At 36.4% G+C, this 280,031-nt stretch overlaps 3 protein-coding genes across 4 annotated transcripts; 1 reads left to right on the top strand and 2 right to left on the bottom strand.

The window, feature by feature from the left end:
* The first annotated feature begins 163,166 nt into the window (after positions 1-163,166).
* On the top strand, positions 163,167-269,565 carry LOC113522928 (FMRFamide receptor-like). Of its 2 annotated transcripts, none has more exons than XM_052895362.1 (4): positions 163,167-163,505; positions 233,789-233,865; positions 261,427-261,462; positions 267,620-269,565. In XM_052895362.1, exon 4 carries the CDS (start codon positions 267,736-267,738, stop codon positions 269,038-269,040), a length of 1,305 nt encoding a protein of 434 aa, XP_052751322.1. In that variant the 5' UTR covers positions 163,167-163,505; positions 233,789-233,865; positions 261,427-261,462; positions 267,620-267,735; the 3' UTR covers positions 269,041-269,565. The 2 variants fall into 2 exon arrangements, with proteins under 2 accessions (XP_052751322.1, XP_052751320.1); XM_052895360.1 differs by having other exon boundaries at positions 233,786-233,865.
* Positions 262,286-265,948, bottom strand: LOC113522867 (chymotrypsin-1-like). The gene is made up of 4 exons (XM_026908709.3): positions 265,339-265,948; positions 264,477-264,648; positions 263,346-263,531; positions 262,286-262,776 (listed from the first exon to the last, which is right to left on the bottom strand). The coding sequence occupies exons 1-4, from the start codon at positions 265,704-265,706 to the stop codon at positions 262,537-262,539; spliced, it is 966 nt and encodes a 321-aa protein (XP_026764510.2). The 5' UTR covers positions 265,707-265,948; the 3' UTR covers positions 262,286-262,536.
* A 4,205-nt stretch (positions 269,566-273,770) lies between the features above and the next one.
* On the bottom strand, positions 273,771-279,276 carry LOC128200797 (uncharacterized). The gene is made up of 2 exons (XM_052895359.1): positions 277,657-279,276; positions 273,771-277,535 (listed from the first exon to the last, which is right to left on the bottom strand). The coding sequence occupies exons 1-2, from the start codon at positions 279,274-279,276 to the stop codon at positions 273,771-273,773; spliced, it is 5,385 nt and encodes a 1,794-aa protein (XP_052751319.1).
* Positions 279,277-280,031: the final 755 nt, after the last annotated feature.

The following is a 280,031-nucleotide window of genomic DNA, read 5'->3' as shown; positions in this document are numbered from 1 at the left end:
TTATTTTGTCTACTGCCCACTTTGAGAATAAATTATTTTTTAGTGCTTAAATTTTTTCACCTACTTAAAAACCACTATTACTTCAAATTATAAATCACCCCCCAAGTCTCTATACAACGTCCCCATTTTTTTCGGGTCTCTTACCGCCCCCTTTTAGGCCTGCAGCGCCCACAAAGGGGTGTTATCGCCCACTTTGGGAAAGGTTAGGCTATGGTGACTGCTTATCATCAGGTGGGCTGTATACTTGTTTTGACACTTCAGTGGTGTTAAAAAATAAAGGTTAGCATTGAAGTCGAGATAAACATTTACGACCTAAAGTAGTAGGTACGTATATGTATAACGTAAAGATACCTACAGAACTTACAGAATGGAAAGTATCGTTTGAACACAATCTCATCTCGGATTATATATATATATATATATATATATATATATATATATATATATATATATATATATATTCCATATAGTTTAAACATTAACTGTATTTATAAAAATGTCAAACCTCTCATAAAATAAATCAATAATTATTTTAGTTACTCAACTGTTTTGTTTGTTGAAGCACTAAATTCCCTATTTGAAAGAGACAAAACAATGTAATAGTTAATATAGGTCTGTAGGAGGTGTTAGTTTTTATGAAAACGTTACGTGCAAATACAAATCACAATTACTACTGCGTTTTTCGTATAATAAACGATATGGCAGACCTTCCTAGAGATGGAAGCAACTGCCTATTATATTGCAATTAAGTGACTTGCTGTGTTGTTGTACTCGTATTAATAAAATGTACTTAAATTAAATACGTACATAACCTATTTCTTAGAAAAATCACTTTCCCTTTAAGCTTTTCCTGCTGGTTACTCTGTGTGAGTCATAGATTTTTGTTTTATTTATTGTGTCTTTGGAGCCAAAAAGTAACAATTACAAGGTAACATGAATCATAGATTACTATTGCTCTTCTATTACAGTTTTTTTTTGTTTTTGGTTTTTTTTATACAACTTAGAAAAACAAGCTCACCTAATGGAAAGTCCGTCGCCTATAGACATGAGCAGTACCATGCACATAACAGAGTATACTGTTTCGCTCATGATACCCCCCATGCGTGGAGGACTCAGGTTTCCTCTGTACTCTGTGTGCAAACACAAATAGTTGTTTTATATAGTAACATTTTAAGTATTTATTTATGTATGTATTTATTTATTTATTTAATATATTATGTGTATGTTTATATTATATGAATACATCAAGTATTGCTTTATTTTTCCTCTATTCAATAATGCATCGCCCATATTTTTCGCTCGGTGCCTGAATGGTTGAAAAGTCCGCCAAGTTAAATTTTAAATAAATTTAAATAAATAAATAAAAAAAATAAATAACGTGAATAATGCTACAGTTTTGATTTAGCATTTTTATATTAATTTGGTTTAAAATTTTGCACATTGCATTTTGCTCGTAAGTAAAAAAATCTCGAGTATCTTTCATATATGTAGAAATTGATTTGGTCGGAATTGAAAACGTGCTCGGGAATAAAATATTTTTGCATAATACTTTTACTATACATATACTTTATGACACACATACTTCGACCGTTCGACATTCTATGTATTTCAAATCGTATGAAATTCAAATGAAACAATGTTATCTACATTTGGCGGCAGACTGTGTTTTCTGTAGAACGTAGTTTTGATAACTTGTAGAATAAATATTGTTTTTATTACGTACGCATCCATGTAGCCAGCTGAACATGTCTCGATGAAACTCATCAGAAAACGTGCTCAGAATTTTAAGGTACTGATCATGTCTATGTAGTCATTATTATTTCAGCCATTATCTGCCCACTGCTGGACATTGGCCTCCTCCATAGACTGTCGTGAAGAACGTCCCTGAGCCACCTGCATCCACTGGCTTCCTACAATGCATCTGAAGCTGTCACTCCATCTAGGGGGAGGGGGGAGTCGTCCTGCACTGCGTTTGCCCGTTTTACGCGGTCAAACACCTTTCTTCCCCATCAATTGTCGATTCTTTTATGCAGTGCAGACGATTAATTAACTGTTTCACGGCAGAAACACGAATGGAACAGAGGTACCCAAGCAGATGATTTTTGTACAAAGTCTGCTTGTACCAGAGGCTCTTCCATTTTTACCTACCCTCAGGCATTTACTTCAATTTCCTACTTAAATAAAAATGGTTATTATAGAAAAGGCGGTGCGCGTCGCGTCCACTTGATTGTGACGTTTGTTCCATGTTCCCTTTGGGATGGTAACTCTTTTAAATTCAGTTTTAGCTTTGGTTTAAGCCCACAAAGACTTTTTAATGGAGCTAATCTCTGAATGGAAGCTAACTACTGAACCAGACAGCTACGGAATTCCTAATTCCATACGTCGCAAGAATTATTATGCTTTGCTAAAGTTTTAATTCGGCAAAACTATTTTTTGCTAATGTTTGCTATATCTTTATATCTAAATATGACAGATATTTAGATATTTATAGTAACATACAAACTTAAAATGAGAATGTACCATAAGTATATTTTGTAAGTTTACTGTGGTATATTTCACAAAAGTCGATTGCTTGGACACCTCTGTCCAATTCGTGTTTCAACCGTGAAGCAGTTGTGTTTGCATGGCTGTGTTTCGGTTTGAAGGGTGGAATATGACGTGAATTTACAGGGTACAGAGGAATAACACTTGAGTCCTTAAAAATGGCAAGGCATGAGGGGGGGGGGTATCATGGGCGAAACAGTATACTCTGTTATGTCCATGGCACTGCTCATATCTATAGGCGACGGTTACCGCTTTTCATCAGGTTGGCCGTCAGCTAGATTGCCATTTTAAGTTGCATTAAATAAATGCATAAAATATTTTTACTATCAGACCTTTACATCCGTCTTTTTTAATTTTCAAAATATATTTATCATGTGAAAATGGAATGGTAACCCTGCCTGTGCTAACGGGATACGCTGTGGGAGCACTAGTGAAGGGTGATAGATGAGAATGAAAACAGGCCAGTTAGCCCATCATGTTGAATTCATCAGTAATTAACCATGATAGTTTCCAGGGGGAACCGCGAGGAGGTCGACCTGGTTGGGTATATTGCTAGCAATGGGATTCCCAGTCTCCATCATTAACAATCTCTTTCCCCCCATTATCATGTGATATAAAAACATCTGTTATATTAACATTTAAGTTTTATTGTTACAAATATAGAAAAATTGATAATTGTAAGTCGATGTCTAGGGACAGTTGTAATATGGCCCGATATAGATCAAGGAACATTGATTAGGGACATGAATTTGGAACATTTGATTCAGTGGAAGCATAACAATAAAATTTGAATGGATATCAGCATCTTGCAAGCGAGGGGTCGCAGGCTCCGGCTATTCCGGAGTCGGGGCCGATGTGATCAGTGATTTTACGGGGAACGTTCAGATTTTGTTTAATTTACTTTCTGATTCTGATTGCTCCTTCTGTCGCCGCTCAGACACCTCACTGCCGGTTTTTTTTTCTTATTAGCTATGTAATATCGGTATTTTTGTCTGGCTGTAAGTTATACAATTGTATTCTAAGATTTTTCATTACACCTACATATAGTGCTTTATATTATTCTCAATTTCGTGTATAATATAGTATATGTTATATATGCGTGAGTATATTTGTTATTCATATATATTTATTCGTTTATATATGTAATTTTAGTATGTATGTATATCAATAATTAGTACCGCATTCGTGTATTCTGACACTTCCCTATGGTTGACTGGGAGAGAATGCTTTTAGCATTAAGTCCGCCATGTACACATATTTGTACTAATGAATAAATAAATAAATAGTTTCAGTCATGTAACTGAATAGATTAATTATATTTGTGTGTATTTTCATTTTAAAAATCAAAGTATTTTGAATGTTTTATTAATGAAGGCGCGAAGTGTAAGATCTGAAACTGAATTCTAATTAATACAAGTAAATAACGAGTTAGTATGTACTTAGTAGTCTATTTAAAGTTTATTTTGAGTTTGAATAATAAGTTGTGAGAATTTTCGAGAAGAGGAAGACGCTCCCTTTAGATTTGTTGAGAATGGAACCGTTATTGTATTTAGCATTAGAATAAGAATAAGAATAATTTATTTGCCCGAAATGTGGTACAAAGGTCTTAAATGGTAACTGAGCTACACATTTCGCCTTATCTAAAGGCATGCAAATTTTGTCTTAGCACATGTTAAGTAAAAATTTATCCATTATTTTCCAAGATGGCCTTTCTCTCTTGATAAAGATCAGCCAGTTATTGTCCACTGCTGTACGTGATCCTCTCACATATAGGGATTTTTACCAGTAGTTGCCACACTTGACAGCCGAGTTGACGACCGCAGTAAGGCTTTTGTGAAGTTTTAAGAAGGACATTGCTGCCATCCTACGACAATTAAGTTCCCATAGTCGCCTCTTGCGACACCCATGGGAAGGAAACAGAGAGATATTCTATGTCGGGCTCACACTTCCGTTGTTTTTAATGGATGAACATGAAATGCTAATGCGCTATCGGTATATGCTGGCGGACAGTGACAGATGATAGGTAAAGATGACAGCAGGTCAGTTAGCCCTTTGTGTTTCATCAATAACCTATCAATTCATCAATTGCGGCGGTTTTCTGGAGAAAACTGCGCGGAGGGAGACTTGTTAGAATAAATAACTAGCAATGGGATTTCGGACCCTATTGTATATATTTAATTATTATAACATTCAATTAACTACATAGATCCATTTGGAGAGGATAGATGAAAGAAGAATTACGAAAGAGATTTATGGAGCAAGAATGAATAGAGATGTCGGTAGGGGACGCCCTAGACGGACGTATGTTGACCAAATAGGCGACATGCTGAAGAAGGGCCAAATTAAAAGTACCCGTAACCAGCGAGCGTGTATGACAAGATTGATGAGTGTGTAAGAAGCGAAAGAGGTTTGTTTGAATCGAAGCATTTGGCGTTCCATTGTTTCTGCCTACCCTCATGGGAGACAGGCGTGACAGATATGTATGTATGTATGTACATAGATTTCTATTATTGTATATAATTTCGGTACTCTTTGTCTATTTTTATATAACACTAGCGGCTCATCCCGGCGTCGCACGGGTGGACATTTTTACATTTTAAAAAGTGGCCGTTAAGGCTGCACACGCGACAGAAGCTTAAAAATGGAGTAACTTCTCCCGTTTTCTCAACATTTCCCTTCACTGCTCTGCTCCTATTGATCGTAGCGCGATGAAAAATATACTATAACCTGTCCAGGAGTATGTACCAAGTACTATAAATATTTACAATAATTATATCAAATAATTGTACCAAGTTTCGATAAAATCCGTCGAGTAATTTTTGTGTTTCTATAACGAACATACAGACAGACAAAAAATTTACTGATTGCGTTTTTGGCATCAGTATCGATCACTAATCACCCCCTGATATTTATTTTGGAAATATATTTCATGTTCAGAATTGACCTCTCGACAGATTTATTATAAGTATAGACAGAAGTTAAAAAAATGTAACTATATTTTTTGTAATGACTATTTGTACCAAAATAAAAAAAAAACCCCTTATTTATAAAAACTTTAAACCTGTCATGAACCTATTTTAGTTCTTGTACTGTTTTTTCTTTTTCTTTTACTCTAAATTCCTAATTTGAAAGAATGCGACAAGACAGTATAATAGTTAAAATAAATATAAAGGAGTTTTTGGTTTTTATGAATAAGGGGGACAGAAATATCTTTGCACATAGCTGAGAGTTCTTGCATTCTGGGGTGCGCCGGGTGTATCATGGGGTGGGCACAATCTAATCCTCCCCTCAAAAATATGCCTATGAACAAGGTGTAATCAAGGTGTTGAAAAGTAGGCTGTAAAATTTCTTGCTTGATATATTGGCAAAGAATGCCATGAATGAAATGCTATCGTCTTAATGTAGTGCGTTTTTTATGATTCATAAATTTATTGTTTGGGGGAAAAAGAAGTTAGTAATGGGGATCTAATAGCTCTATTGCTAGCAATATATTCCATTATATCGACCTCAACGCGATTCTCCTACAAAACTATCTTAACTTCTAATTCTTGTGTAATTCGTCTCGATGTGTTATCTATTCTACCTTTATCGTGTCCTACCGGATGGTGCTGATATTGCGTTTCATTATCACCTATTTAAAAATAGCTATTATTCTGTTCATTTATATCTTAATGACATATATATATATATATATATAAATATATATATATATATATATATATATATATATATATATATATATATATATATATATATAAGGCGTTAAGAACAATCAAACTCACTTTTATATTTATCCTATTAGTAAGATTCTTTTAAAGTCTTTACAGTTTAAATTTAAAGGGAACGGATTGTTAGTAATGGGAGGTTAGTCCTCATTGCTATCAGTATACCCTATCAGGTCGACCTCCACGCGGTTTCCCTTAGAAACTATCGTGCCTAATTTATCGTTGAATTCGTCGCGATGAGCTGACTGATCAGCCTTTACATCCTCACTTATCACCTCTTACTGGTGCCCTGTCAGTGTATACCGATAGCGCGGGCGGAATTACTATTCCATTTTCATCCATTAAAAAAAACGGTTTAGATTTAGCATACACATAGCATATAAAAGACAGGTTTTTTATCGCGCACAAAGTCGGGGGTCCGGCTACACTAATAAATAATACCTTATCTCATTTGCTATTGTTAAAAAATATGTATTAGTTCGCAATTTGTTACAAAATATGAATTTTTATAATAGAGTCCCGGAGGGCGCCGCGAGCGGTCGATTTTATGTCGGTCGGTGTTGCTTAACGTACGCTTTGTTGAACAAAATCCCTTATACAGCACAAGGGTTATCCCTAAGGTAAGACTTCTATAATGTTCCAGTTACGAACTATAAAAGAACCGAGTACCTTTTAGTTACAGGAACACGTTGTATTTATTTATTTATTTACCCTACAATAATACCTACTGCTGCAATAGTTTGTAATGATGTTCGAATATTGATATTTTTAGGATATTTGAGGTTCAAGGAACTAATATCTAATTTTGGGGGGAAAGGGATTGTTAGTAATGGAGACTGAGAATCCCAGGTTGACCTCCTCGTGATTCCCCCTGGAAATTATCATGATTAATTCCTGATGAATTCATCATGATGGGCTAACTGGCCTGTTTTCATTCTCATCTATCACCCTTCACTGGTGCTCCGCCAGCGTATCCCGTTAGCGCAGGCGGGGTTACCATACCATTTTCACCCATCAAAAAAAAATTCTAATTTTAAAATAAAGTATTTTATCGACGTAAGCGTTTACATTATTATATTATTATTATCATTAAAGAATTGTTTTGTCATAACGTTTGTAATGATTGTTGCGCGTCAGTAATTACAAAATGTGTGAAACTATTGTATTATTACCATATCACCTGATTGTATCACATTTTTAGAAATTTAATTATTTAATTAATTCATACATCCATTCGTGTTTTAACCGTAAAGCAGTTGTGTTTGCATGGCTGTGTTTCGGTTTGAAGGGTGGGATATGGCGTGAATTTACAGGGTACAGAGGAATAACACGCGAGTCCTCAGGAATGGCAATGCATGAGAGGTATCATGGGTGAAACAGTATACTCTGTTATGTTCATGGTACTGCTCATGTCTATGGGCGACGGTTTCCGCTTTCCATCAAGTGGGACGTCAGCTTGTTTGCCATTCTAAGTTGTATAAAAAAATACATACTAATCGGATCAAATGCATATATATATATATATATATATATATATATATATATATATATATATATATATATATATATATATATAGACCCTTTTCTGATATAGCATAAGAATAAAGATTTATTGTCATGGATATGATAGTGATAATTAAATGGCCGTCTCCCGTGCAGTAACACACTACAATGACTCACTCAGCACTCCACGTCATTTGCAGGACATCGCAAGGGGCTACTAGGGAAATAAGTCACAATATCAATACAAGAGAAAGGCAATTCGATACAAAACAATATATACAAAGACGACTGGATAGCATGATAATAGTAAGGTAATATCTTCCTTTTATGGAGTGAAAGCTGTGCCCAGTAATAGTATACGTATAGATGTTGTTATATAAACGCGTCAGTTAAAATAATAATATATGTTTTGTACTATAGATACTATAATTTACTATGTGTATTGTAAAAATTTTGGTGTTTTTAGGTGGTCTCTCTCTGAAAAACTATGGTGATAAATTATTAAAACATTTTATAAAACAAAACAAGAGAACTATTATTTAATACATACCAATACATATGAGAATAAACATATAATATATATGAGCAGTTTTATTATGATATGGATTGTTATAAAGATTTACTATATCAGAAAAGTTTACAACTTTTTTTATGCAACTTAGAATGGCAAACAAGCTGACGGCCCACCTGATGGAAAGCGGTAACCGTCGCCTATAGACATGAACAGTACCATGGACATAACACAGTATACTGTTTCGCCAATAATACTCCCCATGCGTTGCCATTTCTGAGAACTCAGATGTTATTCTTCTGTACCCTGTAAATTCACTGCCATATCCCACGCTTCAAAACGGAACAGCCATGCAAACACAACTGCTTCACTGTTGAAATACGACAGAGGTGTCTAAGCAAACGACTTTCGTACAAAGTCTCTCTCTGGTATATTAACTATTTAAATAATATAATTTTGGCATTTACTGACGCCTACGCGACTGAACCGTTAGCTCCTTTAATACTTTGTCAACCACTCGGATCGCAACATACCTACTTGCAGTGACAGCGAGACACAACGCCCATGATTACAATATTGTTACTTGAAATTGGTGACTTCTCTTATTTTGAAAACATGTTTCCTATTTCTTTATTTACATTATTCTTTGTAATAAAATACTCGGGTTTCAATTCACTTAAATTTTTTGTTTATCTGTTCCGCGTTATCTTTGCTAGTTGTAAATGAATGGCAATGATTTATTTTCTTAATTGATATTATTTACTACTTTGTTCGTTTCATATAAATTTTGTTAAAGTTTTAGACCTTATTACTTTGCAAAACAAAATTCAAATTGTATTAATGGGAATGCGAGTCGCCTGCCCGTTGTGTTCATCCAAACCATTGACTTGATGAAAATTGGAGAATAAGTAATTTTGTGAATGCGATATGATCCTCGCGAGCTGTAGCCAACTGGCGCCGCCGTCTGTTTGCTTATTAACTTGTATTGACTTTACGTTTCAAACTCTTAAACATTGCTTATCTTTGTTTTCGGTGCCCCGTGTCAATGCTTAACTCAAACAAGTTCGATTCGACATCAACGGACGCTTTGTTACGCACCGTTAATTTTGGCATGGCTTTTCTTTCATAATTAAATATATAACTTTTTGTGTCATTTCCTACTTTTGTTGTATTTAGTACAAAATTTCACTCATCATGCGGCTCACTTGAGGTTAAGAGATTGTCGTCAATATGAGAATCATCAATAACCATGAGATAACAAGTATGGTATCGAATTACCTATCGAACTTCTAAGTTTGATGCAACATTTTGACTCCCATTGAGTATTCTACCGCTTGCACAAAAGACCGTGTTTTTAGGATTTTTTAACTAAACTGCATCTGTGATAAATGTTATTCTGCGGAAGACCACATCACTGGTAAGTTGATTAGAATTATTTTGTTTAATTCTGCTATTATATTAGTGTGCGTGCGATAGCCAACATGTAAAGATAAATATGTATTGGTAGCAGAATTAAACAAAATAATTCTAATAAACCAATTGTAGAAATGGTTGAACAAGAGGCCTGCAGCCATATTTGATTTTGGCAGCACTTGCCATTCAACTCTTTAACTAAAAGGATCATGCACAAGTTTCAGTATGAATAAGTGTTCTAGCATTATGTATACTAAAATTTTCTATTTAATGTGTCTATTTATTTTTATATTATTTACACTTTATTGCACAAATTATAAAAATAGTAAATAATTTTAATTGTAATGAGAAATTATACAAAATCATTATCATGTAATTGGCCGTAACTCGTCAAGTACTGAACATAGGCATCCCTCATGGCAACCATGTAAGTCCCCCGGGAGAATTCTACAACAATCAACATAGACTTGTGAGTTAGGTTTATTACAATATTACATCCACTAAATTCTTTTTAAATATATTGTGAGAGTATCGTATAAAAAGTGAACATAGTTTTGGGGGATTTTATGGTCAGAACTAGGAGGTCTTCAATATATTAATGATATTATATGCATTATTATTTGAGGGAGCCTTCTTGTCAGGCGGGGGATAAGTGATGAGAGACACATGCCCGCGAGGGAACGGACGAGGAGCTCATCTGGGTATGGTAATGTGACGTGACGTGCCAAATTGTAGCATTTTTCTTTTGCAAAATAACAAGGGACGAGGGCTGACCGACGCGGGCTTGATGTAGACCGGCGCCGCTCGCACCCTTACTTCGTAATCAACTCCGTAGCCCGCAATCCTTTTCGTCCCCGTGGGATACATTTAATCATTTACAATGTATGCTTAGATTGAATATACAAACGTAATCATTATTTTGTCTACAGAATATGTATATTTACTAATGTTACTTTTGAGTTTTTCTATGTCTACAAAATGATATTTTAAATATACAGTCGGGAATTAAAGCGATGTAAAAGCTGCATGACCCGAAGGTTCTATGTACCAAGCATCACTATTATCTTCAGATAGTATGTGAAGCAATTGAAATTAGGAAAAATCCTTTAAAAAAAATAATCTAAAGAAATAGGATTTACTTGATTTTGTTAATGTAGTACCTATAAGATTCTGTTTATTTCTCGCCAAGTTCTTTAAGAGTTAGTACAATAACTTTATAACTTTATTATATGTATTTATATTATTTTTAGTATCTTTCTTAGTCTATTTTATTATCATGTCAACTGCGGAAACAATTGACTAATAATCTATAATAGTATCTAAGAGTAAACAAAAAGTTTGTAGGGAAGTAGAAACTATTAGAAAACTCGCGTAGTTTACGGTTTTCAAGGCACATACATCTCAATAATAAATAATTCGCCCTTTTTCCTCTTTTTCAAACATTGTATAGATTTTACACATCTGAAATCTGTTTTTTAAAGCGCTATTGAGTGTGTGGTTTCGAACATATATGTTTTGAGGAAGCTTTGTATACTTATCGGGCTAGGGAAAAATGCTGGGAATTTTATTGCGTTATTACAGAATGTGACTATGCAGTTTTATCGTATTGAAATCGCATCGAGTTTTGCGTCCTCTGAGGGAAGAAGTTTTTAGAGCGGTGATCCTTAACAATACCTAACACTATGCTATTGTGTCTCGTAAACTTAGTGAGACGAAAGCGACTTCCATTTCATATAACGGTTTACTTCAACTTAATCTTGCTCTTCGTTTAATTATACGAGTCTTATCTCGGCTCCTTTTCTGAACAGGCGTTGTACTGTCCAAACGACGATAGGAGATTATAATATTGTGCTAAAGTTAAATTCTTAAGAAGAATTATGAGATTATATCGAGTTTAGTTGTATAAGACGGGGAGTAGTCGGCGTAGAAATTGTATTTGGCCGTATCCGCAGTAATATACGTAGTGGAGGATGCCGCACAATACCTATTAAGCAGCAGACTTGCGACGGATTATAGAGACTAGAGAGACGATTTAGGGTGTCATCTATCTTGTGTTTTATTCACAGGATATTATTTTATAGATTACTAGATTTTACCTGCGACTTTGTCCTAGTGGTCGAGTATGTTCACTGACCGGGATATTTTTTTTATACCACTGAGGTGGCAAACAAGCATACGGCCCACCTGATGGTAAGTGGTTACCGTAGCCTATGAACACCTGTAATACCAGAGGCATTACGCGTGCGTTGCCGACCCTGAAGTAACCTCTTTATCCCCCTTTTGAAGATGTAGCTAATGTAAGAATACAGGCTCAACATATTAAAAGGGAAGGCGCCATCCTATATAGTACATGTATTTCAAACTTCATACTGATTTGTTAAGGTGTTAAGAGGTAACAAACAAACTCACATATTAATAATGTTAAAAAGAATTGTATGACAATGCAGTTATGCAATAAATTTTTAGTGTATAGATTTAATCAGCGTAAGTCCCGTTGTATCCTTGAAAGTTTTCCATATACCAGTTATACCTACATGTAAAATATAAACAAAATAAAATAAAATAAACAAAAAAAAAATAAATGTAGTCTAAGGCTCTCAAAAACTCATACCCCGTTTCCTTATATTTTTTTTGTTTACTATACAACTCACTGCGGATAATTTTGGGCACTCACTGGTGTTATTTTTGTGTGACGTTGCTGGTAGCCAGTGCGATCTGTGTCACAAGAAGCATAACACATTCCTCGGGAATGACATTGTGAAACATGACATGAATGGTAAAATATAACTCTTAGTTAGTTTACCCATTTCTAATTGTTCTATTACTATACTATCAATTAACATATTTTTTTAATGCATACCTATTAGAATTCAATTGAATTACTTGCCATGTGGACCAACTCTTCCTTTCCCGTGAGCGTCGTAATTTTCACCCGAAAATGGAATTGTTGCTTTAAATGAGTAGAATGTGAAACAAATTAAAATCACCAAGTCAAATTGAAATTATTTATACAAAATATATTTGATTTTCATGTCGTGTGGTGTCAGTGCGTATGAATCATTTCGAACACTTGAGACGTGACGTTATTTCCAACGAATTCGGAAACGTTTGATCAATCGACTATAATATAGGTTCATATAACTTCATTCGGTATTCCGAATGAATATGAAATAAGTCACACGATCTGATTTGAAGATTAATCGCAAGTATATTGGTAAGACACGTCTTACTGCGGCAGATGTATGTAAACTAGATTGATGGTCACTTCGAATAGAAACCACTAACCGAGAGACACAAGCAAACGTCAATAAGAGGGACTTTCATTACAGCCAGCGCAATAGCTTGGTGTCTCTCGGTTATAGATTTCTTGCAAATTCTTGCAAAACAACCTTCAGCGAATTACATCAAATTTATATTACAACGACGCTTTAAAATTATTTATGTTTATTTACCCTAGTTAAACCGTTTCAAACACTAGGTGTATTTATTCATCATCATCACCATCATCATATCATCCGTTCATCATCAAAACGCAAACGCATATCATTAACATAATTCTTGCAAAAGATTCTAAAATATAAAGTTAAAACTGGCCATCAATTTAGTTTTCAGGAATAAGAAGTTAGAGTAGAATTGAGGTTGTCATCTCTACGCGACCATCTGAACAAAGCTGTTTGAACACATACCTTTGTCTCACCTATTTGTGTTAAACCTAAACTTACTGAAATATATTTAAAATTTCTGTACTATATTGAAATCTAGTTTTTTATACAATTATTTACACAAACACAGATATGTAGTTTTAAGGGTAAATAAATAAACACTAATTAAAGTATGTAACAAATATGCCATATATATTTGTATGTAAAAACATGTTAAAATTATGACTTACTTTTGAAAGTAAACTTAAAAAAAACAACTTACAGTTAGCCACATACCCAACACAAACACACACACAAAGTTTCGGCGCGGCCGAAAGTTTCGGGCAATATTTGGCGGAAACCGAAACTAAGGCCGAACGTAGAATTTCTGGCCGAAATTAGCCGAAACCGGAACCAAAAGTTCGGTCGGACACTAATTTACATACTGTGCAACGATTTGGTGGAAGATACAGGGCAGTAAAACTATTAGTATTCCGACTCGAGATCCTTGTTTTACAAGGGTGGGCAACAAGTGTTGTGCCTTTGGTATTACAAGCATTTATGGGCTGCGGTGTTCACTTAACTACTTTGAATATCTATATACAAAACTCAAATTTCCGACTTTCAACAACTATTATGGATGTAATGTGTCTCGATCAACGCGGCCCCCGTTGGCGGTTCATATCCATAGGACAGTCGCTTTTACCGGATGTTTTCGCCACCAGGCGACTAAATGCTGGAATAACATATCTCCGCCGATGAGACTAGCTGCATCCGAAACAATTTTTAAAAAGTTATTTAAGCAGCATTTATTATTATTATTTGCCAGAGGGAGACTTTGTATAAAAGTCGATTGCTTGGGTACCTCTGTTCCATTCGTGTTTCTACTGTGAAGCAGTTGTATTTGCATGGCTGTGTTTCGGTTTGAGGGGTGGGATATGGCGTGAATTTACAGGGTACAGAGGAATAACATCTAAGTCTATCACTATCACTGACTATCACTGAGCTGCAGCCTATTTGGGTCACTGCGACGCTCTTAGTAATAACACATTTCCATACTTTATCTTTTGTTTTATATTTAAAAAAGTGTAAATAATCTGATTGTATAAACTCATTTGTTAATTTACGTGTGTCATAAATGGCTCAAATAAAGTGTTTATCTATCTATGTACTTTCGTTGTACCTAAATATCTGTATGAGAACAACTAATAATACCAGAATTAATAAAACTATCTCATTACTTTCTTTCATATCATCCAATTGGGTATTTTGTACAGTGGTAACGAGCGTAGCCGGCGCTCTGCGGAACATCAATCTGTTGTAGTCCCTCGCCAGTTAATCAAGCGACCGTCTAATATTCATTACTTAGTAGCGACGTGCTTCCTTCAACAACCAATTAATTATGTTCCCTAATAATATAATAGAATTACACCGTATGTTTGTGGAAGATCTGTGGATAGCTCGAGGAAGTTGTTACACAAGAAGTCCGTGTGGTTCCGGCATAGAATGGACCATCCTTTCCTTTCCAGTGGGTGTCGTAAGAGGCGACTAAGGGAACATAATAGTCGAGAGATAAGCAGCAGCATCCTTCTTAAAACATCACCAAATTCTAACCTGTGGTTGCTAACCCGCTTGCCAAGCGTGGCAACTAGTGGCAAAACTCTCTATCAGGGGGAGGCCTATGTTCAGCAGTGAATACCATAGATAACGGCTGAGATAATAATAATGGTGATTATATAAAGAAACATTATTTATTGAACAGAATTTAGGGGATATAATCTTTAATACTTCGGAGATTTTAATATCGCCAGTTATGTATATCTTGTCGAGAGTGCCTCTTTCGTAAGCAAAAAATTACATTATCCATTAATCTGATTAGATAGTCGCTTATTATATGCGTTAGAAAACACTATCGAATAATTTTGAGTTTTACATATTGAAAACTTTCTTTAGAATCTTACCAATTATTATTATAATTGCCGGTAGATATAGACAGTTGGAAATGTTACTACTTCTTTTCAATTCCAGGATACCGTGAGAAGTGACTGTTAAAGCATTAATAATATGCCATGAATATTCATCACTGCTGCGTATAACGAAGCGTTTTCAGCGATAAAGCCAATGGACGACTGTTAAGTTATTAATAGACAATCACACACAACATCAACCAGTCACAAGAGTCGTTCATCACGACATCGCGAGAACGCCAATCATAACGCAGGAGAAAATTACATGACCTTTCAGGTTTCAAATTGTAACTTACTTACAAAACAAAACTTCAGCGCATTACATCAAATTTTTCTTCAATACAACGCTTCAAAATTATTTATTTTTATTTACCCTAGTTAAACCGCTTCAAACACTAGGTGTATTTATTCATCATCATCATCATCATCATATCATCCGTTCGTCATCAAAACGCAAACGCACATCATTAACAGTCACCAAGGGAACAAAGCACGATACATTATCTTAAAAGAATTTCTATTTCGAAAGAAATATGTTTCAAGCCGCCTGGTTAGTGTGGTTGTATCAAGATGAAGAAAGACTAGTGGCAGCAGTGGAATAGGCAGTCAGATAAACTAATGCCAGAAAGTAAGCGTTTTACAAACAGAAAAATCATCTCAGAGGCGTCTGATGAATGATAGCATATATAAATTTGAAAAAATCTATATGTCAATTCGAAGATATTCAGAATATAACCCAGAAGATAAAAGACCGCTACATGAACCATGGCATAAGAGCCATATCGGGCACTTATGAGTAATGTTTTCCGCCCCGTTGGTCGGGTCACCATTGGGCTGGAAAGCTAAAGTAATACATTGTTAAGGAGCTCTCTTTAATGTAGCGATACAAATATCCAATGAGCCAATACCATATTATAGCTGCGGAATACTGCGTTTTAATTGTTATCTATACGTCTATCGGTGCGCTCAAACTCTTACCCCCCATGCGTTGCCATTTCTGAGGACTCAGTTATTATTCCTGTGTACCCTGTAAATTCACGCCATATCCCACCCTTCAAACTGAAACACAGCCATGCAAACACAACTGCTTCACGGTTGAAACACGAATCGGACAGAGGTACCCAAGCAATCGACTTTTGTACAAAGTCTCTCTCTGTATGTATATGTATGTGTATATATGTGAGTATGTGTTAGTATATGATAATATTTATATAATAGTGCGCCACCTACCCTTTGTCTTTTTCTAATGTCCTCTACCCAAAGGTTGTCTGGAAGAGGTTGCTCAGCGATAAGGCCGCCTTTTGTATCACTTCTCATTAATATTTACTGTATTTGTTATTTTTCTTTTTACTTGGTGCAATAAAGTGTAAAATAAATAAATAAATCTTTATACAAAAATTACTCTAAATAATAAGTAAACATTTACTAATTATTGGGCCACAAGTCTCCGTTACTAATAATCCCTTTCTTTTCCGGATGCCGCGGTGTTAAATCCTTATACCATCGTTTCTTAACCGGAGGTCCTGACCCTTAGGAGGAGAAGGTGGTTCGCAGTCGGTTGAAAAATAATAACACAAGAAAATAAAATAATAAAAATTAGTTATTAAACGTATAAATAAACTAATAATTTAAATATTATTATTATTATTATAAAAGTATTATATTAAATATTTTTACTTAACTTTTTGGCTTTTTCTTGGCTCGCAACATAAAAATGTTTGAGAAACCAATAAAATCATAAAAATTGATTATTCGTGTAGGCACTTTTTTTTAATGGGTGAAAATTGTATGGTAACCTCGCCTACGCTAACGGTATACGCTGGCGGAGCACCAGTGAAGGGTGATAGATGAGAATGAAAACAGGCCAGTTAGCCCATCATGATGAATTCATCAGGAATTACCTATGACAGTTTCCAGGGAGAACCGCGAGGAGGTCGACCTGGTTGGGTATATTGCTAGCAATGGAATTCTCAGTCTCCATTACTAACAATCCCTTTTCCCCCTCGTGTAGGCACTTGTAAAGAGAGGACAACTAAAACTATTAATCTAGGACTTGTAAACTCAAATATACAGAACATAAGTTAGAAATCATCAGAGGGAGACTTTGTATATAAGTCGATTGCTTGGGTACCTTTGTCCCATTTGTGTTATAACCGTAAAGCAGTTGTGTTTGCTGGCTGTATTTTGGTTTGAAGGGTGGGATATGGCGTGAATTTACAGGGTACAGAGGAATAACACGCGAGTCCTTAGGAATGGCAACGCATGGGGGGTATCATGGGCGAAACAGTATACTCTGTTATATCCATGGTATTGCTCATATCTATACGCGACGGTTACCACTTTCCATCAGGCGGGCCGTCAGCTTGTTTGCTATTCTAAGTTGTATAAAAAAAAACTAAAGCTATCCATCTGGAACTTCTAAATTCAAATTTGTCATGTGTAATACCATATGATCGTGCAAGACAAACCACGGACAAAGTCTATCACAACGTAAACAGCTGTGTAATAGCATTTATCGTAATTTCGCCGACAGTTGAACGACTGTGCCGCGCCGAAATGACCGTGAAATGGCTTGTTGGCAAATAAACAGAGAACTTGAGGAGTTTGTAATTATATTATTCAATTAAAACAATATCGATTAAAGAGCAGACGCGACACAAATGGAGCATCTATACTGATAGTATAGAGACTTGAACATAGTCTTTATATTTCATTTACAGATTATTATTGTGTTGTTTTTTTAATTATGTATTGCTATGTACATACAGCAGCAAACATTACTTCGAATTTAACATCTATATATATATATATATATATATATATATATATATATATATATATATATATATATATATATATATATATATATATATATATATATATTCAGCCGTTAACTGTCCACTGCTAGACATAAGCCTTCTCTATAAAGGGAGTTTTGCCAGTAGTTGCCACGCTTGGCAGGGAGAGGCGGGTTAGCAACCGCGCTTTTGGAGATGTTTTAATGAGGGACGATGCTGCCCATACATAGCCTATATATATATATATATAGAGCGGGCAGGGTTACCATTTCATTATCACCCATTAATATAATAAAAGCGTAAAGCGGATTATCAGACCATCGTGTTGAATTCTAAGTGTATTTATCACGATGGGCTACCTGGCCTTTCTTTTCATTGTCACCTATCATCCCTCACTGGTGCCCCGCCAGCGTATACCGTTAGCGCAGGCGGGGTTACCATTTTATTATCATTCATAAAAAAACAAACTTTCTTCCTCCATATACAACCATGTAAGCATAATATAACACTATAAGGTTTTTTCAAATACAAATACAAATACAAATAACTTTATTTTGTTTGAAAAATGGTATAAAAGATGGAATATAATATTTAAATATTGATCACATTTTTCACCAGAATCTGGCGTACAAAATTATTTAATTGTTCCACTGTACTATGCTAATACTATTTTACTGAAATCGTCATATTAAATAAATGTCAGTATTAATAATAAATTATACAGATTACAAATTACAATCATTTGACAAATTACAAATTACATTAATTGAGTCACATATTTAAGCTTTAAAATATTCAAAATATTCATTAACCGAGTAGAAGCATTTTTCTATTAGCCATCTTTTCAGTTTCTTTTTAAATATATTCAAGGGTAGTGTTTTTATTTCGTCCGTTAATTTATTATAAATGCTTATTGTCATACAGTAGGCATTTCTGCTATACAAAGTTGTAGTTTTATAAGGTAGTACTAAGTTTTGAGGCTTCCTTGTGTTAAAATTACAGAGATCACTTTTCTTTTTAAATAAATGTAAATGTGTTCTTGCGAATATATATATATATATATATTTACATGGGACAGTAAGTACATTTAGCTCTTTGAATAATGATCGACAAGATGTACGTGAGTCAACGTTACAGATTGCCCTGATGCATTGTTTCTGTGATATAAGGGCACGGCTTGCATAATACGAGTTACCCCACAGAAGTATGGCATATCTCAAAATAGAGCTGACATAACCATGGTATGCCTGTAAAGCTGTTTCTTTATTGCTAATCCTTCTTAGTCGCCAGAGAGCATACGCGAATGAATTTACTTTATTGCATAGTTTATGAATGTGATCAGCCCAGGAACATTTATCATCCAATGAGACACCTAAAAAAGTTGTTTGTGAACTTTCTTTAATTATATTGCCTGCAAAAGTTACATTCAGTGGTTGTTTTGTCCCGTTTTTATTAATAAATTGAATATATGTAGTTTTATTATAGTTAATGTTTAAGTTATTACTCTTTAGCCATTTTATTATTTTACTTATTGTTCCATTTATTTCATTATTATATGTTTCAGTATCATTGCATGGTATCACAACGGACACGTCATTAGCAAACAGTGTACAGTTATACTGTGTAACATGGGGCAAATCGTTAATGTAAAGCAGGAATAACAAGGGTCCTAGAATACTGCCTTGTGGTACGCCATTTTTGTTGACTTTTATGGATGATTTGTACCTGCTAATTTCCATGCTTGAGTCAAGTTTTGATATTTCTACATATTGTTTTCTATTGGATAGATAACTGTTTATCCATTTATTGACCAAACCTCTTATTCCATACATGTGGCATTTATGGACTAATTTTTTGTGGGATACTGAGTCAAAGGCCTTACTCATATCAAAAAAGACCGCTGTGACATAGATTCGTTTGTCCAAACAAGACAAAATGTTGTCCATGAGAGAAAAGGCTGCTGATGTTGTTGATTTACCTTTTTGAAACCCATTTTGTTCCGATTTGATCAATTTATATTTATCCAGAAATTTCAGCAATCGATTAAACATTATTCTCTCAAATATTTTTGACAAATTCGGTAAGAGAGATATTGGCCTGTGATTCCCTACTTCATGGATATTTCCTTTTTTTGGTAGCGGTCGTACAATAGAAATTTTTAAGGCTTCTGGGAAAATTCCCGTACTAAATGAAAGGTTAATTAAATAGTTCAACACTGGTGCAATCTCTCTCCTACATGCCTTTAATATCATTATCTGAATTTCATCGCAACCGGTCGATTTCGTGGATTTCAGAGATTGAATGATTTTAATAACTTCAGACTCATCTGTAGGGCATAAAAACATACTAACATGGTTTGATTGCATATTTGTAATATCATCATTGTTAGTTGTGTCCGAATTTATCATGTCAATATAATAGTTATTAAATGCGTTTGCAATGTCAGTGGGATTTTCAATTATGTCATCATTGATTATAAGTTTGTCAATATTATTAATAGCAGGATTTTTTTCCATCCTATTTTTTATTATGTCCCATGTAGTTTTACATACATTATTAGATTTTTCAATATATTTCATATTAGTTAATTTTTGAGCATGGTTAATACATCGTTTCAGAAGTTTTGAATATTTCTGATATTTCATTTTTGTATTATTGTTTGCGTTTTTATAATATGTAAAGCGTAATTTTCTTTTAGTAATTACAGAATTTTTCAAACCTCTTGTTAGCCAGTTTGTATATTTTTTCTGTGGCTTGACTTTAATTTTTATTATAGGAAAACATAAGTAGTAAAACATTTTGAAAGTATCATAGAAATTTTCAAATGCAATTTCCATGTCGGTTTCTTCATAGACATTTGTCCACGATAGACTAAGTAGGCACTCGATAAATTTGGAAATGTTTTCTGGACTGTAATCCCTTTTCTTATAATACCAGAATTTAGGCATTTCAACTTTATTTATTACGTCAATCGTAAGCGATTGTGCAGTCTCATGATCTGATAATCCTAAATTATGCACTTCACTTTTACCTTCAGATATATTACTGAGTATCTGATCTAAACATGCCTTTTTTCGTGTAGGATTAGATATGTGTAATTTAAAATTGTAATTTGCTGCAATTCTTTTTAATTCAATTGTGTCATTTGAATTTTTTAAAGTGTCTATATTTAAGTCACCAGTTACAATTATTTTGTATTTTGTTTTGTGTTTCAGTTTTTCTAATAACTGTTCAAATTTTTTAAGGAATATTGTAACATTTGATGTTGGAGTTCTATAGATGCATATCACAATACATTTTATATGCGAGATCTCTATTCCGCAACACTCAAAAACATAATCCTCACAAAACTCTTTCAAAAAAGTTAATTCTTGTGTCGAAATATGACAAGAACACAATATACAGACTCCACCTCTTTTTTGATGGCTTCTCGAATATGACGTTTGAAGACGATATCCTGCAATATTTATATTACCTTCACTACCTTGTTTAATAAACGTTTCACTAAAACATAATATATCGAACTCTTTATTTTTTTCTGATAATTCTACTAATGTTATTTCTATTAGTTCTTTTTTGGTAAGTATTCCAGCGATGTTTTGATGAAAGACAGTAAAGGACTTGCTGTTGTTATTCACGAAAAATATTCTTTTCAATACGGTGCGATGTTATGCTTGAATTATGCTTTGGTATATAATAATTAGTAATTAATTTTTGAATTAATTTAACACGTATTTTGCTTGCATTGCCATTATTTTCTGTTTTCTTTATACATGAGTTGTAATTATTATTATTACACATGTCATATTTTTTGTTTCTTTCAATGTTAGGTGACTTACTGTTTATTTTTACTTTCAGTTTATTATAACTCAAAAAAATGTTTTCATAATATATAGTGTCAATCAATAAATTTAATTTATAACATACTTTATACATAAAATTTCTATCATAATAATTGATGTCATATAAATCCAAAAAAAATACATTATCAAAATTCTTGCAACACATATTTATGAATTCATTTAATTTATTTTCATTTAAATGTATATTATTTTTTATGCCCAGTACAATTACAGTTGGCTTATTATGGACTTTTAGGAAGTAACTTAATTCCGCAATCAATTTACTGGGATTAGTATCACACTCTCCAATGTTAACAATAATTTTATCATTTTTATTAGCATTTAATGTCTCAGTGGTTTTTAATATATCTTCGCAACGTGCATCAGGCTTGATAAAAGAACTTATTTTGTAATTTTCGTATTTACTGAATTTTCTAGAGCGGTATAGTGCTGATGCCATTCCGCGACACTGTTGTCCCCCAATTATATATATCTTATTTAGTTCATGTTTGATATCTATATTTTCATGTGTGCTCGTTTTCTCTTTTTGTATCTCTTCCTGTAACTTATTGTCATCTACTGAGTTTTGTTCTATATTTTTTTGAGTTTCGATTGTTTCTTGATAGTTATTCACAAGTTCGTAATTTATTTTCTTTCTCTTGTTTATTTTATTCTTGTATATTTTATCAACAATTTGCAATCGATGGGTTTTTCTCCTGTGTTGGTCCCATAAGAATATTGTAAAGATTGAAATCATACAGTGTTACCTCTGAGCGTATTTTAACTAATATTAAATGCGAAAGTGTGTTAGTTTGCGTTTGTTGTTACGTTTTCACGTTTTACGTTTACCAGAGGGAGACTTTGTACAAAGTCGTTTGCATGGGTACCTCTGTTCCATTCGTGTTTCTACCGTGAAGCAGTTGTGTTTGCATGACTGTGTTTCGGTTTGAAGGGCGATATGACGTGAATTTACAGGGTACAGAGGAATAACATCCGAGTCCTCAGGAATGGCAACGCATGGGGTGTATCATGGGCGAAACAGTATACTCTGTTATGTCCATGGTACTGCTCATGTCTATAGGCAACAGTTACCACTTTACTGGGCCGTCAGTTTATTTACCATTCTAAGTTGTATAAAAAAAACCGCTGAATCGATTATGATGAATTTTGGTATAGAGGTAGCTTGGACCTTGGAGACGGTTATAGGCTACTTTTTTACCTGGTCAGTGAACATATCTCATCCTCGTGGACACGAAGTCGCGGGTAAGTAAGTCTCTTTATAAATTTAGCTCGTAAGTTTTTCTCAAGACGTCTATTGGTAAAGACACGCGGGGCGCGGGGTGTGGGGCGCGGGGCGCGGGGCGCGGGGCCGCGCGGCTGTCCTGTCGAGTCAATCAAATCCTTGATAACCCAATTATCAGTTATTGTTTTCCGATATTTACAGCATTTTAGCGCAGAAGCATCAATCTTTGAGTACTGTTATTTACTCAAATTCATTATTGTATTTGTTATTGTGCTCTTATTTTTTTTTTAATGGATGATAATGGATTGGTTTCCAACTACCGCCTACACTAACAATATACACTGGCGGGGCACCAGTGGTGATAGGTGAGATGGAAAGGCAGGTTTGATAGCCCATCGTGATACACTAGGAATTCAGCACAATATTTTTTTGTTTATGTATAGGGTGAAATCATTAGTATCATCCACCAGAAAAAAAAACTGACATTTTCTAAAGAAAGTGTACAAACACCGACAAAAAATGAATACATACGAACATCACAGAATATACCGTGCAGCCCACAGTGTGGTGTAAAAAGAATTGGTATTCTAACTGTTAGTTAGGTGGACGGCGTTTATGAATTATATACGTTATCGAAGCAGCGAGGGCCCTGCGTCTTAGTACAGACACGTGAACTATTAATTATCCCCGGATTTTAGAACATTAAAAGACGGATCACATTCGTTCGTGTACCACGTACCTACAGACGTTAATTAAATTTACTGAGCGGATTATGTTATACTAACATTTATTGTGTACTAATAATGGATGATATTAATATACGAGAACAATAGCATACACTCCATACGCAACCTAATTACGTGTAAGTCATTAAAATAAACACCCACTTTCTATTTCATTTCTCCTTTATCCAAGGATTATCTGCAAGAGATTGCTTTAGCGATAAGACCGCCTTTTGTATATCAATATATAATATTCAGCTAGTATATATATATATATATATATATATATATATATATATACATTGTTTTACCATACACATTATTTCTAGAACTACATACATGCAAATATATCGTACTACAATTATTATATTCGATTGTCATCTTGCAAAACTATTGCGGCATATAAAAATTGCGATTAAACAGGGGTTGATCGTAAAAGCGTGAAAATTTGATTTTGTATGTATTTTTCAATGCTTAATCATAATAAAATAAAAATAAAAAAAATGGTAAGAAATATATATATATATATATATATATATATATATATATATATATATATATATATATATATATATATATATATATATATAGGTATATTGTATTAACTTAAATTCAAATGTTTATGTAAATAAATGCATATTTAACTAATTGTTTTTTTTTTTTTTGTGATTTCACAAATTGGAAATTGTGAGTTTATTCATTTTTATGTGTCTCCAGGACGGATTATTTCTTCGACAAAAAAATATAATACATCGTGTATATACTAACTAAGTATTCTTAATTTTATTTTTATGTTCATTACAAGCTTTGTCAAAATATTTTACTAAAATTATATTAAAACTATTTCAGGATCAAGTGACCGCACTAATTGAAAAATTGTTTTCAATATTAAACTAGAAAAATTTCGATATGTCTTATTCTGTTATCAATAATGATTACCATTTTATATGACTTTGTTGCTGCGGAGTTATTTTGTTGTAATTAGAGTTCATAGAGTAAAAATATGATATACCAGAGGGAGACTTTGTACAGAAGTCGATTGCTTGGGTACCTCTGTCCCATTCGTGTTTCTACTTTGAAACAGTTGTGTTTGCATGACTGTGTTTCGGTTTGGGATATGGCGTGAATTTACAGGGTACAGAGGAATAACACCTGAGTCCTCAGGAATGGCAACGGCGGGGGGTATCATGGCCAAAACAGTATACTCTGTTATGCTACTGCTCATGTCTATAGGCGACGGTTACCACTTTCCATCAGGTGGGCCGTCAGCTTGTTTGCCATTCTAAGTTGTATAAAAAAAATTCGGTAAATGCTATTGTTACTATTCATATGACGGTGTCGCCTTTTGATGTCAAGACTTTCTAGGCCCGCCCTCATTATTTGCGAAGACTTTCTTAACCTGGCTTTATTTTTTTTTTGGCTTTTAAGCACGAAGCGATTGATAACTGATTGATAATTGATTCTTAACCACTAGTACATTAACTTCCATACCTATATCATGGAATAGGTAGGTATATATTTTATTGACCTAGGTGTTATCTTGCGGAAGTCCAAATCATTGGTTATATTACTGGTTAGTGTTGGCAGTCACAGACATACTAATGGTATCGGAATTAAACAAAATAATCTTAATCAAATATCCAGGTAGGTATACTGTAACATCATTGCCTACAGAATCAAGATCAGTGCACCCAGGTCTTTGACTTCGTGTGTACGTGAATTTTATAACGTTATACGCAATTTCAACGCGTTCAATGTTAAATTATTGGGGTGCTAATAAATTATTCATAACGTCTACAGGTGCGGGGACGATCGGCCCCAGTCGCAGTCACATTATACAGGCGGCGGCCTGTCAAGTGTTGCCAATATTACGAGCACGCAGCCTCACACTCCACTTATAAAAATGTGCGTGATGGATCGCTAACGGTTCCAATATTCGTTCGCCCAGTGACGTTTTGTGATTAAATTAATTTTCAATGTTTATGTTTACGAAGTAAAAGCGAAATTGCATTTTCATGTCATATTATTGTCTGTTTTCTTCTAGTGCAATTATTATTCCATTGCTTGTGGTCCGGAGAGTCCAACATAAAATATTAGGGGGGAAAGGGATTGTTAATAATGGAGTTTGATAGCCCCATTGCTAGCAATATGCCTTATTAGGTCGACCTCCACGTGGTTCCCCCCGGAAACCATCGTGAACATTTCTTGTTGAATTCGTCACGATGGGCTTACTGACCTACTTCATCCTCACCTATCATCCTTCACTGGTGCCCCGCCGGTGTATACCGATAGCGCGGGTGAGGTTACATTCCATTATCATCCATTAAAAAAAAAACAAAATATTAGCCTAGTCATTTAAAATTTTTCGTCACTAGCTTCATACTTTGAAGGGCATGTAAAGTCGGTGTTATTTAAGCCACGTCAGACACTTTTGTTTATCATGGAAGTGGAGTAGAAATTGTTAACAAAAGAAGGCGCCACCCTCACGAGAGTTATTCTAATCTGTTTTTCATACCTTTTTTCCTCACATTGTTCTTTTTGACACTTGTTATGGGTAAAATCGCGTTGCCTCTAATTTACTGCTTTCGTTCGAGAAAGCGTTCCAATCTAGACTGCGAGGTATAGATTTACATTTTTACCTACACCTAAATAGTAATCTAATTTTGGAAAATCAATTTAGAATAGAATAGAATAGAAATCATTTATTCAAATAAACTTACATTGAAGCACTTTTGAAAAGTCATTACATTTTTTTTAATTTACCGCTCGTTCGGAAAGCTGTCTCATCACAAGAAGAACGAGCAAGAAACTTGCGTGATGCTCTTTTAAATAATTTTATTATTATTTTACATTTTTAAGTTTAATTGTGTGAATACAAACCACCAATTAGCACTAATTCAATTAAATACTCAAAAAGAAAAAAAAAAATTGAATACATAACCAACTGGTTAAACAATTAATAAGAGGAAATCAGTCATAGTGATTAGAGCAGACCAGTCCCTACAAGCAGCACCCGTTCACGAGTATGACGGATGAGCCAGCCATCACTGCGCTCGACCATATTTTAGGGAGCCCAATGACCCGGCCCACCACGCCGCCACAAGTCTGGACATTTTAGTGAGCATGACTACTCAAAACACTAGACCACGTCAAAGCTACTCACAATTGCCATCTGATAGTTATAGTATTCACATTTTACATAAGAATGCATGCGGCAATTAATACAAAAAACCGCTACGCTTTCATATTTCTAAAATTAATCAATTAAATCAAGAAAGCAATGAGAAAATAAAATTATAACGTTGTATGCTAATAAACTAATTATTTACTTGATATGTTGTCATCTATGAATTCGTCTATCCTGTAATAGGCTTTCTTACATAAAAATTGTTTAATATAAGATTTGAATTGCCTCTCTGTCAGATTTAATGCAGATTCCGGCAGTTTATTATAAAATCTTATGCAATTACCATAGAATGAATTACTGATTTTGTGCAGACGGCATTTAGGTAAAATAAGCTTATTTATATTGCGTAAGTTTCTACTTGTACAGTCTTTGAGTTTTTTAAAACTCGCTAAGTTCTTCCGTGTATACATAATATTTTCATAAATGTATTGTGAAGTAACTGTGAGGATATTTGAGTCTTTAAAGCACTGACGTAATGACTCTCTTGAACCCATACCATAAATAGAACGTATGGCTCTCTTTTGTAAAACAAATATAGTATTTATATCGGCTGCTTTACCCCACAGCAGTATGCCATAAGACATTATGCTATGGAAATAACTAAAATATACAAGTTTAGCCGTCGCCACGTCTGTTAATTGCCTAATTCTTCTAATTGCATATGCAGCAGAACTGAGTCTACTGGCCAATTTTGAAATATGGGGCCCCCATTGTAATTTCGAGTCCACTGTTATACCTAAAAAAACTGTATCATTAACAAAATTTACTATTTCGTCATTAAGCAATAACTGTGTATTTATTAGTCTTACATTAGGAAGTGTAAATTTTATACACTTTGTTTTGCTGGAATTTAATAATAGGTTATTACATGTAAACCAATTTAATATTGCAGACATAGCACAATTTACATCGTCTAATTGATTACTTTGACGTCCAATTTTAAACACTAACGAAGTATCATCCGCAAACAGCACTATATCTGCAATTTTCTCTACCATAAAGGGAAGGTCATTTATGTAGATTAAAAAGAGAAAGGGGCCTAAGATTGACCCTTGTGGAACGCCCATCTTAATATTAGCTCCCTTAGATTTTACACCGTCAATATCTACAGTTTGAACCCTATCCTCTAAATAAGTTCTCATTAATTTTAGATCATTATCTCTTATACCATAATGTTCGAGCTTGTACAAAAGCGTTTTATGATCCACACAATCAAATGCCTTTGATAGGTCACAAAAAACTCCGAGTGCATCCTGTGACCTCTCCCAAGATTCGAAAATATGTGTCATTAGCGCAACACCTGCGTCAGTGGTAGACTTGCCGGCGGTGAAACCATATTGCTGACTGTGAAGCAGTCCGTTAACCCTGAAGTGATGTAACATTTGATTTAACATTATCTTTTCAAACACCTTACTTAGAACTGGCAAAATAGATATAGGTCTATAGTTCCCTGGCTCAAATTTATCTCCTGATTTAAATAGTGGGATTAATTTGCTAAATTTCATTAAATGTGGAAAAACGCCATTATCAATACATTTATTAAAAATAGTGGCTAGATATGGAGCAACAATATCTATGAAAGAACTAACTACTTTTACAGACATGCCCCAAAGGTCTTCCAATACTTCCAATACTACCAAAGCCGCTGCAATTTAGAAATGAAAGCGGTAACCGACGCCCATAGAACATGAACTGGCGCATGGACATCACTGAGTGCATTGGACACTTATTCCAGCCAAAAATATTGCTAAGTGACTTTCGTGATACAGTAAATTCAGTATTACATCTTAATCTTCAAACCGTAATACGATTAAACAGAAGCATAGTTGTTTTACAATTAAAATACAGGGCGGGGGGAAAGGTACCAAAGCATGATGACAGAGTTTTTGTAAAAAGTTTTTCTCTGTTAAAGTTAGCTGCACCTTTGCCGTTCAACTTGACGTAGGTACTTTGATATTACTTAAGAACTCGGCTCGGGCATTTGTCTATAATTAAGCCGCAGTAATTTATTGCCAAGACGCGAGTTTATTCTGCGGGGAAATTTGGCGTGCTTAGACGAAAGTTGCGAATTTTAATGCAAATACAACATGGGTTATTAAAGATGTTCTCTTTTAAATGTTTAATTAAATTTGTATAATTAGTAATAACATAACATTTGATATGACAAGACAGAATTCTATTATTATTTTGTTAAAAACTATCTCACTAATGCGAAAAGTGCCAGCAGTTTCAACTAAACTCATTCGGTTATATACTGATCCCGTTTTCCTATTATATTTTTATGTATATATAATACCATTATATAAATAATATAAAAAGTAAAATAATACAAGATTTATTTTTGATATACTTGCAAGTTTATACGGGACAAATGCTATTTTTTTATAGATCTGCAAATAAACCGTTTATTTTTGTACGTGTAATGACAGCGTGAACACAAAGAAAGGAACAAATAAATGTCTATTTCTAAAGTGAGAGCAGTAATGTAGGTTGGTGAGTAATGTAAAAACACAAGTGTTTGTAGGGAACATTGTATAGAGGGCAAAATACAGTTTTTTAGCTAAAAAAAGTTTCAATTACATCGTCTAATCAAGATTAAAATATAATCAAATTACACGTCATTTTTTATTGTAGCGCTCAGCTCTGAAAGCTGTTTGAGCCGAGAAGAATAGACAAGAAACCAGACAGTAATTGTTCTTTTCAATCAAGAGTTGAAGTCTAAAGAATTCTAAAGTTTACAAGTTTATTTTTTTTTGTGAATACATACGTAGGAATAGATATAAAATGTTGACAAAAATACAAATTACTGGGTATCGAGATAAAACCCCTTAGGTTTCACGAAAGAAAATGAAACGCATTTTATAAGCGTATTCACCTCACAATTGGCTTTACAAGGACGTGTCTAAGAGTACATACGTGCCTTTATTAAGGGGCCAAGTCCCCATGGAAAATAATATTAAATACGCCATGTTGATTAGTTAGAGAAGTCAATGTCACGGTATGCAAATGCTTCCATAAATGTTCTTTTATTCATGAACTTCGGCGATAGGAAGTTTTCAATTTGTGGCTCTAACAATGGGTAAAATACGGAACACGTTTAAGTAAAAAAACTGTACGAAATAAAGCGGTATAACATAATTTATATTTAATTAATAAAGTGGAAACAAAACGCGTGCACGTGGGTGTGACAGGCCGGCTCGCCAGTTAGTCGACTTTCCACTTTCCACTCAACTTCCTCTCCACAAATTGATGATTGGTGGTATCTCGGTCCGCCGAGCGCGGCCCCCGCTGCGACCGGCTACAGCCTACAAAACATTCTTTACTTAGTCTACAAAATTATCAATAAAAGTTTTGCTCGTTACACAACTCAAGTCGGAGGCAGGCGGAGGTACTTCGCCCGTGACTTAACTCATTTTAAATTTTCGAAACCTATCTACAGATGATATATTTTAATAACTCACTTTAGCATGGCTTTGCTTGCGCTGAACTTCTTATCTCCGGTTCTTGCAGTCGCTTCAAGTAATCCTTTCTTAATAGATGTCTACGTAATAAAAGGAATTTAATAATTTACTTTTTTAACTTGAGCAGTTTAGCATAATTAGAGTGATAGATTAGTTAATTTCCAACAAAAGTCTTACGTTGTAAGTACATATTTGCAGAATTAATATTTATTTTAATTATTTCATATTATATTACAATGTGAGAATGGAAAACATTCTGATGATTAACAGACTTGAACAGCATCATGGATGTCACAGAATACATTATTTCCAAAAAAGTGTCGACGGTGAATCAAAATCAGACCAGATCAGCGGCTCCGAAGCCCCAATCAACATATTATATTACATTACATTTTGCCAGAAGCCTAATACATATTTACATAAATCGATATTAACTATGTGTGATCCACACGAGGCGTAGAAGTTTTAGTTATGGGTACGTCGAATAACCCGGAATGTAATTTAGCAAATGTAATAATCAAACCGTTTGGGGGCGCGATTTATAAACTTAATCATACGCATCCGTTACCAAGTTTTGTATAATTTGTAGCAGATATAGAGAAACTTGTATGGAGGCGTCTTGTGTTCAGCACAGGCCAATTAATAGCCGAAATGGCATGGGGCGAATAGATCGCCCTTATCTATTTGCTTATGCCACATTATGCTTTTGACGCTGCTATTTTAGTGTGTTTTACTTATTTATAGAATTGCGCCAACCACGAACCAACGATCAAATCCTTGGTTCGCGACGTGGTTTTATTTCACCGCAATAAAGCACAATATATATATATATATATATATATATATATATATATATATATATATATATATATATATATATATATATATATATATATTTAGCTCATAAAAACAGCTAGGTTAAGGCAATTATAGATCCCTAAGCAATCGAATTTCAGTATCTTTTGTCTTTTTAGTGTTTTGAATAGATAGTCCAAAGACATATCTATTTAAAGGAGCATTTTTCCTTATAGAAACATTAAACTTGTTTTTGTAATAATTTAGTTGTCGATATTGCCCATCTGATTATAAACAAGATGGAATTAGATTAAAGAAACAAAGAGTACAGAATAAAAAATAATAGTATATGTTAAAAATAAACAATATTAATAATATAACTTATAATAATAATATATTTCTTTTGCTCGACTCGTTTGGACGTGTACAGGAAGAGTATGGTCCATGAATGCGAACAACCGTAAAGAAGGAATTCTTTCCTCCACGGTAAGCCGCACTATGTCGGCTTACGAAGTGCTTTTTCACGCTACACTTGTAGGATACAAGGTTATAGGAAGAAGAAAACATCACCGGAAAACCTATATCATAGACTTATAGCCCGGCTCCCATAGGAGTTCGCAAAATGTTGTCAATAAAGAATAAATAAGAGCTGGAATGTACAACTAGTTACGTAAAGTTTAATTTTTTTTTATACTACTGAGGTGGCAAACAAGCATACGGCCCACCTGATGAGAAGCGGTTACCATAGTCTATGAACATCTGCAATACCAGTAGTATTAAACCTGAAAGGACCCTGAAGAAACCTCTTTACCCCCTCTTTTGAAGAACCTCATACTGTAGTCTCTTGGGAAAATCTCGACAGGGAGCTCATTCCATAATATGAATGTTCTTGGTTGAAAACATCTCAGAAACCGCGTTGTACGCGACTATTTATGCTGCAGATTATGAGGGTGAACTCCCTGTCGATGGCGAGCCGTACGATGGTAGACAGTGGCCATCGGCATCATATTGAACAATTCCTCTGAGCACAATCCGTTGTACAAGCGGTAGAACCCGCAGAGTGAGGCAAAATCTCTTCTAAGACTTAATATATATTCGTTACCGCTTGTAAGCCTGGGATCATCGACAATTCTTATAGCTCGCCGTTGCACTGAGTCGAAGGGTTCAAGCTGGTATCTAGGTGCTCCTGCCTATAAGTAACAGCAATACTTCATATGGGGCCGGATTGGCGATTTGTAGATCATTAATCTCTAATCGGGCGTGAAGTAATGTTTCGCTCTATTAAGCACACTGAGTTTTTGGATGCCAGCTTCACCTTATATTCGAGGGAGCCACAGTGGTAGGTCACTAGAGATGTCGACACCAAGCATCCCAATGCTTTTAGAGACGTTAAGAGACGTGCCCTGGAATTGTGGAGCTACAGCAAATGGTTCTTTTAGTGGTGAACGTGCAAACTTGTGTCATAGCGGAGTTAAAGTAGACTAAGTTTTGTCGTTCTCAACCCAGAGAATCCATCTAACATTCTCTCAATTTCAGACACAAGCAGATCATGATTGTCCTCCACGATGGAATGAGGGACATTGGTACGATCCGTATAATGGGCATTCCTAGTACTGTCATTCGCATAATAAAGAATGTCACCTAAAGATAACATATCATTAATATGTAGCAGAAACGGTGTTGGGGATAGCACAGAGTCCTGCGAGATGCCAGGGTTAAAGTTCATGCTACCGAAGTAGCAACCATCTACAACGGATTTTATGCATCTGCCGGACAAAAAGCTGGCAATTTATTTACACAGACTGTTGAGAAGTCCATATTAGGACTATTTCGATAGCAGATCCCGATGCCAGACCTGGGCAAATGCTTTTGCAATATCAAGACCGACAGTGAGTGACCGTCACCATGACTCTCAATGGCTGATGCCCATTTGTACGTAAGATATACCAAGAGGTCACCAGTTGAGCGACTATGGCGAAAGCCGTATTGCTGGTCACTCAATAAATCGTGATCCCTTTAGGTATTTTAACAGCTGTGCGTTAACTATACGGATAATATCATAATATTAATAATACAGAAGAATAACAATATTGTCTTCGAATGCAGTTGGTCCATCAAAATTACTCTTGGTATGTTTATAAAAAGCTTTTAAAAACTTTTCGTAAAAATTGAAGAAATCGCAAAGAACGAGAATTCGTTGACTTGGTCTAATTATAGACAAAAACTCAATATATATTAACTCAGTCAGTATATATTATTTTAGTCTTTCAGTTGAAACACAAGCAAAAAGATGTCGGGTTAAACGACCGTCTCTCATAAATATAACGTGACTCAAATCGCCCGATCTCAAGCGAGTCGTACCGGAGTTAGGAAAAGTAAAAACGTCGCAAAGGCGCGACAGCGGAATTTAATTCTGCATTCTGAATTAATTTGTCTGTGGAAAAATATTCCGCTATTTGTTTTCCCGATCTTTTAGGGAATTGTAGCCCTCTACTTTTGATTTATACCGGTCGTTAGTAATGGGTGGTGACGTGCCGTCGCGGACACTTTACCGCGACGCCCACACTGCAGGCTGACCAGTCTCGCCAGGCGCTGATACTGTTTCAAATGATATTTTCAATAGGGAGGCAATCTGTCCACCGCAAGTTATACGGTTTTTCACAGAGTTATTACATGTATATGTAGACGTATATCGAGCTATCAGCGTCAGCGGATATGAAAAATAAATGCGACTTCTACTGGATTAAAATTTGGTACAGTATTAAAGGCTCCCATAAATCTGGGAATGAGTTTTCTTAATGAGATGAAAATGCTATGGGGACTTTGTTTGTGCTATCTGCAGACGTTGGCGGGATTTCAGGAAGACCAACGTCGAAGTCGACTCTTAGTAGCATTGTGAAAAATATTACAAAAAATAGAAGTGTGTGTTTATATATGTAGAAAAAGATTTTATGAAATATTGAAAATAAGATCCTTTTTCAATTTTGAAGAAAGATGTAAAGGAGCGGCCAATGATTTGTCACTTTTTCATAAAACAGGCACGACGTAGCAAAATCGTAACCTATTGCAGTAATCGAGATAAAATTGCCGACATTTTTTGTGTCATAAAGCATTGGGAATTGAGAGAGATTGATAAAAATATCACGAGAGAGCCGACTTATTGAAACGGCCATTAGTCATCTGAACACGCGCAGTGAATAGGGGCAGGAATTGAACAAAAGCGTTACAGAGAAACGGCCGGTCGGCGGCGTGCGGAACGACTGTTGAGTTTAATTCAAATTTAATTCAAGTGCCATCCTGTAAACTTAAGTTTAAACTAATATAATAATTAATTCGGAGGTATAACGAGTAGGTATTAAATTATGGATTACGTTTAAAGGAATTCTGTTTCAAATCTATTTGTTATTTAGTTCATTTTACTATATTATCAAGGATACTAAGTTGAATCTTGTATTATTTTATGTATTTACAGATAGCATCCATATAATGCCATGTGTCGTGTGGTCCCGGCATAGAATGGCCTACCCCTTTCTTTCGTGTGGATGTCGTAAGAGGCGATTAAGGGAACTTAATAGTCGAGGAATGGGCAGCAGCATTCTTCTTAAAACATCTCCAAAGCCTAACTTCAATTGTCAACCCGCCTATTAAGCATGGCAACTAGTGTCAAAACCCTCCTCTATGGAGGAAGCCTATGTTTAGCAGTGGACAGCTAACGGTTGAAATAATAAAAAAAAATATATATAAAAATAATATGTTAATATAATATGTTTTTCATAGACTTCAATACTCGTAAAGAACGTATTTGAGGTACGTATTCAATAGTTTATATTTCTAAAACAAATGTTAATTTAAAACATTGTAATACCATTTTTTCCTTCATCACCTCATTATGAACGCTTTGACGTTGATAAATATTATCCTGACGTAATTAAATAACCTGTGTCGACTCCTATCGCCGTTTCTTTACCCAATTTACGTTATAAACCCATTTCTTTTTAAGTTTTAAAATGGGAAGATTTGTATATAAGTATGTCAAGGAATGAATATGTACTCGTATATAAGTGCAGTGTCTTCATATATCAATCGGCTTTTACTGATTTTTTAGTCCCACTAGTTCTACTAAAAACAGAATTCATTTTATTGTAGATACTCTGTTTTACTAGTGGTACTAAATCATAGCACTGTATGAATATTTTTTTTATACCATAAAGGCGATAAACAAGCATACTGCCTGTCTGATGGTAAACAGTTACTGTAGCTCATGGACGTCTGCAACAGTAGTGGTGTCATGTGAGCGTTGCCGACCCTGAAGATACATAGACGGAGTCGCGGAAAAAACTTGTATTACATATCTAATATAATCTTAGATTTAATAGCGCAAAATAGCGTGTAAAAAGTCTGATTATTTGATTATTTTAGAAGCTTGAAATTTTGAATAATTTATACTGGTACCTTTTAAAATTCACTAAGGGTATTCGCATTTCTTATGGGATTAGCAGATAAAAGGGTTGCGTGCGAGCGAAGCTGAGTGAGACAGGTAGTGTTTTAATAATTAATTATATACTTACAAGCATTTCTTTGAAGTCACAAGCGTTCAATATTAACATTGTTAAGAAACAATGCCAAAGGAACTTCACCGTGTATCGTTTTTCTTCCTCTTTATGGGCAGCAAAAATAACAAACTATGAGTTTGTTATTTTTGTAAGAATTACATAAAATTTTTGAGTTCCACACAAGTAATATGGAATGCTTGCGGTGGATTCTGGCAGAGCAATGGATATCTGAAAATAGAAAACTTTTATCTACACATTTGCATTTTGAGATAAAGTTAGTTACACGTTATTATTTAAGAATTGCGACACTTGAGATGTTGTTTTTCTGATGTTGGGGTTGTTTTTTTAATGGGTGAAAATATGCTTAACCTCGCCTGAGCTATCGGTATAAGCCGGGCATCAGTGAGGGACCAAAGTTAAAAATAAAAGCACGAAATTATGAGGAATTCAAACAAGAATTAACTGCGATGGTTTGCAGGAGGAACCGCGTGGAGGTCAACCTGTTAGGGTATTTTTTAATGTTATATTGTTAGCAATGGGTGTGTTTAACTCCATTATTAATAATCCCTTTTCCCTCCTGTTGGGACGTTACCCCAATAGGTAATGTTATTGTTGAGGTGAGTGCGACATGTTTCCGAAGATAGTAAAAAACGCTGTTGAATTTTTTTGGCATTTCACTTCGTACTTATTTGTTGACGTTATTACGAGTACGTCCATAACATCACGTACGTTTAGATACAATACGCGCGCGATGTCGCTATCTCATTTCAATATTAATTAGGTTTTGAAATAAATATTAATATACAGCCAAATTGTTATGAACAAGCAATCATAGATATCAGTGTTCTGTCTATGGTGCTATTCGTGTCTGTAGGTGACAGTTATTACCTTCTATTTGACGAACCATAAGTTTTTTTGCTATCTGTATAAAAAAAAATAAAAATGAAAAAAAATCTAGGCTGTAGAGTATGAGGGTAAACTCCCTGTCGATGGTAAGCCGTACGATGGTAGAAAGTTACTGTGGGCATCATATTAAACAATTCTTCTGAGCACGATTCGTTGTACAAGTGGTAGAATACGCAGAGTGAGGCAAAATCTCTCTTAAGACTTAAGGGTTTGGTACCGCTTGTAAGCCTGGGATCATCGACGGCCATGATGTACTATATATATATGGTATATGGGATGAACTCGCCGTGTATGTCGACATAGAATAGGCCACCCCTTCGTTTCCCGTGGGTGTTGTAAGAGGCGATTAAGGGAGGGCGAGGAATGGGCAGCAGCCTCCCTCTTAAAACATCTCCAAAGCTTAACTCCACCCGCCAAGCATGGCAACTACTTCCTTTATGGGGAAGGATTATGTCCAGCAGTGGACAATTAACGGCTGAAATAATAATAATGAAAAATATGGGATGAAGGAGTATAATAGGTTACTGATTATCTTTGTCAGTCAACATATCCTGTACACATGGACAAAGTCGCGGGTGTGAGCTAGTATATTATAAGAAGAGTCGCTGGTAACTAAAGATGTTATTCCAGAACGTTCCGATATTTATTCTTGCTGGTCATCCTGGTTCTCTTTGGGACAGAGCCGTCTACCATGGATTTGTTTCATCGGTCTATCGCACGTGTGGGCTGTATGGCAAGCTGTTATTTCATGGTACGGGGGATAGGGCAATGACACATATCTCCAGTCTAGTTTCATGATTTCCTAGTGTCTTTTTAGCGAACAAAAATAAATTGAAATGTCAGATACATTCCGTGACATTATGATTTACGTGGCGTACATAAGTAATGGACAAAGTTAGCGGAACTTCAGATTTATGTATAACTAATTATAAAACAAGACACCAACGGCTCCAGGCAGTTTTGTTTTTTTGTTTAACTACACAACTATAGTATAGTATGATATTCCTGTAACAGTCAAGTTTTTATATAAACCACTTTACACAGATAGGGTACCAGAGGAATGACACTTTAGTCCTCAGGAATGGCAACGCATGGGGGGTATCATGGGTGAAATAGTATACTCTATTATGCTCATGTCTATAGGCGACGGTTACTACTTTCCATCAGGTGGGCCGTCAGCTTGTTTGTCATTCTAAGTTGCATAAAAAAATACATTGTCATTTTGTCTCACCGCGCCTGTCGATTAACGTTTCCGATTTTGTAATCGATGGTTTGCATTTTTTTACGTAAGTTAAACGTTTTGTTACAGTAAAATGTGTTTTCTATATTGATCTAAGTAAATAGTAAATTTTATTAAAAACTTTCCAGAACTTTTTGAGACAAGTGTGCACAAAATTAGTTATAGTTTTATTATTTTCAAATTATATTGTTTTTAGCGTACCAAGTGTTGTGTTCGCCGTAGTGGGGAAGCAAATATCGAATTGCCGTGGCCTAGCGCTGCGTGACTTTACTAATTCGACTACTAATTATTCGATTGAGCAAATCATTCGGATTATTCGAATGATTTTCAAATTATTCGAATACTAATTTTATTTTTTCGATTACTATTTCAGACGACAACTAATGTCGTTCTACTACTAATATCATTCGACATGCTTTTTTTGGTAATGACAAGAGTGTTGTCAATTTAAATTTCGATAAAAGTAAATAAAGTTTTAGTAAAAATGTGTTTATGGCAAATTGTGATAGATATAAAAATATTAAAGTAAGTAGGAAATTATAATAATGAATATTGTGAAATTGATATGTATTTGTTGGTATTTTTTTTCATCAGTTTCATTGGCATAGTGATCTCATAGTAGTGGATGCAGATATGAATGGACTTGGTAGTAGCAGATACACGGTAAGGACTTTGTTGTAATTAGTTACTAATTAGTAAAATCATTCGAATACGGAAATCAGTATATTACTAATTTAGTAGTCGAATTATAAAATTAGTAATTACCAATTATTCGAATAACAAAATCATTCGGATTCGCACATCGCTACTGTGGGCTCAACATAATTCTATTTGAATAATTTAGGCACGTAATTGAATGTGCAGGGCGCGGCGCGGCGCGGCGCGAGGCGCGAGCTTGTATCCTGTCGGCTGTCTCGCGTTATTACCCCCAATGATCGTGTATGTCTGCATTTATTTGATAACCAGCTTCTGCTTGACATTTCGTTCACGCTTGATTCGTAGGCGTCTACGCTTGTCAAGCGCAACAGCTAATATGAATCCAGTATATGCACGGTTTAATATGAGAAAACTCAGCATAAACTCAGTCTTTAGGTTGTTTATAGTGCAAATAATTGCAAAATTGATTGCAAAATTACGAAAAGATATTACATGTATCACATCTCTCTATTTTAGAAATAATAGAATTTCATCGTGCCTCCGAACAAACTGTTTATAATTACTCCTCTCCATTCATGGGTTGCCTGGAAGAGATCGTTCTTAGCGATAAGGTCGCCCATTGTTTTCTCATCGTGATTATTTCTTGTAATTGTTTATATTTATAATAAGTTTACTATTGTAATATTTTGAAGGAAATAATAAAAAGTATCTATCTATCTATCTAAAGACTTTCTACTTAAGATAAATTTAGCCGTGTGTATTTTTTATATATTAAGTTTTTCTCTATGTTTGTTTTCAATAAAGGCTTTTAAAAAACAATCATTGTCTTGCGTCACTTGGATTGGCAGGCAAAAGACTTGTTTCGTTTCTAATAAAAACAAACCGCTCAATTCTAATCCAAGTTGCGAAGTCGCTCGATCGAAGTCCTTTACAAAGTTTATCTTGGTATTCACGTATTAGTTCATCCGATTACTTGTCAATTGAGAAATAGAAAAATGTTTCCACTGATATCATTTTCTATTGTGCTATTTGAATAATATATGTCACACCTGTATTTCCAGTAATCTCATTGCCGTACCCCACATGTCACACTGTACACATCAAATACAAAGCCAGCCGTGTGGGCGCGGCTGCTTGTCGATACAAATACCGTAAGTCTTAGTTGCGTTTCCGCCGTCGGACAAATGCGGATTACATTGTTTGTATTGCTACCAGTATTGTATTAGGTAGTTTATGTATTAATTTATAATAGTCATTATTTAGTTTTGATATTGTATGTTTAAATATAGTTATGGTGTATATCAACCTTATTCGTATATGATTTATTTATTTTAAATTTATAAATTTTATGAAATTTTTGAAAAAGAAGTTACCTTGTATTTGTAGGGAGATTCTATTAAGGTCAGGACTGGTCAAATTCGGGCCCGCGGGTCACATAATGGGTCGCCATTTGAATTGACCGAAAACTAAATATCTATAAATTAATATCAGAAAGACCTCTTCGCATTTATTGTGGTATTGGTTTTAAATCAGATGTTTTATAAATTATAAATAAATATTATTTTAATTCTTTGTGTATAATTTCTGTATAATTAAATTCTTTGTGTATAATTAAATGTATAATCTTTAGAAGTAGAGGACCGGCGCCGCGGCGCTGCCTGTGATTTTAAACATTTTGGCTTCCTAGATAATCTATTAGACAGTCCTGATCTAGGTTATTGATCTAAGTTAAAAATGGAACTCCGATCATACATTACAGGTAATCTTCGAACTTCACCGTGTGATCCCGGTATAGAATAGACCACCTTTTCCTTCGACGTAGGTGTCGTAAGAGGCGACTAAGGGAGAGCGAGGGATGGGCAGCAGCGTCCCTCTTAAAACATCTCTAAAGCCTAACTGTGGCTGTCAATCCATTTTGCTAAGCATGGCAACCTTTGGCAAAACCCCCCAAGGGGGAGGCTTATGTTCAGCAGTGGACAGTTAAGAGCTGATATCATGATGATAAATCTTCGAACTGTAGTAAGACTACGTATTATACGCAAAATCTGTACACAAAAATTTGTTTACATCACGAATAGAGGGAATATGGTGACGTTTACTAAAATTGAATAAATGCCAAAATTAGTTTCGAGCCGGCGGCGGGGATTCTTCCTTTGTGGATTATAGATGACGTCGCGTTTGGCGCGAGACGGCCCTTTGTGGGCCACAGATTATCTATTGCCAATAGACTGAAATTGCGTTTACTTACAAAGACATAGGCTTGCACGTGTATTAATGTGAAGTAGCTACATGCAAGGATAGAATACATTTTTTGCTATATACTTACAAATAAAATGTGCTTCGCAAAAAACATTAACTGCATTTTTAATAAAACGTCTTGCTTTCATCGTCATCATTATCATGTCAGTCGTTAACTGTATACTGCTGTACACAGGCCTCCCCCTGGGGGCGGGAGGGGCTTGTTAGTAGTTACCACGCTTGGCAGGTCGGCTAGCAACCATAGCAACCACAGTTTAGTTTTGGTGATGTTTAAAGAGGGCCGCTGTTGCTCATCCTTTGACTATTAAGTTCCCTCAGCCGTTTCTTACAATATCCACGGGAAAGGCCTATTCTGTGCCGGAACTATATCCATAAATTTAATATTGAATTTTACACTATTTCCTTTAAATCGAATAAGATGGATGACGAATTGGCTCATAGATATATTAGATTTTAAATACTTGAATTTAAAATACGGTATCGTGGGTTCAATGTAGAAGTTAGATAATATTTTTTATACAACTTAGAATGGCAAACAAGCTGACTGCCCACCTGATGGAAAGTGGTAACCGTCGCCTATACACATGAGCAGTACCATGGACATAACAGAGTATACTGTTTCGCCCATGATACCCGCCATTCCTGAGGACACAGGTATTATTCCTCTGTACCTTGTAATTTCACTGCCATATCCCACCCTTCAAACTGAAACATAATTATGTAAACACAACTGCTTCACGGTAGAAACATGAATAGGACACCTCACCCAAGCAAATGACTTTTGTACGAAGTCTCCCTTTGGTAAGATTTGGTAAGATAATACAAGCGAGATTTAGTTCTATAAAAAAATAAAATAAAAAGATCAGAATTACTAAGAACGTAGCGTAACATATGCACAAAAAATATTATTTGTTATAATTAAGAATCTTGTACATTGAAAGTTGTCTTATAAAGAAACTTGTAAACTTGCCAGACTATTAACGCACCGCCCAAACAGCTGGTGCTAGCAGCTTCAAATATTCCATAAAAGCTATTATTTGGGTACAGGCATCCACTAATAGTTTTCCGAAAGTTATTCCCAGTTTCTTATAGCTTTTGGAATTGTCCCAAAAAATTAACACTAGTTGAGACAGGCAAACTCATTTTCACATCTATTGTTACAAGCTGTACGTCATCCCGTTGGTTATTCCTTTGACCGGGACATATATTAATTGGTCGATATAATGATAGGTAAATAGAGGAAACAATAAAAAATAGATAGATATTCTTAATTGTTTCCTCTAGAAGATTACAATACATTTACATGTACATTTATATACATACACTCGTACTAACCCATCTTCTCTCCTACATACATAAACTTATACATTTCCTACTCACATTTCATACACACACACGCACACACCCACACACAACACACACATTTTCATTACACACAATTTCACTGAACCCATAAATTTTTGTTTCTCTAAAATTATGGGCTCCCTTGTAATTTTTGTTTTTGTATTTAGTACTTTTCTGTTTCATACATATTATTTGTTTAACTAAAAATTTTATAATAGAAGAGGGCACTGACTCCTAAAACACAGGTTTTTTCATACCTACGTCGGAAGTTAGGGACTTCACACTATAACAGAGTATATATATAACAGAGTGAAATAAAGATTTATTATTTAATTATGGTATATTTATTATAAATACAAACAATTACAAAAAATATTACACAAAAAATATTACAATTAACAATGGGCGGGCAAATTCTACACTGAGAAAATAATGAAGATTTTATAGCCTTTTTTACGCCAAACACAATGGGTCTAATTTTAAGACGATTGCTTGATATGTAAAAGCTCAAAAAGCAATAAACCAACTTACTTCGACATCTATAACACAAGTCTTTATACACGAATTGGTTTGCGTGACCAGAATATATTGTAAAAGTAGCCCACCTCCTTCATCCCAAATAGTATGTATAGAGCTTCTTATGGAGCCTCTATAGTGTTGAAGAGTTCATAAAATATAAATAGTCTCTAATTTTGAAATGTTTTAATGTAATTACAATTTAAAATGACGTGATTATTAATGTTATAAACTAATAATACTTTTAAACATTTTTATTTTTATAAAAAATCACATCTCCCCTCTTAAAAAGAGGAGATGGCAAACTAACTCCTTATTTTTGGGGGGAAAGATATTGTTAGTAATGGAGACTGAGAATCCCATTGCCAGCAATATACCTAACCAGGTCGACCTCCTCGCAGTTCTCCCTGGAAACTATCATGGTTAATTCCTGATTAATACATCGTGGTGGGCTAACTGGCCTGTTTTTATTCTCATTTATCACCCTTCACTGGTGCTCCGCCAGCGTATTCCGTTAGCGCAGGCAGGGTTACCATACCACTTTTACCCATAAAAAAACTCCTTATTTTTATTATTATATAGAAAACTTGCTATTTTCTCAAAATTAGAATATAATAGAATATGATAAATTTGTATTTGGAATGACATAATTAACTGCAAATGAACTTGTAACATAAATTTCTAAATTATGAGTAAATGATTTACATCTGTATACCTGCAGTGTTGTACCGGCATAGAATAGCTCACTTTTTCCATTCCTGTGGGCATCGTAAGAGGCGACCAAGAGAGGACGAGGGATGGGTAGCAGCGTCCCACTTAAAACAGCCCTAAAGCCTAACTACGGTTGCCAATCGTGGCAACTACTGGCAAAACCCCCCAATGGGATGCATACTTTCAGCAGTGGACTATTAAAGGCTGATATGCTGATCTATATACCAAGTTTCATAACACGTGATTGACCCTCTGATAGTCAAGAGGAAAAACAAACTTAGTTACACATAATATTAGTAAGCTAGTAAGAAAAATGTGTATAGATATATTGAAAGTCTATGGAGTTTCACCACTGTATTCGGGCACACTGTGGCCGCGGAGTGCCAGTAAGTCAATTACGACCTCGTTTCAATTCGGGGATCAAAGACACGGAGATTGCCAGTTTAAAATCCTTTCTCGTCGGCAATATGCTTGGGGAGACTGTATCGGGCAATACCATGATACCTAATATGATAAATAGTAATGGGATAACATTTTGTGGCCGAAAGATTATTTTTATGGCGTAAAATGTGGTGACCATTCTAATAAAATGCAACAGTTAGATAGATAGATAAATAATTTATTTGCATTACTTACAGCACACAAATAACAATACAAAGATACACACAATACAGACATACACAGTGAAAAGAGATAAAAGAATGAAAAACAAAAAAAAGTAACAAAAAAAAAAAAACAAAAAGCAAAATATATAAAACAACAATTTCATTCTTTCACACAAAAATGGTTAGTTATCACATTTTTTATTTTTTTTTTACAACACAGGGGGCAAACGAGCATGCGGCTCACCTGATGGCAAGTGACTACCACCGCCCATGATCCCATAGATTGCACCCACAACACCAGCATTTATTTTATAAGTAGCATATATATTAATATTTCATAAAACTGCAGGTATTAATAGTCGATTGTGTACTTTAGCTGCCCACTCACGACATGCTTTCCAACTGTATTGGGCTGATTGGAAGAGATCTCTGTCAGAGATAAGTCCACTAAATTTATTTTTTACTAATGTATGGTAGTATATTAATTTGTTTTAACATTTATTTTATAAGTAGGTAGGTATTATATTTATGTAGTTATGGAATATTCTAATATATATTAATATTTCATAAAACTGTTTATTTATAGATTATGTATTGATTAGTATTTATAGTTATTTGTATTCGAGGTATTAATAGTCGATCGTGTACTTTAGCTGCCCACTCACGACATGCTTTCCAACTGTATTGGGCTGATTGGAAGAGATCTCTGTCAGAGATAAGTCCACCCTCGCTCACAACATTTATAAATGTATTATCTATGTAATTAATAATTGAAATAAATAATGTATATAATATATATAAGCCGTGCCCGTGACTTCGTTCGCATGACTATAACAAAAAGTAGCCTATGCCCTTTACGTTTTAAGTATTAATGCATGATCAATGGAATGGTAACCCCGCCTGCGCTAACGGTATACGCTGGCGGAGCACCAGTGACGGATGATAGGTGAATAATGAAAAAAGCAGGTCAGTTAGCCCATCATAATGGATACACCTGGAACTCAGCACGATGATTTCCAGTGGGAACCGCGTAGAGGTCGACCTGACAGGGTATATTGCTAGTAATGGGACTGGTAGCCCGCATTACTAACGATCCCTTCCCCCCCATGGTTGAGTCATTTGATTAAAAAATAGCAACGGGGAACAAAGTTGTTTAGACTGTGGTATTAGTAAACACAATAAAGAAATATGCCTAGAGCATAGACCAAGGACAGTCACTGCATTACATTTTACTACCAGAGGGAGACTTTGTACAAAAGTCGATTGCTTGGGTACCTCTGTCCCATTCGTGTTTCTACCGTGAAGAATTTGTGTTTGCATTGACATGAAATTACAGGGTATTACGGCATAACACCTTAGTGGCTGTGTTTCAGTTTGAAGGGTGGGATTTGGCGTGAATTTACAGGGTACAGAGGAATAACGCCCGAGTCCTCAGGAATGGCAACACATGGGGGGTATCATGGGCGAAACAGTACACTCTGTTATGTGCATGGTACTGCTCATGTGTATAGGCGACGGTTACTACTTTCCATCAGGAGGGCCGTCAGTTTGTTTGCCATTCTAAATTGCATAAAAAAAATATATTAAATGATTTTATCATGTGTATTACAGTACTAGGGGAGATATAGCACACAAATATAATGCGTCGCGCGTGAGGAAAATATGAATAGTAACTCCTTTTCCTTAGCATTTCCTTATATATTTTCAATTTATTAGAGTTACTTATTATATTAATATTTTCTGTAGATAACTTATTTTTTTCCCAACAGTTTAGTTTCTCGCGAGTAACTGAGCGATGTATAGATGTAGTGACTGGCGATTTAAATAATACAATTAATTGTGCAAGAATAGCAATTTATATAGAATATTAGTATAAAATTTTTCCACGACTCCAATTTTGGAAGCTATTTATGAAGTGTTTTTGTTCTTTTAAGTATTTTTTTTTTATACAACTTAGAATGGCAAACAAGCTGACGGCCCACCTGATGGAAACTGGTAGCTGTCGCCTATAGACATAAGCAGTAGCATGGACATAACAGAGTATACTGTTTCGCCCATGATACCCCCTATGCGTTGCCATTTCTGAGGGCTCAGGTGTTATTCCTTCGTACCCAGTAAATTCACGCCATATCCCACCCTTCAAATTTGTACAGTTGACTTTTGTACAGTCTCCCTCTGGTATAAGCAGCACGTTCACTAATTGCGTAGAACGTGCTACGATCCGTAGCCCGTAGCACGCGCCTACAAACGTTACTAATAACTTTATTATATTTTCGACTTGTTCGAAGTATTATAAATCATCCATAAGCATCCATGACTGATGGTGTGCATAAATATATATTTTGGAGTGTTTGAGTTACGTATTTACAGAATAACACGTGGTGTGTACATATCAGGTACAGGTAGATACATAACAACACTTCCCAGTGTCAGCGAGTCGACCTTCATTATGGCCGTTCTCTTCCTGACCTCAGCTCGACAGGAAGGAACGATTCGTGATAAACGAAACATTCCTCTGCGTAACACGACCCTCTTTTTTCTTATATACGTCCTCTGATAAAATTTTGAATTACTACAATTTTGATTGTAATAAAATACACTTACAGATGGCGAGATATTTCGTAGACAGATTGTGTTGTAATATTTCAGAAACGACAGCTTGCATCGTCACTAAATTAATATGCAATTAATGTGTGCTGAGAATTGTAACTTGATAAATTTCACCTGGCAACAACTTAAAAAAAAGTTTTATCGGTTGTAGCAATAGTTGAAGTTTTCAAGAAAGACGTTGTCGTTCGTGTGTCGCTCTCGTTTTATCGTTTTATATCGCGCGCATACATAATGCGACGAGTATCGTAATAATTAATATCTTATATATAAAATTCTCGTGTCGCGGTGTTTGTTACCAAACTCCTCCGAAACGGCTTTACCGATATTTATGAAATTTTGTGTGCATATTGGGTAGGTCTGAGAATCGGCCAACATCTATTTTTCATACCCCTCAATGATAAGGGTGACCCTCCCCAAAAAACTTTTTTTTTTATTTTTTTAACAATTTTTTCCATTTTTATTTTATTACGATTTAGCATTGAAAAATACACACAATTTAAAATTTTTATCGTTTTACGATCAATCCCTGTATTTTAATCGCTATTTTTATATTTCGCAATAAGTTGTAAAACAACGTTTATGGGGTCAGCTAGTATATATATATATATTTATAGTAGTCAAAAAAATGTCGGAAAACAATAGTAGATAGTTGGGTTATCATAGAATTAATTTACTCCTTGATGATAGATGTCATTACAATTATTCTAAAATAGAAGAGTAGAACAGTTTAACAAAAAAAATGTTTAATAAATTATATAAATTTATGAACATATCGAGCTTAGCAAATTATTCAATTCAATTCAAGATTTATTTATTTGTAAAACATGCGTATAAATACATGCAGATGTTGACAATATAATATCGTTCGACATGTTTAGCCTGTACGCCATACAAACATATGTAGTCACACAGATAGTTCACATTATACATCATGTCCATTTTATACCATTAATCGTCATCACATTACAATTTTAAATACATTTAAATAAATAATAATTGTCAGGCAAGAATAAAAGAACGATGTCACAATGATGTTAATAAATATAAATAAATATTCGTTTTGTCAAATTTTATCATTAAAGAATTCACACACATTGTGATATCATTTACCGATTAAGAATTTTTTTAATTTATACTTAAATACATTAGTCGGTGCATGCTTTATTGCATTTTCATGTTGTAAAAAAAGTTCTTAAATATTAGAGGTACAGTGTTAACATGAGCCTTGGAAGGGCACAGCAATCATATTAATCAATATTACATATACATAATACACAATTTCATTTTTTGTTTTAGTATAGAGTAGTAATGTAAATATTAGTTGGTCCCTGAATGAGCTATTATATATTTCTAGTATTATATAATTAATTCTATTATAGATATAAATAGCATCTGTTTATTGCTGAGGACAAAGGTAACCTGTAATATCGCTGACCTACATAGAGATTCGTACGTAATGTGTAAACAGTTAAATGTATGTATTATTAGTAAGTGGTTACACAACACATTCCATATTATATGTACCGTAATTGAATATGTACTCAGTGGAGTACGTACACCTAATTGAAACTCCATTTACGGTCGATTAGACAGCCAAGTAGACCGAGTTACACGTTTTGCGAATTGTTCGCTGGTACTATTTACAGTGAATGGATTCATTCGAGTATTTTCCTTTTTAGTTGAATTTAGCGCGATAAAGGGAACGCTATAATAAAAATCTCATTGTCGGCGGCTTACATCGATATCTTGATTTATGATCTGTGGCGCCCAACGTGGGACTCCTATACATGGCCGTAAATAGTATGTTGAAGCTATGCATCAGGATATAGACATCTTTGCTAATATTTATTTACTATTTATTACACTACTTAAGAATAATACAAAGATAAGTATATATTACACTTATGAAGTACAAAAGGCGGTCTTATCGCTAAAGCAATCTCTTCCAAACTATCTTTGGGTAGAAGAGAAAGAAAAAGAATAAATATAAAAAAAATATTATTTTAAATATTATATTATTAAATCTTATATATAAAATTCTCGTGTCGTGGTGTTTGTTACCAAACTCCTCCGAAACGGCTTTACCGATTTTTATGCAATTTTGTGTGCATAATGGGTAATTCTGAGAATCGGCCAACATCTATTTTTCATACCCCTCAATGATAAGGGTGCCCCACCACTAAAATTATTATTTTTATTTTTTGATATTTTTTTTTATTGTTATTTTATTATGACTAAGCATTGAAAAATACATACAGCTTCAAATTTTTACCCTTTTAGGATAAACCCCTGTTTTTTAATAGCGTTTATTATATTCCGAAAAAGGCTTGTAAATATTATAAATTTCAAAGTGACTTGGTTTGTTTATTACTACTTAGTGTCTCACTGGCATAACCACTATTAAATTTAGTATACAGGTTCTATAGAGGATGAAAAAGAGCATAGGGTATTTTTCATTCTGATCAACGAACATATCTCGGTTAAGAGGACGAAGATGCAGGTAAAAGCTAATAGGTGATATACGAGATTAGAAACGAAATGATTTTTGTTTACTTTTTATGCAATTTATAATGATAAACAAGCTCATCTACAGACAATTAAGTTAATTGATGATAGCTCCAAAAAGAGGAATGACGATAATGTGTTTGACTGAGTGTAAGCTGTCCAGAGTCCAGCGTGTTAACGTGGACCCAATAACATTTATGCGAAGCGATATGTTAGTATGGGGTCCATCGGAACGATTTCATTAATTGTTCGGGCATAAAATCAATTTTGCCAAATATTGTTTCATTTAACAGTGAATAAATTTAAACTCGGAACGTTGTTAAGCAATTAAAACGAAGGTACGCTTTAATAATTTTGTCGGTATTGTTGTTTGATCAATTATCATAATTAGGAAAGAAAATTAGGTAAAATCAACTTGGCGATAAAGGTCCTTACATGGATCCATTCGAGTTGGGCAACGTTCGAAAAGCTTCGATATATTATCTTTCTGAACTTTTTGAAAACGAAAAGCTGGAAAACATAAGTTTTCAATCAGTGTAATGACGTATTGCGTAGAGACATTGACAATGTCGTCTCATGGTGAATTCATAAGCTAAGCGTAGGTTATGTTCGAAGTCTCTTTGCGTGATCAGATTTGATAATCCGTCAGAGAACTAGAGTGATTGAAATAGAAACAACATACTATAGTGGGAGCGCCGTCTGCATAAATTACAAATGAAAAATCTACAAGAGGTATTACAGATAGTTGAATTATTGATTTTAAGCAAAAAAGGCTGAGAAAAATTTATAAGCGAGTTATTCCATAATATCTATGAGTGTAGTTCGTGAATCGAAAATAGGAGAAAAGAATAGACATAACGTCACACAATACAAGTGTAGCACTCAGAACAGAACAAGACAGGTCGGTCGTAAACACGTGCCTTACAGTTACACAGTTATGACAAACGTAAACAATTCAATTATGTCTGTGTATTAGTAGTGAAAAATCGGCCGAGACATAATGACAGCCAGCGATTTTCTTTCTTTCCTTTCTGGTAAAATTTTACCTCGCACGCACGTTGCAAAACAACATCGACCTGTAAATAACGTGTCAAATTGTATTGTACATATGACAAATATGATCAGTACTCAATTTTGTTCAAATTAATGCGGGACACACATGAGATCTGTTTCGATCGAAATAATCATCAAAATGTATATATCGTGTAGCATATACAACTAAAAGAAGTTGCCGAATTTAAATTTATTAGATAAATAGATATTGCGTTGTCATTGCAAACAGACGCTGCTGTCTTTTACAGATATGTATATCTAGAAACTGTTGTAACTTGATTCTCTAGTATTCCTTTTGTGCGAAGTGTTTGAATTATGAAGTAGACGGAGATAAAAGCCGAGGCGTAAAAATTGAAATTTTACATCGAATCGTTCACACACAGCGCCTTCTTTTGCTATAAATTATTAATAGTTTCTTTTATGTTCCTTAAATCAAACGATATCGTATTTCAATATATGAAATGTACCTAATATGGCATTCGGTACGGTCACTTTTCACACAATTCAATCGGGGTCGAATCGTCAAATGAAATCTAATAGACGTCAACTGGTTTAAAAGGTTTTTTTTTATATAACTTAAAATGGCAAACAAACTGACAGCCCACCTGATGAAAAGTGGTAACCGTCACCTATAGACACGAGCAGTACCATGGACATAACAGAGTAGACTGTTTCACCCATGATATCGCCCATGCTTTGCTATCCTTGAGGACTCAGGTGTTATTCCTCTGTACCCTATAAATTCACTGCCATATCTCACACCCTTCAAATCGAAACACAGCCATGTAAACAGAACTGATTCACGGTTGAAACACGAATTATATATTATTATTAACGAAGCATATATTTAGGTAAAATGCAACGCTAAAGTAAAAGTTTAATATTAAATGGATTAGTTCTCCATTAGATCGCATAAAAGTTACCCTAACGTTTTACAATCGTTTACAATAAAGATAATAATCGACTTTAATTATGATTGCTCCGTATAATGACGAAGTGAGTATATATTTTTCATAATTTTTAACATATATTTCCTATCTCTATACGTATATATTGAATTCAATCAATAAATTACATTCAGCAATAAACATTTATGATACGAAATTACATTTTGCAATTAATTAGATTTATAATGACGTGGTTGAAGTACGACATTAACCAATATAAGATGTCCTGAAAATTTCTCTCAAAATACAATATATTCAAGTAGGATCGAATAATATGGGTACTAAACAATATTGGTAACATTCATAGGCAATATATAAGGTAAGGCATAATAATATATTGGAATTATCGCAATAATAATACGGTAAACTAGGACGAGTTTTAGTGCTGTTCGCGATGGCGCCAAAATATCATAAAAGGCTACAATTGCACAAGTGGTGCGCGTTTCTCGCCCAGTTATAATAATAACTTTCGTGTTCAAGAAGAGTTCTTAAGAGATAAATACGAAATGAGCTGTAGATACTTCCATTTATCTTGTAATATGCAGGTACACTGTTTTTTTTTTAATAGATGAAAATGGAATGGTTACTCCGCCTGCGCTATCGGTGTACGCTGGCGGGGCACCAGTGAGAGATGATAGATGAGAATGAAAGCAGGTCAGTTGGTTCACCATGATGAATTCGACAAGAATTAACCGTGATGGTTTCCAGGGGAAACCATCACGGTTAATTCTTATATATAAATATTGCTAGCATTGGGGCTATTAGACCCTTACTTACAATCCCTTTGCCCCCGAAGGTACACTGTTTCTAATAGCAGCCTATAAGAGAGAACTAAGTTGTAAGTTGTTGTAAGAAATGAGCATGATAATTTCCATGTAACTTTTAAGGCTTATAATAATTTCTAATTTCGACCATCTGTTTCAGTTATCGCGTTTTGAAGACGCAAATTTCTTCTCAGCCATAACATGACGTTTATTTTTTTATTTGTACGTTCGCTACCACGTGAACCAAGTACGTGAAAAAAGGCTTCGTTCCGATTTCAATAAAAGTGAGGAGTATAGAATTTTCGCAGAAGCCGCTCAACTTACGATTCAATTGGTTTTGTATATTACCTACTTATTTCTATTTACCAAATTACACGGACCGACTTGAGAGCTGCTTGTTTTGTACTAGCAGACAATATATTTATTTATACAATAAATAACGTATCAAATTATTGAGGCTCGCAAATTTGTCCTAGAAAATTGAAAGCGGCAATGTTTTGTGTTGTTGGTGTTGAAGCTATATTTCTGAATTTAATTTTTCAAACACTTTTCAATTTTCATATGTTTATTTTTATCTCTTGGAGCTCCTAGTATCTTCACTACATCATTAGATTATCGCGTCTTTTGTCTCCTTTGTTTGTCCTCCGTTTATCCATGGTTTTCATTCCATGATATTGTAATCTTATTAAAATTAAAATGCGACGATCACCACTTTCCATCAGGTAGGCCGTCAGCATGTTTTCCATTCTGTCATTTAAAAAAACTTACACATTAAGTGATTATTTTTAAGACAAACTTGCATTTCTTTATATCCCATATATTTATTTTCTGTTACGAATGAAATCTGACATATATTTGAATATATTTTATTTGACATATAATACAGTATAATATTTACAATATACGCTTTTAACTTATAATTTAAATAACTTTTGTGCTGTTTGTTAGTTGGTTTTGATACAAATTTATAATTGTAAAATCAACTTTTGTTGCAAAAAGCAACAGTTCAGTTTATTGCTCGCTCTTCTCAGTTAAAATTGTATTTCGAATGCGTGGTAGAAAAATAAAAACATATTATTTAAAAATATATGCAATTAAAAAACTGTATGCATGCACAGAAATACACAGGTAGGTAACAAGTTGCTACCGTAAAGATACCGACAAAAATATTACAACGAGAATAAAACTTTCTTTAGGTTAGTAATAGATAGATTTATGTATGACAGTTAAACTAGTACAAAGTGTCGTTTGTTTTTCCATTACACTTTACGCCACGTACTTATATATGTAGGTACTAACGCAGGCAGTGTGGGGATCGTGATCCCTTTACTAAACGTTTATTGTTTCAAACGGCGAATATTACCGCGTTTATTATATGTGGGCCTTTTCCGCAATGTTGACAGGCAGTTGACCTTTGGCTCCAATACACCTGTGTGGGTGTACAAGGAGGAGCAGGCCTAGCGACGCGACGCTGCGTCGTGCCCGTTATCTGATCTCGATCCGATGTCTCTGTAATTTGTAACAATTAGGTGGAGATTCAATTAAAATGATAAGAGGCAATTTTTTTTGGCAAGTTGTCGGATAGCGTTTTATCATGTTCTGAGACCAGAGTCATTATTTCGGTAGTTATGTGAAATAAGTGTTGTTTAGTTTGAAATGTCTACCGACGTTTTTACCATCTATGCAATTTTTTTTAAGAACTGCCATGAAACTTTTGTCTTTAAAATAAATCTGCAAACGAAGTAGATCTATATTGAAAATTAAGTCTCATCTCTGTGCATCTTTTACCCAATTTATCATGGGGAGTGTTCTGAGGAATTGTTCGGATTGATACCTGCTGCTGATTTTCATCACCGTACAACCCACCACAAACTAAAGTTTCATTCCAATCATTTGGACGAGTGTCCTCCACCGTTTTTTCAAACTTTCTCCCACGCACAACCACTAAATCAACTTCCAGCAAATTTCCAACCGATACGACAACATTTCAAGAAAAGAGCATATTCCTTTTTAAAAGAAAAACGCCATAGGTGTTGTGGGTGACAATGGGCGATTACCTGTGTTGTAAAAAAAAAGTATACGATCCATCTAACGATGAGCACCTTTATCTTTCAAAGTAATCGTTAATTAAGCTGAGAAACAACTAGTTGTAATTTTCTTTTTTATTGAATTCACGAGTTTTTATTATTTAATTAGTAACCTGTTACACTGCAGCAATTTATTACAAGTCATTGAATATATCCACTTATCAACATACCATTATCTGTCCACTGTTGTGTATAGCTTCATACACTGACCTTCTGCAATGCATTTGAGATCGTTACTCCATTTATACAATGCATTTACCCGTACGAGGGCGTCCCAAAAAAACCTTTCTTCCCCATCGGTTGCCTATATATATATATATATATATATATATATATATATATATATATATATATATATATATATATATATACATATATACATAGGATGTATTGTACATACAGACCTGTAAAAATTCTAATTGACAGAGGAGCAGAGTCGCAGGCAGCGATTTTGTTTTATACTATTTACAGATAAATAATATTGTATCTTTTTTATTTTTCATCATAATAGGATACAATAAATCGATTGGCAATGAGAAAGAATATTATAGTGACCTTTATTGTTCCACCAGACGTTCCTAGAAACACTCGCGGCGCCCAGAGAGATCAGAGGGCCTACCATGAAATGTTTTACGAAATTTTGGAGCCAAACGAAACACAAATTTGATGTTAAAATTACATAATACATGCCGTTTGGAAATATTAAAAATGTTAAAATATTGTTTCTTTGGACTTTTGTGATAGGATGTATGACGAACGAAATGTTAAACTCCATTAATTGATCCGATTTTTGTATAAACAAAAACACGAAATAGAGTCCGAAATTTCGGAATTTCATTTCATGGTAGACTCGCTGTATTCGGAGCACCGATGTTAATCAATCTGTGGGATTTACAGTCCATTCTGAGTGTCAAACCCCGAACATTGAATAGAATGTATGCTATTCATTTCTTCAGTAATCCACTTTCATATTATACAGCCATTTTATTGAGAAGTATACCAATTGCTCCGTTAAGAGTGATTTCAGTCATCAACAAATATGAACGATAAAATGTTAAGTAGACATATTGGATTAAACATATTTAATTTTATTATTTATTATGATTTTAAATTACCAAAATTTGGCGAAATAATAGTGTAACATAGCTACAAAACCCTTCCTTTCCCGAGGGTGTCGTGAGAGGCGACTAGAGGAGGGCGAGGTATGGGCAACAATGTCTCTCTTACAACATCTCTAAAACCTTACTGTGATTGCTAGCCTGCTTGCCAAGCGTGGCAACTACTGGCAAAACCTGTCAAAGGGGGCTTATGTTCAACAGTGGATCGTTAAGGGTTGATATGATGATGATGGAAGGGATGGAATTGATTGATTATGCCACTTTTTTATACCACTGAGGTGGCAAACAAGCATACGGCCCACCTGATGGTAAGCGGTTACTGTAACCTATGAACGCCTGCAATACCAGAGGTATTACACGTGCGACCCTGAAGAAACCTCTTTACCCCTCTTTTGAAGAACCCTATGCTGTAGGCTCTTGGGAAAACCTCGGCAGGGAGCTTATTCCATAACCTGAGTGTTCGTGGGAGGAAACATCTCTGAAACCGCGCTGTACGCCACCATTGAGGCTGTAGGACATAAGGATAAACTCCCTGTCGATGGCGAGCTGTACGATGGTAGAAAGTGGCCGTGGGCATCATATTGAACAATTCCTCTGAGCACAATTTTTTTGTACATGCGTTTTTTTTGTATGTTGTTTCAAATATTACTGTATCAGAATAGTCACTTAATTCCTTCTCCTTCATACGCGAAAACATATTCAAATTTCATAATACAGAAATAATTAAAACCTGCATTATTACACAATGAAGTTTAGAGTAACTTAAATGAAATCAAATCACTATTTACTGTTGAATGTTAAATTACAACAGAGTCGTTACAACGTAGCCGAGGACTGGCTCGGGCCTACGGCGGTTATCAGCGGCGTCTCAAGGGAATATAGGTAGTTACGTCGTCAACAAGTCATCGGGATTACTGCACTGTTTGATGGTCTATCAGCGTCTCTCTACGGGATAGTAATCTTGTCTCTACTACACGTATTACCATAGATTATATTATATTATTGCTATTACAAACAATAATTCTGTTTAATGCTATTAAAAAAATAAATAGTTCCAAATGTACTGTGTACTGTTCAAAGAAAAATAACAATGATTTATATTTTAGTCTGTAAGTAAAAAAATCATTTTAAGAAAATACTAATTTAGAAAGAAGAAAAAAAGAAAGGAAGGAACTTTATTCTACAGAAATATGCGACTACACCCACACAGGGGTTAAAAAAAATATTAAGAATTATAACAACGAAACTAAACACAATATTTAAATGTATATAAAAAAAAGAATATAAAATTAACAAAATTAAACTAAAAAAAATTAAACAATACATTATTAAGAAAGTATATAATCGTGTACAATGCTTTTCAATGCTAATTATACCTAATTGAAGAATGTGATATTTTAAATCACTATTAGAGAACGGTGGACTGCGATGTGTTAAATGGTGAACACACGGATTTTAGTTGAGAAAAATATATTAATTGGATTGTTCAAAATCGAAAGTATATTATTCTGAAAGTAGATCTGTATAAGAAAGTATATAATAGAATGTAAAGAGTTTGCATCGACCGGTCGCCAATAATTACACTATTGAAGTTCTGGAGCGTGACTTAAAATAATATTATACACATAAAGAGGAAAGATGTGATTTTTGTTTGTAATGGAAATAATAATAATAAAAAATACAAGCTACATTAGACAACTATATTATCGTGGAACTCCAATAGAATATTTCTGTCTAAATACCTGACAGCGGGTTGCTATTTGCATACAAATGCATTGAGAGAAATTGTAGTCGGTTACAAGTGCTCAATTTTAATACAAAAAAAAACTAAGAAAATAAATTTTGATATACCCAAATATTGAGGAAAATTGTGAGCGATTCAACGTTACCAATATATCATATGAGCGGCGACAGCTCATTCGAGGAGCGATTGACTGATGTCCGGGGAGCCCGGGATCTCAGCCTTTAACCTTTGAAGTTTTCAAAACGATTGCCACACTGTTCTTTGGAGACATGCTTAAAGCTATCGTTCGTTGCTTTGGACATATAAATTCTTCTTCTTACTAGAGTTATAATGAATCCTCACAGTCATTGGCCTATTTATGATTATACTCCAGGGTGAAGCCATGGTCTCTTAAAAAAACACATAAACTCTCAGACATGTCTGCGAAACTTTAAACACATTTGGGGGTGGGCACCAAACAATTTTCAGGTAGGCACGGCGCGCTGTACCCTGCCTTTTTTTTATACAACTTAGAATGACAAACAAGCTGATGGCCCAAGTGGTAACCGTCGCCTATAGACATGAGCAGTACCATAGACATAACAGAGTATACTGTTTCGCCCATGATACCCCCCATGCGTTGCCATTCCTGAGAACTCAGGTGTTAATCCTCTGTACCCTGTGAATTCACTACCATATCCCGCCCTTTAAACCGAAATACAGCCATGCAAACACAACTGCTTTACGGTTGAAACACGAATGGGACAGAGGTACCCAAGCAACTGACTTTTGTACAAAGTGTCCCTTTAACACGCCTATGCTAACAGTACACGTAGTAATATGTAATAGATCATATATCTTGATGCGGTTAAACAATCATCTAATAGATACATCAGCGGGCGCTCTGAGTGTGTGCGTATGCCGTACCCGAACCCGTACATCAATTTGGTGCTGTGTTGAGAGATGAGTTGCAAGTTTCGGTGACTGTTATAAATGAGGCCATGAATTAAAGTGGATAATAATGGATAGAAATGGCTTTCGCCTGCTATTGCTATTGGCTAACAGTGGAGCCAATTTATAAAGTAGGTATCAGCTATATTCCGTGGAATTGTCTGCGTGAATTATTTTAAAAAGTTGTTGTTTTTGTATTAGCCGTTAACTGTTGAACCTAGCCTCCCCCATATATGGGGTTTTGCTAGTAGTTGCCACGTTTGGCAGGCAGATTGGCAACCGCAGTTTGCCTTTTGGTGATATTTTAAGAGAGACGCTGCTGCTCGTCCCTCCAACATGAGCTCCTTTAATCACCCACGGGAAAGGACGGGGTGGCCTATTCTATACCGGGACCTACTCGGCTAATTTTAAAAAGTATCCTATGTTAATTCAAGATGGTGTATTTCGATTTGTTGATAATGTACATCATACAAATGTCTTGGTGAACTTTCACACGAATTGTGTGGTTTTCAATTTAGAATATCGTATGTTATATGAAACGAGACTACGAATGCCTTTTGACAGAACTCTGGTTTCAGAACTGTCGCCTATAGTTACGTTACATATTGTCGCCTCTAAAACGTGCTTTCTTATTGGATATTGCTTTATGTACGATGACAGGAGAGCATTTTTGGTTGACTACAGAAGCAGATGTATTTGTATAATCTATATGCAATATACAAAAGAAGAAATTGAATAGACTTATCAACGTACGAGTATAGCTCAAAATGCGTGGCATAGGCACAAGAAATATGGTAAAGAGCTTCCTTATATGTTTGTGTAGTCTGGAATCCTAACTAACTATACTCAAAAATCGTATTGAGTATATTAACAAAAGATTCCTTTGGCATTTATCGTATCAAGATGGGATCGCTAAGCGTCTGCCTTCGTACAACTTACGTTTATCTCACTACAGCTTAATTAGTATGGATAATCAACGTAAAATTCTAGATCATTTATTTTTGTACAAGCTAGTGAATGGGCACATTAATTCTTCTAATTTGCTGAGCCAGGTAAATTTTAATATCCCACATAAATTAGCTAGGCCAAGTAGATATCTTTTATTTAATACAAAGCGTTACAGAACAAATCTAGGCCATTTCTCAGATATTAACAGAATGCAGTTGCAGTATAGTCAGTTGTCACGATTCATGTGTCTTAATCCAGTTTGTATAAATTCTATAGTTTAATTTAATTAGCTAATAACAGCATAGGTTTGAAGGGTGGGATATGGCGTGAATTTACTGGGTACAGAGGAGTAACACCTGAGTCCTCAGGAATGGCAACGCATGGGGGGTATCGTGGGCGAAACAGTATACTCTGTTATGTCCATGGTACTGCTCATGTGTATAGGCGACGGTTACCATTTTCCATCAGGTGGGCCGTCAGCTTGTTTGCCATTCTAAGTTGTATAAAAAAAAATGTATCCTCGTACATATGTTACGTATAGATTATAAGTGTACAAATCCAAAATATTGCTGTAGTTTAACCATTTATTGCATACCTGGTAATGTAGTTTTTATCATTTTTCATCCTAATAGTTTTATATTATATGAATACGCGTGTCTTGGCGGCCTTTAATTGAGGCAGCATTTTATAATGTAACCATATTATCATGTATTTTAAGTAGATATTAATGTATGCTTTGTTAATTGTCCTTAAATAAATAAATAGTGTGTACTAAGAAATGTAGACATCGTATAATGTATGTACTTAATAATGTAAGTGGGTATTATATTATAAAAGCATTTCCATTGTAACTGAATATACGGGTTCACGCGGCCGAAGGTGCGGGAAATGGCTAGTATAAAATCACTCCAATTTATATACAATTTTTTTTGATTCGATTATAATCTATTGTCCCTTTTTATGTTCCAGTCCAGGGGAATTTTAAATGTAAGTAGGTTGTTCCATTAATTAATTAATCTAAATAAACTCGGGTTTAATTAAACCTTTCCTTGGACCACCTGTTTAACAATTTATAACATCAACGTAACGGTTTCTCGTTTATGTTTCACAACACGACCAATGGGTCGTTAGTTGGAAATGAAACGAGATTTATTGTCACCCAAACGACTATAGCTTCACAGCATTTGTAAGTAAATAATTGTCTAGAACGAATGTGTGTGTGTGTGTAAAGATTTGTATTTTTAATGAAAGGATTGCAACCAACTCCTGGGAACAGCTGCTGGATTCTGATAGGTAATGAATGTTTAATATATTTTGTATCCGATTACCGAGAAAATCGGCATAATACGACAGCTATAAACTTCAATAAATGTGCGAGGATTATCAGAAGGGTTTACTATGATATGTTAATAGTGTTGATAGTCGATACTAGGTGGAAATTTGTATACATATTAATATTATTAGAAAATATTTGTACTGTTTCACAAAAAAAGGTTTTGTGATAAATAGCTGACCGAATTCGCCGTTCATGGCTATTTTAAAGGTTCATTTTTACGCTACTTGTTTCCCATGTAATCAATTGTATCCCTAAAGGCGCACAAGTAGTATTTATTGTTTTCTAAAAATATGAATATGTTTACTATGATATTAATTGTCACGAGCACTTGTTACTAGTGTAATTTGTAAGTAATATATACGGTAAATCGAATTTTTTTCCACGCTTATAAGTAACTATTCTACCCGTTTGACTGAACTTTTTTTTCAAAGAAAAATAGGTCGAAAAAATGTGAAGACTTTAACTTACTAACTTGTAAGCTAGATATTTCTTGTTAGTATGGGAGTTTCATAATTTGCAAACTATTTTTTGACCCATATTTGTATGGGAAAAATGTTCACTCGTGTAAGTCCAAACTAGGTGAGATGCGAAGCATTTTTGGTAAACGCAATAGTTGCATTGTTAGTGGGACGACATTCCAGGTTTGTCAAGGGAATGACAGTAATGTAAACTCAGGAATTGTTCCCTTAGTCGACTTTTACGATGGAAAAGGAAACATAAGTAGTAGATATTAGGAGCAGGTATTCTGTCGCTACATTTGTAACAGTTATATTAGTTGTTGGATAGGAAAAAGAGCTAATAGTATGTTCGACACAACGTATCGATGGAAGGTTGCAAGCAAGCAGAAATAACAGCTCTCCAGGGAGCCCTCGGAGGTAACTATACAATCATGCGTTACTACTTTCAGGTCGCTACCTTATGCTATATAGAGAGTTAGCTCAGGTATTTTGAAAATTTTACAGCATTTCTTATTGTTATTGACACTATCTAAATGGAAAATTATAAAAGAAAACTAGTTCTTAAGGTCCATAGGGTATGTGTTGAATCAGCTGGCGATAAACCTAGTCGAGTGTACTAACTAGCATAGCATTTTTCTCTATAATATGATTGTTTAAGAAAGTCGTATCCTATAAATTTTGTAATACCCTCCAATCGCATAATATTGCTATAGAAAAATATAGCAAATTTAATTAATCTAAGACAAATAGCAAATTTAATCCATCTCGGTGCGAACAACAGGGCGTACAACAATCGACATTTCTCGTCGTTTGTTTCAACAGACAAATTACTCAAGTCATAATTTCGTATTTGTAAGGTTCATCACCACGCAGACGAGGGACTACCTTGGTGTAACCATCTTCAGGGTAAAAAGAAAACACATTAATCACGATTAAATGGATACTACGACAAAGATGTATTAGTTGCCGCTATTTAGTTAAGTACTCGCTAGTTCAGAAGCCGAGTGGTGTGAGTGAGCGAGTTCAAAGTTGATTTTATTCGTTCTCCTAATACTTACACAAGGAACTGGGATTAAATTAAAGTTTTGTGATGACGTACCTTCAGAATCTTATCAATGGTAACGAGGACAAAACTGTACCTGAATATTAAACTAAAAACAGTGGACGTGACAAGAAAATAACTCGTTTGATATATTCATTTCTAAAGAAAATCAATTTTCGCAAATTTTTAATTTACCAGTGTACCTCATAATGACGTGTGTCCCGGCATAGAATGGGCCACATCTTCCTTTCCCGTGGGTGTCGTAAGAGGCGACTAAGGGAGAGGTATCGCAGCAGCGTCATTCTTAAAACATCTCTAAAAGCCTAACTGCGGTTGTCTACCCGCCTGCCAAACGTGGCAAAACAAAACGTGAGCAAAACTCCCCGTTCTGGGAAGGCTTATGTCCAGCAGTAGACAGTTAAAGGCTGAAATAATTAACTCATTACTTACTTTACACGTCGCACATGCATAGTAAAAATCAAACTATTATCATTTTTTCATAGGAATGTCTTATCAACAATACGGAATATTTTTATTAAAGAAACACGAATTGAAATACAAAAAAATATGTAAGCCTACAGATAGTGGTATGACAGGTGCACGCAGCCTATTGTAGTAGTATAAAAGATTCAATGATATTTGTCATTTTTCAGTAAAACATATTCAATTCTCATGAAACTGTATGCTGATTTTTTTTACAACACAGGGGGCAAACGAGCATACGGCTCACCTGATGGTAAGTGACTTCTGCCGCCCATGATCACCCACAACACCAGCGGCATTGCAGGTGTGTTGTCGGCCTTTCTTTCTAAATTATTAATGTGAAAGTTTGTACAAATGTTTTTAGCCAATCACGCTTACACGGGAGAATGGATTTCAATGTTCTGGATTGTAAATTTGGTTAAATGTAAACAAAGTCAAGGTATATAGTTAGTATCACACAATTTATCCACTTGTCATAAGTCATAGGCTTACACACCCCACGTCATGCAGGCGTTTGGCGATGAAGGCATTAGGCCACCGGCGCGGAGATTTACGCATATTTCCATAATCGCAGCTCGTCATATACGAGTATATAGGTACGCAGTAACTAGATATTACAACGACGGTGTGGTTATTTACTCATGTGGTAAATATAAGTCTATATTCATTCATTCATTCATTTCAGCCATTATCCGTCCATTGCTGGACATGAGCCTCCCTCATAGATTACCATAAAGAACGGTTCTGAGCCACCTGCATCCACTGACTCACTGCAATATATTTCAGGTAGTCACTCCATTTAGTGGAGGGGGGGGGGTCTGCGTTTACTCGTACGTGGTCGCCACTCAAGAACCTTTCTTCCCTATCTATTGTCGGTTCTTCGAGCTAAGTCTCTATATTTATTTGAAAATAGCGAAAGGCATAAATAATGATCACAACCAGATTATAATATAGTTAATGGAACATATAATTTGACTGAGAGTCCATAAGTTAAACTATCTTTTTTTGCAACTTATAACGGTGAACAAGCTGATGGCCCACCTGATGGAAAGTGTAACCGTTGCCGATAGATGTGAAGAGTACCATGGACATAACATAGTATATTGTGTCGCCAATGATACCCTTCATGCGTTGTCATTCCTGAAGTGTTGTTTCTGTATCCTGTAATATCAGAATTTAAAAAATACAGCCATGCAAACAAAACTGCTTTACAGCAGAACACGAGTGGGACAGAGGTATCCAAGCAAATAACTTTTGTACAAAGTCTCCCTCTGGTCTATTTGCTGGTAAGTGATAAGCATCGAGTACCATGGGCACCATAACATACGTTCCCATTCTTGAAGACTACGATATTACGTTTTCGTACTTTTAATTTTATTGCCTTATCCTGTCAATAGTTAAAATAAAAAAAAAATCAACTGTCCTGTTAAATAAAATCATATTTAAAAATGGTGCCACAATTATATGATTTTTTAAAAGTTATAGCTAGTTTTACTCATTATGGTATAAGGATCCTAATAAAATGCGACACATCCAAATCTGTTCGTGCATATAGAAGTTATGGTGGAATATATATACACTGTCGTCTAATCCCGGTATTGAGTAGACTACCTCTTATATCTCGTGGGTGTCTTTTGATTGATTGGGTACCTCTGTCTCATTCGTGTTTCTACCGTGAAGCAGTTGTGTTTGCATGGCTGTGTTTCGGTTTGAAGGGTGGGTTATGGCGAGAATTTACAGTGTATAGGGGAATAACATCTGAGTCCTCAGGAATGGGAACGCATGGGGGGTATCATGGGCGAAACAGTATACTCTGTTATGTTCATGGTACTGCTTATGTTTATAAGCGACGGTTGCCACTTTCCATCAGTGGGCCGTCAGCTTGTTTGCCATTCAAAGTTGTATAAAAAAAAGAACTACTGGCAAAACTCCCCCAATAGGGGGAGGCCTATGTTCAGTTGTGGTCAGTAAATAGCTGATATGGTATGGCATGGTATATAAACTGCAAGACCCTGAAAATATTATACTTCTTTTTTAGTCAGTTGTGTAAAAAAAAATCCCATTTGGTTCCATCCATTGTCTGTATACTGTAAAGATTGGACGAATTTAAAGTCTACACGAAGTCTTTATTCTTTACACATATTGACTCAATACGCTATTTGTTTAATACCATCTTCGGTTCACTATTCACTTCACTACTATGTAGAAGCGTGGGTAGCGTTGAACAAACTCTGCTCTCCACTTCGTCCGTGCAAGGATACCTCAAAAATATTTCTCTGTAAAGTTATTTCATAGCGTTCATTAAATGTGATTTTTGGAAGTAAACAGTGGCCTGTCTTTGAACAGTTTTAGAAAGAGGAAAATTCTCGATTCGGCTGTATTTTTAAAAATTTTTAATCAAAATGGTTTAAAATTATATCTGTGAAACAAGTAGTTTAATGACACAACTGTTTTAGAAATCACCGATAAGTGGAACTTGAAAAAGTAACAAAAACTCGGTCATATTTTAGAATAAAACAATTTTCGCGAGTTATGATCACCATTATTGTATATTTTCGTCGTGTAGTTTACCTAGTATTCTCACAAGTCTAATGATGTCTCATTTATTAAAATGCGTCAAGCCGTCACGCATACTTTTTCAGACCTACATCATATGTAAAAGTTATTTAGAAGCAATGTATGAAAACCTTAAATGAACAATCAGAGATTAAAGAGTAGTAAATATGGGGCATAGGTAAAACGAATGTTGTAGTAATTTTAAACAATCTAGTGACGTTCATGGTGAAATGTCGAAATTTTCGTGTAAATTTTATGTATGTATATGTATGTAGTTTATTATCTACGGCAAGTGTTCGGTTCCATCTATGCCTCCTACAATGACAATTTAGTTCTAAATTTAAATGCGGAATAGGATTTCATATAAAGGTTGCATACTTTTGTATGGGATCGTAAATCTTGGTTAACTGCATATCATTTATTTTGAAATAAAAAATTTTAAAATAACACACAGACAGTTTTATCCTTATATTTAACTTTTAAATGTAATCGCATCATACAATGTAGTACGCGTAAAGATTTCCAGCCAATTGGCTGTATTCCACTGGAGTACACACCGAGGTTACCTTGGAGAACCCGCTCTTGAGTTACAATAAAAATGTAATCAGCCGATACATTGTGTACAATATTTTATTTTACATTTATTAAAGACTACATTTTACTTACGGACTTTGTTAGTATAATTTCACATACACAGGAGTAGACTCAGTTTAAAAATAACGGTAAGTCCTAAGGGTTCAAAGCATTTTATAAGAACAATACATCGTATTATAACCCGCTTATCCGTATGTGTCGTACTTTTAATGAATTTTCAGCTAAATGTCCTTAAATTGATATCTTCAACACACGTCTAAACACCTTCAAAAGCATTTTACAATCAGCCATCAAGTCTCTTTGACATGTCCATATCTTTATGTATTTTTATTATTTACATGTACTTCACTGTTATTTACCACAATTATATGCATTCTTTATATAACTTTATAATTTAACACTGTTCGCCGACTGCTTTAACCATGCTGTGTGTACACCTGTCTGGGTTTCAATATAGTTCAAACTATTATCTTTATATTATGTCTTTAATGTTATTGATTATAACCTGTTGTGTATACCATTTAAATAAAAAAAAAAAATGTATATCAAAATTTCTTCAAAATGAATTCACTCGTTTACTTATTGAAAGTTAATTAATAAGGTAGAAAGGTGCAAGAAAAAAACATATCCCTTTTTAAAAGGCCGGCAGTACACCTGCAACGCTTTTGGTGTTGTAGGTGATCATGGGCGGTAGTCACTTACCATCAGGTGACCAGAGGGAGACTTTGTTCATAAGTCGATTGCTTGGGTACCTCTGTTCCATTTGTGTTTCAACCGTAAAGCAGTTGTGTTTGCATGGTTATGTTTTGGTTTGAAGGGTGGGATATGGCGTAATTTACTGGGTACGGAGGAATAACACCCGAGTCCTCAGGAATGGCAACGCATGGGGGGTATCATAGGCGAAACAGTATACTCTGTTATGTTCATGGTACTGCTCATGTCTATAGGCGACGGTTACCACTTTCCATCAGGTGGGCCGTCAGCTTGTTTGCCATACTAAGAAGGGGCAAAAGAGCCGCATGCTCATTTGCCCCCTGTGTTATAAAAAAAGGAAAAAAAAAAACAGAAGAAAACAATCGCTAAGAGAATTAGGGTGCGAGTAATTTTACTTATACCGCTGCAGTTACAGTTGTCGAGTGAGTTTCTACCTGTGAATTCATCGCAGTGTACGCGTGACGGAAATTACTCATTCCGGTCCTTTGCGCAACGAATGGCAAAATCTGAGGGCCTACCATGAAAATTTGTTTCATATTTCGGTATCGAATGAATCACAAATTTAATATCAAAATTATAAAAGGAATATTTAAAAAAAACTGCAATTTCAAAAGTCTTAACACTAGATATAAATACAAATTTGCTGTTCCGAAGTATTGTTTAGAAAAATTTAATAGGTCTTTTATGGGAATGGGTTTTAAATGTTATAATAAGACATAGAAAGGTATTTTGGATCTACCTTTTAATAAGTTTAAAACTGTTATTAAAAATACTTTAATTTTAAACTTTCCCGTTGTTTATGCATGTGTTAAATACACAATTGGGACTTAACACGATGTAAACACCTTTACCGGTAAATAGTGCCTACATGCCTACTTCTTTATTGCCGATATTTCAAAACGATTTTACATCGTGTTAAGTCCCGAATGTATATTAAAAATTAAAAATATTTATTGAGCAAAGCCTATAAACGATTACTTGAATAACAAATGTGCATGCTGTTAGTCGATCATGCATGGGCTTTTAACGATCATGTAAATTTAGACATGGTACATTTAAATAAATACAGATAATGTTAACAGAGATTTAAAAAAGAGATTTTAAATTCACCAGTGGGAGAATTTGTACAAAAGTCGATTGCTTGGGTACCTCTGTCCCATTTGTGTTTTTACCGTGAAGCAGTTGTTTGCATGGTGTGTTTCGGTTTGAAGGGTGAGATATGGCGTGAATTTACAGGGTACAGAGGAATAACATCTGAGTCCTCAGGAATGGCAACGCATGGTGGGGTATCATAGGCGAAACAGTGTACTCTGTTATTTCCAATTACTGTACATGTCTATAGGTGACGATTACCACTTTCCATCAGGTGGACTGTCAGCTTATTTACCATTCTAAGTTGTATATAAAAAAAAGTAACTATTGAGTTTCTTGCGGGCTCTTCTCAACAGAACTTTCCGACCCTTGCAGTAGATAAAAAAAATTACAATTAAGGCGCAAACAAGTCTATTTGAATAAAGAAGATTTAAATTGAATTGAATTTATCTCTGTTATTTGTGTATGTATGTGGCCATTATAAATCGGGACAGATTTTTATTCAGATTTGGAGTAGACTTGACTCGATTACGAATTAAAACATTGTCAATTCAATGTCTTATCGAAATATTTCATTATTCATCGGCATATTATATTACGATTGAGGTTTTTGGTTTTTTTTTCGAAGCAACGTGAACATGTGGTATGTAAATGTTTCATTTTACGCATGAACCTTCAAAATTTCGTTTCATGGTAGAGCCTTTAGAGATGGCGCGGCGCGGTCGTAGCCGGCTTCAACTTCTGAGGGACGCAATTTAAGCTCCCACTCCGCCTACGGTAATAAGAAGTAGTTATTTGCAAACATAAAACGAGGAATGGACTGGATTCCTGCGTTAGGTACACGCTGACATGGCGGATATATTGTTTTGTTCGTTTACCTGACTGTTAATACTTTATCTTGTGTAAAATGAGCATGGAGAAAATACTTTATAATTACGAACAAAATTTGAACGTTTAAAAGTTAATTATTAAATATATATATATTTATATATATATATTTTTATATTTTATATTTATTTATTTATTTAACAAAGTATGTTTGTATTAGCACAGAATTTATCATTGCCTCCTACACTAGGCCGAGCCTGTCCTGTAGGAAGCAGTACTCGTGTTATCATATACATGCATATAGATATTAAACATAGGCTTTTTAGCAGTACTCACAATTGTGTAACTAATCTGTATAATACAATTATTTTATTTATTTATTTTTTCTTTCTCTCACCACCAATACACATGTATAAATAAGTATTATGAATGAGTGTGTGTGCATGCGTGTGTGTGTGGTGTGTGTCTCTCTCTCTCTCTCTCTCTCTCTCTCTCTCTCTCTGTGTGTGTGTGTGTGTGTGTGTGTGTGTGTGTGCGTGTGCGTGTGAGTGTGAGTGTGCGTGTGCGTGTGCGTGTGCCGTGTGCGTGGGCGTGGGCGTGGGCGTGGGCGTGCGCGTGCGCGTGCGCGTGCGCGTGTTCGTATGCGTGTGCGTGTGCGTGTGTGTGTGTGTGTGTGTGTGTGTTTTTGTATGTATGTGACCAGTATTTTCATTTATATGATTAACAAGAGCATGTTTTCAGTATCGTCATAATTCATAGATTTCAGATGTTCGCTTACTTTTGATTTTGTTTCTTTTAGGGTACAGTTCTTTAGATTGTAAATTTTGCAAAATTTATTATATATGAATGGGATCATGCAAGAAGAGAAGCGTCTGGCAAAACTAGTTTTAGTAGTAGGTGTAGGGAGAGTGTAAAAACGCTTGTTTGAAGCCTTAGGGTTATTCAGTGACTTTTGGATTATGCTGTGACCAATAGTTATAATTTTGAAAATATACAGTTTACGAACGCTTAAGACCTTTGCGTCATTAAATAAAGAAGCTGTTGAATATCTAAAAGGCTTTTTGAACATGACCTTTAATATAGAACGCTGAGCTCTTTCTAGTTTCAGCAATATGATCTTAGCAGCAGATCCCCAAACTCGGATGCAATAAGTAAGTACTGACTGACACAGCGCGACATAAACATTTCGGAGTAAGGATGGATCCATCACGTCTCTGAGGATTCTCATGGTGGGAATAAGTTTTCTTACTCTGGCAGACATATAGTCAATGTGTTGCTTGAAAGTAAGTCTCTAAGTAAATAAATTATTGTATTTATGAGATTTCGGATTCTATGAATTATATAACGATGTTTCTTAAAAATAATTTTCAATTTTGTTTTGGAATCAAGAGGAATTGGTGTATAACATACGCCTTAATACTTCTTTTTGAAGTGAAAATTTAAAAATGGAATACATGTTTTATGAGAAAACGACGTTAGTAGCAGTTTTTGTATTTTTTATAGTGTGTCGATTTCGCAGAGTAAAACTTCTCACTTTTGTGACTTGATAAATTCAACTAAAACCTGCAAGGTGCATAGGTAGGTAGGTGAAATGCGTCGCCATATTAACGCATAGGAAAATTGATTGAAGAATAAACGATATAGTATGAAGGACTTTTTTTGTAGTGGCTTGAAACTTATTCTAGCAGGCCTGTACTTTAAAAGAACTAATTTCGTTACAGATATCGTACAATATCGTACAAAAAGAAACACTAAAATGCTATTAGTACGCCGAGAGTAGATGTACCTAAATGAGGTACTTGTAAAAGGTGATAGGTAAGAATAAGAACAAAGTATTGTGATCTATAATAATTCAGGTTATTATGGTTGGACTTGGAACAGTATAATAATAACAATTCCGGCTCAAATATTAAAATTAGTTTGAATATTATAAATATTTTGAACCAGAGGGAGACTTTGTACAAAAGTCGATTGCTTGGGTAACTCTGTCCCATTCGTGTTTCTAACACAATTACTTCCGTGAAGCAGTTGTGTTTGCATGGTTGTGTTCCGGTTTGAAGGGTAGGATATGGCGTGAATTTACAGGGTGCAGAGGAATAACACATGAGTCCTCAGGAATGGCAACGCATGGGGGGTATCATGGGCGAAACAGTATACTCTGTTATGTCCACGGTACTGTTCATGTCTATAGGCGACGGTTACCACTTTCCATCAGGTGGGCCGTCAGCTTGTTTGCCATTCTAAGTTGTATAAAAAGAAAAATATTGCAATATTTCTGTGTTTAAAATACCTGACACTGAGATGAAACAAGCTCGACACCGTATCTCTTTATTCAGTCTGTAAATGTATTTTATTTACTGCTACACAGCTCGACATTTCTCGTTTTCATCTTAGATAAATGTTTACAAAGTTTGTTAGGCAAGTGTTCCGCGTCGCGAGTCCCATCGCTCCGCAACGACGCTGACGTCTCGACTCTCGATGCGCGCAGAACCTTATCTTGCCTTTACTTGATTAATATCCAATTAAAATATTTATGATTTACAAAAAGAAGAGGTTACCAATTCGTTTGTATTTATATTTTTGTGTTAATTTCGCCATTTGAACCGATTTTTTTTTTAAATTGGTCGGTTTAAAACATCATATACATATTTTCATTGCGAAGCAAAAAATTGCTTATTGAAAACTTTTGACAGCAACCAATTTTTACCAGGCGGACCATGTGTTACTTTGCGATTTCAACAAAAAAAAAAAAACTAAAAAAGAATGTGTGGAACGTTCCAGAACAATAACGACAAAGTTATTTGCACAATTATTACTTGTTTAATACTTTATGACAATCTTAATATTAATTTATGAATTTAATACTGACTTCACGAATACAATACGGTGAGGGCGTAATTAAATATACCTTTGAATAAATTTCCCCGCATCGTATTATGTTCGTTATTAGCCAATATGAAAGGCGTGTATATTAATAACGCACCTCGCTACCACTTCAAAAAGAAAGTTTACATAAACGACTTCCAGAAGCAGGAGGTTGTTAATTCGTCTCTGTTGCTTTCTTATTGTCGGGTTACTTCCGCGTCGGTTCCGTATTAATTTCGCGACGATTGATGCTCCAAATCCTACTTCTGAACGCGACCCCAGTCTTCTGAATTCAAATATTTGAAATATAATTTCGTCTATGAGACATCTCGTCATCCATTTGTGTTTTATTCTTTTTAAAACAAGAAAATTATGGAATTTTTACTTTATATTTTTTTTTTGCGAAGTAAAATCTATTTCTTTACGCGTATGATTAAGCCCGTGAATACCATTAGGCACGCGTTATATTAGTCAACAATTGTGAACTCGAATTAATTAATTAGAAACCTATTATAATGCGCTACGCCGTCATTTTATAAACTATTTAATTGATAACTTCATAATGATTTAGGCCTTACGCTAGACACTGCTTTAACTTTTAATAATCATATAACCATCGTTTGTATTCGTGCATATAAATCGTTAGGTTTTGTGATAAGACAGTCGGCACAACTTCAAGAGAAAGGTGCAATATTATTATTCAATATCATATTATTCATCTGTACGAAGCATTTTAGAATTCAATTCAATTATTTGGAACCCTCATGAAACAAAATACAAGATAATGTTAGAAAGAGTTCAGAAGAAATTTGCACGTGTTCTATATAGTAAACTTTACGGCTACTATCCTTATTTGTACCCATCACTGTTCGTATCCGGTATGGTAGGTCTAGAAACGCTCGAGGTAAGGCGAAAGTGTAATTTGATGAGGATTGCTCAACGGCGGAATAGACAATCCTGCAACTCTTAGCCGTTGTTCTTTGTACGCACCCCAACGCTGCATGCGATTGCGTGCTTGTCGACTACTATCGGCACCGCCGGTTCGCACCTGTACTGCTCAGTTTGCTCCCACTTATCAGGCTATTTCTCTGTTCAGTTCTCTGATTGCTCAGTAGCCAGATATTGATATATTAATGACAAAATAGATATATTTTTAAAATGTTTTACAAAATTTGTAAGTTTGTAAAATAAACCTATGGCTCACTACACGTTTTGGGAGACTGTAAGTGTGGTGAGTAATTTTTAAATAAATAAATGATTATGGTAAAGGGTTACACATAATGATGTGAAACAAAATCACTGCAAATAAATTACGAGGTCGTGACCTAGCTTTCATTATCTTCATCATCATTTCAGCCATTACCCGTCCACTGCTGGACATAGGCCTCCCCATAGACTGCTATAAGAAACTGTCCTGAGCCACCTGCTTCCACTGACTACCTGCAATGCATTTTCATCCTATACTGCGTTTTGCTTTAAATTAGTACAATTATTTATTTACATAAAAGATTAATTAGGAAAATTTTCTATAAAAACATCTATAACAGTGAAACTCGTTTCAAAATTCGTTGCATGGTTTAGATGTAACCGTAGAAACAAACTGGCGCGGACAGCAACTTTGTATTATACATGTACTGTTTAAATAAAAAAAGAAAAACTCTGGATTGGTTATGTTACACCCGAGTATATATAACGAAAATTCACATGAAAGAGTTTATGTGACACATGGGCCAACATAACTCGGTCCGGCTTTGTCATTATTCATTGCCTATGGCATTATTAACTTTTTAAAATAATTAGTTTTAATTCAGAATCAAATATCGTAGCATTTTTTTTTTATTTGGACACGATAGAGATCGCGTTAGAGCGGGACACGCGACGGAACAAACTGAAAGTAGCCATATTATTCACAGATGTAATGTTATTACGCCGCAACGGACATTTTACGAGTAAGTTTATTGTTTCGTACTTCTGAGACAATAAAGTTATTAGTTTTTCGGGGCCGAAATAGAAATCCATGCTGACGGAATCGATAAAGTGGCTGAGGGCGGTAGCTCGTGCAGAGGGCGTCGGGTGTCCGCCGCCGTGCATGATTAATTGCATTTGGCAGGGGCCGATATAGCCGGACAAGTTTTATTTGCCCCCCCCCCCCTCCCGCCTCGGACACTTCACTTAAAACACACCAAGGTCATCACTCTTATCATTTACTGAGATACTCCTGAACAAATTTTTAACAGCACCCGGCGCCGGGGAGTGGATTGTTAGTATTTATTTATTTATTTATTCATTAGTACAAATATGTGTACATGGCGGACTGAATGCTAAAAGCATTCTCTCCCAGTCAACCATAGGGAAGTGTCAGAATACTCGAATGCGGTACTAGTAATTAGTAATGCGGATAAAGAGTCCCAATGCTAGCCATATACCCTGTTAGATCGACCACCACGTGACCCCCTCCCCGGGAAACTATTGTATTGAATTCCAGGTGCATTCATCATGACAGCTCAACTGACCTGGCCTTTCATTCTCGCCTATCATCCCTCACTAGTGCCCCGCCATCATATTCTGTTGCTGCAAACAGCACTCGGCATCTCCTCCACTACGAAAGTAAGGTTATCAACCTAGGGTAACATGCGGATCTATCATATAAACATAACGATTTGAGGCATACTATGTCTCTTTGGATGTCTGATGACAATGACGTCTTTGTTAATTGGGTAGTTATGTTTAACGAGTATTAGAGAGAAGCGTGGACTGAAAGACGATGTAGTGCCAAAAATCGAAAAGGGAATGTTACGTTGGTTTGGCCATTTGGAGAGGATGGATGAAAGAAGGATTATGAACGAGATTTATCGAGCAAGAAGGAATGGAGATGTCGATAGAAGCTGCTCTAGATGAACGTATGTCGACCAAATACGCGACTTGCTGAAGAAGAGTCAAATTAAAAGTACCCGTAACTGGCGAGCGTGTATGAAAAGATTGATGAATGTGGAAAAAGCGAAAGAGGTTCGTTTGAATCGAAGCATTTGGCGTTTCATTGTTTCTGTCTACCCTAATGGGAGACAGGCGTGACAAATATGTTACATGTATATATGTAGGATCTCTTAGATGGCGTTAGTATCGAATAGTTTCATCACGACTTTACGAACTAAATTATTTTCAATTACCACGAGAACGAAGTTGGAAGCAGAGCTATAGTTTACCAATAAAACTACAGAGAATCTCAACATTCCGGTCCCTTTATTGTGGATTTGTGGCGGAGTAAAGTTTCACACTGTTTAAACATGCAAGGCCGAGTACTTTTACGAGGTTTGAAGAAGTTACGTCGTATCAGTTCTTCTCTACGCTTTACAGGGCGAGTTGGAAGGCTACACTACCAACGAATACCTATAATAGATAGAAATTATGAAAATTTACGATTGGCTGCAAGGAGTATACTCGAAATTTAGAGCACGGTTTAAAAAGATATTAAAATTTCGACTATGTTCTTGGGGAGAACTTAAAAATTTTACGGATTTGTATTGCATCCAGCGTGTTTTTTTACCTTAGCGGTGTAACGGTTTATCGCACTGCCTCCTCCTTCAGTAGTTACCAGTTCGATTCCGGTAACAATCAATAGATAGATAGATAACCTTTATTACCAGTATTAAGAAAATAAAAATTAAAACAAAAAGAAATTAAAATAAAAACAATTAATGTTGCTGGTAATAGGAGCCGCCTCAGCTGTTGTTATATATGTACAGCTCCAGCGAGATGTACTTATATAGCGTTGATTTTCAGGCGGCCCCTTACAAAATATATTTACATAAGTGAGAAAATGAGTTGTTTTAATAATTTAAATCTTTTCTATATATTTAATATTAATATTTAAAGGTATATTAAGTCAAAAGCTTACATACAAAATACATTTATAAAACCGATCTATTTGATTGAAAAATAATAGTCAAAATTTGAAAATATATTTTAATCTGTGACAATAAACCGATAACGTGACCTTTAAATTTCTGGATAAAGTGACAATTCAATTAGAATTAAACACCTGTTGTTTTCATTATTTAGTAGGCTCGAGGCGACCGTAATGTCGCTGCAGCGGGCTACAGTGCCGCCGCTACGGTCGTGTGTCTCGCTTCCAACATTAGCAAATTGATTTATATCGCCCCGCGTACTGCCTGTTTGACTTACCGCTTTATTCTTCTTCAGTTGTTACAAATATATAGTAAAGAAAAAGCATGATCTATATACAGGATGGTGTCGGAATAATGATTACCATTTTAAGGGATTTGTACCATTAGTGAAACTGAATATGTTCCCCTAAACATTGAACATACTTGCGTTATGACATGACGGCTGGATACAGTGTCACTTATAAGAGGCACAATTTATTTTATGATTTCTCGAATTATTTATTTATGAGACAAATATTCCGTTTCATGAATAGAAGAATTTTTAAAAGAATAATTGAATAAATACTATAAATAATACCTAGTAGTATGTATGTAAGTTAAAGTAAAAATGTGGTCAGAGAATAAAGGCTTTATTATTATCATTATGAAAAATACCTTTTTCATTTAATTTGAATCACTTTAGACGCCACCATTCATACTTACTCGTATTTCATATCAGTAATAGATTGAGTGTAGTATAAAATAAACAGTTAATTAATTTGAAGGTTGTTACGGTTGCGTTTTACGAAAAAATTCACAGGATTGAGACTCGGGGCTCACCTGATGGTAAGCGTTATGTATGTCTACAACCAGTTCTTATTCAGTAGCTTATATTACCTCTCCTCATGTCCGGCGAAAGCGTTTCGCATTATAACATTCGCTTTATAACCATATAAAACTGCGTTTTATTATATGTAATTAAATATTTAAGTTCAATATAATAAAAGTTAAATAAAAGTTATTCTTTCTTATAGCAAAGTTATATTTGACTTCAGTTTTAGTTCGTGACACATTATCCTAGTAATGATGATTTTTTTATACAACTTAGAAAGGCGAACAAGCTGACGGCCCACCTGATGGAAAGTGGTATCCGTCACCTGTACACATGAGCAGTACCATGGACATAACAGAGTATACTGTTTCACCCATGATAACCCCCATTCGTTGCCATTCCTGAGGACTCAGATGTTATTCCTCTGTACCCTGTAAAATCATTGCCATACTCGTATTCCACCCTTTAAACCGAAATGCAGCCATGCAAACACGACTGCTTCACGGTAGAAACACGAATGGGACAGAGTTGAGCATCTTTTCTTGTTGAGTAAACGACTTTTGTACAAAGCTTCCCTCTAGTAAAATTATGATAAAAGGACAGAAGATACTTTAAAGATTAGATAGATTATTTGGTAACTTGATAAGAATTATTTTATTTAATTCCGCTACCATTAATATGCGTGCGACTGCTCAAAGATTGAAAACTACTAACTTCTACGACCTTCCATATTAGCCACCAATTTCTGAACGTAATTTCGTCCACATACGTTTTGTGATATATGTTTCACATCTAAACGTAGCATCCTCAGGCAAATTAAGAGATCGCTACTCGAAGCCTATTATTAATCGTTCGTTTCTAATAATTTCTTTTCTGTCATCGTCAGACGACGAAGGAGGATTTAGAATAAAGGTTCATACAACAATTTTCCTGTCATCATTTTATTAGCTCTATAAACGGACACACTTATAACTTATGTTACTATGGCACACGCATGAAAAAAGGAACTTGTTGTTTTTATATTTTGTTTTTTTTTTATTGTTGCTTTTTTTTGTTTTTTTATTCTTTTATATCTTTTGCTGTGTACGTCTATATTATGTGTATGTTTGTATTGTAATTCGTGTGCTGTAAGTAATGTAAATAAATTATCTATCTATCTTATAAATATTTTATTGCCGTGTACATGTGTAGTAACTCACGTACATAAGCGAACCTTTCTCAAATTGAGACTTGTGTAAGCCTGATATTTACCCACGTAGACAACAATATGTACTATTCAATTACCTAATTTCGTGATATAGATTAAATTGAGAAAACCCTAAGATAATAAGACTGGGCCTACTATTATTATTGGGCACTAGTTTTTACCTGTGACTTCGTCCGCGTGATATTTTTATTGAGCGGGCAAAAAAATAGCCTTTATCCTTAGATCATATAGACAGAGTATTACCATAGAAATGCTTTGAGAAATGCGGGTCAATTTTTTATACAATTTTGCGTGATAAATAGTTATTTTTAGTGGTTCCTTTATAACTTCTATATTAATTATGTTTTATAATTTCTGCATCATTTTAATGCGTAAACACTCATTTTATTTATTAAATAGTACGGCAAGTTACACAGTACGCGTAAGTATATAGAACACCGAGAAAAAAAAAAACCGAGTCAGCTAATTTTACAATTAGCTGATAAAATGTTGCCCCATTTTTGAGGCTCAATTTCCTATCTAAGCCTTATACTTCTCTATCCCATATAGTTATACGATTGGTTTTTGCTGTTAAGGCGATAAGTGGCAATAAATAAACAAATTCACTTTCATATTTACATTGTTAGTAAGGATTCCGCTGGTCATTTGGTTCATTTACTATAAATTTTAAAGTAACAAAAGAAACTCATCTGTCTGTTTGTAGGGAAGTCGTAACGTTTATCATGTTATTTCTTTATAGGACATACTCGTATAGTAGTTTTTGTGAGACGTTACTGTCTGTTGGAATATAACGCTAACGGTCGACAGTAGACATGTTTTTATATCGAGAAGCCTTTTTCTCTTCTCAATTTTGTCAATGTTTTTATCGATGAGTTTGCAATTTCCAATACCACAGATTATGTAATAAAATACTGGCCAATACTATAAATGTAAAAGAAAAATTAGTAAATCAGAATAAAAATTCGTTCGATTACGCTGTATAATTATTACATATGGTTATAATATTTTTATATATAATATATATCAAAATATAAAACTTCTGTGAGATAAACTAGGATATAAAGTACCCCACGATGTTCGAGGAGTACCCTATTCATGATACGGTGTACCGAATTCCATTCAATTCCGTGTAACCGCGACCGTGGTAGAGTAACAAATACCTTCATAAGCTTTCATATTTATAACGCTGGTAGGATTACTCACATGTCTGTTACACTCGTATATTTTACGGAAGATGTTATTCATTTTCGTGTAATTGGAAAACGTATATGTAATAAACGTATATGGCCTTTTCTAGTAAAACAGCGCGGCTCGAAATAGAGTTATGTGAAAAATATTTTCATTTTACATAGTTTAACGTACATCGATACAGACTGGCTCGTCGGATTTATATCGAGACGGCACTGCCTCTATTGATAAACAAACAGAACCTATGCAACCATCATGTCTTGTGACATATGCTTTATTTTAATAAAACTAATTAAAATATAAACAAACAAATAATTGCCGTGTGCTTCCGTCATAGAATAGGCCACCCCTTCTTTTTCCGTGGGCGTCTAAGGCGACTAAGGGACGGTAAAGAATAGGCAGCAGCGTCCCTCTTAAAACATCTCTAAAGCCTAACTGCGATTGCCAATCCACCTGCCAAGCGTGGCAACTAGTGACAAAACCCCCCAAGGGGAGGCTTATATTCAGCAGTGGACAGTTAAAGGCTCATACTTGTATTAGCCTATGATGATAATATTTTAATATAACTTTTAAAATAGAAACACGAAACTCTAGGTATAGTATACACAGAACGTAGTTTGCTCTTTATACTTCTATTATTTAAGAATTCATTATTTTGACGCCTCGTCGTATTACGTAATAGTTTTATAAACGCCAGAATATAATGGGAAGTATAATTTATATGTTTACTGTTACCTCAGTTTATAGAAGCATTAATGTTAGAGGAAATTATAGGCTTTGTCTCAGTAGCTGTTTGGTATTCACAGCGCGACGTCTGTGCCGTAATAGAATTGCGTCGATTAGCAAATTGATTTATGTTGCCACTCCAACACTCAGCAGATTTCCTCAAAGCGTCGTGCGACGTCATTGATTCGCTTTACTGTGTTACAGAATTATTATAATATATTGTCGCGGTGTTCAGTAATTAATTACTCATACAGTAAAGTCATAATAACAAAATTATTCTTTTCTTCACATTGAGAGCTCATATTTTGCGTCAGAGGCACAAATATGATTTGGTAATATTGATTGCAGTTTTGAGATGATCTCTTCGGTGAGAATTGAAAAAAAATGTTTTACTTTTAACACAGGGGCAAACGAGCATGCGGCTCACCTGATGGTAAGTGATACCAGAGGGAAACCTTGTACAAAAGTCGTTTGCTTAAACACCTCTGTGAAACCATTCGTGTTTCTACCGTGAAGCAGTTGTGTTTGCATGGCTGCGTTTCGGTTTGAGGGGTGGGATATGGCAGTGAATTTACAGGCTACAGAGGAATAATACCTGAATTTTCAGGAATAGCAACGCATGGGGGGATGTTATGGGCGAAACAGTATACTCTGTTATGTCCATGGTACTGCTCATGTCTAGGCGAGAGTTACTACTTTCCATCAGGTGAGTCGTCAGCTTGTTTGCCATTCTAAGTAGCATAAAAAAAGTGACTATCGCCGCCCAAGATCGCCCGCAATACCAGAAGCATTACAGGTGTGCTGCCGGCCTTTTAAAAAGAAATATGCTCTTTTCTTGAAGGTTATGATGTTGTATCGGTTCGGAAATACTGCTGCTGGAACTTGATGCCAAAGAATGGTTGTATGGAGATTCAATGTAAAAAAAGCCTCCTTAGGCAAGTAGCAAATGGATACATCGATAAAATCGTTGCTGTTAGCGCTCGCAAGGGAAAAAAACATGATAATTAACCCTTTTACTCATATCTTCTTGAAAATACCAAAGAAATCTTTGTCGTGTTGATGTCGTTTACCCTTGTCTCTAAAAAAACTGTATCTCCTCCAAAGATTATCCAATTTTAATATTTTTTTTTACAGCAAGCTAAACAGCGACTGATTTCACGAGCGCTATAACGCTCGTGGCAATTTAAGTTGCAATGCGCACGAGCGCGATGGCGCTCGTCGGCACTCAAAGGGCTAATTTACAGGGTACAGAGGAATAACACCTGAATCGTCAGGAATGGCAACGCATGGGGGTTATCATGGACGAAACAGTATACTCTGTTATGTTCATGGTATTGCTCATGTCTATAGGTGACGGTTACCACTTTCCATCAGGTGGGCCGTCAGCTTGATTGCCATTTTAAGTCGAATAAAAAAGAAAAGAACAAGACATCGCGCTTAGCTATCTCATCCTATTTCCTGGACTCACTAGCTAGCCCCATTCTATCAATAGATTTATTTGTAATTTGTCTAGGCCTAAGAGCAAGGAATCCGAAATCTTTGGTCTCGGCGGGCAGTATTTCTAATTCTTGTCGCTCCATCGTATGCTATGCAGGCGTGACGCATCAGCAATTCGTGTTCGTGTCCGCGTTATAGAAATAAAATTTTTTATCTGTCAGGATGTGCAATATCGTAGCGGCGAGGGCAGCAAAGCGCGATGTTCCGCGCCGTCGGCCTTGTTTCGGCCGGCGGCCGGCGGGCGGCGGCGGGCGTGCGGAGCGACTGCCACTGATGTCCGTCCATTAGTTCCAATAAACAGCGGTCGGTCGTCGGTTGTCGCCGACGCCGACTAGATTAATTGATGTTTGACCGGCGGACTGTTTAACCGTGTTACAAAACAACGACAACAATCAAATAATTATATACTGAAATCGCGTTTGTGTATATCTGCACAGTCTTAACGACAGAGCGACATGCGCCCCACGATCTGCGTTTACCAGGGAACAAATAAAACGGGGTATTTGGTTTTTTTTTATGGATGATAATGGAATGGTAACCCCGCGCTATTGGTATACACCGGCGGGGCATCAGTGAGAGATGATACGTGAAGATGAAGCAGGTCAGTTAGATCATCGTGACGATTCCAACAAGAATTGTTCACGATGGTTTCCAGGGGGAACCACGTGGAAGTCGACTAATAGGGTATATTACTAGCAATGGGGCTGTCAAACTCCATTGCTAACAATCCCTTTCCCCCGTGTATTTGGCGTTTTCACATTACATGCTAATTGCTGAAGTACTTGTTTATGATTTTTTTTTTGTATTTCAATTATTAACTAACTGATGTCGAGTGTTTACAGATAATAGTACTTGAATTTTGCATGCTTTGACAAAAGACGCATGTTCATAACATATTATTATTATCCCGTGTTTTTTGAGCAAATAAATAATAATAATTATTATAAATAACACAATAAGAAATAACACGTTGAAAGTAAATTTTAAGTCTATTCCAATAAATTTATTTGTGGATTTTGTTTTACATTCGCGGGTATATTTATTAAATTTTAGTGATTTATTGTATTATAATGATTCCCACGAACGTGACTGCGAGCAGCCGGCGTCAGAAGGCCTACCATGAAATGTTTTCCGAAATTTCGCGGCCGAACGAAGCAATAATTTGATGTTCAAATTGCATAATACATACCGTTTAAGAACATTAAAAATGTTAAAATATTATTTTTTTGAATTGTTATGATAGGATTTATGACGAACGAAATGTTAAGCTTCATTTACTGGGTTGATTTCAGTATGAACTAAAACACGAAATTGACTCCGAAAATTCGGAATTTCATTTCATGGTAGACCCCCTGATCTAGTTACGAATGCGTCGGACATGCATTCACGCGGGCGGTACGCAATCCTAATATCGTTATCGCTCTTAACTGTGTCATACGTTTCGTATTACGCATCTGTGATGTGTTGTCGTTCGTTACGCAAATTTAATTTATTATTGTCATTTCATATTAAATTTCGTTGCGGATAAAAAGAACAACACGATAATATATTTATTTGCGAATTTTTGTTCTAGTACTAGTTACGCTCGCGACTTCGTTCACGTTTTTTTTTCAACACAGGGGGCAAACGAGCATGCGGCTCACCTGGTGGTAAGTGACTACCGCCGCCCATGATCACCCACAACACTAACGGCATTGCAGGTGCGCTGCCGGCCTTTTAAAAAGGAATACTATATACCTAAGTACTACAATAACATTGTGTGTAGCATTTTTGAGTCATACTTTATATTCCATTTATTTATTTATACTCATTGTTCGTACTAATAATACATAAATAAATATGACAGTCGAAAACAAATGTACAAAGGTGAGTTTACACTGCAAGGGTTCTTTTCCAGTAAATCCAAAGTGGAAAGAAACATCAATGTGTAATAATGTGTAATTATTATACACATTGTCCTGATTCGCGCGAATGAAAATACTGCTCTTACTTTTTAGCTGACTTCAAAAAAAAAGGTCCTCAATTTGGTTGTATTTTTTTACACTTAATACTTCGGAATTCTGTCATTTATTTTCCAAGGCACTTTCTTCCACGTACAACCACTCCTTGGAATCAACTTCCAGCAGCAGTATTTCCAAACAGATACGACAACATAATTTTCAAGAAAAGAGCATTATCCTTTTTAAAAAGCTGGTAGCATACCTGCAATGCCGTTGGTGTTGTGGGTGATCATGGGCAGCGGTAGTCACTTTTTTTTTTAATGGATGATAATGGAATAGTAACCCCACCCGCGCTATCGGTATACACCGGCGGGGCACCAGTGAAGAATGATAGGTGAGGATGAAGCAGGTCAGTTAGCCCATCGTGACGAATTCAACAAGAATTGTTCACGATGGTTTCCAGGGGGAACCCCGTGGAGGTCGACCTAATAAGGTATATTGCTAGTAATGGGGCTGTCAAACTCCAATCGCAAGCTCGTTTGCCCCTGTATTGTAAAAAAATAAATAAACTGATTTGGATTTTTTTTTAGGTTGGTATATTAGTATTTTTTTTTAAATTAACATTTTTGATTCATTTTAAGATAAAGTGTCAATAATACTTTAGATCACTCACTCCCTTTACGGTCTATGTTCGACGCGGGCCGGCCGTCCTGCTTCACCATAAAAGTGGGTTTATAGCCATACCGGTGTAATAATTATTTTGTTTATTATGTTATTATATTAATAGTCATAAACAGAGTTGCTTTAATAGCCGTTTTTGTAATAAGAGGTGTTATTACGGCTGCCGAGCGACAAAGTTGGCGCGCCGTTAAAGTTAGGGCGACTGGTACGGAGTGGCGCGGGCACGGCGCACGGTGCACGGCGCACGGCGCGGCGTGGAAACTCATCGAATTTAATAATGTTACGCAGTTTAGCAGCGAATCAATTATGTAAACATACGTGTGCATTATTTATGGAGTACTTTTGAACTTAAGTACATTAAAATACAAAATAATATGAAAATCAATAGAGCCCTCTTAAGGGAATGCTCCCCCAATGAAACATTAACTTCAGAGAAACTCGAGTCGAAAAATGATAAAAAATATTGCGCCTCTCGTTCTCACATAATACGCATTTAGTTGCCAATTAGTACCTACGAGAGGCATAAAAATTAATTTAGACCTCATCCGTGCCTGTACATTCACTATCGCATTAGGTACATATATTTTGTTTTCTCTTCATATGTCCAAACAAATATCGTCCTGTCCCTTTTCATTTTTATACCGACATTTTCATTGAAACCAACGCGCTTTCGCTGTATTGTATTATTATTTTGGGTAAGTTTGTTAAGCCAACTCTCGTTAAGGTACAATTGCGTGGTAGATGGACATGGTAATCACTTCAGATAGGTAGATACTCTTTATTGTTTCCTCCAAAAGATGACTATAGTAAACTTATTATAAATATAAATAATTACAAGAAATAATTACAATGAGAAAACAATGGGCGACCTTGTCGCTAAGAGCGATCTCTTCCAGGCAACCTTTGGATGGAGAGGAGTAATTATAAACAATTTGGTGGGAGGCACGATGAAAGATTTTGTTAGTTCTAAATATTAGGGATGTGACACGTATAATAATATAAACTTCACTTCAGACGACATTTATAAATTTTTTCGCCAATAAAAATCTACTTTGATGACTTTAATCGTAATGGACCACTTTCATATTTTTTTTTGTATTAATTTTGTAAAGATCAATAAGTGATACCATTAAGAGATTACCGACTAAACCGTCTTTTAAAAAGAAAGTTAATGCTCACTTTTATATTTTATCCGAGTAGTAAGTACTATGTATTATTCTCATTTTCGTATATAATATAGTATATTTTATATATGTGTAAGTATATTTGTTATTTACTTATGTTTCTTCGTTTATATATGTAATTTCAGTAAGTGTGTATGTCAAGAATACCCTATGGTTAACTGGAAGAAAATGCTTTTAGCATTAAGTTTGCCACGTACACATATATGGACTATAGAATAAATAAAATAATTCGTTTAAATACTAAATTCTTTGAAGAGCAACGCGTGGCAGCTTTTTTAATTTTTTCAGTCAAATCCGTTTAGACAATTAAGCGTGATTGAATAACAGACGTACAAATATCCAAACGCCTTTACAAATATGTGTAATGTACTTCATATTAGCAATATGAGCAGGATAATATGTGTTAATAACTATAATGTTTGAAATTTATGCATACTAATTTGATTTCGTCGTATAATCGAAATGTAATTGATTAGGTTGCCAGTGGGAGACTTTGTACAAAAGTCGATTGCTTGGGTACCTCTGTCGCATTCGTGTTTCAACCGTGAAGCAGTTGTGTTTGCATGCCTGTGTTTCGGTTTGAAGGGTAGGATATGGTGTGAATTTATTTATGTATGTTATGTCCATGGTATTGCTCATGTCTATAGGCAACGGTTACCACTTTCCATCAGGTGGACTGTTAGCTTGTTTGCCATTCTAAGTTGTATAAAAAAAAAGATGAGTTAAATAACTTTTTTTTTGCAATTTAGAATGGCAAACAGGCTGACGGTTACCTAATGGAAAATGGTAATTGTCGCCTATAGACATGAGCAGTACCATGGACATAACAGAGTATAATTTCGTCCATGATGTCTCTCATGCGTTGCTATTTCTGACAACTAAGGTGTTATGCCGTAATACCCTGTAATTTCATGTCAATGCAAACACAAATTCTTCACGGTAGAAACACGAATAGGACATATGTACCCAAGCAGACGACTTTTGTACAAAGTCTTCGAAAATGTTATTCTAAACTCTAATCAATTAGGTATAATATTAAGCTTTTATTGAGAATTAGACGAGCTAGATGAATTGTTTATTATTTTAGAACAACTCACTATGCTATGGGAACAATAAAATATTAATTATGTTATCTGAATACAGACAAGAGGTATTGAAATTTACTTTACACAACAATATTTAAATAAACTATCTGACTACATTAAGGACTCGCCAAATAAAAAACAGACGCTGTGAAGTTCTTAATTAATTGTTCTGTTTTGTACCGATATTAATTAGGTATTGTTTACAAAGTACCTTAGTGTAGTACTACTTCAATAATAGAAAATATTACAAATTTATACTTATATTATAAAGCTGAAGAGTTTGTTTGTTTGAACACACTAGCCTCAGGAACTACTGGTTCGAATTGAAAAATTATTTTTGTGTTGGATAGTCCATTCATAGGAAAGGTTTAGAGGAATTTTAGAGGAAGGTTTTAGGCTATACAACATCACGATGCTACCAATAGGAGCAAAGCATCAGCGAAAAATGTTGCAAAAACGGGGAAAATTGTTCATATTTGAGGGCTTTCGTTGCGTGCGCTGCGTAAACGGTTCTAGTTACCCAAAAAATATGTAAGAAAGAATTATTCCTCTATAAATGATCTAAATATAGGCTATATTAAAAGCCTAATTTCGGTTGCCAATTCGCCTGCCAAGCGCGGCAAGTACTAGCAAACCCCCTAAGTGGGAGGTTAATGTACAGCAGTGGTCAGTTAAAGGCTGATATGATGGAGTAAATTTGTTTGTACTAATATTATAAAGAGGACAGGTTTGATTCTTTTTTTTTTGTTGTACTATTACAACAAAAAAAAATTATTAGGCTATTAGTTATTTTCGAAAACTTTGTATTTTTTTTTTACAACACATGGGGCAAACGAGCATGCGGCTCACCTGATTGTAAGTGACTACCGCCGCCCATGGTCACCCACAACACCTACGGCATTGCAGGTGTGCTGCCGGCCTTTTAAAAAGGAATATGCTCTTTTCTTGAAGGTTATGTTGTCGTATCGATTCGGAAATACTTGTAGTTGTTTGGAGGAAATAAGTAACAACTAGCTTGATTATATTATTGATTTTTATATAATGAGAGAATGACAGCAGAAATGAATGTGAGAAGTAAACGTCGCTGTCATGTCTGTATGTCCAGTGCGAAAGATAGAAAGAGGTGAAACATCTATGTACAATTAAATTAACCTACTTGATGGAGAAGAAAGTAATGATGTTGATAAATGGCTATGAGATGAATATTTACAATATTAATTTACAGACGCCACAACACTCCCCTGCCGAGACCGTTTTACGGGCGATAATAGTTCGGGAACCGAACAGTTCTGCCGCTGCGTGTGTTTCTTTCAGGTGGCCTCTCTACTGAAGTATGCGGGAGCAGCGGTGATGTGGATGCTTCTGGGCTGGTGTTATTGTTGACCCATGCCATATACGCCGGTTTCAAGCGATCTACTGTGACGGTAAGCTCTTTTCCTTGAACGTCGATCTTGAATGTTTTAGATTCTCTTCCCAGAACCTTATGTGGCCCCGTGTAGGGTGATTCAAGGGCTTTCTTGAGATGACCTCGGCGCAAGAAAACATATTCTGCATTGGCGAGATCTTTGGGTAAATAAAATGTCGGCTTACTGTGACACGATGCAGGTGTTGGTGTCAACTTGGCCATATGTCGACGTAGGCGAGCAACGAAGTCTGTGGGATCGTATATGGTGTTAGCAGCTGGAGTGAAGAACTGGCCAGGCAATCGAAGTGTCTCGCCGAAGACAAGCTCTGCTGCTGAGGTCTTCAGGTCTTCCTTCCAGGCACTCCTGATACCCAATAAAACCAGCGGCAATACTTCAGTCCACTGCGGGTTATTGTGGCACATGATAGCTGCTTTGAGTTGCCGGTGCAGTCTCTCCACCATGCCATTGCACTGCGGATGGTAAGCAGTGGTGGGATTGTGTTTGGCACCTATTAGTTGTGAGATACTCTGGAAGAGGCGGGACTGGAACTGTTGACCCCGATCTGTAGTTATGGAGTGAGGACAACCAAAGCGGGCCACCCAGCCAGACATGAAGGCGCTCGCACAGGATTCGGCCGTGATGTCCACCAGTGGGTAAGCTTCAGGCCAACGAGTGAACCTATCGATGGCGGTGAGGCAGTACCTGTAACCAGATGAATGTGGCAGAGGACCAATTATGTCGAGATGGACATGAGAAAAGCGTTCAGATGGAATGGGAAATGTGGTGAAAGGTGACAATGAATGACGGGTGACTTTGTTGCGTTGGCAATCTGTGCATTGTTGAGCCCACGTTCTGCAGTCACGTTGTATACCAGGCCATACATATCTATGAGCAATTAGTTTGGCTGATGCTGCTGCTCCAGGATGACTGAGATTATGCAACTTTTCGAATGCCAGTCGTCGAAATGATGGTGTCAAGTATGGTCGTGGATATTCCGTGGAAAGGTCGCAATATATATTTCCGTCAACCTTTTCCAAGACAAGTGCTGAACCTTTTTTGAGGAGATCTTGTAGTTCAGGATCTTGAGCCTGATCATGTGCAAGATCTTCGTAATTAATGTCCGATGTGATGTCCTCAATGCGAGACAATGCATCAGCTACAATGTTGTCGTTACCAGCAATGTGACGTAAATCTGTTGTGAACTGGGAAATAAAGTCTAAATATCGAAATTGACGTGGCGAACATTTGTCTCGTTTGGTTTTAAATGCATACGTGATAGGCTTATGATCGGTGAATACTATGAAGTTTCTGGCTTCCAACATGAATCTGAAGTATTTTATCCCTTCATATATGGCGAGAAGTTCTCGATCATAAGGGCTGTACTTCTTTTGCGATGATGACAGCTTTCGCGAGAAGAATCCTAACGGTGACCATTCGTTATTACGCCTTTGCTGGAGAACTGCGCCAATAGCTTCATCGGATGCATCAGTGAATAAAGCAAGTTCGGCATGAATATCTGGATGTGACAAAAGGGTTGCCTGAGATAGACTAGATTTGCATTGGTTAAATGCTGTTTCAAATTCCTTTGTGATATTAATAGGAGCTGAACCCTTGATGTTTCCTGTGAGTTGGGTATTGAGGGGATCTTGAATTTGTGCTGCATTAGGAATAAATCGCCGATAGTAATTCAGCATTCCCAAGAATCTCCTTAACTCTTTGGCAGTTTTGGGCACAGGGTAATTCTGTATTGCTGTCACCTTCTCTTGGAGGGGACGAGTACCGTCTACAGAAACGTGGTACCCTAAGAATGTCAGCTCACTAACGCCCCAGACACACTTTGCGGTGTTAATTAGTACGCCGTAATCTTTGAACCTCTCGAACAGGATCTTAAGGTGGTTAAGATGCTCTTCCTGATTCTTGGAGAAGATGAGGATGTCATCGAGATAACCGAAAACAAAATCAAGTCCTTGCAGTACTTCGTCGATAAATCGTTGAAAAGTTTGGGCTGCGTTTCGTAACCCAAAGGTCATATAAGGAAATTCAAACAACCCAAACGGTGTGGTGATAGCAGTTTTCGGAATATCGGCTTTGTGAACGGGAATTTGATTGTAGGCCTTGATTAAATCAATTTTTGACAGTACTTTTGAACCTGATATCTGATAGCTGAAGTCCTGGAGATGTCTGATGGGATATCTGTCTGGAATCGTTCTTGCGTTGAGTGCTCTGTAGTCTCCGCAGGGACGCCAACCATCATCCTTTTTACGGGCGAGATGAAGTGGTGAAGACCAGGAACTCTCCGATCGACGAGCGGTTCCATTCTGTAACATGTCCTCAAATTCCTTTTTAGCAATGAGTAGTCGGTCAGGTGCTAGTCGGCGAGGCTGAGATGCGACTGGAGGTCCGGGTGTGGTTCGGATGTGATGTCGCGTGTTATGCTTCGGTTCGACTGGTGCACCAGCTGGTCTGGTGATTTCTGGATACCTACGCAGCAAGTCGTGAAATGGCGAGTCTCCCACAACTGCTTTAATGGCGACTGTCTCTAGTGAGGTATCGTGACAGTGAGGAACTGACACAGAGAGAGTGGTGAGTCCGTCTATAAGTCGATGGTTACGGCAGTCGATTAATAAATTATAATGACTTATAAAATCAACCCCTATTATCGGCTTGGTAACGTCGGCCACGATGAATCTCCAGCTGAAGTTCCTTCTTAGGCCAAAATCGAGGTGAAGTTGGGTGTAGCCATATGTAGCTATAACGGAATTATTAGCTGCGTATAACTCGTACCTGGTTTTAGGTCGCTGTCCTCTGGTCGCTGATTTTGGGAATACGAATAAATCAGATAAAATTTTGTATTGTCGGCCGTAATGTTTGACAAAATAAATTGACCTTCAATTTGCGCAAACCATACCTCCGGTTCTTCAGGCCAGAATGGTGGAATCTTGACGCCTACTCGGTATGTGTCGGTTCCGCTAGTCTGTTGTTCCATTTTTTATGATCCGTGTTGCGGTCGGTAGGTCACCAATGTAGTTGTTTGGAGGAAATAAGTAACAACTAGCTTGATTATATTATTGATTTTTATATAATGAGAGAATGACAGCAGAAATGAATGTGAGAAGTAAACGTCGCTGTTATGTCTGTATGTCCAGTGCGAAAGATAGAAAGAGGTGAAACATCTATGTACAATTAAATTAACCTACTTGATGGAGAAGAAAGTAATGATGTTGATAAATGGCTATGAGATGAATATTTACAATATTAATTTACAGACGCCACATACTGCTGCTGGAAGTTGATTCCAAAGAGTGGTTGTGCGTGGGAGAAGTGCCTTGAAAAACACACGGTGGAGGACCGCCACTCGTCCAGATGGTTGGGATGAAATTTTAGTTTATGGCAGGTTGTACGATGGTGAAAATCAGCAGCAGGTATCAATCCGAACAATTCTTCAGAGCACTTCCCATGATAAATTCGGTAGAAGATGCACAGAGATGCAACAACTCTATGCAGTTTTAGTGGGTCGAGCCGGACAGTCAGACGCCGATCGTCAACAATTCGAGCTGCCCGACTTTGAATGCGGTCTAACGGAAGGAGTTGGTACTGTGGCACTCCTGCCCACAGGTGAGAGCAGTATTCCATGTGTGGCCTCACTTGAGCTTTATACAGTTTCAGGCGGTGTTCCGGCGTGAAATACCGTCTCACCCTATTGAGCACCCCCAACTTTTTGGAAGCTATCTTAGCTTTTTCCTCCAGATGACTCTCCTCCGCAAAACTGGACGTCGCTAGGCGTCGACGCCAAGAATACCCAGACTCGACTTATTATCGAGGGAAGTGCCCTAAAAGTGAGGAGATACGATAAACGGTGTCTTTTTGCGGTGAACGCGCAGACTTGTGTCTTCTTAGGGTTAAAGTGAACAAGATTGCGTTCAAGATCGAAATTTTATAGAGTGAAGGTTCGATTTCAGACACAAGTCTGTTCCGAAATATTTTATATATATATATATATATATATTATTAATATATAGTTAAAATTTAATATAAGATAATAAAGTTGCTGTGCTTATTATTGGTACTATTCAATCATCGACGGTTTACTTCACGTAACATGCTCTACAACTAAGATATATTTATGAATACCAATGTGTGTTTTGTACGGAAATCGAACGTACAACCATGAAATGTTTAATCGTTACCATAAGACTTTTTCTTATGGTAGTGATTAAACTTTTCATGGCAGACTATATATTCCGTTCGTCGCTCTAGCACAAATAAATAGATCCACCCAGTTATCTAATCCAGGATTGGGATGGATCGCGTCCAAGAGAAAGTTTTCGACAACCTAGAAATTATCTGAAGTTAGTATGACAAACAGAACGGATGAATTTTACAAATTTAATTATCTGGTTGCAACTTTGGGTTTTGGCTTACTTCGTTTCTTGAAATTAGAGCTAATCCGATAGATTGTTTTTATTTAATTTATATAAATTGAGTAGTATCTATAGTTACTTAGACACATAACTAGGAGATATTTTGTAGATTATTTGCTGACGAATTATAAACCGAAAGTGATTAGCAAAAGTCAAATTACAAAGACGCTTCCCTTTTTGATCAATTTTGCATTTTCTCTTAATAGAGAGTGTACCTACTTATTTATTGATTCTTGATGGTTTTTAAATTACGGTAATTAAATATTAAAATAAGGTCTTCTTCACTCTTGATGTCTTTTTTCCGGGAGGAAGAGTAAAAACGATTATCGAGTGTATAAAGTGGAACAAATGTAGAAGTTTTATTTTTATCATCTCTCACTATACATTTTTTTATACCACAAAGATGGGAAACAAGCATACAATCCGTTTTGATGGTAAACGGTTACTGTAGCCTGTGGAAGCCAGCAATACCAAGGATTTCATGTGTGCGTCGCTGATCCTAAAAAAAAAAACTTTATTATGTCGTTTTTAAGGAACTACATATTATACTTTCTAGAACAAACCTCGGCAGGGAGCCAAATTGTCCTGAACGGTATAATTCTGTTAAGTAATTGACTTAGATAAGTACTATATATGTTATATAGTGCTTATTAAGTATACATATACACATAGTACATATAAGTATATACACATAGTATTCAGATTTATAATCTTCTTCGTTTAAACTTATTGTCATCTCTAAGTCGGTGACAAGCAGATTGCACAGAGAATTATAGGCATCAATGTCCACTGCTGGAACTTTCTAAACCTAATAATAATAATAAACTCTTTATTGCACACAAAAAAAGATATATACAAGGAATATTTATACAGAATGTGCATATACAAAAGGCGGCCTTATCGCTGAAAGCAATCTCTTACAGACATGCTAATGTCCATTAAGACTAGCTATACTGCCCACGCCTCAACGAACGATTGTTTTAACGTAGGCGTCCATAGTTTCGCATCGCACGACGCTTCAAACGGATCACAATCAATGGATACGTTTTTAGACAGTATCCGCAGTACCTAATTCACACGCCGACACTTTAATGTAGAATCATTTTACACTAAGCGTTGCTGAGAACTTGGCTAGTAAAACGATTTATACTTTGTATTTATATATTTTTTTAATATTTTCTATTTAATACTTGTTTATGCTATTACTTTTCTATACGGCTCTCTGTATATATGATTTATTAAAGATTATCACAGTGTTATTTTTCCTCAAGCATACTACGCACGTCGTAGATCGTTCTTAATCTATGGTTTTAATAGCTTGTTAGGGTAAATTTACTTTCCTTCGAGTATGTCGGAAGGGTTGGTGTCATATTAATTTTGTAGTCGTAAATTGTCCTCGGAACCCCCCACATCCGGCGAGCGACGGGGCGGGGGGAGGGTTGGAGGGCAGCTATAATGAGCTGGGCCATGACTGGAGATTTCTTCAGTGAAGATGTCAGACCCTCGGGTCAGATAGGGCGGCTTTTGTTTTGATTGATGTTAATTGATTCTAGATATTGTCGGAGGAACGGTTGCGTCGGTATCCGGAAACGTATTGCATGTTATACATGATCTAGTTATGTATATATATGAAGTCATTAGTTATTAGATAAGACCAAAGTGATTTTTATTTTGATAATAAACACTCATTTAACAAACATTTTCTGTTTTGCATTACTACTGCCCATTCAATACTTTCTGTGCTAGGTTGACTGGAAGAAATCTCTTTTAGAGATATGTTCGCCTTTGCTAACATTGTTATTAACTTGTTGTTACTGTATGTTTTAGTGCAATAGAGAATATATATACATATATATGTCAAAAAAGAATGAATTGACTACTAAAAAGCGGGATATGCTTAAATTACTTGAGCTTTCTCGACTGAAATACATATAATATACTCGTATAGGATTCACCTAGTTAAGAAGTTAAGGTTCCAAATACTTCATATTAATAATAATAATTTACTTGCATAAATATAGTTGAAATAGATCCTAATTAGTATTATAATACAAAAGTCGATTGCTTGGGTACCTATGTCCCATTCGTGTTTCAGCCGTGAAGCAGTTGTGTTTGCATGGCTGTGTTTCGGTTTGAAGGGTGGGATATGGCGTGAAGTTACTGGATACAGAGGAATAACACCTGAGTTCTCAGGTATGGCAACGCATGGGGGGTATCATGGCGAAACAGTATACTCTGTTATGTCCATGGTACTGCTCATGTTTATGGGTGACGGTTACCACTTTCCATCAGGTGGGCCGTCAGCTTGTTTGCCATTCTAAGTTGTATAAAAAAAACATATTTAGCCAAATTGTTTTAATGGCGTGCAAAATGTGCAAAATGCGTCTTATTTACGTGCATATATTTTATATAATTTCAAATTTATTCACTTTAAATATTTATTCTAATTATAATAAAATTGGAATATAGATTGTTATTCCACAATTTTTACACTTCTAATCTTCTTTTATAGAAATAAAAATCATTTGTATCATCACATCGTGACGATTGGTTAGCAAATCTTTTTTTGTTGTTTTTGTCTAGACAAGATTTGTATGAAAGAAAATATTTGAAAAATTGTAGGGAAAAGTAAAATACTACATCCGTGTGATGTTGGGGCGGGCAGCTAGCATTATATACAATAGAAGTCAACACTTGACTTATTTATACTAGAAAATAAGTCCAATAATATTCAATCTTGTTAGTTGTATTATGAAACAAAATGTGTATTCTCTAGGGATACTCGAGTACGATAAGTGGCTATAAACGCAATGGCACTGCGCGTGTGTTTTATTTATATTGTGATCGGATTAAAATTTGAGTGGACGTTATTTCCCGTCAGGCAGATTAATAATCACGATAATTACATCGTTCCTAAAAATATAAAATTGCTTTATTTTTTCCTCTATTCAAAAATGTACCGCCTAAAAATGCATGCTACCGGTTTGCCCAATGATTGACTAGTAGAAAACACCGTCCGGCGTTAAGTCCGCCAAATGTACATAGAATTTTACTGTGCATTAAAGTTTAAATATATAAATAAGTCTTGAATTGTTCGGCTCTAAAATTTTGGTAAATTTTCATGGTAGGCAAACTGTTTTGCCATAGTACATAAAATAAAGGTACTTAGTTTATAAGATGATATTGGAATGGTAACCCCGCCGGTACTATCGATATATGGCAAGACACCAGTGAAGTGAAGATAAACTCAGGTTATTTGTTTTATTATGATAAATTTATAAAGAATTAAGACGGATTCCAGGAAGAACTGAGTGAAAATCGATCTGACTCCCTGAATTGCTAGCAATGGAGCCGCCAGTTCTCATTACTACCTGTCGTGGTCCCGTCAGACACGTACTAGTTATTATATCATAATTCGATACTGTTTTGGAATCTAATTACGTTAGTATTGGAAATCGTTAAAGAACTTGGTCAGAATTAGTTATATATATTAGAAAATGTCAATGAAGCAGCACATATTCAATAGGCCCCAAAGATATCCATTACCCACGATAATTGAGTTAGTGTGAGCGGCGGACCTGCTGCGTCCGGCGAGCTCCCCGACGTATACAAACGAATGAACATGTTAGATCTAATTTAAATAAACCTGCCGACTAATCTCTGCAGAAACGTTCACAAATGCGGTTAAGTCATGCTGAAATAATAAAATACATTGCCGGCATTAAGACCCTCTGAGACTGGTCCCGTTTCTAGACTAACAAAACTATGGCATTACTTGAAGTTGTATTTGAGATGTCCAGTAGAATATATATATATATATATATATATATATATATATATATATATATATTATATAAAATATTACCAGAGGGGACTTTGTACGAAAGTCGTTTGCTTGGGCACCTCTGTTACATTCGTGTTTTTACCGTATAAGCCTTTTTTTTATGCATCTTAGAATGGCAATCTAGCTGACGGCCCACCTGATGGAAAGTGGTAACCGTCGCCTATAGACATGAGCAGTACCATAGACATAACAGAGTATACTGTTTCGCCCATGACACCCCCATGCGTTGCCATTCCTGAGGACTCAGGTGTTATTCCTCTGTACCCTGTAAATTCACGCCATATTCCACCCTTCAAACCAAAACACAGTCATACAAACACAACTGTTTTACGGTTGAAACACGAATGGGACAGAGGTACCTAAGCAAACGACTTTTGTACAAAATCTCCCATAAAGAACGGTCCTGAGCCACCTGCTTCCACTGACTGTCTGCAATGCTGCATAGTACTTATAATGTGTGTTTTAAAATGTGTAAAAATGTTTGTTATATGTTTTTAATAAATTATAATTGTATCAACAATAATTTTCACGTTAAAAACTAATACAATGTGAGGTTCCAGAGACTACCCGTTCCTTTATTAGTTTTATGCTGGACACGTCTCTTCCCTTAAAATGATAATATAGTCTATTATTGTGACGCTGGTCGAGCGGTTTGGTATTATATCGAGTTTTTATTACTTTATAAGACTATATTTAAATCTTATTAGTGACATATAATTATGATAATATCGTTATAAATGGAAACATTCATTAAATGCCTCCGTCACCTTCTGTCTGCCTCTGCAGGCATAAGTATACATTATATATGCAGAATGTTAATAATAAATGAGGGGAGAGTTCTTCTTACTCTAAATTGATTTTTTAAATTAAATATGAAAATGAAAAATTCAGTGGTTTGTGGTGAATTGGATTCCATCATGTGACCTCGGACGGCAGCTCGGCAGCCAGGCACCCCACCGGGTGAGTTATAAGACGTTTCTGTTCTGTGTTCTTGTGAGAAAACGGACAGTTTGTGGAAAATGAAATTTTTGTCGTATTATAAATATTAAAGTATATTTTAACAAAATGTGTTTAACAAATTGTGCATGAGTATAAGAATTCTTGTTCTGATGCGCAATAGGGGGCAGTATAAATTAAAAACTTGCTTTGACATTAAAGCATATTTTTTAAAGAAGACTTTTTAATTAATTGTTGATTCAACAAAACCAGCTCTAGTTACAGGTAAATCAATAGTTATTATATCTCATAAAGTTTATCGTAGTTTTGTTGTGTATTATTATTTCAGTATGTTACCATAATTATGTCGCATATTTTTCACCACATCTGCCCTTCATACGCTTTCTGTTTTTACCTAATGGTTAGCTGGTAGAGAATGTCGTATGGCATTAAGCTCGCCAATTGTACAGAGTTTTATTGTGCAATAAAGAATAAATAAATAAAGAATACAAACAAAGAAAAGATGTTTTGATTTTCAAAAGATTTCAACATTACTTTGTCAGAACAAGTTTTTAATTTATACTGCCTCCTACCTAAGCTTCGTTATCTCGTTTAGCAGTAATGGTAACTAATTTAATGAAATATAAGTAACTTTCACATTATAATTTTTTTATTTTATAACAATAAGTTACAGTCGCAAACCCTATTATTTTATATACTTTGCAATCTCATGGGCAATTCGCCGCCATGTTCCAGTCGTATTAACAGCGTTTATCACATTAACGCTCATTTCGGGTAATTTATTTAACGCAACCTACGCGCTGCAGGAAACGTGAACGTTAGCGGACCTCCCTCGAGTACAGCACCTAAATAAAATGAGAATACCGCTCACAGTATCGCTAGTTTTAAGGCTGTAGTTAATTCGACGAGAGAAGGCAGTAGTGTGGTTTTGAAACCAATACAAGAACCGGGTAAGTGTTGAACTTTTTTCATTTAGAGCGCTCGAGTCATGCCAACAATGCGATGTACGTACGTACAATGCTGCACCGTACTGTGAAAATCTGGTACGTGAAATAAATGTATTTCGAAGGCGGCGATTTAAGAAAAGAAAGTTTAGTTTGAGTCTATTGTTTTTTCATTCACTATAACAGAGTAAAAAATGAATTTCGGTTGTATGTGTGATAGGTTGTTTTTTTATTAAAAAGAATCTATGTAATAATATATTATTTGTGACTGTTGATTGACGTGCTTTATTTTATTTTCATTTTTATTGACAATTATAAAATAATTAATATTGTCAGATTGTAAAATAATTAATGTTATTTCATTAATCGTATTGTATGCCCGATGTATGGGTAGGCTGTGTTTTCCTTAAAGACGTTAATAACATCTTACGAAAAATTTTAATGTACAGATCACAATAAATATTTATTCTATTCTATTCTATTATTTTTTTATTGTTAGCTGTGTTGATCCCATATTCATTTGTCAAAATTGAAGTTGCATTATTTCTTAGTACTTTTCTAATGGTAGTTTTTGTTTGAAATGCCTTTTAAGGTTTTCTTTATTGTTTGGGCGGTATCAGTAGTAAATAACAGAAGATAATAAAGGGAGACAAACAGAAATTTCATTCACAACGCGAAACGTTAAAGCTTCCGCTTTTTTAAGGCATTAAAGGGCCCGCCGCGGATTTATCTAGAAAGCCATGAAAAAAGTATTTTAAACAAACTGGACTTGACGAAGGGTTTCCGCTTTCAATAATGCCCGAGATAATAAATTGGCAGACGCATTATACTGGTACACTCTTTATCCAATACGTTCATTCTGCAGTTCAGAGCCGAAAGGAATGTAATTAAGTGTCAGCCTCGTCTAAGTCGACAAGTGCTCTATGGTACGTAGCATTCTTATTTGAGTTAAAATTATTACTTTAATTTATTTACCATATTTTATTAGATGACAAATGATACAAAAGCATCCTGCATGGGTAGTTGGGTACCTCTGTCACCACGAGACGCGTTTCTACCGCTAATTTGCTGTTTTCGCATGATTATATTTCGGTTTATATATAGTACAGTACAAGCTATTATCAACGGGTTTGTACCTGTGGTGTTGTGTTTCCCCTTTAAGTTGAAATTAAAAAAAAAAATTTTTTAGCAGATGTTTGCTTTATAAAATAAATTTATGTTTTAAGACTTTGTAGTTTTGGTTGTCTGTTGATAGTCAAGACAAACGATTTTATAAGTACAGATATAGCAGCAAAATTATATGCCATGCATTTAAAACATCTTAGACGTTGGTAATGGCAACGTATGGAAGGGTTTATTATTCTAAGTTATATTAAAAAAACACAGTAGACTCATTTTCGTTGACAAGAAGAACTGCTAAAGAGTAAGGCAATACAAGTCTTAGAATAAAGTGCATATTAGTGCGTCTTAGAAGTAAGCAATTTAAAATAAGATTAATTATTTAAACTAAGCCTGTACACAGAGATAACTTTGAGCATGAATTATTGCTGACTAGGTGAAGGTTACAGTTAATCTAGTTTAGTTTAGTGTGGCGTCAATAGCAGGCGACGCCCTCTCGCGGTATCCATTTGTAGTTACAGGTGCTAACCAGTGGTAAGGAAGGCCTTAATTTAATCTGGTCCCATCCTGGATCCCGCCACTCAATGTGACAGCAAATGGTAGCCACTTGCAGAACTTTCGTCATCAATTTCGTATTGTTCTCAATAGTTTAAGGAACTTGTTCAATATGACAAATGTTTAACTACAATAGTTTGCTCACTTCTATTTTAGATTTAATGTGACCTAATAACTGTTAAGTAATCTATGGTGTAGCCCACTTATGGAGGAAGTTTGCACCTAAATTAGATGGTAACTATTTCAATAGCACATTTAGCGGTATTGCGGATAGGTATACCAAGGAGAATTCCAGTGTTAATATTTATGAAACTGATTTTTTTTTATACAACTTAGAATGGCAAACAAGCTGATAGCCCACCTGATGGAAAGTGGTAACCGTCGCCTATAGACATGAACAGTACCATGGACATAACAGAGTATACTGTTTCGCCCATGATACCCCCCATGCGTTCCTATTTCTGAGGACTCGGGTGTTATTCCTCTGTACCCAATAAATTCACGCCATATCCCACTTTTCAAACTGAAACACAGCCATGCAAAAACAACTGCTTCACGGTTGAAACACGAATGGCACAGAGATGCCCAAGCAATCGACTTTTGTACAAAGTCTCCCTCTATTAAAATCTTACATTTATTTATTCAAAGTCTTACATTTATTCCTGTGGACGTTTAGACATTCCAGATATTTTGGTATTTATTTCATTGTGTAACCTACAAAGACTGGTCAAAGTTTGTTGGAGTCTATAGCGTATTATTTCATCCCACCAGCGATACGAAAGTTTATTTATTGTTCTTTGTTTATTTCTAAGAATATGAAATAAACTTTTATTACTTCATTGTAATCTAAGGCTAGGCTGGCACCTCATTCGACGCAAAGACATTTTCTGCATAATTTAATTTTAAACTAAAAATTACTTCGTAGTTAATTTAGCTACATTTTTTTCTCATAAAGTGTGTCATAATGTAAATTATTTCCACAACGTAACACTTTAGAACTGTTAGATAATGTGTCCGCTTTAATGAATTCCGAGATTCGAGACCCGGTGGATTCAATTAGGTAAACGAACTGTTGAAAATTGGGTTCTGTTCACAGGAAATCTTCAGAACCGTTCATAGGGTATTCCTTTATTCCAATTACCGACTTAATATACGAAGCAACCTAGCTTAAATAGCATTTAACAAAGCTACCTGTGTTTTGATGTGTTTTTTATGCAACTTAGAAAGGAAAATAACGATATCATAACCTTCAAGAAAAGAGGATATGCCTTTTTTAAGGGCCGGCGGCACACCTGCAATGCCGTAGGAGTTGTGGGTGATCATGGGCGGCGGTAGTCACTTACTATCAAGTGAGCCGCATGCTTTGCCTCCTGTGATGTAAAAAAAATAAATAAATAAAAAAAGCCGTCGATTTACCTGATAAAACTTGGTAGCCGTTGCCTATATTAGACATAAATAACAGCATTCCTGCAGACTTATTTCACTGCTAATATGTACCATCCTTCTGAACGAAACCACGGAAGCATATCTGCTGCGGCAAAAACATAATTAAAAGAGTAAATGCGATGAATACTCGTGCGTATAAAGCTTTATACTTGCGTATAAAGTATCCATACGATTCTCATTTATGTAAAATATTATTGATAAATATCGAAAAAAGATAAAATTTATTCACAATAAATTTTAAAATAATGTACCTGATTTTCTTTTTCAAACATTTTATAAATATTGTAAAATCACGTACAATGAGACCGTAAATCAAAACGTAGGCGTCCTACATGAGAAGCTTTCATGCGTGAAGCCTTACACAATGTGCTTCAATATTTAGCGTAGTCTTGGCTTCAGTGAACACTTTTAAATTTTTTAGGTATGTAACCTAATCGTCTAGCTAGCTAGATGGTAATACAAAATTACTCGTAAGATGTTTTTTTTTAAAACATGCCGAAATAGCCATCAGAATATAGACGCCTGTATCACCAAATGTGTCATTCGGACATTGTGAACTTCTATGCTACATAATAAGATTTTGTCTCTGTGCTCCCGGCATAGAATAGACTACCCCTTTCTTTCCCGTGGGTGTCGTAAGAGGCGACTAAGGGAGGGCGAGGGATAGGCAGCAGCGTCCCTCTTAAAACATCTCCAAAGCCTAACTGTGGTTGCCAATTTGCCTTTCAAGCATGGCAACTACTGGCAAAATCCCCCTAGAGGGAGGCTATGTTCAACAGTGGACAGTTAAAAGCTGATATGATGATGATGGCGAATACGACCTATTTTTATTTAAAAAAAAAAACACAATTTACGTGAAAAGGTTTTGCTGGAAGAAATCTCTTATTAGAGATAAGCTCGCTTTTGTACATTAATTTTATAATGAATTGTGATTAACATTATGTTTTGTGTACAATAAAGAATAAAGAAATAAAAAAAATAAGATTTTGAGCTACAAGATCCAGCTATTTCATGTCTAAAATCATTTCAACCACTAAAATCTCATAGGAGTCCTTCATAGAGCATTTTACATAGGGTACCATAATAAACGATCCTGAATTGTTTAAATTCCCTGAATTCTCTGCAATGCATTAGTGGTCGTCGTTCAATCTAGCAGGAATGTAACCTACAATATGTTTAACGGGGTCGTCAATCGGAAATTATAATCTATAAAGGCAGCCCATGCAATTTTTATAATAATTTTGCTCTACACTAAGGTTATTTTATGTGAATACTCATTTTGGTTATGTTTTGCCACGAAACTTATTTTTTTATGTTATCACACACTTGAAATAGGAACAATTAATGCAAGTTGCTTGGTTGAATTAATAATAAAAATAATAGGTAAGACCCAAGATGTACCCAAGCAGATAATTTTGTAGTTCAACATATCTAAGTTTAAAAGTTTGTCCATTTACTGTATAGTTTAATATACTGTTTAATTAATAGTTACATTATCCGGAACAGAGATGTGTTAGTTTCCGAGAATACAACCGGAGAAATGTCTAGTGCAAGTGTGTTTTCTTGTAGGTACATACACCGGGAGCCCTCGAAGTTTTCGTCAAAGTTAAATGGAATAGGCAAATTTGATACGATGGAAATGATCACAGGCCGCCTGGGACAGTGCGAGATCTGACTGTATTAATATTGTTAAAGTATATATATATACTGTCTTATGCACGTCATGTCGCATTCATAATGTCTCAAGTCACATTATAGATGAATTTAATGATTTAATAACTGTTATATCTGTGATCTTCGATGAACCATGAACCAAGCACGAGATTTGAGATCAATGTTGCTGAACTAGCGATCAAACTTCACGCAGTGAATTGCTATTTTGAAAAGGCTCAAAAGGGACCAGAGGAAGACTTTGTACAAAAGTCGTTTGCTTGGGTCGTTTACTTACATCCGTCCTATTCGTGTTTCAACCGTAAAGCAGTTGTGTTTGCATGGCTGTGTTTCAGTTTGAAGGGTGGGATATGGCAGTGAATTTACAGGGTACAGAGGAATAACACCTGAGTCCTTAGGGATGGCATCGCATGGGGAGTATTATGAACGAAACAGTATACTCTGTTATGCCCATGGTACTGCATTGCCTATAGACATGAGCAGTACCATGGACATAACAGAGTATACTGTTTTGCGCATGATACCCCCATGCGTTGCTATTCCTGAAGACTCAGGTGTTATTCCTTTGTACCCAGAAATTCACGCCATATCTCAAACACAACTGCTTCACGGTGTTGGGACAGAGGTACAAGCAATCGACTTTTGTACAAAGTCTCCCTCTGGTAAGCATCATTAGTCAGAACTATGTATTTTAAATTTAATTCGTGGCGTTTTGTAACAATACACTTTCGTTAAACTATCAATTTTATTAAAAATTATAACTTTAAATATAAGTTTAGGTAATGACGCTATAAAATTATCCTTAATTAATATATAATAGAGATTATATTAAGAAAAGTCCTTGAGTTTTCATTTATTATTTCTCGCTATTTCGTGGCAGTTCTATATTTAGCAAGTAATATGTGAAGAGTGAAAAATACAACGTATGCGGTGGGCGTCATACTCGTAAATCATTCTACGTACAGTGAACGTTCTCCTAATACACACAATTTTTTTAGCGTCTATTTAATATCCTACCAAATGAAGGAGGCTCTAATTTAGTCCGCATTGTCTGTGACTATTTTACGTGATTACGTCGCCAATGATGAACTATTTTTCATAAATTTAATTAATTTTGTAATCGATACAGTATACTGCCGTATTAATTTTGTGATAATGAAGGAGCTCGTTTTACAATTAGTCAATAATTATATGCGAAGCACAATTTCAATTCACAATTGTGTGGTCCTAGCATAGAACAGGCTATCCCTTCCTTTCCTGTTGGTGTCGTAAGAGGCGACTAAGGGTGAGCGGGGGATAGGCAGCAGCGTCCCTTTTAAAACATCTCCAAAGCCTAACTGCAGTTACCAATCCGCCTGCCAAACGTGGCAACTACTAGCAAAACCCCTCAAGGGGTAGCCTTATGTTCAGTAATGGACAATTAAAGGCCGATATGATGATATTTTTTTTTATACAACTTAAAATGGCAAACAAGTTGACGGCCCACCTGATGGAAAGTAGTAATCGTCGCCTATAGACATGAGCAGTACTACGGACATAACAGTATACTGTTTCGCCCATGATACCCCCCATGCGTTGCCATTCCTGATGAAACACAATTTAATTGTATGATATATATATTTCTGTGTTCTGAATTCTAAGTTATTATTTCTTTTTTGTGATTTTCGATGGCTTCGTATCCAATTGTGTAAAGATGTATAATCTTTACTCTTTTTTGTTTTTGTTTTTTTATTTGTTAGTCAATTAACATAATAACTGAAAGGATTTAAGGAAAATTAAAAACACATATAAATCATAGAATGAATTCGTGCGGACAAAGAAGCGAAATAAAGGTAATCCAAATATAAAAAAAAAGTCTAACTGGTCTACGCGCAGCCGACTGCTGGCTTTCGCTGGAGTTTTATTTTGGTTAACAAAAAGTCTCCTCACTTCAGTGTGGCGGGTACAAGCATCATTAATCTAAAACTCGAAAGTCAGCGAGAAAAAGAAAGCAAGTATCTAAATAATAACAGAATATTCATATTACGGCCTGCACAATTTGTTGTCTAGTCCTCACAAAATTATTAATGTGAAAGTGAGTTTGTTTGCTTTATTTTTATTTTATTTCAGCCGTTAACTGTTCACTGCTGGACATAAGCCTTCCCCATAAGAGGATATTTGCCAGTAGTTGCCACGCTTGGCAAGCTAAGAGGAATGCTGCTGCCCATCTATCGTCGTTTTTAGTTGCCTCTTACGACACCCACGAGAAAGGAAGGAGTGGTCCATTCTATGCTGGTGTACACACGGCGATTTTTATTGCTTGTTTATTTTTTACCTGTCAACACCTTTAACGGCTCAACAAATATTATGAAAGGTACATTGGTAGTATTCAACATTAAGAAGGATATATATATATACTATACTAATAGTAAATTATATAGATTGAATTTTTTGTTTGTAATGGAGGCTTAAAAAATACCTTATTAATTTTAAGAAATCTTTCGTCTAAAGACAATCCTGTAGAATGCTATATATCTGCAAGTAACGTGGGCGGTATTTTATTTTTAAAAACCCTGCGAAGTCGGGGATGGATCGCGGGTCATAATTAGGTTTGGAATATTTCACATGTCAAAAGTGATATATTATAAGGTAAGCCAAATCATACGTCGTTTTTTAAAGAGTGTTACAAATCACTCACGCGAAATCGCGATGAGTCGCTAAGTTTGTTGGATCGTTATAAAAATAATTAAAATAAGTTGTAAGACTATTGCGCTGCGTGCGGTGTTCAACGACCAACTTCCGCCGGCCTCCCGTTGCCCAACCGCTACCGGGGTATCCGTTGCTTAGCAACGAGCCAACAGCGCGAGGCTACCGGCGGGTGCGCCGCTATATATATATCTACTTAAATTACATACTCCCCCTTTTGACCTAAGCAGTGTCCTCACAATAGGTCAAACAAAATCAAGAAAAATCAACACTACAACAGTTTAGTTTAAGGATACACAAGATATTAAAAAAATAAAGCATTGATCTTACGCACGAATGGCTCCATCACCCTCACCGCGAATGATAACGCCAAAAATCAGAGACGTGATACTTTCCTACAAAATCAAAAGGTTCCTTACAATGTTCAAGTAAGTAGGTAGTGGGACTTACTTTCTTTGAGATTTGATAAGGTCCATCACAAAACTTATTAAGCGTTACTCAACGTGAAAGTACGAGATCACCAGGCTCAAATGACTCTCGTCGTGTTTTATCTTTTGATATCTTACCAACATCTTGTTCTTTTTCGCAGGTCTCTTTAGCTGTCCTTAAAACATCATTCAGCTTCAAAAGGTACGGTGTTATCTGCGGCACATAATTTTCAGCTTCGACGATGGCTCGAAGATCACTCCGAGCGGAAAAAGGTGAGCGTAACTCTCTGCCAAACGTTAAAAATGACGGCGTGTATCCGGTACTTTTAGACGACGCAGTATTTAATGCAAAACGTATTGCAGGTAGCGCGGATGGCCACTGTCCATGTTCTTTCTCGACTAGAATGGCGAGTTGTATTTTTAACTCGCGATTCTTCCTCTCGACGGGGTTCGCCTCTGGATGATAAAACGGGATGATCTGCTCGAACAAACATTTTTGCATAACGTCTGCAACGAACTGGACACCATTATCTGAAACAACCCGATGAGGCACACCATAACGTAAGAAGATTTCCTCAACAAATATTTTGGCACAAGCTTCGGATGTCGCTTCTACGAGTGGGAATATTTCACACGGCCGTATCTTCAATGATAAGGATCCATCTCACCATTAGGTCCATTTGTTAGTGGTCCGAAAAGATCGACGGCTTTTTCAAATCTTTGTGCAGGTACGGGCGTTTGAATAAGTCCTGGTTTAACAGTTGCTTATTTAATGCAAGTTTTTAAATAATCTTCCACAAACCGTCTCATTCCAGGGAAATAAAATCTTTGCGAAATGCGTTGCAGTGTCTTCTCTAGTGACCTGCAGTAGCAGCATCGTGATACTCTTTCATAACCTGTTCTCTTAACTTTTCAGGATATATATATATATACATATGATACTAATCTTTTAATCGATAAACTTATAGGATCAGCAAGTTGGTCGTCACGGAGCGTAGCAGCATCCCAGCGCGGAATTTCCACTACAACGGTACACACCTTGTCACGAGCAACTTCGTCACATGGCGGTTAAAAAAGGTTACCTTATTAATCTTTAAGGTCAAAGGATTGCAGCTTCATAGTCTAAAGAGCAGCCATTTGAGTGGCTGATGATCGCTAACGTGCACCGGATGTCCATATATAACCGCGGAACTTCTCAACGGCCCAAACAACAGCGAGTGCCTCTCGCTCGGTTGTCGAGTAGTTTCGTTCGGCGTGAGTTAGAAGACGACTGGCGTACTCAATAGGACGCTCTTCGTGTTGATTTTAATTGCTAAAGAACAAAAGGAAGACTGTAGTCTGGCTGCGTAAGTATCGGAGCGGACGTGGTGAACGCAGCGGCTTGGTTTTCCTCCCATATCCATGGCTGGAATCTTCTTTGTCAGCAATGTCAACGGCTGCGCGACTTTAGAAAAGTTCGGAACAAATTTCCTAAACCAAGAAGCAGTTTGTACGGTGCTTCAAGTTTTTTCATCTCCAAGATGGCAGCGACCTTGTCTGGATCTGGTGATAAATAACGTGCCCAAGATTCTTGACACTGTCACGCGCAAACATGCACTTATCGCGATTACCGTGCAGGCAGAAAGTACGGAGACGTTCAAATACGGCACGAAGATCCCGAAGATGTTGTTCGTAGCTGGCTGAGATTATAATGAGGTCATCTATGTATCCTAGAATGGTAACGTCCTTGAGAGTTGCTCCCGACCGGAATCTATCGATGAGCCGCTGGAAGGTGGCTGGTGCGTTGCGTAAACCAAAAGGCATGCGCCTAAATCTATGCATTCCGACTGCAGTTTTATCCTGATCCTCCATGCGAACGGAAACCTGCCAGTAACCGGACCGCAGGTCCACAGTACTCATGTAACAACTTTTACCTGTGTACTGCAGCAAATCGTCGATAACAGGCAACGGATAAGCGTCACTCTTTGTAATAGCATTCAGTCTCCTATAATCTACGCAAAATCTATATGACCCATCCTTCTTAGGTACTAAAAGAGCTATTCGCATTCCTCAATAATACCTTGTTGGATCATATGCTCCAATTGTTCTTGCATAACAGCTTTCTTGGCGGGCGTAAGTCGGTACATTACAGCAATAGGCGCATGCTCCCCAGTCTCTATACAATGCTCCGCAAAATCGTACCCTCCCCTTCTCCAAAGATGTCTTCATATTCTTGAGTAGCTCACTGAGTCTAATCTTCTCTGGTGGAGATAGCATGGAACCCTCATCTGGCCGAAAACATTTGTGGCTGCACATCCAATTATCACCACATTCAAAACACAAGGGGTGAATGACCTGATAATGAGTTTAAATGTTTACGCAAAAAATCAATGCCTAACAATGTTTCATTATTACTCGCGTCGGGGAAAATAACAAAAGTGGTAGGTATTAGCATACCTGCAAGTTGAACATTTACATCCACGAGCTTTACATTTACATCGCGAATTAAACCATCAGCAAGTTTAACTGTCAACAAATCCTCTTGAAAGGGATGCTGTTGCTATTGAAGTAAAAAATAAAGAGTGCTACCAGCAACACAACATTTAGCACCGGTATTAAACCCGTACCACGAAATAACCTCAATATTTAATAGAGGTCGGCGCGTTGAGTCGTCATTCCGCATAAAAAACAACGGTGAAACGCAAAAATCCGCTCGCGATACATTTAAACATTGATTATTAAATTATCAGTTTCTCTCGACATTAACATTGTCTCTCGGAGACACATTTGTATTCTCTGACATATAGTTACAATCACACAACTTATTACTACAACATTGGGTACTATTATGAAAAGTGTCTCTCAGAGACAGTTTTATATTCTTTGACCTCTGAGTGTGACATCTATCTAAACACAAATTTTCATTCTTTGACGCTTGACGACAGTCACACGATTTAATGATCCACATTAAATTACTAATATTACATTCAGAAAGAGAGTAAAATGTTTTAGACTTACAGTTGTCACAATTGCAAATGGTATTTTGGTACCGCAAAACACTTTAAATCACTTTTTTTCTTATCACAAGCACTTCTATCATGTCCTGATTTACGACAGTAGACACAAAATTTACCTCGTTTGGTAGAACTTACTACCGGAGCACTGGATGAAATAATCCGAAGGGGCCGGCGCCGTAGGGGTGGAACGCTGCGCTTCGGCGGCGCGCACCGGGCGCGCGCGCTTACAACACACATGGCGCGCGCTGCTGGCGCGCAATGCGCACGACTTATGGAATCGCGCGCTGACTGCGTAACAGTTGACGACGACTTCGACGACAGTTTATTTGCTTCACTTAACGCTTCTTCGACATTACGGGCTTTATATATAAATCGTAGTTACACTCTCTCTCGTAACTCTTTTCCTTATAGATCTGTTTACGTCTAGCTGTACGTTCTTCTAATACATAAGGTAACGTAGTGAGAAGGGCGCGCAGGCTTTGTGCGATCAGCATCTTGCTCGGACTTAAATATGTCACGGAACACTTTGTGTGGTGGCCGCGGCGTAATCAATAATGTTCCACGAAGTTACTGAAAATGCATTTTTTATTTTAGTTATATGTACATACATACATTTATAAATTTAAATATTATCGATAATGCCTCCAAGACCGCAGGGTCGGCGTCAGTGTCGCCGCGGAACCGGGTCGTGCATTTGGCTCCGCAGGTGATGTGTGTGGTGAAGGTGGTGGCGAAACGGAACCAGCAGCGCCGCCTGACTGTGCTGCTAGGTAGCTGATACGAGTTGACTATTGGACTCCGCTTGAACCTTTGCGAAAGCGGTCAATAGTGACGTTGATTACTGGAGAAGGAAACGTCTGCCACTTCTTCATGTCACTAATCTGACTTTTATTATTACGTTGTCAACAATATGATTTATAAACAGTTTCACTATAAAACAATACGCACTTTGGTAACAGTTCACTTTTTAAAACCGCTGTAAGACAAAGACCTTATAGACACGAACATGTACGATAAGTATTTTGTCGACGTGATCGTTACGAATAATCACTGTTATTGCCCGAGAAGCCAATTGTTTCGTTATTAATCATCATGTTCATCAGCCGGCCTTTGCCCAACCGCTCCATCCGTTAAACGAGCCAACAGCGCGAGGCTACCGGCGGGTGCGCCGCTATATATATATCTACTTATGTAGTGTATTACAAGTTCAAAATTCGTATGTTATCGGCTGCGCTCGGTTAGCCGTAAAGTGAAATCGCAGTAGCCTGCAGACTGCGCCCTACAGAGTGAGCGAATAGCCTTTATGCAGCTAACTTTAAGGTCTATATTCATTTGCCTTTATCATGAAAATCACATGTGACATTAAATCGATACCTGTGAAAATCACTATGTGATTTGTTATTTGTGATATCATTGTGAACGAAAATAATAATTTCATTAATTGATAATCAGTTAAATGTAGCAATAGACTCTTTAAATAGTCATTTGAAAACAATCAACAAGTGTTGATTATGCGGACGAAGTTGCGGGTAAAAACTAATAGTAAAATAAATAACATCCGCTAAGTGTACCTGTTCAATGAACGTTAATATTACTATCTCTCGATGTATGTATATACTGCATAATCCATATTTGTGGTAAACAAATAATATGTTAACTGAAATTCTGGTTACTCGGCGGTAATGATCCATTAATGAATATACGTTAGCTATCCGCAAATGATGTGGCAAATTGATCATTAAACTGCGATCTTTCTTTGAAAATGATGAAATAATGAAGGGTGGTGAGTGAAGGTACAGCCTACGCGTTACAACAACAGTCTAATAGAGGAATCTGTTTCTCAGAGAATAAAAACGGTTTTTAGTGACGGGTACGTAAATTAAGTACCTTTATTGTAATGCTTTGGCTAATCAATAATGTGAAAATGCATTTTTTATTGTTAATGTACATACATACATAACGTACATACTCCTCTCCATCCAAGGGTTGCCTGGAAGAGATCGCTCTTAGTGATAAGGTCGCCCAATGTTTTCTCATTGTGATTATTTCTTGTAATTGTTTATATTTATAATAAGTTTACTATTGTAATCTTTTGGAGGAAACAATAAAGAGTATCTATCTATCTACATTGTGAGATGTTTGTTATTTCATCGTATCAGCTTTTAACTGTCCACTGTTAAACAAAAATTTAAATGTTTTGTTTGTTAAATAGCAAACAAACTGACGGCCCACCTGATGGAAAGTGGTAACCGTCGCCTATAGACATGAGGTATATAGATATTCTGAAATTTTATTTTATTTGCAACAGAAATCTGTTAATGGTCAGTCGCCGACGCGACGGTGCCCAGACACAGACGACTGTGTCTAAAGTTTACGCCAAATACTTGGAGAACTATTTTAATTTACAATAGAAATGCAGTCAAGAAACAGGAATTTGAATAAGGCGTATATTAAATTAAGATTCCAACAAAGTTCAATCTTCAAAGTTAAATTCTTCTATGAATGGAGGCGGTAAAGAAAAAATAAGATTTGAGAGGGAATCACGGGAAACTTGCAATATACATTCTGGGGATCTCTGATGTAGTCTCCTACATATTCATGCCGTTTGCTATTGAAACTGTAAAAGTATTAAAAAACTCTTAAAAGTTTTTTTTTTTTTAATTATACCCATGACTGGTGTGGCTAAGGACAAAAGAGCTGGCTCGTTACTCTCAACAAGGAAGTAAGTGCTAAATAGTGAGATACCGTACACGGTACAGTTGTAAGGACTCTCATTGTTGGATTTAAAATATTAAATAGCAAATGAATTTTAAACATTATTTTTAAAGTTTTTCGTCTTAAAACGTAATAATTGCACGCGCGGAATGTCAACTATGGCGATGAAATTAGGGCGTGCGGTGAGGGACAGCGTGGCGCGGCGGTGACTTCGTTACCCTGGTCTCACTAATTTGCGCCCCATTCATTATAACAACTAATGCCCTTGGTTCACGTATGTAAATAGGGCACGGTCGAGAGTATGTCTGAGTTATAGTGTGGCATTTTGTTGCCTGTTGTCAATGTGGTGAATGTTCCCTACATTTCGCTGAACATATTAAGTGCCAATGTGGCAGAATGCGAAAGTACACAGGTTTCCAGGATAAATAAGGTTCAATAATGGTATTCTGTGTCGTGTATGCGTCTCTCTCTGTCTCTCTCTCTCTATCTCTCTCTATCTATGTCTGTGTGTCTGTGTGTGCGCGTGCGTGTGTGTGTGTTTCGTGTGTGTGTGTGTGTGTGTGTGTGTGTGTGTGTGTGTGTGCGCGTGCGTGTGTGGGTGTGCGCGCGTGCGTGTGTGTGTGTGTGCGTGCGTGTATGCGCGCGTGCGTGCGAGCGCGCGTGCGTGCGTGCGTGGGTGCGTGCGTGCGTGTGCGTCGCCGATAGTCGTCGGAGCTGGAAATCTATAAGTGACAGTCCCACATATTATAGAAATGACTCCCATATTGCAAAATGGAGTTAATTATGGTAAAAATTTTTGTAAGTGGTCTCGATTATGAGATCCAAAAGATACGGGGTTCATAAATATATATCAGTCAAAAAAGGGTACCAAATTATAGCAAAGTAGTGTTAAGAGAGAAAATATTTCTTTCTTTCTTAAGACAATCTTTCTATAGTTTTATGGCAGGCTCCAAATTAAACTTCTTACAGTTGGAGGAACTGCTCATACAAGATGACCTTATCTATTGAAGAGTAGAGTAGTATATATATCTTTAATACGGTATATGTTTTTTTCAAAACAGGTACCAGGAACTCGGAGTAACTTTCGGTCTTTTGGACTTGAAATAATGAACCTCGATATTGTTTTTAAATATGTTAATGTTTTATTCAGTTTCTACGTAACGGGAAATTAATGAATTCATTGTGTTTATGTCGTTTCCGAAAAATGTCTCAACTTTATCCGGAAGTCTTCAGGGGGCATTTGGCGTTTTGCGTCATAGTGTCTCGCCTCTCACTGCGGGCTGCAGTTCGCATAGCCTGTTACGACCTCGGTGCGGATGGGGGTGAGGGCGAAGATTTGTATTTCAGCCGTGAAGCAGTTGTTTGCATGGCTGTGTTTCGGTTTGAAGGGTGGAATATGGCGTGAATTTACTGGGTACAGAGGAATAACATCTGAGCCCTCAGGAATGGCAACACATGGGGAGTATCATGGGCGAAACAGTATACTCTGTTATGTCGATAATACTGCTCATGTCTGTAGGCGACTGTTACCACTTTCCATCAGATGGGTCGTCAGCTTGTTTGCCATTCTAAAAGTTGTATAAAAAAAAGATGGTGGTAGATTGTCGGAAACGACAAAAACTCAGTGAGTTCAATAATTTCTCGTTACTTATGTACATAGACAAGCTTGTTGCAATAACATAAGGGTTTTTGTCCCACTTGCTCGGTATCTATATAAACATAACTACATGTAATCGGTCTACAGATATCCCTAAGATTCGGATTGCAACTCAACGTCCTATATAAATGTCATTAGTTGCAAGAGCAGCTTTTGCGAACCAAGATCGTTGACAACTTAATTGTCCAACAAAAATCCACTTTATTTGGTTTATTTCAAATTAATCATGCGGGTGAATAAATGAATGAACGAAAACACTATTGATCCTTTCCAAAAGAATAGTACAAATTATAAAGATTAACAACATGTACACAAAAAAACTTAATTACATAAAAGTAACATAAAGAGGCAAAAATTGGCGGCCTCACGATGGAGACGAATAAGTTATGTAGTCAAGGCGTAAAAGTACGAAAATAATAAGACTAAAAGCGGAGGGGGGGGGGTGTGAGAAGGTGCAACAGGACTCGTCAAGTTTTTGGAATCATTCTAATAGAAATGTTATAAAAGCTATTAGGTAAGTTGGGACACTCGCTGGTCGTACGCGACGAGTATGTCCGAACGTGAAATGGGTCGTCGCATTCACGTTGCTGTTGAAAACATTTCCAATTATTCGCGGGCGGCGGCGGCACTAGCTGCCCACGTCTTCCTTATGATACGAGTTTTCAAGAAAGTTTATAAGAAGGAAATTGTGTTAGCGAAGTGTGCGTGTGGGGAGCGGCGGCGAGGGGGCGCGGGGCCGCGCGCCGCCGTCACCATTGTCTCATTTCATATCTTCACGCTCTGCTTGATACCTTTAAGGTTTCTTTTAAAAAACCTCGCTTAATATCGCTTCAATTTATTTTACACCACCTTTATAGTCTCAAAATAATTTGGAACCCTAATACAAAGAGAATATGTTTGACATTCTCCTGTCTCAGAGCTTCACTTCTGATACGTAATTGTTGAAATTTTCCACATAGAATAATAGATTGGCATCATAAGCTCATTGAAGTTGACTAATTAACAATTTCATACAGCCCCTTTTCATACGCTTGACAAGTAAAATGCTTCATATATTAATTAGAGTTATTATGTCTAGTGAATGTTGCAGTCGCCGCCTTCGCAACATACAGGCTCCAGCGGTCACGCTGCGGCTTGTAATTTCGGTTCTTTAAGTTTAAAGGTTACGAGTATAAGTACTTATTGATATATTGTATTATAGACTAGATATTTCTAAAGCAAAATGATGTACAGGTTACAATTTTATGTTTTTGTACGTCCTGATGCGATTGAAAACATATACTTCTTAATGGACGTTGAAATGATAACGCCCTTGATATTAGTGCGCCTTTGCCGGCTTTCAACGAGAAATGATAGTTGAGGATCAAGTCAGATCAGATGACTTATTTATTTATTATATTTACACATACATTAAACAAATTTTTCACTAAAATAATATCATTAATTAGATACAATCTCTCTTTAAGAAAATAATATAAATTATACATGTTACATATAACAAAACAACAATAATAATGATTACACAATTATATGATAACATTACTATTTTACTTTGAAATTAGAATAAAAAAAAAAAGAAAAAACGTATAAAAAAAAAACTAAATTATGACAAATACTTGATTTTCCCTTGACCCTGAGACTCTGTAGATTCTACAGTGTATATAATCTGTAGTTAAGATTGAAATAAGTAACATTACTAATATGCCAATATATCCAGTCATGTATTTCGGGGGGAAAGGGATTGTTAGTAATGGAGACTGAGAATCCCATTGCTAGCAATATACCCAACCAGGCCGACCTCCTCGCGGTTCTCCCTGGAGACTATCATGGTTAATTCCTGATGAATTCATCATGATGGACTAACTGGCCTGTTTTCATTCTCATCTATCACCCTTCACTGGTGCTCCGCCAGCGTACTCTGTTAGCGCAGGCGGGGTTACCATACCATTTTCACCAATCACCCGTGTATTTCTGTTGTGGATAAAAAAGTCAATCGTTGGCAAAAATGTGCGACGTTTTTATCAGATCCGACGAAGTGTGTATCTAATAATTGAGCCGCCATCAATTTGCCGTGAATTCGTCACGATGCGTCAACTAATATAACTTCGTCACTGTCATTGGTACCGCGCTAAATTGATAGCGTAGGTGGCTATATCATTATCATTCATTTAGAAAAAACAATGGAATCGCCGGCCCTCTCTTATTTGATCCTCTTCGAATGCGGAACTAATCGTAAAAACAATGCGTAAGTAATGGTTTAAATTAAGCCAAGAATGTCGTGTCCGCCTCTCAAACGATTCTTCGTCGTAGCTCGCGCGTAGCACTATTTGTTTCCTACAAATGTACATTTCGTAGCACAGCGCTACGAGTCTACGACGCAGGCTTACCAACTTTATTGCTCTTTGTGATTGTAACTTTATTTTGCTCAAGTATTCTCATAATTCAATTAACTTAAAATTATGTGTTCAATTTATATAAATCAATAATTTTCCCTTGGACCATCTGTTCTGTGAGAGAGGAGTCAAGAGACTTTGATACAGACGTGCCTGAATGAAGCAAGTTATGAAATTATATGAAACTAGAGATTTATGTAAGAGAATGTATGCCTCTAGCATTAGTATTCGGTTCTCTCCATCCACTTTGCAAACAATTTGACAATAATATAGGTAGATATTTTTGGTAAAAAACATTCGTCTATAAAAAGAATAACACATAAACATATTTTTCATAGATGAATATTCTGCAATGAACTATTCAGTGACATTTGTCGAAATATTTAATGTAGTAAGTTCATTTATAAGTAAGTAAGGAAAAGGTTTCGTCCGCACAGATCCCGCGGGAATTCCCAAAAACCCTTGCTTAGTGGATGTCGACGTGACATGGGGAACTTTTGTTCTCGAGCTAGCGACCGATTACGGAAAATTGGTTCGTAATAATAAAATTATAGGAAAGAAATACTTTATTAATTTTATTACCATTTAATTATTTTCTCTAACAAGTCACTAAATTGATTAGTAATTGATTGCTTTATTTTTTGTATGTTATTATATTGAAATATATTTTTATTTAGAACGCGGAATCTTTAATATTTCGTATTATTTTGTTTTTGCTCTACAAAAAAAAAGGTAGCTTTAGTTGTCACAAAATAATCATGAGATCTATATTACGTACAAACTGATTAGGTTATAGTCTTAGATTATATAGATAGAGCATTGAACCTTAAAAACGGGTTAACTTTTTGTCAGCTAATTTTTAAATTAGCTGACTTGTTTTCTTTATCTCTCTACTTTCCCACTTAAATTTAACCTTACTGGTTTGAGACATTGTATCATTTATTTTTGTATTCTAGTTGTTTGTTATAGCAATATTTATGTATGTATTTATTATGTGCATATATTTATTTATTTAATATATTATGTGTATGTTAACTTTAGTCTATTTATATGTCAGAACATGAATATATTAAGTATTACTTTTTATATTTTCTCAATTAATTAATGAATCGCCTACTTATTTCTTAAGTTTGCCAATAGCTAACGGGTAGAGAACACCGTCCGGCGTTAAATCTGCTACATGTACATAGAGTTTCACTGTGCATTGAAGTTTAAATAAACAAAGAAAAAATCAGACGAAATAAAAAAGTTTTTGACGTTGCTTAAAAGCAAAGATAGGCTTAGTGAAGCATAAAATAATATATAGGTGCTTACTCAAGCACGAGCATCGACTGAGAAGACTGTATTTATTACATAAAAGGAATTCCTGCTGTTATATTCGTTCGTAGTAATAGCCTGATAGAAACAAAACAGCACCCATCTATAGATTTATAGGTGTCGTATTGACTTCAACTCAACAACGTGTTTTAGTATCGAAGTGCGTGCAAAGTTTTACGTGTCACGTCAATTTCCGAGCGCGGAACAACAGATGTAATCATAAAATTGGTATTGAAATGCGTAAGAAGACAATTTATAGCTCGTTTACAGGAGCAGCGCGCCCAGTGAGCGCGTGTCGAGTTCGCACGGATCCGAAATGTATCCGTGCATCAAATTTAATAATGGAAATGTACGCACTAACGGTTTACTCGTGGCTTATTCTCTGTCCCTATGTATTGTAGGTGACTCCCCAGATTTTTAATGATAAGACATAATTTATTTATTTATTTAAACTTTAATGCATAGTAAAATTCTATGTAAATTTGGCGGACTTAACGCCGGACGGTGTTCTCTACCAGTCAACCATTGGGTAAATTAATAACTGGCGGTGCATTTTACTATTATTTTATTATTTTTTGAATTTACTAGCATTATGGGATTGATTCTAAACTAAACCTATTATTTTAATTTTGATAGTTACGTGACTGTATACTAGAGTACTAGTTTTTTGTTAGCGTAGTCAAAAAACTAATGAAAAAAAAACACTTCTAAATAGTGTACAAGATAAAAAAATGTAACAATTTATAAGTAAGAGCTTCAAAAATATAACTGTGAAAATCATATTTAATTTTATGGAGTAGTTTTTGAGTGCTGCTGGGATAAACACATAGACAAATAGACTTGCAGACTCACTGATGGACGGATAGACAGACTGACAGGCAAAATTTCTAAAATTAATTGTTTTATCTTCTATTGGTTTTAAAGACTTCTCATATAAATTTTATCTAAAATATTTCCCATATATATGTATATCGTCTAGTTAGAAATTTATCATTTTAAATACGCAGTCGATAGTTAACGCAATGAAAAATCTGTCGTGACCACGACGTGGTGCAATCCACGTCAACCACAAAACGTGGGCAATAAAGAAGCAGGTAGTAGGTATTAATTACCTGTAAAGTTTTTTCATCGCAATAAATCCCGATTGTGTATTCAAACAACGTGAAAATTTAAAATTAGCTAATTTTATTATATTCATAAGATTATAAACTAAATTTATAATACTTTTTGTTATATCTATTAAAAATTTAGTTATTATTTTAGAATAAAAAAATTGCAAGAGATGGTGATCGGTGGTAGATTTTGTACAAAGTCGTTTGTATGCATACTCATGTCTCATTCATGTTTCCGCGCCAATCAGATGTGCTTTGCTTTACGGTTTGTAGAGCGACTGTGGCATTGAGCACAGAGGCATAACATTTATTCTTTTTAAATTAGTATCAGAATATTCTCAAAATACATATCGTGAACAAAGGATTCATTCGTATATATTACCATTTCGCGTGGAGGGTTAAAAATAGCGTACAACGTTCCAGTCGCCTTACTCTTCCTGTTTGAATTAGACTCGACTCTCTGCATCTCCAGTCGTAGGTATAATTTGCACGTATCCAAGAATAAATGTCGCAGTGAACGCCGTAAAGGTATTGTTATCTCCAATTCGAGCTATTATTTCTCATGTTTGCACCGTGTCGGCGCGCCCGGGATGAAAATGATAATACAGTGCGGTTTTATAGCTTAATTTATATAAAACACAAAGGGAGGCACCTGATTACAAAATTGTTTGCTGTGAAAATACAATACCTACTGCAAGTATCACGGGCTTTGGAATTTCGTAATAGAATTTTCCAGAACGTCGGGCAGAGGGCGCCTTGTCGTAAACATCGACTGGCCCAATCAAACGACTGTTTAACAACTTAAGCAACAATCTGGAAAATGTTGCCCCTCATAATTAAGTTATTAGAGCCTCTGAAGTTTTAAAGTTGTGTGAGAATTAGGCATAATAATTAAAAAAGCTTTAAAAAGATCGCTGCCTATTGTAATTGGGATTTTTGGAGTGGGAGCTCGTTTGTGTTTTCACTCGCCATACCTACATGTAGTGTATAAAACATGCACTATGTATGCAGTAACATAATAAAATACTGCATAACTTTCTCTACTTCCTTCTCGAGATGACATCACGTTTTAATTAGGAGGACCGATAGAAAAAGAACGCACTAATATTGAATTGTAGATTCACTCCACTCCTGTATCTTTCTTTTCTCTTGTCCGAAAGTTGTTATCAACTTTCCGAACCCTGCGTTTATAGAAAAATTAACAGGTGTTGCTGCTAGTCTTTTAAAAAGGAATACGCATTTTCTAGAAGGTTATTATATCATATCAGTTCAGAAATACTGCTACTGGCAGTTGAATCCAAAACACTTGCGCAGCACAGGTTTTTTTATTTCATAAAATACTAGGGTAACAGAAATCTGCAAGATGTGATAATAATATGTTACATAATAGATAACATACTGAAAAATAGCACCTACCCGTGTCGTATTTACAATACATGTCGTCGAATAATATTTGTTCAGGTCGGTCGGTCGGTCGGACCATTGGGCCGTAGCGCCGCGGGAGCGCGACGCGGCGGCGCAGCGGCGCGGCGGCGCGGCGCAGCTTGTTGTTGCAGGCCTGCCTCTCTGTTGACATTACCTGTTCGATTTCACATCGCCAATCCTGCACCAGTATAAATACTACACGCATACGACAACTAACGATTCGAACAGCGTGTTTGAGGAATTGATTTTTTCTTCTTGTTACTTTAATTTGATATTCGTGTATGTTATAAACAAATACTTAAATATCTAAACATGTAGGTATATATGACTAGATTTAATAATGGTAAGTAACGAATTGAATAGAATATATAGAATATAATAGAATAAATTCTTGCTTTTAGTATATTCGCCAGATATCTAAATTTATGCTTAATGTTATCACTAAACACCATGTCTAAATAAATAAGACAGAACAAGAGGGAGACTGTACAAAAGTCGATTGCTTGGGTGCCTCTGTCTCATTCGTGTTTCAACCGTAAAGCAGTTGTTTGCATGGCTGTGTTTTGGTTTGAAGGGTGGAATATGGCGTGAATTTACAGGGTACAGAGAAAGAACACCTGAGTTCTCAGGAATGGCAACGCATGGTGGGTATCATGGGCGAAACAGTATACTCTGTTATGTCCATGGTACTGCTCATGTCTATAGGCGACGGTTACCACTTTCCATCAGGTGGGTTATCAGCTTGTTTGCTATTCTAAATTGTATAAAAAAAAAACTCTCGTGATGGAAATAGATCAAATTATAAAGACGGAGTTTGGTACGCTCCTTGCCATGATATTGACATGTAAAGTGTATCTTCAACTAACAGCAATTAATAAATGCATCTGTCTACAATAAATCGGATATTATAAAAAAAAAAAAAGTTTAATTACAAAGCAGAAATTTAATACTAAATAGTTAAACGGCATTTGTCATTGGATACGATATGAAGTCATATAAACTAGAGTATCGTATTACTCGTTGTCAACTTTGCCTCTGTAAACAGGGGAAAGTTTCGAGCTTTATTCATTTCTAATTAATATAGTATAGTAGGTAGGTAGTCGGTGCGCGCAGTGTGTTACCGTCTGCGTGCAGACAAAGTTTTAAATGTATCCGATATGGGAGCGAGATGAAACTGACATACTGTAATCGTAGTTCAGTCACGATGGAGTATTTAAAAGTTGGTTTGTTGGTTAAGATTGAAATAAATTGTAATTAAAGAAGTATATATATATTCTTTATTGCACTTGTAAGTTACATATAAAATAATCTATTTATAAATGTTGTGAGCAAGGGTGGACTTATCTCTGACAGAGATCTCTTCCAGTCAACTCAGTACAGTAAGAAAGCATTTCGTCAGCGGGCAGGTGAAGTGCCACAACTATTAATACATAAACAAATATACAGTTATAAAATATTAAAATATATAATAAAATATTACATAATAGTAATAATAAAAAAAATATATTTAGAGACTTAGGTCCACCTTTATAAGCGTCATGATAGCTAAATGTATGAGATAGAACAAGACAGCTACGTTCGGCGTCTTGTTTTTTTTTCAAATTTGCAGCAACCAAAACGTATGTAACAATATATTTTAGTTCTTCTGGTTTTTTATTTAGACATGTAGTTCTGATCTTGGAGTGTATGCACCCGTTAAATTAATATTTAATATTATTTTATCTTTATAAAGTAGTGTAGTTAAAAATGTTGTTTTTTTTTATATCACATAGGTGGCAAACAATCATCTAGTCATTCTGATGATAGCAGGTCACTATAGGCGCCTGCAACACTAGGGGTGTCACTATTAATAAATAATTAAAATATATTAAAAATCCTTATATTAAACTCAAGTTATAAATAATTGAATCTGTGTAGAGACGTTGCGTCTCTGTGCATTTTTTTATTCAATGTATGTTGGGGAGTGTTCAGAGGAAATTTCATACTACCCGTCACCAACTAAAGTTCCATCCCAATTATCTGGACGAGTAGCGATCTCTTTTTTATGACTCTTTCTTCTACATACAACAATCATCATCATCATCATTTCAGTAATTATACGTCCACTGTTGCACATAAGCCTCCCCCATAGACTGCCATAAAGAATGGTCCTGAGCCACCTGCATCCACTGACTCCCTACAACGCATTTCAAGCCGTCACTCCATCTAGTGGGGGGTCGTTCTGCGTTTGCCTGTACGCGGTGGCCACTCAAGAACCTTTCTTCCCTATCGGTTGCCGATTCTTCGAGCTATGTGATCAGCCCATTGCCACTTTAGCTTACTTATTTTTAGGACTATGTCGGTTATTATAGTTCTTTTACGGATATCTTTGTTTCGGTATCTATCGCAGAGACTCCGAGCATAGCCCTCTCCATAGCCCGCTGAGTAACATACAACAACGTTTTAGATTAATTTTCAGCAGCAATATTTTCAAACGGTACGACATTAACCTTTAAGAAAAGCCCATATTTCTTTTTAAAAGGTCGGCAGCAAATTTGCAATTTCTCTAGTGTTACGGGTGCTAATGGCGGCGGTAGTCATTTACCGTCAGGTGAGTCGCATGTTTATTTGCCCCTTGTATTATAAAAAATGCTATTATTATATATATATATATATATATATATATATATATATACATATACGAGTATGCACTCTGCGGCTGACCCAGATGGAGACTTTGTACAAAAGTCTATTACTTGGGTACCTCTATCCCATTCGTGTCTCAACCGTGAAGCAGTTGTGTTTGCATGGCTGTGTTTCGGTTTGAAGGATGGGATATGGCGTGAATTTACTGGGTACAGAGGAATAACACCTGAGTTCTCAGGAATGGCAACGCATGGGGGTAACATGGGCGAAACAGTATACTCTGTTATGTCCATGTTACTGCTCATGTCTATAGGCGACGGTTACCACTTTCTCTCAGGTGAGCCGTCAGCTTGTTTGCCATTCTAAGTTGTATAAAAAAAATACATCTTCGGAATTAAATATAACCAACCATCAATCTTTAATAACAGTAGGTATCTACTCATCTTCATAACGTTTTTCTTAAATAATAATTTTGTAGGAATAATTCCTATTAGTCCGACAGAGCAAAAAAGGTATATCGAGCACAACAGAGCTTGTTTAATATTTTTTTTTTATATTTTACAAAATAAAACGATCCCACGACCTACAAGAACCTAGTTGATTTACCTCAAAGTACTAGGAGGGCAGAAGTATCAAGAGGTTAACATTAAGTGTTACAAATCCATATGAACAATATAATACGCAAAAAAAAAAGAAAACATCTTAGTTCGATTTTGCTCGCTCAGTTTTTGAGCTACTAACTATTATCAAGGATAGAAATTCTATATTTTTCTAAAATTTCATAGTTTTTATCTCTCCAAGATATAGAGTAAATTCCCGAAAGAGGTTTAAGAGATATATATACAAATATATGCTCGAAAATACTACCTTCTTTTTTATTATTAGGTAAATATAAGTAGCTTGGATAATTTAATATTGTATTTGACCGTGAAACTTTCGGTTCTGCATAATTTAACCGTCATTAAACAGCCGGAGAGTTTTCTAACGGTAGCTTATAGAAGACGCGTGTCACTAACTTCAGGAGCGTTAGGATATAATGACGAGGGTGCTGGCTGCTGGCAACTAACCTACGCTCTTCAAGCACATACATAATACGAGTATATATATATCATTATTACTTATATCATTTGAGATTTTATTTAAAATAAACTGAAATAAATTTAACGAAACTAGCATGAGATAAATGTGACCATTTAAAAATACAAATAACTTTATTTTGTTTCAAAAGTGATATAAAGGACGATACATAATATTTACATATTGTTCACACTTTTCACCAGAATTTGGCGTACGAAATTTATTTAATTGTTTTTTTTTTATACCACTGAGGTGGCAAACAAGCATACGGCCCACCTGATGGTAAGCGGTTACCGTAGCCTATGAACACCTGCAATACCAGAGGTATTACGCGTGCGTTGCCGACCCTGAAGAAACCTCTTTACCCTCCTTTTGAAATTGTGCTACTATGTTAAATAAAATAAGAGAAATTATACTTCAAATTAGGGATAAAAACGTAAGTTACCTATCAAATTTAAAAGGAATTATCTAAGTCGGTTCCAAATTTATTAAGTCATGTGATTTACACACAAAAATATACAATAGAATTGTATAATAAAATTCCTGCTTTTTATCGTTTAAAAATTAGTACAGAATAGCATCACAACAAACTTTAAATATTATCTTTCACCAGAGGGAGACTTTATACATAAGTCGATTGCTTGGGTACCTTTGTCCCATTCGTGTTTCAACCGTGAAGCAGTTGTGTTTGCATGGATGTGTTTCGGTTTGAAGAGTGGGATATGGCGTGAATTTACTAAGTACAGAGGAATAACACCCGAGTCCTCAGGAATGGCAACGCATGGGGGGTATTATGGGCGAAACAGTATACTCTGTTATGTCCATGGTACTGCTCATGTCTATAGGCGACGGTTACCACTTTCCATCAGGTGGGCCATCAGCTTGTTTGCCATTCTAAGTTGTATAAAAAAATATCGAATTGACAAGTTCCTTTAATTTTTTTAGATTTTCATAAACACATAAATGATAGTAAAGATCGGAGCAAGAAGATTATTTCCATCAAAATGACTTATTGCTATCTCGAATATAAACCAGTAAGTAAAGCTTCGCGTTATCCAGATAATTCCTGTGCGTGATGGAATCTAAGGCATTTATCGTGTTCAGTACCTATCCTACCCAAATATATATCCACACAGTGGTTGCAGCATACGTAATTAGATAGAAAAACTCTAGAAAATATTATCGTCACGAAAAGAGTAGGTTTTATCTGCGACTTTGTTCACATGACTGGGACACGTTGATTGATGGGGATAAAATACAGCCTATATTTTTCTTTATTATAAATATCACGTCGATTGATTTAGCTGTTAAAACACTAAGAGGTAATTGACAAATAAAATCAAATTTACAATAATATTCTTATCATTATTTTTTATACCACTGGGGTGGAAAATAAGCATACGGCCAACCAGATGCTAGGCCGTGTTGTACGCGACCATCTAGGCCGTAGTCTACATGTTACAATACACATGTTACGCGTACAACACGGTTTCAGAGATGTTTTCTCCCATGAACGTTCAGGTTATGGAATGAGGTCCCTGTCGTCGTTTTTCCAAGAGACTACAGCATGGGGTTCTTTAAAAAGGGGGTAAAGAGGTTTCATATGTTGTATGTATGTGGTCCGCTTGTTTGCCACCTCAGTGGTATAAAAAAAAGATAGTTAACTATATTATTGCTGCTGTACGCACGAGATAGACAGATATAGAGATACATATACTCGTAGAGAGATAGCAACACCGGCGTTTTGTTAGTTCTCAGGTATGTAGTAACGAAAACATATTTTTGTAAATTCATCTGTTTTCATAGCTTGTATTATGTACGCGATCTATCTGAGTATGATAGATCAATCTGAGCCTACTCCAATAGCTGGCTTTTTCCACCTTCGGAATATACGTACATACAGCATGAAATCGGAGACATTAGCTATAAGTAAAACTAAAAATATACCCATGTTATAAGATATAATTACTCGAATAGAATACTAGAGGGAGACTTTTTACAACAGTCGTTTGCTTGGGTACTTCTATCTCATTCGTGTTTCTGCTGTGAAGCAGTTGTTTGCATGACTGTGTTTCGGTTTGAAGGGTTAGAGATAGCAGTGAAATTATAGGGTACAGCATAGGTATAGGAACATAACATGTTAGTTCTCAGAAACGGCAACATCTGAGAGGTATTATGGACGAAATTGTATACTTTGTTATGTCCATGGTACCGTTCATGTTTATGACGGTTACCACTTCCCTTCAAGCGGGCCGTTAGCTTGTTTACCATTCTAAGCTGCGTACAAAATAGAAATTTCAACTGCCTATATTAATGTAACAGCTGATACAGTGATATTATGGGAGACTCAAATTTTTTTTTTTGTCTTTTAACGAATGATTGCTGCTTTAGGAAAATCACTTAGTTCGATTTCTATTTCACACGGTATATGGGTTTTGTTATTATTTCATTGGATATTCTTCCCACACGTCCGAACCAGCGCAGCATGGCCTTTCTCATTAATATTCATTAAGTAGACAAACAAAAGCTTGGTAAATAGTGCGCAAAATTATGCTATTGTTTTTTGGTCTACGCATTCTCGGCATTGTGTTAGCCTTTTATTTTGTAGGCAGTGAACGTTAATAGATTATCTTATTTATTTTTTTATATATGCGTAATTCGGAATGCAAAGAAACCGATTGTCCACTTAATGGACAGTAGTAACTGTAGTCTATAGATAGAATCAGTACCATAAACGTTACAGAATAGATTGTGACGCCAATGATCCTTCTTATGCCTTGTCATTCCTAAATACTATGATATTAAACCTTTGTACCCTGTTATTTCACTACCATATCCCATGTCATTATTGTGGTGAACCCCTGGCGGACTTACCTACTATATTCAATAACCTCAATAGCGCTTCTTAACAGGTAGGTCTTAAGATGAACATGGACAAGACTAAAACCATGTGTAACGTCCATGTCACACCTATACCGGTTACGATTGAGAACACTACGCTCGAAGTTGTCGACGAGTATGTATACCTGGGACAAGTTGTTCGAATAGGTAAGTCCAACTTCGACCGAGAGAGCAACCGACAGTTCTATCTCGATTGGCCAGTGTTCGGAAAACTATATCATATCTTCTTATCCAAAATAACTTAAAGTTTGAAGATGAAAGTCTTTAACCAGTGCGGTTATCAGTGATGAGCTATGGAATCGAAACACGATCCTATTCGGCTGACCGTATGCAATAGCTTCAAGTTATTTAGCGAGCTATGGAGAGGGCTATGTTTGGGGTTTCCCGAAAAAGATAGAAGCTGAGAAAGGGTATCCGCAGGGTGTCCGAAGAAGAAATATAGCCCGAAGGGTAAGCAAGCCTAATTGGCATATAGCGTGAAGAACTGACGAGAACTGGGAAAAAAAGTTAGAGTGGCAAAAGCGGTGGCAAGGACGGCCCCCAACTAGATGAAGTGACGACCTCAAAATGCATTGCAAGGAGTCAGTGGATGCAGTTGGCTCAGGCTCATTCTTTATGGCAGTCTACGGAGGAGGCCTATGTTCAGCAGTGGACAGCAAACGGCTGACAAGATGAAGATGATCCTGTATTATAAACATAAGTGAGTTACTTATTAATACTTCTTGTTGCTTTAACTGCTATAACTATGATATACACGTAACATTTAGGATGAATAAGGATATAGGATATTTTTATCGTGAAATAAGGCCCTTTCTTGTTATGCATGGAATCCTAAAAATACAATGACATCAGCTCGAGGCGTCGTCGCGTATCAACCTTTAGCTCCCTAAAACAGCATTCATGAATGTCCATATCGGGAATTACTGCCCACTTTGCCCATTTGTAGCGGCTCATGATGTATATAGATACTAACATATTATATAAACATGAATTTGAATACCATTACCTAATGTTCTAATATTAGGTTGATATACAATGCACTAAGTGAGGTTCTGGTGTTCTAAAGTATAGTTTTGAAGGAAAAAATCTTTACCAAAAAAATATACCTACGATTGTAATCCCTGAAAATCGCAGACATATTTTTCAACGGATAAAGATAGAATGGTACATTTATCTGTGCTAATAGTGAACAATGGCGGGCACCAGTGGAGAGTGAAGTCGGACCGCTTAGGCCATCGCGGCGAATCCACTAGCTGGCATTCCTTTCCAGAAAATAACTTTCCGGATCTGATTGTAGATTCATAACTTATTAAATTAAAATTAATTGAAATTATTTACGAAAAAATTTACTTCTAAAAATACACTCATATTTGAATTGGAATTTGCTTAGCGAACAACATTTGAAGCATATTGATTTTAATGTGGAGTCACGACCCCATAAACGAGCGCCAAGTGAAATGAAAAAAAGCAATAAAAGGATTTTTTTCCAATATTTTATATACAAAATAAATGTTTTATTTCAACCAACACATAAATCCATATTGGATTTAATTAAAAAACCCCAACGAGTTTCTCGTCCTCAATTCTCGGCCAGACATCTCGAAGACGCAGTGCTCCTGACGTTCTTAATAAATTTTGGCTTTCACTCACAAGTAATTCCAATCGTTTGTTTCTACCTCGAGTTTAAAATTAATCAAAGAAACATTATTATTGTTCGCATCTAATAATAACGTTGAAAAGTTGATCGGCCGTCGGTCGCACAACTTGATGAAACTTCGTAAATTAGAAGTCATTATCGAATCTGGTTTTCGAATACAATTTACAAATGTAAATGAGCTGAAAATATCTGTTTGCAATTACTTTATTCCATTTTATCTATGAATATTGTATCAATTTGACATAATAATAGCGGCTATTACTTATAAAGTTGTCTTCAAAATTCCATTGCATGTTTTCTATTCTTAGTTATAAATGTTAATATTATATTAATTATACTATAACCTATAATACTGAATATAAACACATTTAATTATTGATTCAAATGAAGTATTTATTAGTAAAGTTTAATCAACTTTACTAATAAATTATTGTTTTCTTTATCATGAACTCTAACTGGAAAGGAAATTTGTATTTATTTAAGTATATTTTTGTATCTTTAAAAATTTATTAAAATCTTTATAAAATTCAATTGCTACAGATTTTTAAAACGCATTCCAATATTTAATTTTGTAAAAAAATCACGTTATTTTATTTATTTATTTATATGCTTCATACATTCACTTTCTGTATGAAACAAATTGTAGGCACTGTCTAAAGACGTTTTTTTAAAACCTAATCTTACTAATATTATAAAATTCTAACTAAACGATGTCTGTAGAGGAAATGAAAATGGTATTAAAATTACAGGGTACAGAGGCATAATACTTTAGTTTTTAGGAATGGCAACGCAGGAAGGGTGTCATGGACGACAATATATTCTGTTATATTCATGGTACTGTTCATGTCTATTGGCGCCGTTTACCACTTTCCATTAGATGGGCTGTCTGCTTGTTTGCCATTCTAAGTTGCATAAAAAAAACAGGGGAGATATTTAATCAAAATTAATATGAGAGGTCTTATTAAGATCAATTAGATGTCAAAACCGTTTCCGATTGTTTGTCTACTTCAGCACCACTACTGTACCAAACTCTATGTCGTTTTCAAATTTGTGTTCCTGAAGGTTTAGTCTAAAAATGTGGCGTATGTTTTATCTTGATACCCCATTAAGAAGTGGTAAAAATAATTGGTTTTCCTACTATAAAATTTTACGCGTACGAAGTAACGGGCATAAAGCTAGATTTTATGAAAAAAAAAAAGATTAGCAACGTTCATTTAAACGGCCCTACAAGTTTGTACAAAGCACTTTTTTATATAAACATTGTGTATCGCATAAATCCAGTAATCGATACAGGGGTTTTCTTCGCTCTCAAAGACAAGTCACTTACTGTGATTTATAATCTGTAGCGCAAAACCGTAGAAATAGAAAGGCACTATCCTCAATCTACGTGAAAAACTGTGTTACGTTCCGTTCTAAGCTGTTAATGATTAAGCGGTCTACATGGACTATCTCAAGTTGTTCCTTGATTTATGTGATGAGATAAAACAATTTACGGTTTTGTTGATACACAAGGGGTTTTGGGAAAGTGGAGCATATTTTGTAACTTTATGTGGGTTTGAGTTATTGAAATATTTTGAATTTGGATCCTGTATGTTGTACTCGTTGAAGGGCTTCGAAAGTGAAATCCCTCAAGGAGTACATCGAGTTACTGACTGTATTGTTTATAAAATTTCGTGTATATTATGTAATATCTCCTTTTAAATATTATATGAACCGGTTATAATGATTTTAAATTAAAGGATTACAGTTTGTTTATTTTTGCGAAAATTTGTTATTTTTTAAGGCGGTATACCCATCTCCTAAAAGTTAAAATAGGAAGTTGAATTTTGAAAATTACTTACATAAGTATATATACGTTTATTATACGTATAACAAAGTCCTGGGCATAACATAATTGATACAAACATTAAATGAATGTATGTGCCTCCACAATAGCGATAGCTCCGAGATTTGTTATGGGCTCAACAAGATATATGTAACTATTGGATCGTTAATAAACATTATTTATGATAATATAATCTTTGGGAGAGCATCGTGGCCCATTGTTACAATATCTCAAATAGTGGCTTCTAACGGTTCTACTATAAAATAAATTTCAAACAAAATTAGTTCTTAACAAAACTCCAACATTATTTAGTCGTATCGGCTATTGTTACTGTAGAATACGTGTATTACTTGTGGTAATAGTACGTGTACTACTGTAGTATCGTATCCGCACAGTACGGCGGATATATTTTCTTTCACGTCCAGACATGCGTACCTAATCTAAATGGTGGTGAATCGCTTTATTTCATTTGCAAGGTTACGCCGTAAAAGTAAGGAGTGTTTTGCTTTAATTATACTGCTATGAATTTGTTTTTACGTTTAACTAATTACTTTATTTATACTTCTTTAAATCTTATATGTTTTTCTCGTGTATATATATTTTTTGTGTTACACGATTACTTTATTGATTTTGTACCGATTTTAAGAATTCTTTTTGTATTCGACAATGTTTAATTAACTCCTGTTTTAATTTTGTGATTGAAGTTGCCGTTTTCTTTGCGGAGTCCCATCCTGCTTATTCTAAATTAAAATCTCTTTGTATCGTTCTCAGTTCCGAATCACAATAATTTAAACCTAGTGTGGCTGTGAAACATATCGTCATTCATTTATTCATACAAATTTATGTTTTATAGTATACCCGCAATGTAGGATGACCCTCCACTAGATGGAGTGATGACCTGAAATGCATTGCAGGGAGTCAGAAAATGCAGGTGGCTCAGGACCGTTGTTTATGGTAGTCTATAGGAGAGGTTTATATCCAGCAGTGGACGGATAATGGCGGAAATGATGATGAATATACCCGTGGTTTCGTCCTTGTGACCGAGATATTCCTTTTGACCGGGATAGAGAATATCCCATGTTCTTCTCCATTCCATATAATAAGTATATATCAGATATCATAGTGATTGGTTAAGCAGTTAAGAAATAACAAACAAACAAACTCACTTTCATATTTATAATACTAGTAAGGAAGTTCTAAAATATTTTTTTTAATCTTAGAAATTGCTCTTCTTTATGAATTCCAAAGATTTAACTTGTTATGAATATAATATAATATTAATTTATTATCTATGTTTTCCGTCCTCTGCTAATGCAATTTTTTTAACGATCTCACGTATTTTATGTACTACAATATTTTGTACAATAAGTAAACATTAATCCGAGCTCTCACAAACGGTATAGCTTCGATCCATTGAGACCTCGCCGTTACGAGTACGTGTGTAGTGAATCTTGTGAGAGTGCTCCGACTGAATAGTAAACATTGTTGAGTGCAGGCTCTCGGGTGAGTACAATCGCCAAAAATCTGGAGCAGCCCCACTATTGCATTATTTCATTCTTTTCATTTAAGAGTTTTCTCTTGTCGGTGCAAGTAAATCATGCATTTTGTTCCAGCCAGCTCTATCCCAGGTCATATCTTTGACCTCCCTATACGACATTACATCTAGTGTTTCCTTTATCTGTCCCATGTTGTTATTCCTTAGTCTTCTCCTTTCTCTTTTGCCTCATATTTTTCCTAATATGGCCTTTAAAAATCATCATGTCGTATACAATGACCTAGCATTTTGCCTCTTCTGTTATCTATGTTTTTTATTAATGTTCTTTTCTTATTCACTCTTTTCAAAGATTTCCTCGTTCGTTATTTTTTCTGTCCAAGATATCCTTTCTATTCTCCTCCATGTGCACATTTCGAATGAATCAAGCATTTTTCTTTCCTTTTGTGTCATTGTCCATGTTTCATACCCATATAATGCTATGCTCCAAAAGTAAGTTTTTATAAATTTCTTACAGATTATTTTTTGTGTAATATATTTTTGATGTAAATATATTTTTTTTGTTATCATATGATATATTAACTCTCTCTTAACTCACGCAGTACGGTTATTAAATAATATTATAAAAATCATTAATATATTTAGTAGTAACCTGCCAAAGATATAAGAAGCGGCTCAGAAATATCTAAAATCGAGTTAAATACATTTATTATAACTTTGTATGTTAGCAAACTAGATTTATAACATAGATTTGGCTTTTGCTGTTATAATGTTGTAATTATTTTTAATGAATAAATAAATAAATATTGCATTATTATTCACAACAAATTATTTCTCGCTAAGTACTGAACTATTGATGTAATCGTGAGATATTTCGCGCCGCGTGGACGACGTATAGTTGTTGCCATAACAAATTAATGTTCATTGAGAGCCCTAAAACGCATTATATCTTTGGGGTTCCGTAATGAATGGATTTTAAATCCATCTATATATTTTGGTAATATTTTGATACCAGAACAGATGGTGGAGATTTTGTGCACATGTATAGTGCTATTCATCGTGTAGACATAATTCTATAGGCAGCGGTTACGACTTTCTATCAGACTTAAAGAAAATATTCTGTAGAGCAGTTTTACATGGCTCAACCAGATAGCGTTTGTAAAACGTAGGTGATAGCATGATAGAGATGATAGATAGATAAATAGTAAACTACGTACTTGCATTACTTACAACACACAATTAACAATACAAACACACACATAATACAGACATACACAGTAAAAAAAAAAGAATGAAAAATAAAAAAGCAACCAAAAAAATTACAAAATGCAAAATATATAAAACAACAATTTCCTTCTTTCATGAGTGTGCCATAACAACATAAAATGGTCACAACTTAGTTTATTGTTTTGCCCTCAAAAGAGCAAAACACTGATTTTCTGTTGTAACCAAGAGCCAATCGCGAAATTCCTTAATAAAAATAATAATAAAAAAAGAAATATGAATAAAATGATCAAATTCAATAGCGAAGAAACCTCTTACTCTCTGTTAAAATGATTATTTTAACATACTTGTGTAGTTATTTATTGCCTCGAATCACGAAACGATTTAGTCATCTCCATCATTGCAACCTTTACACTGTTCACTGTTAAAAATATAGGTTTCCCCCATCGTCTGTCATAAAACATGATTCTATGCCACCAATTTTGATTTGATTTTGGATTATTTTTAACATATTTTCTTCTGTGCTGTGTACGGAGCCGCGACCACGTTCTCCGCCTCCGCTTGACCGCAAGTAGCGATGAAAGGGTCTCTCACACATATGTACATACGTGTATGACACGCGCGGCCATATTGTCGTTGGGCCATTAATTTTTAGCATTATACTTTAGTGCGCTCATCATTAGAACTGCTCATTTATGCACCATAAACGTTGCTCGAGTTGTGATTTCTGTGAATTCATTTGATGCAGCTATAAAGTAAATAAGCCATCATGTAGGGTACGTTGTAGGGAAACTTTGAATTAAATATGTACTAACTAGTTTATTAAATAGATTATCGTACACATAAAAAGAAAACTACGCTTATTGAGAGATGTCGTCTTTTTTAAGTTTTTTATAAAGATAAAAAAATAAAGATAAAAAAGTAACAAGGCAATTTGATCATTACGGATATATCGTGTAAACCGAATCAGTATTATAGGAACAGCGTAAGGTCTTAAAACTATTTTAATACAAGTATAAAATAGAAATCGGTACTAAATATTGTGTCACAAGACACTTTATTGTCGACTACAGCGAAGGTCATCATTTTCAGCATCGCAATTACTTCGTGAATCGTAACTCTGGTTGGACAATAGCGTCTTTAAATAATAAAATGGCATTAAAGTATCGACTACTCCGCCCCTTCCCTGGGCCGTTTCCTCGCCGTCTACCCTCACAATGGCTTATTCCAAAAATCCTCTACGTCGCTCCCAGATGAATATTTGGGCGAATCAAATGGAATCCGTCTACATAAATACAACAAATGTGTAAGCTTTTGTCTCTCTCTGGCGGCTAGGATTTATGATATTTTATGATTGATGATATATTTAAGAATCGATTTTCGACCAATCAATAAAACGAGTATCATCAAGCGCGGTCATCATTCCGTTCAATGGACTGGTGATCGCTCTCAACGTTCGTCCTGTATGATCCCCCATGTTCACTGTCTGAGACATCAAATTTATTATTTACTAGCGGCCCGTCCCGGCTTCGCACGGGTGGACATTTTTAAATTTAAAAAAGTGGCCATTAAGACAAAAATTTTACTGATTGCATTTTTGGCATCAGTATGGATCACTTATCACCCCCTGATAGTTATTTTGGAATATATATTGCATGTACAGAATTGACTTCTCTACAGATTTATTATAAGTATTAACTAGAAGAATTAGATTTTAACCTAGTCGTCCCGACAAATGTTTTGCCTGTTACTGTCATCTACTGAGGCCACTTTACATATTTTTTGTAACATTATTTACCGCTGCCCATAGGCACTCACAACTTCAGTGAAATTACAGGCATGTTGCTGCCCATTAAATTAATAAATTCTTATCGGGCTAAAAACTATCCTATGTCTCAAATTAGAGCAAAAATACATATTTATAAATTTTCATTAAAATCGTGGTTGAGATGTTACAGAGATTAGTATAAACGTACGTTGTGACATGGGGTTTAATTACTTTATGACTAGCAGTACACGCACCTTCATCTTTGTACCCGGCATTAAAAGTTGCCTATGAAAGAAAGAAAGAAGAAAGAAAGAAGAAAGGAAGAAAGAAAGAAAAAGAAAGAAAGAAAGAAAGAAAGAAAGAAAGAAAGAAAGAAAGAAAGAAAGAAAGAAAGAAAGAAGAAAGAAGAAAGAAAGAAGAAAGAAAGAAGAAAGAAAGAAGGAAAAAGAAGAAAAAATAGAAGAAAACAGAAGAAAGAAAGAAGAAGAAAAAGAAGAAAAAAAGAAGAAGAAAGAAGAAAAAAAAGAAAGAAAGAAGAAAGAAAGAAGAAAGAAAGAAATATAAACATCAAAAATAAAAACATTTAACAATAAACAAATAGGCTACGGTAACCACTTACCATCGGGTGGGCCGTATGCTTGTTTCGCTTCAGTGGTATAAAAAAAAAACAAAAATAATGAAATGAATAAACACTAAAATGTAGTTCTATGTATTTTTCTATGTATTTCTCCATGTCAAATGTAACAATAAGTAGAGCTGCAATAAACAAACTTACACGTAAAAGATATTTATAATATTAGTAAGGGTTCTATAATAAAACAATGTAGACATTTCGGTCTGTCTGTGCACATATCGCAGGGGTCCCGCTGGGCGGGTTTTAATACAATTTGCTACATTAATCGAGGGGTACAAAAGCCTCATTCTTCTGGGAAATGAACATGTCATTAACTACCTCTAACTAAAGTCCTTCTAATCAAAGTTTTGGTTGTAACTGTTACTTTATAAGTTAAATTAGTATCCATATTGCAACGAATCGATGGATACACATGTCTTGCTGATTTTGAAACATTCCATCCAGACATTCCATGTGAAACTAAATTTCTCAGTGGTGGTATATATTGTTAGATTCTATTAGAAATAACATAATAGTATTTACCTTTGTTTATTAATCAATCAATAATATATTAGCATAAATGTAGGTATATATACATATTATTATTAGAGTCCTCATCGAAACGTCAGCAATAAAGAAGCAGAGGGCCTACCATGAAATACTTTCCGAAATTTCGGAGCCGAACGAAACCTGATTTAGATGTCAAAATAACACAAAACACACTGTTAAAAATATTAAAAATGTTAAAATGTCGTTTCTTCGAACTGTTAACGAAGGATTTATGACGAACGAAATGTTAAGCTTCATTTACTGGGCCGACTTCAGTACGAACAAAAATACGAAACTGAGTCCGAAAATTCGAAATTTCATTTCGTGATAGACTGGTTTGTATGTACTATTTACCTGCAAAAAAAGAAATCGCAAACATTATGCTTACGCTATGTTTTGCCATCATTGGGTGTACAAATTATTACATAATATTTATTATAATATTACAGACAGGGGGGGGAAGGGATTGTTAGTAATGCGGACTATCAGTCCCATTGCTAGCAATATGGCCATAAGTTTGACCTCCACGTGGTCCCCCCTAGAAACCCATCGTGCTAAATTCCTGGTGTTTATCACGATGGGCTAACGGACCTTTTCATTCTCACCTATCGCCCCTCACTGGTGCCCAGCCAGTGTATGCCATTGATGGCATAATGGATAGATGGGATATCCATTCCATTATCATCGATAAAAGAAATATTACGGATTAATGTTATTAAGAAACTTAATTAAATGTCTTATTGATAACATAATAATATAAAAAAGTAAAAAAAAAATAACAATTGTGATATATTTATTTCCTAATAAATATATCACAATATATAATATATAAATCGTAAAATATTTATTTATTAAAATTTAGCATTATTGTTTGTTTGTTAAGATGCTGAATATTTTATACTAAAATTTTTATAAAAAATAAAATTTACATTTGAAAAGAGTCAACACTGAGTTTCTTACAGGTTCTTTCCGGTAGTCAACAGTATTCCGAACTTAGCAGTAGAATAATAAACAAGTGATGGTTTAAATAAAGTTAATTTAATAATAAAGAATATACAAATTTAGAGAGAATGCTATGTACTATTAAGTCCGTCTTTTGTACCAGACATTTCTTTGTAATGTAATCAATGAAAAATATATAAAATAAAATAAGTAAAATAAACCTATAAAGCGTAATTAATTTAATATTTTTCGAAACAGATCAAAAAACAGAGACCAATATCTGGGAATTCATTTAAGAGTATAAATAAATTACATACCTTTAGGGTGGGCACCATGTAATTTATAGTAATTGTTCAAATTTTGTTGGTAATTTTATACTGTAGAAAAACATTTCAAGGTTTACATTGTTGAACGCTGTGAGAAAAAGGAAGTCTTGAGCCACTTGCATCCACTGACTCCCTGATTATATAAATAACTAGCGGCCCGGTACGTGCTTCGCTACGTATAAAGTGAAATAATAAAAGAAAAATCACTGTTTGTATGTATGCACTCAACAATATGTTTAAAAATATAAACACGAAGCAGTAATTATCGCTGACAATTTGCTTTAATCGAAGCACGTCCAAAATGAAATAACCTAGTACTGTCAACACTGAAAAAAGTTTCAATTTGACAGCACAATTCCTATTTAAAAAAAATGTGATAAATGGAGAACTACTCGACCGATTTTGTGCAAACTTCACATAAACCATCTACTAAATAGTCCGAACAAAGCCTAAACATTCGGTTTGGATAGGTGAGCCCGTTCTTAAGTTATAAAATTACAACGAAAAGTGGCATTAATTTTTATATATATAGATTATCATAGGAAGATTTTTTATTAAGAAATCTATATACTCGTATTTAATGTACACAATTGAATGAGAATAAAGATCGGATCCAAAGTATATTTTTAAATGTTAATTATTTGAGATGATTATACGCTAATATTATCTCTGTAAACGCAGCTGAAGACTAAATCACGTGAAATGTTTTACTAAGAATGAATTTGCATAACGTACCACCGGCCAGAAATATTTATAGAAACATTGTTCACTCGGGTAACCCTTTCGGGAAGGGCATACTTTTCTATTGTCTATTCCGTTGAATCGGCCAGATATTCAATATATACGATATTGGAACATGTACATATCTATGCATAAGTATGGGTCTATGTTATTAAAAGGTTCGCCCCGGGGGCGCGGAGTCTTGCATCCACTGTTATTATCCTTTATTAATGCACGTAGGTACTCACATACTCACACACACACATTTAATCTCAATATAGAGTTTTTCTCGATTTACATATTCTCATATAATATGCATAGAAATGGCTAGAGAAATGTTGCCTCCATGTCGCACGGCACGTCTATATTTAGTAAAGAATTATTTATTCTTTGTTGACTGCCAAAGAAGAGAGTATTTCTTTTACTTTATTTATTTCTTTCACAAGAGGGAGACTTTGTTCAAAAGTCGATTGCTTGGGTACCTCTGTCCCATTCGTGTTTCAACCGTGAAGCAGTTGTGTTTGCATGGCTGTGTTTCAGTTTAAAGGGTGGGATATGGCGTGAATTTACTGGGTACAGAGGAATAACACCTGAGTCCTCAGGAATGGCAACGCATGGGGGTATCATGGGCGAAACAGTATACTCTGTCATGTTCATAGTATATAACATACATACTCATGTCTATAGACGACGGTTACCACTTGTTTGCCATTCTAATTTGTATAAAAAAAAAATATTTACAAGAAACATGGTAAGTGTATAGATGGTAACAATAATTATAAGTCCTCATGTTGCGCCATAATTAGGCGTGCAAAATTTAAAACTTAAAAGGAATAAATATTAATTTAATGAGTCATTAAAATCATATAACAAAAAAAAAATGAATGCAGATATGAAGGTATGCCCATCTGACGTTACGTGGTCGTTGATGTCGGGACAGGGGATGGATTTTTAGTAATTTTTTACTGTAATAGGTATATATGGTTTTATTGCCTCCACATGGCCTCACGGGAAAACTAAGTGGTTAGTTCTTAATGAATTATTAACGTGAAACTTCATTCTCATATATTTTCTCTCGCAGGTACCCCGCGACCGACATTGTTGTACTCCGATAATGCACGCATCAATGCCATTTTCATTCCATTAAAGAAACCAGATATATCTTATTGCCGTTACTAGATCTTTCGCATACATCAGCTTTTCCTAACTGCCCATCACGGGAATATAACATGAGAGCCTATACAAATAAGAGACAAATCACGGTGAAATTTTCTGTCCCTTAAAATAGAACGGATAGAATTGTACGCTCAAGAGTTCGCTTCGAGTTTCCAGCTATCCCAGGAGAGTGTTTAGCCCTCTGCAACTTGATAATAATGATATGTCGGAGTTCGCGCTAAGGTCCGCTACGCGGGCAGCTATTATATAAAAACAAAAAAAGGTTTTAAATTAAAGAGTTTTTTCGTTATAATTAAATTTGTAGCTTTAAATTTCGGACGAAAAATTCGTCGATAAAGATTGTACGGAAAAAATCCATTAAGTCCTACCTTTCTTTATGTGAATCATGATTAAATTTGTTAAAAATGTTATACTTTTAGAGATTTATAACTTGGTGAATTGTTTATCAATACATTGTCACACCAATTTCTTTATGCGATAGAGTACAAAGGGCTTTCATCATTATATACAGCTTTCATTAGGTAAAATTTTGAAATAAAAACGAAGCGTCCAGCATCAGTTTTCTGGTAAATGGTAATAACCAAAGGACTCTGATAGTACAGGAGCTAGTATAGTATTACATGATCTGTGACAGGGGCATTGAGAGCATTATTTAAGAATTTAGTATCCTGAAGAGTAACATTTTTAAGACTTTCTTGCTACTATCTAGTATTTTGTGAAAATTTCTCTCCAGACAGAAATCTCCTTTCATAACCTGTTGAATATGGGCTTCCTCAAACACCGCTATAAGAAACAGTTTAAGCCACTTTTATCCTCTGACTTTGTGCAACTTTTTCGTGGATACTTTGTACTACACTTCCTTACGAATATTATTACTACGTGTCACAATTATAAAGTTTCAATATCGAGTTTGATTGAACTGTAGACGTGCAGTGCGGTTTCAAAGGAATTTTCTTTCGCGAACGCTATGGCTGTGGAATGAGCTCCCTGTCGAGGCCATCCCTAGAGACTACACTATGGGGTTCTTCAAAAAGGGTATATTGAGGTTTCTTTAGAGTAGGCCACGCGCACGTGACACCCCAAGTGTTGCAAGCATCCATAGGTTACAGTAATCTTTTACTAGCAGATGGGCTGTATCTTTATTTGCCAACTTCGTAGTATAAAAAGAGGGTTAGTTATTGAATAATAATATTATCTTTTAGTAGACATGGTATTAGTAATAAAATAATTTATTTATTTAAGCTTTATTAACCGATAAAATACATACATAAGTTCCGACATAGCCTGAAGGTTAAGCAAATGAAATGGCAATGAGCTGGTCACATAGCTCGATGAACCGACAACGGATCAAGAAGAAAGGTTCTTGAGTGGCGAGCACGTACAAGCAAACGCAGTGTAGGGCGACCCCCCACTAGATGGAGTGACGACCTGAAATGCATTGCAGGGAGTCAGTGGATGTAGGTGGCTCAGGACTGTTCTTTATGGCAGTCTATGGGGAAGGATTATGTCCAGCAGTGGACGGGTAATGGTTGAAATGATGGTGATGATGATGAACCGATAAAATGTTGTATAAAAGGCGGACTTAATGCTATAGACATTCTTCGCCAGTCAACCTAAAGGTGTGCAGAGATACTCCACGGCGTAATAATATCGTGCTTTTATTAGGTATGCGTGGGTACTTTGCGGATACGAGGTGCGCACATGAACAATTTGTTCTATATAATAACAGAGCTATTAAAATAATATAATTCTCAGGAACTCGGTAAGACTAATTGGCACTGTTGCTCAACTAACGCTACTACGTCGTAGGGCGGTGTTAGGAGCGGCGGAGGTGAACTGACGCGTTACGAGATCAAACCATCGCTATCAAATGTAATGCGCAGTTGAGAAGATGTTGGCTTGTTACTATCACTACACACACATCACGGGCACATTTCAAATGAGATATCTATCATAAATACGAGGATGGATGGTCCTCATATTATCTTATAGTCTTGTGTTGGCACCAGTGCAGATTCTTCTTATATCGTGGTGTAATTTGTTCCAATAAAATTACGATAAAATATTAATTTTTAGTTTTTACCCGCAACTTCGTGCACGTAACCAATACGTATTCGTATATTAAAATATTATATTGCCATATTAGTTTATTATTATGTATGTATATATTTATTAAAAAAGTAATTAGGTACGTGCCCACGTATTTGGTAGTCATTTTACAAGCTCTTAGCAGTGTGGTCCCGGTATAGAATAGGCCACCCCTTCCTTTCCCGTGGGTGTCGTAAGAGGCGACTAATGAAGGGCGAGAGATGGGCTCTTAAAACATTTTCAAAGCCTCGTTGCGGTTGCCAATCTGCTTGCCAAGCGTGGAAAATACTGGCAACCCCCCCACCCTCCACAAGGGGCAGGCTTCTGTTCTGCAGTGGACAGTTAAAGGCTGATATGAAGATGAAGATTACAAGCTCTGCTTAGTTTGCGGCTAGAAGGCTCTGTATATGTCTAATGGTATATATTTGTAATACTTGTCTCTTGGCTTTCCGCATCATGATATTGCTTGTATCGTATTTAAATCTGTTACTGACTGAAACATCCATTAGGCAACTCGAGTGGGTACAACACACCCTAAGGACAAATAAATTCACATTACATTCTCTTATGCACGGGCTCCACCATAAACATGATATTTTATAGATATTTTATGAGCCATATCGTTGACTGGCGGCGCGGAGGCCGCGGATGGCTGAATATTTACAGTAATACCCCCGCTACACACTCGGCCGGGGAATATTTTGCGTAGATGCCTGTACTGTCTTGTGCAGCCTTTCCTAAAGTGGGCGATACCGCCACCTTGTGGAGGCTGCAGGCCTAAAGGGGGCGGTAAGAGACCAGAAAAAAAATGGGGACGTTGTGTAGAGGCTTGGGGGGTGATTTGTTGATTTTTAAGTAATAGTGATTTTTAAGTATGTGAAAAAATGGGGCGCTAAAAATTAATTTATTTTCAAAGTGGGCAGTAGACAAAATAAGTTTGGGAAGCCCTGGTCTAGTGCAACAGTGCTGCCACACGAAAATGCTGGTGGCAGAAGCTTGTAGGAATTGTACAAGTGGGTTTCTTTATTTTTTTTATAATACTTTAAAAAATAAACAGTCAGTTGGCTGATCTCCGGCCAGTGTACGGTGATATTCACCTCTAGACAGCAACCAGTGACTAATGAAATAATAAGCGTGTAGATAAATATTCCTTTTTTGTCAAATTGTGTTAGTTTTTTTTTTTTACAACACAGGGGCCAAACGAGCATGCGGTTCACCTGATGGTAAGTGACTACCGCCGCCCATGATCACCCACAACATCAGCGGCATTGCATAGTGTGCTGCCGGCCTTTTAAAAAGGAATATACTCTTTTTTTGAAGGTTATGTTGTCGTATCGCGTTCGGAAATACTGCTGCTGGAAGTCGATTTCAAAGAATGATTGTGCGTGGAAAAGAGTGCCTTTCGTCGTAATAACAATTACAAAATCTGAAGAAACATATTAATCATCGTCATAATGTTAGCTGTCAACTGTCCACTGCCAAATATAGGCCTCCCCCTCGGGGGGTTTTGCCAGTAGCTGCCGCGCTTGGTAGGCAAGTTGGCAATCGGAGTTACATTGGGGCAAAAAGGGATTGTTAGTAATAGGGTCTAATTGATCCATTGCTAGCAATACACCCTATTAGGTCGACCTCCACGCGGTTCCTCTGGAAACCGGCGTGGTTAATTCTAGTAGACCTGCCTTTTCATCGTCACCTGTCATCCCTCACTGTTGCCCCGCCAGTGCATCCCGATAGCACAGGCGAGATTAATATTCCATTAAAAAAATCGTAGTTACACTTCGGTGACATTGACAAAAGAGACGTTGCTGTCCATCCCTCGACCATAAATTACTTTAGTCACTTCTTATGACATCCACGGGAAAGGAAAGGGTGTCCCATTTTATGCCGGGACTACACGTCACTAATAACATTAGTGCTAATTGTTAAACAGAGAAAATCAGTAACATAACACAGTTAAAAATAACAACAATTGTTATTTTACTGTTATCGGCTAATTCATGAAATGTTGTTAGACATTATACAACAGTACATTCGATGTTAACACAAACACAACATTAATTGACTAAGAGCCAGTCATTTGCACAGCAGTGCACAAAATAACACCTAATACAAATTCACGAGTTGTTTAATTAACCACTCCATTGGTACAGCCCGCATATATCACTGCCGCCACTTGATTCTAATTGCATTCACGTCGCTCACCTCCGCTTTAATATTTATAATTAATTATAATTTTGCAAACAGAATTAACTTTGTATGATAATGTGTCACACTGTCTACCTACAACTAGAGGCGAGCTGGAAACTAATAATGGTAATAGCACAGTGACACTTCATCGACGTTTAAATTGTCTATCTACTAAGTACACACTGGGAGACTTTGTACAAAAATCGATTGCTTGGATACCTCTGTCCCATTCGTGTTTCAACCGCGAAGCAGTTGTGTTTGCATGGCTGTGTTTCAGTTTGAAGGGTGGGATATGATGTGAATTTACTGGGTACAGAGAAATAACACCTGAGTCCTCAGGAATGGCAATGCATGGGGGGTATCATGGGCAAACCAGTATACTCTGTTATGTCCATGGTACTGCTCATGTCTATAGGCGATGGTTACCACTTTCCATCAGGTGGGCCGTCAGCTTGTTTGCCATTCTAAATTGTATAAAAAAAAAATTTAGACTGCACCATGAGCTCCATTTTTGGCCTGATCATAACTTCCCATCATACTCGTATAAGATCGAGATTATTCAATAATATAAAAAAAGAAACTTTTTAACGCCGTTTTTGAAGTACCTCACATGTAAATCTTCTAAAAAAAAGCCAATTAAGAAATTAATTTGGTACAATTTATTAAATTTGAAATCGACGTACGAAGCTTATTCGAAAAAAATAATGAAATTACAGATGTGCTTAAAGTAATTTAACAAAACCAGTTATATAGATTTAATTAAAAACTAAACTATCGAATTGATATTAATAAAATTTTATGAGACCAATCTATAAGTATATCTTTCAGATAAAAAAAAAGAATTCTCCAAATTGGCTTATTACTGACGGAGTTATGTGGTAACAAACATAAAGAAATATAACCTAATTCAGATTCACCTTTTTTTTTTAAATCGGTTGAAAATAAATAGAGTTTTTCAGCCTTAGCAACGAACTATGAATATAGATGTATAGACGGTAAGTATTATTGAATATGAAGATGTAATCAAATAAATAATTCCAAGTGATGTGTTCAATCGAGCGCACTGTCCAATGTAATACGGATCGTGATGTCAATATATAGCAATTGTATTATCTGCCAGTAATCATTTTACGGAGGCTCAAGTTGCTTACACGGCGGGCTTTGGGATCATTATCGTAATGTTATTGTAAAAATATAGTGGGAGGCATAATTTATTTTTTTATTTTATCTACGAAAGCATCAGTACAGTAACATATAAAAAGGAATAATATATATAATTAATAGGAATAATATTAAAAAGATTTAACTCAATTAGAAATAACATTGAGCTTAAATCTTTGAACACAAATACTCTGTGTTACCCGACGAAACTCCAGCAAGTTGGACGCAAATACGTTCTTCAAGTTCTAAGTTTCAATGTAAGAGATAGGAGAGCTTGCTTAGCTAGCTTGCTGTTCTTTTTCACAGAATAGTTATGTTTCGACATAATACCATATTGCCTTTAGAAATGGCAACTCACTGGCTTCTCAGAGTAGTTTTCATGATACTGTTCAGGTTTATAGACGATGGTTACGGTTAGGGATCTGACAGGTGAGCTATTAGCTGCTTTGTCATTCTAAGTTGAATGTCATTCTAAATGAATTAAACACGTAAACTTATCCTAATATTATTGTTAAATGATTTCAATTTTATTTTAAATTTATATCTTTTAAATATGTTATAGTCTACTAATATTAACAAAGAGATATGTCTTTGTTCATTCGACACAACTTCAAACTATGGGGTGTCAAGTTGTTACATAAGCAAATTATGCTCACCTGATCCTGATGAAATACATACATAATAATATATTCCGATGATGTTGGTCAGACTGACATTTATTTCGTACCTTATAACCTTATTATACCTGTGCACATACGAGTACGTATACGAACGTACCTACTCATGCATGCATGCACATGCTTGCACGCATGCACAAGCGTGCACACAGGCACAAGCATGCACGCACGCCCTCATTCACTTATTCACTCACACGCACACACACACGCACACGCACACGCACACGCACACGCACACGCACACGCACACGCACACGCACACGCACACGCACACGCACACGCACACGCACTCGCACACGCACACGCACACGCACACGCACACGCACACGCACACGCACACGCACACACACTCGCACACGCACACGCTCACGCACACGCACACGCACACGTACACGCACACGCACGCACTCGCACACGCACAAGCACACGCGCACGCGCTCGCGCACGCACACGCACACGCACATGCACACGCACACTCACACGCACACGCACACGCACACGCACACGCACACGCACACGCACACGCACACGCACACGCACGCACACACGCACCTCGTCATGTTTATTATATACATAGTTTTCCTTATTAATTTTTTTGTTTAAATAAAGTGTAAAGATACAGGTCTGACCTAGTTTGAGGACTGATGGTAATGTAGACTTTTCTCGTTCAATTCACTTGAATAAATTATTATTATTATTTATTACGTTAAATATTCTCGCTCTTAAATCCGGTACCTCTGTTTAAATAAATATCAAATATAATGGTCAGAATATAAATAATTCCTAGAAAATTTTCTAAAAATAAATCATGAGTGAAAACAATGATTTCTGATCTTTCCTTTACATATTTACATTTTCGACGAAACAAAGAGTGTATTTTGTTTTGAAAGCCCATGAAGGACAACCACGCACAAGCGGTGAAGTCTCCGGCCTTCCGACAGACACACGTAGGTATCTGGAAATTAGCTGCGTTATGCGAGTTGTTTTCGTTATCTCTCCGTAATCTCCAATATGACGAGGGTGGCGGAACACGGTCTTATTTGAGCTGCGGATGTATTTTTCTTTTGCCTCGCCATGGCCGGCAGATTTCATAACATTCTTGTATTTTGAATGGGGTAGCGATTACGTGTCACAGGGTCAGGTGGTAAATACTTAAAAGTTTGCTTGTAATTTGTTACTTCCAGTATATTTAGTACTATTATTTGTTTCTATTCTCTAGGTATAGAGTGCCACAGGTGTCATGCGTTAGTAAAGAGTAAAATAAAATTATACATTTTGAACTTTAGAGGTCTCCGATGACCTCTTTTTCGTCGTCGATGCGTTGTTAGCAATTTTCGCAGAGATATCAGATAGACTAAAGTAGGCCCTGTTCATATGGTGATGGAGTAGAAATATAATGAATATTGTAAGCGATCATTAGAACAGAAACCAGTGCAAGAGAAAGGAAACTTAAAACTAAAGTTGAAACGAATCCGATTGTTTAGCATGGCGTAGGATAATATTATCTCCTGGGGTTGGAACCGTGCCCACCAGTATTATTACTTCTATTATGTATTTTCCTTTTTATTTTTTTTTATTTTCCTTTTTGCATATGTTACTGTCTTTATCTGCTGTTCTTTGTGTGCTATAAGTAAGTAATACAAATAAATTATATATCTATCTATCTATTTAGAGTGATGAGTTTATAAGTTTATAATAATAATTCTCCATTAAGGATCCATTTTTTATATTTTACAAATGATTACAATTATAATTATAGTTGGGTTCTTTTGACGTGCAATGCAATACAGTGGTTCATGTTTAAAGAATTCAGCCCATTTACTAACATGGGCACAATGCAGTTGGGGCTAGGCCACAAACTAAAATTTCATCCTAATCATTTGGACGAGTGGCGGTCTTCCACCGTGCACTTATCAAGGCACTTTCTTCCACGCACAACCATTCTTTGGAATCAACTTCCAGCAGCAGTATTTCCGAATCGATGCGATAAGATAACCTTCAAGAAAAGAGTGTATTCCTTTTTAAAAGGCCGGCAGCACACTTACAATGCCGTTGGTGTTGTGGGTGATCATGGGCGGCGGTAGTCACTTACCATCAGGTGAGCCGCATGCTCGTTTGGCCCTCCGTGTTGTAAAAAAAAACTCTGCACAGTATGGACGCAGATTTTCCACGAATAATAGTGTAGAAACAATCCACATGCATTTTCGCAAACATTACCGATGCACTGCAGAATCGAGGCAGCCCCAACAATACCCGGAACGCTTTACTATATTGTGTTATGATGTTGGAATTTGTTTAACCTATAACCTTTAGTCTACAAGACCAAAAATGCTAGGTACTCGTACGCGTTGAGAGACTGAAATTGCTCTCCTTTGGGTCATAATAACATTCGTTGCAGAAACACAATCTAAATAATGTGAAACAGTAGTTACAAAAGTCAAATGTCAACTCTACGGTGGAAGAACTATCTCCCAAATTAAGCAACTTCGCTTTTTAAAGAATTTTAGAAAGAAGGATATTGTTAATTTGCTTGTATTGTGTATTATTTGGTATATACCTATTATGCATTATTTTCGCCAATTATAAATCAAATTTGATAATTTTAAAACTGACATTAAAATGTTTTGAAAGTGGGTATTAAATATTAAATTTAATTAAATATTATAGTCTTACTGATTGGCCTTTGCTTGAAGTTAACTAAGCAGAGAGTGGGTGGCACTGTGCACCCTTATACATAGTTAAAGATAAATATACCAACATAAATAAATCTCGCTTTGGCTAAAGGCAACATCTCGAACCAGTTTAAATTAGAGTAAACTATCAGTGGGCGATATTTACTTACTTTAGAAGATTGTAGCGTAAATATTTGAGAGAATTCATGGAAATTGGATATCTTAGAGGAAGTTATAAAATATCATGTAAATTGTAGTACCACAAGCTTCACAAACGTATTCAATAGATTCATAGTAAACGGTATACACGACGCAATTTAATTATGGACTGAGTTTTGCTCGCAACATTGTACGTGTAGATTTTAGAAGTAGGTAACTATTTCTGAATAGTGTATCTCAATCACTATATGTAAATTATACACCAGACTTTGAGTTTGAGAAGATTTAAGAACTCTCTCTCTCTTCAGTCGTACACTCTTGACAGAGTGATCGTGGTTTTTACAATGACAGTGGATCGTCGATAAGGCTCTCCTTCGCGATTGAGGTCCTCGCAATATGTCTCTATTCTAGTCATCTACTTCTGTTCGCCGCCGAGCGAGAGCATTCCACAATAGACTGAACTCAAGAACTAAGAACTGTAAATACCGTATCCAATTAGGTATAGTAGTTGTTGTGTATCACCGGAGCAAACATACAAACTATAAAACAAATTATAAAAATTACTTATCGTCTTTTATTGTTTTATTAGCCTTCATATATTTTTATATGTATACAAACATTACGTCTATGCGGAAATGGATTCCAGCTTAGGCAGAGCTGAGTAACCTGTGTGCCTATTGAGTGACGAATATCAGCTACAAGCTTTTAGTAAAACATGCATATGCATAAAATATGTTTATAAATAAAATCTCTTACATCTAATTCTGTTGAGCATTGAATAGTCTCGAACATATTATAGATGCAGTCTAAAAATAGATTATTGATTGATAAATCTCAACATTCTCTTATTCGGGTTATTGAATGCAAATTCGGAATTACGTGGAAAGCGTACTGCCGTGTCATAATGCGCCGCGAGGAACATAATGTTCAAGTGGTGCCGGCTCCGATGCCGAACTGAGAGTTGCGTCGCGGTGCTGTGCTGTGGAGCGTCTGTACACAAAATAACATTTTACCACAGGTTTTACTTACTATACTATTAGAAACATTGAACACTTTTACTAAAGAAACATGAGATGCAAAATGGCATGGCTACTCGTTAAGTTAGTATGGAGCGCTTTATTTGATATTTATTTCTTTGGAAAAAGTATTATAATTTTATTAATAGAACACTTCTTTTAAAAAGTGACAATGATTTCAGCATGTATATGTTGGTAATCTCTATGTTTCTAAATAAATGCCTATACCAAGCTGTCTGGATGACGTGACAATAGTAAGCAAATATCTCTGCCTATGGGGAGAGACAGGATGTTAATATATTGATAAGGAAATGTGGAAAACAACGTGACTATACAAAAGCAAATGCCAAGCGGCCATGCATTTTGCATTTTTCCATTAGCGATCAGTATCGACATGGAATGTTACGATTACGAGCTGTCATCAGCGCGCAAGCCGGCTCCATTCCGAACTAGGTTAACGACCCACCACAACACAATGAAATAATTAACCCATTATATCCTAAGCACGTTTTACCATCAACGAGCAATAAAGCGTTGTATAATTTGGATAGCAGCTACTTTATTTAGCTACCTTCGTGTTCAGCGTTGCGATGCGTCAGTCGAGTGCCACGATGGTGCTCGGTAGCTCAGTGGCGGTAGTGAGGTATAAAGTTGCAGTTATATATGACGAGTGACCTTTTAATTCGTTCTCTGTTCATTCAAGTATTGTATAATATACATGTACTATGAGCCTTCATTCTTTACTACGTTGCATTCGCGAATAATTTTGTAGACTACTATGTAAGGATACGTTAATATTCCTTCAGATACGAACGCGTATGCTCGCAGGAGACAGTTGATATGGAACACATAACTCGTAAATGTATTTATAAAAAAATTGTTTACCATTTGCCTGAGAAGGATTAGATTGTGGTCAGTGATATATTTATGATTATTGATTGTTTATAATTACTCATCTCCATCCAAAGGTTGCCTGGAAGAGATCGCTTTTAGCGATAAGGTCGCCCATTGTTTTCTCGTTGTGATTATTTCTTGTAATTATTTATATTTATAATAAGTTTACTATTGTAATCTTTTGGAGGAAACAATAAAGAGTATCTATCTATCTAATATATCCACAATCCAAAGACTAGGTCTATATTATTAAACATGGAACGGCAAAAAAGCTGATGATTCACTTGAAGGAAAGTGGTAATCGTTGCCTATAGACATGAACAGCACTATAGTAATGAATGTGATACCCATAGTACCTCTCATGCATTGCCATTCCTAAGGCATAAAGTCTGATGCCTACACACTCTGTAACTTCATTGTTCTATTTCCTCCTTCAAGCTGAAACAATGTTAGTACTAATTCAATCCCAAGTTTTGGTGATTTCATTATAAAAAAAATACCTTACATGTTTTGTATGAGGGAGAAGATAAGAGTCTCCGGAGCCGAATTGCGTTTATAAGACGAAATATGAAAGTGCATGAAGCGAGATATGATCTTTTTGCTAACTCTCAAAGGATTCAGTAGGAAGATAAGGCGAGTTAATACAGCTATTCAGCTATTTAATCGTGATTGAATAATTAACATCTTAACAAATTTTCACATTTATAATTCACATTTACTGTAACGTAATTATTAGTCTATATTCAAAAAATTATAACGATTCTTTGCAGTTTCTTTGGAGTTGTACATGTTTTATTCAAACATCAATAATATAATAAAGCTGTTATTTTCATAGAATTGTGATTAATTATATTTTACTGTCGTCGTGTAGGTCCCAGCATAGAATGGACTACCCCTTACTTTCCTGTGGGTGTCGTAAGAGGCGATTAAGGGAGCATATGATAGAGGGATGGACAGCAGCGTTCCTCTTAAAACATATGTAAAAGCCTAACTGCGGTTGCCAATCGTGGCAACTACTGGCAAAACTCCCCTTATGGGAAAGACTAATGTTCAGCAGTGGACAGTTAACGCCTGAAATAAAAAAAAATATTTTACTGAGTCATACAAAATGTGGACATGGAGGAGAATGGAAAAGATAAGTTGGACAGAAAAAGTAACGAACGAGAAAATCTTGAATAGGGCGAGTGAGAAAAGAATATTAATAAATAGGGAATCGAAGAGGCAAAATGCCGGGCCATATTATAAGAGCATACTGGAAGGAAAAATAGAGGGCAAAAGAGAAAGGGGAAGACCGAGAAATAATTACATAGGACAAATGGTGACAAATCTTTACAATTGGTGACCATGAATTTGTATTATTTAATCATTGCTGTCAATATTTGAACTTTAACAACATGAATTTTAATTATTTTATATATCAATTAACTTAACTTTATGGACACTCACTGTTATATATGGTTCCTTTCATACATGTGCTTACATTACTTGCATACACCCACTCTAACTTGCCTACCTCGCTATGGAATCAAATTTTTGTTTGTATAAGTAAAATCCGTTATTGGCTGTATTCATAAGAGACTTAGCATGTAAGTTATTTTTTAAGAACTGTGGATTTTTGTATAAAATAAAATAAAAAAAAACAATAAAGGAAAGTGTTTCCTTTGTGATCATGTCGTATGGGGAGGTCAATAATATGGTCTGGAATAGAGCTAACTGGAAGAGAATGCATGATTTGTTTGCACCGACAAGAGGAAACTCTAAAATTAGAAGAAGATATTTTATTATGTTTGATGATTATGATTATTTATATTACATTTTTATTAATAAACAAAGTAGAAAACGAGAGCCAAATATCGCTCCATAATGCTCGCAAGTAAACAAATTTCGATTGTTCATGCTCGCTTTATTATATCTGCGAGTTAGGCATCATGAGGCCCGTGATTTATTATATGCGTGTGAAACTTTTGTTAAGCGGAGTTGAGATTAGCAGCAACAACGTATACCTATAAAAACAGCTCTTACGGTTAAAAATAACATCATATGTTAGGATTATTTAATTAAACGGTCTTATTTAGCTTGTCTTGTGCAGGATAAATCTTGTAATTTAAATATTACCCTTTTCCTGTTAACTGATTCATCTGCAATTTGGTACACATTTTTAGATCTAATAACTACACAATTATGTACATTCAGTATTATTGTAAATTAAAGATGGTCGAATTGACGAAAATGGCTGTCTACATATTTTTAAATTAATAAACAAAATATTGGCATACCTAATAGGTAAATGACGGGGGGAAGGGATTGTTAGTAATGCTGGCTACCGGTCCCATTGCTAGCAATATACCCTGTCAGGCAGATCTCCACGCGGTTCTCCCTGGAAACTATCCTGCTGAATTTCATATCTTTCATCACGATGGGCTAACTGACCTGCTTTCCGTTCTTATCTATCATCCCTCGCGCCATTATCTACCACCCCGTTAGCGCAGGCGGAATTACCATTCTATTATCATTCATAAAAAATAAATAAATAAAAAGAAATAAATATCTAAGTACTTGGATATGATCGAGAGTGACCTCTGACTGCCACTCTTCTAATGGTATCTGTTATTTAATAATTTAAATTCAAATATTAAATAATAACGATTGTAATGGTCACACACAATTTATTTAATTTATTTGTATTTTTTGTCAAGAAATTTCGCGGCTGACTTTTGCCCACAACAGAATATTGAAATACTTTTTTGAGGGCAAAACAATACCCTGAGTTGTGACCATTTTGTGTTACTGTGGCACACAAGTGAAATGAAAAATTATGTTACGTCTCCGTATTTTCCTTTTGTCCTTTTTTTTTTTGTAAATGTATTGTTGAATCTCATTTTTTTTTGTATATGTCTATGTATGTCTGTTAATATTTGTGTGCTGTGAGTAATACAAATAAATTACATATCTATCTATCTATATTTTCCAAAAATAGAATGTTCTCAATTCGCCTTTTCTTAAGCAACTTTCAGAAGAAGGTGTTTTTTAATTCGCTCTTAATTTTTATGGTTATGCCGCAACTAGGTCGCTAACTCTGAATAGATATTTACAATTCTATTTGCCACTGATATCGTTTACCAGCGTGTTGGTCTATATTAGTCAATAAAAATAATCTAATGTGTCTAATAAACATCGATGTTATATATCTTTTACACAATATTAATTTTGTATGCATAAAGAAAAAAACAACAACTGTAAAACAAAAAAAAAAAAAAACAACTGTAAAACATTTTCTAGTTTTTTTTTTACAATACAGGGGCAAACTAGCAAGCGACTCACCTGATGGTAAGTGACTACCGCCGCCCATAAACACCCACAACACCAGCGGCATTGCAGGTGTGCTGCCGGCCTTTTAAAAAGGAATAAGCTCTTTTCTTGAAGGTTATGATATGGTATCGGTTCGGAAATACTGCTGCTGGAACTTGATTGCTTGCTTCAAACTTCAAACTATTCAACTGCAAAAAAGAATCAGTTTTGGCGTCAAGCAAGACGTTTTCTTTTACTGTAAAAATAATTTCACCGCTAAACATATTAGTCTATTCAATACTGGTGAATGTCTATTATATGATGTCCTATGAAACCTCATCTAATTTTTGAATATAGAATACCCAGTCGAGTTAGGAAAGTTTGTCTCCAACATAACTCTCCACAACCACTCGAGACATCATTTTCGCATTTATGCGAATCCATAACAGTGCTAAAATTATTAATTATAATTAATGGAATATTCTATTTTGTGATAATTGTGTCACAAAATAGAATATTCCATTGGGAATTTCAAAAATATTTAGTGAACTTGTGTAATGTAAGGAATCTTGCAGATTTCATCTGCGTGGACGAGTCAGTCAGTTTCTTCTTTTACGTAATTATGTACAGTACGCGTCGAAAATTCAGACTATTTATCAGCGAGACTATTAAAAATGATTAATGAACTTTTAGAATAATTGTTGTCGGCTATTAATTTATTACGATAAACTTTATTACTGGCAGTAATTCACCTAAAGGCGAAATACGTAACGATCCCGTACAGACAAATCCAGTGTAGTCTGGATGGAATAACGGTTACAGAATTATTTTTTATAATACAGGAGTCAAACTAGCATGCGGCTCACCTAATGGTAAGTGACTACCGCCACCCATGATCACCAACAACACCAACAGCATTGCAGGTGTGCTGCCGGCCTTTTAAAAAAGAATATGCTATTTTCTTGAATGTTATGATGAGATTGTAAATGATAAATTGTTGGTAAGATGGATACAGAAGTGGTTGGACGCAGTGGCAAGACCGTTTCTTGCGGATGTCAATGGAGAAGGCTTAAAAATTGTACAATAGATAACTAATGACGTAATTATGTCAATAAAGGTGATTTAGGAGTCTATTATGAAAGTTCATATCTGATATTGTCAAAAGTTCGGGCGTTTTTTACTTTTTACCAGAGGGAGACTTTGTACAAAAGTTGTTTGTTTGGGCACCTCTGCCCCTATGGTGTTTATACCGTGAAGCAATTGTGTTTGGATTGCTGTGTTTCAGTTTGAAGGGTGGGATATGGCAGTGAATTTACAGGGTACAAAGGAATAACATTTGAGTTCTTAGAAATTGCAACGCATGGGGTATCATGGGCGAAACAGTATACTCTGTTTTGTTCATGCTACTGCTCATGTCTATAGGCGACGGTTACCACTTTCCATCAGGTGGGCCGTCAGCTTGTTTGCTATTCTAAGTAGTATAAAAAAAATCGACGTGTAAGTACTGCTCCTGCGCAGGGATTACAATTTAACACCCAATCTAACGATATATGCATTTTGTTGCTGTATGCATGAGGCAAAAAGAGACAGTAACGTCAAGCATCTTTTTTCTATAATGAAAATATATCTATCGATAGATTCGTTTACTACTTATGTAGGGAAGCTTGTTAGGGTTTGATTACATTAAAACCTAGAAGCATTATTAAGGGATGCCGCCGCAGCGCCGCTTTCATGGGTGTCAAGGGAATTCTGTGCTATCAACACTCAAATAATTTGTGCGGCCTACAAATGTTTGTTTAATATCGTATTTCAATGTATCCAATTTTGTATAATACCGTGCTAAGATCTCTGTGGATTACACTGCTATTACAACACACAAATGATTTCTCTGAATGAAAATATACAAATTTCTATAAAATAGCCAGTACAGTGTAGATGTATCGAATGAAACGAGCTATGATTAGCCAATTGATTTGCTGGCATAATCTGATATTTTATATTCAGAATATAATAATATAACCCATACTATGCCGCGTATTCGCGACATAGAATGGACATAGCATAACATCCTCTTCTTTTTCCGTGGGTGCCGTAAGAGACGACTAAGGGACCTTAACGGTTGAGTGTTGGGCAGCAGTATCCCTCTTAAAATATCATCATAACCTAACTGCGATTGCCAATCCCCCTGTCAAGCGTAGCAACTACTGACTGAGCCCCCAATAGAGGGAGGCTTATGTTCAGCAGTGGACAGTAAACTAGCATGATAATGATCATATAGCAATGATTTCAATAATTTATTCTGTTCCATAGAATTAATATAATACGGACTATATATATATATATATATATATATATATATATATATATATATATATATATATATATATATAATACGGACTAAAGCTATGATTAAAAACGTATCAAAAATATAAATTCAAAATTAGCAAGGACATCTTGCCATGTGGTCCCGGCATAGAATAGACCAAGCCTTCGTTTGCCGTTCGTGTGGTAAGATTCGATTAAGGGATGGCGATGGATAGGCAACAACATTCCTCTTAATGCATTTTCAAAGCCTAACTGTGATTTTCAATCTACCTGCCAAGCATGGCAACTACTGGCTTATGTTTAGCATTGGGCACTTAAATGTTGATATGATGATGGTGATGATGAAGAGCCTCCTGTAATATGTAATCAAAAAATTAATATATTGTTGCAGAAAATCAATTTCTAAATTAATCAAAATGACAATAAATCATCGATGTATCGAATGTAAAAAAAACCATAACTACTTCAAAATTGACAATCATTCGTAGTTCATTTAGTTATACGCAAATTAATATAACAGACCCGAGAACTTTGACATTGATGCTCTCTGAAGCACTTTGGGTGTCGCTGGAAGAAAACTCTATTAGAGTTAAGCTCGCCTTTGTACATTTGATTACCTCTTTCATATTCTTATAACTGGTGTGTACAATAAAGAATTAAATGAATAAATAAATGAAATCTTTTTGTATTTAAAGTCAATTAGAAGTCTTCTATATTATGGCTTATTTTCTTTCTGAACACAAACCATTCTAGCCGTACTAGGTTGTACATTGTGATTCAAGGCAATAAAACTGAGTCACTTATTTTTACTAAAACTAGAAGGGATTTAACCGGAACAGACAACCAATTAAACGATAATTGGATTGCTGATTGCGAGCCGCGGTCATCTCCACCGCTCCGTCCGCGTGTTCGTGAAAATAAATTATAATGACAACTATGGTATAGCATGTAGACAAACATTTACGGAATTGATTGTAAACGAATACGAGGGAATTTCAGCATTAATTTACACGACTTTCAGAATAAGGAAGTTCTCAATTCGTCCATATTTTGGTACAAACAATCATTAAAAAATACACACACACATATATATATATATATATATATACATATATATATAATATATATATATATATATATATATATATATATATATATATATATATATATATATATATATATATATATATATATATATATATATATATTAATGATTGTTATTATATATAAAGAAAGAAGAAAACCTACAATAAATTTTTGTGTATATTTTATTACTGGTTAACTAATTATAAATCAATTTTGATATTTTCTTTTTGTACTTTACATTTATTTCATCATAAGTATTATCATATCAGCCACTAGCTGTCCACTGGCGAACATAAGCCTCTTTTTTGGCGGCTTTTGCCAGTAATTACCAGGTAGGCTTTAGAGATGTTTTAAGAAGGATGCTGCTGCCCATCTTCCTTAGTCGCCTCTTACGACACCACGAGAAAGGAAGAAGTGGCCTATCTATGTCAGGACCACACGGCAATTTATTTATAATTGCAAAAAGAATTACGAAAGTCGGTTTACAATGTGCATTATAAAAAAATAAAGGCAAATTGAGAAAAGCTATTTACAGCCAAAGAAGTCCAATAAATGCCGCGGAATAATGTCGCTGAATATTACCGCCGTCAATGGAGTGCTAATAGCTACGGTTCCGTAGATAATTAAACAGAAAAATCCATATTTTTATCAGTGAAGCGTTGTTATTTCAGCGAGGCGGCGCGGGCGGCGCAGCGGTGCGGGCGCGCGGCGGTGGGAAGCTGTTGCTACGTCACCGCAGCGTCGTGTCGTGCGACGTGTCGTGACACTTGCCAAGTTTTTTTTGAAGGCACATATTTTGAATAACAACACGGGATTTGAATGAAAACAAGTGATATTAGGGAACAGGTGATACGGAATTATTTAATGCGGCGATCTGTGGACGACGGTGGACACAATTATTGTTATTAAGACTTCATAATTGTTGTTTCACGAATACGCTCGTATTTGGGGAAGTCGACACTCAATAAATTGTATTATAGCAACCATTTCTTTATTCCACTACTGGGCGTAGATGGATCTGTGATGAACTTCATTAGGTACAATGAGCTTATTACCTTTGACCAGGTAGTTTGGTATAATTTAGTTTTCTTACAAGTTTTTCTTCTCTAACAGAATTGTTTTTTTCTTTTTTTTAGATTTATTTGGCTTTTTTTATGCTACTTAGAATGACAAACAAGCTGACAGCCCACCAGATGGAAAGTGGTAATCGTCGCCTATAGACATGAGCAGTACTATGGACATAATAGAGTATACTGTTTCGCCCATGATATCCCTCATGCGTTGCCATTCCTGAGAATTAAGGTGTTATGCTTCTGTCTGTTTACTGTATAGATAATCTGGTAGTATTGTTTTATTGTTACCCTATTCCCTTTGGCCGCAACAGAGTATCAGTGTTTTGCTCTTTTGAGGGCGAAGCAATAAACAGAGTTGTAACTAATTTGTATTGTTAAGGCATATGCATAAAAGTAAAAATTGTACTCGGCTTTATGTATTTTTTTTGTTAATCATTTATATTATCTCGCTTTTTATGTATGTCTGTATATTATAATTTATGTGCTGTAAGTAATGCAAATAAATAATCTATGTACCATGTAAATTAACTGCCATATCCCAAGCTAATGTGAGTGGTCATACCCCACCTGATGGTAAGCAGGAAATGTGCTCCAAGTGCGAGGGTCTCTATCATAGCAATATTTATTGTATTGGTTACCGTCATCTTGACAGTCTACAAATTCATGAAGAAAAATAAATAAAAAAGATGTCCAATCAAAGGTATCCTTTAATGCAGTCTAGTAAATTCCCACCTTTTATTAATTTGCTTATTGGTGCTACTAAAAGGCGTTCTAAGCTGATTCCACACATTTCCGTGCTGTTATATGTTCCTAGCTGACGGTTAGCACTTTTATCAAGTGATTGCACAATTTGTTTGTCGTTCTATATTGCATTAAAAAGAATCAGTGAAATAATTGAGAGGAGAATAAAAAGTTGGCGTAGATTTTCAGTGATCCTCCCTCTTCCCCATAAATAAGATTTGTTGAGATTTTTCCGAGCTTTTTAAGCTTACATAATTAATGGACGCCCCCTATACTTGATTGCTATCCTTAATCTATAAAAAATCTTTAATAAACACAAACTTTATTGAACTTTAAAAATGTACGTTCATTATGAACGAATGAGTTGGTATATATTTTCTTTGCATATGTAACGCGATGTATATATAAATTTTATGTACCTCCGTATTGGTTATATAATAGAAGTCAAAAATGTATAAGGGACAACACGTCTCCGCGTTCAGAACTTAAGTAAGTTATATCAAATGTGTTTTACTTATTTTTACATTAATTATCATCATATTAGCTTTTAGTTGTCCACTGCTAAACATAGGCCTCCTCCTTGAGGGGTTTTGCCAGTAGTTGCCATGTTTGGCCAGAGGGTTGGCAACCGTAGTTAGGCATTAGACTTGTTTTATGAGGGACGCTGTTGCCTATCCCTCGCCCTTCCTTAGTCAACTCTTACAACATCCACGGGAATGGAAGGGGTGCTGGGACCACACTGCTTATTTTTAGAGTACTAATCAGTAATGATTTTGTAATAATGATGGATGTTGCTGCAGAGCAAAATGTACTCACCCTGTATAATTCGTAGTTATATGATTTAAACTTATATACACCACAGTGTAAAAACAACCAGTGGCACAATGCCTTTGTTCTTTAGACTGTGGTTACGCAGTCATCAAAGTGGATTGCGTCAATTACTAAATAACTCCACAGCGATTACCATTTAGTCAGAATAAGTACCAACATTTCAGTGAAATATGCAAATCCATAAAGAGATAAAATGGCAACATTGATGCCATTACCCGAGCCGACTCTCTCCGGCCCCCGTCTCAGCACTCGCACAAAGCGAAATAGATTTACATATCGGAAGGTCAACTTTTATGATCGCGCTTTATCGCAGCTCCATCAGCCAGGAGCATCCACCCACTCGTCCGATTCAGAGACTACTAGCTGCTAAAATCACCACAGATATCGTTATGCTAAGGCGGTGCGGCTTACTTGATCTCCATTTAAGCTTCTAAGAGTAGGAGGTTCTAAATAAGTTTGCGCTTTTATGCGGCTACGCGATTGAGTCAACAGTTTGGAAAAAAATTTCATAATTGTTTTGCAGCTAACTCTCGGCTTGGTTTTACGAGTATATTAATTTTAGGGTTGAGGAAAAGAGACAAATTATAAGAACCATTGAAGTTAGAAGAGAGAAAATGTTAGGACACTTGATTCGACACGACGAACTTATAATATTATAATTGAAGGTAAGATAAAAGGAAGGCGAAGAAGGGGGAGAACAAGATATAGTTACATCAAGCAGATCAAGGAAAAAGTTGGTGTCGTGTCGTATCAGGTGAAGAGACTCGCTAAATATGGTAATAAGTGGCGAGAGCTCCACCGACAAGATCACAGTTCTTAAATAGGAAATAAAAAAAAATTAAGCTGCTTATTTTTTTGATGAAGCAAGAAACTTGTGGAACCAAATCTGTGTTCTAAACTCAAATATTTTTAATTTAATGTGTCTGAATATTCTCCGATATATTAATTGTATTGTGGAGCAAAATGTACATGTTTTTTACTTTCATATTTATTTTGTAATTGTTACGTGTGATTACGTTTGCGTAAATGACTGAAATTTTGCAGCTAATGAGCAACCTCGTGTGGGAGACGCAAAATAACGCGTCATACTTCTGAATTACGTTTATAAAGTTTAAAGCTAATTAGTACTCCCTAATACATGAACTATTTCGCATCTAAAAATGCATTTAGGACTTTGAAAAGTAGAAATATGCACTCATTCTCGCTTTGTCTGTGATACAAATCGTAACAGAATTAAAAAATACACAGTTTGCGTTTGCATTGTATTTTCTCGTTATCTCGAGATCGCTATTTTATCTGAGAGATATCATAAAGCCATCTCAGGCATGTTGACAATGTTTGTATAATATCTATCCGTGTTGACCTCCACGAAATGGTACGATTTACCGTGCCTTCCAGTTCAGTGGCTTATATGGTTCCCGAACATCGGGATTGATTTTATTTTATTACCCTAACTTTGATAAATTTGCGAAAATATTTATTTACGGGCAGCCAGGGAGCCTACATGCAAAACATACATTATATGTATATAATACTAGCTATACACAAGGTTTCGTTCGTTTAACTAGAACGAATAAAATGACCTTATTAAATAGTAGCCTATATTCATCTTCAAATTTAAATCATATTTATTTAAATAGACTCGTTTATAAGCACTTTTAAATCGTCATTTTTATGAATCTATTGCAGACATCGGAATATTCTTATCTGCTGAGAAGAACTCTCAATAAATTCAATAGTTACTCTTTTAAATCTACGTTAAGATTTATTTAGTAAGTATTTATTTTAATGTATTCGTACTATAACGTTATTAGGTTTAGGTTACTACGTTGTTGTATGAAAATATAGAATGAATTGTTACTCTTTTCCACTTTGGGTGTTGCTGGAAGAGAAATCTTGTAAAGTTAAGCTCACCTTTGTATAATACATTTGATTTCTACTGTCAAATTTCCGTATGTATTTTATAAAATATTAAAATATTTTATAAGATATTGATTAAATAAAGAGTGAATAAAGAATAAAGACTTATACTTGGCAGTCGCTTAAAAATAGAATCTATGGTAATACCGCCGTCGACCTACGCTTGCATCGTGTATTGCAGTGTTTTTCAATCTTTTTCATGACGCGATCCCCTTATTATGTAAAAATATCTTGATACTTCCTACTCTCCACGATTTCGAATGTGTATGAATTTTATTTTAGTGCAATTATGAAATTAATTATAAACACATGTATTTATATTCACAGTTAGGTATGAATAAAATAAATAATACATAATAAAGTATTTAATACAGACATGTAATCGATGTCTGTTATAGATACTTCATTATGTATCATTGATTGATTGATATATTTACGAAACTGTTGATTTTTCACTGCTTCGCGACCTTCCACGACCCCCTTGTTAGAGGCTCGGGGAGCCCCCGAGGGGTTGCGACCCACACATTGAAAAACACTGGTGTATTGTGTCCGTTCGTGACCCGCCGTTGCCGTCAAATATTTGTTGCCCTCTAATTTAACGCATGACAAATATTTTATTTGCAAGTGTACACATAATATAATTATTTTAATATATTCACTCAATCACACATCCGCTACTGGGATTTGATCATTATATTATGTAATGAACGTGCTCGCGACTGTATCTCCCGATGGGGCAGTCTGAGCCATCACCTGATTTGGTGGCGAACGTAATACTCGTACTTGACACGTTCATAATACGCGGAGCATATTTGAATTTGATATGGTAATTTATTAATAGTGTTTTCGGTCACCAGAAAAATAGTCGAGAAATTTAAATATATAATTTATATCTTTAAATTATTTAAACATATATATTACAAATTCCCAATTAAACAATATTTCTTAATAATATAATATAATTAAACATTTTTCCTGGATTCCTGAGATATATATTTCTGATCTAGTTTAGGGTCCACTCTCCCACAAGTTGTACAGAGTATTGCATTTATGCATTTATACATATATAGTTGTATATTTTAATGTAGCTGTCTTTTTCTGTAAAATTTGTGAAGAAAATAAATAAATATATTATTAAATCTATTATTATTATTATTCCTAATTTCTTTGTCGTGTAAATACACGATTTTTTAATAAAACTAGTTAAAGCAACTAATTACATAGTATGAAAGTGACGTGAAACTAGCGTGACTAAAGTTCGTATTGAGTTCCGCGTGCTCTGTAACTAACCGGAAATTTACAGAGCTCAGTCTCGTACGCTATGAGCTATTAAAACTATAGATCCTTCAAATTAATTTTACTTTAAAACCTCCATTCATGATAGAAACAGGTTCTCGATTCAGTTGTATTTTTTTAATGTTTGTTCCCTCTTAACTCCGTCGGTAGTAAATTGATTTGAAATTTTTTTTATTCTTACAGCTTTGTTCCATAGAAATTTTATTAAAATCAAAATGGCTCGTTTGGCCACAATTGATGTCGGTGTTTTGTGGAAAACAATTTCATTTTGTTTTATTAAAATTTTTACTTGAACAGTTTTGTTTTGCTTTGAAGGGTAAGATATATTTATTATATAGGGCAAGATGATATTGAAATTACAAAAAATGGAGGCATAAGGAAATACAGAAATCATTAGGAATGTCCAACGTATTTAGGGCGTCACAGGTGACTACAGTGTGCTTGTATTTTGTGATGACGGTATGTAGGTGACGGTTCACATTTTCCTTATAAAAAAAAAGTACTAATTTTTAACAAAATACATGAAAATATAGTTCTAAATATATTTTTTTTAATTTTATTACACCCCAGGGGGCAAAAGAACTTGCGACTCACCTGATGGTAAGTGACTATCGCCGCCCATGATCACCCACAACACCAACGGCATTGCAGGTGTGCTGCCGGCCTTTTAAAAAGGAATACACTCTTTTCTTGAAGGTTACTATGTCATATCGGTTCGGAAATACTGCTGCGGAAGTTGATTCCAAAGAGTGGTTGTGGGTGAAAGAAAGTGTCTTGAAAAACGCACGATGGAAGAGCGCCACTCATCCAGATGGTTGGGATAAAACTTTAGTTTATAGCGGGTTGTACGGTGGTGAAATTACGTTTAAATATAGTTTATATTAACATATATTTAGATTAAGAAGATGAAATCTGTGCGCCGTAATTCGGAGGATTCAATATCGACTTTCATTATCTTCGACAATATCCCGCATTCACCACAATAATACTAACATTACCGTTTGGGGTAGCTGCACTACAACACTACAGGTTCGTTATTTAATAAATTGATTTGAGACGATGCTAATGTAATATGGGATCAGCTATTAATAGTTACGGTTGTATTCAGTATCGTTATTAGATTTAAATTAAAATAAAATAGATTAGTAACTACAACTAATATTTATTTGTTTTAAATTTAAAATTAATTTTGATAAAAGAAGAAATAAATATTTTTATTCAAGTAAACTTAGATTGAAACATTTTTTAATAGCATATTTTTTTTCATTACCAAACGAAATTTCAAAACGAAATTTCCGCCATGAAGAACGGGCAAGAAATTCATCTGTTGCTTTTTTTTTTTTAAATTTTAATTGTAAAAATAATGAATTTGTGTGAATACAAACTACAAAGCAACATCAGATCATACAAAAAATTGTTTCTTTACATATGTTTCAATTGTAAATCTAATACGGATGATATCATTTAGCGTAACTCGCCCGTGTGATCAGCGCGTTGGTCGCACTCGTAGTATTTCCGTCTAAGACTTGAGATAACCAGCAATTAATTATACAATAACGTTTACGTAACAGTTGTCTTGAAAAGATTGCTTTCAACAATACAAAAAAAAAAAACAATAAGACCACCTTACTATACTTATACAACTCTATCGTTGCATTTATGGGTTCGATCCCCGGCCAGGTCATGATGGAAAACGATCTTTTCCTGATTGTCCTGGGTCTTGGATGTTTATCTATATATGTATCTATTATAAATATAGTATCGTTGAGTTAGTATCCCATAACACAAGTCTAGAACCTACTTTGGGGCTAGCTCAATCTGTGTGATTTGTCCGTATATATGTATATGTATGTATGTATATGTATTTATTAATTGTCTTGTTTATTATATAATATAATGCAAATAAAGTATACTCCTTCGTTCATTCCGTTTTCTTATTTATTACTCCTCATACTTAAATGTATGAAAAAATAAAAAAAAATGAGATAGTGAAGTCCATATTGTTTAATATTAGCTTACTCACCACATTCTTTCAGTCTGATGATAGACACATACTTGAGGAATCATTCAAGGAAGGAAAATTATAAATATATTTAATTGTTTGAAGAGTGCAATATGGTAATTAAATTATATGGTACGAAGTCATAACACCTTAATCCTCAGGAATTTCGACGTATGAAGGGTGTCATGAGAGTATGCTGTGTCTATACTCTGTTATGTTCACAGTACTAATCATGTCTATAGGCGAAGGTTACCACTTTCCATAAGACGGCCTCTCAGCTTGTTTAGCATTATAGGTTGCTTAAGAAGAGTGGAATTATTTCTTTCCTTAATTATTATCAAGATACTGTTACCGCTCCTCCATACTCAATGCATGAATAAACGAGTCTTTTTACGAATATTTTATACGTGTATTACTTATTAACACTGTTTGGTCCCCTCTACGGTCACGAACTAGGATCGCTTTTTCCTATTGATATAAAAAATATCATATTTGATTTACAAAATTCATTAAAATGAATTGATCAGAAGATTAGTGTGTACGTATATAGTGGTACGGGATATTTAAACTTTAAGACAAAATTAATATACGAAAATCTTTCATGGGAACTGTATGGTGGTCCATGGTCCATGGTCTATGGTCTATGGTCCATGCCAGGGTGCAGGGTGTGCGGTGCGCGCGAGGGGCGGGCGGGGCGCGCTGTGTGGCGGCGCGCCGGCTTGACACACTGACGGACCGACCGCCGGCGCGCTACCACTCGCGACCTGCCGCCCGCGCTCGCCCACCCGACATCCACTTACAGCTAATACTACTGTCACTACCAAACTGCACCAACATAATACATGAGAATATTATTCTTATGCAAAGTATGCTATAAGAAGTACAACTGCAGTGCTCCGTGCCGACTGCGTGGCCTGTGAAAAGTTGCGCGCGGGAAAACTTTCAGTGAAGTTAGCGTGTGTGAACAGGTGATCAGTGTTGATGCATTGTGCACTTGTGCGCCTCTAGACCTCTGTATTGTCTCCACCGGGGAATACACCGCTTATTGCTTCATTATACTAGGTAAGTTTTTTTTTGTTAGTTTTTTTTTCACATATTTTATTTAATAGAAAGAAAAGGTAGGTAGGTAGGTCGGGTTTTTTTATAAAAGTATTTTATTTTAAAAAATAATATAAAATGTAACTTTATCTTAGTTTAAGTTTTTTTTTTAACAATGTTTTTAATATAAAATGCAATAGAATAACGAGCGCGGATTCAAATCTTAATCCAACTTTGAAATTTTTCAGTCACTCAGTAACTTATTTTGGAATATGATTTTTATATTAAAATATATTTTTTTTTGAGAAACTCATAAGACAAATTGTTCAAATGTATAATATGTATACAAACATAAAATTGGAACAAAGTTTTTTACAATTAACACGTAATGAATACTCGAAATTAGACCAAGTGCCAACATACAACGCTAATTATATCATAAATATTTTTAAACTTATTCTAATGATTTTATTATATAACTTCAACTTAATTGATAAATGATTTCTATATGCAATTTAAAGCGTCGTTCGCTCAAAAAGCGAAGACGTGCATCGTACGCAACACCGCGGCTCACCGCCGCCGCGCCGCGCCGCGTCGTCGCGGTATCGCTCTTAACCTTTGTCTAAAATTAACTTCCAAAACTGTAACTACACCTAATTCATTCAATAAAACAGACGTCTTATTACGAACAATAATTGTGCGATAGATAGCACGTGCACTAAATAATGAGTTGCCGAGCCTGACCTTTGAGCAGTGCAAACGCAAGCCAAATTGTCGTAGCAACATATTCGGTACGTACGGATACATTCCGCTAGCATTCGCTTTCCACTTTGTAACATTGTTTTTTCTTTTATCTATATTGAAATCTTTATAAAAACAATATAAGGCAGTTTTGAGATTTCAACTGTACACACAGATATATAATATTGATGTTTTCTTTTTTGTAATTAATATATTATTGTGGTCAAGTTTTTGATAACCTTTTGTCTGTAAATCAGTCGGATCGGAAACGTGATTAGTTGACTGGTTCAGCCATGAGTATAAAAATACAGTTATGCTTTAATTTTTTCTAATTCTTTATTGTACACAAACATAATGTTAAGAACAATTAATTTTAAACGTAATGTTATCTCAAACAAATCAGTCAATTGAGTCAGATATGAAATTGAAGAAGCGGTTTGAACTGGAATTCAGTCGTACAATTCCCGGGTTGTCATGAAACGTTTCACCGACTGAATTTAAACATACATTAAGGATGAAATGTTCTCAAATTGCGTACGCCTGATTATAAGATTTTTTATCATGTATCTTCTTCTTTGTGCCCTTATCGCATACCATTTGGTATCGTCGTAATATGTCAGCGTATTTTTCATCAAGTACATTTACTGTAAAAATAACATTACAACAAAAGCATTCGATGAAAGATCTGCCATTAAGACGTTGCAATATAAATACATTATTATTTTTCTTTGTTGATCGCAGCATCATAAAAATCACTTTTATTGCACCTCTCTAAAGTTTTATATATTTTTTAATTTATTTTTATTTAATCTAATTTAGTTCAGAATTGCTAAAGAAGTTATTTAAAAATGTATTCCAATCAGCTAAAGCAAATAGTACAACAGAAAGATAATCGCTTTTTCAAATCTTAGGTGTACTTGACCTCGATACAAAGACTTTTGTTGTACAAGTCGCAAGTCCGGCCCGTCATGGAGTACTGCTCTCATCTGTGGACTGGAGCACCTAAATACCAGCTGGGTCCTCTTGATTCGGTTTAAAGACGGGCTGTGAGAATTGTTGACGATCCCAAGCTCATAGGCGGTATCGAGCCCTTAAATCTAAGGCAAGACTTTGCCTCCCTTTGTGTATTCTACCGCTTGTATAACAGATTCTGTTCTGACGCATTGTTTAAATTGATGCCTACAGCCATCTTTTATCATCGCACCGCTCGCCATCGACAGGGAATTCATGCTCACACACTTGAACCTAAATGGTCACGTACAGAGAAATTTACTTCCACGAACGCTTAGGCTGTGGAATGAGCTCCCTGCCGAGGTTTTCCCTAGAGACAACAGTATGGGATTCTTCAAAAAGGGTATATTAAGGTTCTTCAGGGTCAGTATCGGGCACGTGATACCCCCAGTGTATCAGGCGTCCACAGGCTAGAGTGATCGTTTACCATCAGACTTGTATGCCACCTTTGTGATATAAAAAAAATCTAAATTGGTTTAGCAGGAACTAAGGGCCTTCTTACTAGTATTTTTTTTAAATGTTATAATAAGGGTTAAATTAAAATGTTAACTGCACTATTGATATACGCTGGCGAGGAACCAGTGTGGAAAAAATAAGGTAAGAATGAAAGCAGGTCAATTAGGCCATCGTGTCGAATTGCGCAAGAATTAACCACGATAGTTTTCTGGGAGCACCGCGTAAAAATTTACTTGATAGGATATATTGCTGTGGCAAAGTCGCACCAAACGGGATCCTTTGTACCTTTTTGTTTTCCGTGACAAAGAAATGGAAAGGAACTCTAAAAATGACTGTTACCTGATATGTGCGTCGATGGACACTTAAAGGTGTAGTCAAGTACGTCACGTCAGAGATTTTCATGTATAGAGAAAGCGGTCCAGAAACACTTGACACCAGAGGGAGACACCATCCTTGTAGTAATGGGGAACATTGAACAGTTTTATAAAGTATTCAATTGATTTTAGCTTCTCTTTCTCGTTTCGTTACGCCCTGTTTGACATTGAAAAATTTCTGCATTTTAATTTATAACAAAGCTCGTGTCTACCCTTTTAAAGCTTTTTTTAATTGTTCAATTCCATTAAGAGGTTTTAGCTGTATAATTTAATATCTGAATAAGTATTCAATGCAAAATCTAAAAACAATTGAAACAAAAACAAATTGAAAACATAAAGCTTTTCAATTCGATTTATTTTATTCGATGGTGCTCGGCTGCGGAGAATCAGACGCTGTCGACGAAACCGTAGTTTATTTCTCCCCTATATACGACCGAGTGAAGTGTACGCTTTTAAAATAACTAGTTATTTTAATATAAAAAGAATGCAATATTTATTATTATGACGATGCTTCTCACTCGTCTTTTGTATAATCTGCTTTTTCTTGTCTTGTCAGAATTGTAAACAAATGAATGAAATTGCTTATTTACGTAAAAATGGACATAAAAATAATAAACTGCAATAAAAAATAATTATTTACAACAGAAACGTTTTTAAGCTGGCAATTTGTTAATATTATTGACCGTTATTTCAATTATAAGTGGGCGGGGCCGGGTCGCCACAACACGCCTGTTAAATTAGTTTTTGACAGTTAATGACCGCTATATATTTATTTTATAATATCAGCATGTTGTCTCTCACTCCCACATATAATACGAATATAACTGCATCCTGTTTATTGAAAACTCTAAAAGTCCTGTAGGATGCAACTTGCGATCGACATCCAGAATAAATACCACTTATTCTTATTTCCATAATTCAATCAATCAATAAGTCATTTTTTTAAGGGTGAAAATGGTATGGTAACCCCGCCTGCGTTAATGGTATACGCTGGCGGAGCACCAGTGAAGGGTGATAGATGAGAATGAAAACAGGCCAGTTAGCCCATCATGATGAATTCATCAGGAATTAACCATGATAGTTTCCAGGGGGAACCGCGAGGAGGTCTACCTGGTTGGGTATATTGCTAGCAATGGGATTCTGTCTCCATCGCTAACAATCCCTTTCATCCCAGTCATTTATTTTATTACATTCCACCATACTTCTACCAAAATAATCAGAGCTTATACTCTGTAATGACAATGAATATGTAATGATAATCATGTAATGATAATTGTCCTTACTAATATTATGAATGTGAAAGTGAGTTTGATACTTTACGGCCTTACTGTCCACTGACTTAACTAATCACCATGAAGTTTGGTATACACGTATAGATACAGGATGTAGAAGGATATAGGGTACTTTTTATCGACAAAGTCGCCGGTAAAAGCTACATCTAAATAAAGTCTTTTTCCTTTTAATATACCTACAAAGAAAACTCATGAGAATTTTGTAATGTGCGGGGTTCGAAGCCGCGATCATCAGAAGATGAGAGAACGTTGTGTTAAACCACTATTAAAGTTAAATTAAAGACCTCACCGGCTACAAGTTTGTTTAACTTGTTTAAGATTTGATTCAATTAATACGAGTGTACTAATTTAACGGCCGAGTAGTCCACTTAACAAGAAACCTTTTCATCAATGTCTCCGCAGTCAGCAAGGAGGGAACAGTGTTTAGAAAAGTAGCAATTTAAAGAAATTTGTGAGCAATTTGCCGCGGTCGGCCGGAGTTGTGTCGCCGTCTCTTTGCTATTATTGTATACGACATTTAAAACTAACGAATCGTATTTACAATTTATTCATTTTGTTTGAGGAGATGTCTCTTTACAAGCTTTATCTATGTGATTATGTTTATTAACTTTTTTTATATACAACTTGGAATGATGAACAAGCTGAAGTCTACGTGATGAAAAGTTGTAGTCGCCGAATAGAAATGAGCTACACCACGGGCATCATGGACATTTCTCATATGTTGCTATTTTTGAGGTGTAACTAACTGAGGTTTGTTATTTGCCGTGTGGTCCCGGCATAGAATAGGCCGTCCTTTCCTTTCTCGTGGGTGTTGTAAGAGGCGAATAAGGAAGGACGTGGGATGGGCAGCAGCGTCCCTATTAAAACATCTTCAAAGGCTAACTGCGGTTGTTAATCCTCTTGCCAAGCGTGGCAACTATTGCTAATATCCCCAAGGGAGAGGCTTATATTCATCGGTGGACGGTTGACGGTTGATCTGATGATGATGAACTTTGTTGTGACTCCGTAATTGTAATTTGATTTCATATTTCGTTATATAGTAAGCATAATGTGCGGTAGAAGTTTCATTTCTAGCTGTTTTACCAGTAGATAATATATATTTGTCGTCTTGGTTACCAATACATAAAAATTCAATCATCATCGTGGAACATAAATTCAGATTAGATAGATAAAAGATGAAATAGAGAATAGAGCATATTAATTTTTTTTTTATACAACTCAGAATGACAAACAAGCTGACGGCCCACCTGATGGAAAGTGGTAAACGTCGCCTATAGACATGAGCAGTATTGAGCAATACCATGGACATAACAGAGTGTACTGTTTCGCCCATGATACCCCCCATTCCTGAGGACTCAGGTGTTATTCCTCTGTACCCAGTAAATTCACGCCATATTCCACCCTTCAAACCGAAACACAGCCATGCAAACACAACTGCTTCACGGTTGCAACACGAATGGGACAGAGGTACCCAAGCAATCGACTTTTGTACAAACTCTCCCTCTGGTAATATGTAGGTAATGTTTTTTTTTTATTTGAACTACTGATTATTTTACACTGTGTTATGGACATAATGATGTTGGATTAACGACTATAATTATACAGTGAAACAAAAGTAAGCATTTACCTAAAAGGGTATGTGCCTTATATGAGCTATGCACGTGATAGCTAAAGAGACGAATATACGGGTGGAACAGAACAATAGAAAGTCGGTCAAGAAACGGACCGTAACGACAGATGGCGGAGGAATGCTAGACGGCTCGATTACTGATCTAAGCACCTAGTATTCGTACTAGCACCTGTATACCGATATACAGTTTTTGGGATACGCTCAAATCTTGCAATGTGTATATTTGGGGATTTAGCAAAAAAAAAACTTTTCTATAATTGGCTCGGATTTGTCGCGGGTATTTTGCATCTGGTTCCTCATAGCACAGTGTATTCTAGCTCGAGGTGTGTTTGAATAGCATTTATTAATTTGGCAGGCGTATTTCAAGTTATTACAAATATCAGGCACGGTATAAAAGCTCGTTTTCGTTTGTTTAAGAAGAGTACAATGGTCGCATAATGAATTCCACAGCTTTGTTAGCTTTGTTGGCAATATAGCCTATGTGACGATCAAATATTAGCCTGTTGTAAATAATTATTTTCAGATCTTTAATACTTTCAGTCCTTTCAAGTACAGGATTCTTAATTTTATAATAAAAAAGGAGTACGATTTTAAAACTATTTTCGTAAGGTGATAGTTCTTAATTCATCTAATTTTTATTTTGTCTATGTGTTACTCGATTATATATATTATATTTTATTATTTGATTTGTTTATATTATTATATTTATTTGTGATACCAATTATATATATATATATATATATATATATATATATATATATATATATATATATATTCGATTATATACCTTTTTTTTTATCGGTGTAAATGGTATGGTAACCCCGCCTGCGCTAACGGGATACGCTGGCGGGGCACCAATGAAGGGTGATAGATGAGAATGAAAACAGGCCAGTTAGCCCATCATGATGAATTCATCAGGAATTAACCATGATAGTTTCCAGGGGCAACCGCGAGGAGGTCGACCTGGTTGGGTATATTGCTAGCAATGGGATTCTCAGTCTCCATTACTAACAATCCCTTTCCCCCCAATATTGACCATTATATTGTAAACTATTTGTTATTGGTAAAGTTTATATCTATGCTAGTTTCATATTTATTTTGTAAGTATTGAAATGTTTGTTGCTAAGTAAAATCGTCTTGTAGGAGACACGGTTCCGCGTTCTATATTCAAATAGCTACTTTCAATTTAATTACTAATCTAGTTTAATCAGTCACTGTTTGTTGAGCAAAATGTATTTGTGTATTATTAATTACAAAATGCAATCAGCTGCAAGTCTTAAATTTTCTCAAATTGGTGTCTATGAGTGCAGCCGCGTAAATGATCTCAGAGCAGTAGCTATCGAAGCACCCTACGCCTATCGCTTTCTCTAAATAATGTATATGCACGTATGTAGGTTTAGTGTGCGCCCCGTACTGATAGATAGGCGGTGTTGCTGAAATAATGCCGGTGTTATCCGCAGTGAGGCCCGTATGAAGACGAATGTGGCCATAATCCGATAACGCGTCGCCGCCGGTGCGGTGCGGCTGCGGCGACGGCGGCCGGGACGCGCTGCCAGATAGGCGCCGTTCTCCCCTCTCGCTGTTTGTTTACTTTTAGTAGTGGCCTTAAATAAGATATCAAAGATGCTGTAGATTGTAGCACTTGGTGACATTTACAATTCATATTTATAAGGAAGTATAAAGAACACGTATCTTTTCACTAAACCGCCGGAAAAGTAATTAGTAACAAGAAATATTTGACAATGAATATTGTAGAATTCTTTCTACAATATATTTAATACAATATTCACTATAAGGAATAATTATTCGTAGAATAAATTTTTTATTGTCTAAATTCTATACGTACATTCAGACACAGAAAAATTATCTAAAGGAAAACCCAATTGTTTTTTAACATCTGACCTTACCCGATGTGAAAAACTCTTGACAAGGTCATTCTATACTTAACTAAAGGGTCATATATATATATACAAAATTCATTCCGTTTGACATAAAAAGCAAACGAGCGAAAAAGACATTCGCTTCCGTTCGGCCGGTTTGCCACATAAAATACTATCCCATAAAGATAACATACGGTTTCCTTCATTTCAGCATCGATTTTTTTAACTTTGTAAATTATATGTTTTGCATGATACTGCTACAATTTGCAAGGGTGGCGCCCTCTAACGTAAATAATTGCTGTGCCCTCCAAGTTATACAAGCAAGATTAAGATGTGAATTTACATGCCCTCCGGAGCACGAAACATGTAATCATTTTTGGGTTATTTTAAAATAACCCAAAAATGAATTTGAAAAGTTCAGACATTAAGACTGGAATTCGATGTTGGCGCTCCCGAATCACAATCGGGAGTTATTATCGCTTTGTATGGTCCTGATTCATGTATTATATAACTAGTCCTGATAGATAGAAGCAAGTAGTATCCGACGTAACATTCTGCCACTTGATATTCTACTACAGATGCGAAGAAAAGCAGTTATTTATCCAAATAGTACCAACCAGGCTGCCTCGCTATCTACTTTACGTCTTCCATTTTCCTCCATATCAGCTGATTGCTTTTATCTTGAAAAATCAAACCCACAGGATCTTGTGTACCTACTTTCTTTGATTTGTTTCCTCGTCCAGTTCTGTTGATATTTAAGCCAAAAATCAACAACAATTATATAAGTTTTCATGCAGCTTGGTAGAAAGTGGTGATCGTAGTCTGTTGTCATGTCGGTACACCACAGCGGTGATCACACAAAACATTGTGAGGTTCATCATCACCATATCAGCTTTTAACTGTCCGCTGCTGAACATAAGCTGCCCCCTTTGGAGGTTTTGCCAGTAGATGCCACGCTTGTCAGATAGATTGGGAATCGCAGTAGGCTTTAGAGATATTTTAAGAGGAACGCTGCTGCCCATCCCTCGCCCTTCCTTAGTCGGCTTTTACGACACCCACGGGAAAGGATGCGCGGCCAATTGTGAGGTTAATAGGAGGGAATTATAGCGATAATTTAGGTAAAATATGATATTTCACCTGGGTGCTGCCATCTCTTGTCTATACTTATAAATTAAATCGTTCTGACGGTCAAAACTACTAAGTTTAAAATGTTGAAATTTGGAACATAGGCTTATTATAATATAAGTGCTCGTTAAAAAAGGATTTATTTTTTATTTTTAAGAGCTTTTACCTTTTTTAAGTATATCAAGTCCTATCGTTTCTTGTACTGAATTCCCAGGTAAGATTTTATCTTCTTTACGCATTCTCGGAGCAATTAACGGGCATCAATAATTTACAGAGATATTCAAAAATTTCTAATTAAAGATCAGCTAATAAAGATTGAATAAGTTCATTATTTAATCCATTTAGGTGAAAATGGCGCACTCATGCGCCTTCTTCATCTCTTCTTCTCATATTTCATCTTCTCTTTCTATCGAGTTTATACGATACTTTAACAGTGTATGTTGCGTATCATTGATGGTATCAGAAACTTGACAGTGGGGCGACTACGACCCATTTGAAGAGTAAATTATTTAAATGGGTAGTTTTTAATAAATGAGGAAATACTACATTACGCGTACAAGGCCGCAGGCAACAACTAGTAAACTATAAATTTTCCCCAGTTACTAAGCATTATAAAATTACTAGACTAAAATTGTTACTACTTGTGGACCCATAACTCCGTTAATATCTCCATTTAGGGAGACTTTGTACAAAAGTCGTTTGCTTGGGTACCTCTGTCCCATTCGTGTTTCAGCTATAAAGCAGTTGTGTTTGCATAGCTGTGTTTTGGTTTGAAGGGTGGGATATGGTGTGAATTTACTGGGTACAGAGGAATAACACCTGAGTCCTCAGGAATGGCAACGCATGGGGGGTATCATGGGCGAATCAGTATGCTCTGTTATGTCCATGGTACTGCTCATGTGTATAGGTGACGGTTACCACTTTCCATCAGGTGGGCCGTCAGCTTGTATGTCATTCTAAGTTGTATAAAAAAAAATTAGAAGAACTGTCCTGGGTAATAACTCTCAAACTGTAAGGTCCTGTAAAATTACAAAAGCGGTTGTAGTGACCGATATTAATTTTGATAGTACATTTGCTTTTGTACGAAATGTCTTTAAATGTATGAAATGAGTCGTGTTACTGGATCTGCTTATGGATATGGTGGCTTTGGTTGGTTTACTTGTTAAGCATTTAATAATAGTTGTAAGTTGTATATATTTGTTCCCTCCTTACTAATTGTTATAAATGTATTTGCCTATAAAATGATGTGTTTGCCTATAAAAAATGTTAAATTTAGTTCTAAGCTCCATAATATGTAAATATTTATCTATCTTGTGAAAACAATTGTTGGTGAACGTAAATAAATAAATAAATTACGCTACTCCTCATATTCATGCGTTGTTCCAAAGGACTAAGATGTTTATTTTAATGCGTAAAAATGGTATGGTAACCGCGCCTGTCCTATCGGTATACGCTAGCGAGGTGCCACTTAGTTATAAGGATGAAAGCAGGTTAGCCCTTTGTGATGAGTTTCTCAAGAAGCACGATCGTTTCCTGTTGTTAGATTCCATTACTAACAAATCCTTTCCCTCCAGGATTTGTAGTAATGGGATGATGACTAAGATGTTAAGCTTCTACATCGTGTAATTCGATCGTGTAAAAATGTATATATGTTAGTAACAATTTTTTTTTATACCACTTAGAATGGCAAACAAACTGACGGCTCATCTGATGTTAAGTGGTAACCGTCGCTTATAGACATAAGCAGTACCATGCACATAACAGAATATACTGTTTTGCCCATGATACCCCCCATGCGTTGCCATTCCTCAGGAGTCAGGTGTTATTCCTCTGTACCCAGTAAATTCCGCCAGTAAATAACGCCATATCCCACCCTTCAAACCGAAACACAGCCATGCAAACACAACTGTATCACGGTTGAAACACGAATGGGACAGAGGTACCCAAGCAATCGACTTTTGTACAAAGTCTCCCTCTGGTAAAAAACAATATTTTTATGTTATTTGATTATTTTAGTAGTAAATGCATCACCTTGTTACTTTTCTATTTTCCTCATGGTTGACGGCTAAAGAACGCCTGTGTATTTAAGTTAAATTAATTGATAAATAAATAATTTCAAATTTCATCTTTTCAACAGAAACACAGCTGTTTTTCATCATAAACACGAATAGGACTAAGACACCCACGGATACAATGTTGATACAGCCTCCCCCTGTTATTATTACTCGTACTTGTAAAATAAAGAAAAACGTTTTCTATTACTGATACTGAATTATATTCTTTATTCTGATTTATATTCTATTATATTCTTGATACTGAATTAATTTACAAAATGAATTAATTATATCAATTTAGTAACAAAAAATAACAAATCTCTGCTGACTATAGAATATTTACGTCCAAGAACATCGAAACTCTAGAAAAAATGGTAATGTCAATTATTAAGTGTTTCACTCATGCATAAACAACTAAGTTTGCTTTGTGCTCGTTCAGAAATTACATGTTTTATAGACGAGAGAATCCTAGTGCGTATTTTGGGGCTCCGTGATAGAAAGGAACCGTAATAGTGTTGACAAAGATTCGTAACAGACGTCACAGTAGCGAGTGACAAATAAACATAATTCCCATGGTTATCAGAAGAGAAGTGGTAGGCAATTTATTTTCATGCATATTTTTATTTATTTATTTATTCTTTGGACGTATTTGGACCTATTTGGACGTATGTCGACCAAATAGGCGACGTGCTGAAGAAGGGACAAATTAAAAGTACCCGTATCCGGCGAGCGTGTATGAAAAGATTGATGAATGTGGAAGAAGCGAAAGAGGTTTGTTTGAATCGAAGCATTTGGCGTTCCATTGTTTCTGCCTACCCTAATGGGAGACAGGCGTGACAGATATGTATGTATATATGTATGTTATTTATTCTCTATTGACCACTTATAAAAAATATGTCTGGTACAAAAGGCGGAATTAATACTATATAGCATTCTCTACCACTCAACCCAGTCAACAAGTCAATATTTTATATTATTTATATGTATAGCTTTTATAAAAATACTACATTCGCATTAGTATTATAAAAAAAATATTTTTATCAACTTGAATATATACATAAGTTTAACATAATTAGAATATATTAGTTGCGTGTTTCGTACATAAAGTATCCTATGTACTAACTGAGGGTATAACCCTAATGATGTAGTAAATTTCATTCAATCTGTCTAGTAATTTTTGCGTGAAAGAGTAACAAATATCCCTCTATTTATCTATCCATCGATCCTTACATGTTTTCGAATGTATAATATTAATAGGATTCAAATCTTTCATAAAAAAATATTAAAATAAATAAAGAAACCGAATTAAAACATATTGCGTAATTTAGAAAAGTAAACAGAGAAACTTTGTTTCATACTACGATTAGTTGGAAATACGAAATCTTTGTTAATTTTAAACTTTCGCGTTGTTTGCACTTATTTTAAATTAATAATGACTGCATCTTCTTCAGTTCTGTTTACTTCATTCCTGCCGTGACTACGACGTGGTTCAAGTCACATCGAAACGTCGGCAATAAAAATTAGGTACGCAAAATTAGGTATTTACCTGTAATTGCGTCGCGTTAAGTCCTGACTGTGAAATTAAGATATATTAAAATAATAAAAAAAGATGTTTGAATATTAGTTACTGTTTTGTTTGAAGCTCAGTATACAGATGGGCCGTATCTTGGGTTAACAAGCGTTGCTAATCATCACTTCCCATCTTAGATCGAGAATAATCGCGAGATACGTTATAAAAAAATATACTTCTTTCTAGTTGATTCACACGGGTGACGATGAATAAAGCGAGTTGTCAGTCAGACATCCCCAGGAAGTGGAAAAACGACACCCTCCGACCTCCATGTAATATGTATTACCTCAGCCCAAATACGGGGAAAGGAACTAAGTGTGTAAGCAACATCAAAAAGGAGATGGTTTTCAGTTCGTCCGTATTTTTTGCGCAATAACTTCGGGAATTCTGAACCGATTTACATAATCCTTTTTTGCAATCGATAGAGTTTACTTCATTGTTGGTTTCATAATAAATATTTTCAAGCAATTAAAATTGCTCTTTGTTACGTTTTCACAAGGTACTCCAAACAATTGATCCCGGTCATGCGAATAAAGTTAAAGAGGAAAAATAATACAAATAAGTCATTTGTCAATTGATTGCACGGAGGGAAAGAAAACAAATGTAAACAATCCTTTGATGATAGCTTATAACTGCAAAATCGAGTACTCGAATCCAATGTATTGCGTACAGGTATTAAATAGTGAATTTAAACTTCCAGCAAGTGTCAACAATCACCAGCACTGATACATCTATATGTGGCTCACATACGACAACCAATTTTATTGTAATGTAAAGGATAGGGATAAATAGGAGACATATTCATCCCATTAACAAAGGGTGCATTCCTGGCGGCCGGGGAGCAATTTCCTCTGCCTCCGATCCTTAGATAACCAATAAAAACATTCACTGCTTTGGTCAGATAAATAAACCCTATTGTTTATTTACTAGTCGTGTTTGCTGATGCCGGGGCCACTGTAATAATACACGTATCTATATTCCAGGCTCAGTATTATAATCTAGTAACGTTATATAATATTATATAATTGTATATTATATATAATTGTTGGTTATATAATATATGTTATATAAGCAATGGGTATACAGCTTTTGTTGGATTCATGTACGTTTACCGCTGTTTTTCACTTGGTAAATATTTATTGTGAAATATTTATTGCATGCGTACAGCACAATAAAAATAAAAGGAATGAATATTATGTAAAACACATGTCCCACTAGAAATATATTTGTACTTCATTTATCTAAATATATAGTAATTTGTTACGTAAGTCACCGTTTTGCGCTATCTTTTACATATTCGTTTTCAGTTATTATCTAAGTTATTAGCAGGCTGCTGGAAGAGAATGCAGTATGGTAATAAAGTCAACCCATTTGTAACATAATTTGGAATGCGAGTGAAAATGCATAGCGTATATATACATTTACTGCAAAATACTAGTGCTACCAATATTTGTGGCCTTGTGCTTCTATTTACCTCTATATCATTTTTACAGTACGATAATCTGTGAAGTTATAGAAGGTCATTATTGTTATCTATTAATATATATATATATATATATATATATATATATATATATATATTACATATAGCGGCAAAAACAGGTTTAAACAGGATAAAAAATTAAACTGTATGTATAAGTCTAGATTTATATACTAAATTTAAATATTAAGTGCAAAACAAGTTTTATATTAAAATATTGTGAGAGACTGTGTAATGAATGTCTAGAAATACAAGCGGATTTAATTATCAAATGACAGGCACGAGTGATTTGGCTAAACACGAAACCCCAAGCACCCAAATACCGATTAAACCTCCCCGGTATCGACGTCAAACAGTGAATGCTGGAGTATTGGAACTTTAGACAAATTGGTTACTCTCACGTATATACAGTGAAGTTATTAATCGATTCAGAAACCATGTTGTTGGCCATGGGACTCTAGGGTTGTGGTAGCTGTTTTATATGAATTACGAATTCAAATTGCTTGTTTTATTTCAGGGTTTTATTTCATATCCATATAAAATCATTAAAGAGAGATATGACGTAGTTCAAAAGTTGTCTGCATTGGGCTACCTTGTAGATAAGGTATACACACTTATTTTTATGTTAATACAGATTGTTCTTTTTTTGAGAATTATAATTAGTTTTTATTTTTTGGCAAAAGAAATTTTTGTAGGAAAAAATTTTAGACCCTATCACGCAATTTATAAGTTTACCAGAGGGAGACATTGTACAAAAGTCGATTGCTTGGGTACCTCTTTTCCATTCGTGTTTCAACCGTAAAGCAGTTGTGTTTGCTTGGCTGTGTTTCGGTTTGAAGGGTGGGATATGGCGTGAATTTACTGGGTACGGAGGAATAACATCTGAGTCTTCAGGAATGGCAACGCATGGGGGGTATCATGGGCGAATCAGTATGCTCTGTTATGTCCATGGTACTGCTCATGTCTATAGGCGACGGTTACCATTTTTCATCAGGTGGGCCGTCAGCTTGTTTGCCATTCTAAGTTGTATAAAAAAAAGTTTTAAAATAAATATAAATATACCTTTATTTTCAGACAATATAATATATATTAGTAACAAAAAACTTTACATACTATATTTGTAAAGCCATAGTGGCTGTGGAAGTGGAGCCATTCAGCCAAGCAATAGTTCACGGTCTCACACGCAGAACGTGCAATTCAGTGAACCTCAAGATGACCGCCACGTGTATTCTATCTGCTATTATTTTCATGATCTTGTTTCTGCTCCCTCTCGCTTATGTAAACTCTATGAAATAAACTGATAGACATAGTAGAATTAATATTAAATCAAATTCCATTCTAATGCACCGTGATGCGAGCACATTACGCGTGTGTCGGACGCCGATCGAGGCCGCATCGCATCGTAACAACGTGCACTCCCCAAATTAGGAATTCCGTCCATTCCGTCGGTTAGGAGCATGTTGCCAAATTATGTAAACGTATATCAGTGCCCACAAGTTAACTGCTGCATTGGGGTTGGAATTTTTGCAATGGAATTTTCATACAAAATTCCATTTCCAAAAAGGATCTACGGTTATAGATACTTTTTTGGAAATGGTATTTTATTTTTCTGCTCTCTGTCCTTATACGAGTAACTCTTTTCATTTAGGGTCGTGATGTCTCTTATTTTTACATTAACAATGTTATCATTTTTATTGTTTTTTTTTTTTATATAAACTATAATAATAGTAGTGGTCACTTAATTTAGTTTATAAAAATCATAATTTCTACATGATTATACCAATCACTTGGTCCTAAAGTTAAAATCTATTCTATCCTGTGTTAAAACATCTAGGACACAACCCACAACACTCAGACTCGAGTCAATTTACAAAAGTTTGTTTTCTAAATTGGCCTGATTAGGAATTGAATTTTGAACCTCATTAACGTGCCGACCACTGCGCCACTGAGATCATTATTTTACTACGGAAGGTGTACGGCGTATTATTAATTTATGTACATCATCAATGGTCATCAATCCTTGGGTAAGGGATCGTAAGGGCCTCGGTGAATTCCCCTTTACCTCGGCTTCAATTCCGGGGGCAACTTTGCCTGGATATCTAGATCTGAGCGTACTCCATCAAGTTTATATACTAAAGTGCTGATGGTAATATCAATGTTACCGTTAATTTTTTTTTTATACCACTGAGGTGGCAAACAAGCATTCGGCCCACCTGATGGTAAGTGGTTACCGTAGCCTATGAACGCCTACAATACCGGAGGCATTACGCGCGCGTTGCCGACCCCGAAGAAACCTCTTTACCCCCCTTTTGAAGAACCCCATGCTGTAGTCTCTTGGGAAAACTTCGGCAGGGAGCTCATTCCATAACCTGAGTGTTCATGGGAGAAAACATCTCTGAAACCGCGTTGTACGCGACCATTTAGGTTGTAGGGTATGAGGGTGAACTCCCTGTCGATGGCAAACCGTACAATGATAGAAAGTGGCCATACGCATCATATTGAATAATTCCTTAGTTGTACATGCGGTAGAACACGCAGAGTGAGGCAAAATCTCTCCTGTATATAAAATTTGACAACAAAAACTTACAGAAGTATGTGGTGTGTTAATGAATTGAATAGAATATACTTGAATACGAGTAGAAATAGAATTTCCAGTTTCAAATAAAAATATAAACATTTTCAGTCTAAAATGCGAAATTCAGAACAATTCCGTCTCTTGTATTTATGAATATTATATATACAGATCTTATTTATAAATACAGCTACATGTAATATTGTAATATGCCCTTAAGACAGCCACTGTTGTATCTTATGTCAGTTATAAGAGGTGCAACACCTTAGCCCTGTATAATGAGCAACGTATTTTTTTTTAATGGGTGATAATGGAATAGTAACCCCATCCGTGCTATTGGTATACATCGGCGGGGCACCAGTGAGGGATGATAGATGAGGATGAAACAGGTCAGTTAGCCCATCGTGACGAATTCAACAAGAATTATTCACGATGGTTTCCAGGAGGAACCACGTGGAGGTCGACCTGATAGGGCATATTGCTAGCTATATGTTGAACTCCATTGCTGGCAATCCCTTTCCCCCCAATGAGCAACATATTAAGAGAGTTATGACTGGACGAATCTCTTTATATGTTGATTTTACGCCTGTGGACTATAATTACTTATTGGCGGGCGGAGGGAAAGGGATTGTTAGTAATGGGGTCTAACAGACTTGACCTTCACGCGGTTCCTCCTGGAAATTATCATATCGTACTTGTAGAATCCATCACGATCGGCAAACTGGCCTACTCTCACCCTCACCTGTCATTAGTCACTGGTGCCGCCAAGCGTATACCGATATCGTAGGCGGGGTTATCATACCATTTTCACCCATTAAAAAAAACTTACCGGCGGGCTATCAGCTTGTTTAACAGACTTAATATAAAAAATAAATATGTATATATACTATATATAGATGTATTATTAACACGAGTGTTATATCAAATCAAGGCTGCTGCCGATAGTTCGAAGTGCACAAGTACAGCTAGCACGACGGCTCCACTTCCCGCCGCTTGTCACCGGATAGTAGTTCCGTCCGCTCCATCGATATCGAGTTAGCTATATAGGTACTTACTTTATATAATTTATTAGTTTATCTGACGAATATAAAATGACTGTATAATTTGTACACATACAATTTTTTTATACCACATGTGGTATGTGGCAAACAAGTATGCCGCCCGTCTGATGGTAAACGATTACTGTAGCCTATGGTATTAAAATTTTTACATTACAAACTAGCTAGATATTTACCTATCAATATACATTTTTTGAAATGTGATATTATAATGAATATGTAGTTGTATGTATAGTTTATATTAGACGTTGCCGTGTGGTCGCGGCATAGGATCCATATAGGCCACCTCTTCCTTTCTTTTACTGTCCACTGCTGATAATAGTCCCGGTTTCGCCAGTAGTTGCCGCGCTTAGCAGGCAGATTGACATCTGCAGTTAGGCTTCTGAGAAGTTTTAAGAGGGACGCTGCTGCCCATCCCTCGCCGTCCCCTAGTCGTCTTTTACGACACCCACCGGAAAGGAAGACCTATTCTATGCAGGGATCACACGGCAAATTTTTGTTTGTTTATATTTAAATTAGTTGTGTTGAAACAGACTATATGTCACAAGACATGATGGTTGCATAGAATCATTTTGGAATGTTGTCAATATAGAGGCAGTGCCGTCTCGATATAAATCATACGAGCCAGTCTGTACCGACGTACGTTAAACTGTGTAAAATGAAAATATTTTACACATAACTCTATTTCGAGCCGCGCTGTTTTACTAGAAAAGGCCATATATGTTTATTACATATACGTTTCCAATTACACGAAAATGAATAACATCTTCCATGAAATATACGAGTGTAACAGACATGTGAGTAGTCCTACCAGCGTTATAAATATGAAAGCTTATGAAGGTATTTGTTACTCAACCACGGTCGCGGTTACACGGAATTGAATGGAATTCGGTACACCATATGATGAATAGGGTACTCCTCAGACATCGTAGGGTACTTTTTCCTGGTTTATTTCACAAAAGTTTTGCGCACGTTGAACCAACTAGCCGATAAAATTGATTCATTCACTTATTTCTCAACGAATGTATAAAGACAGCTCTATACGAGACTAACTATAATTGTTATAAATTAAAGCAGTTACATTATTGGATTAGTTTAACTTGTAGCTGTTAAAAAAGTGATAAGTGTGGAAATAAAATAAATAAATAAATTTTATGCGAGTAAACACGCGGAATAAAGGCAGTATTAAAATTTGGCCCCTCTCTCTTCGAGAAAGGTATTATAAAAGTTGAAAGTGGACAAATGCAGGTGACCTAGATAATTGTCAGACTAATCACGATCTAGATATTGAAGTCTAAACTTAAAAGTCTAGACTTTTCCGTTTACTTGTACACAAGGTGAACTATGAAACTAAGTGCAAGGTGTTAGTCGATCATGCACGACTTTATGACCATGTAATTTTAGACTTAATCATCATTTACATATGAAATAATAATATTATATATATATATATATATATATATATATATATATATATATATATATATATATATATATATATATATATATATATATATATAAGTACACATATTGTATATGTTAACAGAGATTTAAAATAGTAACTGTTGAGTTTCTTGCAGGCTCTTCACAACAGATAACAACATTTCGAACTCTGCAGTAGATTTAAAGAAATGTCGATTTAAAAGTGCTTGTAAACAAAACTATTTGAATAAAAATGTTATCAATTTGAATTTGTATTTGAATAAGGCAGAGTTGTACGTAGACTTCTGGAACATAACATGGTTCGTTATCATGATTGTTAGATCCGCTGTGTACTTATTGTTATTTTTTTTTTAAATAATGAGTTTATTTCATCTCCACAAATTACAATAAATGTGCACATTATTTACTTTTATACAGAAATATAAGTATTGTAATTTGTGAGAAATCTGGAGTCTAAACTAAGCCATAACCTGGGGGTCTACCATGAAATGAAATTCCGAATTTTCGGGCTCAATTTCGTGTTTTTGTTTGTACCGAAATCGACGTTGTAAATGGAGTTTAACATTTCGTTCATCATAAATCCTACCATAAAAGTTGAAAGGAACGATATTTTAGCATTTTTTATATTTTTAAACAGTACGTATCATGTAATTTATATAATAATCTATCATTAATTAAAAATAACAGTAAAATATTGTGCTGCATTGTTGCCACTCGACCGAACCACACCTCGGCTCATATGACCACGTCGTACCCGAACTGACCATAGAGTTTTCTAAATATTGACACGTTATGTAAAAATAAACATGGCCGTTGGAAATATTGGCAACGATTGAAACATTAAATACCAACACAACGCCCAAATGTTTTATACGTGTGTATGTGTGCGTTCAGATGTAGACACGTATAGCTGTATTAACGCTTTATATTGTCTGTTAACACAACATTGTAAATATTGCTTATCATTACATTAATTTAGGATTTACACATACATATATTTATTATATTTAGAATTTTCGATTTTCTTCTTCATGTGGTGAGGAAGTAAGAATACAGGTCACTATTGCACTCCTTTTTTAAGCAGCATTCAAAATGACGATTTCCCCAACTTGTCTGTTTCTGTATGGAACCGATTTTGATGCCTCTTTTAACGATTGAAACTGTGTTGCTCTATGCAAAAGCAGAAACTTATTTACTATGAAGCAAAATTTACTCATAAACAATTTTTCAATTCAATTCAGTTTTCATAAACAATATAGCTTTTTAGCAAATTAACTTTATATAATATTGTTACTAATTAATAATTAATTAATAGACTAAAGAGTCCGAAATAAAAATTATAATATTAGATTGCGTTGAACATTTGTCATTGAACTTAGTGAATCTACGAAATATCTCAACGTTCGTCGTCATGTTTTGTCACGATTGAAGATCTTTTTTGCGGAATTAAATGTATTCGACATCTTAAATATACCGCAGGAGACGACATAGATAACGCAGCACAATACAGGAGTCCAATTCACCAGCGAGAGAAGGAAAACTTGAAATAAAATATTACTATTTTCTAATAGAATATTACTCAAATATAAATACGGAGTCGCCTCGTTGTAATATAAACATAATAGTAAATTATTGACCTTCTTTTACGAGGACAGGCGCGGTGCATTAGGGCCTTTGAAGACGAGAAACTTTTGTACATCATCATACCATTATTGGCATCCGCTATTGTTATTGGGGTATCATTGCTGGCCATGGAACCTTCTTTATAAGAGATAGGATATTATATATCCTACTCTATGCTCCATGTTGATAATGCGCCGCCACATAAAATACTTTTGCATTGGTGCATTGTTCCCTTACTTGCTTTTTACGACATCGCGTGATGAAAACGAGTGATTTATTTATTTATTTATTAAATGCACGACACATTTGTTACATTAAATTAAATTAAGATAAATTAAATTAAATTAAATTAAATATTAATACAGATTATATGTATCATGATAAGTAGCAAGGTCATAGATAAGTAATGCCACATTATGTTCTCACTCTATGATCATACTAGATCACCTGAAGTTGCTCCAGGTTTGTATGCGTTATGTAAATGTGTATGCTCTATTTTGACCCACTAATAGTATGTTGATAATTACTATACTTTCTCTCTGTGTAAAGCATGCTCAATAGGCAGTTTACTAAAAGTATATGTTTCTACAAATAAGTAAATTCGCTTCGAAATATTCTCTGTCTCAATTTATAATTTCGTCTAAGTCATAGATCTTTACAAGTTTCTATACGTGTGTAGTGTATACGTAATGCCATATTAGACTTGTGTTGAGGGTAAACGCAATTTCTATTTATTTATCCTCATTTCTGGATTCGTGCCGATACATATTTCACTACGTAGTAAATGAGAGTATGCTTTGCGAAATACTTTCCTTTGAACTACCGCCATTGACTGTTAACATTGAATCATATTTAAATAGATTTCGTATTTGCCAATTAATCTTACAATACATAGAGCAAATTGATTTTCCAAATTCAATGGCACAAATAATTACATATTCACGTCAAAATACTATCAATATCTTCGAGTAATAAAGGTTATATTCCACTCCTCAAAATAAAATGCTAACGTGGTTCACATGGTTGCAAAGTTGAAATGGGAACAGGAATGCCAGATAATTAATAGGGCAAAATTATTAATAAATGGCTCTCATAAGACAAAAGAGGTCTTGGTGTGTTAAGCACAAAGATGTCAAGTCAAGACACTCATTAGAGTAACAAAAGATGCACCGTTAGTAGAGGCAAGAGAGAGAAAGGGCGCGCAGTGGGACAATACTCGTAATTATTATTACAACAAACTAATATATATCACTTACGTTTAAACTGTTGGTGTCATTTCAACAAACATTTTAGGTACCTACGTGTATATATTCCATACCATAAAGCACCAATAACCGATAGCTTATTGGGCAGAAGCCCCGCACCACGTAAACTATTTGAATCGAGCCAGTCACGTGCGTAGACTTTAAAGAGGCCGATTGAACAGCGCCAAACGTAGCTGTGTAATTGTCTAATTTATCTTAAACAACACGAGTCTCTTAATTAATATTCTTCAAGCGAACACCAGTGCAATGCGTTGTCAAAAACAACAACGAAAGCGTATAGGCGAGTAAAATTACTTAGCACTGAAATAAATTTTGTATTTATCTTCTCGTGTTGTAGGACAGATTGGTCAAATCGTAATATTTGGGGAAAGGGATTGCTAGTAATGTGGACAAATAACCTCATTGCTAGCAAGCCCTGTCAGGTCGACTTCCACGCGGTTCTCCCTGGAAACCATTGTGATTAATACTTCTTGTATTCGTCACGAAGGCTAACTGACCTGCTTTCGGGGGGAAAGGGATTGTTGGTAATGGGGTCTAATTGACCTATTGCTAGCAATACACCCTGTCAGGTCGACCTCCACGAGGTTCCCCCTGGAAACCATCGTGGTTAATTCTAGTGGAATTCGTCACGATGGGCTAACTGACCTGTTTTCATTGTCACCTATCATCTCTCACTGGTGCCTCACCAATGTATACCGATAACGCAGGCGGGGTTAGCATTCCATAATCACCCATTAAAAAAACTGACCTGCTTTCATACTCATCTATCATCCTTCACCGGTGTCACGCTAGCGTATACCGATAGCGCAGGCGGGTTCACCATTTCATTATCATCTATTAAAAAAAATCGTAATATTTATTTTTGTGGCCGCAAGCGAACAAGAATTACGAGTGGTCCGAAGAAAGCCGGCCAATATGTTCTACGATTAGGTGCCGGGCGTCATGGCCGCCGTACTACGGCCGTATGCGGCGGATAATCCTCGGTCGTTGCTCGAAAACGAGAGAGCCTAAGCCGTGGAACGGTCGCCGCCCGCTGTCCAGACTTCTGTACTCGAATTTAACGATAATTGCTGTGTTGAGAGAACAAAGTAGTCCTTAAATCTATGTTTCTAATTAAAATACATTGCAATGTTTCATTAGTTTCGGATCGATCATTCACCTACTCATACATTTTAAGACGTATATGACACCGTGAATTCTTTGTCTTTGATAACTGAATTTGTGTAAGCGTAACATAGTAAATAATTACAATGCACATAGATAACTATAATCTCGAATACTATTAAGAAAATATGAATAAAATTGAAAAATCACGGCTTCGAGCATATAATATCCGACCGAGTGATAACGGCGTTTGACTTCTCTTTGATCGATGCCGACATGTTTGCAAGGGATTATTGGAGAAAAGGGTTGTGCCTGATATATCTGAAGTATATAATACTATTTCGTACTAGAGTTTTCGTCGATGTAGTGATACGTTTAATCCAATTTTTGTTGCTCAAAATTATTTTGTTTTTTTTTTTTTTAACAATATGTGCACAAACAAAAAGAATAATATTAACAAAACTTATTTACACAAATATAAGATAAATATGCAACGGTAGGCGGTCTTATCGGTAAACAGCAATTTCTTTCAGGCGCCTTGTAAAGTGAGGACCCTGTATGTTGTAATTGTTAACGATTATTTTGAAATAAATACCTCCGAGCTTCATATAATGTAAATTAAACCGTTCTTGGTTATTTGTATTCTAATACTATTTTGTAGTGAAGATAAATACCACATATGTCGGTTAAAAAGCTGCAAATCACGAATCGTGATACATTTACTTGTAGAAATGTTAATGCCTGTTTACGTGTTTCGGTCTTAATAGATTACAGTTATATAATAGGTTTTATAGATACGAGTATATATATAAAAAATATTTACATTTACACCTGCAGCTTCAAGGACGTGAAAGAAATCAATCTTCCTTGACAATATGTCTACTCCAGTTAGTAGCTTACCTTAAACTTATGTATATAGGTAACATCTCTTTATAAAAGACATACAGAAATTCCTAATTTACAATTTTGACAAATTTATAATGTTCATTTTGATAATGTTTGATTTGATTTGTTGTTGTAAATGTAATAAAATTAATTTATTATAAAAGATTGTAGGTGACTTTCAGATAGAAGTGATGAACTTTGCCCTTAAATTACCATACACTGTCTTTTTTTTATAGAACTTAGAATGGCAAATAAGCTGACGGCCCACCTGATGGAAAGTGGTAACCGTCGCCTATAGACATGAGCAGTACCGTAGACGTAACAGAGTATATTTTTTCGCCCATAATATTCCCCATGCGTTGCCATTCCTGAGGACATAGGTGTTATTCCTCTGTACCCTGTAAATTCACGCCATATCCCACCTTTCAAATCGAAACACAGCCATGCAAACACAACTGCTTCACGATTAAAACACAAATGGGACAGAGGTACAAAGCAAACGACTTTTGTACAAAGTCTCCCTCTGGTGTCTCTGAGAAGGCGTGCAAATAATTGGCCATTTTTAAAGTTAGATGGGTATATGCTTTTTATTAATTACAAATATGGTTCCCACTTTCAGTTTTCAATTGTAATTGCATTATTCTCATAATTTTACATTCATGTCAATAATTAAAATAAACTTTTGGTATGTACAGTACAGTACATTACAATTACGGAGGATGTCTTTGTTTTTAGACCATTCACAAATCGTCCGAATTGTTTCGAATTCGGTAACGTAATCTACGTAATGAATATTTGGAACCGTTATAAATTGGGTTATATTTTCTTGCATGCTCAATTGCACTAAACTGAAATTATAGGCGGTCGTTAGAGACCTCACAAGCAATTGGGTAAATACAATGAGGGCTGTTTGGTGCCTGTATTCTCAAAGGAGTGGATCGGATCTGGTGACGAAGGTTCGCCGAGGGAATCCGCTCATTACTTTGCTCGGGCGAATGATTGCCAAAGAGCTTTACAGAAAAGAACTGTTTTCATTACGCAATTCACGTAAAAAATAATTTACAGAAATAAAATATGTTAAAGTGAAAATTAATTTTAATACTATTTGAGGCACTTATAATTATTTAATTATGGTATATTAGATTTAATAAACATTTATTATCCAATAGATTATCAATACATTTGACATCTTCACTCCATCTAATGGAGAGTAATCTTTATCTCTCACATTATTCAAATATAATAAAAAATACTGAGCTTGAAGTAATCTTCATATTCACTTTTACTAGACCCCAACGGAGTACACATATATAATATAAGCATATTACAAGACTTAATACGAGTATGTGACCTGACTTCGCAATATTAAATGAATCAATAAACCCTAGACTGAATTGTTGGTTACCATTCAAGAACCTTTCTCTCCCAATGGCTTAAAGATCGTACATAACTATGGCCGGAACAAAATTACAGTATGTGTTATAAATCTACGCAACGTGTCAACAGCAAGTAATTTGCTATATAAGTATCACATACGTAAGAGTACGTCCCCAAGTACCCAACACTTGTCCACTAACGAGGGGCAATTGAGCGGCGATCGTCCTCACTCTTTAGTTGTCACCGTACGTCTATGTTATGGTATATACTCGTATGTAGGTACACCGCTTCCAATTTACTTGTAATACGATTTGAAGTAACTCGGGGTTAAAAGCGTCAGGCGCTGTAACTAATTAGTTAATAAATGTTCCACTTTTAGATTTCAATTCCGAACAAGGAGATTGTATTGTTTTAAGGATTAGGAGCTTCAGTCGAGGCGGCGGCGGTGGCGGCGGACGGAGCTGGCGTCACAAATCTCGCAGACATTTACAGTACTCCCCCTTTGTGTATTGGATTTTGTGTGGAATTCGGAACGCCACGGCGGAATTCTGTAAATACTGCTCTTCCTTCCTGACTTCGCTTATTTCAGAAACAAGAAATGTTATCTAGATTTATGACTTTTTTTGGAATGTAAGAATTGCGAATATAATTAATGACTTAAGCCAACACAATAAATCTCGACGTTTAATGGTATTTTCGTAATCTGCCGCCGCTGATGTTGATACATTAACATCTTGTAGTAATTTTAATAAAACAGCTATCCCATTTATTTCGGAATGGAGTACAGTACATACAAAACATATTCCAAGACAATTAATTATACGTTTACTTAATGTCATCTCAGGAAAGATACCGCAATTGATACATAACTCTTGCTGCAATCGTTGGCGCGAATTATTTGTGGTCATTTCAGTGGAAGTATTCTCTGGTACCACCCGACTTCTTAGGATCCTTCATAATATTTGCCTATTGAGGTTTGAACTCTCTAATTTTGTGGTCTTGGGCAGGCAGCCCCTATGGCATTGGTTCACAAAGTCTCTAATGAAATTCCACGTCGCTGGCTCCATATTATTGACATTCAGACAGACTCGTCATATTAAGGCTCAAATTTATTGACAGAATACCTACGAATACTTAATAATAATAACATTTCTGAGGCACACAGACTTTTTACCATCCAAAACCATAAAAAGGATTGAAAAACAAATTTTGTAAAAGTTATGTAAATTCATATCTGAGTCAACGCAGATTTGAATGAAAATGTCCCTTGTAACATATACCTACACGTGAACGCATATTTCAGCATGTTATGAAAGTTTCATGAAATATGTCGGTATTATTTTCAAAATACTCATACTATTTACATATTTAAAATAAATTGACCAGCCTAGAAAATAATTTAATTTTTAAAGTGTAGAGCGAAATTATATTTGATGTGGTCTGAATAATTTCCAACCAGCTTTATCCTGATCGTCCGGGCAGAGTATGAATGAATGAATGAATATTTATTTGCAAGAAATATGGTAAATATACAGATAGATAAAATAATTTTGTATAATACTATATAGTTAATAATAACTATATAATAATACTACATATAGAGTATAATACTATTAATTACCTATGCAGTGACCATCACCTCTCTACGTCATCACAGAGAACCATAAAGTCTACCCGGTGTGTTTAGCACTATTACTGCATTCATGTTTCAGTTTCAGTGACTGGAAAAAATTACTACGGTTTTGATGCAATTATTCACAACCAAGGAAAATGATATTTTTTGTGACATGTGTTATAAATTTCAGTTTTGGTCATTTTATGACCTTTTACTATTTAAAACTCCTCGAGTAAGCGATGGCCGTTTGATAATATTGACGTTCATTACTTTATTTATATGTTGATCTTCTCTTTTTTAACGTATTTGGAGTATTTTAAATAATCGTCTATTAATATCCGTGCACTCAAATTTTTATTTCTCTTTCTTACTACTTAGATTACTTTTATACCTGTCAAATATTTATTATTATAATGAATTATTATAATTATATTAATTTATATATCATGTTATTTTTACCTTCATTTTAATTATCTATTGCCACATATTGTTTTATTAGCATTTGTCGACTGCAAGCAACATCTGTGTGCGCTATAAGGTCGTCGCTACGTGAACTTACTGGAAAAATTTAAACATAGATTTATTGTTACGTAAGCTCATGTGCAAGTCGGACAGCACCGTCAGCTGCTGTGACAGTTTCGATTTGTAGGCAAGTCGTAGCTGCTCCATTAGTGCACTCAATCACCGCCAAGTTATTAAAAGAAACGCGAATGTAGATAATGGCAACTATTTTGGCAGATCATTTAGGGGGGTTCAAATGGCCGAAGTGTAAATGTAGATAAATTTTTTACGATTCAGAGAGAGACTTTGTACAAAAGTTGTTTGCTTGAGTACCTCTGTTCAGTTCTGTGAAGCAGTTGTGTTTGCATGGCTGTGTTACGGTTTGAATGGTGGGATATGGCGTGAATTTACAGGGTATAGAGGAATAACACCTGAGTCCTGCTCATGTCTATAGGCGACGGTTACCACTTTCCATCAGGTGGGCCGTCAGATTGTTTGTCATTTTAAGTTGTATAAAAAAAATTGTAGTTGTTATTGGTACTTTTATGTGTTAAGGTTTTTTATTTTCTATCCTAATCTCTTACCTTATTATCAACTTGTAAATTTAGGCTTGTTCTTTACTCAAAATATCATGATTACAGTTACCAATGTCTTAAGATTCATTTTTCGGTTGAGTCAATTAATTAGAAAATAAACCTATCATTTATTTCTGCTCAAAATATTTATATAATCAGTGTGTAAGGAGTATGCACTTTTGAATTTAAAGTTATAGATGGTTGCAGACAGGATATTGTTCCTGATGAAATGCGATTTCCCGTATGTATTTCCAAATTTGATATATTTATCTTTTAGGATGTAGTATTCCCGTAGGACACGCAAATAAAATATACGGAAGAATTCAATATATGAAAGGTAAGATATACAGGATTTTAAAGGAAAGATATACATGTATTTCACCAAGGAAATATAGTGCTCCCGCGGGATCGAAGAATAGTATGATACCTATAAACTTAAGATTGAAGTTGTCGGTCAGCTACGGCAATATTCAGGGTTATTTCTTTTTACTGCTATTCGTCATTGGTACATGTTTGCGCTAGACAGTGGGAAAAATCCCATTGACTACCACAATCAATGGTTCTAATTCGTGCGTAGTTATTGACTCCCTGCTATACACTACTACTCCTACTTGCAGATGTTACCCTCTCGTGTCTAGAGGACATACTTGAAGGCCTTTGAGGTGGCTTATCAGACGACCACATTACAGGTTCTCAATAAATCAAGTGAGAATAAGGTTAAAATGACCCAAATAAGGATTAGAAAATATCAGAGGCGTAGGCTTGGATTTGATACATTTAAAGTCGTTGTTCCATTAATTTCTTCATAGCATACGTTGAGTAATAATAATGGTATTATACAAGTATCAACTGCCTATTGTATGACACAGTAATACATTTATTTTTGAGCTAAAAGCTAAGAATCTCCTCACAGCGCGTACCACTAGTGCGCTCTATTGCTCATTGTTGCCTTGATTCCGTCTGACACCGCTCGCGGATTTTCCGTCGTTAGAATAAATATCTAGGTAGAACTGACACTCATGAATTCAATAACAACTATGATAGCGTTGTGACGGTTTGCATCCAACTCGCGTCCTATTAAATCAAGGTTTGCATCGCAGAAGGTGGTATCGAAGCGAGACCGAGATTCGCTAACTTGCACGTGTGTCACTGAATCGCCAAGATTATATATATTGCAAAATTATTTGTTAAATGCGAATAAAATTGTGACAACTCTCCCGATCTATGTGCGATTTTAAAGGGTCATTAGACGGCGTTAAAGAACGAGAATCACTAGTGCGCTCTATTGCTTATTACGAGTATTATCTTTATTCGACCTCACACCGCTTGCTGTAGTCCCGTCGTATCTGCTATCGATGGGACGGGATTTAGCATTTTTTTATCAAATTTCAAATAATCTACTTTTTTTCTTTATGTTAAGCATTTATGTTAGGTTGTCAACTCCGTACCGGATTTGCAACTGATAAGGTTTATTCCTGCATTTGTCTGTGTAATCCCGGCATAGAATAGGCCACTCTTCCTCTTTTGTGGGTGTCGTAAGAGACGACTAAGGGAGCTAAATGGTAGAGGGATAGGCAGCAGCACTCCTTTTAAAACATCTCTAAAAGCCTAACTGTGACTGCCAAACCCGCTTGCCAAGCGTGGCAATTACTGTACAAAACTCTTCTTATGGGGAAAACTTATGTTCAGCAGTAGTCAGTTAACGACTGTCAGTGGTATTGTAGTCATATTAGTGGAGCTATCGGTTTTCTTTGCTGAGCAAAAGCCAGCTTGTTGCGAAGCAAAATTCGCATTTTGAATTCAAATTGTGATTAATGCTGCGTTTTATTCTTTTTAACATACGAATAGAGAAATTGTTAGTCAATGTTCCATTTGTTACGATTGGTATGCTGTTTTTTTTGCGAAATAATAACAGTAATGATACGACCTTCCAGTATAGTATACGCTAGCTTAGTAGCGTATGTACCAGCTGCTGCTCAGAAAAAAAGGATAAGAAAAGCAAATAATATTAATATTTTTATATCGGCCTTTCTGGTCCATTAATATTTATTAGTAACATACATACATACATATCTGTCACGCCTGTCTCCCATTAGGGTAGGCAGAAACAATGGAACGCCAAATGCTTCGATTCAAACAAACCTCTTTCGCTTCTTCCACATTCATCAATCTTGTCATACACGCTCGTCGGTTACGGGTACTTTTAATTTGGCCCTTCTTCAGTATTAGTAACAATGTTCTTAATTCTAATGTTACTACATTTACACGCAATCTATGAAATATCGTTTTATTTTTTTAATATCAGTGATAAAATTATTCTCGTGTAGAGTTTTCACTTTTTACATAGCTGTTATATGGATGTTAGTTCTATATGACACCTACTTTGGCGATGACCGACGTATATAGAAGCACTGAACAGCTCGCTCGATGTTCTTGCGAGTGCAAATTATTTTTATAAAGTTTTTCTCCTGCAATCGTGATGCAAGCATCGCCGTTGGTTACATATTCACTGTTTATTAATAACACTGCAAACTTGTCGTAGAAGTAAAAATAAAACGTATTGACACAAAAATTTTAGTTGAGTGGGTTTATTGGATTCATATTTGTTTGTGATTTGCAAAAAGGAGGCGGTTTTCAATGTGCCTATTTTTTGTGGCAATATTACATGAATTCTCAGTCAGTTTTGATCTTTCTTTTGCAATCATTAGACTTTACTCTCATATCATCAGCGTCTTTTTAATACTGTGACGGTTGAAGCTGCTATTCTTGTTTGCGGAGCATTAAACTTCTTGCAACATTTTAACATAATAACTCCCGGTTTAACTTGCGTGTAATTAGGTCTAGAAAGCTCGACTAGTTTCAGGATCAGTTCGTGATCCTTATTCACGAGTCGAGCTTTCTCGATCGAAACTTTTAACAATAAAACTTCTTGCTGCGAAACAAAATGTACCGCCTTACTGTACTTATACAATTGTATCGTTGTGTTTGTAAATTGTCTTGCTTATTTCCTATATTGTATAATGTAAATAAAATATACTCATTCATACTCATTCAAAATGTACTTGAAGACACGACATTTCCAAATTAAACTGTTCGTAATGTAATGTGTCAACGCTGTATTTTATTTGATTAAAATGAGTATGAATAATGCGATTCCTAGTCACCAACAGTAGTTACTCGTATTATTGGAGCTGCTATTTTTTGAAGGGACAAGAATTCATCGTCATTGTCATCATTATATTAACTGTTCACTGTTAAATATAGGCTTATTTTATTTATTTATTTATTCATTAGTACAAATATGTGTACATGGCGGACTTAATGCTAAAAGCATTCTCTCCCAGTCAACCATAGCGAAGTGTCAGAATACTTGAATGCGGTACTACTAATTATTGATATACATACATACTAAAATTACATATATAAACGAATAAATATATATGAATAACAAATATACTCACGCATATATACCATATACTATATTATACACGAAATTGAGAATAATATAAAGCACTTACTGCTCGGCTTTCTCATTAGGAGGGAGGTCTTGCTAGTAGTTGCCACGCTTGATAAGCGGTTTGACAACCACAGTTAAATTTTGATGATGTTTTAAGAGGGACATTTTTGCCCATCTATTGACCATTAAATTCCTTTAGTCGCCTCTTATGACACCCATGGGAAAGGACAGGGAGGCCCATGCCATGCGTGGACCACACGTTAAAAGAATTAATGCATTAGTATAAATAAATTATATATAAAATCGTCAGTGATTTCAAATTATCTACTATTTTTATGTCTACATAGGAGTCTCGTATGTAACGAGCCTGTTCAATGAATGGAAAGGATTTGGGATTGCTGAAGCATCCATTCGTAGCAAATCCCAATTAAATTATGACCATATACGAAGTAAAATATCTTATCATACATCGCAAGAGTTAATAATATATAGTTTGTATTAAGTATAATTGCCGTGTGGTCCCGGTGTAGAATAGGCCACCCCCTCCTATCCCTTGGGTGTCGTAAGAGCCGACTAAGGGAGGGCGAGGGATGGGCAGCAGCGTCCCGCTCATAATATCTCTATATAACTGCTGTTGCCAATCTGCCTGCTAAACGTAAAAACTACTGGAAAACCCCTCCAATGAGGAGGCTTATGTCCAGCAATAGGCTGATGTGAATTTATGAATAATTAACGTTATAAAAAGCTCATAGCAGTTTAATGAGCAACGTCAAATTTTGTATGAATAAGGACATACGTTTTATCCCAGCCAATTAACATGTCAAAGTCTCGTAAACGTTGGGCATAGTTACGAGTACTATCTTATAAAACTGAGAATCATGATATTTCTATTTCAGCATTCTTTAGATAAATATTGAAACTTTATCTGTGTGTCTAATGCTGAGCTATGAGATATCACTGTTTGATTGCGTAAACTAAGAATAACAACTGAAATGATATCATTAGGTTATTCTTAATGGGAGCCAAGTCACAGATTAATTAAAGTTAGAGACATTATGACTAAGCTCTCATCTATGTACAAGCAATCTAATCAACAAAAAGTTAATATCCATTTATCAATTGTAAGTGTGGTATTAGAATTGTTTTTATTTCGCCGTCTTCATTATAATATGGTTTTATTATTTCGTTTAGGATGTTTCAAATAATTTTCAAACAAGTCTTTCAATAATATAATTTTCTATACCACTGTGGTGGTAAACAAGCATACAGCCCACCTGATGGTAAGCGGTTACCGTAGCCTATGAACGCCTGCAATACCAGGTATATTACGCGCGTGTTGCCAAACCTCTTTACCCCCCTTTTGAAGAACCCCATGCTGTAGTCTCTAGGAAAAACCTCGGCAGGGAGCTCATTTCATAACCTGAGTATTCGTGGGAGAAAACATCTCTGAAACCACGTTGTACGCGACCATTTAGGCTATATGGTATGAACTCCCTGTCGATGGCGAGTCGTACGGTGGTAGAAAGTGGCTAAAAAATCATGTAATATATATAGTGATCTTCCATCAAACAGTGAATAATATGCTAGTTGTATCCCGCGGCTTTGGCCGTGTGAATCAGTATCACAAAGTATCCTATATGCTAAGTTAAAAATATGATACACGAAATTTGATACACGGATGGATTACATCCGTGTATCAAATTTCATTAAATTCCTTTCAGTATTTTTTGCAAAAAAGTGACAAATGTCCATTCATTTATTGCTACACATGTTCACTTTTATTGTATTAATATATTGTATTAAACAAGAAACTCTACGCGCTATGGTCAGTTGTCGTCGTCATATCAGCCATTATTTGTCCATTGCTGAACATAGGATTCCCCCCAACGGGGAGTGTTGCCAATAGTTGTCATTCTTAGCAAGCGAGTTGGCAACCGCAGTTAGGTTTAGGTGATATTTTAAGAGGGACGCTGCTACTTATCCCTCGACAATTAAATTTATCGCTAAAACAATCTCTTCTAGACAACCTTTGGAACTTACTATTTGTCGTTTTCGACAATTGTTTCTATTTCATTCGGAAGTCTTCTTCAGGGTGAGTACAGTGTTTTACGAGTGCGTTGTTGCAGCCTTTCGCCTTGCTCTGCGGGCTGTAAGATCGTGACAATATCGGTGCGGTCGAGGGTGGGGTTTGTCGGCTGTGGTTGGGGGTGGCGAAGGTAGCGATAGCAGCAAGTGATGGAGCTGTTGGAGATCAGTGGTTGTGTCTAGTGGCGTTTCTAGTTGTCTAACATCTAAAATTTAAAATTTTATGCATTTATGCATTCTGAGTTGTCCAACATCTAAAATTTAAAATTTTACAATGCTATGAATTCGAACTTCAAATGCCTACTTTTTTTGCTTTTTATAATGTTGGCAGTATTACAATTAAAAGACGTACAATTCGGTCATTTTTTACGGTCTATGTTATGTGATTTAACGATAAGATCATTTTGTTATCTATTAAATATATAATGACTGGGAAAAGTGGAGAGGAAGAAGTGAGATAAAATTTCGTTTTGGGAAACGCAGCGATAAGACAAGTTAGGGAAAATACAAACCGTCTGGCGGCAGTAAACGACCTGATAAAAAGTTAACATTACGTTAATATTATATATTGTAACGTGGTAATGTTGCGATTGACGACACGTTAACAGAGTTTCAGAAATTATAAGATATTTTATTTACCGCGCTACACCTATTACTTTACGCCTCCACTACCAGAGAGGGATGATAAATGAGAATGAACTGAGGCCAGTTAGTTTGTGGCGATGAATTTACTGGGAATTAATTACCACCATGGTTTCCAGGAAACCGCGTGGACGTCGATTGGACAGAGTGTACTAGCATTAGGTTCGTCAGTTCTCGTTACTACAGTTATATGATATAAAAGTACTGGCTTATTAAGATGACGTTAGACTAAGTCAATCAATTAATAAACGAGATCTGATTGGAAGGGTTTCTCGAGTAGTGGCTCCTTATATGTGAATGTTCTATAGGACATCCCCGTCCTATTAGATCCAGCGCCGGCTTCTAACAAGATGCAGGGATGCAGTAGATACCCCTTTTTATGACAGATTATGGGTCGTCTAAATTATGAGTACGTCCAGTTGTAGATGTGTCCAATGGAATAAATATGCGAAATTATGATAATGAACGAGCGAATTTTGTTTTTAAGTTCTAAGAACATTTTGCAAACAATTTGAAGCGCATTTTTTCTTTAAAGTAATTATTTTACTGTAAACATTCCTTCTCGCTATTGTTATGTTCTAGTTCTTTGTTCTTTCAGTTAACTGAACTACACACTTATTGTGAAGGAACAGCGAAACATTAAAATATGATGTTCAATGTGCCGAGATTCACAGGATGCTGCGTAATCGTCCCTCACATCATCGCTAAGAGGTTCACCACCTGTCTATCAATAATTTACACAATCAACAGCAACTATTATTGCTTGTTTGTCACCACTAGTGATAGAAAGTTGACATACATTCTCATATTCCAGAGATGTATTTGGAATGTATTTCAATTAATTTCTTAGTAAAAGTATAACGCAAATATTATGTTTGAATTTGTACATTAACAACATAATTGTTTGCAAGTAAGAAAATACAACTATAATCACTAACGGGGTAGTCACTGGTCGTCAACTACGGCCACTGTGGTAAACGTAACGTCGTAGTTACGTAGTAACATTAAAATATGAAGGAATATACATAGCAGCTGTTTCCCTAATGAATTTATTCGATGTATTTAGCTAGGACAGGGTATTCACCACAAGAATCCGTTGTCTCTCGTTCGTATGGGAATTTCAGGATTCTGGGGTTTAATGTAAATATATATCATTGAATCTATAATTATTTACGTACTGGGATCGCTCGTGTGTCCGGTGTGGGCTCTCGAGTTGGCGATCGGCTGCCCGCCATCAAGACAAATCAAATTCAATTTATTGGCCGCCGAGTCCCCACTCCTCGTCAAATCACGGTCGATCAACCGGCTCACCCTTTAACAGAGTCTAGGGCCCCCTTGCCATAATAAAATTAAACAATACTAGTTTATTATTGACACTTGCTTCTTTCATTTTTCACAATTAAATCATTTATTATTGAGTCTCAGATTGCTGTTTAACGTTATAACAATAATTAGAAAGCTTTTTGTTTTATTAGCGGCTGCCAAACTATTTAAAAATACATTTGCATATATCTTCACTTGCGCAAGTGTCTTTTTTTTACTGCTATTTAAGCCAGGAGATTATAATAATATTATAAACAAAACAGTTCAAAATATGATTTCTAAAAATTTGTTACTTAAATAAATAAACCGCGAATCGAATTTGTGCAATCTTATTTTACAAAAACGGCTGCCAATGCTTCACTGATTAAACAAAATATTAATCGGTGAAAATTGTTCTAAGAAATGTAATGCTAATGTAATTTGCTTACATTTCTAATATAAAGTTGGGCGCGTGTCGATATTGGACAAGTTTGTAGTTACGTGTGTGGCTGGCATTATTAAGCGCAAACCTAATAAAAGTTATCACAATTTAATTTGTACTCGTACTAAGCTCACACTGTTTGTAAATAGTGGAGTCTCTATTAAAATGTTTACATTTCAGTAAAACAGAAAATGTTTAATACCAAAATTAATATAAAAGCGATAGGTACTTAGTGAATGAGATTTAAAATATGAAAAGCAGTAATACTCCCACCCGACTAGATAAATACAAGAAAAATAAATTGGAGGAACATAAAATAAGTTTTTTCTACTGATCTTTGTAGTCTAATTGAATTAATTTTATGGTACTCCCATAAATATCATTGTCACTCGTCCACACACAAGCATATTTTTTGTTCACGATAAAAAATAAACGAATCATGATTTAAACACGTACAACTAGACCAAACGACAAATTATATGTACCAAAGTGCAGGTTAGATTTACATAAAAGAAACGCATACTGTATGGCTATTAAAGTTTACAACCATCTACCAAATAACATTAGAGAAGTAACAGCTCATACAGTGTTTAAACGTAAACTTAAAAATTGGCTGTTATGTAACGGGTTTTATACCATTAATGAATATTTCGCTAAAAAAACAAATGCACTTCACAACCTACACTAGAGTTGTTAAAATATTTTATTAATTTGGACAACTATTGTATAGGCTTTTATTTTTTCTGTTTACTGTAATAAATAATAATAATATATTGTATGACTAAGGAAAGGAAAGATAATGTAGAATATATATATAAATTTATTATATTGTTAAAAATTTGCACGCCGACATAGAGGCAGAATGTACACGGGAAATATAAACCTCTATCATCTAAAATTACCTGCATTCTAGCAAAATAAATTCATTTCATTTCATTTCATTTCATTTCATTTCATTTCATTTCATTTCATTTCATTTCATTTCATTTCATTTCATTTCATTTCATTTCATTTCATTTCATTTCATTTCATTTCATTTCATTTCATTTCATTTCATTTCATTTCATTTCATTTCATTTCATTTCATTTCATTTCATTTCATTTCATTTCATTTCATTTCATTTAAAAAGATCGTCAAATTGATCATTGATGATTCACGAATCCATGCCCTATCCCTATTATAACGATTACTTATATAACAACAATGACCTATCAAAGTAAGTAGACATTCACGTAAAAAATGGAGATTGAATCGTGACCAGTAGAGAGTAGGGAGCATTCAACCTGATTGATTTGTATTTTTTCTAAACATGTTTGTGATTTTATTTTCGATTTGTAAACTTGTGAATAATAAATAGGGCTTTCTTATAAACCAAGATTCGTCTCGTCAGTATGAATAAAGCCTCAGCTACTGTTTTTCTAGACAATCCAATACAATACGGGCTGATGAAAAAAAGCGAGCACAAGTGGCAGTACAATTGTTGTATAATTGCTGTGGTAGTCAGCCTCTCCACTACGAGTGTTTTTTAAATTATTGATAATATAATGCGTCTACGCTAACGGTACACACAACCGTGAAGCAGTTGTGTTTGCATGGCTGTGTTTCGGTTTGAAGGGTGGGATATAGCATGAATTTACAGGATATAGAGGAATAACACCTGAGTCCTCAGGAATGGCAACGCATGGGGGGCATCAGGGGCGAAACAGTATACTCTGTTATGTGCATGGTACTGCTCATGTCTATAGGCGACGGTTACACTTTCCATCAGGTGGGCCGTCAGCTTGTTTGTCATACTAAGTTGTATAAAAAAAGGAATATTGAATATAAGAAATATTATGAGAACTAAATATCGAACATACAATATAATCTAAAAATGATAATGACATGCATACAATATGCAAAACAATAATTTTTTATTAATTTTCATATTTGTTCGCCTGTTTTCTTTTTCAAAAATATAAATTTCTCACATATGGTTACACAAGGCTGTATGTTAATTAACTAGTTATTATGGCGAATGTTTTAATTTCTCTAAGTAATAATTGCGTTAACCTTCACACTGAAGACACTCAGGTGAACTGAGTCGGCGGCCCACGACCGCAGAGAGGCACACTTTCAGACTACTTCAGAATACTTCCCTTTACCACAGATCCGTTAAACTCTCACGATTCACTTAAGTTTTACTGCCGGCATCTCGCTGAGTGAATGGAGCGCAACTGTACGATACTAACTGCGCATTGATGGTACTTCACAATATTGGAAAACATTGCATGGGGAACGGAAGCGAAGCCTTACTTTTCATTTATCATGTCATATTTTCCAATATTGTGAGGCACTCTCAAGGCGTTGTTAGTAGGTGCCATCTATAACATATTTTTACTTGATAAATGGTTGTAGGTTCGACTCGTATTTTATTTTTTATTCAATATATATCAGTCCATTTCACATAAAAAATAAAAAAAGAATTACCTTTTCTAATTTTATTTTAATTGAAAGCGGTAACTGTCGTATACAATCATGAATAGCCGTATATTGTGACTGCTATAGTAGCCCTTGTTTCATAATTGTTTATGATATACCCATATCATTTGCCGGTTAAAATATGAATCAAGCGTTATATTATAAAATTTGTTTTTAAATTCATTTATAATTTTTCTAACTACATTTGTCTCGTTTGAGATAATTTCTGTACCTACTCCATACTCAAATTGTAACTGTAAAAACGGAAATATTATTTATTTAAATAGTTATTTGTGGTATTTGTATCGTGTTTAATGTATAATTTATACAATATAAACTTATATATTGCATTACACCCGTGACAGAGAACAACGCTTTAAGGCGAGAGCAAAGAAACAAAATAATTACAATGCTTTTATGGGATTAATCCCGCCATTGTACTCATTCTTTTCTCAAGAACTTTGTATCCTATAATTTAAGACTTTATACTGTACAGTAAAGTGTTACAAACAAACAAAACGCTATTTGCCGTTAGTACCAAAAGTCACAACAAATATAACTTTAAGAGAAAGAACGTAATATATAGGTATTATATATACGATACGCAGAAAGTGAAACAGGCGAGTAAAAAGAATTCAGTTTAAAAACCCCTTGTAACTTACTTGAAGTGTTATTTGTTTTAAATATTCTGAATCGTTGAGCCGCGTCATTGTCGAGTCTGATGGAGTTGATGTCGTCGCCTTTGAAGTTATTTTCTCTAATAAAACAGCTCCCCGATTCTGGGATTTTAGATAAGATTGATGTTAGGGAGTTCACGCTTTCAATGAGTATTGGTGGCCTAACTGATCGGGTGGACTTTTCCTTCTGAAATTGCTTTGTACGTGCGTATATGCGTATCTTAATTGTTTTCCATTGGGGCAGGAAAAACAATGAAACGTTAGTTGCTTCGATTTGAATAGATCTGTTTCGCGTCCTCCACATTCATCAATCTATTCATAGGTCATACAAGCTCGCCAATTACATTTACCACGGCCCTTTTACAGTCCACGTACGTCTAAGGCCTACATATATTTGCCTAACGACATCTCCATTCATCGCGCTCAATATATCTCTTTCGCGATTCTTCGTTTAATCCATTTTTATTCTCTCCAAATAATGAAACCAATGTAAGATCCTATTTTCAACCTTTATTTCGAACTTTGTTTTTTAATGTTAGATTATATGTGTTTAATTTATCTGAAATATTTTTACTTCGCGGCACTACACTTTCACAATTCTACAACACACACACACACACACACACACACACACATATATATAAATATATATCGTCCCTGTAAATTACTCATTACGGGAATATATGAAGACGCTTCCCCTCTGGTGTGAGTGCCGTGCAACAAGAGCCAATGTGTGACTTTGACGCGGGAACAAACATTGACCTCCACGGCAGTTTTTGAAAATATTAACAATCTTCGGTTATTTGGGGTGAGTTTAGGTGATAATTATTATTATTTATTGTTTATATACATATACACATAAATCGAGGAGAAATAGACAACGATAAGCGAATTACGGGAGTCCTGAACCAGCAACCTAAGTGTGAGATGAAATAGGTGACGAAAGTCAACATTCCACCGAAATTCCTCTATATAACAATATGAATATACATTATATTCAATACTACTCTTAAAATGTGTCCCATATGACTTAGTTCACGACTTAAATAAAAATGAACAATTCTATTAGCGATTTGGAAAATTGGGAAATGTTATTTAAAATAAGTACCTGTACGTCGTATGAGCTTCCGAATAGTCATTGTGCTTTACGAGCATGAGCTTATGTTAAGCTATTTTATTATTATATTTTTGTTTGTTTTATACAACTTAGAATGGCAAACAAGCTGACGGCCCACCTGATGGAAAGTGGTAACCGTCGTGTCAGGTCGCCGTCAATGGTATACTGTTTCGCCCATGCTACCTCCCATACGTTGCCATTCCTGAGGACTCAGGTGTTATTCCTCTGTACCCAGTAAATTCATGCCATATCTCACCCTTCAAACCGAAACACAGCCATGCAAACACAACTGCTTCACGGTTGAAACACGAACGGGACAGAGGTAGCCAAGCAATCGACTTTTGTACAAAGTCTCCCTCTGGTAAAATATTATATTTTTATTATATTTTCATCATATCTAATAGAATGTTACGAGTAACCAATTAACTATTTTTGTAAATATATGCAGTAATATTTGATCGTCTATAAACTTATCTATAATTATAATATACTAATTTTTACCTGCGACTTTGTCTACGTGACCAGACTATTCCATTTAGTAGTAGTATACCAAATTTCACAGCGATTCGTTAAGCCGTTAAAAGGTAACCAACAAACTCACTATTATAATATTAATATGGATTGAAGCTACTTCCAAAGGAAGGAAGGATCTTATTTCTTTTGATTTTTTTATGGATAATTCTTAACCAATTTTTCCATTTATTTTTACAATCAATAGACTTTACTTTCGTGTTCGTCACATATTAATATTGAAACTACTGTTTTTTTTTTTGCGTAGCAAAAAACTATTCATTGCAAAACAAAATCTTCAGAAAGATATATGATTAAACATTCAAAATTCAAATATTTATAGTGCAATATTGCATTACATTTAATAAAAAATATTTTATATATGATAGTGAATTTAACCATTAAATCAATGGTTAACCAATATCATGTTGTATTTTAATAAAATGTCTTAGATTATATAGATAGTGTCTCCATATAAATGCTTCGAGAAAAATAGCTCAAGTTTTTCACACAAATTTGCGTCATAAATAGTTATGAGTGTTTCCATTATAACTTTTGTATTTATTTTATTTCATAATTTTTTCAAGTTTTTAGTGCGTAAAAACTCTTTTTATTTATTAAATAATTAAATATAGATACATCAAGGTACATTATGTACGTAAGTATAATGAACACATAAAAAAACGAGTCAGCTAATTTGAGAATTAGCTAACAAAAATGGACCCGTTTTTAAGACTCGATGTTTTATCTACATCATCTAAGTAAAATGTGTAATATATTTTATTCCGCAACGACAGATAAGATTAACAGCTAAGTTCCAATTTATTGCGGGGACAATAAGTCGTCGTGTTCAAAGGAATATTTATTGATGAAATCTCCTTTTCACAGAGTTTATTATTTTATTAATAGCTTAGAAATAATAAACGTTTTATTGTGTTAAAGTCTTATAGCATCTCGAACAAAACGGCCAATGTACAATACGAAGCCGAACAAGCGAGACATACACATATCTACGACTTATATAATTGCTGGGCGCAAATGAAGCCGCTGTATTCATATAGAAATACTGAAAAGTAATGAATAATTAAATACGACAAAGATATCGGCAGTTCTGTGATACAGCAGCAGTGACAGTGCCCAATGCATATTTAATTGAAAAATTTTTCAGACTACAGAGGCTAGAGATAAGACAGGTCGTAGTTTTGTGAATATTTTTGTTATATGTATATATTTTATTAAATAGTAGTTTTTTTTTGGGCGTAGATAATAAATTCAATTAGATTTCAAAAGAGATTAGAGCTCCCTTTAAAAAAATATTAATATATTAAACAATTTGCTAAATAAAACCACGCGATGACATGATCCCTCCGGTCGCTTTAAGCCTCTCACTCCTGATTGAAGCTTAAATAATTAAATAAATAAATAAATAATATTTACATTTATTTTATTTTCAACCGATTTCAAAAAGAACGAAGCTTTCAATTCGGTCGTTTTTTTTTTTTGTTAATGTTTATTACTTCATAACTCCGTCAGTTGTAAATCGTTACAACTGATGTAGATATGAAGTTAAAAAAATATTATTTCAAATTGGTATTTGGAAAATTATTTTTCATTTGAAAGTATATAGTTACTATTTCGCTCCATAGAAATTTTAGTAGAATCGTAGTAGTTTAGTTTTGTAATCGAAACAACTAGTTTTGCTATAATTGAAGTCGGTTGTTTTTGTGGAACACACTCTTAATTATTATTTTAATCAGTTTTAACAGAGACTGTTTAGTCTCTAGAAGAGAAAATATAATATTACATAATAATGCTCAGGTTGTACCAGTTCTTTTGATTTAAAAACTAACCTACTGAACAAATTTTAATAAAATTTCTATGAGACCAATCTTTTAGTTTCAAAAAGAATTTTCCAAATCGGTTTTATAAATAATAATTTATATATAAATAATTTTCTACTGAAGTTACTAGGACCGCTTTTTATATTTTACAAATTATTATTATTATAGGCTTAATTAATAATTATTAGAAATATTGGGTTCTTTCTTGGTTTAGAAATGATGGAGCTATGAGGTAACAAACATAATAAAAAAATACAATCGAATTGAGAACGTCTTTCTTTTTGAAGTCGGTTGAAAATAATATAATTTAGTTTGGGGTCACAATCACAACACATTCCGTTGTGAACTGTACCCGTGTGTACATACGTGCGAGCAATATAATGTTTTGTTTGATCTTTGAGATTCGTAACATTTTGAATAATTCATGGAAGGTATACTTGATCCAGTGTGCTGTTGTGTATTTTGTTATTCTTGCTTGAATTCCCCACAACAAACAATACGATGAATTCCGTAACCTAGAGAAATTCAACAAACTCCCGAGATTTCAATTGAAACATTTGAATCGTTATAAGTAGTCATTTATCTGTCGACGGTGATCCAGAAAACACATTAGGAGAGATAATAGATAAATTACGATAGTTCTATGAGGGTTGGAATACCGCAAGTTTTTTTATAACACAGGGGTTGCCCCCTGTGTTATAAAAAAACGAGCGTGCTGTTCACCTGATGGTAAGTTATCATAAGCGGTTTTGGTGTCTGCTTACAAAAATAAATTAGTTAATAATTTTAGCTGCTATAAAACAGTTATGGGTTCCAATTCAGAGCCACCTTACACGAATCATAATACAATTAATGTTTTATAGCGCACCGATGAAACTGTATTACGCTCTCAGCACCAATTATAAATATCAAATTTGGTCCTATTTCATTATTTTAATAATAAAAAAGGTGCTTTTGCAATTACAATTTGAAGTCATAAAATTAATTGCTCTATGTTTGCAATATTTTTTTCTATACAACTTAGAATGGCACACAAGCTGACGGCCCACCTGGTGGAAAGTGGTAACCGTCGCCTATAGACATGAGCAGTACAATGTACATAACAGAGTATACTATTTCGCCCATGACCTTTTACCTACTATGCGTTGTCATTTTTGAGGACTCAGGCGTTATTCCTCTGTACCTTGTAAATTCACTGACATATCCCACCTTTCAAATCGAAACACAGCCATGCAAACACAACTGCTTCACGATAGAAACACGAATGGAACAGAGGTACCTAAGCAAACGACTTTTGTACAAAGTCTCTCTCTGGTAAATTCGGAATTTAATTTACATTCTTTCCCTAGTTCGTTAAATATTCTTTTTAATAGCGTCAAAATGTGAATAAGAAATACGTAGACAGATACTAAAAGAAGCGTTTCATGAGTGCGTCATGGCAACCAGTGTTTGCGGTACACCTGTTACAGTGAGTTAATCTTCTTAGTTTTATTCGAGCTCGTTTTTTTTCGTATGTCATTGAATGACTGAAATAAGTGGATCTATAAATACATACATGCAGTAACAAAATAGTTATTGTGTTTTGTAGCCGAAGTGTTTCCGTGTCGTGTTGTAGCTCTGTACTGTAATTTATTGGCATATCGTTCGTTCGGATGAAGTTAAAAAGAAATACGTAATACTGCCATATCTCACCTTTCAATCCGAAACACAACCAGGCGAACACAACTGCTTGACGGTAGAAACACGAATGTGACAGCGGTGCCTAAGCAAATGACTTTTGTACAAAGTTTCCCTCTGGTACATGCAGGTACCTCTGCAATATCTATTGTTACTACCAACAACTTTTCCGTACGACATGTTTCGGTTTGAACGGTTCAATAATTGTGAAATTGATTGGATTGCTGATTAGAATAGTTTATCGTAATCTTAACTCGTATATGAGCTGACATACATATACAATGATTATCTGAGACAGATTACCATGTGGAGTACAAAACATTACTAGCCCAGTTTTCTAAAACACGCAGGTACTATGCGTATTTTGAATAGACATAAACAGACGGGAGCTTTGATTGAATTACTTTATTGAGTCATTATTTGCAATTTATATATTAGATAATTTGACAAATTAGCTATGTTGTCTAAATACGAGAAGACGTAAATGTAACAAGCTGTTCAACATTGAAAATAGCAGTTTATTTTTTGGCAGATGTATAAGATAAAAATAGCATAATTTCCTCCGTCGTTGACTGTTTTCAGACACAAGTGGCAGGCGCGCGATTATGTGATATTTTATGAGCTATGTTGTTACATTTTATTTATGATTAAACTCAATAATTTAATCTTTCTATTAGTTTCAATTTTAATTAAGACATATTTATAGGAATGTTAAATATAATGCCTTATTGTAGGGACGCTATATTTTTATTTATATAACTTTGAAATTTATTATTATTATTATTTATTTATTTTTTTACTTTGATTTCATAAAAAATAGCAATACGTAAAGTAAACATTTCAAAATAATAACATTTACTGGACGTTAAGTATTTGCAAGCCCTGTGTAGACATTTACAGCAATCTCAATAAGTCACATGGCCTTCTTCACTAACAATATTCACTAGTAATACAAAATAATCTGAAATACTTTATCTTGCATATAATCAAACGCTTTCCCAAATTCATTGCTATGCGAGTTCCAAGACATTTAATTTATGCAAAACAACGTCCTAAACATTATGCCGAGATTGTCTTTCAAAATCTGAAGGAATAAAAAACAATAAAAGAATTTGAATTTGAATACACAAATGCAAGGTAAAAAAGAGCTTGAAAATAAACCCTATACTGAGTAAGACAACTTGGTTTTACAAGGCTATGATCTATGGAAAATTAAAAAAAGTTAATAGGCCGTTACAATGATTCTCCGTGACGACCATAACGTTTGTCTGAACAGTTTAAGAATTCCATATCAATGACGCAGTTTTAACTATGTACAACTTCCTCTCAAGAACCGTCAGTGATTAACAACATGAATTATAACACCTTTAACACGTGTTGTAGAGAAAAATAGTTTTACGACCGTCCTATATAATATAACGTCCACGTCTCTTACGTCTGCTTGTAGCTGCGGAGATCTATTTATTTGAAGTCAGCTGACCGGGCGACATAATCATCGAGATCTCTATGGGAATAACTGTTCCTACAGAGACAAAGTTGCGTACAAGTGGCCTACTGTACGCCGAATGCAGCGATGTGCGCGTTATCTCTCTTACTGGTACATTTATATACGGTTTCCATAAAAAAAAAAATTGCGAATGTAACAAGAAACATAATTCCCAAATTTTCGACTCAAAACTGTTACTAAAGATATTTACATCAGAGTCAAGCATGTAGACAGAAAGTGATACCTATTTCGGGTATTTAAAATCTTGTCTAGTATTCAAACAATTGAAAGCATACAATTTTGATAGCATGTGTTTAGTAATTTAGAAATTTGCGTTTCGTTCTGCAGTGAAATTACATATAATATATTATATGCCAACAAGGTAACATTGGAAGGGCTACGCTTACGGCACCACAATAGCTTAATAACAAAACACGTGAGTGTACTCACAGTGTATTGGTTGCATGCAGCTTAGGCTCTGTAGAGACTAGCTCGTGTGCTCGGGCAGCGATGACGGCCGCGGTGTTTCACGGCCGCGTCGCGTCCACGTCGACACCCGTAAATACATTTAACATATATTTTTTGTTGACGTGACATGCGCCGGAGAAGTAGAACAGTCAGCGGGACGACGCGACGGGCGAAAGTTTGGATCTCAGCGCTCGGCCAATGTATAAATAGGTGGGATAGTAGCTGACTGCCCAACGTCCATATCGTTGTCCATTCACATACTATTTCTACAATTATTATTATTTCATATTATTATGTAACAATTTATAATGTAATTTTATCACTAAATCTTGCCTGCGGCTTTGCCCTTGTAAATTCGTGCTATTCTCGTGGAAAGTCCGAAAAATCCATAATCCTTCTTAGTACTCAAAATATTATGCTTCTAAACAATTTAGGCCGCGTATTATTTTTCAGTCAGTCATTGTTAAAGATTTATACTAGCAATCCAGCCCGGCTTCGCTCGGGTGGATAGAATATAAAAAAAGAAAATAAATATAAAGAGAGAGAGAGAAAATAATATACAGCCTATGTTACTTGCTGAAGACAAGAGTTTTGATATCGTTCCTTTTACAGTATTAGTATAGATTTAAATTTTGAATTCAGATATGTATTATAGAGTACCGCGTTCTATTTATTGTACCTATTACATAATTTAACGCTGGCTGTTTTGTTGGTCAAACAAATATAATAAAATATATTTATTTATTTATTTAGTATCACCAACACAAGATACAGTGAAACATTTCAATACAATACACTAGCGGATTACGGCTAACTGTTCTTACATTTAGAGGCAACCACGCAATATTAAATGTCATCAAATGAATAAAAATATTAATAATTTACCTTCATTCGATGACACGTAACAATTCAAATTACTTGAGGGAGGATTCATCTATTAAACCTAAATTAATTAGTTTGTTTTTTTTTTACTCTTAAAAAAAAGACAGCTATTTTAAAAATACAACTAATATTTTATTCTGCTAGTCGTATTTTAAAAATCAAAAAATTGTGACCGAGTCAAGATGAGATTTTAAAAATTCGACGTCATGTCCACAACTCAAACGTCTCAAGTATCTGCATTGTATGTATAACTCTATGTTTCGTTAAATGTGTGCACCTAATTTATTTACAAATAGGCATCCGAACACATAATCCTTTTTCAGCAGTGTAGTTAAAAATAGGTATCGTTTTAGAGTAGGTCCATAGCCATATTTTACGTTTACAGGCCACCTGGGCGCGATGCAGGTGTGTCTCAACGATAATCGTTTATTTTTATTTTTACAGCATTGCATTTTGCACAGTTGTACATGATATCATGTAGTCGTCGATCAATGGTAAATATTTTGCTATCAATAAGGTAATCTTTCTCAGTACATCTCAATACTTTTATAAATTTGTTATATTTACATTTTCCTGTAGTTGCAAAAACAAAATATTTTGTTTGTATGAATAAAAACAAACTAACAATAAGCAGAGAACTGTAACTACTCGAATTCATATTTATTTTATTTACAGTTCAGTAAATTTTTTTATTTATTCTTTATTGACCACATTACAGAAAAAATGGTACAAAAGATGGACTTAATATAGTATTCTCTCCCAGTCAACCTTTGGCAAAACAGAAATTAAATAATGCGTTAAAAAAAATTTAAATTGTTGCAGATAACTTACAAATCTTGACACATACAACGGAGAACTACTGCTCATTATGATTATATGATTATACATACATGAATACATTAAACAAATATTACATAAATAAACAAATATATATCATAATAACATACATACAAACATAAATATACATACATACTTACAGATTAATAAATCTATATTCAGTAGATTGTACTGTTTACTAAATAAACGCATTTCATTACCGGCCATACACGAATTAGACAGGTGACGCCCGCACCTTGCTAAACAAAGAGCTCCCATCAATCACGCGTTCGAAGCGTTTAATATTTTGTTTACAAACACACGTAGCCGTGCATTAGTATCTTGCGGGTGCTCGTAGATGAATCAGGTAATAATATCAAAATATATTGGATGTGATTTATGTGCGGGCCGGCGCGCTGCGCTCTGGGTAATGAGCGCGCCCGTGGCCTTGTGTCCCGCGCGTCTTGCGTCGCTGCCCAACACGCTACTTGGACATCTTCCGCTACAACATTGACCGCTCATAGTCGTATCATAATATTCGGTCGGCTCCTATTTACGAGTACTCTATCAATTATCAGGGAGACTTTATACAAAAGTCGTATGCCTGGGCACCTCTGTCCCATTTGTGTTTCTACCGTGAAGCAGTTGTGTTTTCATGGCTGTGTTTCGGTTTGAAGGGTGGGATATGGCAGTGAATTTACAGGGTACAAAGGAATAACACTAAGTCTTCAGGAATGGCAACGCATGGAGGGTCTCATGGGCGAAACAGTAAACTCTGTTATATCCATGGTACTGTTCATGTCTATAGGCGACAATTAGCACTCTCTATAAGGTGGCCCGTCAGCTTGTTTGCTATTCTCAGTTGTATAAAAAAAGTACAAAAGGTGATATCGATATCATTTATTAGCATTCATAGGAGCATTCTGTGCATGAAACTAAACATTTTTCTTAAATACTCAACATGTCCGTATTTCACCGAACATATTTGAGTATAACGTGGTTTTTTTATGAGTGAAAATGGTATGCTAACCCCGTTTGCGCTAACGGGATATGCTGGCAGAGTACCAGTGAAGGGTGATAGATGAGAATTAAAACAGGCCAGTTAGCCCATCATGATGAATTCATCAGGAATTAACCATAATAGTTTACAGGGAGAACCGCGATGAGGTCGACCTGGTTGGGTATATTGTTAGCAATGGGATTCTCAATCTCTATTACTAACAGAAACCATCGTTTTTAATTCTAGTGGAATTCGTCTCGATGGGCTAGCTGACCTGCTTTCATCGTCACCTATCATCCCTGACTGGTGCCCGGCCAGTATAAACCGATAGCGCAGGCGGGGTTGCCATTTCATTATCACCCATTAAAAAAAACCCGGAGAGTTGCTGCAAAATATTCCTAATGTATTTATTATAAGCAACACTTTCCTAGTTTCACAGCTTACTGTAATAACTGTATACACTGCTCCTCATTTGTCTAATGTTTGTAATTTGTCGTTTGACATCATACTATTAGCTGCAATAAGCATACCATTAAAGTGTATGTCTCCGTATGTTTTTGGTCGTCCGCTGCCATTGTGTGACATCGCGATAAGGAGCACTATACTAGTAACTTTATTATTGCTCTATACGACCATATACACACTGGTTTTATTGTGCTTCATCGTAGCCCCTCAGTACTGTGTTGCACTAGCAAGTATACTAGCATTGTCCCACGGTTTGGCCGCTACTCGCACCCTAGTCTTGTCCATCTGTGTACTTTTTCATTATAACCAACAACCGTGTAACAAACGCCAAACTCTTTACAAACAAAAAATAATATCAGCACAATGATCTAACGTATTTGATGCGATAACAATGTGAGATACTCTCAACTCAAAAAGTATCTTAATATAAGCAAATATACGAAAATGATAAACATAACACAATGCAGTGTGAGGTCTCTTAATAGGCGGCAAATCGCAACCATCACGACCTCACGTGGGAGCGACGTCGCGCCGCGCCGCCATGATACAAATCTCGATAGTTAAAGTCGCCACCCTATATTTGGAATTGTGAATGAGTTCGTGCACTTATAGGTATACAGTAGACACTTGAAGTACTCGCGCGGTTCACATGAATGAGATTAGCGTGTATCGGCGTGTGCGTACCTACTATGTGTTTGTAGTACGCATGTTTGGTATCTGTATATCGTATACCTATTAACCTACACGGCGTCAGACGGCGGGGGCGTGTGTTGGTGTATGTCCAGCCGTCCAGCCGATATTATTAGGAACTTCTTGGCAGTCTACTGAGGTGGAGGGTCGTTCGGCCGCTGTGATGAGCTGTAACAAACTTCACACGCAGCGAATACTCCGTATGGTCCATGTTCCACTTCATATTTAATATTCACATTTCACTAAAGTGTCTTTCTCGCAAGGTAGGAGCTTTGAAAGTTTATTCTATGTAATTTTCAACGCGATTTTTCATTTAAAGATCTGATTTTTAGCGAAGCAAAGCAAAATGTAAACTTAAAGTGAGAGTTGCACTTTAAATCAACTATGTACATATATGTCGTACAGAGAATCCTATTGTTGTGTAAGTATAACAGTAGCACAGCCTCTGCTACACAGAAATACGTAAGGTCTCGCGAGTCTCTGCCGCTAGATAATGGTTATACGTGAGTATTCTACACTTTACAATATTTTCTATTTTCATGCGAATTGAAAAAGACATGATAATCGTTATTGTTGTACATTAAAAAAATTCTATTAACTATATTCTCAAAACAGAATAAATGTGTATAAAATATCACAACAAATAAAAGGTAAAGGGATAAAAATAACTGCTCGTCATAAATAGATTTTTCTTAGAGCAATATATGGGTTTTCTTATTGTCATGAGATGTTCCGCGTGCCAATAAGTAGGTTATTATGTCACATCACACATGACGCGAGCATATGTGCTGCGTGTTTATGTGGTATTTATTTACAGCTCAACACAGTTATTCTTAACAGTTGATTATTATGAAATACGAAAGAAACCACGTTACGCTAACGCAATAGATCGGGAGCACCCGCGGTGTACGGCGCGCCGCTCGACGCCTGAGACGCAGCTGTCACCTCGTCACACATGACAACGAGACTTATCTCCAAGTTATCTCGTAGATTAATGTAAGATGTGACGCGAAACAGGACAAGGGTTGGGCCGGTGGGCAAACCACTCGGGGCACTACGCCTCGCGATAGACGGAAAGTGGGAAGACCAAATATTTGGGTGCCACGCATTGTAATTTATTACGTGCACTATTTTTCTATTTGTTCATTTATTTCATTATATTTAATATTTTTATAGTGGTGCATAAATAAAGATTCGATTGAACAAGTAACCACCAAGTAGTTCAGTGAGGCCGCCCTCATTACACTTACTAAATTGAAGACATTTAAATGAAAAGCCAAATTAGCAGCATCTAAAAGCTGACAATCTACTGATTATATGAATATGGAAGAAACTAGAGAAGTGCTTCAGAATAGAAGCAGGTGACGATCTATGGTTTCTGTTCACACATTTATAAACATGACGAAAGTAATAATGTTTTTTGGATGATATTAAAATGCTGTGAGATGTCGTGATAACGATGACAACTCGCTTTAAGGTAGTAATGGCAGGTAGACGACATGCGGGGTGACGGCGAACCGTGACTGTAGGTCGCTTCCCTTGCTACGTCTACGTTCCGAACCGCGAGTTTTCCGGTTTTCGCTCTAGAGGCGGCCTGACCGGAAATTCTGGAATATCCCCTCTTCAATATTTTCCGCCTTTATTCCATAATCCCATTTTATTTACTATTTTATTATTTCTATGACTATAGACTATTATTTCCAATATTTTATTAAAAACATACAGCAACTTGGGTAATATAAGCTTCCTTGACCTAAGTTACTTGGAAATGAGAACAGAGGACATGGAGGCACGGATTGTTATTTGTGTATACTTGTATTTTTGTTAAAGTAAATGTTATTAATAAATGGGGACGTGAGCGTGCATACCGTAAAACTGGAATATTTTAAATAGAAAAAAAATTATAATCGTATTTATGAAATAATAAAGTATCCAATTTTTGTTCGACGAATTCTGTAGTAAGTCGGTTACTTAGTGAAAATAAAATTCTGAACACGATTTATGATTGTCTATACTATATTGCATTACACAGCTGGGGTATTTGTTTTAGATCCTCATAGATCCCATCATGATGAGATTGCATAGTAATAGATTAATGACAATATATCTCTGTCTTCACGTCCTTTAGGATATTTGAGAGGCAAAGGCCTCTATCTTTATTTATATACATGTCATGTTTATCCAAAGACTCTCGCCTCTTCACTCAGATAGAACACAGTCTATGAGAAATGAAAATCTTATTACACGATAAACGTTTAACTACACTACAGAGCAATAATCATTCAGACTGTATTCGAATATCTAATTTTTTAATTCCGCGTGAAATATTACAGCAGACGGCGCCAGTCTTACGGGAAGCGGCCCGTTAAATCGAGTCGTCATTTGCTTTTACAAATAACAATGCGAGAAATCTTTTGTTCCGTAATGTATTACTATTTTCATTGTGATCTTAGTGAACAATAAAGTTATTATAGATGGATGACTTCATAAACGGAATAGAAGACATTCCGTCTTGTAGTAGTCAATGTCGATGAAGATCAGTGTGAGAGGCCTCTTTCGAACCGTCACCCACGCAACATCTGTTACTCGGCGGCTGGTTGCGTGGGTGGATTTTCCTATAAGAATAGAGGAAGAATGCCGGTATTGTGCTAGAGTTAGTGGCATTAGACAAAGTTTAAAGTTGGAGTCCAACCAGTCAAACAATTGTTCGTACATCCTCCTTCACACTCTTTCATCACTCAAACAATTCGGACACGACCCGACTTATAAAAGTCCAATTATGAATTTAAGATATTGAAATTAAACTTTTCTTTTCTCTAGAAATAATAAGGCTGAGTTGAACGCTGAGTTGTGGAGGACCTTCATAAAGTAGTGAAATCCGATACTTATTTTATATAGTCTGTGTGTAGTGTGTCAGCTCATCTTTTACCCTTCACGCTATTTGAGTTTCACGATCCACTTGGGTAATATTCGTTTTGCTTGTAATATATTTTATATTGTACTTATACCCGATTATCATATAGATGAGTCCATAAGAGCTCGCGCTTGGATTACATGTAAACATGTGTAGTTATGTACCCGTACACATAACATGCATAGATAAGATCTTTCATGCAAAAATCTTCCATCGAATGACTAACATTTTCTGTTCAAAAAGTTTCCAAATAAAACCTAATAAATCTAATCTAATTTGTGCGGGAATTCAGTGGATGCAGGTGTATCAGGACTATTTCTTAAGACAGGACGTCTCTTTTCAACATTGGGCAATCTACAACTAAATTTATAATGATTATAAAATTTTGTTTACAACAATGAGAGTTCTATTTTATTTAAATGTTGCTAGCTCTGCTTTTTTAAATATATTATGTTAAAATATTCACGCAACCGTAAAATCAAATTGACGGATTAGAATCCGCATCTCTTATGTATCCGCTTACCATACACTCTGGTCCCTAATAGATATGGGTTCGAATACGGTCGTATCGCAGCTCGGAAATAGAAATACCTCCATCAAAACCACAGTAGAGAAGAGCGGTAATCGCTGGGGTCTTTGCTACTAAGACTCCAGCTGAGAAAGGAAGCTCATAACCTGAGAAATTGATGCTCACGTCTAAAATAATGGCCCATAAATTTCCGAAGGCAACATCAATCACTCCGCTAGAGCTAGCACAATATCTGTAGGATCACTCCATGCTCACGTTACTATCACGTCTGTAGACTTCTTGCATTATAAACACTATAAACTTGAGTGCATTACATGATGTCTATAAAAATATATTATGTTAAATTTTCGGTTCGATGTTTCCAAATAGTTTTTCTAGTCTACTCGTAATTCACAAATAAATAATTCTCTCAGTTCAAGTGTATCCACTTATGGTATAATTCTATTTTATTTGTATTTACACAAAGTCGGATATATGTATATTTGACACTCGTGGATCTGCTGTCAAACAACTGTACTAGCATGGATTTTTTAGTTTGTAGTTAGATATATTCTAGTACTGTATATTGCATATTGTGTATTCTAGTAGTAAATATTGAATACGAAAACAACATAATAAATGTACAACATTTTAATTATTTACTTATTCATTGCAATTATTACACCACTTTATGAATAGTCAGTAATTATTTATTCCAAAAATATCGTACATTGTGTCTAAAATTGAGTATGATCATACAAAAAAGCATTAAATTAAATTGAATATTACAAGTACTAAAAAACAATAATACAAAACAATACATATATATTACACATATGAAGTAAAAAAACCGGAATTATTGCTAAAGCAATCTCTTTCAGACAACCTTTGGAGGAAAATAGAAAAAGGCAGTAGCTGTTTTAATTCTTAAGAATAAAATTAATAAAGGATACCATAGGCATTACAGTGTTAAGTTTATAATGAGGCTCATGTCTCTAACTCACAGTTAAAACTTTTGATCTGGTAGACCATCTATTTGTTTACAATCCTAAGTCGATTAAAAATGTGTATATGCATGTGGCATACTTACGTATAGTGTAAGACAAATTCGTAAGCACATCAATCTATAAGCCCATCTTTCTATTACGGTAAAGCAAGTCGTTTGTAGCGTGTAATCCAGCGAGGCAGCCGCAATGCGCGGTGACACGGAGCGCGGCGCGGCGCGGCGTCGCGCCGTCACCGGGGACGCGCTCACAAATATATATAGAGCCAAATGCCACAAGTTTTAGATCTTGTTACACTCGTGGGGAATGTGCATACTAGTTGTAGGTATATATGTACCCACGGCGGTACGGGGTAGACAGAGAGGGCCGAGTTCCAAAGGCCTCTTTCCTTACATGTATCTTTTACATCCATCCATTTTATAACTCATCTTCTTATACATGCACCTCGGTTCCTGAGAAATTTGTCTGTTCCCTCAGATACAACATGGACTATCTAATCACAATTTTATTTATTTATACTTTATTGTAAACACTAATAATAACAAACAAAAATATGACAGCGAAAAGCAAATGCACAGAGGCGAGCTCTGCAAGAGTTCTGTTCCAGTGAATTCGAAAGTGGAAAGGAGCGTTAATGTCAGCGGGTAGAATGGCATACAATACTGTGACAATTTACAAACAAAAAGGAACTCGACAAATTTAAGTTTATATATAGCCACCTATAATATATTATTTATTTTTTTTAGCATATCACAACAGGAACATATAGTCACATACAAAATAGATAAGTGAAGATCTTTCCTGACACCGTACACGGGTATGATAGTTGTAAATATATTATTACTGTCGTCAACACTTTCACTGCTATTAAACGAAATACAATAGAAATTCGATTGTTATTAGGTCGCTTAGAGCAGTTATGTCCCTACAGAGCCACACCTGACCTCTCTTATATCCACTGATATAAGTGAATAGTATACATTTTAGTCGCATGTTTTACAAGCTAGAAAACACATGGAAGCTGTGGATTATTATTCATTTATTCATAACAAAATATATTTTGTTGAATATAACATTAAAATAATTACAATGTTATATTATCATGATGCTATAATAGAGTAAGAATATGAAAAATCTTTACTTCTCTTTATACCAAGGCTTTACCAATCTGTATGGCCAGTGTAGAAATTGTATACTCGTTCTTTGGGATGAGAATCATCTATTTTTATTAATGTGTTGCTGAGGTTATTGTATAATAAAAAAGTATAGTAAGTTAAGGTATAGCCGCCTCCTTGACTTTTAAATTTTACCAAAATGTATGTATAAATATATCGATTCATAAAATAATTTCCTCTGTGATCACCTTAATATTGGGGCCTATTTATAGAAGGCGCTGATCCTGTTTAAAATTTCATATGGAAACAGTCCCTAAAAGTCACCGGTGACCGTAATAAACATTGAATGAGAGAAAAAGAGCCGCACGTCACGTCGTAACGTCTATAATCAATGACTGTTTATGTAACTTACCATCATCAATCTGAGTACATCTTTGCATGTGTACGCCACGTCATTCTGAAATAAAATACTAAAAATTCTATGATAAAGTATAACAATAATTCTACGTGTATGTCTTAATTATATCGTATCTATCTTTGAATTTTTTTATTGTCATTGATATGTTATTTAATTTTTGGCAAAAAAACAACTTATTGTACAGTTGTTGGCTTGAAAATATTCTGTGTATATCTATAATTGTTGTAATGCCATATGTTGTGTTTATTACTTAATAAATATGTATAATATTTGCACATGTAATTTATGAGTCTCTAATAAAAATCTTCCGTTTCAATGGTAATACACTCCTTTAAGGATCGGACCGCGTGCCTGATCGCTGGTCGATGTAAAAAAAGTGAATTTACTGATTTAATCGCATTATTGCACGCTTATCGCATTGTCGTTTATTGTCGTCAATGTGACCAGTTCCTAAACAAGACGCGTGAATATCAGAGGCAATTTTCAATGTTGAATAATAACTATCGTGAATATATATTACTGAACAAGGGCTCCTGTCGACTTCGAAACTAGTCGAGCGTCCACGAATTTTAAAACGTGATTGAAGCCCATATAAATAATTACAATAAAATCATCAGTTTTATAGTTCGAGCTTTTTATATTTTGTCGAGTCATTTCATAATTACAAAATCACATTTTATTTGTAATTTATAGTTTTAAGATGAAGTCTACTGAACTGGGTGTCGGTTTTTAGAAAGAAAGAAAGAAAGAAAGAAAACATTTATTGACAACAACAAAAAGTTACATACATTATGAATTAAAAAAAAAAAAAAACTTTACATTTATTATTGCCAACATGGTCACCACTCAGCATGTGCTGCAGCAATTTAATTGCTACAGCGCTGATATTCTGTGGTGCCCATACGTGACATTACGAACGACGACAGCAAACATACGCATATATATATATACATATATATATATATATATATATATATATATATATATATATATATATATATATATATATATATATATATATATATATATATATATATATATATATATATATATATATATATATATATATATATATATATATATATATATATATATACCTACATATACATATACATACACACACACACACACACATACACATACATATACATACATACATACACTTAACTGACAAGATATACCCATATAGATATATACAACAATAATACAATTTTAAGGTTAGAATGATTACATATTTTGATCCAAGATAAATAGCACTATGGACATGAATAATACTCAACGACTATTTCATATGTTGCCATCCTGTTGCATCATGCATGCATGCATGTTGCATCATGTTGCAGTCCTGAGGACTAAGGTAAGCAATGCCTTCGTACTCTGTACCGCATTCCACAGTTCAGAGTTAAATACAGGCATGCAAACACGAATGGGACAGAGGAGCCCATGCAGCAGTACCGATATATATCTAATGAAAGTGTATATGAATATAAATTTTAATATCAAAGAGTGCTGGCCGCTTTGATGTCACAGGTCTTGGTATGAAGGTGACTTGCCAATAATTTACAGTCGTATATTTAAATTTTTATTATCTGTTTATTTGTTTATTAAATTATTATATTTTTGGTGATGTTCCAAGATGCTCTCCATGTGTATGTGCGACGGTTACCACTTTCGATTAAGTGGGCTGTTGGACTGTGTGATATTCCAAGTTGTGTAAAAGGTACAACAATATATCTAAAGTATGTAAAAATATCATCTACAAATCATGTCTATATGTGAAAATTATCACTTCTCTACTGCTAACTACATGGTCCACCTGGTTGGTGCCACCGCATCGATCATCATCATCATCATCCGGGTCTTCTTACCCGCCTTAATAGTGTAGGCGGGTGAGGTGGGGGTCTCGGGGTAAACCCCTTTACCCCGGCTGCATCTCCGGAGGCCACTACCTCCGGGTCACTGGGTTTTGAGCCGGCATACACTGGTGGTCTGTGTATGCCGGCGTGGTGTCTTCTTGTTGTGGCCTCTTCTTCTTTCTTGTAGTGTATATATATATATATTTTTTTTTTTTTTTTTTTTTTTTTTTTTTTTTTTTTTTTTTTTTTTTATAATATATAATATTTTTAATATTGTAATTCTCCCCTCTCGCCCGTTCCCAGATATATATAATAGATGTTAATAATAGATAAGTGTTAGTAAGGGTCGACACAAGAAGTGTGTCGGCCCTCCCCCCGCTTGGACGCGGGGGATATAATTACACACTTGGAACGGGCGAGAGGAGGGAATGAGAAAGAAGAAGGGAAATGGGGAAAAAGGGTAGGTAAGTCGTCATACTGGTAGACGAGGCAATCACGATCACTATTCGCCTGTGCACAGGAGGTCCCTAGGCGTGGGACGGCCGTCCGGTGGACGCGCATGCAGCGGCGCGAGGCCCCTCAAGTGTTGATGGTGTCCGCTGTCGGCACGGGCGAACATTTTGCTCGCCATGTCGACAACGAACTCCTCCACCGTTGGGACCCCTAAGCCGCGGGCGATAACGTCGTTACGGACGTATCTGCCCGCTCCCGTGCACAAGCGGAGAGCGATGTTTTGCTGGGCCTGCAGCCGGCGCCTAAGCGTCGGAGAGCACAGTGCATACCAAGCGGGTGCGGCATATGTTAACCGTGAACGGACGTAGGTCTTGTAGATAGAGACCCGCGTCCGTAACGGCAACCTCGAAGTTAGCACCGGTCGGAGAAAGGCGCGCGCCGCGCGAGCCTGTGCTATGGCACGCGACACCTGCGGCACCATTCTCAACGACCGGTCGATGTCGACCCCTAGGTATCGCACGGTGCTCTCCCACGCGATTTCCTTATTAAGGAGCCTTAAGGGCGGCGGCGGTGCTGTACGACTGCGGCGGACAAGTAGCGCGACCGTTTTGTCAACATTGACGGCCATGCGCCACCTGTCCAACCACTCCGGCAGCAGGTCCAGTTGCCGCTGCATTTGAGCGGCGGCTCTCGTCTTCCAGTACGACGACGTGAAAAATCCCGTGTCGTCGGCAAACAGAGCGAGCATGACATCCCGTTCCAGGGCCAGTGTAAAGGGCTGGCTGTCCAGGACAGGGATGTCATTCGTGTACAGCGCGTAGAGCGCCGGGGAAATGCAGCTACCTTGTGGAACTCCGGCGGCCACTGGGCGGGTGTCGGAGCGCGCGTCCTCCACCGAAACGAAGAAGCTACGGCCCCTGAGAAACGACGCCACCAGTCGCACATACGCGGGCGGCGTGCTAGTATATTGTAATAGTTTATATACTAGGCCGTCGTGCCAAACACGGTCAAATGCTTTTTCGATGTCTAAAAAGACACCGACCACCACTCGACCGTGGTTGTGCTCGGCGGCCAGGTGGTGCAGCACGCGCGCCAGCTGCAGAGTGGTCGAGTGCCCCGACCGAAAGCCGAACTGTTCGCTCCTAGGAGTGAAATGTTCGGCCATCCGTCGGAGCAGCAACCTCTCAAACAGTTTGGCTATGTGCGCCAGTAGCGTGATGGGGCGGTAGCTTCCTGGCAAACGGCGATCCTTGCCCGGTTTGGGGAGGACAATCACTCTACCCAGTTTCCAGGACTCTGGAAAATGGCCTGTGCGGAGGATTCCATTGAAGAGCCTGGTGAGCGCCACCAGGCACCTTCGCGGCAGCTGCATTAACTCGGCGTTGGAAATTCCGTCGGGACCCGGCGCCTTCCTCCTGGGGAGGCGCTCCACGGTCCTCCGCAGCTCAGCAGGTGAGATGAATTCGACACCCGCGAGCGGCGGGGACTCGCCCGATAGGAATTCCTCTACGCGCCGTGTCACTCGCTCGTGGTGCTCGACGACAGTGGGATCTGTGGGAACGGCAAGGGGATGGGGCTGGAATTGCCCCTGTAGATGGTTGGCTAGAATGTCTGCCCTGTCCTTGGCTGCGTACCTTCGTGTGCCCGTCGCGTCTAGCAACGGACACACGGGTGGTGGCCGTGTTGATAACTGTCGACAGAGCCGGTGCAGGTTGGTGTCGTGATCGGTCGCCTGTTCGATTAAATTGTCCCAGGCGGCCCCACGCCACACCCGCACCCCCTCCGACAGTTGTGCAGCCAAACAGTTGAGATCACGCTTGACGCGCGGACAACGCGTGCGCGCCCATAGGCGACGAAGACGGCGCTTCTGTACGAGCATTTCGTATAGATCGACGGGTAATTTCTCGCGGCGGCGAGACGCGCCCGCCGCTCCCGAGGGGGTATGGGCGACCGTTGCCGCCTCCTTGGCGGCCACTATGGCGGCCGTGATAGCCGTGGAGGCGTCCTCGATCGCCTCAGGAGTGGCGAGCTCGCCGCTAAGGGAGTACCCGTCGAGCTCGCGTTGAAACGCCGTCCAGTCTATCCTCCTACTGGGGCGCGACGCTGGAACGAACGTGGCCGCTACGTCAAGCGTGATCAATACCGGGAGGTGAGACGTATTCAAGTCGTACATCACCTCCAGGTTAATGGGACAGGGGACATTCTTAGCCAACACTATGTCCAGAACGTCAGTTGTGTGCCTGGGATTGGTTGGGACATGAGTGGGTGAGGAGGGGCCTAGGATTTCATAACCGCCGCTCTCGGCATCATGAAACAGCCACAAACCGTCCCTCGTTACGCGGGACGACCCCCACGCGGTGTGTTTCGCGTTGAGGTCGGCCGCCAGAATGGTCGGCTTGTCGCTGTCCATGATGGCTCGGATATCGTTCGAGCAAAAGCGAGCGGCGGGCGGACGATAGCCTGCAAACAGGCGGACCTCTACCCCCCGCGTTCAACGCTACACCGTTGGAACGCAGGGAACGATATTCAGTGTGCCCAATCTCCGTGTGGACGACATCCCTCCGGACAAGAACCGCCGTACCACGGTACCGCACTCCCGCCGGAGAGACCTCGTCCCGCCTATACACGTGATAATTAGGCACACTGAAATCGATATGTGGGGCTAGCTTAGTTTCACCCAGCAGAATGACATGTAAGTCCTGCTGCTGGGCGAAGAGTCGGAGGTCGCCTGCTTTGTCGGCGACTCCCCCGGGATTCCAGTAGGCGATACGAAGCTCAACCGCGCCCGTGCAGCCTTTCCAACGAGGCTAATCCGCCGAGCGCGGCCGACTTAATGTCCGACCCGGTCGCGAGCGCCTTTAGGAAATCGGTTAGCAAACCCAACACTAAAAGTAATGGGTCTGCAACCGACATCTCAGGCGTGCTCGCGGCCGGCGTCGGAAGGAATCCGTGGGGACGCCTTGCGTGGCTAGGGAGCGAGGGGGGCACACATCCGACGTCCTGGTTATTATTACTAATTATAAAATTATTTCTTAGCTGTATAGTAGGTTCCGCTTCGACGCCTTGATTAGGCGTCGACTCGGCGCGCCGTCCGCGTCGCCTGCGGCCGCGGCGCTTCTTGGTGCCCACTGGAGCGCCGCGGGCCGTCGGCGGGTTGGCAGGTGTGGCGAGTGTCGCCCCCGCCGACGCCGACGCTGGTGGTGCTCCGCCTCCGTGCCCGGCCGGCTCGTGCCGCACCGGCGCGGGTTGGGTGGCGGAGGGCAGTTGTGTCGCACCATGTGCGACTGTGGGCGCCGTATGGCGGGTCGTATGGGTGAGGGGCGCCCTCGTGCGCCCCCTGCCGACGGTCTGCCACTCTCCCGGCGCCGCCACGGGTGCGGGAGGCATCGGCGCAGTCGGCGCGATGTTTCGGCGGCGCGCCTCCCTTTTATACACCGGGCAGCGCCGGTCGTTGGCCGTGTGGGCCCTCGCGCAGTTGGCGCACGTGGGCGGAGCGTCCCTCGGGCGGTCGCAGGCTCCCGCGGCGTGCTCCCCCGCGCAGCGGACGCACCTGACGGGACGGTGGCAATTAGTGGAAGCGTGGCCGTACGCCTGACAGCGGTGGCATTGAGCCATCCTGTTGGCGGACCGCCACGCCTCGATGGTTACGCCCGGCATTCTCAACAGCACCTTGGTGCTGTAGAGCCGGGCGAGGTCGTCCCTACTCATTCGCGTCAGCTGCGCGTGGAATAAGCATCCCGGGCGCCCTCGACGCGCCGGAATGGTCCTCACTAGGGACACCTTGAACCCTAGGGCCCTCAAGCTGGCGGCCACGGCGTCCGGCGGAGTGTCGGCGGGTAGGCCTCTGATGGCCACCTTCACCGGCAGCTCCTCCGCCAGGCTGTAACAATACCAGCTGAGGGCCGGCTCGCTGTCTCCCAGTTGTGTAAGGTATCGTTGCACGGCACGGAATTCCGTTACGCTTTTTGCGATAAAGCGGATTCCCGTGCCGTACGGACGTGCGTTTGGGATGTGGCCCAGTATCTGTTCCAATTGACAGAAATGGTTCTGCCAATTGGGCAGACACTCGGCCACTATGGGTGGGTAGGACTTACCCGTTTGGGACTCTTCGTCGACCGGTGCGGGCGCCGCTCCCACGCGCGGCGCGGCGCCGGAGGGCGCCGTAGTCGGCGCCGGTCGCGCCGCCGCGCCGGCGTACGTGCGACGCTGCTCCGGTCTCTGCGGAAGAGGTGGGTGTAGGGGGGCTTGGGGGATGGGGGATGGGGTACCGGAGCGGATTCCCACATAGGACGTGTCGTCCATGTGGAACTCCGTCCGGTCCTCGAAAATAGGCGGGGGTGGGCAAATAGAGTAGCCTAGATACGTGTCGGCCGCGGGGGGTCGGCCCCGCGACGCGGCACGCTCCGGCTGGGATTGGGAAGAGGTGGAGTGGGTATCCAGGGACGTGTCAATTATGGTTCCCGGCGCCGGCCCCACCGTGGCAGGACGGGAGCCGCCCACCAGCACGCGGAAACGGGGGGTGGGTACAATTTCTGGCTCCTCTGTGCCCACGGCGACGGGGGCGGAGACGGGAACGGGACTGGGTGCGAGGCTGGGAAGAGAGGCGGGGGATGAGTCCTCGACGCAGGCTCTTTTGTCGTCGTGAGCCACTGATGACTCCGACGACGTATAAGAGGAAGAGGAAGGGGCAGCGCGTTTGGTGGCGGCCGTGGGGGGTCGGTCCGTGCTCGGCGAGTCGGGCGCCGGGGAGGGGGACGGGGACCGGGGAGTATCGCGCGGCGGTGTGCACTCAGGCACACGCCGCGGAATGCCCGATCTCCCGGCCGACCCCCCGGCGGTTGGCCCGCCGGAGCGGGGACCGAGCCCCAAGGCGGACGCGGGTAGAATTTCCGACTTGGAGGGATCTAACAGATCCCTCTTGATGATGGGTCTTTCGGGGGCGCCGCGGTGGCGGCCCCGTTGGGGCATTGTTATTGCGTCTTGGACTGCGGAGATGGACGGGGGTGAATGGTTTAGGGGGGGGGAAAAGGAAGGCTAGACGGGACGGAGGGCGTCGTGAGGCGACGAGGGGGAAAGAATAAGGATACTTACGGGGGAAAGGTGGTGGCTTGTCAAGGGACGGATGATTTCGCAAGAAATCACCGCCCTTGACTCGCGGCTCCCGGCTGCGGCTGTGGGGGTCGCCGGGCGAACCCGCAGGGTGGAGACGCGGTGCGTGGGCGCGCGGCGCGCGGCGAGGCCGGGCGGCGAGCGGAGCGGGGGCGCGACTGGCGAGACACCAATCGCACGCGTCGTCGCTCTCGCTCGCACACTGCTCTCTCTGTCGCGCACCGCACTCGCTCACGCTGCTGGGGACGCCGACGCCCGTCTAGTCGATCGCTCACTTCTCACTTAACACGGCTTCACTCCGCGTTGCACATGTAATCAAGATAAAGAAGATGAGAGATTATTTATTTTTCAACAGGCTATGACCCCCATCGATATATCTAACGAGTCGTACCATCTCTTGTCGATTCATTTGTTTACTTCGTAAAAGAAAACAAAAATAATAATGGAGTATAACTGCAATAAAAACTGTTGTAACGTAACAAGATAATATTGGTCGTTAAGCGTTAATGAACGATCATCATGAAGGCATACGAACGGCGCGGGGGCGGCGCATTTGTTATTAATAATATTTGACGATGTCGATCGCCTATCACTCATCGCGGGGGATTAATGAGTTCAATAGGTCTCCGGCTACCCGAGAGCCGACGAGGCACTATCAGCCGCACAACACGCCCCGCCCGTGACCACGATTCACCACCTCCGGCCGAATATTATTTGGGAACGACTCCTAATTACCGACTCTGTTAATAACTTTAAGGAAACCGGAGCTTTTCACAACGGGGTAGCTTTTGAACGAAGTGGCAATTAGCTTTGCTCTTTTAAAGATAGCCAAGTAGCTCTATCATTACTTATGGCTATGTTTCTCAGGCCCTGTTTATTAAAAACACCTTTTTCGTAATATTGTACTCGTACGTCGAATTGTTTCCTGTTTTTTGGGAAAAATAGAACATTTCGTACATATATCAGTCCGTGGAACTTTCAACCAGTGAAAGTATTTTTAGATATAGTATTACGATAGTAGTAAAGTTAGCGGCTTAGCAGGCAGGATTAAAAGTGAAGAGATACCCATGGTGATGACTTGTGTACAGTCTCCTCCTAGTAAGGTGACTTGTCGGAACCACGCTGAAGAATGTATTACATTATGAAAATGCATAATAAACAGTATTCTTATAAAATACAATGAAACTCAATTCGTACAACTTTCGTAATATTTATTTATTACGTGTACAGAACTGTAACTTAATGAAAAGCGAGCAATTATAGGTTTGCTGTTTTTGTTTCCTTATCACCGGCAAAGTTATATCCCTGACTGTGGCCCTCCGAGGCCGCAATGGGCACCCTACATTTTATAGATAATATTGTTTCTTTATTTTCCACGGATACTTAGAGATAACATTTTCTTGTGGAACTATTATAACACTCGTTTCTACCCGCGGCTTTTCGTGACCTGAATGATTGACATAGATAAATAGTAGTATCTATGTTCTTATGTCATATATACGTAATATTAAATCACTAAAAGACCATGAGATAGCAAACAAACTCAATATTGTATATTTTATAATATTGGTATCATTGTGATTGTTATATTTCAGACAATAACGAGCGATGCGATGTTTAAAGACTATTTGAATTATTTTACGTCTACGTGCAAGCGAGCTCTGAACGCGAGAAATTATAAGCATAAAAATTTTGATAGCTTAATATATTTCGCATAAATACATCAACTGAGCCTTATACAACAGAAATATATTATAATGACGAAAGCTTCCGCCGCCGCTCTATGCCCGTAACAGCGCTCAACGCGGTGCGGTGCGTACAAGTATCTCGAACATAACAAAATGTATCTTGTATTTTATTATGTTTTTTATTTGCTCGCATCAGCGTTCATCACGCAACCAGTAAAAGCTTCGGTGGCGATACCCAAGTTGGAAGAGTGCCAGCGAACTGCTTATGATCTTAACTAACACGTCCTCGTTCAAGTTTTAATTGAACTAACTAGTGTTTGGAGACGTGCCGAGTATCATGGATCATTAAGTTATAAACAGCTGGGGGGAGAGGAGAGGAGCTCCGCACATACTAGTGGTCTGTTGTCCAGAGTTGTTGAGCTACCTTCATTGGACACAAATATCTCTAACGTGGCTTAGGTGATTGAGTGACGACTTTGAAGTGCAAAGTAAAAAACCAATAATCAAATTGAAAAATTCAAAATCAAAGGAAAGGGAGGGAAACTCAATTTGAGACAGTTTGACTCCACGCCATAGTCAATCTGCCTCAAATTGAGTTTCTCTCGCTTTTTTTTATTTTACATAATGAAGTTGTGAATGTGACATATTTACGGATTCAAATTATCTTGGAAACTCAAGGTTTTTACTTTTAACTGATTTGAATAATTTTTAAATTTAATTTTACATTTTTACTGATAATGGGAAAACAAAAGCGTGTTTAAAATTAAAATAATAAAAAAATAATAACAGTACTTGCCTCAAATAATTTAATTTTGTATGTAAATACCAAATTTGAAACTGAAGGAGACTTTATATAGGGGTCGTCGGTTTGGGTACCTCTGTCCTATTCGTGTTTCTGCTGTGAAGCAGCTGTGTTTTGGTTTGAAAGGTTGGATATGGCTATGAAGTTACAGGGTACAGACACATAACACCACAGTCCTCAGCTATCATAATTTTGAAGAGAAGAAAGAACTGACACTTTTTGATGTCGTTATGGTCCAGTTGTTAATGGTCTCTAAAAACACAAAATAGAATTTGGACTATTTTTAGGTATAAAAATAGTCTTAATCTACGCCATGAAAATTTAATTTCTCACCAGAACAATTGAAAAGCAAGCACTACCGTGAAGCAGTTGTGTTTGTGTGACTGTGTCACGGTTTGAAGGGTGGGTTATAGCAGCGAAATTACAGGATACACATGCATAACAGCTTAGTCCTCAGAAACAGAGTGCTCTGTTGTGTTCATGGTACTATTCATGTCTACAGACGAATATTACCACTTCCCATCAGGGTGGATCGCCAGCTTGTTTGGCATTCTATGTTGCATAAAAAGAATAAGATTTTTTTTTATACAGCAAAAATATTGTAAATAATCAAGAAATAACAGTCATTTTGTTAAATATAAAAAAGATTTTCTTGCATATAATTTTACTGCATCTGTGTCAGCCACCAGCCCCCAGTAATGTACGAGTACGTAGCTGATTTATAATGTACCGGAGGCTGTGTTCACCATATATATTAAATTTATTGTGCTCACTACTGAATATTGATGGGTGTTCTGTGAAGAATGAAAGCGTTGCCTTTTACTAAATGTATTATCGTAATTTGAACTTTATAATAGTGGGTAGCCATCGCTACTGTTTGCTACATGTTTCAAATTTGTCATTTGACGTCTGGAATGATTATAATTTATTCTAACTCACAAAGGAAAGTTTTAAGTGTTATATGGCTTGAGCAAGAGTCAATATTTTTCTGACCAATTACTACAATAATAAGTTAGATCTACAAGAAGCCATTTCACTGAAATTCAATTCATTTCCACAGCCACGGCAGACAACGTAATCATGGATGACCTTACCACATGAGTTCATTAACCGCAGATGTGACCGACTTGTTTTATTGTAAAACCTTCAAGATTTAAATGAATAAAATAAGCCCTGTTAATTTGAACCAATAATTGATCACAGTGTCAAGTCTGTGTCAGTCTGCAAGTTTGTTATTACTTTCATTTTAAGCTGTTCTCAACTTTACATTGAGCGGGACTTAAGTTTATTCATATCTATTGATGTTGCTGCCTTCTCGTATAATAAAAGTTATTTCATCTTAAAAAAAAATTGTGATCAAAATTGTAACTACTAATGATAATTTGACTGTCTGTGCCCTTAAAATTATTTTAATCCGCTTGCAGATTAGTAATAGTTACTTTATATAAAATCTGCAACTGCTGAAAACTAATTATAAAGTTTAGTTTAATCATAGATTTATATCGTAGAGATAATTGGGTGCTCTGTCTATCTATAACGAGTGATCCTCTGACTTTCTCCCGGAGCGGTGAGCGGTGCTCGCAGAGACAGCGGTGCTTTATAAGGACTAGTTTCCCTTACTAGTTTAATTTTTAATCTTGTAGACAAAGTTTATCCCGTTGTGTAAATCCCTCAGCCAGGTCAACTGCAAATGTAAACTTGCTTTGGAATTAAAAAATGTTTTTGATCTTTCACCATGTTATTTACTGAGTCTTTTTCTTTATTTCACTATGGGTAGTGTTTACAAGTATATCTGCCTATTCTGTTAACAAAAATATTTTAAGTAGTTTGACATTAATATGTTATTACATTTACATAAATGACGTTATTGTTCAGTGATTTAAAATATTATTTACTCACTATTTCTTGTAAAGAGACATATTTAATAAGCAGTAAACAAATTAAGAAAGGTGTATTTGGAAAAATCGCGGTATTTCATATTACCAGATGCGGTTGCCCGCGCAATTCACACGTGTGGTGTTTCCGCAGAAGTGTCCTTGTTTACCTCGATACGAATAAATACATACATTAGTTGGGCTCCCGGGGAAAGTTCCTAGTTATAACTTGCTTGTACATCAAACGGTGTAAGATTACTCGAATGCCACATGTGTTTACGTCTTAATGCAAATTAGTCCATTCGCATACTTGTAGTTTGACTTTTTTGCGACAATTGTAATATGAAATAAAATGAAAGAATGAAGAGTAGACTTAAAGAGCATCTTCTATTTCTATAAACATATATTTATTTATTTATGTATGTAGGTATATTATATGTGTGTGTATGTATATGTAAGTATATGCATAGATGTAGGTATATATTTATGTATATGTATATGTGTAGTTGTACGATTAAATATAATGTAATTAATTTAATTACGTCTATTTAAAAATTGTCACAATACTCGTATAGTACACCGCTCTACCCGCTGACATCGATGCTCCTTTCCACTTTGAGTGTTGCTGGAAGAGAACTCGCCTTTGTACATTTGATTACCTCTGTCATATTCTTATAACTGGTGTGTACAATAAAGTATTAAATAAATAAATAAATGAAATACTATAATTACTGTAGGTGTGTTCTAAATTTTCTATGATAACATGGCACGCCACTCAATTTAAAAAACGATTAAAAATGTGTAAGTAAAAATATTTACAAGATTTCGATCAAGGAATATAATTCTCCCCTGGTCGGATCGCTATTGAAGACCACAGACACAAAGAGAATGCCACGTCTATATATGGTCACACATATTGAAATAAACAGTTGGAGGGGTATGCCATGTTTTATTATATTATACCACTGAGGTGGCAAACAAGCAAACAAGCAAACAGCCCACCTGATAGTAAGCGGTTACCGTAGCTTATGAATGCCTGCAATACAAGGGGAATTACGGGCATTGCCGACCCTGCAATGCCCCTAATTCCCCTCTTTATCTCGGGGGAAAGGATTTATTAGTAATGAGGTCTAACTGCCCCATCGCTAGCAGATCCCTATCAAATCGATCTGCTCGCGGATCTACTTGGAAACCATCGTGATTGATTTATTATTGAGTTCGTCATGGTGGGTCAACTAACCTGCTTCACCTTTACCTATCATCCTTCACTTGTGCTCAGTGTCAGTGTATACCAATAGCACGAGTGGAATTACCATTTCATTATCATACATTACAAAAGAAACCTTTTTACCCTTTTCTTGAAGAACACCATGCTGTAATTTCTTGAAAAAATCTGTACAGGGAGCTCGTTCCATGTTCAACGTAAACAATCTATACGGGTGTTTTGTTTTGACCTAACTGGAAGATAGTAAGTAAATAAGCTGCAGGTACACGTCCTGTCTGCTTAGTTTTACTGTCTCGTATTATTTCAATATCTGTATAGATTTTAATAAACGAGGTGTCGTTTGATTCTCCACGATCCCGAGAGTGACACAGGATATATGAAGTATTACAGGAAACTCAATATGGCAGCTGTAAGCCGCCATGATATCCTATTGTAGATTCTATCTAAAAACGTCTTTACGAGACATTTCAAGAGGGGAAGCGATTTGCAATTCACATAATATTAAATCTTATGAACAAAAGCGTAAGAGAAACTAAATATAAAAGTAAAATCAATAACAAATTCAAAAATACCTATATGAATAGAAAAATACTTACTTCTCTTCGCTTATACCAGTACAGATACAATCTTGGGAATGTTTCACGTGTGCTTTAGATCAAAAGGTTAAAAATCACAATTTTGAAATTGAGTTTCCGTAGGTATCACGTAATATAAGTAAACTAATGTAATGTAACACATTCCGGATAACACATTTCATAACGATATATAGCATACTTCCATTTTATATATAGGCAATAATACAGGATAAGTGATAAAACAATACAACCCGCCACAAACTAAAGTTTCATCCCAATCATCTGGACGAGTGGCGGTCTTCCACCGTGCGTTTTTCTAGGCACTTTCTTCCACGCACAACCATTCTTTGGAATCAACTTCCAGCAGCAGTATTTCCGAACCGATACGACAACATAACCTTCAAGAAAAGAGTATATTCCTTTTTAAAAGGCCGGCAGCACACCTGCAATGCTGCTGGTATTGTGGGTGATCATGGGCGGCGGTAGTCACTTACCATCAGGTGAGCCGCATGCTCGTTTGCCCCCTGTGTTGTAAAAAAAAAAACAATATCTTCGAAACGGATCAAACTAATATTCCCATCAAAATTGAGATGGATTCATATCAGCCTTTAACCGTCCACTGTTGTACATAAGCCTCCCCTTTGGGGGGTTTTGCCAGTAGTTCTCATGCTTGGCAGTTGAAGTGGCAATCGCAGTTGGGCTTTAGAGATGTTTTAAGAGCGACGCTGCTGGCCATCCCTTTAGTCGACTCTCACGACACCCATGGGAAAGGAAGAAGTGGCTTTTTCTATATCACAGTCTAAATAAATAAAGTAGATAATAAAGTACCCGTAACCGGCGAGCGTGTATGAAAAAATTGATAACTATGAAAGAAACGAAAAAAGTTTGTTTGAATCGAAATATTTGGCGTTCCATTGTTTCTGCCTACCCTAATGGGAGACAGGTGTGACAGATATGTATGTATGTATGTAAATAAAGATAGACGGGTAAAATTATTTACATGACCATCTTACACATATACCTTGCATTCATCCAAGTTAGCAACTACTGTGCTAGTATTTAATTTGTTTTGATTAATTTAAACAAGTAATGTCAATGTGTGTGTTGGTTGCAGAAGGCGGCCGCGCGTCGCAGCAGCATGGGGCGGTGACGAGGTGTCCGCTGTTAGCTGACTACACAACCTGTACACTACATGTAAGTACGTTATCTACTGCTACAAATCCCCACAGTCGACCAAGTTTGTTCGCAGCGCTAGGATTTCATTAATTTGCTAATTCAATATAACTGTAGTCGTGATTTCATCTTGTTTTAATTTGTACATGGCCATTATTATGATTGTTTTAGGAATCCAAGTTAGTTGTAAACATTGACGGTATAATGGAAGCATTAATTGCACTCTGTAGGATATGAAAGTGATATGCGGCATGTCGATTGAAATATTGTCTGTTCATGTGATTGTCTAACATCATGTATGCTCTATTGACTGATCAAGTAAGAAAAGCAATATTTTCTGGGATTATGCACTCTACTCGTATATATCTCTGTATCGGTCTTAACAAATAAAAATTAAATAATCAACGATAGCTTATCTACACTGTAATACCTAGACAAGTGATCTGATTACCTGACGTCACGGTAGGACTCACTAGATTGTTTGTAAGAAATCATGAGCATTCTTTTAAAGGATTTTTTGGCCAAAGAAATATGGATCGAAAAATAACAAAAAGATTCAGGCTTGCCATCTAACTTAACAGACGTGACGTAACAGTATTAGAGACTCAAACTTCCCGCGCATATTTCTTTTCAAAAAACAATTTTAGGACATTAATTTCTTTGACAGGACCACCTGAATACACTCGTATGGTGAAATATTAATTTATTAGAAAATAAAGAGTTTTTTTGACTGTTAAGCTTCTAAACGCTAATATTTGCAAATGAAATAGCTCTTTCTATACGTATAGTTCATTTTTATTTTCGATATAAACAAGCAAATTTATGATCGTGACGTGGGAACCGTGCGCTCCTCGCCGCCATTCCGTCTCGCTACGGACACGTTTACCTATTACAGCCGTAAATAAGTACTCGCCGATTATATTAGCATCATAATTGCGTGTTTCAATTTGTCCATTTTCCCATTTACACGATAATCGGTGACGCCGTTTATTTTCTATCGACTTCAGAAAGATGGAGGTTCTCTCAATTCCGCTGTTTTTTCTTCATGTTTGTCACCTCATAACTCCGTCAGTTGGAAACCGATTTGGAAATGTCTTTTTTTTATCTCAAACGATAACTTACAGATTGGTCCTGTAGAAATTTTATTAAAATCAAAATAGCTGGTCACAACTGAAGTCTTTTTTGTGAAACGCAATCGTCATTCGTATTAAGACAGCTTTACAGAATATGGATGTTAATTTTTTTAAGCAACTTACAACGGCGAACTCACTGATGGCCCATCTGACAGAGAGTGGTGACCGTCGCCTACAGACATGAACAGGCACCATGGACATCACAGAGTATATTGTGTCGCCCATAATATCCATGCATGTGTGCATGCTTTTTTTAATGGATGATAAACAAATCAGCGTAAACCATTAGCCCCGCCCGGGCTAATGGTTTACGCTGGCGGGGTACCAGTGAGGGATAATAGGTGAGGATGAAACGGCAGGTTAGTTAGTCTATCGTGATGAATATACATTTACATTATTGAAAATATTTCATTTCTATATGTATTGAAAATAACAAAATTTTCATCGCGCCTCCGATAAAACTGTTTATAAATACTCCTCTCCATGCAAAGATTGCCTGGAAGAGATTGTTTTTAGCGATAAGGCTGCCCATTGTTTTCTTAGTGTGAACATTTTTTGTAATTATTTGTATCTATATATAAAATTTACCACTGTAATCTTATGGAGGAAACAATAAAAAGTATCTACCTATCTATCTATGAATACACCTGGAATTTAGCGACAATGGTTTCCAGGAAGGGCCACGTAGAGGTTGACCTGATAACAATCCGTTTCCCCAATATGTATGTCATTTCTGACAACAAACAAACAGCGACAAGCAGCGTAATGGTCGCACATGGTCGTGAACCGCGCTCGTTAATAAGAACTCCTATTGAGTTGGAAACTAGTCGGGCACCGCTGAAATAAAGAACGTGAATAAAGCCGAAGAATATTTATAATGCAAAAATATTCATAAAAATCAATGTACACAAAAAATAGAAGCTAATTGGAAACCTCGATTTCGAAGTCGCTTAAAATAACAGTTCTTTTTGGATTCTTTTATTATTCTCAATTTAAACTAACAAACGATTACATTCGACCTTTCAGATCCTCACTATTAACCAAATTATTTAGTTAGGGCTCCGTAACAATCTGAAACTAAGTTAAAACTTTGAAACGTGGCTAACGTTTTAAAGTTTTAACTTAGGTCTCTTTTAAGTAAAACTCAATTTGACATGTTCTATTCCTTTGAAGATTTATAATAGGTGTTGATTTAAAAAGTTATAAAAAGAATATATTTTGTATATTTTAAAAATTATCCTTATAAAACGGTCCCTATAAGATTTAAAGTTTTAAATAAAAAATTAACAAAAGTTACAGTTTTAAACAGAAAAGAAAAAGAATTGACAATTTGTTGAAAGGCTATAATGATACTTCTCAAACAATTATCTCCTATTTTTTTCTGTTACATTTGAAACTGCAAATAAAAGGGGAAAATTGAAATGAATTCTAAAGCAATACTCGGTAATTAATGACAGTTCTTTGTAGTCTGTAGTGCCTTTTAATTTCTATTCGTTTTAAATTTTCTGCTTTTTACACAAATGGCACTTCATTGGAAAACTAGCATTTGTATGTTCTCTTTTTATAAAAGGAGTATTGTTAGTAAGCTTTACATTGGGCTTTGTTCTTTTAAGTTTGTATATGGACTGGGCGCGCCTGCAATTTTGTCCACGTAAACGAGGGATATTTATTGATCATATTGACCTGAAGATTTTGTGTATGGGTAATCGCGTAGGACCAAGGTGCCTGTATGCAAAAGCCGCAAGTTACTTAACGAGCACTGGAGAGGGCTATGCTCCGAGTTTGTTTGCGTGATAGAATCCGCAGAAGAAACAGTGATTGACTTAGCCCGAAGTATAGGCAAGCTGAAGTGAAAATGGGTTGATCGCATAGATCGAAAAACTGACAACGGATGTGGGGGAAAAGTTCTTGAGTGGGGACCTCGTACGGGCAAATGCAGTGTAAAATGACCCCCTATTAGATGGAGTGACGACCTCAGATGCATTGTAAGGTGTCAGTGGTTACAGATGGCTTGGGACCGTGTTCTTAATGACAGTCTATTTTGGAGATCTATGTTCAGCATGTGGGCAGATAATGGCTGATAGGACATGACGACTAGTCTGAATATTTCTCTTACTTTGATTGAGTGCCAAATATCCCGGAATCTTTACCATCTTTCACTTTATAATATTAAGTAGAATTATTTGTATTTATAAATAATTTTATATTTGGAAATAAAATAAGTCACTCTCGTGATAAAAATGTCATAGCTGAAGACAAAAGAACAGGACAAAATTTCAATTCCAATAAAAAGCATTTAGTATAAGTAGATAAGTGACATCGGTGACGTTTATTTTCGCGCACGGAATAAATATTTGAGATTCGTTTTTATGTGTCGGTACGGAACCGCAACAACTCAACAGACCGATAAGTAGTACAGATGGCGAATCCATAAATACTCGCCGGATCTGAAGCTCTCGAGCCAGTCGAGCCAGTCGAGCGGCTAATCGAGGAGAAATGTGACTGGCACGAGCGGAGAGCTCCGGCCAACTTCGCTAATAACTTAATTTATGATACAGTGATATCTTGAACTCTTCTATCTGCGAGCCAATTGCTCGCAATAAAACTGTGAACTGGAGTTTTCATTTTATAACATAAATTTTCTTTAATTTTGTTTTGCTGAAAATATAATTTGTTTTTCTATAAAAAAAACGACTTTAGTCTTAACAGCATTAGTACAGCATAGCGCCAACAGGATACTTTCTCTTTATATAAAAAAGAATGAATGACGATATGATATACCTGTGAATATATAAAAAAATTGACAGTTGACTTAAAAACTTCATCCTATTTGAAGTCGACTGAAAAAGTGGCTTTGAAGCTGTGAAAATTTGCCTTAATATTTTCTATTTTGCATTAATTTAGTATATTGTAATATTAAATTTCTTGATGGTGAAATAGAGAATGCACATTATTTAATGTCTCTAGGCTGAAACCCATTAATTAGTATTATATTGAAAAAAATAAAATAAAAGAAAATTGCTACAATACATCGCTTTGAACGCTGTTACTAGTTAGTAGTACTAACGATAAATAAAATAAATAAATCCAAATTCAAATTATATTTATTTAAATAAACTTGTTTATAAGCACTTTTAAAGTTTTTTTTAATCTACTGCAGGGTTTGGAAAGTTGTTATCTATTGAGAAGAGCCCGCGAGAAACTCAACAGTTACTATTTTAAATCTCTGTTAACATTATGTGTATTTATTCAAATGTACTAAATCTAAAATTGCATGGCCATTAAAAGCCCATGCATGATCAACAAATACCATACCATACCATGCACATTTGTCATTCAAGTAATTGTTTAATGTGTAATAGGCTTTGTTTAATAAGAGTTTTTTAATAACAGTTTTAAACTTATTGAAAGGTAGATCCAAAATATCCTTCGTTATCTTAAAAAACAAACCAGACACTTATTAAAAAGTGTGCTAATGTTATTCGCGTTAAAGTTAAATAAATTAATTCAGGGCGGACAAGTTGTGCACTAGTGGCGAACGGTAAAGGATGCCGTGAAGGACGGCCGGCGGTTTTATTGCAGTATTATTATATTGTATGTAATAAAATTGTATCATTGCGTTTTAAGTTACTTGTTTGAAGTTATCAAACAAATAGAGAAATATAGAGGCTGTCAAGTTTTTATTGGTTGCGGGCGTAACGTTTAACATCGTTTGGTGATAAAAAAGACTACTGCTACCGAGTGAGGGTATCGCCCTCTGGTGTCATTAGTCTCTAAACCGCCGTTGTCGAACACAAGACTACTGGCGAGGCTTACCGAATTCTTGCTTCTTTAATGGATGATAATGGAATGGTAATCTCGCTTGCGTTGTCGAAATACACTGGCGGATTCCAGTGAGTGTTCCAGTGAGTCAGGATGAAAGCAGGTCAGTTAGCGTTCATCATGATGGATTCGAAAGGATTAACCACAATATTTTCCAGGGAGAAATCATGTTGAGGTTGATCTGATAGAGAACGACTATTTTTAACTATTTTTAAACGATCCAAATAAGAATTTGACAATTCAGAGGTGTGGGTAGAATTCCAGGGCCACAGGTAAGCGTAGTTCAGTTGAGCTATATATAAATATTCATTATATAAGATGAAAATGGCACATGAAAGTATCGAATAAGCACAATTTTTCGTACTATTTACGGAATAAAACAAAAAACAGTTAGATATATTTTTTTCCAATATGCGCTCACCTCTAGCTACGCGTTGCCACATGTCCAGAGCACGGAACGGCGCTTCCCGGCAATTAGTTTTATTGGCTGCAACTTATGAACTACTCTGTGGATTGTTGTTTTATTTGTTCTTGTTGTTCAGGCATTGGATACATGTGTTGCTCGTGCCGCACAATTTAAGTAGAATATAACGTTATCGATACGAACGTAGCAGGTAGGTAATATAGAAATTTCAAAGGCAATAGGATTTTCTTTTACTGTATGATTTATTTTAAAAATAAACATTAAAATAGACAAAATGTGAAACTACTAGTAATACTACTCTTGAATAGTAATATTACCATGAACATAACAAAGTATAATATATCGTGTTTAAGCCGGTACGACTGTGGAAGTCGTTTCATCTCCCCTGGGAAGAGTGTCACCTTGTCATCCATCTGTGATGGATTTCTCTATATAAAAGAGCCTAAATCGTCACAAATTGTCTTTGTTCGTAATTATGTTTTTATTTGTCAACTTGTACAATATATTGTCCTCAGCGTGCGGCACTGACCTACCAAGGCCAGCGTTATAATCATCATTTAGTGGTCAATGTTATTCGCAGTGACCGTCAATGATTCAGTTATTATGTGAATGTCACGCCTATTCACAACTATATTGCCATTGGTATAAAAAACTGCATACTTGTCATCTCATTGGCTGACGTCATCTGATGTCGTCACGAAAATATCTCTAAACATTTCGAGTGCGGTGGTATCAAATGAAAGTGCTCAAGACAAAGGGTCGCCGGTCGCCTCGTAGCGGCTGAGTGAGTACCAACTATAGCAAGTATTTATGAATCCCAGCGGCGAGCCGTGGGAAGGAGCATTGTGGTCTCTACGAAATAACGGTCTCGACAGAAAGGCTACGTAAACGATATTATTGTTTATTACACTACACGTAAATTGTGGCTTTGCTCCCGTGAGTTAGGATGAAAATTATCTTTTTTTTTGTTAAAATCTGGAATTCCTTCGATTATATATGCAAGTTTATCTGCGTCTATAGGGCGATCACCGTTGGAGTTGTGGCAGGATTCACTCACGATCCCATGACTCTGATTTTCACTTCGACGTTTTCGCCTTGACTGCTGTTCAACTGAAAACTGTACAAGTACCCTGTAGAGTTTTTAATGAGTACAAATCGTACATTCTGTTTTCCTCAGAAGGCCAATTTTTATTCAACATTTTACGTATACTAAATAAAAGAACACGGTTCATCTAAGCTTTAATCAAATTTACTCAGCTATGTCAGAGTGATTAACTATCGAGATGACGTGAAGCGACGAGATAATTCAGACTCTTGGAAAATCAAATTCCAAACTTGAAAAAGAATTAAAACGGGTCAAAAGTGGTAAAGGTGTCCCGTGAGAGGTACACAAACAAATACAAGCACATAAGGAACTTTATTCTTTTTGAAGTCACATAAAAATCGACAGTTGTCAGTGTACTCATTAATTTCTGCAAACTTTTGTAATATTTAATTGCAGATAAATTTGTAATTGTCTTTGCGCTATACCATAATTATAGCCGGCAGAGTAATGAGGGGCGGGCCTGCCTGCACAGTCGGATAATTATGCTAATAGCGATTACATTAACACTTCCAAATTGGTTTAAAGCCATGTGATTAGGCTTAATTTGTTTAGCTAGAGCTCTGTGAGCTTAATCAAAGTTATACTTGGATTGGATCGACTAATTCAGTTGCAAGATTCTTCACAAGTCTTGGGGTTTTGATGGACAGCCAACTAAGATTTTCGGAACATATTGATAAAATTGTAAATTAATTAAATAAATCATTGGGTTTTATTCTTAGAAATATAAGGTGTTTCAAGAAATCGTCCACAGTCATTCAACTGTACAATAGCTACGGGTATGTCAGAAGCAAGTTGGAATATTGCAGTGTGGTGCGGTCACCTATGTACAAGATACATCAGGGCAGAATAGAAAGAATACAGAGGAGATTCGTTCGTAGCCTGGCTTATCGTTTTAAAATATCAAGAAATATTAAAACCTACAAAAACAAAATTAAATATTTTCACCTTAATGAACTAAGCCTACGCAGACTTTACCTGGACATGTCATATCTTCATAAGTTAGTGAATAGTCACATTGATTGCCTGCCTCTACTGGAGAAACTTGAATGCAATGTACCTACTAGAGTGCCGCGGCATCCTTGCAATCTATTTAAAAATGCAGCTTGCTGAACAAACTTGGGTCGGTTTATTTATAATTTAAATACAATTTCCATTATTTATATTATGTTATTATTCATATTGTTAATATCTTTACTCATATAACGACTTTTAATAATTTAATTCTATTTTAATTTTTATTAAACACAAGGCATGCTATGGTTGCCTATAAATGTAAGAACAGTTAGATCTAATCTACCACTGTATTGTATTGAAATGTTTAGCTGTATCTTATGTTGGTAATCCTATAAATAAATAAATAATATTTTGCTACTAAAATTTAACAGCCTTCAAAGCTATCCTTTATGAAGCATGAGATTGTCATCGAGTAGAGTGTTGTTTCTACTAGACAATGTTCTACATATACGGCATCTGCTGTGAGAAATAGTGTGAAAATATTTATACAAAATCTCCTATAATTCTGGTGAAGTTAAAGGTAAAATATAAGTGCACGCAATTGAAACCACAGCCAGGTGCAAATATTTTAATTTTAAACGATAAATTGTGTAATTTATATGCGAGTAAGGGTGCACTTTATCGATTTATAATATAAAATGTGAAAATCCGTTAAAAGTTGATTACATAATCACGTAATTTAATCACAAAAAAAAACCTCCCAAAAGAAGAACCTCCATGTTTTAGAAGTCGCCTAATTAATCTTTTGGGCCGCGGCTCAGTTCGCGTGAATTTGATTATAGCACTGAGGAAAGCATTTTGTATAATTCGTACGCTTATAAATGGCGTCGTCAGCTTACCAACGGTCGCCATTTGTAAAAGGACCTGATATTCAACGCCTGTCGACGTTTACAAAGTACTACGGCGAATATCGGACTGATCCTCTAAAGGTCCGTCTTGCCACGCATATTATGCATAGATTCATACATCCTCAATGACGACTTGTCGTTTGAACCTCACCATATAGAAGAGGTACAGTTTCACTGGTGGGATAGAGGCTGCGTATTTTTATATTTACATGTTATATTAACATAAGAGTAAAAATCTTCCTTAAAAGGATGGAAGGACAGGAAGAAAGTGCTTAGCGATGATACGGTACCATATTTTTAGTAAAATATTTATATATTTCGTCAAAAATTATTCTTTGATGGTACTTTTGTACGTCTTCTAGGCAATCTTTGTAGCTGCGTCACTAGCACTATTCGTAAAAGTATTATTATAACTATGCTATTATACAAGTATTACTTATTTTTAAGTACAGCCAAGCCCCAGCGTCTTGAGCACTTTAATTCACGGTCAGGCATATTTATCATTTATATAATCTTCCGGCCCGTTGGGGCACTAGAATGTATTAAATATAAAAGCCCAATCTTAAAAAAGAAGTCGTGCGTTTGTTATAATTTCTATCCTTCAATAAAAAGAAAACCTTTTTTGTAAAAACGGGCATTATTCTAAACTTATTTATATGTAATAATGATCTTAATCTGTGCTAATATTATAAATGTAAAAAAAAAAAATACATTTGTTTATTGTTCGTTTCTTTAACTTATCCTCGTGAAATTTAGTATATCTATACATAGTATGTACTTGTAGCATGGAGAAGGACTAGACTTTTGTTTATCCTACACAATTCATATGTTAATCAATTCACACGAATTACGTAGTAAGTGACAAATTAAAAGACCTATAAAGATAAAATGAAAAAACATCTATACTTCGCTTTATAGTTAAGTCAGTGAAATTTAATTGTAAATCTCATGGACAGATATTGGTATAGTCTCATGATTGTGAAAATATCACACACTTTACTATCGTAAACTTTGTCTTTCGGCAGAAATAGTAAAAATAAATGCATAAAACATGTCAAGAGAGATACTGCCCATTTATTATGTAGGTACTCATAACTTGCTCCCCAAAGATATTAGTCGAGTGCATAATTTACGCGACACACGAATTCAATTCTCAGAGCCAGAGGAACCTCTCCTCTCCTCTACCGTCAGACCTGCAAAAAATAGTTTAGAAATGCTCACGCCAATTTCGGTTTTAATATTTTATTGTTTTCGGTAATCAAACTTTTTTACTGATCTAACTGCATCATTTCTTTCTATTATTACTTAGAAATACCAAACTTTTGGAAGTTTATACAAAGTGAAATCAAAATCGTTAGCATGAATATTTTAGCAACCCACCTCCTCTCATGATTATACTAATCTTGCGGTAATTCTGGTCAAATCACAGGAAGGACATGCAGGTATGCACTCTCTTGACTCGCTACGAATTACTTCTACTTCTGACCTTTAATAAAGCTTCCTGTCTTCTATGGTACACAGCAACAGCTTCGCTGCCGGGCAGCAGCTTCTTTTTCCGGCTCGTTTACTACTATAGTTGCTCCTTTTCCATTCCTTATTATTAATGATGTACCCATTCTAATTGTCTCACAATACTGTACTAATTAACAAGCTGACTTGTAACAATAATAATACACTTTAATTTAAAAGTATATTTAATATACGCATAATATAATTTATGGTATGTCAATGGACACGCGATGCGCGACAATGGCGATCCATTGTCGGCCTGGCAGAGTTCATGTAAGGTGGCAACTGAAGAGAAGTATTAAAACAAACGAACTTGGAGTAATCATAATATTTATTAGTCTTATACCAATTAATATACATACTTTTTCTAATCACACCTTTACACTCTGACGCACTCCGTCTCTGGTGCTCTTGAGCCTTCTAAAATTCTTTGCAGAAGATACAAAATTCTAATATTAGATTAAGCCCTCTTTATCAGTTGTGAATGAAACAATTAGGTATTAAGGGGGCGAGTTTCTGAGTATCTAGTGTTAGCCGTCGCGGGCGGTACAGGCCGGACCTGTCCAATCTCCAGCGGTCTGACGTCAAGCGGTTACTTGCCGTTGAATAAATAATGTAAGGATGCAATAATTCATCTACACAGTGACGTACAAAACCTTTCGTTTCTTTTATATTTCGTGCCCGTATAATGCGATAAAATAAATCTGAATATATTTTATTATGGAGATTTTATAAGAATTTGGATCATGTTGAAGAAGAAAGGGAAAATAACAATCATTTTGCCATGTGGTCCGGTATAGAATAGGCCACCGCTTCCTTCCTAGTGGATGTCGTAAGAGGCAATTAAGGGAAATGAATGGTCAGTGGATGGGCAGCAGCGTCCCTCTTAAATCATCACCAAAGCCTAACTGCAGTTGCCAATCAACTTACCAAGCATGACAACTACTGGTAAAACCCTCCCAATAGGGAAAAGCCTACATTGAATATATAATGGCTGATATGACGATAATAATCATAGTTCTCTGCTAGTGCACGTAGTAGTTCGTCCATACGATAGTTTGTTTTGCAATTGTAACAAAACAGTCGGAAGAATCCAAATTTTTATGTGAATGACCGACAAATGAGCATACGGTTCACTTGATGGTCAGTGATCACTGTAGCTCATAGACACTGACGATGCCGGGGGAAACGTTAATGCGTTGCCAACCTTTTAAAAAAGTATAAATTCTCAAAAGGATGTAATTCGTTCGGACGACACACATTTTGTGATGTAATTAAAATGAAGCATTGATGATCGATAGTTTGGAACTATGATGATGAAGATAAATAAATAGACATACAGCTTTCATTATAATAATACAAATATCATTATCAAATTAAAATAATTGAATATAAATTGATTGTAGAGATATTCGGATAATTATTTTAGACGAGTGACAGCGCGGAAAGTTAGAATTCTCGTGTGTCCCTGCCCTAAGTTTCAGCTGGCGCCACTCTCCACGGTTGCTTTATACGAGTCATATTTTATAGCCGATAAAGAGTAATGTGGGACCATATATTGTTCGTAAATGCCTATAAACGAAATGTGCGCTGGAAATCGTAAGTCGCGAGTGTCCGTCCGCTGCCGTCTTCGATGCTGCGCTTCCTGGCGACGTTCTCAAACACGTCACCCACGGGTTAGTGTAGTCCCGACTTCCACTATTTCTCGTTTTGCTCGTGTATATGCATATTGATATTAAACTATTCATTCAATTACTTCAGATGTGAGATACCATAATCTCATATTCGATTCGCTAGAATCGAGTTCTTTGGTACCGATTTTTACGCAAGACTAAGTTTTCTCACACGCATACACTGAAGATAACATCGTAACATCGGCCGCTGTAGCGAACATTCGGTCATCTGATCCCGCAGCGTCCTCTTACTTCCGCGGCGTAATAAACGTCATTAGCTTGCGGGCCTCGGTGATTAATGATTATTATAATACCCGTCTCAAGAAAATGGATGTTCAAATGTGGGTGGCTGATAGCTGCTGCAGCCGCAGCGGCGATTGAAGATGAGAACAATGTACGAGAAGTATGAGAGTGTCGTGGCCCGTGGCGCACATGCTAATAGTTTTACGCACGCACTCGATGCCCGCGCGGAGCCGCGAAGTGGCGCCACACACCGGGCTCGGGGCAGCACCGCGACCCGGCCCGCAGTACTCCGTGATTTATGCTTGTCATGCACACACTCTATATATTAATCCCGACAGTGACACATTCACTCCAATAAAAAGTTGGAGATTTCATAAGCGTCGGAGCTCTCTTATCCGGCTTTAGGGAAAATGTAAATCATAAGGACATTTTACATGTGCCATCTATTGATTTATGTATTTCGATAATATACATAAAGATGCAATAATATCTTTATTTCCTCAAAGTCGTGGGCAGCACGCCGCTGGTCCGCTAGACCTCGCCCCGGGCACTGCAATAAGGCGAACCTTCGGCTTTGTTATATCCTTTGGACGTTTTGCGCGCATTTCCAGTAGGTGTCATAAAATCAAAGGGTATCGTATCTCGATACAGCTCTTATTTTTATGCCAGATTCGAAAGGAGGACGTACTCAATTTGCCTATATATTTTGTCTTTTTTAATTCTGAACCGATTTTAATAATTCTTTTTGCAATCGAGTGTAATAATTTGATAAAGATTCAAGCCGTTATTTTGTTTTACGAAAATATACTTCTACACTTACTAATCTCGCAATGTATCTAAACATTTATTTTCGTGACATTCAGGTGTTGGAGAGGAGATCTGAGTACCCTTAATAGTGTGATTATCTAGTATCAGCAATATTTATGCAAATGATTTGACGATTGTAAGAAATATTGAAGACATTCAATCTTCGTCGTTTTCTTTGAACGGATCATCAGTGTCTTCAGTATGCTGGCGTGTTACGAGCATTACATATAGTTATAAAGAGCACAGTCATCTCGTTCATTTTTCACGGCGACGACGCGCGGCCGCCTCCTATTGTGTACGGCGAGAAGAGGCGGCCGACCGCCGACTGATCGCCACCTCATAATCAGTAGCCACAATAGCGGCCACTCGCTGTAAAGGAATCGTATAAGTTGCTGCCAAATATTTGACTTTCGTACACAATCATTCTTTAATATTATTTATATATTTTTACTTATTATTACTTTCAACGGAGTTTGAAAAAAGAAAAGGAGAAACTTTTAAGTTGCGAGTACGTTGTTTTTAAATAGAATAGTTTCAAAATAATCTCATAATATTTTTTTTTGTTTTTTCTTTATAATTGAAGTCTGTTTTTTCATAGTGATGTTTAAAAAACTACCATCTAATTGTGTAAGAGAAGAGCGTACAATCGTTTGTTTCTCACAAACAGTGACGGAGTGGAATACAAAGCAGCACGTTTAGTTTATTATTATTTAAGCCTATTATGTGGAGGCTCGCTCTAAACTTCAGCTAAAATATATATAGATTTTGTATCTATATTATATCTAAACGGTAGTATATCATTTTCAAGAATATTTTGCAGGCAGGTAGCTTTGCATTATTTTCTAGCTGCGTTACTACGTGACTATTTGTATTAATTTTTTATTTTTTCAAAAGTCACCGGTACTAATTTTTGTAGGCAACACTACCACTACAAAATAAATATATACTGTGAGTTTATGACTTGCTAGACACATACAGACCGTTGAGTGGAGCGTCGCCATTCATGACCATTGAATGCAGCGAGTGGGGACGGCGATCACGTCGCGGTATCACTACTAGCACTCAAGCTCGCTCGGGAGACGTTGGTGTATCACATTCACTGATCGTGTCCCATATATCAACCATATGATAGATGCTCTTACTACGCAATGAATTGTCCAAGAGCTCTTTTTGGCTTTGCGACGGCGTCATCGCGTCGCATTTCGTCGTTTCTTGTCGACCACTTAGCTAATGAGCAGCCTGCACTGTATTCCACGAATCACCGCTACGAATAATGAAAAACGTACTATTTTTGACAGGAGGTAATAACCCGTGGCCTGATTCCCGTCAAACAAATCGTTTAAATTATTTCGAATATCGCTGAAGCTCGGAAGTCGTACGTTCTTAGTTGAGCCTAAAGTTGTACTCTACGCTTAATATACTTTTTAAGCATTTTAAAAGATAGATTCATATTCTGTCATTAATTCATCTGTATTTTTTACGGCTTGTATATGCTATTACGGCAACTCTTTACTGATTTTGGTAACTATTTCTACAATCGATAGGGTTTGTTCCCGTGTTGGTCTGTAGTAATTTTGTGGCGACTAAAGTCATATTTTTCTGTAGCGGAGCAAATCTACTCGTCGACACACGGTTATGCGTTCTAATTTCAAACTTATCTAGTCATCTACTACGTGTAGTTGGTCATCTTTTGATGTCATAGTTCTTTTTTTGTAGTTGTAAAATGAAAGGCCAAATCTACTATAAAACAAAGTAAAGTTTACATTATAACATAGCTGTAGAATGATTAATAGTTCCTCTGCGAATATTACTTCAAGCTACTACGACAGTGAAGAGCTTCAATTTATACTATTACATGATTAGCCATGACTTTTACGTTTATAATATTAAAATTTATTGCTTATAGCTGTTTATATATATATATACAATATAATGTTGTATGTAATTTATGTGCGTATAATTTTTGCAAGTATATTAAAAGTACTATATTTATATACGTTAATTCAACTTAAAATATATATATTGATGTTGTTATCTGTCAAAATGTATGTTTCATTTACCATACAAATTTATTTAGTCCATTTACTATTAATTAGCATAGTAGTTGATTGGTAGAGAATGTCATCAAGCATTAAGCCTGCCCTGTATGCATATTTTAATGTGTGCAAAATAATAAATAATGTGGACAACATTTAGTGGACGACTTCACATGAGTGCGTTAAATGAGAATATGAAAATGTTTTCACCTTCACACCTCGAAACTTTATATAAACATCAAGTTCTATAATACATCGCCTCCTCTTTGAAATATTAAACAGTATAGTCACGCATTCATTTGGTAAATGAATTATCGACAACGTTACAGTGCACAAATCGGCATGAAACTTTTATTTGCATAATGAATAAAATCGAAGAAATGTGTCTAATATAGCGTTTGACATATATAAATATCTATTTATAAATAAATAAAAATATGTATTTTCAATATATTATGTAATTTTAAGTGAAAATAAACAAGTAAAGGGAAGGTACCCATTTTTAGATATCTAGAACTAACTTAGAAACAAAATAAAAGATAAAGTTACCAGAAATTTCAAAGCGTCTCTAGTTACGTACCTTTTATTGGCTTGAGAACATAGTAAGACGTTCTAGTTTAAAAAGTACGCACAAGAAAATATTAAATCTCCAACAAAGGACCAAGTTAGAAATTATTTGTACAAGTTAAAATCCGAGCACGTACTCTTCAACTATTTATATTTCTTTTTTAATTTGAATATTTTTGTATTGCGCGCTGGTAGGAATATAAAAGTGAAATAAGTTATACAATACATTGCATGTTACCTACTTCACTGTCGAGTCCTTTGTTCTGTCTCCGTTATTCTATAATACTACCAAATATCCATAAAGACAATTGAACACAATTTGCTTGAATCTGTTTTATTCTAGTTTTATAGAATTACTTATATCAGTTGTATTCGTATCTATATATTCGTATGGTTATAAAATGGAGGACATTGCTACGAGACTCTTGAACCACGTTTTATTGTCGAATGCTAGTGAACTTTCAGTTATATTTTTATTCGTAAGTCATCCCTAAAGGTTCTCAATTCATCTATTATATATTTTTAAGTCAATTTTAAACCGATCTTGGCAATTCTTTTTGCAACTAATAGTGTTTACTCCTTAGATTATATAGATAGAGCATAAAGCCTTAAAAACAGGTCAACTTTATGTTAGCTAATTGTGAAATTAGCTAACTCGTTTTTTATTATTGTTCTATATACTTACACACATTTTATACCTTGATGTATCTGTATTTAAGTATTTAATAAATAAAATGAGTTTTTACGCATTAAAAAGATGCAGAATTTATAGGACAAAATAAATATAGAAGTTATAAAGGAATCACTTAGAACTATTTATCACGCAAAATTGAATGAAAAAGGCGAACCGTTTTTTTTCGAAGCATATAATCTAAAGTTTACTCTCGTGTTAAATAGTCTCACACACAATTTAGTGACAATTTTTTTAAGTAAATTTCTATTTGTTTCCAAACAAAATGTAGTGTACTTGTACACACGTGATACTATGTCGATAATCAAACACTATTTATAAAACATCTTCTCATTGATCACGTGTCACGTACGCTGCGATTAAAGTACTCGTACTTTTGGACAAAATAAACAGCACCGACAGTGGATTAGGGTGCAAATGCAGAGAAAAGAGCAGGCACTCTACAGTAAATAAACATGGATTACGAGATAACCACCGGAAAACTGTGGTGATTGAATAAAAATGCAATGTACCACTATTAACTTGTATCAATAAGATGTCATTACATCCGACTTAGGGGACAAAGCACCGTGCATTAGAGCAAGGAAAGAAAAATTGAAAACTACGCCGCCAGTATCCCTTTCTGATGAGGATAAAACAGTTCTCAGCGGTAGGACGGTATAGTAACGCTTTTAATTCTACATATCTCTTGAATGCTGTGCGAATTAAATATTTTTCTAATTTTAACAATGTACAAATGCATGTTCATGACAAGATTATGATACGATGTGGATGTATGAATGAATAAAAATTTATTTCAGTAATGCACAGCACTTACCTATACTTAGACTGCAAGTAATAACAATATAAAAAAAAAATAGAAAAAAAGTTTACATTTACATATAAAGTTTAGTTGAAATCAGTTAGTGTTTTGGAAATGAAATAGGATACCAATTCAGCTTAAAGTTCCTGCAGAAGCAGAAACGCTGATTTTCAATTAGCACCTCATCGCCTGGCCCGGTCCATCAAGATCATAAATTAACATTTATAGTAATACAATACGTAAACATGCGCAAAACAATAGCTTAAGAAATAAAAAAATATCAGTTAAAACAACAATACAGTTACATGAAAAAAAATACAACTATATATGTATGTATAATTACAATGGTCTGTAAAACTTGTGGGAGACTGGACCCTAAACTAGATCAGAGATCTGTATCTCAGGAATCCAGGCCCCCAAAATAACGAAAAAAAAACAAGAACAAAAAGTTTTCGACCCTATGTATAGAATAAAACAAGTATCCAAGCCTTGACAGTGGCTGCACGATAATTCACAAATTACATTGTTTCTAAATACAACATGCATTCTGATAAGACAATCATTTATAAAAAATTAGACATAAAAATTTAAAACTCAAATAAAGCATCGTCCGAATATTGTCTTTCATTAATTCTGAATTCGATACTATTCAGTGTAGTTCATTAAATGCTCTGTGTACCGGTGGCTAATTACATGCAGGAATATCATACAAATATAGATGAAGTGAATCGGTCACCGGCCGCCTGTTGTCAACGACTGCGGCCATAAGCGATCACATTCAAGATGGTTAACAATATTCGATAATACTTGTACCCATTAGGTACATAATACAAAAATAATATTTACCAATACGAATTATATTACGTTTATGTAAGAGAAAGCAATATCCTGATACTATTTAAATTGCTAATATTTAATAAACAAAATAAACATGAGCAAATGAAATTGTATTTCGATATGTAGGTACCTATACAGTGTTCTGCTTCACAGGGAAATTGATTGAAATTCAATGCATTGCTACTACTAATATAATATATAATACTAAAATAATATTACTACTCATGTGTATTGGTTCTTTGTGTGTTTAAAAATTGCCGTTTTGTCAAACGTACCTAATAGTCAATTATGAACAGTTCCACTGGCTACGTATAAATAAATGTTACTCTGTGGAGTTCCACTGGCGCTCCGGTGCATCAGATAACGTGTTGAGTTTCGTTTACGACAACAATCACTTTAAATTACAACGAAAGTTATTCATTTGGAATTGTGAAATTAAAAAAGTTTTACAATACCTATAGGTAGATATCACTGCTAAACTTGGACAACAAAACATTTTTCGATCCATCTATATTGTTAGTATCAATGACCAAAAATCGATATCATTTCGTAAATAAAAATTACCATCATCATTATCAATCCACCGTAGTCCACTGCTGGACATATACCTTTCCAAAGGTACATCACTGACAAAAAAAATTTAATGAATATCTAAAAATGTGTGTCTTGCCTTTATAATTTAAGATATAATTAAATTAAAAAGTATTGTAGTTGGTTAGTTGCTAGATACAAACAATTATCTTCGTTGATGTAATAACTACTATACGTTTTAATTGTCTATTTTGGAATCCTGCAATGAGAAGGAGGGCGTTGATATTCGCGACACAGTTTTATACCTCTGCGGATGTCATCGTTTTTCTATAATATTGTAACCAATGTTTTTGTTCCAAATAAATTATTATTATTATTATTATTAAAAATTTTAATATAAGAAAATGATACATTAGAGGTATTAGAAGTATGAGTGCATATCCTATAGATATTATAAACCCGTAAATTTGTAAGGATAGATGTTTGTTGTTCTTTTACGCAGTAACTACTGAACAAATATAAAAGAAATTTAGTACACGGGTAGGTTATATCATAACATAGCACGTTGGATATTTTTGCACTGATTCACGTGAGAGAATCCGCGGGATACAGCTATTACATTACAGTATTAAATACCCGTACTTTGCGTAGTATGAGCTCGGTACCGTCGCTGTGTCATTCTTTCATTCGCATCGTTTCCAAACCACAATTCCTTCTAGAATCGTTTTCTAAATTAGGCACTACTTACTACATTTGTAATAAAATAATAGACTACTACTGAAAATGTTGAATAGAGCGCCGTGCTGGAATGATTAACCAATCGCTGGCTGTACGTATACTCGTATGTACAATGCACGAGGAGCGTGGCGTGGGCCGCGCGAGGTGCGTGGGCTGTGTGATCTGATACAGAAGACATTTTCACATACGCCCACCTATGTCAAAAGTGTATCCATGCGTGCATAGCTAATAGTATTGTTATTTCATGTACCTACTTGTATGTAACAAATAATCATATTTTCTACGAAAATGTAGTTCGTTAAAGATGTTGATAGCGCACAGAGTGGTTGGCGGTCATAAATGTGCACAGATCATAGAGACTATGTAAAGGTGCACTCGAGTACGAACTGAGAATAAGTGCTATGTTATATTTTATTAATATTTTGAGCTTATTTTTGTGATTACTTTTATATATAGAGTTTGCGCTAAATTGTAGAGAAAAAGAAATAATAGAAATCGAGTGATGCTTTTTTTTTTTTAGTAGCAAGACAATTTTATGAATGTGTCATTTCAATAACAGAGAAGTACAATAAAAAACTAACTACCAAGATGTATTTACGCTATAACAATTACCAAGACGTGTCTTGGGGTTTTTTTTTTTTTTTCTCATGAGATAGTAATGAACGCAATCATTTAGATAAATTTAAATAATTTACCTGGCGTGTCTCGATGTTTCAATCAGCTTATATCAACTGTAGTGTGACCGGTGTAAAACTGATAGACAGGTGGTGAACTGATGTAGAACTGTCATGCCTCCACTTCCGAGGCAGAAGTATTTTCACTCGTTTACTTATATATGGTTGTCCCACACCATATAAATTTATTTCATATACGCTAGTATATACCACGATACTATACGAGTACCTACCAATAAGTGATCGCAGTAATTGCCGTCTCTTGTAAACCATACATCACGAAAGTTAATATTAATACGTGTGTTATTCGACTAATCACCACCACATCCGAATGTAATAATTGTGTACGGAGGGCCGTTTAATTTGAACAGTGACCGAGTCGCGATATTACCTGCGAATGTAGGGAGCGGCCGTGTTTGCAAGGGATCTGTGTAAATCGACCTTTTCTAAAATTGTTTGATAAAAAAAACATAAAATTTCACCACAGAACAGCTACGACTGCTCGATTTGAAAATAGCAGGGTTGTAGCAGGCTGCAATATAAATTTCATTGTTCGTAGTGCCGCGTACGACCGCGTGTCGCCAGTGAACTATGACCGCACCGATAACGGCCTGCAATTAACTGTAGTTGTGCCTACTGAGCCGCAAGTGGGCCGACGCGTCCAAACGGATACCCGTGTACATGTTGGCGGGCAGCAACGATACATGTTGTTAGCCACCAACATGTCGTTTACCAGAGGGAGAATCTGTAGTAGTTCTCTCTCCTTTCTGTCTCATTTAATTCTACTGTCAAGCAGCTTGTTTGCATGTTTCATTACGCCTTGAAGCGTATTACAGATAATTCTAGAGAATAATTGTTCAAAATTTTATTTTATTTATTTATTTAATTTTTGTTTTTTATTGCACCAGAAAAATAAAAATATCTTAATGTTACAACGGATTGCAATACGCAACAATGACACTAACGTAAGTATTGCTATGAACTTTTTAATTAATTTGTAATATTATAATTGAAATATAATTCAATTAAAATCCGATCTGAAATGTTCTTCTCTACGTGCTTTTTGCAATGATCCAATTTTCCTTACGTTACTAAGAGATATATTGTGTTTGGTTTTTACTTAACAGTGGGTAAATAAGGAGGTTTCCCTTCTAAATTTATATATAAATAGAGATCTTGTTACGCGTGTAACATTTATTCAAACAAAGAAATGAAAAAATAAGACAATAAACTTTGAGTTTGTTTGTGAAACTTAATCTCAAGAACGACATCCATCGCACTGCGGAATATTTGGAATTGTCGTAGGTATCGGGTACAGTCTCTCGTCGACTTCATATTGCTTTGAACAGTTGGTATATACTGAGTGAAATATACGTCATGTTAGAAAGTATGCTATTTATCTTGCAACGGCTAGCTGCGGCCGAGCGGGAGTTCTTGTGAAATATCGCACGGAATGTACTGTAATGTAAAAACAATCCATTAGGCCCGGTTCGGAAGCGAACCTTTTTCTTCATTAGAGACGTTGCGATTGGTGAGTCGCGGTCACGGAGACAGATACAAATGTGAGGCAGGCTCCGCGCCGGGCTCCGGGACTGCCCGAGCCCCGAGCCCCGAGCCTCGAGCCCGGCCACAGAACACATTGCAGGCATCGGCCCGAGTGTACCCGCGCAGTTTGGCCACAGTTAGATGTAATAACCGTTAACTATACCGTTAAACCATTTTATTTTAGTAACAGTAATTAGCAACTGGCCTCTGTCTGGTTTCTATCGCCGACTACAAACATATACATACAAATACAAACGTCTGGAAGTTATTCTGTTTACTAGTTTCAAGAAGCATCTTGCAATGAGAATATTTTGTATATTGTTAATAAAAGATAATTGCTTATATGTTAGTTTTATATTTTCCTTACTAATACTCGTAGTATTATATAAATGCGAGAGTGAGACTGTTTGTTTGTTTGTTACACCTTAGCTCCTTATTAACTCAACCGATCGCCGAATTTGACATATTTGCACTATTTCGAATAGAAAAGGATAGGAGACTTTTTTATTTGGATCAAACACACCTTTGAAACGAAATCACGGGTATCAGTTAGTCTGTAAACTTTAGGATCGATATATAATAGGTGAATTTCATACTTTGTCAATTAAAAAAAATAACTTAATGCAATGCTGACAATTTTTGTGTCTGAGTATGTCACACAATTAACTATGCGGACGGAGCAGTTAACTGCGCTATGAAAGAGTAGAACCAAATAATTGCAACTTTTTCTTAGTTATTGGCACGAAGCGAGCCAAGACCGCCGGCTGGAGGAACGTGACGTTGTTTTATAGTTTCAATAACTTCTATAAATGGAAATACTACAAAATTAAATTAGTCCACTGCATTGTCTAGTATTCCTAGTAGTCATAAAAATATGCTCAAAAATTCATAATGTTTAATATAATATATATTTGGAAGAAATATCTGTTTATTAATTGCTGATTTTAACTGGAATAACGAAGTTGTTATAGCTTCTGTTGCGTTTGTCCGTCTGTTTGGGTCATAACTCGAGTACCTTTCCACTAACATATGTCAGCTAATATAGTTCAACTTCGAGTTATCTAAGTATTTATAAATGAAATCTAAAAACGAAAAATAACTTCCTTCTTTGGATTAAATTCTATTTTCTATGCTACGTGTAAAAAGATATAAATACAGTAATTAAAACAGTTTTCTGGAATAGAGCTCTTGTTAGAGTTAAGCCCGCCTTTGTACAACCTCTGTCATATTATATTTTTATGTATTACTAGTGTGTATAATAAAGTATAATTAAATCATATTTACAACTATACACATGAAAAGTTGGACTGAACAGTCTCAATCGTCATTCCGTTTTATCTTTTAAATAAACAAGCTAAAACATACTGATGGGATGGATGGATGTACATTCGATTTACGAATCGAGGATATTTAACGATTAGGCAATAAAATAAAATTGGGGGGAGATCGAGGATTAATGGAATCGTTCATGTGTGTAATTGAGTTTTGTCTATACCTATGTATGTTATTTAAATCAAACCCCGAAATTATAATGGCACAGGTAATATTCTGTTAATTACTCGTATTAGGTTAATATTTGATAATTAACATTTTTCACTGCAGTTAGGCTGATTTGTAGCGCTGGCCGCTACGTCGTAGCGCGTAGCACGCGTTTACTATGGCGCATTGCGCAAGCAAGGCACACAACCAGCGGCTACGAAACAGACTTTATCTAGAGATATCTCTCTCGTGTGTACCCTATTAAGCGATATGACCGTGTTTACTCGACGTTGTATAAACTTACAGCAACAGATGAGTTAAAGCGCATGTAAGTTAACCTCAGAACGGATGAAACTAAATCCTGTTTAGTTGGTATTGAGAAGATTCGGCCGTAGTTAAATGTCTGTAGTGGTTACCAGATAATAACCCTTTAAAGCAGTCGTGAGTATAATCCGTAATATTAGACGTGATCGCTCGCCACCACGTCGCCCGTCGCCCACCGCTGCCGCCCGCCGCCGCCCGCCGACCGGCGCGTCGACTGCACTTACGCTGGCTGGCTGGAAGTAACTCTGGGTACATAGTAATGATGGCTTGATTTACATTGGAATGCTTAAATAAACAGCCATAAAAGAGGGTAAAATTGCAAATCACTAATAGAAGAGTGATGAGAATTTTACCTTTGGAAATACAATCTTCACCGGTACTTTTGTTGTATCGTTATAGAGACGTCTTCCAAATCAAAATTGTATACAGTTTTGTCGCAGTATAGTATTGTCCACGCTCCCCTTAAATAATGCTTTATAAAATGCGATAGAGTTGGCCGCCAGCTCTGAGCCGGTTCATTTAAATATGTCTTTGAAGATATTGCTTTCTTTTAGCCTTTTTTTTTTTATACGCAGCTTACGCCTTCCTTGTAGCGTTCTCAAATGTCAAAGGTGAATCTGTGAAATAAAATAGTTTAGAATCGTACAAGTATTTTTACAATTGTAGTATTACAAATGTAGTTGGTAAATGTGTTGGAAAGTTTATATATTTGGGTGCTAGTCAGTCTATCACACTTCAATTGACAACATGTAGTACACAGATAGATCGTCTCCATCAACAGATGGGTCAACTTATAAAATACTTTTTGTCCTAATCGTTGTCTGGATCGTCGAATTAAATTACCCATCAACCGCCATCCGTTTTGAATCGAACCAATTTAGCCGAGCCCTCGGCCATTCATTAGATGACGCACTTCGACTGAAACGCTTACACCGGCTCGTGTTCAACAAGGACATCGCTGAGCGATCACTGCCCGATTGTTGCCAATCATCCATTTAATCCTTTTACCCCGAAGTCATTAGGTATTAATTGCAATCGATGCCACGATCTAGTTTGAACTGACGACGTGTGCAAAATGGAACGGTAAATTCAAACATTTATATTCCTCCATCGCTTAAAAATAATTTTTTTTTTAATTAATTAAGCCTATTTAAATATTAAGTGTTCTTGTTGCCACTAATCACTTCTAATATTTTCGAGAAAAAATAGGTCATTGATAGGGCTGATACTAGTGGTTGTAACCCACAGTAATATTACAGTCAGTGCCGTACTAAACAACGACTCAACAATTAAATTGTATTACACAAAAACACCCGGCTTCAGTTGTGGCAAAACCAGTTTATTTAAAAACTAAAACATTGAATTGATTTTGATAAAATCTCTATAGGGCTAATCTGTAAGTATATCTATGTATTTAGATAAAAGAGAATTTTCCAAATCGGTAAACAACTGACGGAGTATTGTAAAATTGTATTGTAAAATATTTATTGTGCATAATTTACATCAGACACATCAGAAAGATTTCATATAACAACTGATGCAGTTACGAAGTAACAAACAGAAAAACAATACAACATAATTGAGAACATTCTATATATATATATATATATATATATATATATATATATATATATATATATATATATATATATATATATATATATATATATATATATATATATATATATATATATATATATCGGTTGAAAATTAAATATTATTTAATGATACTAAATGGCATTTTTTATATATATATTTCAAAAATAAAAAAATAGTTTATTATAGATTGGCTTTATTTAGCTGTTTCGTACCTCCGTATCAACAACTACTAAGTAATATCGTAACCAGCACATTCTTTCTGTAACGAAACGGCTTGCTCGCGTTCGCTGTATGCTATACCGTATTTTGACGTAAACAATACAAAATTAACCTTTTAGCACATCGGAACAGAATTTAATTTCAGATGCGAGCGAGTGCTTCAAAAGAGCCTATTCAGTGTTCGTTAGTAGCGATGCTCATAAATTGTTGAGCAAATATAGAGATTTAGATAAGGGCGGTTAAATTGACCTCGATTTCGGTGCGGTCATTAATGACCCGCAGGATTATTTAGTGGCCAACTTTGTTCATTTGATTATTATTTTTAGAGACATTTTGCATAGGTCAAGTAACTAACCGAGTCGGGTATAAACTAATTAAAACATTTCTCCCTTGTTCTGCGAATCCTTGCTGTGAATAATTATGGGACACTATCGAAAGATTTCCGTACTACTGTATCAAGTTTAATTCAACTTGTCTCCTATGGAGGGAAGGGATTGTTAGTAATGGGGAGGTTAGTCCTCATTGCTATCAATATACTCTATCAGGTCGGCCTCCACGCGGTTTCCCCTGGAAACCATCGTGACTAATTTATCGTTGAATTTGTCACGATGGGCTAGCTGACTTGCTTATGCTCACTTATCATCCCTCACGAGTGCCCAGCCAGTGTACCTATACCGTTGGCGCAGGCGGGGTTACCATTCCATTAACATCCATTAAAAAAACTTTGTCTCCTACTCAAAAGAAAGCTATGTTACGATAAATATGCAATTACATACTTGGACCATAAGTGAATATACATAATGAAAACTGTTAACTGAAAACTTAAATAGGCTTCTGTTCTGTGAAATCATGTCATTTCCGTCATCCTCTAAAAAATAGATAAAACTATTTTACCTTTGAAGTTAATCTATAATGCGTCAATGGTTTTAGTCAGCCATTCCAGACTGCGCAGTGCCCGCTGAGTGTCGCACTATAGTGCACCTCTATGTTAAAGGAACCGAGTAGTCGCAATAAATTGTTTTGCGTGTACATGTAATCAGAATTCGTTCGTCATTCGGACCATTTCAGCTTTATCTGAGGTGCCGTTAACGTTATCAAAAAGGTCGGTGGCTCGGTGCTACGGTCGCTGTCTTTAAACGCTATTGCGGTTAGATGGCTTACCTTGATAAGTCATGATATTTCTTTCGGAAATCTAATGAAACTTATCAAAATGCTAGAATATAGGTTTGGATTTTATATACATATATATTTTTTTTTTTCAATTTTGTTGAAACGGCGCATGTTGCCAGTGAAGAGTTACAAAACCGGAAAGATCGTACACAACATTTGATCGATTTTTTTATTTGTATTACTATTAGAGATCAGTAGATTAAGCTATGGTCGGGTCAATTATTTGTTTATTTATATTTCCATTAAGTCCAATTGAAATAGGGTTTAATCCGAAGAATAAATAAACCAGAGTAATAATGGACCAAACAAAAGTCTAGATCAATTGATGGTAAAATGACTAAAAGAAGGGTGAATGTGGTTACAGCTGGATACAGGTAGCTCAGGGCCGTTCCTTACGGTAGTCGATTTGCACTGGACAATTAACCATTGACTTGGTAATATTAAACCCTTTACTAGAATAAAAAATGTTACTATACATATATGTATAATTCCATGCTGATCAGGTGCCGCTCACGAGGGCGCTACGTCTGGTTAACGAAGCAGTTGCGAGCTCCCAGTTGAATTTATTTCACTGTCCTGCCACAGTGTTGCAGGGCGGTAATAAATTACGCAGCATTCAATTTTTTATGTTTATTTTATAATATAATTGCATATTTTTTTCCATTAATGTATGAATTGTATTATTATAAAGGTCTTTTTTTTTTTGTTTTTGGTGAGTGCATTAGTAAAGCTTACCAAAATACGTAAATACTATGTTATAAATAACTCAATAAATAATATTAAATGATTGATATATTGTTTAGTAAGCGACGTCTTGTGGTTTATATTGTAGCTGCAATTCGTCGTAAACAGATAATATTAAATAAAGAATCCGTGTAATATTTTTTGCAAAGTCCACGATGAGTTCAAACAAAGGCTCGCCATCCTTACACCGTGAACATATTCAAAACGAAACTTTTTCTATTTTGTGAACAACACGCGCCGCTGCGGACGCAGCCAACCAGCCGAGACTTTATCACTATGTAAATGAAAGGTCACTGTTCCTTTTCTGATTTTGTAAGAATGTAGTTGAGCTGTCACACCCTTCTGTATTTTATGTAGGTATGGAATACTCGCAGAGAAACAGAGATCTTTTATACACTTTGTTTGTATTATCCTATACGGCGGTACAATAGGTCTATTTGTTACGTCAAGAAAACTGAGAAAACATTGATTTAAAATAATAGTGTGTAATTTAATGTGGATAGACTGTTATCCGTAGCATATATTCTTCGTGAGAAGCAATAGAAATGGCATAGTTATAAAATTAACATCTTAAATTATGTAGTATGGGCTGCCAACATTGCAACCAACACTTTAGAAGAATATAAATTCTAATCCATTATGAACTCCTGGAATTCTATTGAAGATTCAAATAAAGGATAATTAACAATTTTATATTGTTGTCATTATTTATACAAGTAGAATTAGCTAACAAACTGACGGATCAATTCATCGGAAGACGAAAAAATTCTGGTTTGATTGAGTATACTTCTCCATCTGTTTAGTTTTTTTTTTCAAGGACTAATGTCGATACTTCTAAAAGTCAATTATTATTTGTATTTTTGATAAAAACAACCCGACAAGTCATCTGGACCATGTGTGTACAGGCTTTCTCTGAAACGTCTAATGAAGTGCTGAGATGGTGTCTTACATAAAGTCCAATTCAGATATGTATAGTGAAGTCCCTTCCAATAGACAGTGTTGCCGCTTATTACGCGTACAATACTTACGATAGAATTACTTGTTGCAGGGACCAATGTGGGAGCAGCGGCTGCATATTATTCTAGTAAGTATGTTCAGCGTCTTGATTTATATATTTAAAAAGACACGGGTACCTGCACGGGCACTTCTGTCCCATTAAGAAGCATATTTTTTTTTTATAAAAGAAAATAGAATGGTAAGCCCGCTTGCGATATAAACATACACCAGCGAGGCATCAGTGAGAGATAATAAGTGAGGATGAAAGTAAGTCAGTTGGCCCATTGTGACGAATTCAACAAGAATTAACCACAATAGTTTCCAGGGGGAACCACAGGGAGGTCGGTCTGTTAAGATATATTACTAGCAATGGAGCTTTTATATCTCTTTACCAACAATACCTTTCCCCATGAGTATACTTACTCGTAAACTCGAGCAATAATAATATCATTGTATTTCAAGGATAGGATATGATAGTGGCATTAATAACGGAGATACCATATGTGTTATTATGTATTCTGTCAAATTCATGGCAACAATTTTTTTTAATTTTTTTTTAATTGGTGATGATGGAATGGATACCCCGCTTACGCTAACGGTATACACTGGCGGGGCACCAGTAAGGGATGATAGATGAGAATGAAAAGGCAGGTCAGTTAGCCCATCGTGATGATTACACTTGGAATTCAACACGATGGTTTCCGGGGAGGACCACGTGAAGGTCTACCTAGTTGGGTATATTGCTAGCAATGGGCCCCTTAGTCTTCATTATTAACAATCCCTCCCCCCCATGGCAACAATTTATATAAACGACGGTCAACACTTTCCGTCAAGTGTGCCGTCCCAATAATTGTCATTCCAAGTCGTATAAAAAAGATACACCGGTCGAATATTTTATTACCAAAAAAAAAAATTAAATCGATTGACATTCATTTTTCTGTACCTACATAGTTGTAAACCTGGCACAAATAAGAATAAAAGATAGAAAAAAGTTAATTTGACGTTACAAATAGGTAGTCGCAACTACTCTGTCGACTTAACAAATCAGCTAGCTGTCACATCTCATGATTGATTCGACACAACAACCACTGGTCGCTTGCCGGGTGAACAGTGCGCACCTGACGTTAAACCAACTCAGTAGTACGAGTATGTAAGTATTCGGTCACCGCGCTGATACTCGTAGTAAAGCCAATACCGCTACTAGCACTAGCGTTGCGTTGCTCGCGCGGCGGCTCGCGACCCCTATCTCGCGCATTCTTAGCTCGTTCTCCGTATTTAAGATAGTAGCGTTTATAAGACTTGCATAGTTGTACACCGTCGTGAACACGCTCGTAGCAGAAAAGTCCGGCTGCGGACCTGCCCTGTTCACGCACTCTAGCGGGCCCATCGACGTCACCCCGACCTGGCACCAATGCAACATAATTGAATCAACGAAAAAAAAATATATATCACACGTATGATGATTATACCAGAAGATGACTATGTTATAGAGGCGTTAATAAGAATAGCTCAGTCTCACTCGTGCTTCTGTCACTAAGCAGCTGTACTTGTATGCCTGTGAATTAATCATTTACGAAGGCATCGTATTTCGTTATCATCTCAGCCATTATCTGTCCACTGATGAACATATAGCCTTCCCCATAGACTGTTATAAGGAACGGTCCTGAGCCACTGCATCTACTGATTCCCTACATTTGAGGTCGTCACTCCATTTAGTGAGGGGTTGTCCTACACTGCGTTTGCGTGTACGGGGTCGCCATTCAAGAAACTTCACCTTCAGGATCATGTTTCGGTTTCACAAGTCATTAATGATTAAAGACCTTCGTATGCTCGTTTGCCACCTCAGTGGTATAAAAAAAATATGAACCTGAATCCATAACATGATGTCGGAAATACAGCTTATACAGTTAATTTTGGTAACCACGCCACAATATGTCGTGGCTTTAGTTAATTATATCAAAAAGGATGTGCCTGCACGCCACTGTAGAGCACGGGCCCGCCCGAGTCTCCTGCGCAGACGCCGCGCGGTTCGCGGGCCGCCGCCACGCCGCACGCGCAGTGGAGCCACGCGCCGCGCTCGCACGCTGCCAGCCGTAGCCGCACCGAAAACAGCTCCTCGCCCAGTAGTGACCACTCCGTGCGACCGAAACCCAGCACCTGCGTACACACCGACACGAGCCCGACCAATTATAGCCTTTAAAATAAATTTAAATTGTATTTAGGGCCCCATAATTGCTTGTTAGAAAGAACCTAACAGAATATTTCGGAACATTGAGTCCAATATAAAATTCTGAAGGTGTCAGATACTATTCATACTAGACTTTTTTTTTTTTTTTTTTTTTTTTTTTTTTTTTTTTTTTTTATTTAGCAAACTAACTCGAATGTGTTTACAAAAAGGCGATGTACTTGCAAATGCAAATTTACACAAATCATAAAATAATTCCCATCTCACGCTGAGGCTGTAATAATTTTGTTTCAATGACTGGGTTACATCCAATTAATAGAGTTAACTCTAACTCCATTGTCAGCAGACTACAGACAAGAGAAAATCTCTTTTAATACTAATGCTACAAACATTAACCAGACGCATGGCTGCCGTCTTGTTTACAAGCCACGGTCATGGCCGCCGCTAGTAGAGTTTACTGAACATATAAAACTAAGCATTATTTGTTTTACTTCTTTCGAGATAGACGTTTATTGAAAACAATTACATTTTTTCTATGACCGCTTACACAAACATATAGTAGCTATGGAGACGATGAGTTAAGCTCTTAGCCTAACCTTAACAGTTCATTAATATCCCACTACTGGGCGCCCCGGCAGGCACTGTTACCACGCTGACCAAGTGGCTTGGTAATCGTAGTCTTACTCTAGTTTTTCTTTTCTTACACTGCTATATTGTGCTTTTCTCCCGTAGTTACCTATATACTATATAATAGTATACTGACGACGTACGCATACAAACAAGTCATTCTTAGAGAAAAACATTGAAATGATTTTTTTTTTAATGAAATTTTGTCCAAAACGAAACGGAATCGTTGAAAATTTGACATGGTAGCTTGGTTGTCTCATTAATAGTGGTCAAATTCTAATTAGTTTTACCTGTACTTCCTTATCTGTGAGATCGAGGCTATTGTAGAGGTGCAGGGAGCGCAGGTGGGGCGCGTCGCGGCCGCGGAGCACCATGTCCCGGCGCGTGCGCACCAGCCCGATGTCGTGGTGCAGCAACGTCACGTCCGTACCGCGGCCCACGACCTCATGAACTACTTTGTACCTGTTAACATAATATCAGACAGTCATTTTTTTATCTTTATAATTTTTATATGACTGATTTTAGAACAAAAGATTTTTTTTGTACAAAAACATTGAAGTATATTAGAAACTCAGTCAACTGAAATGACAGATCTCACTACCACTCACTCTCTCTCTCTCTCTATCACTCTATCACTCTCTATCATCTCTACACTCTACCTATATAGGTAGTTGATTTAGACGATGGCTAATATTAAAAAATATAGAATTCTATATAACCATCGCAAACAATGTTTTCAAATTATTTCGAGTGCTTACATTTTTTTTTTAGTTTATACGTGCGTTTGACTTTTTTTTTTAATTTTTGTTTGATGGGTTTGTATGAGTAGATATATTCGCTAAAAAAAGTCATATACATACTTGTAAGTGTAAGTAATAAAATGCAAAATAGAAAATGTCTTAATATCATCCCCTAGAGAGGTGAAAGATATAGATACCCTTTGACACGGTAACTTCACTGTAGTATACGTATATAAATGTGCAACGCCAAATAAAAACGCCGTAATATACTTTATTTGTAACCAAAATGATAATTCATACTTCTTATTTTGAAAAACACTGTCTTCACTATAGAACCATTTATCCTTTACTTATACTTACGCGCGAGTGAAGCCGCGGGCAATACCTAGTTATGTTATAAATATGTGTATACCCGGGGTGCCGATAGAGGTAGTGTACGGCGGCGACGTCGCCGTCAGCGGAGGCGGGACGGCGGCAGTTGTACTTGACGTAGGCGAGGCGCGGTGACACGCAGTGCGCGGCGGTGAGCGCCCAGCGCGGCGCCACCACCGCCGCCGAGCAGCGCGCCGTCCAGTAGCGGTCGAGCAGCGCGCACGCCGCCGGGAACGCGCTCAGCTCGGCCGCCTCGCCGCCGAACACGCGCCGGGTACCCCCGCCCTCGCGCCGGCTGTACCCTTCCATGCTACGGAAAAAACCATAGCGGCTGCCGTTGCTCCTGTACAGTGCACCCGCTACGGTCACCGCCTCCAGCGCCAGTACCGTTAGCATTATTCGCATCATTTCCCGTCAGTGAATACGTTCTTGTGTACGAAAAGAGTTAGTAGGGAACAATATAAAGCGACATATTACAAGATGCGAGCTGTCACAGCTAATTCGACGTATTGAGCATTATGACAGAAGAATACAAAAAAGTTTGAAAAAAACAAGATTCATAATCTATTTAAATTAAATGTCTAAGAATATAATATTTTTACCGTAGGCAAATAGAATGCATATATGGCGATGTATGTATGCCATCATTATTTTTTTTTATACAACTTAGATGGCAAACAAATAGACATGAGCAGTACCATGGATATAACAGAGTATACCGTTTCGCCCTTCCCCCCCCCCTCCCATGCGTTGCCATTCCTGAGGATTTAGATGTTATTCCTCTTTACCCTATAAATTCACGCCATATTCAAACCGAAACACAGTCATGAAAACACAACAACTTTACGGTTGAAACACGAATGGGACAGAGGTACCCAAGCAAACGACTTTTGTACAAAGTCTCCCTCTGGTATTATTATAGGATATTACAATAAATAAACATCGAATAATGAAACTATGTTATTGTTATTAAATTACAATGTAATTCGTAACGTAGTCTATATATATTTACGAGAAGAGAAGAGAAGAGAACTTGAAACGAGCCTATCTTAGTTCGGAGAAAGTGATATTGAAACTTTTCTTAAACAAAATATCTCACATATTGAAGGTCTAATACAAAGTTCTCGTTATTTGCTGGAATAACAATTAGTAACAAGGTTTTAATTGTAAATAAATTATATACTTCAGAGAAATTTGCTAATTAATGTGGAATTATTAATAACGTATGTAGTGCACGTACGCACACGTTTTGTTTTCAAGTGAAAAGCGAAACAACCACTTCAATTGTTATTAGCTACTAAAGACAACAACTGATTTCGCAGAATTGGCAACGTGTATGTCTTTATCGTATAATTATTACTAAACACTCATCGTATTGTGTTATTATTAGACAGAGGAAGACTGTACAAAAGTCGATTGCTTGGGTACCTCTGTACCATTCGTGTTTCAATCGTGAAGCAGCTGTGTTTGCATGGCTGTGTTTCGGTTTGAAGGGTGGGATATGGCGTGAATTTACTGAGTACGGAGGAATACACCTGAGTCTTCAGGAATGGCAACGCATGGGGTTATCATGGGCGAAACAGTATACTCTGTTACGTCTACGGTAATTCTCATGTCTATAGGCGACGTTTAGCTCTTCCCATCAGGTGGGCCGTTAGCTTGTTTGCCATTCTAAGTTGTATAAAAAAAAATATTAAAAAAAAAACTTTTATCATACTGTTTTGCCCATGTCATGCTTTAATTGCAATTACTGACACTTGACTCTTTGCACTGGACACCTTATCTTTCTGACTAGAACTGAATAATAATATAAAGATATAATACGTCTTGGTGGAAATAGTGAAGATGTCCATTAGTTTGATCCAGATAGTTTTTCTTTTTTTTTTTTTTTTTTTTTTTTTTTTTTTTTTGTGACCCATCTCGACGGGTGACAAAAAAACTAAACACCACTAGAACAGGACTTCTTTGAAGAAACATGATTTTACTGAGTAGATAGATAGATAGATAGATAGACAATTTATTTGCATTACTTACAGCACACAAATTACAATAAAAAAAAAAAAACATACATGTAATACACAGCAAAAGAGACAAAAGAATAAAAATAAAAAAAGCACAAATAAAAAAACAAAAATACAAAAACAAAATACATAATCTAACAATCTCCTTTGTTAACATTCCTTCATGCGTGTGCCATAGTAACACAAAATGGTCACAGCTCAGTTTATTGCTTTGCCCTTAAAAGAGCAAAACACTGATATTCTGCTGTGGCCAAGAGTCAGTCAGTAGTGGTATATAGCACAATATTTGTTTATTTTCAGATCGAGACCAGCAACCGGAAGGCGCGTACGTGTGCGTGTGCGCGTGACTCGGCTGGACGTTGAGCTGAGCCGAGAATGCGGGCAGGAGCGAGCACGGAGCGGGCGGCGGGCGCAACATGAGCCAGAACACGTCGGAGCCGTCGATCCAGGGCTGCGAATCGGATCTGGGCGTAGAGGAATCTGACAAGCTGGTGCGGTTCGTGGTTCACGGCGTGCTACTGAATGCGATCGGCGCCGGGGGCCTGCTGGGCAACGGGCTCTCAGCGCTGGTACTCTCCCGGCCGCAAATGCGCTCTTCTGTCAACTGTCTGCTGGTCGGGCTCGCCGCCTGCGATACCGTGCTCATACTCACCTCCATCCTGCTTTTCGGCCTCACTGCCATATACCCGTACACTGGACGGCTACGATATTATTATTACCACGTGTGTCCACATATAACGCCGTACGCGTACCCTATTGCCAATGCTGCTCAGACTATGTCAGTATATCTAACCTTAATTGTCACTGTGGAGCGTTGGGTGGCAGTCTGTCATCCTTTTCGGGCGAAAGCACTATGCACATCGTCGAGAGCGCGCTGGTACGTTCTCGGGACTGCAGCGTTCGCGCTCGCTTACAATGCACCAAAATTTTTCGAAGCAGAGGTGTATACTAGTATTGACGACGGCGAGTTGATATACTGCGTAAAGCCAGACTGGGAATTTCGCACAGAAGCTTACGTTGCAATTTACATTCATTGGATGTATCTGATCGTTATGTACATCATCCCTTTTTCTGCACTCGCCGCGCTCAACGCGTGCATCGTGCGGCAAGTGAGACGCGCCCAGGCCGAGCGCGCCAGGCTATCGCGCGTCCAGCGCCGCGAGATCGGGCTCGCCACCATGCTACTCGTCGTCGTGCTCGTCTTCTTCTTGTGCAATCTGCTACCGCTGGTGACTAACTCGTTCGAGCTCTTCCTAGAAAATCAACTCGAAAAGTTGGATCCGCTAGTGAAGACTAGTAACTTGATGGTGACGATCAACAGCAGCGTCAACTTTCTCATTTACGTCATATTCGGAGAGAAATTTCAACGAGTATTTTTGAAAATGTTCTGCGCCGGAAGATTACGGCGCCGCGACTCTCCCGAGCACACACGCGACGACTCGTTCGCATCGTGCGGCGAGCGTGTGTCGATGCGGATGACGCGCAACGGAACGCTGCGGCGGTCGGAGGCGCGCTCGGCGCGGCCGGCGGGCGGCGGCGGCGGCGGCGGTAGCGGCGCCGGCAGCGGCAGCGTGTCGGGACGGCCGCGGCGAGCGCCCTCGCCCGCGCCCACTGTGTACTACCCGGCGCCGCTCACCGAAGTCACCAGCGCTTCGCTGCAATCCGACGCGCCACCGCCCTCCGCCGCTCGTTGGAACGGACATGCACGCGTTCATTTCTGAGGGTGAAACCGAAATGTTCGCTACACGAATACGAATTATTGATAAGTATTAGATATAATAATATAAATATGACCAATAAATCGTTGGTAATCTTTTTCGATGTTTATCGGAAAATAAAATAGTTACCTACTGATCGTGATACTGGACTGGCTACGTGGTAGGCAGATCGATAGCTCTCTGTGTTGTGATAAAAGACATTGATTGACAAGAGTGATTCTAGCGACGTTTTACTATATTATAATAGATATGTATATAACTATGTACATACATAATTTGATCATTGGAGCATGTATACCAACATTGTACAATTCTAGCAAATAATTCGGAAATACTGGATAAAATAAAATAAACACCGACTTACTGTATGGTTAAATAAATATTTATTAATGATTCAAGTAATGAGATCGTTTTGTAAATAGTATTCTAAAGATTGCTGTTCAATACAAAAAAAAAAATTATTAAATGTGACGTTTAGCTCTAAGAGACAAACGCGACCTTCTCAGATAAATAAATTATTTAATTGTGTCTTTAGTTTTATTATAATATTTATCTGATTTTTATAAATAAATTTATCCAAATATAATTTGCGTATTGCGTATATAACTAACAAATTTGACGACTTTGGAATCATTGAACTCTATATAATATACCAGGAGGTGTCTCAGCACCGTTCCATATGGCAGTCTATGTGGGACTGGGAGGTCAGCAGTGGACGGAGAATGGCTGAAATTATAATATGACATATCTATATAATATTTGGCGTGTAGTTCCGGCATAGAATGGGCCGTAAGAATTCGTTCGGTAGTTGTAAGAGGCGACTAAGGGAACCTAATGATCGAGGAATGGGCATCCCTCTTAAAACATCACCAAAAGCCAAACTGCGCTTTCCAACGCATCTACCAAGCGTAGCGACTACTAGCCTACGTAGCCAAATCCCCTCAAATAGTACCCTCAAATAACAGCTGATACGATGATGATATAACGTTTTCTATTTACACAATTAACACAAACTTGAACACATTTGCTTGACAAAAATTTTTTTTTTTTTTTTTTTTTTTTTTTTGTATATATATATATATTATAGATCTATTGCGGCAAACAAGCATAGCAAATGTATGGCAAACAAACAAGGCCCGTTTGATGGCAAACGGGGTAATAAAAAAAAACGGGTCAACAACCCGTAAAAAAAAAAACTTTCATAGGCGCATTTTGAAAAACCCAAGCCGTAGTCTCTAGGGAAAGCCTCAGCAGGAAGATTATTCCACAACCTGAGTGTACGCGGAGGCGCGCTCCTCTGAAACTGCACTGTGTGTGACTATTCTGATTGTAAGGTGTGGAGATGGAGTCCCTGCCGATGGTGAGCGGTACGATTGCGAAGGGCAGCGGTAGGTATCATATTGAAGTGTTCCTCAGAACACACAATCCGTTATACAGGCGGCACAAGATGCAGAACGAAGCAAAGTCTCGTCTTAAACTAAGGGGCCTGTTAACCTGGGATCGTCGGGGGGAAAGGGATTGTTAGTAATGGGGACTAATGACTTCATTGCTAACAAGCCCGGTATTAGGTCGACCTTCACGCGGTGCCCGCCTGGAAACCATTGTGATTAATAATTGTCACGCAGGCGGGACACTATCATTCCATTAACAATAAAAAAAAAACCTGAGATTTTCGCCAATTCTGATGGCATGCCTCTGGGCCGCATTAAGAGGACTAAGCTGGTACGAGGGCTACACTAAAAAATTTTAGAACTGGCTACTTGAAAGCAATATAATAAAAAAAAAATAAAAAATAAAAAAAAATGTTAAAATTTAAAAAATGGAACTCTTTACGCATAATACTGAGTATATAATTTATTCGTTTGTCATTTGTTTTACGGTTTGGCGGCAAATTGAAAATAGACTGTGTAAAGTTATCATGAACTTGACACGAGATAATTTTCGTGCGACGATTTATTATTATTTTTCTTTTTTTTTTTTTTTTTTTTTTTTTTTTTTTTTTTTTTTTTTATATGTTTCGATGATTTCTTACTATTTCTTTAGAGGAGTTTAATTCTACAAAATCACATAACAAAATACTTAGAGACCCATTTCAAAACTTGTCTACTATATGAACTTATTATTTGTAAAATTTCACCAGGCTACGGCCAGAGCTTCATGTCAAAAAAATAATTATATTAAAATGGGAGGACTAAAATATTACATTAAATTTCATCAAAAACGAAATAAAATTATTTCATATGGCATTAAAAAGTTTACTCTCAGATAGTAACTACAAGTGCAACCGTAATCATAAAGCGCCCCTCAGGTAGCTGAGTAAAAGGGACGTGAGGACGCTGTCTCACTCGCACTTAGCTAAAATGACATCATTAGAAGTATCATATACGATCCCTTTGTGCAAGTTTACAAATGTTTTTTTTTTTTTTTTTTTTTTTTTTTTTTTTTTTTTTTTTTTTAACTAATTATTTGGCTTGTTAACGGACTTTTCAATTGCTTCTTTGTTTATTATTACTTTGACGTGCGGCTTGCAGGGAATTCATGCCTCCCAAGGGTTCCGGCGGTCGCAGGATGAAATTGACCGCCTATCTCACGAAACCCATGCCAAACACATTCTGTATGAGCAAGAACTTAGAGATGCATCGACGGTTAACTTCCGCGAATTTTACAACCGTCAGGGCAAAAAAAAAAACTGAAAGAAACCTCAAGGAAACTGCACCTCGGCGTCCCCCCCTATCACTCTCAATCTCGGTAGAGAGCACACCACTGATGCGCAACAAACTACCAAGGTCCTATTTGACTACTTCTATCCTGATGATACACTTGAATCTCTCCCCCCCCCCTCAGACAATGTACCAACGACCTGCCTGATACTCCTGACGAATCCCTTTCCCCCCCTTCCCTTTCGTTGTCGAAAAGTACTGGAAACTCTTAAAACAATGAATCTTAGAAAAGCGCCTGGTTTGGACGGCTTGACCTCCAATATATGCATGCAATTTGCCCTAGCATAGCCCAATCTCATCATGGACATTCTCAATCGTTGTCTTGAATTGCAGCATTTTCCTAGACAATGGAAGCTAGCTTTAGTCAAAATCATTCCGAAACCGAATAAGTCCGATTATAGTGACATTTCTTCCCACCGTCCCATTGATCTTTTGTCTGTGCTTGGTAAGTTATTAGCGAAGCTACTCATAAAGCTTTGCAAAAAACTGCGATTCCCCCCCACCTCCGCCCAGATTTTATATATTCGCCACAAACTTTAGTTTGTGGCGGGTTGTACGGTGGTGAAAATCAGCAGCAGGTATCAATCCGAACAATTCGTCAGAACACTCCCCATGATAAATTCGGTAGAAGATGCACAGAGATGCAACATCTCTGCGCAGTTTCAATGGGTCAAGTCGGACAGTAAGGCGTTGACTATCGATAATTCGACTTTGAATGCGGTCTAACGGAAGGAGTTGGTACTGTGGCGCTCCTGCCCACAGGTGAGAACAGTATTCCATATGCGGCCTGACTTGGGCTATATATAATTTCAGGCGGTGTTCTGGCATGAAATATCGTCTCGTAAGGCCTCTCCCTTACTCTCGATTGCCACTGCCCATCGGTGTGTCAAGTAAGCTAAAAGATAACCGGCCGAACGTCCCTGTCGAAAGCCGTACTGGCGATCACAGATCAGCTGGTGCTCTTCTAGGTACCGGAGCAGTTGACGGTTAATGATGGATTCATTTGAAACTTTTGCGAAAATACGTTATCAACAAACTTAAAGCTACTAAGATCATGAAAGATTACTTGCGTCCATATTAATATCACTAAGCCTTCACCTCTCATTAGTACATTTATCACATTCACTTCACCTCCATTCCATTGTCCATTCATCATCACTACATTCATCATCATCATTTCACTTTTCACCAAAAAAAAAAAAAAAAAAAAAAAAAAAAAAAAAAAAAAAAAAAAAAAAAAAACGAGATGTCAATCAAATTAAACTAAATAAACAGCAATATTACCGTGATAACAGCAATGCAGAGACGCAATGCAACAATTTAAAACTAGATGGCGCCCCATGAAATATAGAAGTCGATATCGCAGTAACTCGGTATTTGATGATATTCTCTCATAAACCAAAAATAACCTGCGGTTTAGGTTTAGGTTAGGTTAGGTTAGGTTAGGTTAGGTTAGGTTAGGTTAGGTTAGGTTAGGTTAGGTTAGGTTAGGTTAGGTTAGGTTAGGTTAGGTTAGGTTAGGTTAGGTTAGGTTAGGTTAGGTTAGGTTAGGTTAGGTTAGGTTAGGTTAGGTTAGGTTAGGTTAGGTTAGGTTAGGTTAGGTTAGGTTAGGTTAGGTTAGGTTAGGTTAGGTTAGGTTAGGTTAGGTTAGGTTAGGTTAGGTTAGGTTAGGTTAGGTTAGGTTAGGTTAGGTTAGGTTAGGTTAGGTTAGGTTAGGTTTTTTTTTTTTTTTTTTTTTTTTTTTTTTTTTTTTTTTTTTTTTTTTTTTTTTTTTTTTTGAGAAAGCTATGTTTTCTGTCGCTATTTTTCTTGCGACAACCTTCTTGACTATATTATTATTAACTGTGCATGAAACTGAGGATTTTTTTTTTTTTTTTTTTTTTTTTTTTTTTTTTTTTATATATGTATATATAAATGTATATATGTGTATAACCTGTACATATGTAAAATTGGAACAATGTGTATAAGTTGTAAACTATCTATATACTATAAAATTTTTGTCATATCCAGTTATTAGTCCACTATTCGCGCTCCGTTCTCTCTTGCTATAACTCGCAATAAGGACTTTGCAAACTTAATAAAGATGTCCCTAGTTAGATTGTCCTCGAATATATATTCTATGTTGTTCTCTGATAATGTTGCATCCATTCTCATCTCACACTCATGCCGGTCTTTAGAAAATCTTTGGCAGTCAAACATTAGATGCTGAATGGTTTGCGGTGTTTCGTTGTCACAGAGACAGTTGGGGTTATCCGTCAATTTGAACCTATGAAGATATGATCGGTTTCCTCCATGTCCGGTGAGAAGGTGAGTTGTTGTGTTGTCTATATCTATTGCCTTGACTATTTTGTATGCTTTGCGAACATCTGGTAAAAATAATTTTGTTATGGCTGCTGTGTTGGATTCTGTGTATAAATTTTGCCACTTATCAAGTGATTTTTCCCTTAGTAGTTTCTTGGCGTACGTTAGAGGAAACCGATCATATATGGGCCTTGTTTTCTTTTTCAGAGCCGCTGTCTTGGCGAGGTCATCCGCACGCTCATTACCGATTATTCCTATGTGAGCTTTCACCCAATAGAAGTGGACTTTCCCACCACGTTCTAACAGCTCCTGAATTTTTAGCCTGATTTTCATGGTGAGGGGGTGAAGTGGACATGGGTCTGCAATACTTTCCAGCGCTGATCTTGAGTCGCTAAGAATATTTGCGACTTTTAAACTCGGCTTTCTGCACATTGTTTCAATGGCTTTAAGTATTGCTGCTAGTTCTGCTTGAAATACAGAACAAAAGTCTTCTAGGCGGAAAGTGGTTACAAAGACTTCTTTGCCATCGAGCCAGCATGAGACAGAGCCACCAACCTTGCCTTCTATCTTGCTTCCGTCAGTATAAAAACTCGGCCGATTGTTGTCAATAGCGTCCTCCAACTCTGTTTGATTTTTTATAGTTTCGAAGGTGATTCCTTTTCTGTTAGTTGGATGCGGTAGTAAGGAGACGGGAGTGCGGCTCTCAAATTCCCTGCCAGGCAGCGCGTCCAGAGATTCTCCCCTTTTAATTAAGTACAGCTCGGCCTGTTCACTCGCTTTGAGTTTGAGGGGAAGAATCCCCGCAAGCACCACACTAGCGGAGAACGAGGTGGTTCTATGTCCTTTACATATTTTTATGGCAAAAAGCCTGGTGATTCTGTCCAGTGTTTTCTCTATCGAATGATTCGATGTATCTTGGGCCCAGCAACTAGCGGCATAGAGGATAGTCGGCTCCACAACAGATTGATAAATTAGTTTGAGGACACCGGGATTTAGGCCCCATTGTGCCCTAGCCATCTTTGATACAGACTTATAGATATTAAGAGCCTTTGCAGAGACAGTGCGAATATGCGAGTTGAAGTTTAGGTTTCGGTCTATAATTACTCCGAGAACCTTTACCTCATCCTGCAACTCGATCGGTGTGCCATCCATGATAAGTCTGGGAGTGTAGTATTTTAATTTCTTGGTAAAGAGAACCGCTTGCGTCTTGTGTGGGGCGAATTTGAGCTTAAGCTTATTGCCCCACTGAAGTATTTTCGAGAGCGCTTTGTTTAGGTTTCTCTCTACCTCTTCACCAGTGTAACCTTGGGCTATAAGGAGTATGTCATCTGCGAATGCTTGAATGTGAACTCCGCCGTATTGGGAAGCTTCGAGTACTTGATTCAATTGGACATTCCACAGAATCGGTCCACAGACCGATCCTTGGATACAGCCCCTATTTGTTTTTCTGCTTAGGGTTGCGCCCGAGTAGTTAACTGTAATTTTCCTTTCTGACAAATAGGAGGTTATCAGCTGCAATATGTCCTCGTCTATTCCCATGGAATTCAATTCTGTGATAATAGCGGGCCACCAGGCACTGTCAAACGCCCCTTGAATGTCGAGTGAGACCATTACTGCCAGTTTCTTGGATTTTATGGCGCCTTTTACTATGTTTAATGCGTCGTATAACGCGTCCTCCGTGCTCCTTTGTGGGAGAAATCCATACTGGTTGGGGTGTAGAGAGCCCCGATCAGTAAGGTCCCACTGTAGCCTCTTCGCCATCATCTTCTCTAAAGTCTTCCCCAACAATGATAGAAGACCTATTGGCCTATATGATTTGGGAATGCGGTAGTCGTCCTTACCAGGTTTGGGAATGACCTTTATGTGAGCCTCTTTCCATATTACAGGGAAGTAGCTCAGTAGGAGACACCGATTATAAATAGCTAGCAAAACTTCTGGATTTGTCCTATAGGCTTTTTGGCAGATGTCAGCAGTAAAAGCATCCGCCCCTGGAGCTTTTTTAGAATTGGCGTGCTGTAATGCTGTTCGCAGTTCTTGTTCAGTGAATAGAGTGGTTTGTCTGTCAATAGGAAGTTTCTTAGATGAGATTGCGCTGGATCTTTCTCTAATCTGGGCATGTTCATGACTATCCTTTGTGGGATCGTCATCGGGAAAAAAGGTATTGACTAATAAGGCAGCAGACTCTTCCGCCGAGAGAGTGGTACCATCATTTCCTATTAACAGACTTTCGCGGACAGATTTACTTGAGTGTTTTATTATTCTATAGGATCTCTGCCAAACCGTTTCCCTTTCTTCTCCTGTGCAGAATTCCTTCCAGCTTTTTGTAATGGCCTGCTGTATTTCTTTCTTGTACTCTTCTTTTTTCTTTATATATTCTTGTACTACAAAAATTCGAGCGTTAGGATTAGCCTTCTTTATTCTATTTCTGTATCTTTTTAGTTCTATTTTTAGTTTAGTGAGATCCGAAGTCCACCACTTTGCACTATTTATAGATTTTTTACTTTGTAATTTAGGGATGGAATCGTTGCAAGCACTAGTTAGCGCATCGTGATATTTCTGTGCTAGATTTTCTAGATCAGCCGTATTATTTATGTTTAGTATTGCTTCAATGGTAATGTTCTGTTGTTCGAGGTTATTGGTGAATGTTTCTTCGAATTTGGTCCAATCAGCTTTGGCAGTAAAGAATACGCGTGTGGAAGAGTTAGAAGTTGTATCCAGGCTCGTTGTGGCTTTGAGGTTGAAGGTAATTGGGATGTGATCCGATAGGGTACAGAGGTTTGGGTTTATTCTCCAGTCAGCGATTAAGTTGAGGATCTGCGATGAGCAAGCTGTAATATCGATGATACTCTGACATGGTTGTCCTTGTCGATACACCAGAAATGTCGGCTGGGATCCTTGATTAAGGACTTCCATGCCGAGTTCTGCAAATGTGTCCATTATCTTGCTGCCTCGTTCGTCCTCGGTATCACAGCCCCACCATGGACTTCTGGCGTTGGCGTCTCCTGCAATTATGAGGTTGGCAGTTCCAGTCGAATCTATTATTTTACGGAGAGAGTTCATAGTCTGATCTATGTCGTGCGTTTTATCTAGATAGACATTTATGACAGTAAATACTTCGTTACCTACAACGATTTTTAGTCCAACTATGTCCTCTGTAATCCAATCTTGATTTTCGACTATGCGTAGACTCGGATTTAATATTACAGTGGCTGCCCTTACTGGGTGGCTTCTGTTGTATAATTTTTGTATAATCCGACTGTTACTGCCAGCACTCAAATATCCTTTGGAGCCAACGTAAGGCTCTTGAAGTAGCAAGACAGAGTAACCCTGCTGAGTGGCTTCTCTGAGGCATTCTTGTGTGGCGGAGTGTCCTCTTCCAAGGTTTATCTGTGCTATTTTGAGTTTCTCCTGCGGGTTTTGGGCGTTTGTTGCCCTGACTGTATCGACGCCCTTAGCAGTAGAGGACAGCAGCCCTTGCTATGCCATCCCATTTCTGCCAGTCTGGGCAGTCTTGGCTGTATGCTGGATGAGGCTCAAGGTCTCTTTTTGCCTTTCTGCAGTTACAGCACTGGGGGGTCATGTTCCTATTGGGACATACTCTAGTGTCGTGTTCTTGGGCACAGTGCCCACATCTGATCTGTTCATTACATTCAGCCGCCCTGTGATTATATCCCATGCATTTGTAGCACTGGGTCAGAGGCGACTGATCGACTGCAGGCACCAATTGCAGGCCGATGTGGAGCTTCTGTCCCTGAACTGCTTTCCAAATCGACGGTGACACTTCCAGAGTAACATTCTTGACTTCCTGGGTTCTGCCTTTGGTTCTGCGTAGAACCCTGGCCTGTGAATTAGGAGGAAGAGGGCCAAGGAGATGTCGGTTCTGACTCGTGACCGCCTTCTCAATTTCTGCATCGGTGAGGCTATTTATGACTCCTACTAGCCTGATCTGAGGAAGTCTATCTCTCGTACTTCTCGCCGAGATCTGTGTGCACTTTTGGCGTATCGCCTCCTGAAGTGCACTACGTTCCTCTTGAGACCCGCAAGCCATGATAACCTTTTGGTTTTTTATTTTTGTGACCCTGTTAACGCCAATGCCTAAATCAATGACGTTAACATTCTGTTTAACCTGGTTTATGACGTCTTCAGACGTCTTCCTGGGGTCAGCCGATTCGATCAAAACCGCATAGTTCGGCTTGCTCAAAGCTTCGGCATAACTGGTTGGACGACGGGATTTATTTTTGTTAGCCTGATTTACAGGTTTCGGTTCTACAACTGATGCTGTAGTTACAGTAGACGGCTCGGTTGGCTTCTTGGCCTTTTGTAGCTCCGCACGATCAATCGCCTTGGTATTTTCTTGTACCTTAGTTCGAACTTCTTTAATTTGCTGTTTGATCTCTTTGAGAGCGACTTCTGCATCAAGCGCAGTTCCCTGCTCATGCATCAGAGAGATGACTTCCTCATGCCTGGCTTCTCTCATGTCCAGGATAGCCGTTTTGGCTGTGGAAATATCAGCTTTGATAGCTTCTATTTTGTCACCAAGAATCTTGTCTAACTGTTCTCTGGTGACATGTGTTGCGGAACAGACGTCTTCCCGTTTGGTCAGCTCCTCCCTCAGAGTGCGAATCTCCTTCATTAAGGGGTCAAGAGCTGAAGCCGTGAATGCTGAGTTAAGATCTAACTGTCCACCTTCACCAATATTTACCGCTTTGTTACTCGCTATGAGGGCCTTAATTTCGCCAAGCTCACTGCGTACGGTCATTAGTTCCTGTTTGTGTGCAGCGGATTCTGCCTCGATCTCCTTTAAGCGGCGGGCCATTGAGTTACCTGCTAGCCAAGCGATTTGGTTAGCTGAGTCGATGGCTCTGTTTCTCATATCGGCAGTGACAGATTTAGCCTGCCTTAGGGTGCTGACTATACCCAGTGCGAGAGTTTGCACTCGTTCCGAACAATCAGCCCCTTCTGCCACGACATTCGACTGGGTACGTTGGGGAAGAGGTAACGAGGTAAATACTGAGTTGTCATCCAAAGTGCTGCCGTGGCAGCTGCGACTGGAGGAGTCTGACTCTGCTATTGGTCTCCACGTTGGGTGGAAGTCAGTGGATGACGTGCCTGAAGACGGGGGGGATGCCTGAGGGGCCGCAGAATCGGCCTTTCGAGCCTCGGCTGACGCCGACGGCAAGTTGACGGGTCGCCTGACCGGTGACCGTGCTAGGATCATATTCGAGTTTTTGGATAACTGGGGGAGAAAAGGTGAGTAAGAGGTTGACGGGGGGGCTGCTGAGGGGCAGCACTATCAATTTCAGAACGAAAAAGTGCGAAAACGAAAATAAAAATTTTTGGTCTCGAAATTTCCACCTTATACAGTGAGAAAAATGGGCGGGTGGGCGGGCAAATTTTTCGCAAAAGTGCTCCTATGGGGACAAGTGTGGTGTCTATGCACTCGGGACGGAGCGCACAGCACGGGAAAAATACTAGAAAAATTCTAAAAGCGACAGGGGGGGGTGAAAATTGGGGAGAAATAGTACGATTACGAGTAGGTAAGTAGTCAAAATTCAGGGGGTTGACGGGGGTAGGGGGGTGATAGGTAGACGAACGACAAGAGGGGACGAAAACTAACTAATTCAAGAAGAAAAAACGACGAAAAAAGACAATTTACGAGAGAATTTTTGAGATTTTTAAATAACAAAAAACTACTTGCAACGGGGGGTAGAAAGGGGTGAGGGGTGCAAAAACTATATTAAACTGTATGGAGCGACTAGACAACAACTTTGACAACGAGGGACAGCGAGAAAACAGCGAATTTCCAGAAAAAATTTTTCAACTATGATATGTTATTATCGAATTCTGGAGCGCTTAGGTAGCCTCGGTTCGATGCTTTTTCGCAAAAGTGCTCCTATGGGGACAAGTGTGGTGTCTATGCACTCGGGACGGAGCGCACAGCACGGGAAAAATACTAGAAAAATTCTAAAAGCG

The sequence above is a fragment of the Galleria mellonella genome, unplaced genomic scaffold (assembly GCF_026898425.1).
Source record: "Galleria mellonella isolate WM207_F2 unplaced genomic scaffold, CSIRO_AGI_GalMel_v1 utg2721, whole genome shotgun sequence".
Taxonomy (NCBI): domain Eukaryota; kingdom Metazoa; phylum Arthropoda; class Insecta; order Lepidoptera; family Pyralidae; genus Galleria; species Galleria mellonella.
Note: the sequence above shows the minus strand (reverse complement) of the source record. Positions and strands in the feature narration are given on the sequence as shown.

Excerpts from the sequence above, each read along its gene's own strand:
- LOC113522867 (XM_026908709.3), bottom strand. The coding sequence starts at position 265,706 with ATGATGCGAATAATGCTAACGGTACTGGCGCTGGAGGCGGTGACCGTA. Across the intron at positions 263,532-264,476 it reads TCACAGATAAGGAAGTACAG|GTGCTGGGTTTCGGTCGCAC; the intron begins GTAAAACTAATT and ends GTGTGTACGCAG. Across the intron at positions 262,777-263,345 it reads TGCTCTACAGTGGCGTGCAG|GTCGGGGTGACGTCGATGGG; the intron begins GCACATCCTTTT and ends CATTGGTGCCAG.
- LOC113522928 (XM_052895362.1), top strand. The coding sequence starts at position 267,736 with ATGAGCCAGAACACGTCGGAGCCGTCGATCCAGGGCTGCGAATCGGAT.
- LOC128200797 (XM_052895359.1), bottom strand. The coding sequence starts at position 279,276 with ATGATCCTAGCACGGTCACCGGTCAGGCGACCCGTCAACTTGCCGTCG. Across the intron at positions 277,536-277,656 it reads CCCAAGAACACGACACTAGA|CAAGGGCTGCTGTCCTCTAC; the intron begins GTATGTCCCAAT and ends GGGATGGCATAG.